This window comes from Bubalus bubalis, chromosome 6, assembly GCF_019923935.1.
Source record: "Bubalus bubalis isolate 160015118507 breed Murrah chromosome 6, NDDB_SH_1, whole genome shotgun sequence".
Lineage (NCBI taxonomy): Eukaryota > Metazoa > Chordata > Mammalia > Artiodactyla > Bovidae > Bubalus > Bubalus bubalis.
Genome location: NC_059162.1, coordinates 20,273,530 through 20,558,353, shown reverse-complemented (window position 1 = coordinate 20,558,353; position 284,824 = coordinate 20,273,530). Strand labels below are relative to the sequence as shown.

At 41.6% G+C, this 284,824-nt stretch overlaps 10 protein-coding genes, 1 long non-coding RNA gene and 2 pseudogenes across 58 annotated transcripts; 10 read left to right on the top strand and 3 right to left on the bottom strand.

The window, feature by feature from the left end:
• Positions 1-25,743: 25,743 nt before the first annotated feature.
• ANP32E (acidic nuclear phosphoprotein 32 family member E) lies at positions 25,744-70,351 on the bottom strand. Of its 3 annotated transcripts, none has more exons than XM_025287936.3 (7): positions 70,330-70,351; positions 36,563-36,712; positions 35,961-36,083; positions 35,072-35,237; positions 33,804-33,982; positions 29,332-29,389; positions 25,744-28,446 (listed from the first exon to the last, which is right to left on the bottom strand). In XM_025287936.3, exons 2-7 carry the CDS (start codon positions 36,620-36,622, stop codon positions 28,376-28,378), a joined length of 657 nt encoding a protein of 218 aa, XP_025143721.1. In that variant the 5' UTR covers positions 36,623-36,712; positions 70,330-70,351; the 3' UTR covers positions 25,744-28,375. The 3 variants fall into 3 exon arrangements, with proteins under 3 accessions (XP_025143721.1, XP_006049275.1, XP_006049282.1); XM_006049213.4 differs by lacking the exon at positions 70,330-70,351 and adding an exon at positions 39,679-40,056; XM_006049220.4 differs by lacking the exons at positions 25,744-28,446; positions 29,332-29,389; positions 35,072-35,237; positions 70,330-70,351 and adding an exon at positions 39,679-40,065 and having other exon boundaries at positions 33,821-33,982.
• On the top strand, positions 69,487-76,705 carry CA14 (carbonic anhydrase 14). 3 transcript variants are annotated; one of them, XM_006049221.4, is made up of 11 exons: positions 69,488-70,407; positions 72,517-72,537; positions 73,492-73,671; positions 74,368-74,510; positions 74,734-74,829; positions 75,026-75,092; positions 75,271-75,428; positions 75,533-75,653; positions 75,882-75,902; positions 76,020-76,104; positions 76,223-76,705. In XM_006049221.4, exons 1-11 carry the CDS (start codon positions 70,353-70,355, stop codon positions 76,284-76,286), a joined length of 1,011 nt encoding a protein of 336 aa, XP_006049283.1. In that variant the 5' UTR covers positions 69,488-70,352; the 3' UTR covers positions 76,287-76,705. The 3 variants fall into 3 exon arrangements, with proteins under 3 accessions (XP_044800356.1, XP_006049283.1, XP_044800355.1); XM_044944420.2 differs by having other exon boundaries at positions 70,391-70,407; positions 72,517-72,613; XM_044944421.2 differs by lacking the exon at positions 74,734-74,829 and having other exon boundaries at positions 69,487-70,407.
• APH1A (aph-1 homolog A, gamma-secretase subunit) lies at positions 74,887-80,828 on the bottom strand. 2 transcript variants are annotated; one of them, XM_044944422.2, is made up of 7 exons: positions 80,532-80,828; positions 79,575-79,745; positions 79,330-79,403; positions 78,971-79,093; positions 78,689-78,816; positions 78,158-78,281; positions 74,887-76,898 (listed from the first exon to the last, which is right to left on the bottom strand). In XM_044944422.2, the coding sequence occupies exons 1-7, from the start codon at positions 80,642-80,644 to the stop codon at positions 76,873-76,875; spliced, it is 759 nt and encodes a 252-aa protein (XP_044800357.1). In that variant the 5' UTR covers positions 80,645-80,828; the 3' UTR covers positions 74,887-76,872. The 2 variants fall into 2 exon arrangements, with proteins under 2 accessions (XP_044800357.1, XP_025143722.1); XM_025287937.3 differs by lacking the exon at positions 74,887-76,898 and adding an exon at positions 77,018-77,812 and having other exon boundaries at positions 80,532-80,826.
• A 281-nt stretch (positions 80,829-81,109) lies between these two features.
• On the bottom strand, positions 81,110-92,692 carry LOC123333985. Of its 4 annotated transcripts, XR_006551664.1 has the most exons (6): positions 92,568-92,692; positions 92,252-92,310; positions 89,523-89,686; positions 85,819-85,954; positions 81,246-81,369; positions 81,110-81,148 (listed from the first exon to the last, which is right to left on the bottom strand). It is a non-coding gene; the product is annotated as an uncharacterized LOC123333985 (long non-coding RNA). The 4 variants fall into 4 exon arrangements; XR_006551663.1 differs by lacking the exon at positions 92,568-92,692 and having other exon boundaries at positions 92,252-92,533; XR_006551662.1 differs by lacking the exon at positions 92,568-92,692 and having other exon boundaries at positions 92,256-92,533.
• On the top strand, positions 81,291-90,430 carry C6H1orf54 (chromosome 6 C1orf54 homolog). Of its 4 annotated transcripts, none has more exons than XM_044944423.2 (8): positions 81,291-81,426; positions 82,911-83,031; positions 83,177-83,242; positions 84,453-84,536; positions 85,189-85,247; positions 85,664-85,771; positions 89,594-89,695; positions 90,362-90,430. In XM_044944423.2, the coding sequence occupies exons 3-7, from the start codon at positions 83,197-83,199 to the stop codon at positions 89,690-89,692; spliced, it is 396 nt and encodes a 131-aa protein (XP_044800358.1). In that variant the 5' UTR covers positions 81,291-81,426; positions 82,911-83,031; positions 83,177-83,196; the 3' UTR covers positions 89,693-89,695; positions 90,362-90,430. The 4 variants fall into 4 exon arrangements, with proteins under 4 accessions (XP_044800358.1, XP_044800359.1, XP_044800360.1 ...); XM_044944425.2 differs by lacking the exon at positions 81,291-81,426 and adding an exon at positions 82,644-82,659 and having other exon boundaries at positions 89,597-89,695; XM_044944424.2 differs by lacking the exons at positions 81,291-81,426; positions 82,911-83,031 and adding an exon at positions 82,052-82,861.
• CIART (circadian associated repressor of transcription) lies at positions 92,554-96,272 on the top strand. 3 transcript variants are annotated; one of them, XM_044944419.1, is made up of 6 exons: positions 92,554-92,693; positions 93,416-93,841; positions 94,004-94,079; positions 94,310-94,388; positions 94,496-94,607; positions 95,620-96,272. In XM_044944419.1, exons 2-6 carry the CDS (start codon positions 93,476-93,478, stop codon positions 96,142-96,144), a joined length of 1,158 nt encoding a protein of 385 aa, XP_044800354.1. In that variant the 5' UTR covers positions 92,554-92,693; positions 93,416-93,475; the 3' UTR covers positions 96,145-96,272. The 3 variants fall into 3 exon arrangements, with proteins under 3 accessions (XP_044800354.1, XP_006049289.1, XP_044800353.1); XM_006049227.3 differs by lacking the exon at positions 92,554-92,693 and adding an exon at positions 92,702-92,847; XM_044944418.1 differs by lacking the exon at positions 92,554-92,693 and adding an exon at positions 92,981-93,003.
• Positions 96,273-96,605: 333 nt separating this feature from the next.
• On the top strand, positions 96,606-113,968 carry MRPS21 (mitochondrial ribosomal protein S21). Of its 4 annotated transcripts, none has more exons than XM_044944426.1 (3): positions 96,606-96,738; positions 102,980-103,094; positions 113,670-113,968. In XM_044944426.1, exons 2-3 carry the CDS (start codon positions 103,012-103,014, stop codon positions 113,848-113,850), a joined length of 264 nt encoding a protein of 87 aa, XP_044800361.1. In that variant the 5' UTR covers positions 96,606-96,738; positions 102,980-103,011; the 3' UTR covers positions 113,851-113,968. The 4 variants fall into 4 exon arrangements, with proteins under 4 accessions (XP_044800361.1, XP_006049292.1, XP_006049293.1 ...); XM_006049230.3 differs by lacking the exon at positions 96,606-96,738 and adding an exon at positions 102,383-102,526; XM_006049231.3 differs by lacking the exon at positions 96,606-96,738 and adding an exon at positions 102,386-102,516.
• A 9,061-nt stretch (positions 113,969-123,029) lies between these two features.
• Positions 123,030-141,790, top strand: PRPF3 (pre-mRNA processing factor 3). Of its 6 annotated transcripts, XM_006049232.3 has the most exons (18): positions 123,088-123,176; positions 123,996-124,052; positions 124,345-124,436; positions 125,437-125,627; positions 126,979-127,109; positions 129,063-129,209; positions 130,523-130,606; positions 130,848-131,068; positions 131,721-132,027; positions 132,702-132,868; positions 133,612-133,691; positions 135,512-135,655; positions 136,356-136,455; positions 136,628-136,741; positions 137,805-137,923; positions 138,177-138,260; positions 139,320-139,381; positions 141,425-141,790. In XM_006049232.3, the coding sequence occupies exons 2-18, from the start codon at positions 124,044-124,046 to the stop codon at positions 141,569-141,571; spliced, it is 2,199 nt and encodes a 732-aa protein (XP_006049294.1). In that variant the 5' UTR covers positions 123,088-123,176; positions 123,996-124,043; the 3' UTR covers positions 141,572-141,790. The 6 variants fall into 6 exon arrangements, with proteins under 6 accessions (XP_006049295.1, XP_006049294.1, XP_006049296.1 ...); XM_006049234.3 differs by lacking the exon at positions 123,996-124,052 and having other exon boundaries at positions 123,112-123,176; XM_006049235.3 differs by lacking the exon at positions 124,345-124,436 and having other exon boundaries at positions 123,117-123,176.
• An 8,985-nt stretch (positions 141,791-150,775) lies between these two features.
• On the top strand, positions 150,776-246,119 carry RPRD2 (regulation of nuclear pre-mRNA domain containing 2). Of its 8 annotated transcripts, XM_044944406.1 has the most exons (12): positions 150,779-151,986; positions 198,014-198,143; positions 215,392-215,492; positions 216,339-216,416; positions 217,685-217,737; positions 218,279-218,405; positions 219,876-220,051; positions 232,311-232,593; positions 234,018-234,278; positions 236,298-236,498; positions 239,921-241,102; positions 241,243-241,331. In XM_044944406.1, the coding sequence occupies exons 1-12, from the start codon at positions 151,782-151,784 to the stop codon at positions 241,329-241,331; spliced, it is 2,886 nt and encodes a 961-aa protein (XP_044800341.1). In that variant the 5' UTR covers positions 150,779-151,781. The 8 variants fall into 8 exon arrangements, with proteins under 8 accessions (XP_044800343.1, XP_044800342.1, XP_044800340.1 ...); XM_044944407.1 differs by lacking the exon at positions 236,298-236,498 and having other exon boundaries at positions 150,777-151,986; XM_025287901.2 differs by lacking the exon at positions 216,339-216,416 and having other exon boundaries at positions 150,778-151,986.
• Positions 195,251-198,071, top strand: LOC112585565 (annotated as a pseudogene).
• LOC112585566 lies at positions 211,146-213,902 on the top strand (annotated as a pseudogene).
• A 3,008-nt stretch (positions 246,120-249,127) lies between the features above and the next one.
• TARS2 (threonyl-tRNA synthetase 2, mitochondrial) lies at positions 249,128-263,102 on the top strand. Of its 11 annotated transcripts, none has more exons than XR_006551658.1 (18): positions 249,128-251,693; positions 252,007-252,203; positions 252,528-252,651; positions 253,323-253,447; positions 254,243-254,360; positions 254,478-254,542; positions 254,792-254,939; positions 256,033-256,179; positions 256,371-256,469; positions 256,950-257,200; positions 257,657-257,819; positions 258,033-258,170; positions 258,350-258,427; positions 260,574-260,674; positions 260,874-260,975; positions 261,154-261,226; positions 261,439-261,649; positions 261,741-261,854. XR_006551658.1 is itself a non-coding variant. In XM_025287914.2 (18 exons), the coding sequence occupies exons 1-18, from the start codon at positions 251,619-251,621 to the stop codon at positions 262,887-262,889; spliced, it is 2,268 nt and encodes a 755-aa protein (XP_025143699.1). In that variant the 5' UTR covers positions 251,377-251,618; the 3' UTR covers positions 262,890-263,102. The 11 variants fall into 11 exon arrangements, 9 of the variants coding, with proteins under 9 accessions (XP_044800348.1, XP_025143699.1, XP_044800350.1 ...); XM_025287914.2 differs by lacking the exon at positions 261,439-261,649 and adding an exon at positions 262,741-263,102 and having other exon boundaries at positions 251,377-251,693; positions 261,741-261,855; XM_044944410.1 differs by lacking the exon at positions 261,439-261,649 and adding an exon at positions 262,741-263,102 and having other exon boundaries at positions 251,410-251,693; positions 256,983-257,200; positions 261,741-261,855.
• A 95-nt stretch (positions 263,103-263,197) lies between these two features.
• Positions 263,198-269,114, top strand: ECM1 (extracellular matrix protein 1). Of its 10 annotated transcripts, XM_025287924.2 has the most exons (12): positions 263,237-263,885; positions 264,984-265,046; positions 265,127-265,228; positions 265,333-265,410; positions 265,500-265,577; positions 265,668-265,748; positions 266,295-266,309; positions 266,463-266,785; positions 267,053-267,427; positions 267,903-268,123; positions 268,291-268,378; positions 268,780-269,114. In XM_025287924.2, exons 1-12 carry the CDS (start codon positions 263,816-263,818, stop codon positions 269,008-269,010), a joined length of 1,725 nt encoding a protein of 574 aa, XP_025143709.1. In that variant the 5' UTR covers positions 263,237-263,815; the 3' UTR covers positions 269,011-269,114. The 10 variants fall into 10 exon arrangements, with proteins under 10 accessions (XP_025143715.1, XP_025143716.1, XP_025143708.1 ...); XM_025287921.2 differs by having other exon boundaries at positions 263,231-263,885; positions 266,295-266,785; XM_025287927.2 differs by lacking the exon at positions 265,500-265,577 and having other exon boundaries at positions 263,236-263,885.
• The last annotated feature ends 15,710 nt before the right edge of the window (positions 269,115-284,824 follow it).

Sequence of the window (284,824 nt, the reverse complement as noted above, 5' to 3'; positions counted from 1 at the left end):
AACAATGTCTCCAGATAGTTGCTAAATGTCCCTAGGGATCAAAATCATCCCTGGCTGAAAACTACTAAAAGCTATCCAAAACATTCATACTAGTCTCTTATAAGCAAAAAAAAAAAAAAAAAGTCTCTCTAGACTATTTGAGTGAAATAAAAGAAAATTTCATTTCTGCATGAAAAACAAAAAAGAATTAAGATTTTTCAGTTTCTTTCCCCACCCCCAAAATCTTGGCTGGTGGGAAAGTCTTTACACGTTTATGTTCCAGCTTCACTCCTTAGATCCATTCACGTCCTTTCAAAGTGCTTAGAAAATAAAACGTGCAGTTCTAACTGAATGTAGGAAATAGGATAAGGAAAGGGTGGGGGGAAATATGAATGTTTGTTCTGTGTTTTAGCATAAGGTAGAGGATCAGGCAATGGACACTTTGTATTGATTGTAAACATCATATGAAAATTCTTATAAAATATCAAAGTTTCAAATCCAGACTTTAGAAAGTTAGATTAGGAGGGTTTATTCAGGTCTGCTATGAATGATCTTTTTCCTCGTGTAAGCGCTTTGTTTGTAAGTCCTGATTCTATGAATTTTAAAACCTACAAATGTTAGACTGACACAGTGAAACTTGCTCCTCTCATCAAATTTCTCTCTAGCTTAATTGATTTTACTGAAGAAATAAACAAGAAATAAGAATCAATAAATTTTAATTCACTATAAAAGCATATTACTTTTTATTAATACATTCAGATCTAATATTTTATTTATTGCTTAATGAAATTGAAAGTATTAAAGCTCTCTACAACTGACAAGCCCTTATCAGCAGAATATTGGAATGGATATCTATTTTAGCCGCTCAGAGCAATTTGTGATCGCTTCTGACCTCTTCTTAGAGGCTTTTGCTTTGCTGACTTTTTATATTGGTTTCATTCTATCTTCCCTAATTAAATTCAATTAGAAAGCCTTCTAATCATATAATAAAGCCAGGGACAAAGAGGTTTTAGGCTTTGATCTTTTAAAGGATAACCAAATGATATAGAATGTATATTTAAAACAGTAACGGAGATTCCTTAAAAAACTGGAAATAGAACTGCCTTATAACCCAGCAATCCCACTGCTGGGCATACACACCGAGGAAACCAGAATTGAAAGAGACACGTGTACCCCAATGTTCATCGCAGCACTGCTTATAATAGCCAGGACATGGAAGCAACCTAGATGTCATCATCAGCAGGCGAATGCATAAGAAAGCTGTGGTACATATACACAATGGAGTATTACTCAGCCATTAAAAAGAATACATTTGAATCAGTTCTAATGAGGTGGATGAAACTGGAGCCTATTTTACAGAGTGAAGTAAGCCAGAAAGAAAAACACCAATATAGTATACTAACACATATATATGGAATTTAGAAAGATGGTAATGATAACCCTGTATGGGAGACAGCAAAAGAGACACCGATGTAAAGAACAGTCTTCTGGACTCTGTGAGAGAGGGAGAGGGTGGGATGATTTGGGGGAATGTCATGGAAACATGTATAATATCATATAAGAAACGAATCACCAGGTTCGATACAGGATGCTTGGGGCTGGTGCACTGGGATGACCCGGAGGGATGGTACGGGGAGGGAGATGGGAGGGGGGGTTCAGGATGGGGAACACGTGTACACCCGTGGCAGATTCATGTTGATGTGTGGCAGAACCAATACAATATTGTAAAGTAATTAGCCTCCAATTAAAATAAATAAATTTAAATTAAAAAATAAATAAAACAGTAACATAGAAAGTTACATGATTTAGAGCAAAGTAAAAAAAAAGGAAAACAATCTGGAAGGATCTTATTCTGATCAGAGAGAGAGGAGTGATACATACCACCCAGTACATTATTTAAGAGTTATTTTGTAGAACTTTTTTCAGTTGCATAGAAAGTCTTAGTTAAATTCTGTAATGTGCAATTATTTTAAAGCATTTAGAAGCTTTTTCTAAAAAGCAAATTACTCTGGAAATTCATTTACATATTCATTGTTAATTGCAAAGCATTTTCAACTCCTCAGTGAAGGAAAATATTTCCTTAGGTTTTGATTTAAAGGAACTGTCGTGGGCAGAATAATCGCCCCACCTCTTCTCAGAAGTCCATGCCCTAACCCTCAGAACCTGTGAACATGCTATCTTACCTGGAAAAAGGGATTTTTCTGGTGGTGATCACATGAACAATTTTGAAATGGGAAGCATATCCTAGATTATCTGTCTTGGCCAAATGCAGTTGCAAAGGTCCTTATAAGTGAAAGAGGGAGACAGCAAAGTCAGAAGAAATACATGATGGCAGGGGAGGTCTCAGTGAGGCAATAGCTGGCTTTGAAGATGAAGAACTACGTGCTGAGGAAAGCGGGCCATGTCTAGAAGCTGAAAAAGACAAGAAATGGACTCCCCACTAGGGCGTCCAGAAGTAACACAGCCCTGCCCACACCTTGGTTTTATTCCCATAAGACCACCTTCAGGCTTCTGACCTCTAGAACGATAAGAAGAGTGATTTGCGTTTTATTAAGTGACTAAGTTTGTGGTAATTTGTTGTAGCAGCACTAAGAAACTAACACAGGAATATTTCATTACTTTTTTAGTACTTTCAATATCTTGTTAATTCAGAATTTCAGCACTTGAGGAATTCCCTCTCATATTATTACCATGTTTATCATTTTTAAAGTTATAGGTGCTCTTTCTCTGGTTGCTAATAACTATCATATTTTACTAAACTATACCTGCTATTTACTTTTAATAGGCCTAATTCAGCCAAAATGTGTATTCCTTGGTTTGAAATGTACGAAATTACTTTAGCTTGTGCTAAGTCACTTCAGTCGTGTCCAACTGTTCAATGCTATAGGCTGTAGCCTGCCATGCTCCTCTGTCCTTGGGATTCTCCAAGCAAGAGTACTGGGAGTGGGTAACCCAGAAATCAAACGCACACTGGCAGGCAGGTTCTTTACCACTAGCACCACCTGCTGCTGCTGCTAAGTCGCGTCAGTCCTGTCCGACTCTGTGCAACCCCATAGACGGCAGCCCACCAGGCTCCCCCGTCCCTGGGAGTCTCCAGGCAAGAACACTGGAGTGGGTTGCCATTGCCTTCTCCAATGCATGAAAGTGAAAAGTGAAAGGGAAGTCGCTCAGTCGTGTCCGACTCCTAGCGACCCCATGGACTGCAGCCCACCAGGCTCCTCTGTCCATGGGATTTTCCAGGCAAGAGTACTGGAGTGGGGTGCCATTGCCTTCTCCAGCACCACCTGGGAAGCCCTATTTTAGCTTAGCACTTGTAGTTTAGGAAAGCAAGCTTCAGAAATTCTCTTGCTTCATCTCCTCCTGTCAGGTTTCAGTATCATCTGGCCTTTCAACTAGAGCATGAGTCAATTTCTTAGCTTCAACCAACAGTCATTTAATATATTGACTTTTTAAAATAATGTCTACAGAGTAAATTAATTATTGCAGAATATTTTCATTATTTTCAGCTGGCATCAATTTGGGCATCAAGGTGTCCTTTGTACTAAGCAGTTTAATCTGAATTGGCAATATATGGATGACATATGTATAGTAACTTATAGATTTCATTGTAGTTCTCCTGTGTGGAATGTTTGATACTATTTTTCTCCTTCTTTGATGTGGTAAAATGCTTCTAGAGAACTTTATGCTTTATGTCTGAATAACAAGTAAACTGTGAGTTTAAGGGAAAATATTTCAAGAAAAGTAAACTCTAGCCATTGTTACCTATACTTGAAATTTTTCCTTTCTTGTACTTCTGTAATGAGGAATTAATAACTAAGGGGATTCTAAAAATCTAAACAGGCATTATAAGCTGCTGTAAAAGGTGGAAGAGGCAAAGATAATTCGTGCCTTCCAGGAGTTTTCGCTTTGGTAGGGGCAGGAAGAATGATGATAAGAGACTATCAGCCATATCATGGGGAAGCTCTAGACAAGCAACCCAAGGATGTGGTCAGAGAAAGACTGTATCCCAGGGATCCATAAAAGAAACTTCCCTGATGATGGACAGGATCTTAGTGAGTAGAGATGAGGGATATTCCAGGCAAAGGGGAAAGTTTGACCAAAACTAGAGAGATGGTATATTGTTTTCCAAGGGGTGGTATAACAAAGTACCACAAATTAAGTGACTTAACATAACAAAAATCTATTCTCCCTTAGTTCTGAAAGCTAAATGTAAAAAGTCAAGGTGTTATCAGTGCCATGCTCTCTCTAAAGGCTTTAGAGGAGAATTTTCCTGGCCTCTTCCTAGTTTCTTGTGGTTGCCTGAAATCCTTGGCTTACTGGACATCAGTCCAGTCTCTTCCTCCATCATCACATTCTCCTGTGTGTGTCTCTCTTGAAGGTCTTCCCTGGGTGTCTGTGTCTCTTCTCCTATTCTTCTAAGATTTATCAGTCATATTGGATTAGGGCCCACCCTAATCGAGGATGACCTCATCTTAACTTGATTACATCTACAAAGACTCTATTTCTAAATAAGGTCACACTCACAGGTACTGCAAGTTTGAACTTGGACATGTTTTTCGGGGGACACAATTCAACCCACAATATGTGGTAATGAGAAGCTCAATGTGGCTAGAAAGTAGACTACACCTTGGGGAAGAATGAAAACAACCCAGGAAAGAGTTGTAGAAGACCTTGATGAGTAAGCAGTAGGGGTGCCACAGAATTTTTTTTCATAATTTATTTTTTGGCCATGCCATGTGGTTTCCAGGATCCTAGTTTGCTGCCCAGGAATCAAACTCAGGCCCCAGCAGTGACAGCCCAGTATCTTAACTACTGGACCATCAGAGAATTCCCCTGAAGAATATTTTTAAGTAAAAGAGTATTACTAAAAAAGTAAAAAAAGATTTTAAAAAAAGTATTAGTAATGAAATGATCCATTTGGGGAAATTAATTTGTCATGATTATGTAAAAGTCATGATAGAAAAAGAAAAAATAACAGGCAAAGTCAGAGAGCTACTTTAGGAAAAGAGTGTCTTTGTAATGCCTCAACTAAAATGGTCTCATATGGTTTATAAAGAATAGGACATACAAGAGAGATTGGTTATAGGAGATAAGAAATAAGGTAAGGCAATTTGGGAACTAGGAGACTAGTACAAATTATTGTACAATTATTATCATTATTATGTTAATGTATTATACTTTAACACCAATTCTTTAACAACAGCTGGGTGTCCTACATAACTCTTGACACTATACTAGAATTAATGCAGACCCCACATGTTGAGGGCAAAGTCCTTCCCAAGACTGCCCCGATTTTAGACACCAGCCACAAATGTCGGGGGTCCCCCAGCCACTTGGCATCTGCCCAGCTCACTACAAATTCTCAGGTTTCTTAGCCCCTTGGGTTTGATAGACAACTTGCTAGAATAACTCACCGAATTCTCTGAAACCACTGTACTTACAGTTTTATTATTAAAAATACAATTCAGGAATAGCTAAATGGCAAGAAACCTAGGGCAAGGTCTATGGTGGGGGAGCAGAGGAGGGGAACACAAGAGTTTCCATCCCTTTTCCTTATGTAATCCAGTACATCACCATACTGACACATTAATGTGTTTATGAATCAGGAAGCTCCACTGAGCCTCAGATCCAGAATATTTATTGGGGTTTCACTGAGTAAGTATGATTGACTAAATCACTGGCCACATGACTGAATCCAATTTCCAGTTCTCTCCCCTCCTAGGAGCTTGGGGCTGGGGGTTAGGGCAGTGGGGCTGAAAGATCTAATCCTTTAATCATGCACTAGGTCTTTCTGGTGTGGCCAGGCCCTCACTTGAAGTTATCTAAAGACCCAATAAGAGTCACTTCATTAGCATAAATTTAGGTATGGTAGAAATGGGCTTGTAATGAATAACATATTTCAGAAATTCCAAGTTTTTGAAGCTTGTGCCAGGAACTGGAGACAAAGAGTGGATATATTGCTTATTATACACATACTAACGTGCTGTGCTTTAGTCACTAAGTCATGTCCGACTCTTTGTGACCCCATAGATTGGACTATAGCCCGCCAGGTTCCTCTGTCCATGGGATTCTCCAGGCAAGAATACTGGAGTGGGTTGCATGCCCTCCTCCAGGGGACCTTCCCAACCCAGGGATCAAACCCACATCACCCAAATTACAGGTGGATTCTTTACCATCTGAGCCACCAGGGAAGCCCAAGCATATTAGAATGGGTAGCCTATCCCATCTACAGTGAATCTTCTTGACCCAGGAATCAAACCAGGGTCTCCTGCATTGCAGGCAGATTCCTTACCAGCTGAACTACCAGGGAAGCCCATGTGTATTAATAACTAATATTTAGTAAGGCCTTGATATGGGGCTTCCTTGGTGGCTCAGATGGTAAACAATCTGCCTGCAGTGCAGGAGACTGGGGTTCGATCCCTCGGTCGAGAAGATCCCCTGGAGAAGAGAACGGCAACCCACTCCAGTATTCTTACCTAGGAAATACCATGCACAGAGGAGCCTGGCAGATTACAGTCACAAAGAGTCGGACACAACTGAGCAATTAACACTTTCACTTGATAGGCAACAGGTACATTTTTCTCACAAAGTCTTATTTTATCATCTCCATTATACAGATGAGAGAATTAAGTCTCAGACTTGACTGGTGGCCCAGTAGATAAGAATCCACCTGCCAATGCAGGGGACACAGGTTTGATCCCTGGTCCAGGAAGATTCCACATAGAACACTAAGCCTGTGTGCTACAACGACTGAGCCTAGAACCTGTGCTCTGCAACAGGAGAAGCCACAGCGAGGAGAAGCACGAGCACTGTAACAGAAGAGCCCCTGCTCTCCAAGACTAGAGAAAGCCTGCACACAGCAGCGAAGACCCAGCACAACCAAAGTAAATATACAATTAAAAAAAGAAAAAGAAAATTAAGGCTCGAGGATCATAAGACCAGTAAACAGTAAAGATTTGAAGCCAGGTCAGCTTACTCTAGAGCCTGTTCTAGTAACCACAACGCATACTTCGTAAGTGTCCTTGGACAAATCACTCTACCTCTCCAGACTATCAGTAAGATGAAGAGGTGGTGATTACCAATGTTCCTTTCAATTCCAGTGTTTCCTTTTTTCATTTAAATTGTTTCCAAGTATCGTAATATTCTACTTATGAGTAAAGAATAATTTACTATTACTCTGCTACTGGACATTTAGGTTGCTTCCAGTTTTCCCTTAGTATAATTAACCCTGCAATGAGCATCCTCATGTACTCACTGTTCATTTTACAAATTATTTCCTTAGAATAACTTCTTAGAAATAATCCTATCTAAATATATTTCAATAATAAGGTTTTTTTTTAATTGTGTTAATCTAAGGAAAATTTAAATTATCATTTTAATATACCTGCTTTTTAAAAGCAGTATTTTGCTATAATAGGAATTTAATAAGAAAAATATAGCACCTTTTTAAACTTTATTTCATTAAAAATTTTATCACTAATTTTTAAATATCAGGTCTATATTTTATCTTCACAAAATTACATTTGTTAATAATAACAATTCAAAAGAAAAGAAAGTAACACATTTTACTTACACCTGATTACTTTTAAATTGTAATATATTATGCACTGATATATCCTTAGGGCTTGGAACATAGACATCAATACTTATTGAATGAATAAATTAGTCTTGCTCTTTTTGTTTATTCTTTTAGAATAACTTTATAAAATATTTTCAGTTCCCCCAAAAAAGCTCCATAGGGAATTTAAATGAGAATTACATTGAGCTTTAAGTGGATTTAAGATGGCCTGAAAATTTTCAAAATGTTTAGGGCTTCCATCAAAAACTTAGCATGCCTCTTCTTTCATTCAGTGGTAAAAAACTAAGGATATTTCTGTTAAAGGGAATACCCTTTAATAGAAACATCCATAAACATCCTTTCTATTAGGAACACCCAATATTTTTTCTCTCTGCTAATAATTTGATAGTTTGAATTATATAGGTCAAACACATTCTTCAATAAAATCATGCCTATGAATTTCGTTTGTTGATATAATGACTGAGATCTTTTTCATTACATTTCCTACCTGATTACTGCTAGAATAGTAGAATGATTTTTTTCCTGAGCTACTTTAGTAATTCAAATGTTCAGTTCACATAAAAATTCCATCATCTATTTCCCTTCAGGATTTAAACCACTTATTCATTTACTATCTTATTGCATTGGTCTAAAATTTCAAAACACTTTTCAGTTAGAGTGACTGAGAGACTAAATATGCAAGTGCATAATGGCCAGACCATATAATAAATAGAACCTTGACCCACAAGCTGCAGCCACTTGCCCAGGAAACCATCTCCTTATTTACAATAAACAACCCAGGAAGCCAGCCTGCTATGTCAGACTTGGAGTAAGCCAAGCTGCTATCTATAGTGACAATCCAAGAAGCTAAACAATAAATTCTGTAATAACTGGCTCAAAATGGCCAGGATTTGATTAATAACTGACAGTTTCCTTCATTTTGTTTCCCACTTCTGACGTGGGACCAACCATAGAAAGCCAAATATGCACTCCTAACCAATCACAAAGGATGCCCCATTTCCAGTTGGTCTGTCTACAAGTTTCTCCATGCCAATAGCCTCCAACTGGGGCACACCTGAAGCCTTCCCTTTATCCACTATGAAGCATTCCCAATTCTGCACCTGACTTTGAGTCATTGACAAAACTCAGGTAACCCAGGCTAACTCCTTTGCTATAGCAAATTCAGAAAAAAATAGCCTTTGCTTTTCTCAATTGGTTGGTCTTCATATATTTGCACAGGCAATATCAGGTTTCCTTAATTTTGCTCCTCATCTTAATGGAAACATCCTTAATTTTTTTGCCATTAAGAATAATACCATTGGTGGGACTTCTCTGGTGGTCCAGTGGTTAAGAATCTGCCTTCCAATGCAGGGGATGTGGGTTTGACCCCTGGTTGGGGAACTAAGATCCCATATGCCACATTGCACAGCCAAAAAAAAGAATAATACTGCTATTTTTAAAATTAATAAACAACTACAAATTAAGACAACTATGTAAATCAACTATACTTCAATTTAAAAAGAAAGAAAGAATACTACTGTTATTTTGAAAAATACTTTTATCGTGTTGAGGTAGCCTTCTAGTCCATTCCTAATAAGTACTTAAAATAGAATATTTACTTTTATCAAATATCTTCTCAACATCTGAAAAGATCTTGTATTTTTAAAAAACTTTTTCAAAGTTTTAAAATTAGATTTTTTATTGTTGAACCATCCTCAAGTTTCTGAGATAATAATTTCTCAGTTCAGTTCACTCACTCAGTCGTGTCCAACTCTTTGCAACCCCATGGACTGCAGCAAGCAGGCTTCCCTGTCCATCACCAACTCCTGGAGCTTACTCAAACTCAAGTCCATTGAAACAGTGATGTCATCCAACCATCTCATTCTCTGTCATCCGCTTCTTCTACCTTCAATATTTCCCAGCATCAGGGTCTTTTCCAATGAATTAGTCCTTCGGATCAGGTGGCCAAAATATTAGAGTTTTAGCTTCAGCATCAGTCCTTCCAATGAACATTCAGGACTGATTTCCTCCTTGCAGTCCAAGGGACTCTCAAGAGTCGTCTTCAACACCACAGTTCAAAAGCATCAATTCTTCAGTGCTCAGCTTTCTTTATGGTCCAACTCTCACACCCATACATGACTACTGGAAAAACCATAGCTTTGACTAAACAGATCTTTGTTGGCAAAGTAATGTCTCTGCTTTTTAATATGCTGTCTAGGTTGGTCATAACTTTTCCTCCAAAGAGCAAGCAATTTTAATTTCAGGGCTGCAGTTACCATCTGCAGTGATTTTGGAGACCAAAATAATAAAGTCTGTCATTGTTTGCATTACTTCCCCACCTTTTTGCCATGAAGTGATGGGACTGGATGCCATGATGTTAGATTTCTGAATATTGAGTTTTAAGCCAAGTTTTTCACCCTCCTCATTCACTTTCATCAAGAGGCTCTTCAGTTCCTCTTTGCTTTCTGCCATAAGGGTGGTGTCATCTGCATATCTGAGGTTATTGATATTTCTCCCTGCAATCTTGATTCCAGCTTGTGCTTCATCCAGCCCAGCATTTCTCATGATGTACTCTGCACATAAGTTAAATAAGCGGGGTGACAATATACAGCCTTGATGTACTCCTTTTACTATTTGGAACTAGTCTATTGTTCCATGTCTGGTTCTAACTGTTGCTTCTTGACCTGCATACAGATGTCTCAGGAGGCAGGTAAGATGGTCTTGTATTCCCATCTCTTTCAGAATTTTCCACAGTGTGTTGTGATCCACACAGTCAAAGGCTTTGGCGTAGTCAATAAAGCAGAAATTGATGTTTTTCTGGAACTCTCTTGCTTTTTCGATGAGCCAATGGATGTTGGCAATTTGATCTCTGGTTCCTCTGCCTTTTCTAAAACCAGCTTGAACATTTGGAAGTTCACAGTTCACGTACTGTTGAAGCCTGGCTTGGAGAATTTTGAGCATTACTTTACTAGAGTGTGAGATGAGTGCAATTGTGCGGTAGTTTGAGCATTCTTTGGCATTGCCTTTCTTTGGAATTGGAATGAAAACGGACCTTTTCCAGTCCTGTGGCCCCTGCTGAGTTTTCCAAATTTGCTGGCATATTGAGTGCAGCACTTTCACAGCATCATCTTTTAGGATTTGAAATAGTTCAACTGGAATTCCATCACATCCACTAGCTTTGTTCATAGTGATGCTTCCTAAGGCCCACTTGACTTCAAATTCCAGGATGTCTGGCTCTAGGTGACTGATCACACTATTGTGGTTATCTGGGTCATGAAGATCTTTTTGTATAGTTCTTCTGTGTATTCTTGCCACCTCTTCTTAATATATTCTGCTTCTGTTAGGTCCATACCATTTCTGCCCTTTATTGTGCCCATCTTTGCATGAAATGTTCCCTTGGTATCTCTAATTTTCTTAAAGAGATCTCTAGTCTTTCCCATTCTATTGCTTGCCTCTATTTCTTTGCACCGATCACTGAGGAAGGCTCTATTATCTCTCCTTGCTATTCTTTGGAACTCTGTATTCAAATGGGTGTATCTTTTCTTTTCTCCTTTGCCTTTCACGTCTTTTCTTTTCTGAGCTATTTGTAAGGCCTCCTCGGACAGTCATTTTGTCTTTTTGCATTTCTTTTTCTTGGGGATGGTCTTGATCATTGCCTCTTGTACAATGTCACAAACCTCTGTCCATAGTTCTCCAGGCACTCTGTCTATCAGATCTAATCCCTTGAATCTATTTGTCACTTGCACTGTATAATCGTAAGGGATTTGATTTAGGTCATATCTGAATGGTCCAATGGTTTTCCTTACTTTCTTCAATTTAAGTCTGAATTTGGCAATAAGGAGTTCATGATCTGAGCCACAGTCAGCTCCCCATCTCATTTTTGCTGACTGTATAGAGCTTCTCCATCTTTCGCTGCAAATATAATCAATATGATTTTGGTATTGACGATCTGGTGATGTCCATGTATAGAGTCTTCTCTTGTGTTATTGGAAGAGGGTGTTTGTTATGACCAGTGCATTCTCTTGGCAAAACTCTGTTAGCCTTTGACCTGCTTCGTTTTGTACTCCAAGGCCCAATTTGCCTATTACTCCAGGTATCTCTTGACTTCCTACTTTTGCATTGCAGTCCCCTATAATGAAAAGGACATCATTTTTGGGTGTTAAATCTAGAAGGTCTTGTAGGTCTTCATAGAACCGTTCAACTTCAGCTTCTTCAGAATTACTGGTCGGGGCATAGACTTGGATTACCATGATATTGAATGGTTTGCCTTGGAAACAAACAGAGATCATTCTGTCATTTTTGAGATTGCGTCCAAGTACTGCATTTCAGATTCTTTTTTTAATAATTATGGCTACTCCATTTCTTCGAAGTTATTCTTGCCCACAGCAGTAGATATAATGGTCATCTGAGTTAAATTCACCCACTGCTGTCCATTTTAGTTTGCTGATTCCTAAAATGTCATGTTCACTCTTGCCATCTCCTGTTTGACCACTTCCAATTTGCCTTGATTCATGGATCTAACATTCCAGGTTCCTATGCAATACTGCTCTTTGCAGCATCAGACTTTTTCCATCACCAGTCACATCCACAACTGGGTGTTGTTTTTGCTTTGGCTCCATCTCTTCATTCTTTCTGGAGGTATTTCTCCACTGATATCCAGTAGCATATTGGACACCTACCAACCTGGAGAGTTCATCTTTCAGTGTCCTATCTTTTTGCCTTTTCATACTGTTCATGGGGTTCTCAAGGCAAGAATACTGAAGTGGTTTGCCATTCCCTTCTCCAGTGGACCACGTTTTGTCAGAACTCTCCACAATTTCTCAATTGTAATTATTCTTTCAATTTATTGTAATATTTACTTGCTTGTCTTTTTATTTAAGATTTGAAGTCTGTATTTGTAGACAAGACTTATTTTTAGTATTCAGTATTAATCTTACTAGTTTTATTTTCCAATGGATAATTTTATTTTCAGACTGAGAGGGCATCTTTTAGGTATTTTAAAAAGATGAACCAGAATGTTGGCAGTCACTTACAATTATAAAGGAACAATAACCAAATGCCTCACCTTTAAGATTATAACAACATGGAACTTCCCTGCGGTCCAAGTGGTTCAGACTCCGTGCTGCCACTGCATGGGCTGGATCTCTGGACTGGGTACTACGATCCCACATGCTGAGTAACCAGAAAAGAAGAAAAAAAAGAGTATACAACAATTCAGCGTATCCAAAAGTAAGGTGAAAATAAACCTACTTGCAAATATCTGCTTTAATTAAATAGAAAACCATTATTTTAAGCATTGTCTTTATTTGAAAATTCTACACTATAGAGAACCATAGCACTCAAGCGAGAGAGAGAAAATTCTATTGATATTAGAGACAAAATTGAGGCTTTTGAGAAAAATGAACAGTAAATATACATCATGATGCTTTCTTTTAATGCTAATTTGTTCCTGTATTAAATGACAGTATATGTTTTACATATCAAATTCATATATGTTTAAAATCTGATTTCATGAATTTTAATATCCTCATGTGAATGATATTAATATTTTAAAATAATTAGATATAAGTAAAATATTACACTTAAGAATTTAATATATGCTAAAAAGGAGATATCAAAGATCATCAGCAAAGGGACAGATGTGTTCATAATAAATAGTGCTAGAAAAACTAACAATTTGCGAGCAGAGAGAGACAAAAAAGAGTGTCCAAAGAATGGGCCCAGGGGCTCTCCCAGGGTGATTGATAATGAGCTGACTGCTATCTGGAGGAGCCTCATCTCATCTTCCCCCAAAGTCTCCAAGTGCTGGACAGATAGTGTTTCCAGCAGCTCTCGGAAGAACTGGCACCCAAGGTCAAGTTATATGACACCCAAATTCAGCTCCACTCACAGGCCACTCCCATGTTTGACCACAGAACACCTGGTACACTCAAGCTAGTATACTACTCTCCTGGATGGTAAGTGCATGGCCCTTGCAGCCTGCTGACCCTTCTGTTTATGAATTCCTGCTTGAACCAAATCATGCTGGCTGATGACTGCCTGAGCCCTCTGCAGAAATGGGTTTAAACCCTGACCTCACATGATGCACTAAAACAAACTCCAGAAAGTAAATAAAATGAGATCAATAAAATAAAATTAACAAAAAATTAAAAGATCAATAAAAATAAATCAAGATAATGAAAAGCTAGAATCAAATAGAATTAAATGATCTTCAAATCTCTGAAGGGTGAGACAAATTTCTAGGTTTCATAAGAAGACAAATCAAAAATACTAGTCAATTTATTATTTACCTACATACGTTAACCATTTATGTTACAACAAAAAGGCAAAGAAGAGGAGAAATATTTTTGTCTAGTATGACAAAAGTTTAAAATCCTTATTACATAAAAATTTATACAATTGATTTTTTAAAATCATCACTGAAGCCTAACTGACAAAGGTTAGAAACCATCTACACAAGAACATGCAACTGGAACCGAAGAAATGCAAATGAAAGCAACAGCAAAGTACCATTTTACCTACTTTTCCCCCTACTTTTCTGGCAACTCCTTCTTAGCCTCTTTTGCTCTTCATCTCCTCAATCTCTGTGTGTTGAAGTGCTCTAGGAATTCAATAGTATTTAGACTCATTGCCTAATGATCTCAACCAGTGTCATGGCTTTAAATAGGATGCATTTATCAATTCAAAAAAATGGGTTTTTGAGGGGCTGAGCTGGGTCTCCACTGCTGTACAGGCTTTTCTCTAGTTGCCATGAGCGGGCATTACTCTCTAGTTGTGGTGCACAGGCTTCTCATTCAACAGCGTCTCTTGTGGAGCATGGGCTCTGGGACACAGGCTTCAGTCATTGCAGCTCCTGGGTTCTAGAACACCGGCTTAGTAGTTGCGGCACACAAGCTTGGTTGCAATGCAGTATGTGGGGTTTTCCCAGACCAGGGATCAAACCAGGGATTCTTTATCACTGATCCACCAGGGAAGCCCCCCAAAATTTGTATCTCCAACCCAAATTGGGATATCTAGCTGCCTACTTGCCATCTCCACTTGAATTTTTTAACAACAGACTCAAACTTAATGCAAATTCCTCTCTCCCCAAAACCAGCTCCTCCTGTAACCTTCTTCTCAGTTGATGACACCATTCTTTCTGTTGCTAAGGTCAAAAACCTTGGTACCATCCTGACTCCTCTCTCTCATATGCCACATTTCATCAGTCAACAATTTCTGTCAGCTCCACCTCCAAAATACACACAGAATTCACTTTACTTTCCCCACCACCATCAGGGGGCTTCCCTGGTGACTCAGATGGTAAAGAAGAATCCATCTGCAGTGCAGGAGACCCAGGTTCGATCCCTGGGTCAGGAAGATCCCCTACCCACTGGCTACCCACTCCCAGTATTCTTGCCTAGATAATTCCATGGGCAGAGGAGCCTGGCAGTCTACAGTCCATGGGGTTGCAAAGAGCCAGACATGACTGAGCAACACACACACCCATCACCACCACCACGATCTAAGCCACCATCATCTTTTACCTGGGTTACTACATTAACCTCCAGCTGATGTCCTGGCTTCTGTCCTCTATTCTCACAAGAGTAGCCAGAGTGAAACTGCTAAAACCTAAGGCACATGCTCTCACTCCTTTGCTCAGCTCTCCAACAGCTGCCCATTCCCATTCAAAGTAAAATCCAATTCCCATTCAAAATTTTAAAAATGTAGGCATGATCTACTCTCTTCTTACCCTACCTCACTCCCTATCTCCATGACTTCATCTAATATTGATACCCCTCTTGTTTACTTGGTTCTACTCACTCGAGCCATTGCATGCACTATTCCTTATCTGAAATACTCTTACGAAGACATCAAATAGCTAACTTTCTAATTTCCTTCTGGTCTTTACTAAAAATTTGCCTTGCTTTTCCTCCTCCCTTTCCTTCCTTTCCTGGCAATTCAGTCTTAAAGATATTCGGGGTCAGGGCAGAATAAGGTATGCTGGCCCATAGGGGTGTGCTGAAGCCAAGCAGGACCAAGAGGGCACCCATGCAGAGGGGTGGCCTGGAATGGGGTGTCAGACCTGAGCAGGGTGAAGAGGTGCTTACATGCAGTGGCAGAGCCCATATAGAGCCTATATTTGGTCAGAGGGCATCGAAGCAAGGGAAACAGTGACAGCAGAGGAAGAGATTATTTACACACAGAGGGTTTGATCAAATATGTAAATACATTGACGATAAAGACAGCTAATTTCTCACTAATAGAGTATAGAGGTACAAAGATGGAAAGGGATAAAACTAGAATGAAAACTGAAGTGTTAGACTGAAACTGAAGTAAACTCATGGTTTCCAATATACAGTATAAATATATTTATAGAAAAAATAAATATATGTGCATATTGCTTATATGTACATACACAAATATTCTCAGTCCGTTGAGAGTACCTGGGAGAAGGAAAATGCCACTAGCAATGAGCATACCTAGCATGCAGAGCATGGCTTCAAAATAGCATTCCCATGGGCTCCTTGGAGAAATGCCTGGTTCCAGAGTTGGGGCAGGAAAGTACAAGATAAACCTGGAACATCTTGGTATGCCAGAAAGCAAGGTGTTCAGAGAATGATGGTGGCATGATGAAAAACAGAAGCTTAACTTGAAATATTCCAATGGGAAAGTCTGAGAACAATTTGACCACCAAAATAATGATACTAACTCATTGACTAAAACAGGAAACTATGACCTCAATATCAGTTCAGTTAGTCACTCAGTCGTGTCCGACTCTTTGTGACCCCATGGACTGCAGTATGCCACGCTTCCCTGTCCATCACCAACTCCTGGAGCCTACTCAAACTCATGTCCATCGCCTTGGTGATGCCATCCAACCATCTCATCCTCTGCTGTCCCCTTCTCCTCCTGCCTTCAATCTTTTCCAGCATCAGGTTCTTTTCCAATGAGTCAGTTCTTCGTATCAGGTGGCCAAAGTATTGGAGTTTCAGCTTCAACGTCAATCCTTCTAATGAACATTCAGGACTGATTTCCTTTAGGATGGACTGGTTTGATCTCCTTGTAGTCCAAGGGACTCTCAAGAGTCTTCTCCAACACCATAGTTCAAAAGCATCATAGACATAGACAAACAAAGTTTGATGAGAAATGTGATCAAGTATCACCCCCACAAAATACTTAGTTACAAAAAAAAGAAGCAGAGAAGTTTGGAAGATCCCATCTAAATCAAGTGACAAAGTAAACATTATCAGTAATGGGCCAAATAGAAATTATGTGCCATCTGATAAGATACAACAAGAATACAGCATTGCTTCTGTGATATTCTTGCCAAAAACACATAACCTTAAGTCTAATCATAAGGAAACAGCAGACAAACTTAAATTAAGGGATATTCTACAAAATAAGTGGCCTGAAATTTTCAAAAGTGTCAAGGCCATAAAAGTTGAAAAAACACTTAGAAACTATTTCAAACTGAAGGAGTCTAAAGAGACAAGATACTAAATGCAACAACTCACAATGTAGAACTGAATCTTTTTGCTATGAAGGTCTTTATTGAGACAGTTGACATAATTTGATGGGGAGGGCAGTATGAGGATAAAACAGTATCAATGTATCAATGTTAATATTCTTATTTTGATGGTTATGTTTTGGTTATATAAAAGAATGTCTTTGTTTACAGGAAAGATACTCTGAAGTTTTGGGGGGAGGTGGAACATTATATGGGTAAGTTACTGATTTTCAAATGGTTTAGGACAAAAAGATTTTACTACTATGCTTGCAAGTTTTCTGTAGGTTTGTGATTTAAATTTAAAATATTTTTTAAAATTTTGTCACTTACTTAATGAGAACTTTACTAGCTACTCTAAAATGCTCACCCATATGAAACTTCATATTCTCCTTCTTGCTTTATTTCCTTTAGCACATTATCATTTATTTATCCAGCTGATTGTTTCACCCAGGAGGACCTATGACGCCAGGAATTTTTGTCTGTTTTATTCACTGTTGTGTCATGAGTGCTTAGAACATTGCTGGGACATAGCCAGTGCTTAAATGGATAAGCCTATTAAGTAAGCGTATGAAGAAAGATATAACCATTACAAGCACAGGTAAAGTAAAACTGTTATTCTCATGATCCTATGTAAAAATCCTTTCAGAACTGAAAGTCATAAAAATATTAATAATCCTTTAACCTATAAATTCCACTCTTGGGAATTCATTCTAAGTAACTATTCTAAAATATGGGAAGTAATCGCAGTGTCAAGCTTTTCACTAGAGTGCTAGTTATACAAAAAATAATAATAATAAAAGAGAGAGAAATAGATATTCAAAAATATTGGATAAATTATGCCATGCCTGCATGCATGCATGCTCAGTTGTGGCAGATTCTTTGCGACCTGATGCACTGCAGCCCACCAGACAACTCTGTCTGTGGAAGATTCCAAGCAAGAATACTGGAGTGGGTTGCCTACTCACAGATTAAAATTCGATTTCATTTGAAATTCTAGTAATGTGGGAAAATGCTTTTTTATGTATTATTGCATGAAGGGAAAATACAATGTAAATTTACAGCCTATGACTCAAACTAAATAAAAATATGTATTGTAATAAACAACTATTGCATTGTGGCAAATTTTTTTCTCTTTTCCAAATTGTCAGTAATATGGTTTTAATTTATATTCTTAAAATATACCTATAATAAATTTATTATTTATTTTAAAAAACACATCATGAATGAAATTAGCTGGATGTAGAGAGTATTAGGGCTTCCCAGGTGGTGCTACTGGTAAAGAACCTGCCTGCCAGTGCAGGAGATGCAGGACATGCAGGTTCGATCCCTAAGTGAGGAAGGGCATGGGAATTCACTCCAGCATTCCTGCCTGGAGAATCCCATGGGCAGAGGAACCTGGCAGGCCACAGTCCATAGGGTCACAAAGAGCTGTACATGACTGAAGCAACTTAGCATGTATGCACAGAACATATTAACCCCATGAAAGACAGTAACTGCTTGAGTGAAGAAATTAGGGACATACAAATCAAACATTCACTAGTCATATACACAGTCTACACACACAGTCTACACACACAGTCTACACACATATTCAAATATGACTAAATATAAAAGAGGTAAAAAAAATTTTAACTTTTTTGAATAAAATATGCTAATATTAATAGAAAAAAGTGATCAAAAGACGAATTTGGCAATATCAGTCTATTACTGCTAGTGCAAAACATGTTTAATACAACAAACTGTAAAACCACCAAAAAAGTATACTCTACTGGATCAGGGTAGGTTCATCATACTTGTCAGGTCAATAAAATATCCCCCAAGACCAACAAGCAGCCCCTGTTCTGATTCTGTGTTCATCAGAGAGTCTTCTGATTATTAACCTGGCCTCCCAGTTAACCTCTTCTAGGAAAGGCATATCCTAGACTTTCACATGCTGCTGCTGAGTCACTTCAGTTGTGTCCAACTCTGTGCGACCCCATAGACGGCAGCCCACCAGGCTCCCCCGTCCCTGGGATTCCCCAGGCAAGAACACTGGAGTGGGTTGCCATTTCCTTCTCCAATGCATGAAAGTGAAAAGTGAAAGTGAAGTCGCTCAGTAGTGTCCGACCCTCAGCGACTCCGTCCATGGGATTCTCCAGGCAAGAGTACTGGAGTGGGGTGCCATTGCTTTCTCCGTAGACTTTCACATAGCCACATGAAATGTGGCTAATCCAAATTGATATGTGCTGTTAAGTATAAAATCCATCTGAAAATTTGAAGACTCTGTATGAAAAAGAAAGTAAAATAATCTCAGTAATAATTTTATATTGACTACCTATTAAAATTAAATAGCATTTTGGATAAATTGGGTTAAATAAAATATGTTGTAAAAATTAATTTTCCTTGTTTATTTTTATTTTTTTAATATGGCTAAAAAGAACATTTTAAATTACTTCCTGGCTCACATTTGCAGATGTCATTATATTTCTATTGAACAGAATACTGCCGTCAGGGACTTCCTTAGTGGTCCAGCGGTTAAGAATTCACCTAACAAAAGGATAGGAATTCACCTATCCCCTGCCATAGCCCAGTCAGGGGATATGGGTTCGGTCCCTGGTTGGGGAAGATCCCATATGTTGCAGAGCAACTAAGCCCTCGGGCCATAACTAGAGAAAGCTTGCATACAGCAAGACCCAGTGCAGCCCAAAATAAAAATAAATAAATACGAAATACTGCCGTGGACTTTCTGATGTTACAGTGAATAAGAATCCACCTGCCAATGCAGGGGGGGTGGGTTTAATCCCTGGTGCAGGAAGAGTCCACATGCTGATGAGCAACTAAGCCTGTGTACAACTACTGGAGCCCACGCCTAGAGCCTGTAGTCCACAAGAGAAGTCACTGCAGTGAGAAACCCGTGCACCGCAATGAAGAGTAGACCCCACTCACCACAACTAGAGAAAGCCCGCATGCAGCAATGAAGACCCAGCACAACCAAAACTAAATACATAAATAAAAAGAATGCTGCAGTCAACATAATAATACAATCTCCATATAAAGCAATAAGCTGATACCTGATTTAGAGGGCTTCCCTTGTGGCTCATCTGGTAAAGAATCCACCTGCAATGCAGGAGACCTGGGTTTGATCCCTGGGTTGGGAAGATCCCCTGAAGATGGGAAAGGTTACCCACTCCAGTATCCTGGCCTGGAGAATTCCATGGACTGTATAGTCCATGGGGTCTCAAAGAATTGGACACAACTGAGTGACTTTTTCACTTTCACTCTGATTTAGAACATTAGCCTCTTGTGAGCTTTCACGACACAAGTCTGTCCCTCACTAGCTGGCTGACTTTGACAAAATGAAGCCCTGCTAAACAGAAGATGAGACCTTCACTGAAGTGAGCAAATCTAGGTTCTGGCATCCTCTGAGCTTCCTGGGCACAAGTCGTCAGCTCCATCATTTCTCTACCTTCCATCATTTCTCTCCTGTTTCATAATCTTGTGTTTAGACTGTGTTTTTCAAGGGGTAGAGTTGTGTATTATTTATCTTTGTTTTCCTAGCACTTAGGTGCCTTAAACAAAGATATTAAAAAGTTTGTTAAATGAACATTCTTCCACATCTTGTGCCTTTGATCATAGCTACAGGCCTCCTTGCCTTGAAAAGAATTTGTAGATAATCTCCTCACTTCTTCATCTGTTAATTGTAACTAATAAAGTTTGAATACATAGAAACCTGAAAGAAAGTGGTTACATTACAGCCATGAGAACTAATATAAAATATGGAGTGAAAGCTTTACAACAATCACAGCACACTATATTATCAAGGACAGAGCCTTAGAGACCGAGTAGTACAGAATTGATATTTCATCATTATGCAATGACCTACATTATATGACCTCTTATTTGTCCCTGAACTCCAGCAGGCTGATATAAAACAGTGGTGGAAGGGAAAACAGATGACACAAAAAGGAAAGGAGGTTTTTTATGGGATCAGTGTAAAGATTTGGCTTCATAACATAGACCAGATGGCAATAGCCCCTTTCTCAGCAGGTGGCTACTCAATGTCCTATGGGTTGTTTAAAAAAAACAAATTCACTATCAACCTCCTCTGATAATTGTTTCTAAGTACTGTAGCAGCATCAAAACAATGTTGAAAATACACAACATCCCTCAACATAAGGAGAAATAAACAATCTAAAAACTTCTCCTACATATTAATTCCTGACAAAAGGAAAATCCTTTTCTGAGAAATGCTGCTACCCATCAGAAAATCTTGGCTTCTAAAAACTCAAGTATATTCTCATCTTTTATTTCAAATGAAGATGGCCTTTGTTTTACCCAATTTTGTGGTTGTTTTGTAAAAGCCATTGCAAATGCCTGAGAAACTATTGACATTAGTTTTACTGAAGTTAATTATTTATAGTTGCTACTTTTATATAAGACAAGAACCCATCCTTTAACATTTTTATAAAAATTGTGTACCCAAGAATTCGTTTGCTGACACCTTCCATAGCTCCAAAAAAACCCTTCTGGTGTACAAGACAAACTGAAGGAAAAAGTCCCTGAAAGGTGACTTACTGATTCCAATAAAAATATTAAAAGTATAAATTTGATGACAATTCCTCTCCAAAAGTTTGAGACACTTCAAACAAACTACAGTTTCGTTACTTTAACTAAAAGCCTGCAAACTGACCTTCATAAAAGTTCCCCAATATTTCCCTTCTTCCCTTCTAGGAGAGAATAAAAAGATCGTATGTTAAGTTACAGCTCTTTATTTTACACGTGGGTTCCGCATCATTTTTCAGTGATTTCCCTCTGGCCAGTTGGTTGCTCTAATATTCTCCAGAATTGATTCGTCCTTAGATACCTACTTCAACTATTAAGGCTCAGATCAATCCAGCAATTCTTGCTTCAAGATAGAGAAAATGGGAATAGGAACCGCAGAGCAGGCTAGCTAGCTACTGAGGAGAAGCAAAGGTTACCACTGAACAAAGGTTATTCAAGTGCAAACTTGAAGCGGAAAGGCACGAACGAGACGGAGAAGCAAAGTGGCCTCGGCTCGAATCGCACCTAACACACCTCAGTTTATAGTCATTAAATTGGATGATATTCGCAAATGTGGGACTAAGAGCATTCAATATTTGAAAATTAGAAAGGAAACAGAAGCTCTGTTGGCCAGGTGGCGCTAGTGGTAAAAAAAAAAAAAAACCCGCCTGCCATTGCGGGAGACCTAAAACACGCGGGTTCAATCCCTGGGTTGGGAAGATTTCCTAAAGGAGGGCATGGCAACCTGATCCATAGGGTCGCACAGAATCGGACACGGCTGAAGCGACTGAGAACGCACAGAAGCTCTGTAAACTGTTAAACGAGAGCTGTAAGATACGAGTGACTAAAGAAAAGGAAGGTCCTAAGGGCCGATGGACGAGCTTCTCTCCTCATCAGAGGGCGGAGGCAGAGGGACCCATTCACAGGTGACCGCTGTCGCCACGCCTCACGCATGCGCAACTCGCTGACTTGAAGCTGAAGGCATGAAGTAGCCCCAGCTTTCCTAGAGGCGCGGGGAGGAGGGAGCAGGGAGGAGGGTGGGGCGAAGGCACGTGACCGGAATGCGGCATTTCTGGCCCAATCGGCGGCGCTTCGGAAAGCGCCCTTGTAGAGCAATGTGGGTAGCCCCGGTTGGGCCGGAGTCCTGCCCTCTTTCTAAATTCCTGACATTTCGACTTCGCTTTTGAATTTAAGAAACTAGTTTGTCATAACTTTTTACCATGGGTTTCTTGAATCAAGTCAGGGGCACACTCTAAAGTGATTAGCGCTTTTTATTTCGTTTCCCCTGTAACTAGAGTGTTACTTGTGTAGTTTGAAGTCCTGTTGCTCTCGCCATCACGCTCTACTCCTATTACGACCGCGCGAGATTCCAGAATCGCTGGAGGGCGTCTTGCTGTGAAAAGTCTTCTAGGAAGAGAAAGTCCATGGGCTGCAGTCTATGGGGTCGCAAACAGTCGGAGACGACTGGGCGACTGAACTGAACTCACTGAGGAAAGAAAAACTGCTTTATAGCGCAGTGGTAGAGATTAGGGAAATTAAGGTAAAAATTAAGGCAGAGACTATAACAGAAAACCTCAGATATATACCCTGAGGTTATTTTATTTCAGTATAAACATTGAAGTAAAATCTCCCGCTGTTTATTCCAGACTGCTATCAAGAATCCGAGAGTACTGATACTAGTATAAGATAATCTGCACGGTGTGGTTAGTTCGCCCCAGAGGAGTGTGGCAGGAGACAGGCTTTAGAGAAACTCAGCCTTAAAGCTGGAGTCCGCAAAGTAAGAATGACATGGGGTAAAAACAAGATGAATGGGGCTGAATTCTAGGGTTCTAATCCATCATGAATTGACTCCTACAGCCCAGGAACCTTCGCAGTGGGGAATCAAGCAGTACTGCAAGAGGATAAAATGCCAAATATGTCAAAACAATTTTAAATTTCCCTACACATATCCCAATATGGACAGCGTGGTAAGAATAAGACACACACCCACCCCACCCCCCTCAAATGTGGAATCCTATTCAGAAAGATTTCACTCATTTCCTACGAATAATAAATCCTCAACACTGCACAAATGAGATTGTTCTTAACTCAGAATATTTTCAGAAAACGGGGGCGGGATGCACCGCTAAAAACGACCTACACTGGTTTCTCAGCTGGAGTTGCGCTGTGATGGTACTTGCTTCCCTTGCAGATGCTAGCTTCCTCTGTTGCTGCTGTCATTAGTTTAAAAAAAAAATAAAAGTTGCTCCAACTCCAGTTCATTCCATAATATTTATAGATTCTTCTACCAACCCCAGTATTCCTCAGACAGAGCTAGTCTTTATAAATGGCCTTGGGCTCCATTGAGCACAGTTACTGACTTCTTTGTGCTTAGAAAAGAGGACTGTGGGAGAAAATGCCTCCTAGTGGAGAAACCCTGTAGCCTCTGTTAATTCTGGAGCTGTGGGAGTGAGTCTATCCAGAAGTTAACAACTAAAATGGAGGGCGCAGGTCATGGCCTTCATCTGCAAGATGGTGCAGTGTGAGCATTGAATAGGAGATTGAGAAATTAGGCAACTCTTTACGGGGTCAAAATCACTTCTTGAACAGCTAGAATGCGTTTTCACCAATGTTGTATGCCTAATTTGGTGGCCTGCAGATGTGTAATGTGGACATGTTCATTTTATAAATAACCAGGTACAAATGATGCTTTAACAAAAAAATAATTTGCAAATATTCATAAAATTGAAAGCCATTAACTTGGCTTGCTTCTGATTCTTTCTCAAGCAGAACTGCTGTCATGGGATAACCACATGGTCTTACCACACAGAAAGGTGGTGTGCGTATCCTACTCTGCAACCCCATGGACTGTAGCCTGCCGAGATCCTGTCCGTGGGGTTTTTCCAGGTAAGACTACTGGAGTGAGTTGCCATTTCCTCCTCCAGGGGATCTTTCTGACACAGGGATCCAATCTGTATCTCCTACTTTTGTGGTAAAACCCGTTCTCCATGTTAGGGCTCTTCATTAGACTAGTAACACAAGTAGCTGCCTAAAACCAAATTATCCAAGCCAGGTTCTCAAATCTTAGGCTGATTAGTACATGAAAAAGGAATGCAGTAGTAGAATGCTATTATTAAACAACAGCTGCAAAATAACATTGCATCCAGTACTAGGAAGAACAGAGGGAAAATCTTCAGCCATGGGAAGAATAAATGTCACATGTTCCAAAGCCTCTTTAAAATATAGAACAAGGAATGAAGTTGTGTTTGTTAGCTGCTCAGTCGTGCCTGACGCTTTGCAACCCCATGGACTGCACCCCACCAGGCTCCTCTGTCCATGGGATTTTCCAGGCAAAGATACTGGAGTGGGTTGCCATTTCCTTCTCCAGAGGATCTTACCTACCCAGGGATAGAGCCCAGGTCTCCTACACTGCAGGCAGATTCTTTACCGACTGAACTATGAGGGAAGGAATAAACAATACTTGAGTGTTTTTGAATCTCATTCTCTCAAAGAATGGCTTCATTATCTAACATCTCCACCAAAAACTAGTGTTACTACCATCATCTTTAACCTAGAAGGGATAAGTTTTGAATTGTTTTAAGCCATAAAACCAGAAAATACCATACTAATTTCAATAATCCCTGCAGTTGAAATGTACTTCAGTATTTTCCATCTCTCAGGAGGCAGAGTTCCATAATTAAAATACATGAAAACATTACTTAACATTATACTTGTTCCTTGACTTTATCAAATTCCAGAGTTGCCTACAAATGAAACTTAAAAAACCACGTATCACAAGAAAACCAAAATGAGAGCAGATAAAGTTTGTTTCGGGTTGGATTTACTCAAGATAAACATGCAAGAATTATTTGTATTTATATTATCTAAGGACTCTGAAGATAAACATACAGTACTAATGGAGACTTTAGACTCATTTTAGAAAACTATTTGCTGTACAAGAGGTTTATAATCACTTTGGGTATCTATAAACAATAGTTACTTCAACTGTAGATATAAAGTTATTACTTCAAATCAAAATACAAAAAGTACTGGCTCAGTTTGCAATCCCTTGGGAAAAGTTAATGAGTTAAACTATTACACTGTATTATCTCATATCACATTCGTGTTTGAATGTTAACTTTCAAGCTGATTCTGTTTTAGGAAAGACCTTCAAAGCCCCAGTGGTGATGTTCAAAAAATGAATGTCATACAGTGAAACTAATCAGTAACAACTCTTCAATTTATTTGAAGCAATTCACTTTCAAAAACTTTAAATTACAGCAGTCACAGAAAAAAACAGGGGTCAGAAACAATAAAATAATAATCAGTACTGCCTTTTTTTGTTTGTTTTTAACACTGTCATGGCTTTATTCAAAACACAGTTGCACAAAAGTATTAACTTCAAAGTTTTCAAGGAGGGTCTTGAGGAATTTAACACACTATATACATACTGCCATACAAAGAGCATTAAAATAGGACCAAAAACTTCTACAAAATATAAAACCCACCCTTACTTATTTGCATGAAAATATCACCCACAAAGCTAAATAACTCTTAGAAAGTTATTTGGAGGCTCTAAGTGTTGTTTTCAAACCAAAGAACTCTAATTTTGATCATTTTGATTGCACAGTAAGATGATTGATAAGAAAGTCAATATATAGATTTAACTTTTAAAGTATCTTATAATCTGGCATATTATGCAATAAGAATTCTTCGGAATTAAAACAGGGTATTATAATTGTTAAAAAGGAGTAAAATGTTAGCCTTTTGGAGATTCCAACCCCCCAACTAAACTTATCCCAACAGTTTTATTTCAGTTACACAGCTTTTTTAGTTTATCCAGAAATAACTTTGTAATTTTTTACTTTAAAACCCTGTCATACATTTTAAACTAAGAAAGAAGTAATACAGTTCTTAGTAATTTAAATGTGTCCCAGTATGAAAGTGTAACCAACTAATTTGCTGATACTTTTTAAAAACTTACACATATTCAAAACAAAGGGGAAAAAATTTTCAGCTAGCCAAAATTAAGAAAGCAATTGCCTTGAACATGGAGCCTCCACAACAACAAAAAAGATGTACTTGCCTACTCATAATATTATATTTAGTAGTTGTATAAGGAAACACACACTCGGTTATCCCAAATGTTTCTATTTTTAATAGACATCTACCTGAAAACAAATCTTTTTTTTTTTTAAAACAAATCTTAATATTGATTTAGTTTCAAATATTTTCCCAGCTGTCCAGTGTATTCCAATTAAATGCTATAACTGGTAATAATGCTTTAAAACTATACAAAGAATAAAGGTTCTGCTCAGAAAAATTAGAACTACTTTGCAGTGTGTGCGTTCTTAAGTCGGTTCAGTCATGTCTGACTCTGCAGTCCTATGGATTATAGCCACTCAGGCCCCTCTGTCCCTGGGATTCTCCAGGCAAGAATACTGGAGTGGGTTGCCATGCCCTCTTCCAGGGGATCTTCCCAACTCAGGGATCAAACCCGCATCTCTTATGTCTCCTGTACTGGCAAGTGAATTCTTTACCACTAGCGCTACCTGGGAAGCCCATGCTTTGCAAAGTGGTATCTAAATCATTTGGAAAGCTAATCTGATTTGAATGTCTCATTATCACCAGGCAATTGTTCTGACTTTCGGAGAAGGCAATGGCACCCCACTCCAGTACTCTTGCCTGGAAAATCCCATGGACGAAGGAGCCTGGTAGGCTCTAGTCCATGGGGTCGCAAAGAGTCAGACACGACTGAGTGACTTCACTTTCACTTTGAGGAACACAGTGCTGCTTCCAAGAGTCTCCTCTGTTCTTTTCTTTCTCCATCTTCCTAATACAGTCTGTATATCTTGTCAAGAAAGATTTACAGTAAGCAGAGTCTGTTGCATAAAACTGTATTGATAATAATATCCGTATTTCAGAAAATACTCAGTTTCTTTCACTTAGTTTGTTTAAGACTGACACAGGTCTGAAAAGGTGGTTGAGGTATAAAACAGAGTCATCCTGGGTGTCCCTGTTTCCCAACTGTTTTTTGAGAAGAGGGAAGGGAGTGAAACAAGAAAGGAAGGTGATCATAAGAGAATCACTGAAAGGAAAACAAGAGTGCACACTTAAAATAACAACCGTTGGCAGGCCATGATCTTCAGCTGGAGCAAGAAAGGGCTCACCTACATGTCTCTCAACTCAGTATAAGCAATTTTTCCTTGAAAACAAAAATCTTCTTAGTCACCTAGCTTAAAAGGTTTTAGAAGGTTCCACAAATGCCATGAACTATATTGTTGAATAGAACCTTTACTATTCTGCTCCTACTTTCCAAGCTATTCATGTGAAAAAAAAGCACTCAATTACCCTCAGCCCAAAAAAAGGCACTGCCTTCAAACTAAAGATCTCCGGGTTGCCTCTAAAAAAATAACCAACTTAGCATTCAAGAGACTATTTTCATTCCAGATTTCAGCCAACTGTGATTTCAGTGAATTTATAAATAACTTTAAAACCCTATGAATGAAATGCACCATACTATGCCTGTGTAAAAGCGATCATATTTTAATTATGCTAAAAATGACTAATACAATGAGCTTTAATTAGAAAATTTAAGATTCTAAATAAACTGCTAGGGAATTTCACAATGGGGGGGTCAATGAAAATTTTTCTCTACATACAATATGATCATTAACAGACTAGTTAATCTTATTTGGAATGATAAGGCAAAAATAGTAAAACCACACTTTTCCTATAAAAAGTTACACATTATATTCTGGAGGGATAGCTATCATACAAGAAGAAACAAAGAAGATGTGATCACTCTATTGCACACCCAGGAACATTAGGAAATCTGGTCTTAGAATGATCTAGTCATCTTCTTCCTCTCCATCATCTTCAGCATCTCGTTTCCTCTTTTCCCCTCGAAGACCTTCTTCTTCTGAAAAAATAAAAGGAAAACTGTTCATAATACTTAATTTTAAATGAGTATATGTTAGGCTACAAAATTTTGAATCTATCTTAGTTAAAGTTAATGGCACAAGAAAATTATAGGTTAGGTTTCCCCTCTGCATTACTTTTAAGTTCAGTATTGAAACAACCTTAATAGACTTAGAAATCCATAAATAATGACAGCTTGCTATGCACCCTTGTGGCCAAATCATGAAGTACAGATCAAGAAACATTAATGGAACTGTTACTAAATTTTTAAATTTCTTGAAAGACCTAGGTAAAGAGAGTGAAGTGAAGTGGAGTGGAGTCGCTCAGTCATGTCCGACTCTTTGCGACCCCGTTGACTGTAGCCTACCAGGCTCCTCCCTCCATGGGATTCTCCAGGCAAGAGTACTGGAGTGGGGTGCCAGTTCCTTCTCCAGGGGATCTTCCTGACCCAGGGATCAAAGCCGGGTCTCCCACATTCCAGGCAGACACTTTAACCTCTGAGCCACCAGGGAAGCCCAATGAGAGGGCAAATCTAAAACAGGCATTATCTGGAGTTCAACTGCTCTTCTCTCATAAATAAGGTTTCACCCTCTTCAAAATGAAAGGCTATAAAAAAATAATAAATTGAGCTTATGGTCCCATTATCTCTTCATTCCTGTTTTCAAACAAATGTTATAAGCTGGTTTTGTTGTTTTTTTTTTCTTTTAAATGGAATTAATGAATGTCCTGAGAAAATTCCTCTTTAAAAAGGTTTTATACCTTTCAAGGAATTGTGTGATATGTTACCAATATCAAAGAGATCAGTGATAATTTGAATTATAGACACATTCTTTAAAACCCATGAAAAAAGGCTTTTTAGGATTTTTGAATGGCTAATGTAACTCACCCTCTTCTTCTTCTTCTTCTTCCCCTTCTTCAACATAGTCATCATCATCATCTTCATCCTTGAGATTCAAAGATTCAGTTTGAATATGACACAAATAAACTTATTTAAAAACAGAAATAGACTCACAGACACAGAAAACAAACGTATGGTTACCAAAGGGGATGAAGGAGGGATAAATTGGGAGTTTGGGATTAGGAGCTATAAACTACTATATACATAAAATAGATAAACAACAAGGTCCTACTGTATAGCACAGGGATCTAATATCCTGCAATAAACCAAAATGGAAAAATTATGAAAAAGTGTATATGTGTGTGTGTGTGTGTGTATATATATATCTGAATCACTTTGTTATATACCAGAAACTAACACAACACTGGAAATCAACTATACTTCAGTTTCTTCATGAAAATAAGTTATGGTTGAGAACAACAATGTTCAAAAGAACTTTCTGCAAAAACAGAAAATGTTCTGTATCTGTGCTGTTCAATGCAGTAACCACTAGTCACACACAGCCAACTGAGCATCTGAAATGTGACCAGTGCAAATGAGGAACTGAATTTTATTTTACTTTAACTAAATAAGCAAATGTGCCCAGTGGCTAATAGACAGAGTAATTATTGACTATTTCAAAGACAGTCTTCTGTTTCATAGACTGAGGAAGGAATCACCTGAATCATAGCTCCAACACAGTTATACGTATGGAGTAAGTCACTTAATCTCTCTGGACCTCAGTTTTCCAATCAATGAAAGAAGTATTCATCTAGAAAGATCTCTAAGTTCTTTCTACATCTAAAAATCTACACAGCAAAATAGCAAATATCAATAAAAATCAATAAAATTTGATCTATAACTCTTGTGGGATGAGGTGTTTTGGATAACTAAGATTTAAACACAGCCTAAAAACATCATAACCTTTTTTTTTTAAGCAAATTGGGATAAAATCTCTAAAATGCATTGCACACTTCTACCATTTTATGCTAAACCTTTTCCTTGAATTATCATAGTCACCATTTTGACGATGAGCAGTATACTAATTAGTATATGCCAATTTCCTCAAAGACTATTAATATATGTAATGTGGTTTTCTCCTTTTTAAAGTGACTCTTGGCCTCTACTTTGAGTTGTATCTTTTCCTAATGCCTGCTCTTTTACAGTTACTTACAATGTCAATTTTAATCTGCTATGGATTCAGAAACTAAATCAACAAGCTTACCAAAGAACTGAATATAAAAGAGAAAAGAGGTTTAGAGTAACAGCTTGAATATTCTCCTACAAAGAAAATGTCTTTTGTTACTTAGACCTTTTACACTTTTACATTTTAAACATTACTGCCTTGTGCTTGGTTGTGTTCCAGATGGTTAAGTTCTAATATATATTTTTAAAAATGCAATCAATCTAGAGACCCCCTCCAATCTCAAAACAGTGTACACCTCCTTAAAATAGTTTAAAATGGCAAATGTTAAAAACTGCTTGGGAGTTAAGAAAAACTTGGATGACCACCTTTTTCAAAATAACCACAGCTCCATTTGTATCTAGAAATATTAATCAGAACCTATTTTTCCCCCATTTAGCTTGAAGCCCCTAAGAAACTAAACTGCATGACACGTATCAGAAACCGTTCTCAGTCAATTCAAACCTTAAAACACTCCATACCAGGACATCCAAGCTACAAAAAGCATAAGCAACTGATGGGGTAGCAAATAAACTAAGCAACTATAGTAAAAATCAGGAAAATGTGTGGGCTTATACTCACATAAAAAAGGAAGAGAAGGGGGTAGAGGAGAGAGGGGAGAGAAGAGTAGGGAAAGGGAGAGGAAAAGGAGAAAGTAAAGAACATTTTTTTAAACACTTCAATCTGCAAGGAATGACAAATGAGGGTATTTAAATATTTATAAATTAAAAAAAAAAATCAAACCACTTGAAATACTAATCACATGTATTCCATGGTAATTTAGAAAAGCTCAACTTTAAAAAGCAAATTATTTCTCTGGATTTTGTTTTATACAAAACATGATTAATCAATTCATGTTTTTATGCCTTTTTAAAAAATATATCATCTTTTTATGCCTTTAAAAAAATATATATCATCTAGAGACTTCCCTGGTGGTCCTTTGGCTATGACTCAGTGCTTACAAGGCAGGGAGCGTGGAGTTCAGAAAACTAAAACCTGTGTGCTACAATGAAGACCCAGCACAGCTAAATACACACACACACACACACACACACACACACACACACACACACATAATCTATTAGATTACCAGATATTTGCTCTGTAAAGATTATGGTCGCTTCCTAATTAGTGATTTATAAAATGTTTCCTCTTTTGTGTTAATACTGTGAATAGTGCAAAAACACGGTAATTCCCAGTTCTCCTAAATCCTCCATCTCCATTTTTAATGAAGTATACTACATATTACTCCTTCTTTATACATATTAATTCCTTACATCTGAAGAGCAGCTGAAATAGAAATAACCCAAACAAAAAAGTAGCTAATCAAATATCATTTCTATTTCCTTCTAATTTTTTTTTAATCTTACTTTCTGAAGGTTCTTTGGCTCTTAGCTTCTAAAAACAAGACTTCATTTTAAAAAACACCCAAATTATCTCATCATGATCGATAACTTCTGGACTCAGCTACCTGGGTACCACATTGACTTAATGTTATATATATTATCTTAAAGATGTTTGCTCTATACTTCACCACATCATTTTTAGTTAATATTTCCCAATACTCAACAGAAGGATGAATATAAACATTCAAAGTTAGCTGAAGGTCATTTTTAAATGACTTAATACTATTTAAAGAAGAATTATTGGCACAGAAAGTAAAAATCAACTGCAAGGACTGGTGGTTTAGTGGTTAGGACTCTACTTCCACTGTAGTAGGGTCATGGGTTTGATCTCTGATCAGGGAACTAAGGTCACACAAATGGAGCAGTGCAGCCAAAGGCAAAAAAAAAGTCAAATTACAAAATAACAAGTCTATTATTTTACTAAATAAATTAAAACTTATGGGGAAAATATTCAAGTTGTATGCTGATAAAAACTGAATAGGTTGCCTTTCTCCCTGAATACTTAAAAGTTCTATTCTTCATTATTGTAAAGATCCTAACTCACTAAGGCCCCAAGCAAATTTAAGTGCCATTTTTTTTCTATACTAGTTTCATATTTAAAATGGTATCAGAGAAAAATCATCATTAATCAGTGATACTGTTTAAGTAATGTACAAGTCATTAGGGAAACAAATAAAAATACAATTTCTAGTCTAAATAAGAGGTTATTTTTAATAATAAATATTAAATTATGAATGATGAAAACAAAACTCAATAATTTTACATTAAGAGAAAACTTAATAACTTATCTAAACTCCCAGCAATTACAGATCATTCGTTCTAGTCAACTGACATTTCCTGTGAACCTACTATGTCCCAATCAATGTATTAGATGCTGAGACACAAAGATGAATAGCTCCTCCCTAAACGAGCCATCTAGTAGAAAGTGGCCAAATAAGTTTTTACAAAATGTCTATAGGTTCAAAGGTAAAAGAGGAAGGAGTGTCTGTCCCTTTAAAATTACAGAAAGCTTCAATAATGAGGCAACTCCAGAGCTGAGTGTTTAAAGGATCATGAGGCACAATTTGAGTAGTGGTTACACAAGTGTGTACATATATAATATTTCATGGAGTTGTACATAAAATCGGTCCACTTTACATGCTTTAGTATATTGATGTTTACCTGAGAAAAAAGAAAAGTTCATTAGAAGGCATGGCTAGCAAGTCGTTTCGGATAAAGTAAACAATGTGTGTACAGACAGAAAGGCAGTAATAGCTTCGTGTGATGATTTAATTCGGTACTAAGGGAGATGAAGCTAGAGAAGGAAGCAGAGGCTAGATAATGGAGGGCCTTGTATATCGTGGTGGTAACAGGGAAACATTAAAGGGTTTCAAGCAGGCTAGTGATACAATCACATTTGCATGCAGACCACACAGGCAAGCACTGTGGAGGATACACCTAAGTAGTAACGCTGTTCTCAGAGAGACCATTTAGAAAACTACTGGAAAAGCATAAGCAAAAAATAATTAGGGGAAAGGAAAGTTTCCATGAGTGCCTACAACGTGCCAGCAACTAGATACTTCACAGATACTAGTCTGTTAAATCCTTAACGACTCTGAAGTTGGTATAAATCTCAGTTGTATAAATGCATAAACTGGGGCTCAGAAACACTTGTAAAATGTTTCCACTATACCATGCTACTGAGGGAAAGATGGATTTGAAAGTTATCTGGGAGGCAAAATCATAGGGTTTATGATTATCTGGATATAGTATGAACTGGGGGACAGTAGGGGAAAAAAGCAGGTGGATACACAGAGTTGTGGAAAAACTCAAATTTCTACACAACTTACTTTTTATATTACTTAATGCTATGCCTAAAGAGTTAATTTTCTCTACACATAAGGTCTATTCACCTGAATTTCTTCTTTCATCAAGTATGAGAGGCCCACCTCCTCTTCTCCCTCTCCCAGTTCTGAGCCTGCTTCATCTTCATCCTCATCCTCATCCTCCTCTTCTTCTTCCTCCTCTTCCTCATATCCTTCAGGTGGACCAGCTTCATCTTCCTCTTCCTCTTCATCATCTTCATCTCCATCTTTTAGAATATTTTAAAAGATGAGCAAACATCTGGGCAAATATTTTTGCTCTGGCCCCTCAGATTCTTAAGCCAATGGGTAGAAAGTATCTCAGGGTGATTTTTTTTTTAAGATTTCTCTTTTATAACATCCCTATTTACTATTTGAGAAATACAGTATCTAAACATTAAAATTTTCCCAATGTATAGATTCTTTTAAAAACATTACATGTACTGAAGTTGATTTTACTTCATAGTCTTTAAAACCTGTCAATCATTCCATCATTTTGTAAAACTGTTTATCCATCAAATTTCTTCTTTCAAGTGAATAACTTTTCAACCAATAGCAACAGTGTCCCATCACTAACAACAGCTGTTCTGTCATCTGATCTATTAGTCACCCATTTATCTGAAAATGTTCAACTCCTAGAACATTTCCATCACCCCCTACAAAAACAAAAAAACCTATATCCATTAATAGTCACTCACTATTCTCCTCTCCCAGATCCCTAACAATCATTACTCTACTTTCTGTCTCTATGAATTTGCCTACGAATTTGAGGCAAATGCCACATATATTGTATGACATTTCATATAAACAGTGTCATACAATATGTGGCTTTCTGAATATGGCTTCTTTCACTTAGCAGAATGTTTTCAAGGTTCACACACATTGTAGCATGCATCAGTACTTCAGTCATTTTTATGGCTGATTAAGATTCCATTGTATGGATATATCACATTTTGCTTATCTGTTATATACTTGTTTCTACTTTGTGACTTTTATGGATAATTATGTGATGAATGGTTTTTGGTTTGTTTTTAATACTATTTTAAAAGTTACCCCCCTCCAAAAAAAGTTACCATTTTACTGAGTAGTGGTGAGGTTTACATAAATATAAAATTTCATGGAGCTTAACATTATAATAACCATTAAATTCCCCAAAGCAATCAGAAATCTGAACAAACACAGGACTAGGGCTGTGGGTTTTAAGTTTTTCTTGTCTTACATCTTTTATTCCCCACACTTAAATACCCAAGTCCAATCTAATTTACTAGCTAGGGTAGAGGCTATAACTGTGACACATTTATAGTATTAAGAATGATTACCCTCATCATCCTCCTCTTCTGAGTCTGGTGCTTCATTATCCTCCTGGTCAAATCCATCTAAGTATGTGATTTGCTGCAGCAGTTCAAAAATACTTTCTCTGTAATCTTCCAGGTTTGTGATCTCACAGTTAAACAAGTCAAGACTCTTCAAATTTTTAAGATTTTGCTAGAAAGGTAAAAAGTAAAAAATTACATTCACGATTTAAAATCTCATGTTACTCCTTTTTAATTCATGAACCAGAAAATGTATAGAACTTGAAGTCAAGAGAATTCCAGATGTTTAGAATTTTCTAATGAAGGGTTATTGTATCGAGCACAGTTAATTCTAACAGGCCCTCGCAGGTCAACGCCACAAGAGCAGGGACTCGGTTTCGGTCACTGCTCTCTCTAGCACCTGGCTTAGTGCTTTGCCTGTAGTGGCACTCAATATACTTTGTTGACTGAATCTGTGCATAAAGAGGCAACAACAATAACATGGTTAGTTTAAATCCACAATTAACCTTATTTTCAACAATTTCAACCTCCCCCAAGCTTTTTTTTTTTGCTAAGTTTTCAGAGTTTCACTTCATCTCCTTTCCTTCCCTCATACCAGGAAACTAGGAGCAAATAATGAAATAACTCAAAAAATAATCAAGAAAGAAGGAACAGAATTTAAGAAAATACTGGAAATTTTACAACCAGATATTCAACTCCTGAAGTTGATGACAAAATAAATTTCCTACTGATTTAAACATTTATCTGAATGTTTTATAATATTCAGATAAATCACAACATATAATAAACTCAAGTTTCACAAGAGTGAATTACAAGTCAATAGGATAAAACTCAAGCAAATCTCAGAAAATTCAACCAAAAAAAAGCAAGTCCCGAGACAAACCTTTCCACTTACCAAAGCTTCTACTGTACTGAGATCTTTGATTTTGTTTCCACTCAAATTGAGGTAAGTAAGATTTGGGCATTTCTCTGCCAGGACTTCCAAGCCTCCAGAAATTATATTGTCACTAAGTTCCAACTATATATTCAACATGAGAAGAAAACAAAGAATGGCAAAGGCTTAGGGACACATTTAAGATTTCTAAAATATTATCAATTTAAAGAAGAAAACAATTGTCATTCTCTTTGCCTTCAAGAAAGACTTTCAGAAGTCTTTAATTTCCAAATTCCCATCTATGATCGCCAAATAAAATATTAGAATCTCTATAGACTTCTAACCAGGTTTGGTTCCAGTTGTATAATAGTTGTATATTACACTTCAGAGAAAAACATTTGGTAGGTGTTAAGTTCATGTCATAAAGTGATTTCATTATTAAATTTCCACAACCAAAGCAATATTACAGTGGATTTCAAAATGCTAAACAACCCATTTTCTTACCTCTAGAAACATAGAGGCTTCTGATTAAAAGGCAGAATCATCATTTCATGTGGGAAAAAATGTGCGTAATAGCCCTTGACATCAAAATCATGATACTCTCATGCCTAATGCCAACTTACCTTCCGAAGTTTATTTAAGCTGGGCAGCCGGGCCAGTGAACTTAGTTCCACATTAGCCATACTCAGAAACTCTAGTTTTTTAAAAGTATCATTCAGGCCCTCAATTTCCCCATTGACACAGAGGCAATTATCAAGGACCAATTCTGTTACCTAGGAGAGAGAATATGAATGATTCTTCAGTTTGTTTAGCAAAAAGACCTGGATCCTGACACTCTGGAAACATGAATATTAAAACCACCAATCCCCTTATATAGATCCTTTTCATTCTCCCCCAAAATCGAAACACAAAGTCTGATATCTTAAGTTAATTTTTTAAAATTTAAACTTGGGCTAAGACATTCAATGCCTGCTTCAAATCACTAATAAAATTTTTTTTTAATATATATTTGTTTATTTAGCTGTACTGGATCTTAGTTGCAGCATGTGGTATCTAGTTCTCTGACCAGGGATTCAACCTGGGTCTCTTGCATTGGGAGTACAGAGTCTTGCCCACTGGACCACCAGGGATGTCCCACTAATTAAAAAAAAATTTTTTTAATTGCATAAGAAATAAAGCTTTGAAAAAAGTCCCATGTGAAACTTGTTTCTGACACTTGTGAAAAGGATCCTCAACATCAGGGCATATATTTATGCAGTAAGGAGACACTGAGGTTACTGAGAAAGGATTTAAGTAAGCCCTAAAATGGCAGGGAGAAGAAAGGCAATTGTTTTATTCCCTCTTTCACTTTGAAACCCCCTTATCTTTGGTTGTCACCATAACTCAAAAATACGTTGTTACCTTTGATGAAGAAACATTAGAAAGCTCCTTCTCAGACAGCCCAGCTTTCAGATGTTCTTTGTTCTAATATCAGTATCACCCAGAACAACACATCCTTGACTAAATGTTATTTTCCCCTGCCACCCTGGTAGAATTTCTGTAACTTCTCCCCAGTCGTGGAAGGGCAGATGCTGGATCCTCTATCAGGTCAGAGTTGGAGCACAAAACTTTCTGGTGTGGGCCTAAAAGGACTTAAACCTAGAAAGGAGGCAGGAAACCTTGGCCCTCCATTCTCAATGCAAAAATACGTTTGAGATATTTTGAGAAATAAATGTTAGCAACTAGGAATGCCACCTTCTCTATTTGAACATGACATGGTATTTCAGGAAGCAAAGGAAGGCATCATAATCTGTTTAGAGCAGAAGAAGTCAAGGCCTAGAAGGTTAGCATGACTGCCTGGGGTCAGTCACAGGTGGGGCAGGGCTGTGCCTGCACTCAGTCTCAGACTCCTAGTCTAGCTGAGTGGAGGAAAGGGCCACTAGATTTGGTGTCAGAAAACCAGTTTTTCCACTTGAGTAAGGAACTTCACTGCCCTGAGACTCCGTTTGCTTAGTTGGATTCTAAAACAATACCATCCACCTTACAAGTTGGTCGGAAGTAGTAAAGTAAATAACAAACTCGAAGAGTGCTTTGTAAACTGTAAAGGGCTATTCAAATATAAGAGACCGTTATTACACCACAGGGGAAGGAGGAGAGGCTGCAAAAAAGTGACATCCGGGACTCCCCAAAACTGGCGAGAATATTACTAGGGATAGAACAGGTATAAAAATGGGGGAGGAGGGGCAAACCCATTTTTCCAACCAAGACATAAAAGCCCATTCGAAATGTGTGCTTCTGCGAGACAGCTTTTTAACTTTGATTTTGTTTTTTCCTTAAGTCCTTAAAGAGTAGGCCCTAGGAAACTTCAAGTTATCTGTGGGATGATAGTAGTGACTCTTTTTCCTCCTCCCTGCCCCCCACCAATTTCATGGAAAGGTATTTTCTAAAAAGTACGTAAAGATCTCGGATTCCCACTCCTCACGCCGCTACAACCTACCGAAAGGACCCTACGCTGGTACGCACAAGCACCACCTCTACGCCTCCCGAAAAAAATATACCCCTTATATTGCAATTTTAGGGTTTATTTCGAAGGCTGCAATTAGCAAGACGCTAGACGTTTTCCACTGAGAACAGAAACGCGAGGTTCCTCGCTGGCTATGGGCCCCGCTTTCGCGACCTGCCGCTCCGACCGACGGGAAACCCCAGAAGGGGCGGGGACTCCCCAACGAAAAAAGGGGTCGCCTCCCAGCCCGCGTTCCCCCCAGCGCCTCCGCCCCGGGCGGGGAGGACCGGGTGAAGTCGAGAAGGCTCCCTCCAAAAAGGAGGCGGAAACGCCTTCCGCCCGACCCCCGAAAAGTTGACCGCGACCCGCCTCACGTGGCCCCTCCCAAGCCTGTCTCTTTAACTAAGGCGACAGCAGCGAGAGCGCATCATTTAGTTTCGCCGAACCTATCTTTAAGACGCGAAACTTCTACGACCCATTTATTTAGTTTTGTGAAACCGTCTCCCGGGATGAAAACTGGAGTTGCAGCCTCCACGACACGACACGCCGAGCCGAATTTTGTTACACCGCGGGAGGACGAAGGGGATAAAGTCTCGTGTCCCCTCCCCACCTCCGGTCACTACGACGAGTCCCAAAACTTCCTCGCGGCCAGAGAACCAGCCGCTGACCCAGATTCCGCCTGGCGGCGGTCGGCGCGCGCCGCTTCCCGGGGGAGTGGGCGCCGCCGGCAGCCCGCCGTCCTTCCGACTACGCAAGCGACCCCAACCAGCGCCCGGCGCGATGTCGTCGAACGCCCAGGGGCCTCGAGGCCGGGGACGCCCCCTGGCCCAAAAAAAGAGTTGGCAGCACTGCAGAAAAGTTGGACTAACTTCTCAGGCGACGATGGCTGCGGCAGAGGCGAATGGGACTGAGGGGTCGCGCCCACGCCGCCGGCCCTAAGGAGCAGGAACATGGGCAGCGAAGCCGCTGAACCATCCCCAACACCCCGCTTTCAGCCCCCACGAGGCCACGACGCCTGACTCGAGGGGAGAAGGGGCTAAGCCCCCAAGCACACACAAAAACGCCCCCTAGAAACTTAAGCCCTTCGCCATTTTAAGATTTTAATGATTTAAAAGTTAAAATTGAATATCTCCCTCCAGCCCTACCCAGAAGGGGGTTAATTCATTACCCCTCCCCACACACCCACCAGGACCCCCAGAAACCCGATCCTCCGAAGACAGGGCTCGTGAGGAAGGGGAGGGGGCTGAGTCATCTCACCTCCTCCGGGGCTCTGTCCCTTAACTCCAGGTTAATCCTCTTCTTCATCTCCATGTCCTCCTCCTGCTCTTCTGCTACTACTCTCCTCCCTTACCTTTTCCTGCTTTTCCTACTACCCCCAACCCTAAATTTTTAAAAGATTTGGAAATGAATGAAAAGAAAGGCAAATATAAACGCCCACCACCACCAGATAGGTATGGGGAAGAAAGAAGAGAATCACAAATGGAGTCCAAGGAGTTGGGACTCTAACTCGGCTGCCCCCACCTCCTTGTCCACACACTCGCGCGCGCACTCACACGCACACACATACACACACCCTCAGTTCCTTCCCCTTCAATGGCTGCTCGGAGACTGAGCCTCCATGACACGGCACCGCCAACCCCCTGGCCTACACTCCACCCACCTCCCGAATGTATTGGTGGATTCTTCAGCATCTCACTACTCCATTGGGTTACATAAATGTCTATCAGTCTTTAGGGCGGACCTGAACCAGAAACAGTGTGTTTACTGGCTGCGACCAAGCGCGCAGTTAACTCCGATAGGTCCAGGAAGGTGTTCGTCCCGGAGAAATGATTTTGAATCCCAGCAGTCCCCCTCCTTTTCTTTGTGTGATTGGCGCGCTTTCCCTAGGCTATCGGACGGTTCTGAAGCTTGTTGGATTTCTTTTTGTTTTTGTTTTTGTCTTGTCTGTTTTTAATGTTAAAGGAAGGAAGAAAACATCCTTCTTACGGGCGGAAGTTGTGAGACAGATAATTCAGCACACTGCACCCACCCGCTCCTGGCGGTTTTAAAACGCAGCTCTTGCTTTGCAGCCAAGGTGAACAGCAACGTGCTCACCACGTAAAAAGCATGCCTTCGTGGCACTGTCCTGCAGGAGACAGGCTTCTGGTGCAGAACCAGAACAGGGATAAAGATGGTAGTTTTAACTTTAAGCATGAAGGACAAAACGATTTTGAAAGTAGTTGGGTGAAGTATGATGTTAGGCACCTTTAAACAAAACTACCCTAGAGGGCTTGTTCTTAAGGTAATTGTTGCTGTAATAAACACTAAGACCACGGAGGGAAAACAATGCTGGCCTAACGAAAATCAGACATCAATGCGCATAGAAATAGTACCGCAATGCCTCTCCTTTCTAAAATTCCTTTGGTCGGTTTCCAAGGAAATCTGTAGTTTAAATGTGCTTTTAAAAGTCTATCAATGTGGAATATAAAAGCGGTATAAGAATGATTTTTTAAACTTTTGTCTTGAGAGTTTAGCCTTTCTTAGTTCTTGCTTAAATTCTGTTCTTTTCATTCCCTTACACCTTTCTCAGGATAAATACCCAAAGAAATTCCCGCTACTTTGGGGAAGGAAGTAGGTGACTTAGTCCAACTTCCAGAACTGTTTCTTTACTATTTTTCCAGCTTTGCAGGTTAGAGACTTTAGGATTTCCTATCAGATTTCTAACGGCTCCACATTGCCCCACCTTCCATACTTCTCCCTAACAAGACACACAGCTCCTGAAACAGGCTTGCATTTAAAATGTAAATATTTGGAATTTGTCACGTTAAATAAAAGAAAACAAAATAGTGATTGCCTTTTCCTTGCCAAGTGTTTCCTTTGAATTCCCTGAAAAGGAGGTTTTATGAAGATAAAAACAGCTGGAAGAGGGAGAGATTTTGGTATAAAATGATATGACAGGGACAGGTATTTGGAGTTAGTATTTATTTGTTTGTTTGAACACAGGCCAAAGGAAGTCAAGATGATACAAGAATGAATCAAAATGAACTGAGGAGCAGTTCAAGAAGAGTTTTTTTTTTTAAGACAAGGAAAAAGGGGACTATAAAGAAACACATTTTAGTACCAGCTTAGGAAGTTCTGTGTTCTGATCCCACTAGCCATTGCAATCTGAAACTCTGAGTGGAATCCCAAAGACAGTTCAGGGAAAGAGTCAGATTAGGGAGTCATCCATATATGAATGATAGCTGAGGGCATGAGAACAAAATAAGATGTTCACAGAGAATGTATATAAGAAGACTTATCAGGCAAAGGAGAGCAAAGCATGGTTGAGGAGACAGACGTTACGTTGTCTACCAAAGCTGTCAGAGAAGCTAAGGAGCAAGAAGAAAAGAAGGAAGTGAATTTGTAGGGGGGAAATGTATGCAAGCCAAAGAGTTTCAGGGGATAGATGATTATTGGGGTTAAACAGTAGGGCTTTTTTTATCAGAACACAATAGATAGAATGGGAGAGTGGGCTAGAAATAATGAATGTGAGGAAAGGCCATGGTAAGCCTAGACAGGGATTCCGAAAGTGGACCTTACCCCCATACCCATTATCCCCTCCCTCATATCATCTTTTATCTTCATATCTCAATACCTTGAAACTTTCTAGTCTCGGTGAAGAAGCTAGGATAAACAAGATGCTGGAGAGGAAAGACTCCCCATAAGGCTGGCGCACAGAAAGAAAGGTGCCTAGGAAGGAGTTGAATGAAGCTAGCGGATAAGTGCATGGAGCTTAAGTGAAGGATAAAAGAATGAAATACAGTCAAACATGGAAACAACCTAAATGTCCATCAAAAGATGAATGGATAAAGAAGATGTATATTACGTATATATAATATAATGGAATATTACTCACCCATAAAAAAGAATGAAATAATGCCATTTGCAGCTACATGGATGGACCTAGAGATCATCATACTAAGTGAAGTAAGTCAGACAGAGAAAGACAAATATCATATGATATCACTTATATGTGGACTCTAAAATATTACACAAATGAAATTATATAAAAAACAAAAGCAGACTTAGATATAAAGAACAGATTTGTGGCTGCCAAGGGGTAGGCAGTGCAGAGGAGGAACGGATTAGGAGTTCGGGATTAGGGGGTGCAAACTATTATATACAGCATGAATAAACAACAAGGCCATACTGTATAGCACAGGAAACTGTATACTCAGTATCCTATAATAAATCACAATGGAAAAGAATATAAAAAAAGAATATATTTATATATGTACAGTATAAGTGAATCACTGCAGTATACTGGAAACTAACACAACATTGTAAATCAACCATACTTTATTTTTTTAATTGTAATTTTAAAAAAAAATGAAGGAAAGGACTTCTCTGGTGGTCCAGTGGTTAAAAATCCACCTGCCAATGCAGGGGACATAAGTTTAATCCCTGGTCCAGGAAGATCCCACATGTTGCAGGGCAACTAAGCTGGTGTGCCACAACTACTGAGCCACAACTCTGGACCCATGCTGTACAGCAAGAGAGGCCACCACAGTGAGAAGCCTGCACATCTCAACAAAAAGTAGCCCTCACTCACTGCAACTAGAGAAAGTTCATGCACAGCAACAAAGACCCAGGACAACCAAAAATATAATTAATTAATTTTTTAAAAAAGGAATATAGTTAAGGAAAAAGCCAAATTCATGAACTAAAATACATTTTAAGCTGAAATAATGAGGCAGACATCACCTAGAGCCAGACCTCCTGGAATTTGAAGTCAAGTGGGCCTTAGGAAGCGTCACTATGAAAAAAGCTAGTAGAGGTGATGGAATTCCAGTTGAGCTATTTCAAATCCTAAAAGATGATGCTGTGAAAGTGCTGCACTCAATATGCTAGCAAAATTGGAAAATTCAGCAGTGGCCACAGGACTGGAAAAGGTCAGTTTTCATGCCAATCCCAAAGAAAGGCAGTGCCAAAGAATGCTCAGACTCCTGCACAATTGCACTCATCTCACACACTAGCAAAGTAATGCTCAAAATTCTCCAAACCAGGCTTCAACAGTACATGAACCAAGAACTTCCAGATGTTCAAGCTGGATTTTAAAAACGCAAAGGAACCAGAGATCAAATTGCCAACATCCGTTGGATCATCAAAAAAGCAACAGAGTTCCAGAAAAACATCTACTTCTGCTTTATTGACTATGCCAAAACCTTTGACTGTGTGGATCACAACAAACTGTGGAAAATTCTGAAAGAGATGGGAATACCAGACCACCTGACCTGCCTCTTAAGAAATCTGTATGAAGGTCAAGAAGCAACAGTTAGAACTGGATATGGAAAAACAGACTGGTTCCAATTTGGGAAAGGAATACATCAAGGTTGTATATTGTCACGCTGTTTATTTACTTATATGCAGAGTACATCATGAGAAATGCTGGGCTGGGTGAAGCACAGGCTGGAATCAAGATTGCAGGGAGAAATATCAATAACCTCAGATATGCAGATGACATTGCCCTTATAGCAGAAAGCAAAGAAGAACTAAAGAGCCTCATGGTGAAAGTGAAAGAAGAGAGTGAAAAAGCTGGATTAAAACTCTACATTCATAAAACTAAGATCATGGCATCCAATCCCATCACTTCATGGCAAATAGATGGGGAAACAATGGAAACAGTGACAGATTTTATTTTCTTGTGCTCCAAAATTACTGCAGATGGTGAATGCAGCCCTGAAATTAAAAGATGCTTCCTCCTTGGAAGAAAAGTTATGACCAACCTAGACAGCATATTAAAAAGCAGAGCCATTACTTTGCTGACAAATGTCTGTCTAGTCAAAGCTATGGTTTTTCCAGTAGTCATGTAAGGATGTGAGAATTGCACTATAAAGAAAGCTGAGCGCCAAAGAATGGATGCCTTTAAACTGTGGTGTTGAAAAAGACTCTTGAGAGTCCCTCGAACTGCAAGGAGATCCAAATAGTCCATCCTAAAGGAAATCAGTCCTGAATGTTCATCGGAAAGATTGATGCTGAAGCTGAAACTCCAATACTTTGGCTACCTGATGTGAAGAACTGACTCACTGAAAAAGACTCTGGCGCTGGGAAAGAGTGAAGGCAGGAGAAGGGGATGACAGAGGATGAGATGGTTGGATGGCATCACTGACTTCATGGACATGAATTTGAGCAAGCTTCGGGAGTTGGTGATGGACAGGGAAGCCTGGTATGTTGCAGGCCATGGGGTCTCAAAGAGTCAGACACAACTGAGCTACAACTGAACCTAAAGAGGTGGGGTTTAAGTGGCCAATGAAGAGTGAGATTAAGTATTTAGGAGCAAAGGAGTGGAATGAATGAGAGGGTGGTTCAGACACTCCTTTAATCCACCAATAAGAACCATATGTCCGGATATTATTTAACTCAGTATGTCTTTAATGTTCAAAAACTAAAATTATCAGCTGCTGAATATTTTGTGTTGCCTCTCCAGATCCACTCTTCACTGTTCTCCACGCTGCTCTGTGCCCCAAAACCACATGAACTGCATCAAGTCCTATGACTTCCTGTATTTGGTCCATGGGGCAGGGGTGCTGGCAGGAAATCAAAAGTCTGGAGGAGAGTAAGGTTGAAGTATTTTTTGGAAGTTGGGGCCTCTGAGGAAGCCCAAACTAACCCATGAGAGAAATCACATGGAGAAGCCTCCAGCCAACATGAAGAGGTGTGAGGTACCCAGCCAGCCCTCAACTTCTCCACTGTCTCATTGCAATCACAAAAGAAATCCTGAGCCAGAACCACCCAGCTGAGCCCATCTCCAATTCCTGTCCCACAAAGCCATGAGAAATAATAAAATGATCATTACAGCTTTAACCCTCCTAATTTGGAGTTGTCATACAGCAATAGTGGCTTAAACAACCCCTTCTCTAGCTGTAGCTTAGTTGTGTCCAACTCTTTGCAGCCTTATGGACTGTAACCCACCAGGCTCCTCTGTTCATGGGTTTTCCCAGGCAAGAATACTGGAGTGGTTTGCCATTTCCTACTCCAGGGGATCTTCCCGACCCAGGGATTGAACCCTCATCTCCTGTGTCTCCTTGATCAGCAGCTGGGTTCTTCACCACAGCGCCACCTGGTAAGTCCTGAAAAATCCCATAGATCACATTTTTCTGATCAAGTCTCACTAGTATCCTTTTGTTCTGTACAGCTGATAGTCATTCTACTCTTTTTAGTTTTGCTTAGGCTGATCTTCTGGGCTTCCCTGGGTTCAGTTGGGAAAGAATCTGCCTGCAATGCAGGAGACCAGGTTTGATTCCTGGGTGGGGAAGATCCCCTGGAGAAGGAAATGGCAACCCACTCCAGTACTCTTGCCTGGAGAATCTCATGGACAGAGGAGCCTGGCGGGCGACAGTCCATGGGGTTGCAAGAGTCAGACACGACTTAGCGACTAAACCACCAGGCTTTTCTCCTACTTTAACCAAAAAGATTTTACCTCCCCTGAATCATTAGAACTTATTAAACTACTTATTCAACATTTATCTTATGCTGCCTTTTAAGTCATGTCTGACTCTTTGCAACCCAGTGGACTGTAGGCTGCCAGGTTCCTCTGTCCATGGAACTTTCCAGACAAGAATACTAAAGTGGGTTGCCATTTCCTATTCATGTGCTGTGCTTAGTCACTCAATCATGTCCAATTCTTTGCGACCCTGTGGACTGTAGCCTGCTGGCTCCTCTGTCCATGGGGATTCTCCAGGCAAGAATACTGGAGTGGGTTGCCATTTCTTACTCATAGGCGTTATTTAACTCTGGTTTGCCCAACCAAAGTGGAATTTCCTAGAGAGAAAACAAGTCAATAGCTCAGCTTCCTCTGCCATCACTCACAGGACTTAGCACAGGGCTGAGCACAAGGTGGGTCCTTAAGACATGTTTAGTAATTGACTATGTCTCAACCCGCAGATGGTAATTTAAATTCATACTTCCATTAGAAAATAAAGAGTTTGGTTAATGCCTGCTTGGGGCATAGGTGACAGAGTAGAAAGGAATTAAGGATGACTTCAAACTTCACTTTCTCTTAACTTTTTGCCTTTCCCTTTTCCAAACTGGTTTACTTGCAGCCTCAAGACAAAACTAAGCTGGTACAACCAATGCAAGTGCATTTTCTCCCGAGTGCAGACTGATTTGGAACCACCAGAAATTTTTCCTGTCCATACCTCTGAAAAATTTCAGAAAACCATCCAACAGGGTCACCACTTCCCCTCTTGACAACAGCATAGATGATGAATACTGAGAGAACATAATTCTACAATGCCCAGCATTTTGATATTCTATGGAAAGCTTCCAGGTCAACACGCTCCAAGGAAAAGTAAGCTGTTATATATAAAGAAGTTCAACCATGCTGAAGGAGAGAGAGGCCATATATAGAGAGAGGCCCTAGAGAAAGAGAGACTATAAAGAGAGAGAGCCCAGACATCCCCCAGCTCTCCCAGCCCAATGGAGGCCCCAGCCATGTGAGTGAAGCCATCTTGGATCCTTCAGTCCTTGTCAAGCCAACACCATATGGACCAGAGATGAGCCATTCTGCCATGCCCTGCCCTAATTTCAGAATCTTGAGTAAATAAAACATGGCTATTGTTTTATTTTTTTTCCAGCCACGGAATGTGGCTTGCAGGATCTTAGTTCCCCTACCAGGGATCAAACCCAGGCCCGGCATTGAAAGCAGGACATTCTAACCACTGGACCTCCAGGGAATTCCCAGCATGGTTGTTATTTTAAAATACTCAGTTTTATGGTGATTTATTAGCAATGGATAACTAAGCAATAAATAACTAAAACTAGGGATATACCCAAGGTCTTATGATTAGTGCTTCATGAAGATGAATCCCAAACCCAGTTCTTCTAGTCAAACTTCAAATCTATTTTCAAAGGCAATCATTATAATCATGTTTAATTCATGTACACAAAATATTCTGTTCCCTAAGATATCCTTACCTACCATTGATGCTCAAAATGCCACACATATATATTCAATTTTATGACCCCTGTTGAGATGCAAACACTATAGGATAATTAATAAGTATAGTTAATTATTCTATTAAAACTTAGTTGAAGATATTTATCAGACTTTTTTGAGAAGAGGTTTTGATTGGCACCATGAGTACTATATAATGTTTGAACTACCACACATTCTCTAGGTTTTTTAAATCACATTCTTTTTTAAATTTAGGGTTCTTTTCTCTGTAGGGATTATCAGTGAGTGGCAAACAGGGAAGCATACATATCAATAAATTCTTGACTACTGCTATGTGAATACCAAATTCTGTGAAATATCTGCAACAGATTAAAATTCTAGGTTGAGATTTCCCAGTTTGAGTCACCTCTTTAGATGCTAAGAAAGTTACAAACCAGTTTTAACATTAGTCAAAGTCAAACAAAGTTAGGAGAGTAAGTCTCCTAGAAATAAATCCATATTGTAAATAGATTTGCAAATAGAAATGATTTAGAGATTTTGCACTCTAAGAATTATTGCATCACTGCATTTCTCCAGTAGCAAAGATAATAAATATTTGCCTTAAAAGAAATATGTAACCTCAATAACAAGGTAACATTCAAAAAATAACTTTAAACTTGTAGTTAAACATGGAGAATTTAATACAGTACCTGCTTAACTCCATTCCTTCCCAAACCTATTAAAATGACTTTAAATGGATAAACCTAAACCCAAAAGAACAAAAAGACTGATCAAGGAGAAAAGAGTTGATGAGAGAGCACAACAAAATTTTGGAATCTGTAAAGCTGATGGACCATGTAGTTCAGAAATGCGTTTTCCTCACTTCTGAAGTTTTCCTTCTTGGGACAAAAAGAGCTCGGTTAGTGTAGCTGGGCCTCTCCCAGCCCTCTGTTCATCCACCCTCAGTGGACTGTTCCACTTCTTCCATCCTCTGTTCTCCTGGGAGAGGGAGCTTGTTCATCAGCACATGCACATTCTGCTGTGCTCCTCCACACTGAGGTCTGCCCCAGTCCAGGCTGCCTGGTTCTGGGGAACAGTTAACAGGCCCACAGACTCTCACACTAAACTGCACCCTCCAATCTGGCCTCTGACAGTAATAAGGCCTCTAAAAGTAATAATTGACCTCCATATTTACTTCTTGCTTCATTTCTCAACTTGTTCAGGAATGTTCAGGAATGCTATTATGGGGATCCCCCTTAGAAATCCCATTAGACTAGAGGTAATTGCCTTAGCAGAGAGGAGAAAGTTGAAACTTTACTGTCTGCAGAAAATTAAAAGACAATCTGATTTATATTGTAGAACCCCAAAAAGATGCTGAATTTGGAAACACTAAGAACCCTTGAAGATGAGGGTGAATGTAAGGCTAAAACAGAAGAAATGGCAAAAGGTCATGTTCAGATCAGATCAGTCGATCAGTCGTGTCCAACTCTTTGCGACCCCATGAATCGCAGCACGCCAGGCCTCCCTGTCCATCACCAACTCCCGGAGTTCACTCAGACTCACATCCATTGAGTCAGTGATGCCATCCAGCCATCTCATCCTCTGTCGGCCACTTCTCCTCCTGCCCCCAATCCCTCCCAGCATCAGAGTCTTTTTCAATGAGTCAACTCTTCGCATGAGGTGGCCAAAGTACTGGAGTTTCAGCTTTAGCATCATTCCTTCCAAAGAAATCCCAGGGCTGATCTCCTTCAGAATGGACTGGTTGCAGTCCAAGGGACTCTCAAGAGTCTTCTCCAACACCACAGTTCAAAAGCATCAATTCTTCGGCGCTCAGCCTTCTTCACAGTCCAACTCTCACATCCGTACATGACCACAGGAAAAACCATAGCCTTGACTAGACGGACCTTTCTTGGCAAAGTAATGTCTCTGCTTTTGAATATGCTATCTAGGTTGGTCATAACTTTCCTTCCAAGGAGTAAGCGTCTTTTAATTTCATGGCTTCAGTCACCATCTGTAGTGATTTTCGAGCCCAGAAAAATAAAGTCTGACGCTGTTTCCATTGTTTCCCCATTTATTTCCCATGAGGTGGTGGGACCGGATGCCATGATCTTCGTTTTCTGAATGTTGAGCTTTAAGCCACCTTTTTCACTCTCCACTTTCACTTTCATCAAGAAGCTTTTTAGTTCCTCTTCACTTTCTGCCATAAGGGTGGTGTCATCTGCATATCTGAGGTTATTGATATTTCTCCCTGCAATCTTGATTCCAGCTTGTGTTTCTTCCAGTCCAGCGTTTCTCATGATGTACTCTGCATATAAGTTAAATAAACAGGGTGACAATATACAGCCTTGATGAACTCCTTTTCCTATTTGGAACCAGTCTGTTGTTCCATGTCCAGTTCTAACTGTTGCTTCCTGACCTGCATACAAATTTCTCAAGAGGCAGATCAGGTGGTCTGGTATTCCCATCTCTTGAAGAATTTTCCACAGTTTGTTGTGATCCACTCAGTCAAAGGCTTTGGCATAGTCAATAAAGCAGAAATAGATGTTTTCCTGGAACTCTCTTGCTTTTTCCATGATCCAGTGGATGTTGGCAATGTGATCTCTGGTTCCTCTGCCTTTTCTAAAACCAGCTTGAACATCAGGAAGTTCACGGTTCACATATTGCTGAAGCCTGGCTTGGAGAATTTTGAGCATTACTTTACTAGCGTGTGAGATGAGGGCAATTGTGCGGTAGTTTGAGCATTCTTTGGCATTACCTTTTTTTGGGATTGGAATGAAAACTGGCCTTTTCCAGTCCTGTGGCCACTGCTGAGTTTTCCAAATTTGCTGGCATATTGAGTGCAGCACTTCCACAGCATCATCTTTCAGGATTTGAAATAGCTCAACTGGAATTCCATCACCTCCACTAGCTTTGTTCGTAGTGATGCTTTCTAAGGCCCACTTGACTTCACATTCCAGGATGTCTGGCTCTAGGTGAGTGATCACACCATCGTGATTATCTGGGTCGTGAAGATCTTTTTTGTACAGTTCTTCTGTGTATTCTTGCCACCTCTTCTTAATATCTTCTGCTTCTGTTAGGTCCATACCATTTCTGTCCTTTATCGAGCTCATCTTTGCATGAAATGTTCCTTTGGTATCTCTGATTTTCTTGAAGAGATCTCTAGTCTTTCCCATTCTGTTGTTTTCCTCTATTTCTTTGCATTGATCACTGAAGAAGGCTTTCTTATCTCTTCTTGCTATTCTTTGGAACTCTGCATTCAGATGCTTATATCTTGCCTTTTCTCCTTTGCTTTTCGCTTCTCTTCTTTTCACAGCTATTTGTAAGGCCTCCCCAGACAGCCATTTGCTTTTTTGCATTTCTTTTCTATGGGAATGGTCTTGATCCCTGTCTCCTGTACAATGTCACGAACCTCATTCCATAGTTCATCAGGCACTCTATCTATCTGATAGAGATAGATATATAGAGATAGAGATAGAGATAGAGATAGATATCTATAGAGATAGATATATATCTATCTAGGCCCTTAAATCTATTTCTCACTTCCACTGTATAATCATAAGGGATTTGATTTAGGTCATACCTGAATGGTCTCATGGTTTTCCCTACTTTCTTCAATTTAAGTCTGAATTTGGCAATAAGGAGTTCACAATCTGAGCCACAGTCAGCTCCTGGTCTTGTTTTTGCTGACTGTATAGAGCTTCTCCATCTTTGGCTGCAAAGAATATAATCAATCTGATTTCGGTGTTGACGATCTGGTGATGTCCATGTATAGAGTCTTCTCTTGTGTTGTTGGAAGAGGGTGTTTGTTATGACCAGTGCATTTTCTTGGCAAAACTCTATCAGTCTTTGCCCTGCTTCATTCCATATTCCAAGGCCAAATTTGCCTGTTACTCCAGGTGTTTCTTGACTTCTACTTTTGCATTCCAGTCCCCTATAATGAAAAGGACATATTTTTTGGGTGTTAGTTCTAAAAGGTCCTATAGGTCTTCATAGAACCGTTCAACTTCAGCTTCTTCAATGTTACTGGCTGGAGCATAGACTTAGATTACCGTGATATTGAACGGTTTGCCTTGGAAACGAACAGAGATCATTCTGTCGTTTTTGAGATTGCATCCAAGTACTGCATTTCAAACAACTAAATTCCCTTCCCAGCTCTGGCCCATAGAGGTCAAAATAAAATACTCTAAACTCAGAGACACCAGGTATAACTAAGGTAGGTTAGATGTAATGAAAACCGGCAAAAAAAAAAAAAAGTGAAAAATCTGTATTTCAATAAGAACTCTCCTCGAAAAATCAACCCCTTTCTTTTCTCCATCTTACAATTGGATGCAACTTCAGGTAAAAAAGTTAGAGATTTCCTCTCTGGAGAAACTGATTAGCCTAAGACACAAGAACAGACATCCTGACAAAATGGTAGGAAATGGCCAAATACCTGTTCCATCCCCTCACCGCCATGCAGTCTACCAACTTTCATACATGGTTACACATGCTTTTTAAGTGTTTTTAATGTGCCTCACTCTTAAATGTGAATGGATAGGTAAAGATCACAAATATTTTAGAAAGCCCCTTTACATGAATGAAAAGCCAAAAATAAACAGGAAAAAGAACTCAAGAAAGCAGGAAAGGATACAGAAGAAACCAATTTTCAAAAGAAAGCTTAAGATAATATCATAAAGGATAATGTATTCATGAAAATAAAAGAAAATACTGCTGTAAGAAAAACACTCTTGGGACTTAACCTGGTGGTCCAGTAGTTAAGACTTTGCCTTCCAATGCAGGGGGTATGGGTTTGATCTTTAGTCAAGGAGTTAAGAGCCCACATCACTCATGACCAAAAAATTGAAATGTAAAACAGAAGCAATATTGTAAAAAATTCAATGAAGACTTAAAAAAAAATAATCTACATCCAAAAAACAAATCTTTAAAAAAAAAATGACATTAGAAGAGCTTGTAAAAATTAAAAATATGAACACAGAATGTAATAATTCAAAAAAAAGGAAGAGATAAAGTTGAGGAAATCTCCCTGAAAGTAGAACAAAGAGCAAAGAAATGGAAAAATAGAAGAAAAAAGTTAAGGGTATTAGAGATCAGTCCAGAAGATTCAACATACCATTGACAGGCACCTCAGATAGAGAACGTATAATACAAAATTTTTAGAGAAATAATATGAGAAACTGTCCCAGAGCTTAGGTATATAAGCTTTTAAACAAATGAGCCTATTGATTATCCTTGCAAGAAATAAAAAAGACCAAGATATGTTAAGATGAAATTACAGAAAATCTAGGATAAAGGAAAGAAATTAAAAAGCTCCCAAGAAGAGAGAAGCCAATCTAATTCAGAATCAGAGAATGGAGGGTTCAAAGAGGAAAATTCTTTTTAAAACATTATGATAAATTACCTTATATGTTTGAACATAATGAGAAAGGCGTTACACTTTCAACAGTGAGTTTCGAGATGAATAAGCAACTAGGAAACTAAACTAAAAGGAAAAAAAAAATCATTATCAGTTCAAGGGAAGATTAAAAATTGTACAAGAAAGGAAATATAATACACTCCTTGACACAACTGTAACTATTGATGATAATTTAAACACTAAATGCTGATTTAACTACAATTGTGGTTTAATAATTGGATCAGGAGGACAGGGTAAAAAAATGTATAGGGGAGAGACTGTTGTGTAAAAGAGGTAAATCCTTATCTTTCATAATTGAAAGCGCATAGATAATAATATCTAAAACTGAAAAATCAAGAAATGGCTCTATAAACGTATTTTTGGAAATCTAGAGTTGTGGACTAAAAGAAATAGTTTAAAAGTTGCAGTGATTGTCTCTAGGAAGTAGGAATTGGACATGGGGAAACAATGTTTTATTGTGACTTTTACTGATCTATATGACTTTTAAAACTGTGTATCTTACTATTTTGATAAAAATAAAAAACTAAATTTGCAAATAATACAAGGTAGCTAAGAACTGACTTGTGAACTATCTAGAAACACAACAAAACATATTGAGCAGATCAGCTATCTTCAAACCAGTATCCGCTTTTCTTATTCTGTGGTAGAAGATAAGAATATAGGTGTATTTTGACAGTGATAAGAGAGCAGACTCTATGATTTCAATACTTTCAGACCATTAAATTTTTGTGCCTTGCTTTACATCCCTGGATATGTTCTAGTGTCTCCTCATTTATAGTGTATGGGAACTTGAATAGAATTTGTATCCTGCTGTTGTGTGAAAATTGTATAAATAGTTATTATGTTGAATAGGTTCATAGTGCTTTCCTGATCTACTATTAATATATTCTTCTACTTTTCTGTCTATTCTTTCTATTAATTTTTGAGAGTTTGATATTGAAACTCCAACTGAAAGTCTCATTTATCTACTTAAAAAATAATTGTAATATATAGTAGAATTATATGTAATTTGGGGGGCTTTCCCCACAGCCCAGGTGGTAAAAAATCCACCTGAAATGCAAGAGACCCAGGTTCAATCCCTGGGTTGGGAAGATCCCTTGGAGAAGGGAATGGCAATTCACTCCAGCATTTGTGCCTGGGAAATCCCATGGATAAAGGAGCCTAGCAGGCTACAGTCCATGGGGTGGCAGAGAGTCAGACACAACTGATCAACTAACACTTTCACTTCGATACATAACTTTGTTCTGTGTTTTCCAAGTGTTCTGTAAATGAGTTATCATATTTTCATAATTTAAAAAATAAAAAAGATAAAAAAGAATATAGGCATATTTTGCTATGCAGAAATTTAGATTGCTATATCTAAACTTACAGTTACAAGATAGAGAACTTTGGGCAGGATGCTGGTATACTCTTCTGCCATGTGTTTCAAAAACTATGTTCCTTTGTTTCTTTATTTTTTTAATACAGTTTAGATTTTTTCCAAGGCCATGCTTGTGTTTCTATTTAACTTCAGCTCAATCAAACCCATGGCTTTCACAAAATATCAAAATCTTAGTAATCAAAGAGTTGAATGCAATGCTACTGAAATATATTGAAATTTGATAGAAGCTGGGTGACTGGTAGAATGTGATTTATTTAATTAGCATCTTTTCCTGCTTGCTATTTTGACCAGAAGTGTTTGCATTAGTATAAATTTCTATAGTATTATGATTTCTTATAGCATGATGGGTATTTTCAATATGTGTATTTGAAAAGCATGCTATATCACTAATGTAGACTTTACTCATCTTTAAGCTAAAATTTTCTCCAAATGAGCACATCTCTCACTTTATACTCAAAGTCCATAAGAAGATAGGATTCGTTGCACAGAAATTTAACCATGATACAAGTGAAATTTATGTCTGTGTGATAGCTAAAAGGTCACAAGAGAGGGAAAAAATACTGAATTTTTGCCTAGTTGGGGAAGACCAATTGCAGGGTCCTTTGTTTATCTCTCCAAAAAAAAAAAAAAGAGAGTGACAATTTGTGTCTATATCTCTGGAGGAGTATAACTTTAATGAAGCCAATACGGCAATAAATATAGCAAGAATCCTTAAAAAGTACACACCCTAAATTAAAACCAAAGTGAAATATCACTACACACCTACCAGAATGGTTACTCTTTTTTTTTTTTTCAACTGATTTTATCAAGTGCAATGGAAACAGTGACAGACTTTATTTTCTTGGGCTCCAAAAATCATTGCAGATGGTGACTACAGCCATGAAATTAAGAGACGTTTCCTTCTTGGAAGAAAGCTAGGACAAACCGAGACAACGTATTAAAAAGCAGAGATATTACTTTGCCAAAAAAGGTCTGTATAGTCAAAGCTATGGTTTTTCCAGTAGGCATGTATGGATGTGAGAGTTGGACTATACAAAACTGAGCACCAAAGAATTGATGCTTTTGAACTGTGGTGTTGGAGAAGACTCTTGAGAGTCCCTTGGATTGGAAGGAAATCAAACAAGTCAATAGTAAAGGAAAATAATCTTGAATATTCATTGGAAGGACTGATGCTGAGGCTGAAGCTCCAATACTTTGGCCACCTGAGGTGAAGTACTGACTCACTGGAAATGACCCTGGTGGGGGAAAGACTGAAGGCAGGAGGAGAAGGGGATGACAGAGGACAAGATGGTTGGATGGCATCACCAACTCAATGGACATGAGTTTGGGCAAGCTCTGGGAGATGGTGAAGGACAGAGAAGCCTGGTGTGCTGCAGTCCATGAGGTCACAAAGAGCTGGAAACAACTGAGCGGCTGAACAACAGCAACATATCAAGTACTGGAGTAACTGGAGCTTTCACACATTGCTGGCAGGCAACAAAAACAGTACAACCACTAGGAAGCACAGTTTGGCAGTTTTTGCAAAGCTAAACATACTGTTACACACAACCACACACAACACAACCACACAACACACAACCCAGCACTACCTATTTCAGTTCAGTTCAGTTGCTCAGTCGTGTCTGATTCTTTGAGACCCCATGGACTGCAGCACACCAGGCCTCCCTGTCCATCACCAACTCCCGGAGTTTACTCACACTTATGTCCATTGAGTCAGTGATGCCACCTAACCATCTCATCCTCTGTTATCCCCTTCTCCTCTTGCCCTCAATCCCTCCCAGCATCAGGGACTTTTCAAATGAGTCAGTTCTTCACATCAGGTGGCCAAAGTATTGGAGTTTCAGCTTCAACATCAGTCCTTCCAATGAATATTCAGGACTGATTTGCTTAAGGATGGACTAGTTGTATCTCCTTGCAGTCCAAGGGACTCTCAAGAGTCTTCTCCAATGCCACAGTTCAAAAGCATCAATTCTTAGGAGCTCAGCTTTCTTTATAGTCCAGCTCTCACATCCATACATGACCACTGGAAAAACCATAGCCTTGACTAGATGGACCTTTGTTGGCAAAGTAATGTCTCTGCTTTTTAATATGCTGTCTAGGCTGGTCATAACTTTTCTTCCAAGAAGCAAGCGCCTTTTAATTTCATGGCTGCACTCACCATCTGCAGTGATTTTGGAGCCCAAGAAAATAGTCTCTCACTGTTACCACTGTTTCCCCATCTATTTCCCATGAAGTGATGGGACTGGATGCCATGATCTTAGTTTTCTGAATGTTGAGCTTTAAGCCAACTTTTTCACTCTCCTCTTTCATCAAGAGGCTCTTTAGTTCTTCTTCGCTTTCTGCCACAAAGGTGGTGTCATTTGCTTATCTGAGGTTATTGATATTTCTCCTGGCAATCTTGATTCCAGCTTGTGCTTCATCCAGCCCAGTGTTTCTCATGATGTGCTCTGCATATAAGTTAAATAAACAGCGTAACAATATACAGCCTTGATGTACTCCTTTCCCAATTTGGAATCAGTCTGTTGTTCCATGTCCAATTCTAACTGTTGCTTCCTGACCTGCATACAGATTTCTTAAGAGGTAGGTCAGGTGGTCTGGTATTCCCATCTCTTGAAGAATTTTCCACAGTTTGTTGTGATTCACTCAGTCAAAGGCTTTGGCATAGTCAATAAAGCAGAAATAGATGCTTTTCTGGAACTCTCTTGCTTTTTCAATGATCCAACAGATGCTGGCAATTTGATCTCTGTTTCCTCTGCCTTTTCTAAAACCAGCTTGAATATCAGGAAGTTCAGAGTTCATGCACTGTTGAAGCCTGGCTTGGAGAATTTTGAGCATTACTTTGCTAGCATGTGAGATGAGTGCAATTGTGCGGTGGTCTGAGCATTCTTTGGCATTGCTTTTCTTTAGGATTGGAATGAAAACTGACCTTTTCCAGTCCTGTGGCCCCTGCTGAGTTTTCCAAATTTGCTGGCATATTGAGTGCAGCACTTTCACAGCGTCATCTTTCAGGATTTGGAATAGCTCAACTGGAATTCCATCACCTCCACTAGCTTTGTTCGTAGTGATGCTTTCTAAGGCCCACTTGACTTCACACTCCAGGATGTCTGGCTCTAGGGGAGTGATCACACCATCGTGATTATCTGGGTCGTGAAGATCTTTTTTGTATAGTTCTTCTGTGTATTCTTGCCACCTCTTCTTAATATCTTCTGCTTCTGTTAGGTCCATACCATTTCTGTCCTTTATTGTGCCCATCTTTGCATCAAATGTTCCCTTGGTATCTCTAATTTTCTTAAAGACATCTCTAGTCTTTCCCATTCTATTGTTTTCCTCTATTTCTTTGCACTGTTCACTTAGGACAGCTTTCTTATCTCTCCTTGCTATTCTTTGGAACTCTGCATTCAAATGGGTATATCTTTCCTTTTTTCCTTTGCTTTTCGCTTCTCTTCTTTTCACAGCTATTTATAAGGCCGCGTCAGACAGCCATTTTGCTTTTCTGCATTTCTTTTTCTTGGGGATGGTCTTGATCATGGCCTCTTGTACAATGTCATGAATCTCTGTCCATAGTTATCCAGGCTATCCAGACAGTTATGTTGTCCATAGTTGTCTCTGTCTATCAGATCTAATCCCTTGAATCTATTTGTCACTTCCACTGTATAATCATAAGGGATTTGATTAGATCATATCTGAATGGTCCAGTGGTTTTCCTTACTTTCTTCAATTTAAGTCTGAATTTGGCAATAAGGAGTTCATGGTCTGAGCCACAGTCTGCTCTCAGTTTTGTTTTTGCTGACTGTATAGAGCCTCTCCATCTTTGCTGCAAAGAATAAAATCAATCTGATTTCGGTGTTGACCATCTGCTGACGTTCATGTGTAGAGTCTTCTCTTGTGTTGTTGGAAGAGGGTGTATACTATTACCAGTGCATTCTCTTGGCAAAACTCTATTAGCATTTATCCTGCTTCATTATGTACTCCAAGGCCAAGTTTGCCTATTACTCCAGGTATTTCTTGACTTCCTACTTTTCATTCCAGTCACCTATAAGGAAAAGGACATCTTTTTGGGGTGTTAGCTCTAGAAAGTCTTGTAGGTCTTCATAGAACCATTCAACTTCAGCTTCTTCAGCATTACTGGTCAGGGCATAGACTTGAATTACCATGTTATTGAATGGTTTGCCTTGGAAATGAACAGAGACCATTCTGTCATTTTTGAGATTGCATCCAAGTACTTCATTTCAGACTCTTGTTGACTATGATGGCTACTCCATTTCTTTGAAGGGATGCTTGCCCACAGTAGTAGATATAATGGTCATCTGAGTTAAATTCACCCATTCCAGTCTATTTTAGTTTGCTGATTTCCTAAAATGTCAATGTTCACTCTTGCCATCTCCTGTTTGATCACTTCCAATTTGCCTTGATTCATGGACCTAACATTCCAGGTTCCTATGCAATATTGCTCTTTACAGCATCGTACCTTGCTTCCATCACCAGTCATATCCACAACTGGGTGTTGTTTTTGCTTTGGCTCCATCTCTTCATTCTTTCTGAAGTTATTTCTCCACTGATCTCCAGTAGCATTTTGGGCATCTACCGACCTGGAGAGTTCATCTTTCAGTGTCCTATCTTTTTGTCTTTTCATACTGTTCATGGGGTTCTCAAGGCAAGAATACTGAAGTGGTTTGCCATTCCCTTCTCCAGTGGACCACATTTTGTCAGAACTCTCCACCATGACCCTCCATCTTGGGCGGCCCTACGTGGCATGGCTCATGGTTTCATTGAGTTAGACAAGGCTGTGGTCCATGTGATCAGATTGGTTAGTTTTCTGTGATTGTGGTTTTCAGTCTGTCTGCCCTCTGATGGAGAAGGATAAGCGGCTTATGGAAGCTTCTTTTTTTTTTTTTTTTTTGTTAATGTTATGGAAGCTTCTTGATGGGAGAGACTGACTGAGGGAAAAACTGGGTTTGGTTTGATGGGCGGGGCCATGCTCAGTAAATCTTTAATCCAGTTTTCTGTTGATGGGTGGAGCTTGTTCCCTCCCTGCTATTTACCAGGGGCCAAACTATGGTGTTGGACTTAACAGAAGCAGAAGATATTAAGAAGAGATGGCAAGAATACACAGAAGAACTGTACAAAAAAGATCTTCACGACCCAGATAATCACGATGGTGTGATCACTCACCTAGAGCCAGACATCCTGGAATGTGAAGTCAAGTGGGCCTTAGAAAGCATCACTACGAACAAAGCTAGTGGAGGTGATGGAATTCCAGTTGAGCTGTTCCAAATCCTGAAAGATGACGCTGTGAAAGTGCTGCACTCAATATGCCAGCAAATTTGGAAAACTCAGCAGGGGCCACAGGACTGGAAAAGGTCAGTTTTCATTCCAATCCCAAAAAAAGGCAATGCCAAAGAATGCTCAAACTACCGCACAATTGCCCTCATCTCACACGCTAGTAAAGTAATGCTCAAAATTCTCCAAGCCAGGCTTCAGCAATATGTGAACCGTGAACTTCCTGATGGTCAAGCTGGTTTTAGAAAAGGCAGAGGAACCAGAGATTAAATTGCCAACATCCGCTGGATCATGGAAAAAGCAAGAGAGTTCCAGAAAAGCATCTATTTCTGCTTTATTGACTATGCCAAAGCCTTTGACTGTGTGGATCACAACAAACTGTGGAAAATTCTTCAAGAGATGGGAATACCAGACCACCTGATCTGCCTCTTGAGAAATTTGTATGCAGGTCAGGAAGCAACAGTTAGAACTGGACATGGAACAACAGACTGGTTCCAAATAGGAAAAGGAGTTCATCAAGGCTGTATATTGTCACCCTGTTTATTTAACTTATATGCAGAGTACATCATGAGAAACGCTGGACTGGAAGAAACACAAGCTGGAATCAAGATTGCAGGGAGAAATATCAATAACCTCAGATATGCAGATGACACCACCCTTATGGCAGAAAGTGAAGAGGAACTAAAAAGCCTCTTGATGAAAGTGAAAGTGGAGAGTGAAAAAGGTGGCTTAAAGCTCAACATTCAGAAAACGAAGATCATGGCATCCGGTCCCATCACTTCATGGGAAATAGGGAAACAGTGGAAACAGTGTCAGACTTTATTTTTCTGGGCTCCAAAATCACTGCAGATGGTGACTGCAGCCATGAAATTAAAAGACGCTTACTCCTTGGAAGGAAAGTTATGACCAACCTAGATAGCATATTCAAAAGCAGAGACATTACTTTGCCAAGAAAGGTCCGTCTAGTCAAGGCTATGGTTTTTCCTGTGGTCATGTATGGATGTGAGAGTTGGACTGTGAAGAAGGCTGAGCGCCGAAGAATTGATGCTTTTGAACTGTGGTGTTGGAGAAGACTCTTGAGAGTCCCTTGGACTGCAAGGAGATCCAACCAGTCCATTCTGAAGGAGATCAGCCCTGGGATTTCTTTGGAAGGAATGATGCTAAAGCTGAAACTCCAGTACTTTGGCCACCTCATGCGAAGAGTTGACTCATTGAAAAAGACTCTGATGCTGGGAGGGATTGAGGGCAAGAGGAGAAGGGGCCGACAGAGGATGAGATGGCTGGATGGCATCACTGACTCGAAGGACGTGAGTCTGAGTGAACTCCGGGAGTTGGTGATGGACAGGGAGGCCTGGCGTGCTGCGATTCATGGGGTCGCAAAGAGTCGGACATGACTGAGCGACTGATCTGATCTGATCTGAAACTATGGTGGAGGTAATGAAGATAATGGTGACGTCCTTCAAAAGAACCAAGCATGTACTGCTACACTCAGTGTCCCCAGCCCTGCAGCAGGCCACCACCGACCCACGCCTCTGCCAGAGACTCCTGGACACTCACAGGCAAGTCTGGGTCAGTCTCTTGTGGGGTCACTGCTCCTTTCTCCTGGGTTCTGGTGCTCACAAGTTTCTGTTTGTCCCCTCCAAGAGTCTATTTCCCAGTCCTCTGTATGTTCTAAGGGATTCCCTGGTGGCTCAGACGGTAAAGTGTCTGCCCGCAATGTGGGAGACCTGGGTTCAATCCCTTGGTTGGGAAGATGCCCTGGAGAAGCAAATGGCAACCCACTCCAGTACTCTTGCCTAGAAAATTCCACGGATGGGGGAGCCTGGTGGGCTACAGTTCATGGGGTCACAAAGAGTCGGACACGACTGAATGACTTCACTTCACTTCACTTCTGTATGTTCTGGCAGCTCTGTGGTGGGGTTGATGGCGACCTCCTCCAAGAGGGTTTATGCCATACCCAAGTCTGCTGCACCCAGAGCCCCTGTCCCTGCGGCAGTCCACTGCTGACCCGTACCTCCACAGGAGACACTCAAACACAAGTTCTGTCTCAGTCTCTATGGGGTCCCTGGATTTAGTCAAGAGCAATAAATACACATGTCCACTCAAAAACCTGTACTTGAATGATTTTACCTGCAGTTGCTGAAAACTAAAAACAACCCACAGATTCTTCAACTAGTAAATGGATAAGCCAGCTGTGAACATCTATATAATGGAAAAACTCAGCAGTAAAATGAAGCAAACTTCTAATATGCAGCAACATGAATGAATGCTGAGTGAAAGAAGCCAGTGTCGAAAGGCTACATGCTGTATAATTTAACTCATAAGACAATCTGGGAAAGGCAAACGCATAAGGTCAGAAACAGATCAGGAATTACGTCAGGGACAGGGTGATGTCTTGATTATGATGGTGCTTACGCTTCTTTACGTATTTGTCAAAACTCATAGGACTCTACACTAAAAAGGGTGAATTTTACTGTACATAAGTTATACTTCCAGAAACCTGACTTTAACAAAAGGAATGAGTGTGAAATTATCATAATAATTTTTTAAAGTATACACGCTCTTTTGATTTTACTTCTAGAAAACAGTTGAACAAATGTGTAAATATATATGAACAAAAATATTCTAATTGAAGTATTGTTTGTCACAGGTAAAAATTGAAAAAACAAACAAACAAACAAAACACTACCAGTCCAAAGCTACAGGATTGTTTAATCAGGTTTCTATTATACAATACTTTGCAGTTTAAATTTTTGACAGAGATATACACTTACTGATACAGAAAAATGTTCAAATAGTGTCAAGGAAAAAGGTTACAATTATGTATATAGTTTGGTCCTATTTTTGTAAAAAAAAATGTATACACACAAAATATATACATTTAGTTATAGCTTCATAGAAAAAAATTGTAAGATAGCAGAATAGTAACAGACTTATCTCTAATTGGGAGAATTTTGAGTGATGTTATTTTTCTTTTTTGCTATTTTGAATCTTCTCTTTTCCTAAAAATAATCAGGTATTATTTTTAAAAATAATATTTAAGAGGAAAAGAGACAAGACATTGCTAAGATCTGATATTCTCTACCATTCTGGAGCCAACTCCAACATTTCCTTTTCATTTTTTAAAACAGGAGTAAACAGTCCATTTTTCCCCACGTGTATGGATTTGTAACCAACCTGTGACAGCACCATTTAAATAAAATACTTGAAACAATAAGCATGTTTGATAGTAGAAAATGAGGGAAAAGGGGAGAATTAATAACTGCATTTCACTTTTGCAGATATTGCCCAGAAATGACTTGAAGCTTAAAAAAAAAAATGTTTGTTGATTTTTATTTCCTCCTCAAAGCAACGCCTCCCCACCAGCTGCGAGGAATAGGCAGAAGCAGCCAGAGTCAAAAATGTCACCAGTTTTTTAAAATTTTGGTTTTGTTTTTAAAGTCTCAATGCATTTTGAGCAGTGAGTCTGTCAGAGCCTGATTCTTTGTCCTAGTAATATTTCTATACGACCCCAGCCAAGTCATTTTACCCTTCAAGACCCATGCTTTAAAAAAAAAAAGTATAGATATTTAGAAGCAAATAAAATGTCAGTGAAAGCACAGCCTGTTCTTTTGCTTTAAGGTTTCAAAGAAAACCAAATCATTTGTCACAATCTGATCTGAGAACAGACTAATTATCTGGGAGATGATTAAGCCAGGAGAAGGCAATGGCACCCCACTCCAGTACTCTTGCCTGGAAAATCCCATGGATGGAGGAGCCTGGTAGGCTGCAGTCCATGGGGTCGCTACGAGTTGGATGCAACTGAGCGACTTCATTTTCACTTTTCACTTTCATACAATAGAGAAGGCAATGGCAACCCACTCTAGTGTTCTTGCCTGGAGAATCCCAGGGAGGGCAGAGCCTGGTGGGCTGCCATCTCTGGGGTCGCACAGAGTCGGACACGACTGAATCGACTTAGCAGCAGCAGCAGCAGGGGTGTCCCAACGGCTCAGAGGTAAGGAGTTTGCCTGCAATGCAGGAGATGCAGGGGCCAAGGGTTCCATCCCTAGGTCTGGAAGACCCCCTGGAGGAGGGCATGGCAAGGTACTCCAGTATTCTTGCATGGAGAATCCCATAGAGGAAACTGGCAGGCTACACTCCAAAGGGTCACAAAGAGTCGGACACGACTAAAGCGATTGAGCACAGCACTAAGCCAGTAATAAGCAACCTGGGGTCACAAGATCTCATTTTGCTATATTATTCTCTGATTCCCATTCCTACAGCAATTTGCATATAACAATTCTTCAATAATCAAAGAAAAAAAAATCTTTAGAATCTTCTCACTATTGAAGGGAAGCAGCTTAAGTGTTAGTGTTTTTTGTATGGGTTGTCACACACAGCCTTCACTTGAATTAGATGAATGGTGGAGAATAAAAAGAAAAGGGAAAAGTCAGGCAGAATGAGGAGGCCACTAGAGCAGCTGGAACAAATTATTATAATTTCCAGGGTGGCGCTAGTGGTAAAGAACCCGCCTGCCGATGCAGAAGACATAAGATACCTGGGTTTAATCCCCAGAGGAGGGAATGGCAACCAACCCACTCCAGTATTCTTGCCTGGAGAATCCCATGGACAGAGGAGACTGGCGGGCTACAGTCCAGTTCAGTTCAGTCGCTCAGTTATGTCTGACTCTTTGTGACCCCATGGACTGCAGCACACCAGGCTTCCCTGTCCATCACCAATTCCCGAAGCTTGCTCAAACTCATGTCCATCAAGTCACTGATACCATCCAACTATCTCGTCTTCTGTCGTCCCCTTCTCTTGCCTTCAATCTTTCCCAGCATCAGGGTCTTTTCTAATGAATCAGTTTTTCACATCAGGTGGCCAAAGTATTGAAGTTTCAGCTTTAGCATCACTCTTTCCAATGACTATTCAGGACTGATTTCCTTTAGGATTGACTTGTTTGATCTTCTTGCAATCCAAGGGACTCTCAAGAGTCTTCTCCAACACTAATTATCCAACACTTCAATTTTTTGGCACTCAGCTTTCTTCACAATCCAAATCTCACATCCATATATGACTACTGGAAAAACCATCACTTTGGATGAATCTTTGTCAGCAAAGTAATATCTCTGTTTTTTAATATGCTGCCTAGATTGGTCACAGCTTTTCTTCCAAGGAGCAACCGTCTTTTTAATTTCAGGGCTGCAGTCACCATCTGTAGTGATTTTGGAGCCCAAGAAAATAAAGTCTCTCACTGTTTCCATTGTTTCCCCATCTATTTGCCATGAAGAGATGGAACCGGATGCCATGATCTTAGTTTTCTGAATGTTGAGCTTTAAGCCAACTTTTTCCACTCTCCTCTTTCACTTTCATGATGAGGCTCTTTAGTTCTTTGCTTTCTGCTATAAGGGTGGTGTCATCTGCATATCTGAGGTGATTGATATTTCTCCCTGCAATCTTGATTCCAGCTTGTGCTTCATCCAGCCCAGTGTTTCTCATGATGTACTCTGCATAGAAGTTAAATAAGCAGGGTGACAGTATACACCCTTGATGTACTCTTTTCCCAATTTAGAACCAGTCGTTGTTCCATGTCCAGTTCTAACTGCTGCTTCCTGACCTGCATACAGATTTCTTAAGAGGCAGGTCAGGTGGTCTGGTATTCCCATCTCTTTCAGAATTTTCCACAGTTTGTTGTGATCCACACAGTCAAAGGCTTTGGCATGGTCAATAAAGCAGAAGTAGATGTTCTTCTGGAACTCTCTTCCTTTTTCAATGATCCAACGGATGTTGGCAATTTGATCTTTAGTTCCTCCGCCTTTTCTAAATCCAGCTTGAACATCTGAAACTTCGCGGTTCATGTACTGTTGAAGCCTGGCTTGGAGAATTTTGAGCATTACTTTGCTAGAGTATGAGATGAGTGCAATTGTGCGGTGGTCTGAGCATTCTTTGGCATTGCTTTTCTTTGGGATTGGAATGAAAACACCTTTTCCAGTCCTGTGGCCACTGCTGAGTTTTCCAAATTTGCTGGCATATTGAGTGCAACACTTTAACAGCATCATCTTTTAGGATTTGAAGTAGCTCAACTGGAATTCCATCACCTCTGCTACAGTCCATGGGGTCGCAAAGAGTCGGACATGACTGAACGACTTAGCATGCATCATGATATGCTTCCTTGAAGGGAAGGCAGCTTCTTAAATATATTAAGGAGAACCCTGCTTTGACATAACACATTCTTGGGTGTCACTCTTAGAGACAAATGAAGCATGGGTCTGCCTGCTGTGGAGTGGCATTTTTTATGTTCTTATATATAACTATAGGCCCAGGCTATGCAACCATCACAAGACTGTTGACATCAGGTAAAGAAAATCTCACTACTAATTACCCATCCCTCTTGGTTCCCATAAAACTTTGTTTCACCACTATTTAGAACTTCTCATGGCTGTATTCTGATAATTGGGTAAGGTATCTGCATCCCCTAAAGAGACTGTGAAATCCTTGAGGGCCGGGATTGTGGTTTATTAATTTTTTATTTCTAGAGTCTGCCCTGTTGCCTAGCACTCAATGTATGTTTGTAAATTAGTGACGGTATTGTTGCTAAGCTCTGCAAAAGTGACTGCAAAGAACAATTCTAGTTGGCTAGAATCTCTGCAGAGAATGGCAAACTCCTGGGAATTCCCTGGTGGTCCGGTGGTTAGGACGCGGTGCTTTCACTGCCGTGGCCCAGGTTCAATCCCTGTCCAGAGAACTAAGACCTTGCAAGCCACGTGGTGCAGCCAAACCAAACAAAGAAAAAGGCAAACTCTATCACCTCTGCTCCTTCCGTAGATATACAGCATTGATTCTCAAGTGTGGACCCTCAGACCAGTACCATCTAACAGGTCCCCAGGTGACCTGTTAGAAATGTAAATCTCTGGGCCGCTCTCAGCTTCTGAGAAGGACCCACATTCTGCCTATGGAATGTGTCCCCTACTTTCACTTTACTATGGCTTGCTCTTGAATTCTTTCCTGTGCCAATCCAAGGACCCTCACTTGACAGCCTGTCCCCAGGAATTTGACTAAGACCTGGGACATGACCATCCTCTTGTGCCCCATTTTCCTGCAACATCTTTGCAAAGTATATTAATAAATCTACCTCTTGCGTGTGTGTGCATGCTCAGTTATCTCCAACTCTTTGCGACCCCATGACTGCAGCCCACCAGGCTCCTCTGTCCATGGAATTTTCCAGGCAAGAATACTGGAGTGGGTTGCCATTTTCTTCTCTGGGGATCGTTCTGATCCAGGGATCAAACCTGTAGCTCTTATGACTCCTACATTGGTAGGTGGATTATCTGCCACTAGGGCTGCCTGAGAAGCAATCGACCTCTTACCTATCAAAAAAATGCAAATCTCTGGACATACCCCAGACCTACAGAATCAGAAGCCTTAGGGGCAGAGGCCCAGAAATTGGTATTTTAACAAGCCTTCCAGGTGATTCTGATGCACAATGATGTTTGAGAACCCAAAGGAGAAAGTTCAACGGTGCCTATGTCCTTATCCTAGTTTAGCTTAGCAGCTATATAACTAGCCAAGGGAGAATCCATAAATCCCTCAAAACTCAGTCTTTAAAGGGTATAACAAGGGAGCTGAAATGATGATTGAGGACCCTTCTAGCCTAAAATTTTGGGAAAAGGCAGAAAGTAAATAAATGTTCCAATGACCAGATGCATTCATTCAATCAGCGAAAATCAGTGCATGACACAAATTTACTCCTTTTTAATTAAAATTTTAATTTTTAATTAAAATTGTTCAGACCACAAACTTGGAACTGTCTTCTGTCTATAAGATTCTTCTACTGCATCTGCCAGGCAATGTGAACTGGAAAACCGAGAAATGATCCAAAAGAGTTCTGGCCACCTTCTCCCCTAAATTACTTTGACTTTAATTCTTGAAAGCTTCTGTGTTTGCTTAAGAGCCTTCAGTACCAGTGTGTTAGAAGACAGGGAGTGATAATAAATGTGAGTATCAAAATAGACTATCTCTGGATCTGTGTTACTTACATCACAAAGTTGCTTGCTCTTTTAGGAAACTGAATCCATCTAATTCCGTCTCCTCATCCATTCTCTCTTCTAGGCAGTAAGTCACCACCTGGACTGTCTGAGTAAGTTCCCTGTGTCTACCATTCCTCTTTCCTTCTGATCTGCCTCCCTCCCTCACTGAACTCTCATTTTCCCCACCACACAAATTCAGAGCACTTAGTGAGTTACTGTAAGGTGTTTTAGACTATTTAGAATGTTTAGTCAGTTTAAATATCTTTTTCAAAAAGGACCTTTTAAGAAAAACCAACCCAGAAGTCACCACACTTGGATACCATCGATTCTCTGCCCAGTTCACACTTCACTGCATTTGGAAGGACAGGAGATGGCGCCAGAAAGCCATTTTGGTTTCCAGTCGGGTTTTTCACCAAGCTCAGAGTGAGCAAAGGGCTAGAGAGGGAGACCTAGGCATTGAAACAAAACCGCCAGTTTTAGTAGCACCTAAGGTGGGGGGAGGTGAGGCGGGAAGAGTTTTTTGTTTGTTTTTTTTATCATATAACGGTCCTCTTGACACTACTCCAAATCAGCCCGGTGACAAAAGAAATATCCATAGTAAAGCCAAAGATAAAAATAAAGACAACGCCAATAAAAATTTTAAAAATAAATAAATACAGGCAAGCCCCTGGAGTTTGCCGCCTTTCCCCTCTTTACTACATACCAGGGCCTTTGTCCATTGGGGAAACACAAGGGCCGGGAGGGGCTGCTCACTCTCAAGTAGGAAGCTGCTGATTTGAGGCTGAGACATCTCTGTGAAACAGTATCCACTTGTACAGGCAAAAGCCCAAAGCCCACCAGCAGTGAAACACTTCCGAGAAGGAATCACATGCAAGACATTTTGAACTGGAACTTTAAAAAAGTTTAAAAATTCATGGACAACCAGGAGGTGGCGCCTGACAAGACACATTATCTATCTCGGGAGGCTGCATCGCAGCCCCGGGCACTCCAGGGAACTCTGTCCCGGCAGAGGTCATTCTGTCCAGGCCTCTTCTTTCCTACCTTGCAAAAGAGGTCTCTGTTTGCTTGCTTTTTTCTGTTCCTCTGTGTTAAAGGTCCTGATTCTCAGGAAGTCTAATTTACACTTTAAGCCTTTTCTTCTTCTTAGATGGGATGAGAGGGGTTTAGGGGGAACCTCAAAACATAAAATTTTTCTGGAAGGGAAAAATAACTTGAATGGTGATGAAAGAATTAAAAAGGATATGGCATCTGCAAAATGGCTTTGCTTTGCAATCAATCACAGTGGATGGAAAAGCACCCAGGCTCCTGTTTCAGCAGGGGCTGATGATCTAGCATATGCATTATTTCTGTTCACTTGGCTTTTATCCTTCCCCCTTATTTAGCGCCTGCTCCCTTTGTTTTGACTATTTATTGCTACTGAGCAGGAACAAGGAGGGCAGAAGGACCTCACATGGGTGCCTCCTCCAGGCTGAGACTCTGGTGAGGGAAGGGAGAACTGGGGCCAGTGTTTGGCCTGAGGTTATCTTTGAGTCTCACAGTTCATAATGAGGGATTTAGGATGTACATTCCAATCAGGATTTCCAGTCCCATGGGGGAACAAGCACCAGCCTGCATTCCTGAGATTCAACGGCCTCTCTGCTCCACTTGCCCAGCTCTCCAGTGGCAGGTCTCACTCAGTCCCCAAAGTCCTGCCCCAGCCTTTGATTGGGCGGGTGGGAAGACCCTGGGCCCCTCTCCCACTCCAATGTGATCACATGGTCTCTCTCTGCTCCCTCCCCTCTCTTAGCCTGGAGTCCACCTTCTTTTTTTTTTTTTTTTTGATGGTGGTAGTGATTGTTTCTAAGGTCTTCCCGCCTTTCCTCCTGCCCTGGCCACCGTGCCCAGGGTCTGTGTCCTCTTCAGTGACAAAAGCCGCCCTAGATCTGGGCTCCCAGGGGAGGGAGGTGGCTGGGTCTGGCAGTTGCAGCCGCTGTCTCTTCATGGTGCTGCTGCAGCCCCTCCCCCCGCTGGGCACACAAATGGGCTTTATCCAGCAAACAAAACCACCCCCCACCCAGGCCACAAAGGCACGTGGACCCAGCCTCACCGTGGGAAGCGGGTGGTGACAGGCGCAGGAGAAAGAGCGCTCCAAACGAGCTCTCCTCGCCCGCCTCACTTCTCTTCCTCACTTTCCACAACCAAGATTGTAGTCCTTGACTTCCTACCCTCCAGCTGCACCCTGAGTCCCCCAACTCCCTTTAACTCCACACTCTTCCTATTCCAGGGCACCTCACATTCTGCAGGGATTTGGGCACGGGTCCTCCCACTATCTGTCCCACACCCAGGGAGTGGCCCCTCAGAGGAGAAGCCAAAGTCCCTCGGAGGGGGACTGGATGGGACCTCAAAGGATAGGACACCCAAAACCTCCGTTCCTGCTCCTGCCCGTTCCCAGGGACACCTTTCTCCACAGTGTCTGTGTGGATAGCAGAGGAAGGAAGAGCTCACCCCAGCTGGGTTCCTGAGCCGGGGCCAGGACTCCCGTTTTCACAGCCGTGCTCTACTCTGAGCAGGGCCATCCTGCATGCTTAATCGGCTATTTAAGGAGCTGTTCGCCAGCAACCCGGGCAGCCCCCCCCTCCACACGTACACCCGTCCAGAGCCACCTTAAAAGCAGGAGGCAATTGGAAGTAGCTGGCCAGCAAGGGAAGACTGCAAAGAGAGGTAAAAAGAGAGAGGGCAGAAAGAGAAGCAGCGAGAGATTTATCCTGGGACCAGAAACTCACGGTACCCCCACTGAAAACCAAATCCCCTGGAAGCCCGCAGAGACACAAAGACAGCAAGAGAGAAAGACAAATACACTCCACTCCAGGAAACTCCTGTCCCCCGCCCCAACCCTCTCTCTCTCCCTCCCCGCTCTCTCCCTGCCCTAGTCCTCTAGTCCCCAGACCCCCAGTACCTTGCACTCCTTCCGGGCACACCATGTTGTTCTTCACCCTCCTGCTAGAGGTGATTTGGATCCTGACTGCCAACGGGGGTAGGTACATCTGGTGTCTGTGTGTCTGTCTGTGCTGATGTACACATGTTGCCTTGCATGTTTAATAGAGGAGGAGTGTAAAAGGAAGCCTGGGGGCTAGAATAATAGGCTCAGGCTCAGGGATGGAGGGAAAGAGAGAGGACTCGGGAGGAGACCACTGTCCTTCTCTGCCCTTTGATTTTCCAGCTTTGTTGTGGGTGGGGATGGGGCAAACTGACCTGGGGCAGAATATGTACACATGCCTCCCGCAGAATCGATTTGCAGACTACAAAGTCTCTTCAGAGCTCTTTCCCCACTGCCCTAGTCCCTGGCTACCCTCCTGGCCTTCTTTATTTACAAACTCATCCAATTAGGGAGCCAAAGAGGCCTGGAGTGAAAGGATAGAGGACTCATGGAGGAGGTGGTCAGGGGAATATTCCTATACCTCCTGCCAAGCTCAGACCCCGATCCCTGACTATGAACCTCGTGGCCAAAGTCCCCTCTCCTTTCTAGGTGCATGTGTACTAAGTTACTTCACTCGTGTCTGACTCTTTGCGACCCTATGGACTGTAGCCCACCAGGCTCCTCTGTCCATGGAATTCTCCAGGCAAGAGTACTAGAGTGGTCTCCGTTCCATGGGGCGACCAATTTCCTGGTTTTTCCTGAAAGCAGTAGCAATAGTCCATATTGTTAGTCCCTTTACGATTTACAAAGGACTTTCAGGAGCTCCCAGGAGAGGAAGAGGGACTCTCAGGGGAATGGCTGAGGTGTTCCGGGAATGTCCCCAGGACCCCTGCCACTCATTTCTGTGACCCCTGTGTCTAGCTCAGTATCCAGCACAGAGCAGACGAGGAATTAAGATGTGTTGGAAGAACGGGGTTGGGAGGTGTCTAGAGGGCAGGTAGAAAATGCAAAGAAGATGACTGGGCAGAGGGACTGCCAAGGAGACCTGCAAATTCCACCCGAGGAGAAAGGAAAAAAATCAGGAAAGAGTAGGAAGAGATGTGAGACCCGTGTGTTGAGAATTTGATGGGAGGGAAAGGGCAAGGCTGTTAGCCTGCCCAGAACCAGGGGATTTGAGTTGTTGAGGTGTCCCACTGAGCTGGTGAGTGCAGGGCTGCCTCCAGCCTTCCTCTGGGTTGCTTTTCAGAATTGTGTGAACTGAGGGATGAGCCAGTCCAAGAGCCCAGTGATGAGATCAAGGATATCTTAACAGTCTAAGGGATTTATTTAAGTGAATAAGAGAGCAGAGGTTGCTGGAGGCAGGGGTCAGGGGGTGGAGATTTAGAATTTTACTCCAAAGTTTCTAGCAATTTGAAAAATACAGAGACAACCTGCAGGAAGGCCTCCTTTTCCTCTTGAAGCAGTTTGGCCCTGGGTGAGGGCTGGACCAGCAGACCCCAGACCTTCCATCCAGAAGACAGGACTGCATGAAAGCCTGGCATGTGACCCAGCTGGCAGCTCTCATTTCCACACACAATGCTTTACTTTCATCCTGTCCCTGCCAGCCTGGCTGCCTGTGCCCACCCACCACCCTCCACGTAGAGTAGACCCTGCCTGACTCCCACCTCTCCTAGTCATCTGGGAACCTCGGGAGCAGAGGTTCCTGGTGATGGGGAAAACTTCCTTTAGAGTTACTGGGACAAGAAGGAGAAACGTAAATGTTCATTTACAGCTCAGTGCCTGGGTTCATACAAAGCTTCAAAGCAAAGGAATATTCGCCCTCTCCTCTCAGCAAGATGGCCCCCGACTCTGAACTTCTTGCCCCTCCCCTTGTGCCAGTCCCCTTCCTCCAAACCCTCTGCCTACACCCTCACCTCAGCCCAAGTGTTAGACTGGCTTGGCACAGGCTAGAGAAAAGTGAGGGTTGGGCATTTTGCACATTTGGATCCAGGTTAATTTTAGTCTCCTGGCTTTATCTCTTTTCAATTCTCCTCCCCCTTTACTCAGGGAGCACAAGCACAGCCTGGCTGATTTTAAATAGACCCCCGACCTTTCCACTGCGGTGTCCAATTTCAGGGCTTCCTTTGGGAAGTGCTGGAAGGAAGGAGGAGAACGGGAGGGGGGGAGTGGAGGAGCTCCCTGCCTGGGGCTGTGCTGGCTGTAACTCAAAGTTCCTCTGCCTTGCAGGTCAACACTGGACGTACGAGGGTGAGAGCAGAACCCAGGCCTACCAACGCCCTTTCCTCACTGGGACCTCTTCACCTGGCGGGAAGACTTATGCCACGTGGGTGGGGAGGTTTCCGTTAGCTTTTCATCCTAGCTCCTCCCTTCCCCAACTCCCTGTGCCCCAGCTTTCGCTCAGATTGATTCTTAGACCCTGTTCTAACCATCAAATCCCAAACCCCCTGATTCAGCAGAAAAGCCAGTTATGTCCTCAATCAATCTCTGTGGGAGTGAGGGAGCCGGAGTGGAGAGGGGAAGTGGGTGGGGGAAGGTGCCATGAGCTTAGCTGCCCCTTCTCCTCCTTGCTCATTCTATCCTGATCAATCCTACCCCAACCTGAATCTGGAACCGGGACAGAACCTGAGGTCAGGGGTGAGGGAGAGGCCAGCAGGACAGTGTGTGACCCTGGCAGAGGTGCAACCAGATTCCTTTCAACTTAACGAAGTCCCTGAGTCAAGGCAAGGTCCAGTGTGAGAGCAAGGAGTCAATGATGGGAAGTCAGCAGGTCTGAATCTTAAGGCCTCTTGATAGGGGTTCCCCAGAGACCCTACCTCTCTAGAATAATTTTCCCAGCTTTCCTGCTCCTACTCAAATCCACCTCTCTGGCTCTGCGGACTTTCTACCCATCTCCTTTTCCTCTCATTAGCTCTTGTATCCTCCAACAAGGGAACCAGTAAGTAAAGGCAACTGCTCCCCATTCATCAGGAGAGCAGGGGAATCATCACTGCCCCTGGATAGGCGATGGGAAGGATGAGAAGGAACTGCCTCAGCGAGTCCAGCAGGGACTCCCCCCTCACCCAGCCCCGCATAACTAAGGGCTTCATATGGGGTAGAGGGAAGTGCATGTCCACCTCCATGTAGGTAAATAGCTTGGTGGAGGGTTGCTGAAGGGTGGTTGGGGCTAGAGGGCAAGACAAATGTCTGTGATAACCCCACCAGGTCCACATGGTCAAGACCACTGGCCCGCCTCTTACCCTGAATGTGGAAGCAATGCCCAGTCCCCCATCAATATCCAGACAGACAGTGTGACTTTTGACCCTGACTTGCTACCTCTGCAGCCCCATGGATATGAACAGCCTGGCACTGAGCCTTTGAACCTGCACAATAATGGCCACACAGGTAAAAAGACCTGGCCTCCAAGGAGATTAAGCTTCAGTTCCAATCTTAGGAGTCAGAGGTGAAGAAGCATTCTCCTAACTTCTAAATTCTCAGAAGGTTTTGTCTATAAATTTGGAGACAAGAGAATGGGGATGAGGCTCCTGTAGCCAAAGGTGGTTGAGGGGTGGGTGAGCATCATAGTACTGCCTTGGGTGGGTGAGCATCATAGTACTGCCTTGGGTGGGTGAGCATCATAGTACTGCCTTGATCTTCACTAGAGAAGCAGTGGCTGGGACTTTCAGCCAGTGGTCCAGTGGTTAAGACTCCATGCTCCCACTGCAGGGGGCACGGGTTCAATTCCTAATTGGGGGACTAAGATCCTGCATGCCAATGCCCCAGGGTGCCACCAAAAAACAGAAAAGCAGTGTCCTATGGGAAGAACAGAGGATGATATGGTTGAATGGCATCACTGACTAAATGGACATGCATTTGAGCAGGAGATAGTGAAGGACAGGGAAGCCTGGAGTGCTGCAGTCCATGGGGTCTCAAAGAGCTGGACAGGAGTTAGCCACCGAACAACGTGGGAAAAACTGGGTGCTGTGCAGAGAAACAGAAAAGGCTGGCCAAGTTTCCCAAGAAGTGGTGGCAACTGCGGGGAAGGGTAGGAATGCATCCAGATTACTCCAACCCTAACTACTTGCTCTCTTTCCCTCATAGTACAACTCTCTCTGCCCTCTACCCTATATCTGGAAGGACTTCCCCGAAAATATGTAGCTGCCCAGCTCCACCTGCACTGGGGTCAGAAAGGAACCCCCTGGGGATCAGAGCACCTGATCAACGGCAAAGCCACAGCTGCAGAGGTACCAGGAGCAAGGCCTGGACTAGGATGTAGTGATAGGCACTGTCGGTCCCAGGGATCTGGAAACTGAGAACATGCTTGGGGTGAAAGGGCAAGCTTTGTGGGGCAGATTTACTGCATGCAAGAGGTGGTGGTGGTGGTGGTGGCAGCGGCTAGGATCAAAGCCTTTGGGACTGGGTAGTGGAGAAACAGCAAATGATTCAATTCCCTGTCCTCTCCCTTAGCTCCACATTGTACATTATGATTCTGAGTCCTACGAAAGCCTGAGTGAGGCTGCTCAGAGGCCTCAGGGCCTGGCTGTCTTGGGCATCCTCATTGAGGTCAGTGGCCCCCGAACCCTCTGAGGCCCCCCTCCACTCCCTCTGCATCCCTCAGTCCTATTCTGTCCATGTCTGTTGCTGGTCATCCTCCCAAGACAAGTCAGCAACCCATTTAGACCATGTATCCTACACACAAATGTCTGACTTCTAACATGGACTCATCCTGAACACTCTCCCCCATTTCTTCCCAATCCAGGTGGGTGAGACTAAGAATCCAGCTTATGAACACATTCTGAGTCATTTGCATGAAATCAAGCATAAAGGTGAGCCCTAAAAATCTATCTGAAGACAAAGTCACGTTAGACTTCAGGGAAATTTCTCAAGGCCTGAGAGGCCTGGGATGAGGCAGTGAGTTAGGGACCAAGGTGTTGCTTCTAGGAGCCCCGTCTAGGTAAGCGAGGGTGCAGTGAGGGAGATGAGCCTGAATCTGTCCTTGACCAGATCAGAAGACCTCCGTGCCTCCCTTCAACGTGAGAGGGCTGCTCCCGCCGCTGCTGGCACAGTACTTCCGTTACAATGGCTCGCTCACCACTCCGCCCTGCTACCAGAGTGTGCTCTGGACTGTCTTCCATCGAAGGGCCCAGATTTCTATGGAACAGGTGAGCAGTGGAGAGGTGAGGCAGAGGAGTTGTAACCTCAAACCCTTCCCCACTCCCCAAAGCAAGGGCCACTCGTCCCTGAGTCCCACGCTTCTGCTCCTCAGCTGGAAAACCTTCGGGAAACACTGTTCTCCACGGAGGAGGAGCCCTCTGAGCCACTGGTACAGAACTACCGAGCCCCCCAGCCTCTCAATCAGCGGATGGTCTTTGCTTCTTTCATCCAAGGTGACTGTACAGGGCTTGGAAAAAGGGACAGGAAACTGGGGGATTCAATGGCAGGAACTAGGATGCCCCTAAGAAGGAAAAGAAGGCTACAGGGGGAAGGGATTCCCAGGCCTTGCTTGGACTGGGACCCACCATGCCCCAAGGTGCCTAGCCCTCAGGGCTGGCACAGGGCAGCTTCTAGCTGGGTGGGGATCTGGTCTCGCTGACCCAGGTTTTCTTCCCTTGCAGTGGGACCCTCGTATACCACAGGTAAGACAGTCTTTCCCAGGTATCAAGGTGTGGGGTACAGGGTATGGTGCTCCTCAGCAAGTTAGGGAAAGGCTCACTATGTCAGTCCTAGGCAGACACCCTCCATCTCTCTCCCAGGTGAAATGCTGAGTTTGGGAGTAGGAATCCTGGTTGGCTGTCTCTGCCTTCTGCTGGCTGTTTATTTCATCGCTAGAAAGATCCGGTGAGGTCCTACTCTCCAATCTTCCAGTCCTTTTGTCCCAAAAAGCATGCTCCTAGTCCACCTCTAATCTGTTTCACATCGGACACTAGGCATTTCCACGAACCATTCTCCCTTCCAGGAGGAAGAGACTAAGAAACCGGAAAAGTGTGGTCTTCACCTCAGCACGAGCCACCGAGGCATAGACTCCTTCCTGGACACTTTAGAGGCCTTCTACTTGCTTGGCTGTCAGGATGCTTGTCAAGTGAGGCGCCGGGACTGGCCAGGAAATACTGTAGGAGTAGGCCAACACCCCTCTTTCCTCCAGACAGTCCCTACACAGAGGTAGGGACAGGCTTTCATTCAAGGAAGAAAAACAGAACCTTCAGCCTCTCAGAACATGGAGATCAGGACAGTCCTACGGTGACAATGCAGAGGCTCAGCTGTGTGTAGCTGTAGGAGGATGTGGCCCACAGTCCCCCGTCCCCTCATCTTTATAACCCTGTCCCTAGATATAGCTGTAAGATCTCCCCTTAGGAAAAAGGGTTGCTGCTGTTTATTTTGGTGGTTTGTTTTTTTTTTTTTTTTTTCTCAATATATTTGGAAATTAAACCTGCTGACCCCACGTCTGGTTTTACTCCTGGAGCTCTTGAGAATGGGAGTGTTCCTTAATGCCTCAGATGGCAGAGGTGGGCAAACGGAAGCATGGGTGAGTAACTCCTTTTACTCCAATCCTGGAGGAAGGGAGATCCACTTCTGGAAGATGCTTAACCCAGAGTTTCTGACATGAGTTCAGATTCCCTGCCCTCGCATCGAAGCTATCCTTGGAGGGAACCAGAAATTGCCAGGTTAGAAAGGAGGTTGGAAAAGAGCCATGAGAGGGCAGAAACCTCATTAACACGTTATCCCCTCCTTTTAAAGCCAAGTTCCCCCACAATTATAAAGTCCTTTTTATTAGTCAAAATCACAAACACCTCGATTAAAAGGATGGGATACACCACCCTCAGCAGAAAATGATACAGTTTATAGAAAACCTCCCCGCCCCCCACACACCCCAATTAAAAACTAGAAAAAAATCTGCCCTCCTTCCCTGTGATGTCATGGTAGGCTGACTCCTCCAGGAGCACTGCAACTCTGGAGTGGGCCAGCTCCCCGCAGCACCCTCCACTTCACCTTGGGGAGAGGAGGGATGCTGGTGGTCAAGGAGGTTAAAACATTAGTTCCAGTAATACCAGTTCCCAAACATGCACTTCCTTCCTTTCCCCCAAAGTCTGGGACCAAGGGGAAAGCTGGACAGGTATAAGCCCAGTCATAAGGAGCAAGTTGAGGAGGGAAAATACAGTCCTAGGAGGTTAGGAGAAGAATTCCAACATACCTCCTCCCTCCCCCCACTCAAAAAAAAAAAAGGCAATTTGGGGTCTTTATCACACCAAAAATAGTTCCCCTCAGACCTGAGAAAAAGACCAAGATGTCCAGTCTGGGGAGGGGGTACTGGGAAACTCAGAGCTCGTCTACCCTTGAACCTCCATTGACTTCATCTCCACGGCAATGGCTAAACTAGGTCCCTTTTCTTGGCCACCTGCACTGTCCAGAACTGGAGATGGAGAAATACAGGGCGAGGAGATCAGGAGGGCACCCCAGGCCCAGGGGTCCCCCCCAAGGTTCCCTCAGTCCTCGGGTGGGATGCGCAGGGCAGAATACACCATCACCCGACTGTCCTCCTGCCGTCGGCCTGCAGAGGGGAAGGGGGGTGAGTCTTGGGCAGGGTGAGGGCAGAGCACTGACACATGGGGAGTCCTGGACAACACAGGGAAGGGGGAGTCCCCAGATGGTGGGGACAAGTGCAGATTCAAACCCGCCAGTCACTGACTGGCTGAACCCAGACTGCTCCTGGTAAAGCCTAGAGACTAAAGGTCACACACGAGTGGACAAAGCAAGACCCTGAAGGTGGTGGAACAGACCGACGAGGAGACAGAGAATGTTGGGCAATGGACCGGGCTGGGGCTGGGCTCAGTCATGGGCAGTGGGCAGGCAGGTGGGATCTGTCAGGCGATCAGTCCAGGTAGTCAGTCCTTACACGAGAGACTGCGCTGGATACTTCGGAAGGACCCTCCAGCTGTGATGAAGGCCCAGAGCCCCATGGAAATAGTGACTGCATAGATGGGCAGCAGGCTGGCCTCATACCAGGGGTTCAGGAATGTCTGGTGATGGGGGAAGAATAGAAAAGAAGTTAGATTCTCCCTCTAATCCCTATATTCCCATTGTGCCTTTGACCCAAACCTCCCCAGAGATCTCCCTCAAATCCCCCAGTCCTTCAGAGCACCAGTAAGTATCTTGTGATTTTCAGCTCCCCCAAAGATTTCTGCTATTCCTGCTCACCTCAGGCCATCTGCATTATGCTTTGATTAATTCATTCAAAGTCCTCCCCAGAGAATCCCCAGAGCAGGATATACAATTGATGCTGAGTTGAGAGATGTCTCAAGATTCACCTTTCTGCCTCCTCTCAAAACAGATTTTTAAATGTTAAGAAGTGAGGATGTATTTCCCCTCCATCCCACTCACCATTAAGTTCTTTTCTCTCTAACTCAGGCCCCTGTCCCCAACTCACCAGTCCTGATGTCAGTAGGTGACTCCCAACCACCAGGCCCAAAGCCCAGTACCGTCTCCTCTCACAGGCATCAAAGAACACAACTCCCCAAAAGGTATGGAGCAGGATAATGGCTGCTGTCAGAAAGGCTGCAGGGGGGAGATGGGGATGAGATACATCCCTCGTCTTCTCCCAGCCTCCTGAGATGCTGAGCCAAAGAAGTCTCCCAGGGAGGGCCAGTAAATCAGGTCAGGGCTAAGGGATGGATGGGGCAGGACGGCAAGAAAAGAAAGTGGACCTTACCTGAAGTCAAGAAGTAATAGGGTGAGTCTCCGTGGATCCCAACCACACCTGGCCCAAGTGCATCAGCCAAAATATTGATAACAGAGAAGACACCACTGATGATACCGAAGGAAAGACCAGAAACTGGGGGGAGGGAGGGTCTCATCAATGCCAGAGATCACTATAGCCTGACTGCCAGTGATCCCTCCCCATTCCCAGGCACAATTTCCCCCCCACCTTCTCTCCCTCCAGGCAACCTATCCTTGGAAGTCAGGTGTGAAGAAAAACAAGAAGCCACTTAGGACATGTGGATGTTTAGAGGCTTCCTTGGGAGAGACGAGTGTCCAACTCCCTCCTCCAGTCCTTCTCCCTTGGCTCACCATAGGCCATCTGGCGGATGGAGATGGGTGATCTTCCGTCCTCACTCAGCGATGCTAACCCTTCATCTGCCTTCCTGGGGTGTGGTGGGGTGGGTGGGACAGGGGAAACATGAGGGAGGGCAGGAATCTCCTTTCCCTCTAATGTCTTCCCTTAGTGCTTCCTCGTCCAAACCACCACCCAGGGCTGCCCCATTTATAGTTCAGTCCTCTGCCCTTCTCCCCTCCAGACCATCCCATCTTCTTACTTAAGCAGCTTGTAGTAGGCAAAGCGGAACACCTCCTGTAGAAGGACGGAGACTGCAGCACCAAATATCAGAAGGCCATACTGGAGCCGGGCATCTGACCGGTCGGTCACATGGACCAAGATGAACCAGACCACAGAGGCCAGGAGCAGGGAGACCAGCCAGAAAAATGCCCTAAGGAAAGACAAGGGCAATCAGACAAGCAAGGGTAGAGGGCATCCTGAGAAATCAAAGAGGGAAAACAATCAAGGCTGCAGCATAAAAAGTGGAACTTAGACTTCCGGATGGCCAGGGAGACAGGGAGGAGATAGGATAGGTGTCTCCACCAAGGGAGTTTGTAGGGATCTGAATGCAGGGGAAGGCTTAGAAATCTGATTAAAGGGTCTGCAGAGCTATGAAAGCCAGAGTGTAGGAGCACAAGAGGGCGAGGTATCCATTCCTGGATACTCCCGTAGGGACGGGTGAGGTCAGCACAGCCCCTTCACTAGTCTTGGCCCTGGGCCTCCTCTGACGTCGCCAGGAGGAGTATAGGAGGAATCTGTGCGATCCCTGCAAGGCGGAAACCAACTGCGGGAAAGGGCAAATCAATCAGATCCCTTCCCAATCTTCACCTCCAACTTGTCTCCCCCTACTAAGGCTTCCCTTGGAGCGTCCCAGGTGGCTCAGTGGTAAAGAATCCGCCTGCTAATGCAGCAGACTCAGGAGACGCGGTTTCCATCCCTGCGTAGGGAAGATTCCCTGAAGTAGTATCTTCAGTACGGCAACCCACTCCAGTATTCTCGCCTGGAAAATCTCATGAACAGAAGAGCCTGGCGGGCTACAGTCCATAAGGTCGCAAAAGAATCGGACACCACTGAGCAGGAGCAAGACTCAGGTTCCCGGGCTCGCCCCAGGTCTTCAAGCTCCTTTCGGATCTCACTCTTCGGCGTCCTTCCGCGTCTCCCCAACCCCCTAACTCACCCGGCGACCAAGATGATGACGCGAAGCGGGTCTCCAGCCACAGTGATCAAGAAAAGCGCAAAGGCCGGGCCGAAAGCGACGAAAGTGCATCCAAAAAACACTGCGGCCCCCATGGCTGGGCAGCTGGGGGCGGGGTGGAGACCCGGCCAAGAGAGGGGAAGGGGAGGAGCACGCCAGCTAGGGTGTCCGGGTGGGGTGGCGACGCGACCCCGTGAGGGGCGCGGTGCAATGTCACCCCCGGACCCCCCAGGAAGGCGGGGATACCGAAACCCCAGACACAAGTCCGCGCGACTTCCTCTACGGAAGCCGAGGAGGGCACAAACCCCTTTGCAGCCTCATGGCCACCTCCCATCTAATCCCCACCCCCTGGAGGCCAATGGAGGGAGAATCCGTAGGGGCGGAGCTGCGGAGGTGGGGCGTGGCTTCACGACCTGCTGGGAGTTGTAGTCCAGGTTTCCTTGCCCTGGACCTCGGACCTGGGAGTGGCTCCTGCCGGTTAAAGCAATGGGCTGGGCCCGGCCCAGGTTCCTTGGTTCGGTTCGGTTCGGCCTTGGTCGCTGTTTCCTTTCGTTATTTTATGGGGCAGAGTGGTAGCAATCCCACCATTTCTTGAAGACCTGCAGAGGGGGAAGATCCTGTTAGAAACTAAAGAACAAATACAAAGAAATCACAGGATAGAGGGTGCCGGGAGATAGGGACGGGTATTGTTCTTACTTGAATGAGAGGAAATGAGCTGGAGATACTGCCCAAGAAATGAAGGTTACTCTTAAAAGTAGGTGCGCTTTGAACAGGCTAGTGTAGGAAACATACAATACAGTGTCGCTAATGAAGCTTTCATCTGTAATGACAAGCGAATAAGAAAGAAGTTTAAAAGAAGCCTGGATAGCAATGTTAGGTAGGTTAGAGGGGATTTTGAGTTAGAATTGGGAGTTAAAGCTGTTTGTAAAAAGCAATTATAGCTGTGGAGTTGAAGGAAAACTATCCCCCTCCCCCCCACACCACCAAAGTTACTCAGTTCCTTTTATGTCATACTTCCTCTATTTATTTTCTGAAAATGAACATCAGTGGTGTCTTTTCCTCAGACTGGGGGAAGGGAAGGCACAAGGGATGCCTTTTAGAGAGAAAGAAAGTTAAAATGTAAGAGGGTACTGTAACTTCATAGCAGGGTTAGTCCTTGGGGAGGATGTTTTGGCAAAAGAGTGCCAGGATGAGAAGGTGAGGGAAACCGGAACATTGCTTTTGAGAAAGTTATCAAAGTACCCCCAAAATACTATAAAAATTGTTCAAAGAGAGCCAGCCTTCCTTTCTTTCTGGAAATGATTTATGGCAATGCATAGATGTATATCCACATAAGAGTTTTACATTTTTTCTAGAAAATTCTGGAAAGGAGCCGAAGGAGTAGATTATATAGAATTATATGAGAACAAACCATGCAAATCTGCCCCCAATAAGGTTGAGAGGGTGGGAGCATCCTGGTTGGTACTCTAGACTCTATATTGTCTTGCTTCTGAGCATAGCAATCCAGAAGCGATGTGGATAAGACATCATTTCTCCTCTGAGCTGTTATCACAGCATCTTCTGACTTAGCAACAGGCGCCAAACCTGTCTTGTTCATTAGTGTTTCCACGGAGACTTGCATAGTGCCTAGCTCATAGTAGATGTTGAATAGATGTTTATTAACTCCCTTAAAAAAAAATTCTTTATTTCCTTGCCTCTGAACCCTGAATTGCCTGTCAGACTAGGCCTAGCACACTGTGCCCAGCAATTTGTCACTAAATGTTTCAACACTGAATGGAATGAAAATGGGAACTATAAAAGCAGAGAGAAGGATAAGATGAACTCCACCCCTGTAGGCTAGGAGGAAGGGAACACACCAAATAACTGAAAGAGGAGAAGAGGTGTGGCATATACCTCAGGGAAAGAGTACCTGCTTCCTCCCTTCTCCCATCCTGTGTGCAGAAACTTGAGAAAGGGGTGAGTTGAGGTCAGTACTTAGCAGAGAGGAAGGAACTAGTCTTGACTGAAAGTTGTTGTTTTTTTTTAATCAGAATCGATGCAGCAGGTGCTTGTAGAGTCGGATGGTGATGTTGACACTGCTCCCATACTTCGAAGTCTGAGATAAGCAGGGGTAGGGAATTGTTCTCACTCTAGAAAAAATGCTTATCCCTTCCACAGAATATTTTGACTGTGAAGAAAGAGACTGGGATGAAGTCTCAGGAAGAAGGGCAGGTCTGGAAAGGATAGTCAGTTAGGGACAGTGAGAGGGAGAGTGAGCTTTTTGTGAGGACTGGGAATAAGGAAGGAAAGTAGGGGAGAGGGGAAACTTCAAGGTAAGCTGGGTTTTTTGTTGTTGGTTGGTTTGTGTGTTTTGTTTTTCAGAAAGTGGCAGCAGGTGGCCTGATTGGATCTGGTCTAGGGCCTGGGAGTCTCAGTGAACATGTTCCCATCAAAATTCACTCTGTCTCTCTAATCTGGGCCTCTGTGACTGAGGACTGCACCGGTAGTAGCTGATGGCCTAACCAGGCAGCAAGTGGGCGGGAATTCCCCCCGTGGGAGAAGAGTTGCTGCAGCTCCTTCGCTGCTTTGGGGGAGGGCAGAAGGCGGGGTAAGTTTGGTGGGAAACGCTGCAATTTCCTTTTTACAAGGCGCTAGAGCAGAATCCAGAATGGATGTCCTCTTTGTAGCCATTCTTGCTGTGCCACTCATCCTGGGTAAGTTCACATCTCTCCCTGGGCTTTTGAGCCAGGTCTTCTAACCATAAATGGGGAGAAACCATAAATGGTGGGAGAAAAGCAAATGCGAGGGCAGGAGGTGCAGTTCAGTAAGGAGGGACAACGCTCTCCCATCGGTGTTAGATGTCAGGGGCAGAGGGAGGACCTGGAAATTAGAGACAGGAAACGGGGAGGAGAGCAGAGTCCTGTCAAAGAAGAGGCAGCTGGTGCGGATGGAGCCCCAGATATGGGGAGGTTCTAACAAGAGTGAACTCAGCTCGCCATCATCACAGACTTGAGTGAGATGAGAAGGACTAAAGTGAGAGTGGACTGAGGCGGACTCCTTGAAGGTAGAGCAGTCTGAAACTATCGAGGGAAGCCAGGGTATCTTCCTTCCCAGAGAGCTGGAGAAAAAGCCTTGTATTAGTAAAGACCTAGGAGGGGTGACCTTTAGAATACTGAGTATGGGCTGCCTTCAGTGACAGGGCCCCAGAAGTAGCTTGGCTTCTTCCCTGCTTTGTTCCCAGTCTTCCAGGTGCTCTCATTGTTTCCTTTTCCTCCAGACTGTTGTGTCACTGCTTGGGGTTAAGAGAGCGAATTCAAGGAGTTTAGAAAAGATTAGCAGGAGGCCTAGAATTCCTGAGCCAATCCTGTCAAAGCCACATATTTTTAATCCTGGGAAGGAAGAAAAACTAACGCAGATGGATCATTTAGTCCGTCTGACTCAACCGAAGAAAGCGGGTGTTAACTGTGTTGTTCAGAGATATCCTGGTAGTTAGCATTGAAAGGAGAACCAACGCCCAAGTCCAAAAGCCTAAGGCCATGTGTATTAGTTAATTGTGAGGGACACTGGTAAGAGGAGATCTCTCACAAATACAGTAGGTCTGGAGCATAATACTGAGAAGTAGATTTGGAGGTCTTAATTTCTGGTGTCTCCCTGCTTCCTATGTTTTTAAGGCTTCGTTTGGGTTCCAGTATGTGAAGGGACCCATTTTCAGTTCTGGGGATTCCCGGGTTGAAAGGGCACAGAGTAACGGGCCTTGTCAGCATTAAGGAGCCCGGAAGACTGAGAAGGGTTTAGAGGTACAGAGGCAGGGAGATAAGAGAGGGGAGGCAGAGACAAAGAATACTGATAGAGCTGAGGTCAGCGTCTGGTGTCTGTGTTGCTAAGGCTTTCCAGATGCCCCTTGACCTCTAGTCCTTGTCCTAGGACAAGAATATGAGGATGGAGAAGAACTGGAAGAGGATGAATATTATCAGGTGATCTATTATTACACAATCACCCCCAGCTATGGTGAGTACATATAAGGTTCTGATCCTTCACAGGCTGGAGAGAGGTTTGGGAGCTACTCAGTTCAGAGACTCTGACTTTTCCTTTTGCAATGGCATAACTAGATCAGAGAGAAATTTGGCTCTGAGCAAAAGCCATCAAACTCATGATGTTATTCCTCAGACTAGTGATCCTTTAGAAACTGGTTGAAATAATTTGAAAATTTTCAAATCTGTGCATGACTTTAGATATCAGGTTGAAAATATAAACGCATACACATTCACAAACATTTTTAACATTAGAGTTTGTTGTGTGCGTCTGCTTAGTCGCTCAGTCCTGTCCGACTCTTTGCGACCCCATGGACTTTAGCCCATCAGGCTCCTCTGTCCATGGAATTTTCCAGGCAAGAATACTAGACCTGGTTGTCATATCCTACTCCAGGGTATCCTCCTGTCCCAGGGATCAACCCAAGTCTCTGCACCCCCTGCATTGGCAGGCGGATTCTTTACCACTCTGCCATCTGGGAAGCCCTTAAAGTTTGTGGAATTATATTATACCGGTTAGTTTTATAACTTGAGCAAACTGAAGTATTCTGAACAGTTTCTTCCTCTTCTCTTTTCTGGATCTAGTGCTACCTTTCTGATTTGTAACTACTTATTTTTTTTCTCCTTCCCAGATGAGTTTGGTGTGAACTTCACTGTTGATTACTCTATGTTTGAGTCAGAGAACACAGTGGTGAGTGACATCTACATGATCCTCTAGGAGGATCAGGATAGGTAGCAGTTAAAAAGAAACTAGACATTGTTGAAATGTGAATAATGAACAGGAATAAAAACTAGTTAGGTGAAGCAAAACTAGGTAGTGAATCTGAAACAAATTTGTTAACCACAGCTGGGAATGAAGCCAGAATGCAGTAGGTTTGCTAAGACACTGAAAGGGAGGAACAGTCCTCAAGTCAAGGGAGTTGGTGAATGGGGTGAGTACATAATCCATGCAAACATGAAGTAGGAAAAATCCCTGAGTGTAAGTCTTGGATGAGGCGTTGGAGGGAGGAAGAGGTGGTGAAGTAAAAAAGAAATCTAAATAGAGAATCTATGAGGATGTTGAACGGAGGCAATGATAACTCTGTTTCCTAATCCTACGGAGGGCAGAACAGGTTGGATGAGAAGGTGGAAGCATCAGAGACTACCATTAGTTATGAAACAGACCGCGCTGACCATCAGAAGCCTGTAATAGAGAAACCAGTGACAATGGAACCAGTGAGTGGATTGGGGATAAGGGGGGGAGGGAGACAGACATCCCTTACCCTGGATGGATCCCCAGCCTGGTGACGTGGAGCAGAGGGAAGCTTCGGTGGATGGGGGAACCAAATAACTAGTACTACAATGCACGTGTTCATCTCAGATTGGCCATCATTTCTTTCACGGAGATTTAATTCTAACCTTGTATACAGAACACAGGGAAGAGTTGGTGCACTTAAATTTCAGTTGAATAGTGTTTAATGTGTTTATATACAAATACAGAGTCTAGTGCTCTGTCATGTCCAACTCTTTGAGATTTTGTGGACTGTAGCCCACCAGGCTCCTCTGTCCATGGAATTTTCCAGGCAAGAAATACTGGAGTGGGTTGCCATCTCCTTCTCCAGGGATCTTCCCGACCCAGGGATTGAACCCCTGTCTCTTGTGTCTCCTGCATTGGCAGGCAGATTCTTTACCACTTGGCCACCATGTTTTTATAACCTATGTGTAAAGCTGCTAAGGATGTTGCTGCTAATGAAAAATAAATCTATGATGTTATTGTCCTCAAAGTATTCATAAAACTTTATGAAACATTTGGAACAAAATGAAAAGGTTTTTAACAGTGTTAAATTGCATACAAATTTGACAGCATACAACAAACAAGTGCTTTAGGCGGTGGAAGGAGAGAGATTAGTACAGGTTGAAGTTGTCTGGAAGACTCTCAGAAGATGACTGTGCTTGAGATACTTCTTTGAAGAATAGGTGAGCTTTTGATTGGCAGTAAGTTATAAAAGGTTGAAAGCAATTTGGAAGAAGATTAGTTCTTCCAAGAGTGAAAGAGCTGCACAGACAAGGAGGGTGGAACAAGAAGGGTATATTTAGTGGTTGAGGTACGATTGAAGGAGATGGTATATGAAAAGGAACAATAGGAAATTAACAAATAAAATGTTCAAGGCTACATGTATTTGCTTGGTAATTTCACATATGGGATAACACAGGGCCAAATTACATAGTCAGAAGTGTCAAGGTAAATTTCAGACTTATAAACAATAGGGGGCCTAGTATGTTCTCCCAAGTGCTAAATGCACCATGAAAGTGGTATTTTTGAAAAATGATTTATCTGGTCGTATGAAGGATGCAATGGACTGGAGAGAAATTAATGAGATTTGCATCCATTAAAGGTCTGGATGAGGGAAGTGGCATTTTGTTTGTTTGTTTGTTTATTCTTGGCTGTGCTGAGTCTTCAGGGCTTCTCCTTGCAGTGGCTTCCCTTGTTGCGGAGCACAGGCTCTAGGGCAAGCAGGCTTCAGTAGTTGCAGCTCCTGGGATCCTGAGCACAGGCTCAATTGTTGTGGCCCACAGGCTTAGTTGCTCCGAGGCATGTGGGATCTTCCCGGATCAGGTATCGAACCCATGTCTCCTGCATTGACAGGTGGATTCTTTGCAACTGAGCCATCAGGAAAGCCTCAGAAGTGGCATTTTTAATGGAGCAGAGAAAAATAAACACTTTGAAGAAAATGCCTTGCTTCAGTGATAATTTCATATGGGCAATAAATAAGGGAGAAGGAAATGGCAACCCACTCCAGTATTCTTGCCTGGAGAATCCCAGGGATGGGGGAGCCCGGTGGGCTGCTGTCTATGGGGTCGCACAGAGTCAGACACGACTGAAGCGACTTAGCAGCAGCAGCAGCAAAATAACTTGAGTTTTAAAAATAACTTTAAGTTTTAAATATGGGCATCTGGGAAAATGGTTGACTGAAATGGGAACTGTGATCAGAGATCACAGTGATCAGAGTGATTTAGGGGGGAAGTTATAAATTTGGTATTGGCCAAGTTGAATTTATGGTCACAGCCTATGCTGCTGCTGCTATGTCACTTCAGTCATGGCCAACTCTGTGCGACCCCATAGATGGCAGCCCATCAGGCTCCCCTGTCCCTGGGATTCTCCAGGCAAGAACACTGGAGTGGGTTGCCATTTCCTTCTCCAATGCATGAAAGTGAAAAGTCAAAGTGAAGTCGCTCAGTTGTGTCTGACTCTTAGCTGCTCCATGGACTGCAGCCCACCAGGCTCCTCTGTCCACGGGATTCTCCAGGCAAGAGTACTGGAGTGGGTGCCATCGCCTTCTCTGCACAGCCTGTGAGGGTGTTCTAAAGGTAGCTGAATTAAGTCCATGCTCCAGCTCTAAGTGCAAAGTTATAAATGCAGACAAACTCAGTAGATCCAGTATTTACAGAATACTGAAAGGCCAATGACTGTGCCTTTAGTTAGTAGGAGAGGAATCAACCAAGGAAAAAGAAACAAATTGATTGGAGAGGTAGGTAGATAGCCAAATTTGTATTATCGAGTCTAGAAGAGAAAGTTTAATATAATGAGTCAAAAGCTACCAATAAGCCAAGAAGGAGGTCATTGATAACCACAGAGAAAGCAGTTTTAATTGAGTGGTTGTACCAAAAGCTACTTTCTGTGGCATTAGAGAGGAAATATATTGTGAGGAAGTGGAGGGAGAGGATAGACCAGCTAGCTAAGAAATCTGGTAATGAAAAAAGAAACAGATGACTTCCTTGAAAGTCCAACAGTTAAGACTCTATGCTTCCAATGCAGGGGTATGGGTTCAATCCATGGCTGGGGAACTAAGATCCCCCATGCCACGAGGTGTGGCCAAAGAGAGAAAGAGAGGAGCAACAACTAGAAAGGGCCACAGAACCAATGCAGTCTGAATATAGTTGTACATAGATGGGAGGAATCGGTAGGAATGGAAAGCTGATGACTGACAAGGACAGATAAATATTTTAAAGTATATAGTAGGCTCCCTTTTGGAGAAGGAAACGGCAACCCACTCCAGTATTCTTGCCTGAAGAATCCTGTGGACAGAGGAACCTGGTGGGCTGCCATCTATGGGGTTGCACTGAGTCGGACACGACTGAAGCAACTCATGCATGCACGCATGCATTGGAGAAGGAAATGGCAACCCACTCCAGTATTCTTGCGGGGAGAATCCCAGGGACGGAGGAGCCTGGTGGGCTGCTGTCTATGGGGTTGCACAGAGTCGGACACAATTGAAGCGACTTGGCAGCAGCAGGCTCCCTTTAGATTGTAAACTCTGTGAGGGTAGGACCAATGTCTTAATCATATTATCCCCCAAGCGGGCTTCCCCAGTGGCTCAGCAGTAAAGAATCTGCCTGCAAAGCAAGAGCCACAGGAGACCCGGGCTCGATCCCTGGGACAGGAAGATCCCCTGCAGAAGGGCACAGCAACCCATTCCAATATTCTTGCCTGGAAAACCCCATGGACAGAAGAGCCTGGTGGGCTACAGTTCATATGGTCTTAGAGACCCAACTGAAGTGACTTAGCACACATGGCACCTGTGCCTGAACCTGGTGCCTCAGACAGTAAAGAATCTGCCTGCAATGCAGGAGACCCAGGTTCAATCCCTGGGTCAGGAAGATCCCATGGAGAAGGGAATGATTATCCACTCCAGTATTCTTGAAAATTCCATGAACAGAGGCGCTTGGCGGGCTGTAGTCGATGGGGTTGCATAGTTGGACACTACTGAGGGACTAGTATGGCACCTAGCATGGTGACTAGCACGGTCATGTACATAGGTTAAGAAACAAAAAACATGTCACTGAATTGAGTCAGGCCTCCCTAGTATGGTCAGAAATGGCTGAAAGGCACAGGGGAAAGGACTTCTTATAGTGATGGGGAGGACGGCTGGATCTTTCTCTAAGCTCAGAGGAAAGAAGACAGAGGTTGGCATCAAGAGATGGTTACCTTTCCAGAGTGGGAACTGGGTGGTGGGAAGGATGATACTAGCCTACTATGAGGGGATGTCTGTATTTTAGCAGAGTCCAGATTTGAATGACGCTGTATCCGGTCTGCAGAGTCCTGGTCCACTCCTTCTGTCCTGGGCCCTCATTCAGGGGGTGATGTATTTCCTGTAAAAGGTAAGAGTGCAGCCGCTGGCCTTGGGGGAGTTTTGAAGTTTTACCAGTATCTCCAGCTAGTGTTCCCAGCCTGGTCAATTCTCGGCTGCTTAAAGGAAGAGGGATCACATTTAGAAAAAGCTTATCTAACTTTAAGGAGGTTTAGGAGATGTTAAGGCAAAGGCCTTTGTAATAAGAGTCATTACTTTTTCTCAACTGGGATGATTTCAGGACCTCCTACAGCAGAAGCAGGTGGAAGGGACAAGAAACTTCTCCAGGTTTCCAGTCTGTCTTGAGGAATCAGAGCTGGTTTCAGCCTGGACTGGTTTAAGGTTCTGCAGGTGCCAGAGGGCAAAATGAGAGGGGCCCTGCAACCTGACAGAGTTGAGAGGCTGAAGTTCAGAAGCAGGGGCAGGAATGGTTCCCTAATGTAGAGGAGAGACAGTGGAGGAAAGGAAGGAATTTAAGTTGGTAACCACAATAAGAGGCATGAAGAAGTTTAGCAGAAGGAAGGAATGAAGGAGGGGAACACATCTAATAGATGTCATGAGGAAATCTAGCTCAAAATATAAAATCCGAGCAGTTTCCATAGAGGTGGGAGAACCTGGAAGGTTTCCTGAGTCCCCTGACCCCGATTATCCAAAAACCGCCTCCTCTCCCGTTTTTTTTTTTTTTTTCTTTTTTTAGGAGAAGGAAGACTCGTTGATGGGGATTTGGGAAGAGGAGAGTGGAAGATTAAATAAATAAATGAAGTAATCTGGTTACTCTCTACTCCTTTATGAGGGCCAGTTCTAAAGCCACAACACTGAAGAGAGCACCAGGATTTGTGGGAAGGATGGATTAGAGACGGAGTTCAGTTCAGTTCAGCCGCTCAGTCGTGTCCGACTCTTTGCGACCCCATGAATCACAGCACTCCAGGCCTCCCTGTCCATCACCAACTCCTGGAGTTCACCCAAACTCATGTGCATCCAGTCAGTGATGCCATCCAGCCACCTCATCCTCTGTCGTCCCCTTCTCCTCCTGCCCCCAATCCCTCCCAGCATCAGGGTCTTTTCCAATGAGTCAACTCTTCACATGAGGTGGCTAAAGTACTGGAATTTCAGCTTTAGCATCATTCCTTCCAGTGAACACCCAGGACTGGTCTCCTTTAGGATGGACTGGTTGGATCTCCTTGCAGTCCAAGGGACTCTCAAGAGTCTTCTCCAACACCACAGTTCAAAAGCATCAATTCTTCGGTGCTCAGCTTTCTTTACAGTCCAACTCTCACATCCATACATGACCACTGGAAAAACCATAGCCTTGACTAGATGGACCTTTGTTGGCAAAGTAATGTCTCTGCTTTTCAATATGCTGTCTAGGTTGGTCATAACTTTCCTTCCAAGGAGTAAGCATCTTTTAATTTCATGGCTGCAGTCACCATCTGCGGAGTTAGGTGACAGTAGACTTAGAGGGAATTATTAGGACCTTGGGGAGGGGGGTGGAACTTAAATTTTGGGAAGAACAGAGGAAAGCACCCACAAACAGGTTTATTCACAGCCTATAATTCCCTCTAATTCTACTGTTTTACCTTATCATATACAGTATTGAAACAACATGCTTGGAGAAAGTTGAAGTAGAACCTTTTTATCCTTTTTATAAAATAAGCACGTTGTTAAACAAACATAAACCATCAAAAGCTACTTAGAATAGATTTTAAAAATTCACACCCTCTTCTACTTACTTTCCCCACCCCTACCCCCCGCCCTCCGCCTCTAAATATGTACCTTTTTCAGTTAGTAATTAGGGCATGCAAGGACAAACTTTAAATTTTTCCCCCCTTTATCCTTGCGACCCTAATCAGAACTAGGCTGCCCTCTTGTGGTCTCTTCAATGTTATAGCTTTAATCAGCCCACAGTCCCTGAGTCCCGTCCCCTTCTCTCCACAGTGCTCTCAATACTGCAAGGGGCGTTCCCTGGTTGCTTAGTGGTTAGAACTCGCGAGCTTTCACTGCTGTTGCCCGGGTTCAGCCCTGGTTGGGGAACTGAGATCCTGCAAGCCTCCCGGTGGTGCAGCAAAGAAAAAAAAAAAAAAAACTGCAAGCGGCAGTGAATAGTAAACTCCAGACTTTGCCACCCTCCCTTCTTCAAATCTTCTCCAGCGGACCAATGAAGAAACTAAAGCTGAACAAAGGCATAATCTAGGAAATCAGAGACCTACCCGCCTCCCCATTCCTTGTGCTAAGTAAAATAGAATTAAGGGCACAGAGCCTGAGGAACCCGGGTAGAAGTCAGGAACAACCCGGCTGGGCTTTGACCTCTAGATTGATGGCGGGCTGGCATCTGAGCTGGTAACGTGCGTCGCGGGTTATGTAAGGAAAGGGCTGGAGGAGCCGCCCCAGTGGGAGCCGGGGAGAGGACGCGGTGTTCTCGGCAGAAGTCCCCACCCTCCTCACCCAACAGGGCAGGAGGCACCCAACTTGTAGGATAAGGAGGAGGAGGGGAGAGTGAAACAGAGACCGGGGAGTCACGAGGGCTGGGCCACGGAGAGCAGAGGGGGGGAGGAGGAGGATACACAGTGGCACACGTCCATGTTCTCACACACGTTGCAGACGCAAGTCGCTGACGGGTTCCACGTGCTGCACTTGTGAGCGGAGGCGCTGAAAGAGGGGGGACAGGGGTCGGTTACCAAGGAAGAACCAAGAGTCCCACACGGCAAGGCTCACACCTCAGATCACACTACTAGTCTGCACACTCCAGCCGCGCGGCTTCAGCACACCACCATCCTATTTAAGGCCACGGGCTCCGCCCTTTTTCTCCCCTCCCTTCTTTTCCACTCTTTTTCCATCCTCCTCCTTTTCTCATCACCGGGTCCTCCTTGCTAGCCGCATGTAGGGGCGGAGCACAGAATACTTACCATCCAACCAATCGTCCCCTGAGAGCCGCTTTATTGGCCGAACCCCTGTATGCTGTAGCAAATGGGATGTGAACGTCAATAACGAGAGTCACGTGTCACCGGCTACACAACCAATGAGGGCGCGAGGTCTGTGTAAGCAGGGGGAAGGCACGTGCGGAGCTGCACGTGTCCTGGAGGGGGAAGGGGCGGGACCCAGTGGGAGGGAGCCGGAGGTGGGTAGCAGAGACCCGAGAGTCTGAGTAGGAGCTGCAGACAGCCTGAACTGAACCGACTGACACAGGTGAGGAGACTGACGCCAGGGAGCGATCCACGCGGGAGGATCAGACCCGGTGGGAGTGGGCTTAGGGAGTCGTTGCAGATATTGGTATTGCAAGGATTCGCATCACGTGGCAGGTGCGACTGGAAGTGGTCCGGCGCAGGGATGGCGATCAGAAAGGTTGGGAAGAGGCGGGAGTTTCCTACAGGGTCCCTAGATGGGTTCAAGTGCAGCAGATTTCCGGCTTGCCGGTGGTGTGAGCTCAGGTAGAGAGGCTCGCTACGGGGTCAGGATGAGACCAGAAAAACGAACCGGAGAAAGGGGTCATATCATGTCATTTACTCTGAACTGAGGGAAGAAAGAACAGTCTGTGTCAGGCTAAGAGCTGCTCCGCAGAGGGCACAAAGGCAATCCAGGTTCTTAGTGGAGGGGGGGAGGTGGGGAAGATGACTTTTTCTATTGTGCGCGAGACAGGATTAATATTGGGAAGGGAGAGAAGAGATGTTATTATCGTATACAGTACACCCTACTCTCTCAGTCCATTTCCCAGTCCTCAGATTCTGGTTTCAGACTCCCTCGCTTTGCTCTTCAGTTGCAGGTCCCGATCTTTGGGTACTCCGGGAGCTGCTCTCCAGACCCTGCTTCTGAACCTATGGATTCTCCATCTAGCGTTTCTTCCTATTCTTCCTACTCTCTTTCGTCCTCTTTTTCCACCTCCCCAGTGAACAGTGACTTTGGCTCCCCCTCTGATAGTGAGGGGGAGGACAAGTGGGCTCCTGGCCCCAAGCCAGACACTGTTGGGCAGAAGGAAGGTTCTCGGCCCAGCCCTGGTCCTATCCGCTGCAGGCAACGACCCAAGGTTTCCAGTAACCAACATGTAGCATCTCACTCGGAACAGCGGGGCTTGGCTTCTTCTATGTCAGGATCTGGGATCAAAAGATCAAGAGATGGTGAACTGGAGACCTGTATAAACATCCAGGGTTGTACCACAGAAGGAGACCTGCTCTTTGCTCAGAAGGTAAGAGAAATCTGGGAAAAGGAGATGGGACCAGAGTGGCTTAGTATTCATTTGGTTGATAAGGACCCCACAAGGAGAGTATTGGCTCCCAGGGATGGAAAAATAAGTACTGGTGTGGGCAATTCTTGGTCTTCTCATACCATTTGTCCTGTTTTCCTACAGTGTAAAGAGCTCCAAGGATTCATACCCCCTCTCACAGACCTACTGAAGGGGCTGAAGATGGGTCGATTTGAGAGAGGTAATTATCTGATTAGTTGCATTCATTTGAGCTAGGCTCATATCTGTCTCTGTCTCCACATGTGTTTTAAATGTGTATTTCTCTTAAATCTTTGGGGCCTAGATGATTCCCGTTTGCTCCTGTGACAATTTCCTTAGGTGAATCGATTTTAACTCCCTTCTGTCTTTCCTTTCGCTCACTAAATTCTTGAATCTCAATCCTTGATCTCATCTTCTCTCTCCTAACCCCAGGACTGAGCACTTTCCAGCAGAGTGTGGCAATGGACAGGATCCAGCGTATCTTAGGAGTTTTGAAGAAGCCACAGATGGGGTAAGTCCCCTTGCTTCTTTTCTCTTCTTCGTAAAGTACTATTTCCAATCCTGTTCTGTGGCTTTTTTCACACCTAATGGCCTCTTTTTTTTAACTTTCCCTCACAGAGAGCGTTATCTAGGAACTCTGTTACAGGTGGAAGGAATGTTAAAGACCTGGTTTCCTCATATAGCTGCCCAGAAGTCATCATTGGGTAGTAGCAGGCACCAGCTGACCAAGGTGAGAACTTATTATCTAAGGAAAAGTTGGGGAAATAACCAAAGAAATGATGTGTACATACAGAAAGGGGCTCCCGCTCCCATTTTCTTCCGGGTCTTTTCATCTTTTCAATAAGTTTCTTTTCAAGGAAGAGAATGCCTAGATTCCTTCATAGTCTGATTTCTAGATGTTTTTTGGTTCCATTTTGTTTGGGTCATTTCTAAGAACTCTATGGAGTTTAACCCCATACCACATCTTATGGCTTATCTGCTTTCTGTATAGATACAGAAGACTTTTTACCTGGCCAAATGAATCATGCAGGAAGATTCCACAGCTTGTCTATGAAAATATTTTCTCCTCTGCTGCTTCTAAGCTGCTTTTCCTCTCCTTTTACTCCTACCCAAGGATCCTTGTATCCCTCTGGAATCATGGGTATTGAGGAATGGCCGCAGATCTTAAGGAACTCAACACAGAAAATTAGAACTTAAAATACAAAAATTGTAAAATGATGATTCCAATTAAAAACTTTAGAAAGACGTTCTAAAATGAATTTGTTTACAAAGAGTGAAAATTTGTGAGACTGTTAGTTTTATTTTGTATATGTCTGAATTGTTGTTTAGTTGCTAAGTCATGTCCGGACTGTAGCCAGCCAAGCTCCTCTGTCCATGGGTTTCCCAGCCAAGAATACTAGAGTCGGTTGCCATTTCCTTCTCCGGGGCATCTTCCCAACCCAGGGATCAAACCTGCATCTCCTGCATTGGCAGGCGGATTCTCTACCACTGAGCCACCAGGGAAGCCCTTATATGTCTGAATAGCCAGTGCTATATAGTGTGTGGTTTATATAGTAGGGCTTCCAAAATTTGGTTACTAAAACTTGTACTTAATCTTGGCCTGGCAGGAAATTATCTATTGCATAAAGCAAGGTATGTTAGCATTACAGAGTTCCCAAGGAAAACCAAGATTTAAGCAGCCAGGTGGAAGTAATCTGAAAGCTTTCTCACATAATTTTTTCTCTTTTCTTCCCCCTCCCTAGTATTTTCCCAGCCACCACAGTTACCCAGCTGCTTCCTCTCCTGCACCTTCCATGGAAAAGATGGACCAGACACAGCTAGGACAGCTAGTATTAAAACCAAAGCAGCCTTGGCACCTCACCGAATGGCCAGCTATGAACCTCACTTGGATCCACACTACTCCAATTTGCAATCCCCCTCTCAGTTCCCCAGGTACCATCTCCTTTAGCCATGGTCCTTTAGGCACTGGAACCAGCATTGGTGTCATCCTTTTCCTCCAGCATGGAGTACAGCCCTTGACTCACTCAGCCCCAATCACTCCAGTTCCATCTACGACAGCATCTCCTGTCATCCCTGGTAATCATCAGAAACTATCTGCAGAGGGGTCTTATTATCACAATTTGCCAGTAACTCTGCCATCAAACTGTAGCTGTGCCCTTTCCCCTCCTGGTCTGCCCGCCTCGACCAGAGAGGTGACCACAGGACACCTGGAACAGATGAGAGGCCATCCTCCAGTTGCTCCTGCTGTCCATCCTCTCGACCCCTAATCCAGGACCTGAGACTGTAGTTTCTAATTTGTGTCAATATATGTCTCTATTTTTTTTTTACTTTTAATGTGTGCATTTGTGTTGAAGAAAGAGAAATCCTTTATGATTAAATACATTTTATAGCTAAAGAGTTTACTCACTGGGGGAAATTGAAACCTTTTGCCTCAGCCTTTTTTCCTCTGACCTGCAGAAAAGAAAGGGGAGGGAAATGTTTGTGAACCCAAGCTCCATCAAATTAGAGGTCTGGATGGGACAATATTACGTCCTGCGGAAGAGGAAAAGGGACTCTCTGCTGCTAAATTCCTAGGAAACACCTTTGGGACAGTTAGGGGTTCAAAGCTGGGTCTGTTTTTTCATTCAGGCTCAGAGACTAGTACCTTTCCCTTTGTGTCTCTTATGCTTGTAACCTTCCAGCTGGTCCAGACTAGCAGGTTCTGCCACTCGGGTAGCTCTTTGCTTCACTGGGAGCTGTTGATTCTTGTGGATAAATGCATAATGTAATGTACTGCTGTCAGGAAAGGGACACCAAAGCCAGAACAGCCACCGTGGTTGCTAGTTTTGAAGAGGAAGGGATGCCTTAGAACTGTCAGAATGGTAAGTCCTCTCAGATGCTGGGCCTAATCATTATTCAAAAGCTTCAGCTGCTAAACGTACATTACCCAGTGTCATCAGACCACAAAAGTGAAGTCTGTGAATTTACTTAGCTCTGCTCTTCTCCATGTATTGTTCTTTCTGATCTATCCCAGTTTCCATCACAACCATGTCCTCTCCCAGCCTTAGCGATGTATCAGGCTACCTTGTCATTTTACTTATATTGCATATTGGCTGCATAGCATATTTCTCATAGCTAATTGTACATCTTTCACCTGTTTCTCAACTCTGTTCTCAGTAGATTATTGTCTCCTTTTATTTCAGACAACATGCTCTCTCTTCTAAGGCAAACTGCTCCAGTTGTGCTTTTGATTACCTTTCACCTCTGGAATTTCTGCTGAATCACTTGTCCCTTCTTTACTTTGCAACTTCCGATTGTTATTGATTTATTTATTCTTTCTTCCTCCTGCAAGTATGATCAGGTACCCTCTTCATGAAAATATCTCTTGACTCTAATTGCCCTCTTTCCCGTCTTTTTTCTGTAATTCTTTTTATTTATGTATGTGTTTATTTAGCTGCACCAGGGATGCATTTGTGGCACCTGGGATCTTCATTGCGCAGGCTTAGTTGCCCTGCAGCCTGTGGGATCTTTGTTCCCCAACCAGGGATCGAATCTGTGGCCTCCGCATTAAAAGGTGGATTCTTAGCCACTGGACCACCAGTGGCTAAGGGGAAGTCCCTTTTCTTTATTCTTTAATTCTTGACAGAGTAGTCTAATCATACTCTTTCTGACTCCTTCCCATCACATAATCCTTAAATCTTACAGCCTAGCCTCCGCTGCACCCTCTTAGTCACTAATGATCTTACAGAATTTGAGTATCATAAAGTAGCTTCCACCCAATCAATAGCTAGATCCAGGGGCTTTACAAAGGCTAGGTACTCAGTGCTCTCAGTATCATTTGACACTCTTGGTAGTGCCTACTGAAGCTCTTCTCCCTTGGATCCCATGTCAGCACACTATCATAATTCTCCTCTTACCTATCTGGCAACAATTTCTATATCTCGTAATAGCCTCACTTCTGCCCACTCCAGAGTATGGGTGTTCCCTTAGGCTCAATCCTTGGCTCTTTAACTATATTCTTTCATTTCAAGCTTTCATCTTCTTCATGGCTCTAATTATTACCTCAACTTAGAAGACTTCTGAAGCTTCCTCTCCAGTCTTAATCTTTCCCATGAGATGACATACTGAATGTATACATTTCTGCTGGACAGTTTCATTTACTCATTACTAATACTTAAAACTTATTAAACGTTTCAGCATTTTAGAGCCAAGAGGGTGACATGAGAGCGTGATTAGTCTCTTCAGTTGTGTCCTAATCTTTGTGACCCTATGGACTGTAGCCTGCCAGGCTCCTCTGCCCATGGGATTCTCCAAGAAAGAATACTGGAGTGAGTTCCCATTTCTTCCTCCAGAGGATCTTCCCAACCCAGGGACCAACCCGTGTCTGCTGCATTGGCAGGCAGATTCTTTACCTCTGAGCCATCAGAGAAGCCCCAAGAGGGTACCATTTGTAATTTTATAAATGAGGACACTTAGGTAGCTTGTGTAAGACAAAACAATGTGTCATACAGGACTCTTGTTTTCCAGTCTGATGCCTTTTCTAGTGTTGACCAATCAAATTAGTGTTCTTCCTGTTCTGCCTTTTTACAGCCTCTTTTTCTTCTGTTAATGCTGCCTATAGTACTATCATTTTTCTAGATAACTAGGTTTAAAATTTGGTGCTATTTAGTCACCAAATCCTTTTTATTCTATATTTGGAATGGCTCTTAAAATCTGTTTCTTCCTTTCCATTCCATCACCACCTCTTTGGTCTAAAACTTGGCTATAGCAATAGTTTCTCTTACCTCTAATCCCTTCTCACTTAAAAAAAGATTAATTTTCCTGAAACAATGCTTTGCGTGTCATTTCCTATTCAATGGCTCCCTGATATTTTGAGAAGAAAATCCAAAACAAAGTCAAGGCCTCTGTTTCTCTCTCTGCTCCCATGCATGATCCCTCTGTTCCATGCTGTTTTGTTGTTGCTTGCTCCCAGAAACTGTAAGCCTTTTTGCCTCTAAACTCTTGTTCATGCCACTCACCTTGCCCAGCCTTTCCGCCCTCTGTTAACTAAGCCCTCCGCTTCTTTCAGTGACTAACTCAAGTCCTCTCAATTGTTTGCCCCATTAAACACGCCCCATTAAACACGATCTATATGCTTAGGCTTTGGCCCTTTACTCCATCAAATGAAGGGAGGTATATAAACTGCCTAGTACACGGTTTGGTATCTAATACCCTGATATAAGATTCTCAAAAATGCTACTTTTCCTCTTCCTTTCTTTCAAAATATTTTTCCGTGTTATCCCTTTTGATTCCCATGACAAATTATGTGTGATTGAAGGCACATATTAGTTCAATTTTACAGATGAGGGAACAGACTGAGTTTAAGTAAGTGGTCAGCAAAGCAAGATACATGCTTTGTGGGCCATACTTCTTGCTGCAACTACCCAGCGCTGTCATTGTAGCCCAAACAGTCATACCTAATATAGAAACAAACAGCAGAACTGTGTTCCAATAAGTTTTTTTTTTAATTTTTGATTTATTTATTTTTGGCTGTCTGGGTCTTCATTGATGTGAGCAGGGTTTCTCTAGTTGAGGCAAGTGGGGGTTGCTCTTCATTGCAGTACGCAGCCTTCTCGTTGTGGTGGCTTCTCTTGTTGGGGAACACGGGCTCTAAGTGCTCAGGCTCAGTAGTTGAGGCGCATGGCCTTAGTTCCTCCAAGGCATGTGGAATCTTCCCAGACCAGGGATCGAACCCATGTTCCCTACATTGGCAGGCGGATTCTTAACCAGTTTGACCACCAGGGAAGTCCCAATAAAGTTTATTTACAAAAACAAGAATGGGGCTGGATTTGACCTGTAGGCAGTACTTTGCAGACTACTGATTTAAGTGACTTGTTCAAGGTCATATGCCTGATGAGTATCAGAATTTTGATAGAATCCAGATCACCTGACTTTCAATCCAGTGTTTCTCTACTACAGTATGTTGCTGGCTATATAATTTATTTTGCATTTATCATACGCTACCTTGTTGTACTATTTATCTTTTTGGACACTTACTATGTTTTGGTAGTTCAAGAGGCAGTGGAGGAACTTCCCAGGTGGTATAGTGGATAAGAATATGCCTGCCAATGCAAGGGACAAGGGTTTGATCCCTGGTCAGGGAAGATTCCATATGCTGCAGAGCAACTAAGCCTGCCTGCCACAAATACTGAAGCCTGAACACTCTAGGGCTGGAAAGCTACAACTAATGCTACAACTCATTAGTTGTAGCAACTAATATGCCGCAACTACTGAAGCTCATGCTCCTAGAGCCTGTGCTCTGCATCAGGGGAGGCCACTGCAATGAGAAGCCAAGCACCACAATGAAGAGTAACCCCTGCTCACTGCAACTAGAGAAAACCTACATGCAGGAACAAAAACATAGCGCAGTCGTGAATGTGATGTCAAAGTCGCTCAGTTCAGTTCAGTTCAGTTGCTCAGTCATGTCTGACTCTTTGCGACCCCATGAATCACAGCACACCAGGCCTCCCTGTCCATCACCAACTCTCGGAGTTCACTCAAACTCATGTCCATCGAGTCAGTGATGCCATCCAGCCATCTCATCCTCTGTCGTCCCCTTCTCCTCCTGCCCCCAATTCCTCCCAGCATCAGGGTCTTTTCCAATGAGTCGACTCTTTGCATGAGGTGGCCAGAGTATTGGAGTTTCAGCTTTAGCATCAGTCCTTCCAATGAGCACCCACGACTGATCTTCTTTAGGATGGACTGGTTGGATCTCCTTGCAGTCCAAGGGACTCTCCAGAGTCTTCTCCAACACCACAGTTCAAAAGCATCTTCCGCGCTCAGCCTTCTTCACAGTCCAACTCTCACATCCATACATGACCACTGGGAAAACCATAGCCTTGACTAGACGAACCTTTGTTGGCAAAGTAATATCTCTGCTTTTTAATATGCTATCTAGGTTGGTCATAACTTTCCTTCCAAGGAGTAAGCGTCTTTAATTTCATGGCTGCAGTCACCATCTGCAGTGATTTTGGAGCCCCCAAAAATAAAGTGTGACACTGTTTCCACTGTTTCCCCATCTATTTCCCATGAAGTGATGGGGCCAGATGCCATGATCTTAGTTTTCTGAATGTTGAGCTTAAAGTCGCTCAGTCGTGTCCAACTCAGGGAATTCTCTAGGCCAGAATACTGGAGTGGGTAACCTTTCCCTTCTACAGAGGATCTTCCCAACCCAGAAATGGAACTGAGGTCTCCTGGACTGCAGGTGGATTCTTTACCAACTGAGCTATCAGGGAAGCCAACCAAAAGTAATAATAAGTAAATAAGAGGTAGTGGGATGACACAAAGTAGGCACTCCATAAAAGTTTGTTGATAAGCATAATCATGTCCCAGACTAACTCTATTTTGGTTACTTTGAACCTGGCTTACTTTAAGGCAGGCTTCAGTTTTTGTGAGTCCTATTAGCATAACTGATGTGGATGCATCTGTCTCTGTGTATGTTCCTGTGTGTTTCAGGGGAGTTACCCAAAGAACGGTATTGCACAAGTACCTGGTTGACATGTTTTCTTCTTTTGAGCCTTTCCCTACTGTTTTCCAGTAGCCATTTCCAGTAAATCTGAACTTATATGAATACCCATAAAATAAGATATATGTAGACATAACATATGAATAAAAGGAAAGCTGGTTCCACAATGAGGAAAAATTAAAAAAAATTATTTCTACTAAATCTCACTAGGAGACAAATGGGATATAAGCTGTCATAAAAGAGTCTGATCCTAAATCCTTTAGATGAGTTTTCTGATTCTTTAGTGATTCCACTTTGTTTAGTGAAATGTCTAGGGAGATGGTGATATAGGAAACTGATAGTATGTTATTTCATTTCTTGCCCTTAGTTTTTTGGGTGTAAAACTGTTTTCCATCCGCAGTTGGCTACGTTGTGTCCTATTCTTTTGTGACCACCCACCACCCCACCCCCGCCCCCACCCCCGCCCCCACCCCCGCCCCCATGGACTGTAGGTAGTAATGCGCCAGGCTCCTCTGTGCATGGGATTTCCCAGTAAAGGATACATAGTGGAGTGGGTTGCCATTTCCTTCTCCAGAGGATCTTCCCCACCCAGGGATCGAATTCGGGTCTCCTGCATTGGCAGGTGGATTCTTTACCACTGAGCCACCATGGAAGCCCCTTCCACCCTGAGAGCAGCTCTCAAAGAATCTGTGTCCTTTGTGAAAACAGGAACCATGCCAGGAAGCTTCGCCTATTTCTCTCATTTTCCGTCCGGAAAAAGAAATAGATTAAATATCTATTTAAGGTTTAATAGGATTACGGCAGAGATTGGCACAACATTTTAAATCAACTCTACTTCAACTGGAAGGGGGAAAAAAAAAGATTTAATAGGATTAAAGGGTACAGAATCGGGCTGACCTCAGAGGCCAAAGGACCGTGACTCCGCGAGAAAGCGAAGAATCTGTTTTGGGACAACATAAGGCAACAAGTACTTTGCTTTGCCAGCTGTAGAGTGCTGGCCCGGGGGTTGGCAGTGGCTGACGGAACCGAAAAACCCCCTACCCCGGCCAGAAGGTTGCCATGGTTTCTACGTAGCGTCTCTTCCTTTTCGGCTTCGTTGTCCCCATGCGATGACGCAACTTCCGCTTCCTGTTGGGGCGCGCTTCCAGTTGGCTGGGTACTAAGGGGTGAGGGTCTCCTACTGGGAGGTGAAAATAAGGCGGGTGTGGCGGGAGGCGGAGATTCCGCGCAGTTGCCACCTTTCCGAAGCACAGAGAAACTGCCCAATTGCCGCCCCAAACCATCCTGGGAACTTTTGCGGTAATTAGGAGAGGGAGGGGGCGCCCGCGGCGCGTCCCGGTTCTTCCGTGCCTGGCCAAATAAATCTCCGTCGGTACACCCTGCTACTGTCTCGTTTCTTCCCTGTGGCAGGATTTGTATTGGCAAAGAGAGCGGGGGAATCTTGATAACGAGTCACATGTACCTTCCAGGATATGAGGTCTTGCACGTGTCCCAGTCTCCTGTTCTGAGTCCGTTGCATTTCCAGACCCTAAATAAGCCACGCGGTTCTGTATTCTATTGTGTTTCTCCTTCTTAGTGGGTCTCTATACTTAACTTCCCCATTCTCCATCGTACTTTAGGTCCTGCAGATTGAAGACTTAAATCCAAGGTCATGGCAAAACATCTGAAGTTCATTGCCAGGACTGTGATGGTACAAGAAGGGAACGTGGAAGGTGCATACAGGACTCTAAACAGGTAACTGGTTGGGGACCAGAATCACGACTAGGCCAACTCTCTTGAGAAGTGGGGTGGTTATTCTGTCCCTCCCTCTGTCATTTGCTGTTGATCAGTTGCTCAATCGTGCCTGACTTTTCGACCCCATGGACTGCAGCATGCCAGGCTTCCCTGTCCTTCACTCTCTCCTGCAGTTTGCTCAAACTCATGTCCATTGATTCGGTGACGCCATCCAACCATTTCATTCTCTGTCACCCTCTTCTCCTCCTACTCTCAGTCTTCCCAACATCAGTGGGAAGACTGATGAGTGAGTCTTCCCAGTGAGTCAGCTCTTTGCCTCAGGTGGCCAAAGTATTGGAGCTTCAGCTTCAGCATCAGTCCTTCCAATGCATATTCAGGGTTGATTTCCTTTAGGATTGACTGGTTCGATCTCCTTGCTGTCCAAGGGACACTCAGGAGCCTTCTCCAGTAGAATTCAAAAGCGTCAGTTCTTCAACGCTCAACCTTCTTTATGGCCCAACTCTCACATCCTTACATGACTACTGGAAAAACCATAGCTTTGACTATTTGGACCTTTGATGGCAAAGTGAGGTTGTTTCTAACCAGTGCCAGCCCAGGTGTTCACAGTCTTGAAACTTCTCAGTCCCTCAGTTTACTGTCTTAAAAATAAAGTTCTTCCCCAATGCTAACAGTGTGAGGCATGTTCATCCACAATCATTCCTTTGATGATGAACCTGAATTCTATCAAGACTTTAGGAAAGAGCCCAAAGGGAAAACCAAGTTATAAAATTGCTAGTGAGCAGGAATGTAGTACATGATACATGGAAAGCTGAGCGAGAGATTGGTGTGGGACAAGGCTAATGGAAAAGGTGAACTCAGATTTGGGATCTTAAAGGAGCAAGCAAGTGATGGAAAACTGAAACAGGTTCAGAGAATAAGTTATAACATAAGCAAAAACATGGAAATAAACTGGCTGAAGTGGAGGAGCTGTATTGAAAGGTTTTGAATGCTAGGCTGATCCCTAATAAAGTTATGTTTTCTAAAGAAAATAGTTCATTAATCTGCTCTTATCACTAGTTTTAAGGATTTTGACTTTCATTTATCATTTTCTCTCCCCAGTGAAGCAGAGTTTGGAGAAACAAATGCTTGTTGAATTGAATTATATGAAAGAGATAATACATGAGCTGATCTTCTGCCTTAAGGCCACTAAGGTGGTTGCTTTATTAAAGAAGTAAGAGAAGCCTGGGAAGATTAAGTTATATTCCTTGGGTTACAATTATTGAATGGTTGAAAGGAGTATAAAACACACACATTTTTCTAGTGCAGTGTTCTTTGCTCCATGTTATAGATTACTTACTAGCTTCTGTGGAAATGAGGAGACCTATGGCAGTCATTCTCCAGTTAAGAATCCTTATATGATTAGGTTTAAATGTAGGTGGGGTTCTTGGGGACTGAGAAGATAAATGAAAGAGAACTACTTCTTAGCAGAGCAGAGAGTTCTAAGTGTGGAGGGCAGAAGACCATAGTAGGTGAAGACAAAGATGCTGTCAGAAGCTGTGTGATTGAGAAGCAGTTGCAGGCTCAAGATGATTTGTATGTCTTTTAAAAAAGTCAGCCTCTTTACCTCTTATGGTGTCTGAACATGCCAGTCATATCCTTGCGTAGAAGCTATTCCCACTGTACTTTCACTTAAGTTGAAAGGATAACAGGGCAAGTAAGATAATCCTATTTCATGTTTCTCTATAACTGCTCATTCTAGACTCTTCTATTTCAGACCTTTAAGTGGCATGTCTGTGGGAAGGTTGAGATGTCTAATGATCTCTGCTCTTACACTGGAAGCACTAAGTGAATATCTTTACAGATTCTGTAGCTAATTAGCTAGTGAGATGAAATGATGAATTTGGGGAAGGAAAGTCTTTCAGATTACCTCACCCTTTTTCTGACCTCTCCCTATAAGTTTTTTTCTGTATGATTTATTTTGGTGAATTTAGATAGGTTTTGTTGTTGTTCAGTCAATAAACCATGTCTCTCTCTTTGCAACTCCATGGACTGTAACACACCAGGCTTCCATGTCCTTCACTGTATCCTGGAGTTTGCTCAAATTCTTATCCATTGAGTCAGTGATGCTATCTAACCATCTTATCCTCTGCTGCCCTCTTCTCCTTTTGCCTTCAAGTCTTTCCTAGTGTCAGGGTCTTTTCCAATGGGTCAGTTCTTCACATCAGGTAACCAAAGTATTGGAGCTTTAGCATCAATCCTTCCAATGAATAGTTAGGGTTGATTTCCTTTAGGATTGACTGGTTTGATCTACTTGTTTTCCAAAGGACTCTCAAGAGTCTTCTCCAGCACCACAGTTCAAAAACATCAATTCTTCAGCACTCTGTCTTCTTTATCCAATTCTCACATTTGTACATGACTGCTGGAAAAACCATAGCTTTGACTAGTCGGACTTTTGTTGGCAAAGTGATGTCTTTCCTTTTTAATACCTGTCTAGGTTTGTCATCGGAGAAGGCAGTGGCACCCCACTCCAGTACTCTTGCCTGGAAAATCCCATGGAGGGAGGAGCCTGGTAGGCTGCAGTCCATGGGGTCGCTAAGAGTCAGACACGACTGAGCGACTTCACTTTCCCTTTTCACTTTCATGCATTGGAGAAGGAAATGGCAACCCACTCCAGTGCTCTTGCCTGGAGAATCCCAGGGACGGGGGAGCTGCCATCTATGGGGTCACACAGAGTCGGACACGACTGACGTGACTTAGCAGCAGCAGCAGCAGCAGCAGCAGGTTTGTCATAGCTTTCCTTCCAAGGGGCAGGCATCTTAATTTCATGGCTGCAGTCACCATTCACAATGATTTTGGAGCCCAAGAAAAGAAAATCTGTCACTGCTTCCATATTTTTTCTCTTCTATTTGCCATGAAGTGATGGGACCAGATGCCACGATCTTAGATTTTTGAATGTTGAGTTTTAAGCCAACTTTTTCAGTCCCCTCTTTCACCTTCATCAAGAAGCTCTTTAGTTCTTCTTCACTTTCTCCCATTCGAGTGGTGTCATCTGCATATCTGAGGTTGTTGATATTTCTCCTGGCAATCTTGATTCCAGCTTATGTTTCATCTAGCCTGGCATGTTGTGGAATGTACTCTGCATATAAGTTAAATAAACAGGGTGACAGTATACAGCCTTGTTGTACTCCTTTCGCAATTTTGAACCAGCCAGTTGTTCCATGTAAGGCTCTAACTCTTGACCCCAAATACAGGTTTCTCACAAGACAGGTAAGGTGGTCTGGTATTCCCAACTCTTTAAGAATTTTCCACAGTTCATTATGATCCACACAGTCAAAGGCTTTAGCATATATAGTCAATGAAGCAGAAGTAGACGCTTTCTGGAATTTCTTTGGTTTCTCTATGATCCAGCAAATGTTGGCAATTTGATCTCTGGTTCCTTTGCCTCTTCAAAACCCAGCTTGTATATCTGGAAGTTCTTGGTTCATGTACTGCTGGAGCCTAGCTTGAAGGATTTTGAGTATTACCTTGCTTGCATGTTAAATTGTACAGTAGTTTAAACATTCTTTGGCATTGCCCTTCTTTGGGATTGGAATGAAAACTGACCTTTTCCAGTCCCGTGACCACTGCTGCCTTTTCTAAATTTGCTGACACTGAGTGCAGCACTTTAACAGCATCACCTTTTAGGATTTTAAATAGCTCAGCTGGAATTCCATCACCTCCACTAGCTTTGTTTGTAGTAATGCTTCCTAACGCCCTCCTGGAGGAGGAAATGGCAAAACCCACTCCAGTATTCTTGTCCTTTAGCTGCCTTTTCTGTATGTCTCTCTTAAATTCCGGCTTCTTATTTTTCTCATATTTTTGATAATAAGTTGCATATTCTGCAGTTTAATTACAGCAATAGATACGACAACACATGAGAAGAAAGGAAGGTGGTTAAAGCTTTAGCATGTTTAGAACACAAATGTAGTCTTACAAAGAAAATAGTTTGTGTCCGTCCAGTGAGATCACCACAGAACGCTTGTTATATAACCAAGGGCCCTCGTTGGTGCCCTGAGATGAAGAGATGGAGACTGGGGGTTGCTAGGAAGCCCTGCATGATTGGCTGGCCCCCAAGTAAGGAAAGTCAAGTACTCTGGAAGTGTGCCCGGTTGACCCCTTTTATTCCTGGTAGGAGAGCTTCTGGGCCCATTGAGTCGTCCTGTGTACACGCTTGTCCTGACATAGGCTGGCTACAGTGACGTGGGTCTGCCGCCCTCAAATTCCTCCAGCTCGGGCAGCTTAGCTCCTTTTACATAATCTGTTGAATTTCACTGAAACTGGAAGCTGACTGTCCTGCAGTGTTACGTTGCCAGGCACCCAAACTCCAGGCTGATCTGTTTACTGTGAGCCTCTTGGTCTGCTAGTCCTTGAACTACCTGTGGAAGCAGAAGCATCATTACTTCTATTTACTTCATAAGTTCTACAAAGCTCTTCTTGCATCCTTGTTTATTAGAAATAAGTAGATGCCTTTACTGTAGGGGTTCTGGAACATTTGAGGATAATCAGGGCTATTTTCAGGATAACTAGAAAGTGCAGCGGAGAAGGCAGTGGCACCCCACTCCAGTACTCTTGCCTGGAAAGTCTCATGGATGGAAGAGCCTGGTGGGCTGCAGTCCATGGGGTCGCTAAGAGTCAGACACGACTGAGCGACTTCACTTTCACTTTTCACTTTCATGCATTGGAGAAGGAAATGGCAACCTACTCCAGTGTTCTTGCCTGGAGAATCCCAGGGATGGGGGAACCTGGTGGGCTGCCATCTATGGGGTCGCACAGTCGGACACGACTGAAGCGACTTAGCAGCAGCAGCAGAAAGTGCAGGGTGAGGAAGGAAATCCTCACCTGGCACCTTGGAATTTATTTGATAGGTGTTTTGGAAATAGAACCATCCAAGGAATACCATTTAGCAACCCCATCATTATGTTAGGGGGCACCGATCTTTTCATTTTTTTTCCCCTTCCTCTATTCTTTTATGCCTTTGATACTTTTTTCTTGTTTTTCTTTTCTGCCTGACCACACAGGCATTTACTTGATAAGATGATCACTTTTGTCTGTTTCAGAACTCTTTCGAAACTCCAGTAGGATACCTGAGTCTGTTTCCCAACTCTTCCTTTTGCAGTTCTCTTTCATAGTACTTTTAAACTGTCCTTGTCATTCCAGTAGGCTCCTCTTCCTAGGTAAAGTCATATCTAGGGTCTCTGTTCTTTTCATGTGAAAGTGTAGTGTTACTCAGTCATGACTGACTCTTTGCAACCCCATGGACTGCAGCCCGCCAGGCTCCTCTGTCCATAAGATTTCCCAGGCAAGAATACTGGAGTGGGTTGCTATTTTCTTCTCCAGAGTATCTTCCCACACCAGGGATTGAACCTGCATCTCCTGCATTGATGAGTGGATTCTTTACCACTGAGCCACCAGGGAAGCCCAAACAAAGCCTAGACAGAAATTAATACTTAGTTGTTTGGATCAATGGCTTTCCCTTAGTGTGCCATGTCTTCTTCGCTTACATCTTTTTACTCTAATTAAAGAGTCTGGCTCAGCTTTTTCCTCTTTTATTTTCTCTTTGCCTGTGGGCACCGCAGTAATTTGTCTTTTGAACCTCCGTGGTTTTTATTGGAGAAGCAGAGTGCTGTTATAAAGCACTGCACTAAAGACCTGAATTCTACTTCTAGCTCCATTTCATGATCTTGGGCGGGTCAGCCTCACTGAACTTCAGTTTTCTAACCTGTAAAGAGATGCTGGGGACTTCCCTGGTGGTCCAGTGGTAAGATCTCGAACGCAGCACAGTGCAGCCAAGAAAAAAAAGATGACGTTTTAATCAGTTTCATAGAATTATGATTAGGATCATGGATGTGAAAATGCTATCTAAACTCTAACATGCCATTTTAGTAAAGGTAATGTTGTGGCCTTCTGAGCTAATACTCCCAAGAACTGTGTCTGTTATAAAGTAACTTAATCCCTTGAGCTGTGGACATTTGTCAGTCACTTAGAGCAGCACTGCCCAACCTGTTTGGCCCCAGGGGCCAGTTTCGTGGAAAACTCCCACAGACTGGGGTGGGGGGATGGGTCAGGCGGTAATTCAAGCAATGAGGAGTAGCAGTTGAAGCTTTGCCTGCTTATCTGCTGCTCATCTGCTTTGCTGCCTGGTTTCCTAACAGGCTTTGGACTGGACCAGGGGTTGAGGGCCCCTGACCTAGAGGATTCATTTTTGTCATACATTTACTGATATTTGCTCTTTGCCAAGTATTATATTAAATGCAAAAATGAAAGACTTAATCTGTAACCTTAGAAAGCACACAGCCCAGTAAGGGAGATTTTAAAATTAAACCAAACATGTCCAAATACACTGTCTGATCAGTGTTTTAACAGTGTGCTGTGGCATTGGTTCTCCCTGGACCATCAGCTGCAACATCACCTGAGAGCTTGTTAGAAATGCAAATTCTTAGGCTCCACCTTAGACCTGTATGAAGTCAAAAACTGGAGGTGACATAGCGATCTGCAGGGTTTTTAATTTTTAAACATTATTTATTTGGGGCTGCACTGGGTGTCTGTTGCTGCATGTGGGCTTTCTCTAGTTGCTGCAGGTGGGGGCCGCTCCCTAGGTGCGGTGCACAGCTTCTCATGTGGTGACTTACCTTGTTGCAGAGCATGGGCTCTAGGACTTGCAGGCTTCAGTAGTTGTGGCTCACAGGCTTAGTTTCCCCGCTTCCCGGACCAGGGATTGAACCCCATGTCCCCTGCATTGGCAGGCAGATTCTTAACCACTGGACCACCAGGAAAGTCCCAGCAATCTGTGTTTTAACAAGTTTTCTAGGTGGCTCTTGCATGAGTCTCAAACTTTAGTTTGAGAACCACTGTGCTTTGGGAACAGAGGGAAGGCATGATTAATTTCTCCTGTATCAATTTACAAAAGTTGTTACCCATTGGTTTGCGCCTTTGAAGAATAAATAGCATTTTATACAACAGAAAAAGAAAGGGATGGGGCTTCCCTGGTGGTCCAGTGGTTAGGTGTCTGTGTCGCAATGCAGGGTACACAGATTTGATCCCTGGTCTGGGAGGATCCCACATGCCTCGGGGCAACTGAGCCCGTGTACCACAACTGTTGAGCCCACATGCCGCACCTACTGAAGCCTTCGAGCCCTAGAGCCTGTACACAACAAGAAGCCACTGCAGTGAGAAACCCACGTGCTACGACTAGAGAGTGGCCCCTGCTTTCCACAACCAGAGAAGGCCTGAGCATAGCAACGAGGACCCAGCACAGCCATAAATAAATAAATAAATAATTTTTTTTAAGTTTTTTTAAAAAGTAATCATTGTAAGGAGGATTGTGAACAAATGTAAAAACTAGATATGTAATGTGTTTGAAGTAAACACATAGTTCAGTGTGACTAGACAGGCTTTTTAGGGCAAGTTATTAAAGATAAAGCTAGAGAGAAAGGGAGGATGAAGCTCAGTTGTTTAGGGCTTTGAGCTTAGACTAGTGGTTCCCAAATGTGCACTTTGCAGTTACTAGGGGAACTTAACAAACCCTGCTCATGTCCCTCCCTACTTGTAATTTAATTGGCCTGGAGTGTGGCCTAGGATTTGGAATTTTTAAAAGATCCCCAGGATTTGGATTTTTAAAAGATCTCTAATGTGCAAACAAGTGGGAACCACTGGGTTAGACTATTTTGTTTATTGGGAACAATTTTTCTTTTTTTAACATCAGAGTGACATGCTCTGATTTATGTTTTAGGACAATAATTGGTGTAGGGAAAGAGAATGGAAATAGGGCAACCTGTTTATCCTTCACAATTCAAATAAAGTATCCTTTAGGAAGCTTTCATAACCACCTTATGCTCAAGTCCTCTCCTGTGGGCTTCTATAACAATATTTCCCTTATCTTTGCATCTGTCACACTCTATTGTAATTCTTTTGTCTTTACTAGACCACAAGGGTAGGAAACCATATCGAAGTTTGTTTTCTATCTTCAGCGTTTAATGCAGTATCTGGTATAGAGTTGATATTTCATAAATACTTGTTGATTAAATGACCAGTTAGGTGATTATTTCAGTACAGGTGTAAGATAAGGATCATAATTAGAGCTGTAGCCATAGGAAGAGAGAGAAGGAAGAGGTCTAAGAACTATTTCAGGTTATAGAATTTATAAGATACTGTAAATGTGGGTGTAGCAAGAAAAGAAGTCCTAGTCCAGGAACATGAGATTTTAGCTTGAGTAACTGATGATGCCATTAACAGATAGAGTATAGAGGAGGAAGAATGAATTTTAGTTGGAGATAATAAGTTTGTTTTTTGTGAGGTTTAAGGCAATTGGAAGCATTGGCCTAGCTCTTAAGCCTGGAACTAGAGATAACGATTTAAGAGTCAGCAGTGTCTGGGTCAGTTCTCAAGTGTGGCTGTACATTAGAATTACCTGTGGGGTCTTTTAAAATATACCCAGTATATAACCCCACTGTAGACCAATTAAATCAGAATCTCTGAGGAATGGGACCCAGACGTGAATGCTTTTTAAAGGCTCTTAAGGAGATGATTCTGTTGTGCATCAGGGTTGAGGCCCATGTTATAGTTTAAGGGAATCATGTAGAACCAAAAAGGAGGAAATTTACAGTCAGAATCTGGAGTGATACCAACATTTAAGGGTAAGATGAGGAAGAAAGCCAGCATTGGAGACCCTCTGTGGGCAAAGGTATTGAGTCTTTGGTGCCCTGCTTTTCTACTGTACAACTCTAGTGTTGGATCCACTTCTGGGCATGACTGTGTTTTCAATAGAACCCGAATTATCTGCTCCTTCCACCGCTGGGAGTTTGAGACAGTTCCCTCACCTCCCATCTCCCTGCCATTAAAACCTAGACAAACTGATCTTATAAATCAGCAGGAGTGTAAAAGATCCCAAAGGACAGTGGTGCCCATGTCTATTCACATTAGTAATGTACCCAAAGCTCAAATCTTTTCAAGCTCATGTTCAATCTATTATTGTTACCTTGGGCTTCTGGTATAACACAGCAGCGATACATAGGGTTTCTCACTGAGCAGAAGGAACAGGTAGTTTCTCTTATTTCCTGCTTCTTCTGTCTCCCCTCTAATTATGTGCTTAGTTGTTCAGTCATGTATGACTCTGTGTGACCCCATGGACTATAGCCCACAGGCTCCTCTGTCCATGGGAATTCTCCAGGCAAGAATACTGGAGTGGGTTGCCATGCCCTCCTCTAGGGGATATTCCCAACCCAGGGATCGAACCAAGGTTTCCTGCATTGCAGGCGGATTCTTTACCGACCTAGCCATCTCCAGTTGTGTTTCTGACTGACTTTTTACGTGTAATGAAAGGAAAGAGTAGGCAGGAATGGGGTCATGTAAACAATGCAAGATTGGAGGGCAGGTGCCTCCAGACTTCTCAGGACCAGCTGATGATGGGTTGAGAGGGAGGGACAAATTGCAGATTGGAGCCAGAGCTCTCAGGAGCCTCGGGATAAGGTAAGTTATAGAATAACCCCTGTGTCTTCTTGGCTCAGTGAGAACAAAAAGGTGATTTTGAGGTATGCATGTTATGAAGCCAGCAAGAGGAACTGTTGAAGTAGTTAGGTGGGCAGGAAAAAAACCTGAGCTAAATTAAGATGAATAAAACACACTTTATGCCCTCAGGGGTTTTCAGTCTAAGGAGAGAGACATCTGTATAAATAACTAACAGAATGGCAAAATGAAATAATCTGTACATAGGTGTTCAACAAAACAAATTATCTTCTGTCTAAGATGAGAAAGGTTTGTGGAGAGATGGTATCTGGATTTGGCATCAGAAAGATGTGGAAAATCTCCCAAGGGGAAAAAAAAACATGGAAAACCTCGAAGGTTGGCAGTTTGGAGCCGCGGATGGCATTCTAGGCTGAGGAAGCAGCCCTGAGTAAAGACCTGGTATTAAAAAAAAAAAAAGCTCCTATGAACACTTAAAAAGATTCGCTATTAACGTGTGTTCAGGGAGTAGTCAGATGTGTGGTTGGAGCATGTGGTACATGGGAAAAACATGGTTGAGGCTCTTATTTTGATGCTTCTATCTGTATCACTGGTGTGATAAGGGCCTCTTCTTTCCCTGTATGAAGTAGGCCCAGAGATTTCATAATTGTTCATAATTGAGCTGCATCATCTCTTAAACACAGTAGGGGTTGGAACTACATTCTCCTCTTAAGGACCAGGTAGGAATCACCTCTAGTTATTTTCTTCCTACTGCAAATGACATCCCATTTGAAGATTCTGAAATGGTTGAGACCCCCTGCCACTGCCATCTCTCTCAGGTGTGTTGTGGTAGGAAATAAAAATGGTTGAGAACATGATAATGACGATAAACTCCCCCAGAACAAGGACTGTGTAATTAATTGCCTGTTTTTGTTTCCCGCGTATTACTGCTTGGGGCCTGGCCTGTGTATGTAGGCAGTGAATGCTGTATTGTCACCATTGCACACTATCATTTTTATAGATACCAATTGTTTGGTCAGTTGACTTCTGATCATTGTGAAACTGGAAAAGAATAACAATGAGCCTAAGCCTCTAACTTTATTGCCTGTCCTTATACAGAATCCTTACCATGGATGGGCTCATTGAGGACATAAAGCGACGTCGGTATTATGAGAAGCCTTGCCGTCGACGACAGAGGGAAAGCTATGAAACCTGCCGGCGGATCTACAACATGGAAATGGCTCGCAAGATCAACTTCTTGATGCGAAAGAATCGGGCGGATCCATGGCAGGGCTGCTGAGGCCCGTGGATAGGAGGCCCAGTATGAAAACCCTTAGCAGTTGTCTGCACCTCTTTTCTTCCTCCAATCCCATTTACCTTTCTTAAAATAAACTCAATCGCATATATGCAAGAAGCAATTCCACTAGTCAGCAGTGGATACTCTCTTTTATTAAGTCAAAAGACAAACTGAGTCAAAAAGTAGTCTAGGGATAGAATGTTGGTTGCCAAGGGCTGGTTTGACGGGAGGGGGATGGGAAATTATTGTTTAATGAGTATGAGTTTCAGTTTGGGGAGATGAAAAGGTTTGGAGAAGGATGATGGTAGAACTTGCACAACAATGTGAATGTACTTAATGCCATGGAATTGTATGCTTAAATGATCAATTATGGTACATTTTATGTTTTGTATATTTTACTGTAATTTTTTAAAAAGCAGTCTGAGGTGGGAAATTTTTCTCAAATGTAGTAGAGTATATCTCCCATGTTCTAACTAATTTTTACGAAACTCAAAGCAAGATCTTATGATTGGAAAAGGATCTATTCCTCTTTACTGAACTGCCTTCCAAATGTTGGCAGGCAGTTCAGTAAAGGGAGAGGAAGCATGTATGTATTTGGAGTAAGTTCCACTTCTGAAACACCCATCAACCAGAGTAGTAGAGAGCTGAAACCCTTCCCCAAAAGAATCTTTAAGACAGTCTAACATTTACCCCTGTTTTGTCTTTTCTTTAGTTTTCCTAAAGGAAGCTAATGGAGGGTTGGTATACATGAAAGCAGTAGATGGATGGTAGGAAAGAGGGAATGGGGGAGTGTTAAGAGAAAGCCAGAAAAACCTACAGTGGTGGTTCTCAAAATGCCATCTTCAGATCAGCAGCATCACCTGAAAAACAGCTTGAAATGTAAGTTTTAGACCTACTTTAGACCTTCTGAATTGGAAATTGAGGTTGGAGCCCAGCAGTCTAAAGCCCTGCGGGTGATTCTGATGCCTGATAACATTTGAGAATCATTGCCCTATAGTACTCAAAAGAGACTCCAGGTGGAGGTTCTGACTGCCACCCCTCCCTGTCCTCCGCAGGCACTTCCAGGTGAGAGCTGGGGCAGCTGACTAGCTGCTCTGCTTCCTCTCCTGTTGTGTTTTTTCTGACATTGGTCCCCTGACAGTCATGCCTGCTAGTACAAAGAGAGTTAGCGCCAACCCCTGTAGAATGCAAAGGGTAGTCACCTCTCCTGACCCTGACTGGAGCCCTCTCAGATTTAACAAGAGCAGACTGCCTCACCTCCTACCTCTCCACATCAGTAGTGTTCAAACATTGCCCCCTTGTGGTACAGCAGCATGACTTCAGATTTCTTCTGGTTTTAATTCTGTCTTCAATGTTTTTTCTCATTTTCATGATAACCATATTTACTGATTAAATATGTGATGGAACAATTTTATACAATCTCATTTTCATAAGAAATATTTATACTTCTGAATCTGATTGAACCTTTCAATCTCTGAATTTTGTCTTCAGTACATCACTTTTGAATTGATTTTGAGCCATGGCATGGTATCATCTGCCAATTGCTATTGCTAAAGAATAAAGACCTGGCTTCTGCCAAAATGGTAGATAGGAGAACTGGGTCTGTTACTTGTCAGCATTTCCCTGAGGCTAAAGTTGTTTCTGTCTTCCCTGCAAAATACTAAGGGGTGGCTAAGGTCTGGAATTTGTCTCTGAAATTATCCCCTGCTTGTGCTAATCTCCAGTCCTGACCATCTTCCATGTTCCCTGGAGAAGTGAACAATGATGGGTTGTAGCAGGTAGCCAACTGAAAAGGCCTCGTGTGTGAAAAGGGAGTAGCTGGCTGGCTGAAGTCCTAGTCAGCTTGTGCTGTCGTGGAAGGAAGAAAGACCTTCCACTCCCTGCTCTGGAACCTAGAAGATACTTCATGGTCACTTAATGAATGGGGATTACCCTAATCTTTTTATTTCTGCATTAGCTTTAGAAGAGGGGTGGTTTAGTACCTTTTGCATTTCCAGGTAGTGTTAGTGGTAAAGAACCTGCCTGTCAATGCAGGAGACGTAAGATGCAGGTTTGATCCCTGGGTTGGGAAGATCCCCTGGAGGAGGGCACTGCAACCCATTCCAGTATTCTTGCCTGGAGAATCCCATGGACAGAGGAGCCAGGTGGGCCACAGTCCATGGGGTCGAAAAGAGTCGGATGTGACTGAGCATACATGCAGCACGGCTTAGTATTTACACAGTTACAGGATAATAGATAAAATACCTCCTACCTTGATCTTAGGCATCTTTGCCCTTTCTTAGATATCCACCTGATTGCCTCTGGCAGGCCTGTTCTGATCATAATTTAAGGATCTTATCTTTACTGCTCCAGAAACAGCTACCTCTTTAAAATCGGACTCTGTTGAGTAACTTTGACATTGCACTTTAAAGTTTTCAGAAGTGCTCTAAGTACAAAATAAGTATGCCTATGGGTTAACTGAAAATACTTAGGAATAAAAACTCACTAAACAAGTAAAGTAATAGTGGATTACTGTATTAAAAGGTAGTTGAAGGAAAGGGAAAAGATTGGCACTTCTAGTGTGTGCCAGCTACCTAATATACATAGTTTTTTACATAGTCAAAAAGATCTATATTCAGTCATGACCTTGGTAAATTATTTACATAAATTCTAAGAATTTAAATCTATCTGATTCCAAATAATGGAAATAAAATCAGTTCTTAAAAACCCATTTCCCTATGGGGAATTGAATCCAGGTGACTGAAAGCACTGAACCTAAATTTACAACTACAGAGTTGGAACTCATTAACCCATTTAACAGACTTTTTGGAGTGACTATTTGGAGCTGCAAGAGTCAGACACGACCTAGCGACTAAACTACCACCACCATTTATGTGAGACATTAGTTTTAAATATTGCAGATAAAATGAGCAAACAGGCATGAGTAGTAGTAAGTTGAGCAAGAGGCACCCTCAGCTTCTTACTCAAAGCCAAAATTTATTCATTGTTTCATGCTGCACCATCAGTGAAGGTTGATTTTAGTACGTCTCAAATTTATTAAAAGCCAGACTTTAAATATAAAAATCTTGTGTTCCCTGGGAAATTCTAATAATCTCCTTAAAGAATAACTGCAATTTTCCAGTGAACCTATTATCTTAAAACATTAGAATTTCTTAAACATTATGGAGTTTTGGTTTTTGTAGTTTGTAATCTGAAAATAACAATTTTTTAAAAGATGGAAAAGCCCTACACAGTCAGCAAAAACAAGACCAGGAGCTGACTGCGGCTCAGATCATGAACTCCTTATTGCAAAATTCAGACTAAAACTGAAGAAAGTAGGGAAAACTACTAGACCATTCAGGTATGATCTAAATCGAATCCCTTATGATTATACAGTGGAAGTGACAAATAGATTCAAGGGATTAGATCTGATAGAGTGCCTGGAGAACTATGGATGAAGGTTCGTGACATTATACATGAGGCAGTGATCAAGACCATCCCCAAGAAAAAGAAATGCAAAAAGGCAAAATGGTTGTCTGAGGAGACCTTACAAACAGCTGAGAAAAGGAAAGATATACCCATTTGAATGCAGAGTTCCCAAGAATAGCAAGGAAAGATAAAGCTTTCCTCAGCGATCAATGCAAAGAAATAGAGGAAAACAATAGAATGGGAAAGACTAGAGATCTCTTCAAGAAATTTAGAGATACCAAGGGAACATTTCATGCAAAGATGAGCATAATAAAGGACAAAAATGGTATGTACCTAACAGAAGCAGAAGATACTAAGAAGAGGTGGCGAGAATACACAGAACTATACAAAAAGATCTTCATGACCCAAATAACCATGATGGTGTGATCACGCACCTAAAGCCAGACATCCTGGAGTGTGAAGTCAAGTGGGCCTTATGAAGCATCACTATGAACAAAGCTAGTGGAGCTGATGGAATTCCAGCTGAGCTATTTCAAATCCTAAAAGATGATTCTGTAAAAGTGCTGCACTCAATATGCCAGCAAATTTAGAAAACTCAGCAGTGGGCACAGGACTGGTAAAGATCAGTTTTCATTCCAATTCCAAAGAAAGGCAATGCCAAAGAATGTTCAAACTACTGCACAATTGCATTCATCTCACATGCTAGCAAAGTAATGCTCAAAAAATTCTCCAAGCCAGGCTTCAACAGTACATGAACCAAGAACTTCCAGATGTTCAAGCTGGATTTAGAAAAGGCAAAGGAACCAGATATCCAATTGCCAACATCCACTGGATCATAGAAAAAGCAAAAGAGTTCCAGAAAAAACATCTGCTTTATTGATTATGCCAAAGCTTTTGTATGGATCACAACAAACTGGAAAATTCTTAAAGAGATGGGAATAGCAGACCACCTTACCTGCCTCCTGAGAAATCTGTATGCAGGTCAAGAAGCAACAGTTAGATCTGGAAATGGAACAATCTGGGAAAGCAGTATGTCAAGGCTGTATGTCAAACTGGCACCCTGGTTATTTAACTTATATGCAGAGTACATCATGAGAAACGCTGGGCTGGATGAAGTACAAGCTGGAATCAAGATTGCAGGGAGAAATATCAATAACCTCAGATATGCAGATGACATCACTCTTATGGCAGAAAGCAAAGAGGAACTGAAGAGCCTCTTGATGAAAGTGAAAGAGAGTGAAAAAGTTGGCTTAAAACTCAAAACACTAAGATCATAGTATCCAGTCAAATAGATGGGGAAACAATGGAAACAGAGACTTTATTTTCTTGGGCTCCAAAACCACTGCAGATGGCGATTGCAGCCATGAAATTAAAAGACACTTGCTCCTTGAAAGAAAAGCGATGACAGACCTAGACAGCATATTAAAAAGCAGAGACATTACTTTCCCGACAAAGGTCTGTCTAGTCAAAGCTATGGTTTTTCCAGTAGTCATGTATGGATGTGGGAGTTGGACTATAAAAAAAAATAGAGCACAGAAGAATTAATGCTTTGACCTGTGGTGTTGGAGAAGACTCTTGAGAGTCCCTTGGACTGGGCAAGGAGATCAAACCCTAAAGGAAATCAGTCCTGAATATTCACTGGAAGGACTGATGCTGAGGCTAAGGTTCCAATATTTTGGCCACCAATGTGAAGAACTGACTCATTGGAAAAGACCCTGACGCTGGGAAAGATTGAAGGTAGGAGACAGGAACGACAGAGCATGAGATGATTGGATGGTGTCACCGACTCAATGGACACAAGTTTGAGTAAGCCATGGGAGTTGGTAATGGAAAGGGAAGCCTGGCGTGCTGCAGTCCATGGGGTCACAGAGTCGGACATGACTGAGTGACTGAACTGAACTGGACTACAAAATGTGGAAGGCTTATGAAGGTAAAACCCACAGCATTATAGGTACGTGAGTTATTTGTCAATAATTATATTTTGGAGCTGGCAAGAAGTAAGGTTGTTTGTTTTTTGTGTGTGTTGTGGCTGCACCAGTCAACTCGTTGGATCTTAGTTCTGATCCTGGACTTCAGCAGTGAAAGCACCAAGTACTGACCACTGGACCGCCAGGAAATTCCCAGTGGTAGTTGTTAAGTAAGGGTCAGCTGGGGTTCGAATTTGTTACATGGTTACAAGGGAAGACCCTGAGACCATAAGTTGCAGCTGGCATGTATTGTTCTGAATATGACTAGTGTCATATTCAGACACTAGTGGTGTTTTGGGGTCTGGTATAGTCAAGGCTATGGTTTTTCCTGTGGTCATGTATGGATGTGAGAGTTGGACTGTGAAGAAGGCTGAGCGCCGAAGAATTGATGCTTTTGAACTGTGGTGTTGGAGAAGACTCTTGAGAGTCCCTTGGACTGCAAGGAGATCCAACCAGTCCATTCTGAAGGAGATCAGCCCTGGAATTTCTTCGGAAGGAATGATGCTAAAGCTGAAACTCCAGTACTTTGGCCACCTCATGCGAAGAGCTGACTCATTGGAAAAGACTCTGATGCTGGGAGGGATTGGGGGCAGGAGGAGAAGGGGACGACAGAGGATGAGATGGCTGGATGGCATCACTGACTCGATGGACGTGAGTCTGAGTGAACTCTGGGAGTTGGTGATGGACAGGGAGGCCTGGCGTGCTGCAGTTCATGGGGTCGCAAAGAGTCGGACATGACTGAGTGACTGAATTGAACTGAACTGATAGTTCAAAGAAAGTTCAAGTTCCCAGTCAGGCAGAGATGTGTCTTAAACCAGATCCTTAATGGCCTCCCAGCTGCATTTTTGTATATCTGAACTATGATTCAATTCAGTTCAGTCACTCAGTCGTGTCTGACTCTTTGCAACCCCATGAACTGCAGCACACCAGGCCTCCTTGTCCATCACCAACTCCCAGAGTTTACTCAAATTCATGTCCATTGACTCGGTGATGCCAGCCAACCATCTCATCCTCTGTTGTCCCCGTCTCCTCCCGACCTCAATCTTTCCCAGCATCAGGGTCTTTTCCTATGAGTCCTCTCTTCACATCAGGTGGCCAAAGTATTGGAGTTTCATCTTCAGCATCAGTCCTTCCAATGAACACCCAGGACTGATCTCCTTTAGGATGGACTGGTCGGATCTCCTTGCAGTCCAAGGGACTCTCAAGAGTCTTTTCAAACACCACAGTTCAAAAGCATCAATTCTTCTGTGCTCAGTTTTCTTTATAGTCCAACTCTCACATCCATACATGACCACTGGAAAAACCATAGCCTTGACTAGATGGACCTTTGTTGACAAAGTAATGTCTCTGCTTTTCAATATGCTGTCTAGGTTGGTCATAACTTTCCTTCCAAGGAGGAAGCATCTTATAATGTCATGGCTACAATCACCATCGACAGTGATTTTGGAGCCCCCAAAAAGAAAGTCAGTCACTGTTTCCCCATCTATTTGTCATGAAGTGATGGGACTGGATGCCATGATCTTAGTTTTCTGAATGTTGAGCTTTAAGAAAACTTTTTCACTCTCCTCTTTCACTTTCATCAAGCTCTTTAGTTCCTCTTCACTTTCTGCTATAAGGGTGGTGTCATCTGCATATCTGAGGTTATTGATATTTCTCCCAGCAATCTTGACTCCAGCTTGTGCTTCCTCCAGCCCAGCATTTCTCATGATGTACTCTGCATATAAGTTAGATAAGCAGGGTGACAATATACAGCCTTGATGTACTCCTTTTCCTATTTGGAACTACTCTGTTGTTCCATGTCCAGTTCTAACTGTTGCTTCCTGACCTGCATTCAGGTTTCTCAAGAGGCAGGTCAGGTGGTCTGGTATTCCCATCTCTTTCAGAATTTTCCACAGTTTATTGTGATCCACACAGTCAAATGCTTTGGCATGGTCAATAAGGCAGAAATAGATGTTTTTCTGGAACTCTCTTGCTTTTTCAGTGATCCAGCGGATGTTGGCAATTGATTTCTGCTTCCTCTGCCTTTTCTAAAACCAGCTTGAACATCTGGAAGTTCACGGTTCACGTATTGCTGAAGCCTGGCTTGGAGAATTTTGAGCATTACTTTACTAGCGTGTGAGATGAGTGCAATTGTGCAGTAGTTTGAACATTCTTTGGCATTTCCTTTCTTTGGGATTGGAATGAAAACTGACCTTTTCCAGTCTTGTGGCCACTGCTGAGTTTTCCAAATTTGCTGGCATATTGAGTGCAGCACTTTCACAGCATCATCTTTCAGGATTTGAAATAGCTCCACTGGAATTCTATCATCTCCACTAGCTTTGTTTATAGTGATGCTTCCTAAAGCCCACTTGACTTCACATTCCAGGATGTCTGGCTCTAGGTGAGTGATCACAGCATTGTGATTATCTGGGTTTTGAAGATTTTTTATCTATGATTGCTGCTGCTAAGTCACTTCAGTCGTGTCTGACTCTGTGCGACCCCATAGACGGCAGCCCACCAGGCTCCCCTGTCCCTGGGATTCTCCAGGCAATAACACTGGAGTGGGTTGCCATTTCCTTCTCCAGTGCATGAAAGTGAAAAGTGAAAGGGAAGTCGCTCAGTTGTGTCCGACTCTTAGCGACCCCATTGACTGCATCCCACCAGGCTCCTCTGTCCATGGGATTCTGTCCAGGCAAGAGTACTGGAGTGGGGTGTCATTGCCTTATCTATGATTACTCCATTATAATTTCAATTTTTCATCACCTGTAAAAATATGGTGGCCATTAAGTGAGATGAGGGAGACTGTGTTGGGAGCTGGTTTGGGGAGGACGGTGGTGGTTAGAATCAGGAGTTTAGACTTTGTCATGTAAGTTTAGGACCTCTACATGTATGTAACCAACTGCATATATTGTTATATACCAAGCAGCTTTACTGAACTCTCTGAGAAGCACTGTCACTCTTGTGGTCTTCACAGCAACCCTATGAGATGAATTTTTTTTTTCTTTTTTACACGTGAGGAAACAGCTTAAGGAACTTGCCTAATGTCACAGCTAATGAGTGGGAGAGCTGGAATATAAATACAGACGGCTTTAAAACTCGTGCTCTTGCTTAAATCATTAAGTAATACTGAATCTCAGTGTATGCATGACATATAGTAATAGATAGTCATTAATTATTTGTTCCGAGAAAGAATGGAAGGAAAAAAAATTTCTAAAAGCGGGGAGGGGCTACCATCTTCAGAATCCTATACTCACTTTTCCTGAGTGATCTCTGGCACCACTGTTAAGTTAGGGACAGAAGCTAATGAGGGGATGCTACGGATCCTTAATGCTAGGGATCACGACTCTCGGAGGGTTTACTTTGTACTAGAAAGTCCAGGTTTAGCCCAAACGCAGAAGCCCTGCTTTTAGTTGTGGCATAAGTGTGGCACTTATTCGCCACACTAGGAATACTACCAGTGAAAGTGAAGTTGCTCAGTCGTGTCCGACTCTTTGCGACCCCATGAACTGTAGCCTACCAGGCTCTTCCATCCATGGAATTTTCCGGGCAAGAGTACTGGAGTGGGTTGCCCTTCTCCAGGGGATCTTCCCCACCCAGGGATCGAACCCAAGTCTCCTGCATTGCAGGCGACGCTTTACCGTCTGAGCTACCAGGGAAACCTGGAAGGAATACTACAGGCAGCCCGATTTATGCTTCAGGTAACACTAACGTTGCACACCTTTACCTGGGAAACCGACGAGGCGAGGAACTAGCAAACGTAAAACTTCATGACTCCGCTACGCATGCGCTCCCTCTCTCGGGGAAAGTGGCCACTACGACTGCGCGAACCGGCGGCCCCACCCTCTCTCGTCACGCGTTGTGGGACCGCGGCGTGGCGGCGGCCGTGGCGGTAGGACGGCAGGCCATAGGGCGGCTAGAGCGTTTCCGGTTCCGGTGTAACGTTCGGGCTCCGTCTCAGGGGCTGAAGTTTGTGAGGTGAGTGGTGGCCCGGGGCCCGGAGAGGGTATCCTGTTGTCCTAGTGTTTGGGGTAGGGTACAGTTCGAGAGAAGGACAGAGGCGGGAAGGTTCAGCGGAAAGGAAGCTGAGAAAAGAACAAGGTTCTGTGGGAGAACGGGTTGGAATGAGGTTGTTGAGAGGGAAAGGGCGGGGGCGGGAAAGGGACGAGCTGATGGGACTAGCACTGAGATGAGTTGGGGTAGAACAGGTGAGTAGCGGGCTGCTCAGAGAGGCGGAAAGAGCAAAAAAGAAACGAATGGGAGTTTCAGGGATGAAATTCGACTTGTAGCAAAGAACAGAGAAAGGAAATCCTTCAGAAGATTAAATTCTGTTCCCTGCTCATTCAGAGATCATTCTGCCTTCCTCTCCTTCCACACCAGAACCACACCCCACCCCTACCCCACGCAGTTACTGTTGAACAATTGATTAGTGACAAAGCTCGTTACTGTTTGGAACTTTTATTTTGCCTATTGGCTGTTTAGTTTGCACGTTATCTTACGGAGAAATGGGTTGAAGTTGTGTACATTTGTTAGTATAGTGCTTGGGCACACCTTTCATCTAATAGAGTGATGCCCCATTTGTAACTCTGGATTTTGGAATTGTTTACCCTTTCTAGCCTATGATTCAGTTCCAGTGGAATATAAGTTCTGTTAAGGCAAGAATTCCTGTCTGTCTGGTTCACCGTTATGTGTATCCTCAGCACTCAGTAGGCTGCCTGAAACTTACTAGGTTTGCAGTAAATATTTATTGAATGAATTAAGTGCCTTGTAAGAATGACAGTTGTCCTCATTTTGTAGGATGAGTGAACTGAGGCTCAGAGGAATTACTTGTCAGAAGGCTGGTAAATGGTAGAGGTGCGTGTGAGCTCTTCACTCTGTGGTGTCTGAATATGCATCTTTTGAACAATGCACAGTTAACATGTTGAGATTGATAGGCTATCCTGCTATCTCCTGATGGGTAAATAAAGCCACTGCAGATTTATTCATATTACATGTCACCGAGGCACAAAATACTACACCCCTAGTTTCTGACTTTAAGCTACTGGTTTCATATGGTTATACCAAAATTACATACACTATTTAGCAATAGGTCTTCTGGAGGATAAACCTGCCAACAATTAGAAGTTAATCAAGCTGTACCTTTTAGGGAAAAGATGTCTTAAAACATCTTGAAAAATTGACACCCAAATCGAACCCTGATGTGTGGCACTTCTGGGAGGAGGTTAACTTGGAATTGAGGTCAGTCTAATTTATTGTCTTTTAGACAATATGGAGAAAATTATAGAAATAAAATTTTCTTTCTGCTCATGTAGAGTTTTGAGGTTTCAGTAGGAGATAAGACTATAAACATGAATAAAGTTCAAGAATTGTACCAATTTGTATTAAATAACAGATTGTTGTAGAGTCTTGTATGATGGTTTCTGTATTAAGCTAAAAAATAGAAGGATAAAGGTGAAAAGAGTACATCCAAAATGAGGGTAATCTTTTTTTTAATTAATTTTTATTGGAGTATAGTTGCTTTACAATGTTGTGTTAGTTTCTACTGTACAGCAGAATGAATCAGTCATACATATACATATATCCCCTCCCTTTTGGACTTCCTTCCCATTCAGGTCACCACAGTGCATGAGGGTAACCTTTTCTGAACTGAGGGATTACTTATGACAGAGACCCTGTAGAACAAAAGAGAAAAGGATCTGGGTACAGAATTCTCACTGGGATGACAATGAATACAGAGAAATGTGACAGAACAGGCTTGAGGATTAGGAGCTTTAATGTAAGATGTAACCTGGATAAGCCATCTCTTCTTTGTCTCCCTTAAAAGAAGCCCTGGGTTAAGGAATGCCTGCCTGGAAGTAGGAAGAATAGAAAAGTTGGCCTGTGAGTGGGCTTTTTCAGTCTTGTTTTCATGTTATATGTTTTACAGTCCTTGTTGAATATGATAATCAGAAAAGAAGCTAGAACTCATTTCTCAGACTAGGTTCTTCACAAGGGTTGTTTGTTTATTCCACAGATTTCATTGATTAGCTGATGATATTACTGAGTTAGGGTTAAAAATCAAACAATGTAGTTCTTTCTGTTTTGAAGTATAAGTTGAGAGTATTTGGCTTGAAATGAGGTTAGAGGAACTTGCCCAGGATTGAAAATAGCAGTGGGGAAAGTATTCCTGATATACTAATCATTGCCTGGGGTCCTTTTAGTCTTTTCTTGTTCTCTAACTTTACTGATTTCTTTTTAGGTGCAGTATTGAATCCTGTTTTGAGCTATCCTCCTTTTCCCAAAGAATGGCACTATCTAAGAGGGAGCTGGATGAACTGAAACCATGGATAGAAAAGACAGTGAAGAGGGTGCTGGGTTTCTCAGAGCCCACAGTGGTCACAGCAGCACTGAACTGTGTGGGGAAGGGCATGGACAAGAAGAAAGCAGCTGGTATGTGTGATCTTTCTGAATCTTTTGGCTTAACATGTTGGATGACTGCAAATGCTACTTTGAAGTTCCCCAAAATTCTCTATGTTAGGAGCATCTGAAAAAAGGTCAGGCCACATTTTATTTTCTCTTGCATTATAATTGTTGTTGTTCAGTCACCAAGTTGTGTCCGACTCTTCATAACCCCATGGATTATAGCACACCAGGCTTCCCTATCCCTCACCATCTCCTGGAGTTTACCCAAGTTCATGTCCATTGCATTGGTAATGGCATCCAACCATCTCATCCTTTGTTGGCATCTTCTCCTTCTGCCTTCAATCTTTCCTAGCATCAGGGTCTTTTCCAGTGAGTCAGCTGTTCGCATCAGCTGGCCAGGGTATTGGAGCTTTGGCTTTAGCATGAATCCTAAATAAAATGCTCAGGATTGATTTCCTTTAAGATTGACTAGTTTGGTCTCCTTGCTGGCCAAGGGATTTTCAAGAATCTTCTCCAGCACCACAGTTTGAAAGCATCAATTCTTCAATTCTCTGCCTTCTTTATGGTCCAGCTCTCAACAACCGTACATGACTACTGAAAAGACCATAGCCTTGACTATATGGACCTTTGTCAGCAAAGTGATGTCTTTGCTTTTTAACACACTGTCTAGATTTACCATAGCTTTCCTGCCAAGAAGCAAATGTCTTTTAATTTCATGGCTGCAGTCACCATCTGCAGTGATTTTAGAGCCCAGAAAGAGGAAATCTGTCACTGCTTCCACCTTTTCCCCTTCTATTTGCTGTGAAATGATCCGGTTGCCATTCTCTTAGTTTTTTTTAATATTTAGTTTTAAAGTGGCTTTTTCACTCTCCATTATAATGGAAATAGCCTAAATAATTAATTTTCCTTTTTTTTAATACTATTTGTGACATATTTTGAATCTCAGACTGATTTCCTTTGACCGCTGCACTGAGTTACCTAAATTATATTTACTTAGGAAATATGCTAAAGTCAGATGGATATATTCAGGTCAACATCTAAGCATATAGAAGTCTCTATAAAATACATTTAAAAAGTTGAGGAGGTAGATTTTGTTAATGGTAGTCTCCTCCAGCTTGCAGTTTAGGAAAAGTTACAGTGGTTATTCACCCTAAACTTTGATGCTCAACCTAAACAGGTTGCTCTGGCTCTGCTACTTCCTACTCCAAAAAAACTGTATTTTTATCTCATGGGGCAAAATCATTCAGTGTAAGAGAATTTATGAGAATCCTACAAAAAACTTAAGAAAGCATTTCCCTCCCTCCTAGGCATAAAATTCCAGTGTTGGTATCTGGACGAAATACCTTTTCAACCTTGCCACCTCTTTTTTTCTGGTCAGACCATCTGAAACCTTTTCTTGATGATTCTACTCTCCGATTTGTGGACAAACTGTTTGAAGCTGTGGAGGAAGGCCGAAGCTCTAGGCATTCCAAGTCCAGCAGTGACCGGAGCAGGAAACGAGAGCTAAAGGTAGGTTACAGTTAACTATCTGATGAGTGATTTGAATGGTAACAAAGTTGCTGAGCTTACCTGGCTCACACTTTAATATCCATTATTAGAATACCTGATATTTAAGAGAGTTACTTAGATATAGAAGTAGAAGGGGTGAACTTGTATTATCACCATCGTATGGTGATGAACTGCCTAAGTTCATGGGTTAAAATGTTCCAAGAAAACAGTTGCTTTGTCCTTTTTCATATACAGTTAGGAGTTTGGGTTCTTATGTTTCCCTAAATCTCCTTTTTTAAAAAATAAATATATTACTGTAAGATTTTATGCTTTGATTTACTTGAGGCCTAATAGATTGCTCAGAATGTGACTTCACTGCTCCCTGAGCTATAGACCTCATTGTTCCTGCTTTTCACATATTTCTCTGCAATGACTTGTAGATGGGATACCTAAGAACTCACTTTTTACCATATGTCCTGAGAGCCTACTCTTTGCTGTATAGCATATTGCAGGTCACCTGGCCCCATGAGTGGAATACTTAAAGGGACCATCATTACTCCCTTACTTTCTTCACTTTTTATCCAGTAGCTGCTGATTGGTCATGGTCTCTTTCAGTATTAACAGTGTCAAGTAGCTGATCTATCTCTTTTCTTTTCTGTCTCTTAAAATCTTTTCTGCAACTTCCATCAAACCTTCTAAAGTGCTTTTGATTCCTTGGCTATCCTTTTGCTTTTCCTGAGTCACAAGAGTGAATAAGCTGTGTCTGTTTGGTCCCTGACCAGGCTGTGGAACCAAGAGAAATAGAGATTTGTGTGCTGTTTGCGTTGAGGGTTTTGCAGGGTGATCAGAGGAATGATAGTCCTTGCCTTAAAGGAATTTTCAGTTCAGGGGTTTGGGGATGGGAGGGCTGAACAAAATACAGTCACAAAAATGATAAAATCCAAGTAGCAGTTTTCATGGAAATTTTAAGGTTGACTATAAAGTTTCAGACTTAGTTGAATTTTGTTACACTTAAGGAGAAATTCACAGATCTGTAGAGTGAAGATTATGGTTTTGGTAGGACATGGTACTGTATAAGTGCTGAGGGCCTGCTACAAATAAAGTGACTACATTGGGTGGGATTAATAAAAATGGTTTCTTGAAGGAAATCTAGATAGCCTTGGGAGTTGGGTCCCATTTTGGTCCATTCAGTCCCCATCCCACACAATATATTATGGGAGAGTCCTTTTTCTTGAACTGTAGGAGTTCCAGGAAGCGCTCGCCCCTGGCCGAGGATATGTCCTTGCAAAACACGAGCCCTCCTAGTGAAGAGGGGATGTCACCCAAAGCCTACCACCGGTGTGTACATTTGCTTTTTCCCATTGTCCCTTCCAGTTGGCCACTCTTGGTCCTGTTAAGTTCATCCTGCAAATTAGTCAACATATTTGAGTTCCCATTGTTAGATGAGAACAAAGTGTTATTGGGGAATATTGAAGAAGAGAGAAAACCCCTATCCTGGAAGAGCTTAGACGCTAGCTGGGAGAAAGTACATAGTGACATTGAAAGACTTAACACTTGGCAAGCAAATATCAACAATGTAATTTTACCTAGTATGAACCAAGTTCTTAAGTACTAAAAGGATGTGAAACAACAGTTTGATCAGAGTGGGATGAGATTATTAATGAGGAAAACTTCCTGGAGGAGGTGAGTTTTAGGCAGGGTTTGGATTGGGGGAAAAGTTGAGGGAGATAATTACAAATGTGGGCCGTAAGATTTGCAAAGACCTTGGGATGGGAACATTTATAAGAATATGGGGATGGAATTTGTTTGACTGGAGTAGGAAAATAATGAAGTTGAGATGGGTGAGATGGTCCATTTGGTGGAGGGTATAGAAGACTCTGGGAAAAGCCACAGAATACTGATAAGGACTAGAATTGTTCTTCCCTTCTCCCATGGGCAGGGATACAACTCTTCTTTCACCTTGGGTTCCCTTAGGAAGTGTTTGGTGATGACTCTGAGATCTCCAAGGAATCATCAGGAGTAAAGAAGCGACGGATACCCCGTTTTGAGGAGGTAGAAGAGGAGCCAGAAGTGATCCCTGGGCCTCCCTCAGAGAGTCCTGGCATGCTGACTAAGCTCCAGGTTAGTAGTTAAGAACTGGAAGCGGTGGTTTTGAGAGTTGAAGAAGAAAGAGATGGATTTATTGTATCCTTAATTTGAACTAAATGTTAGCATTGGGGAAATTTTCTTTTCTGCTTTCTGTTTCATCATTTCTTGGTTTAACCAGGAGAGATTCCAGTTGAATGGAGAAGGAAATGGCAACCCACTCCAGTATTCATGCCAGAATAATCTCATGGACAGAGGATCCTGGCGGACTACAGTCCATGGGGTCGCAAAGTCAGACATGACTTAGTGACTGAATGACAACAACAGCAGCCCAGTTGAAGGCTATTGAAATAGCATTTTGAGCACCTATTATGTGGCAAGGAAGGTGTGTTACATACATCATTTGCTCAGATATCTACCTCACTGTGTCATTAAGAAAATTATTGAAATAATTAGAACTCAGCATGATGACAGAGAAGAATTTCCAAATAATATAATGCAGAAAGCTTAATCCACTTAAATAATTTCAGATTGACTTGGTTTTTTTTTTTAATAGAAATTATCTATGTATTTAAAATGGGCATTGTTTAAAAATTCTGATACCATATAAATAGTAAATATTTTCAGAGTATACTTTTTGTACTTCTTGAATTTTAAACTATGTAAATATGTCACTATTTAAGAAATTGTTAAAAATAAATTAAAAAAAATAACCTTGAAGCACCTTGACAGCAGACTCTTTTCGGAAATTCAAGAAGAGTTACTGGATCATGTTCTCAAAGCTTATTTTTCTGAATTTCCTTAGGACAGAGGAAGGGATTGATGGAGACTAGGAAGCAAGTCTACATTGTGGACTCTGGTTACCCAAACTAGGAACTCAAGGACCAGTAGTGGTTTTTTTTTAAATATAATAATATTATGGATTCTATTTTGCATGCATTATTTAAATGTTCACAGTTACCGTGTAAGGTAGGTACTGTTTTTACTCCTTTTAGACACTTGGAGATTTAAGAATTAAATACAATGTTCAAGGTCACACAGGCATTAAATGGCAGAGTTAAGATTCAAACTCAGGTTTCCCTGACTCCAGAGTCTTACTCATCAAGCTGTGTTACTACTTAACATGCCAGTCCTGCCTTGGGAAGATAGGTTGAAAAATTCCAGTGATCAACTGTGTAAGCTTATCTTTACTAAATTTGCTAGCCTATGGTACAGGCAGAATATGATGGGATCATTCAAAAAATACTAGTTTCTCTAGACCTAAAAGCCCTTTGAGTTTAGGAACCTGTATGGGAGAAATAAAAAAGAGGTGTTAACTGTTTTTCAACTTTTTACCCCACTGAGAGCAGATCAAACAGATGATGGAGGCAGCAACACGGCAAATTGAGGAAAGGAAAAAGCAACTGAGCTTCATTAGCCCTCCTACACCTCAGGTATTGTAACCTCTTTTCAGGTTTCTCTGAAAAGAAGACTGTTAAACACAGAATTTCTTGCCACCTACTCAAATGAGAGTCCAGAAAATGACTGCATGCTCCACCCTCAATTTACCACAGTCCACCGCTCCATGTGTGTGTGTGTGTGTGTGTGTGTGTGTGTGTGTGTGTGTAAAAGAGAGAGATCTGTTTGCCTATGTTAATTTTTTCTGATTCTGATTTCTTTTTCTCTATCTCACAGCCAAAGACTCCTTCATCCTCCCAACCAGAGCGACTTCCAATTGGCAACACTATTCAGCCCTCCCAGGCCGCCACTTTCATGAATGATGCCATTGAGAAGGCAAGGAAAGCAGCTGAACTACAAGCCCGCATCCAAGCCCAGCTGGCACTGAAGCCAGGGCTCATCGGCAATGCCAACATGGTGGGCCTGGCCAATCTCCATGCTATGGGCATTGCTCCCCCGTGAGTATCTATTTCATGGAATTCGTTTTTTCTGAAGCTTGAGAAGCAATAAATACCTTTGAGTGTTACTTATCCTTTCCTTCCAAGGAACTTAAATCATTTCTTGGTTTCATATTTCTTATATATGTTCAGTAAATACCAATTGAATTTATTCTCTTGGTTTTTTTGTTGCAGAGTTTATCTTCTTTTTATGAATGGTAGAACTAAAATTAAGATTATTCCTCCAGTATTAGAGCTAAGAACAGGATCAGGTCTCCTGGTTCCTAACTCAAGAGCTATTTCCATTAAACCGTATTGAGTGAGACCAGATCTGAGAGTTCTCTGCAACTGGGTAAAGGTGATAGGCTTTATTTTTAGTACCTCAATTGGTTTGCCATTCCCTGACTCAAGAATTCAGGAGTAAAGAATGATAGGATTCCAACTTCTTGCCATTGTAATTTGTAAGTTCATTTCATCTAATTATACTCCATACTCAACTGTCCAGCTTCATATATTCAGTCAAGATGTTATTACTCATTGATGGGTTTATATTCCTTAGAATTTTGTAACCTAATTGTCTCTGGTGGGTTTTGATTTGTTTATATTTTTTGTGTTTGTTTTCCTGCCTTATTGTTTTATATGGGATTTATTCCTCTTTCGGGCTATTTTTCAGGAAGGTGGAGTTAAAAGATCAAACTAAACCTACACCATTGATTCTTGATGAACAAGGTCGAACTGTGGATGCAACAGGCAAGGAAATTGAGCTGACACACAGAATGCCTACTCTGAAGGCCAATATTCGGGCTGTGAAGAGGGAACAATTCAAGCAACAGCTAAAAGAAAAGCCATCAGAAGACATGGAATCTAATACCTTTTTTGATCCACGAGTCTCAATTGCCCCTTCCCAGCGCCAGAGACGCACTTTTAAATTCCATGACAAGGGCAAATTTGAAAAGATTGCCCAACGATTACGGACAAAGGTATCTGGCTTAGAATAAAATTAGAAATTTGAAGAAGTTAGGAAGGTGACAAAGGAAACTGAATGTAATCCTGAAATACTGTCAACTTAATTCTCTATGTTTTTGGCAATTAAATAAATAAGTAGTAAAGCAATGAGTAATTTTTAAAATACTGTATTTATTCCTAGAATACTTGATTTTTAGTGATTTGTTTTCTCAGTTACTTAAGTTCTACTTAGGTAGAAAGGAAATTGAATTTGAAAATTCTCTACATACAACAATCAGTGGAGGGAAACTGTTCAGAAACCTCAGGACATCTGAGGAAAGCTAGCCTGCTGTTAAAATTTGCTGCAGACAATCCACATTCCTGGATAGTTTAATTGACCATATATTCAGTGACTTTTACCTTCTTGTTTTCATCCTCTCAGAAGTTTTCCATAAAATTCCATTTCTGCATATTTGCTGCAGGCACACACTGGGATAGAGGGGTGATGATGAGAGCCATATATATGGAAATCAACCAAGTAATGAATAAAGTAAAGCAGAACAGCTCTTTTTTCTTAGCTTTCAGAAAATCTGAATTTGTTGTGTTCGATGTAAAGAGTTCAACAAGGGAGTGTTTTAAGATTTGGGATTCTACTACTTCCCTGTTTTCTTTGATTCCAGTTTATCTTCTTGTCTTAACTTGTCTTTAGGCTCAACTAGAGAAGCTGCAGGCAGAGATCTCACAGGCTGCTCGAAAAACAGGAATTCATACTTCAACTAGACTGGCCCTCATTGCTCCTAAGAAGGAATTGAAAGAAGGTGACATCCCTGAAATTGAGTGGTGGGACTCTTACATCATCCCCAATGGCTTTGACCTGTGAGTTTGTTGGTAAATACCTTTTAATAAGGCTAGAGTTTTAATGGGAAAGATGGTACTCATGCATTAAGTAAAAATTTTAAATCTAAGGCAAATAGATAACCATATACAAGCGCCATAAAGAATATGTTCTATGGGTTGTTTTTAGTTTTTTGGGTCAATAAATGTAGGAGGATTGGACGCAAATATTTTCTGCTTGCTTTGTTATACATTGTTAGTGTTTTAGCATATTTGTTTTCTTAATTACCTTCTTTTGCTACTTAGATGTTTACATTTCTTAAAGATCCAGTCCTAGAATAGAGAAAGGATTCTTAGTTGATGAGGGAGAGAATGATAAATAAAGTATATAAGAAACATTCAGAGACCTTTAATCATATCTCCTCCATTATTCTGATACATGACTTAAGGAGATTGTGTCTCAGCCTTTCCTTATCCTTTGTCAACCACTGTCCCAGAAAATTATTGTTACTAATGACAGAATATGGTATCTGTTAAGTGTGTTAGGGTAGGAAAAAAAGGTTGAGAATGACTGGTGTAGAGAGTGCATCCAACCTTAGTGGGACCATTTTCTTATCTTGAAAATTACATGTAATCTAATTGCATATATAGATATGCAAATACTTTTAATAAGTACTAGAATGCACTATGGCAAGTGGATTTTTTTATTGTGTTTCTGAGATTGCCTCTCTCTTGGAATCGTCTCTACCCACATATCCTGTTTTCCCTTCTTCCTCCAATTTTAGTACAGAGGAAAATCCCAAGAGAGAAGATTATTTTGGAATCACAAATCTTGTTGAACATCCAGCCCAGCTCAACCCTCCAGGTAATATAGAGATTACTCAGTCAAAGCTCTAGACAAGTGTTAGCCCATAAGAATTTATGTGATAATGGATATAATTTCTGTCTGGGCTGTCTGTACTATAGCTGCTATTCACACATGACTACTGAGAACTTGAAAACTGAGTTGCACTAATATAGCTGAGGGACTGATTTTTAACAATTTTTTTCAATTTTAATTTAAATTTAAATAGTACATGTGGCTAGTGGCTACAGTATTGGAGAGTGCAGCTATTATAGAGCATTGAGGTCTAAACTAGAGATGGCCTCACTGATGGATATCTGTATTTCATATTGGGCTTTTGCAATAGTGTTGACTCCCAACTCTAATCTAGCACACCACCACTAAACCCCTGCCATCTTCAGTCTGCCTGGTCTTCAGCCTTTCTGTTTATCTGTTTTGTAGCGAAAGTCTGTTGGCTTAGTCAGAAGAGATTGGTTTTAGTTGTACCTGTAACCCCTGGATAAATCACTTACAATACAGAATTTTCTCATATGTACAGATGACACTAACTGACATTCCTTTTTCAAGTAATCACAGACGATGCTAACACTTTGATCAGATTTGAGATGAACAGAGAAGGTTAGTTTTTACTCAGTAACTTTGTTTATCAGGATCTCTAATAAATTCAGAAAAATAGATTCAGACTTTGAGATAATAAAAATAATAATAACCACTGAATTGTACTTAATCAGAATCTATTTAGTTGTCTTCAGTGTGAATCATTAGAAGAATGTAGGGGGTTTTGTTTGTTTTAATATATTGACTTGGGAGCCCAGAGGATTTTTCCCAATCCCTGTAACTCTTAAATTAGAAATTTCATCATCTTGGCCAGTGGTTTTCAAGTTAGATTCCGTAGACACCTTGAGGTTTAGTAGGTATGATCCAGATGGGATTCTGGATACCCTCTGCATACCCCAAATCCTCACGCAGAGCAGTCAGAGCAGCTCTAATCTTTTTTTCGATATCTGCCATGTTTCAGTTTATCAAATTCAGTTGCGTAAAGAAAAACAAGTTAGAACATGACTCGTGAAAAATAAGAATACTTTTTACTCCTTTTTTTTTTTTTTTTTAGTATTTATTTATTTGTTCGGCTGCACCAGGTCTTAGTTGCGGCATTCAGACTCTTAGTTGAACCATGTGAGATCTAGTTTCCTGACCAGGGATTGAACCCAGACCCCCTGAATTGGGAGCACAGAGTCCTAGCCACTGTACTACCAGGGAAGTTCCAAGAATACTTAATAAAAACATAACTGTAATACTACTATGATGACCTAAAAATAACTAAAAACAAGCTAAAAGTCCTTTTTTAAAAAAAATTTTTATTGGGACATAGTTGATTTACAATGTTATATTAGTTTCAGGTGTACAGCACAGTATATCATTTATACATAAACCCATTCTTTTTTAGATTCTTTTCTCATATAGGCCATTACAGAGTATTGAGTAGAGTTCCCTGTGCTATGTAGTAGATCCTTATTAGTTACTGTATATATAGTAATGGGTATCTGTCAATCCCAGTCCTCTAATTTATCCCTCTCCCTGTAGCCCCTGGTAGCCTTAAGTTTGTTTTCAGCGGCTGTAACTATTTCTGTTTTATTAAAAGATAAGTTCATTTGTACTTTTTTTAGGTTCCACATATAAGCATTATATATTTGTCTTTATCTGTCTGACTTACATCACTCAGTCTGACAATCTTTAGGTCCATCTGTGTTGCTGTAAAGTTCTTTTTAATGTGATTGATATTCACCCATATCCCTGTAATATGCTAATTGCTTTGGTATATTCATTTCTCTGCCTGACAGTTGACAATGACACACCAGTTACTCTGGGAGTATATCTGACCAAGAAGGAACAGAAGAAACTTCGAAGGCAAACGAGGAGGGAAGCACAGAAGGAGCTACAGGAGAAAGTCAGGCTGGGCCTGATGCCTCCTCCAGAACCCAAAGGTACAGATCTTAAAGGCAGGGAAGAAAAGGTGGAAAGTTTTTCTTCCTGTCATTCTAGAGGATCTTTAGTATTTCTGTATATTTGAATGCTTTTTGTTTCTCAGAATCATTCATTGGTTTTTCCTTTCCCAAATTTTCTACTGTCTTTCTTTATTAAATCAGATCAACATAGTCATTGTAGAGGTCATTTAAGCCTGTTTCTTAAGTAATATTGACCGTATAACATTCTTACCTTCCTGGAAAAATAATCGTCTTAAAGTTTATGGAGATAGTAGTTGGAGTATTTGCACAGAGTTGTGGTATACATAATTCTTAAATGTTTAAAAAATGAAAATGCAGTTTAAAAAACCTCACTCCTATAGTTTCCAGTATCAGTTAGTAGTATTTTGAGTGAGCACTGTTATGTATAGGATCTTTCACTAAATGCTGCAGTGAAAGTGAAAAATACCAACAAAATTAAGTTCGTTTTCTTTCACGAATTTTCAAGCAGTGTGAATAAATGTATACCAATTACTGAGATTAATTGACCTCCCACAAATGCTGAATTAATTGGGCTTTCAAGGTAGAAGTATTTGGAGGAAGTGAGTTTTGAGCAGATTTGAAATAGGGCAACAATATGAATTGGTAGGAAGAGATTGCCAGATTACCCTAGCTGGAGTGGTGACTTAGGAGATTGATCTCTGTCATCTCTTCACTGCAGTGAGAATTTCAAATCTGATGCGAGTATTAGGAACGGAAGCTGTTCAAGACCCCACGAAGGTAGAAGCCCATGTCAGAGCTCAGATGGCAAAAAGACAGAAGTAAGTGCCATGGGATTGGGTGGAAACCCAGGGCAAGTACCTTTCCCGAACTCTTCTGGGGGATCCATATTTGGAGGGAGGGGAGAGTTCTCCGTTGCTCTCTCTTTCCCTCAGCCCTGCTTCTGATCTGCAATGCCTTTCTCACTTGTGGATGTCCTTCCTGTCACGACAGAGCGCATGAAGAGGCCAATGCTGCCCGAAAACTTACAGCAGAACAGAGAAAGGTCAAGAAAATTAAAAAGCTTAAAGAAGACATTTCACAGGGGGTACACATATCTGTATATAGGTAGGTGTCCAGACTGGGCCAGTGTTTCCCTTAGAAATACCAAAACATTTTCCAAGTGCTCAAGGCAGAATCACTGGTATAAAGCATACCTAACATCAGCTCTACTCTCTTTAATGATCCTGGTATACATCAAGAGCTAGTAGATCTTTTACAGCGATGAGGGTTAAAAACCTACTCTTCTATCTCTGAGGTCTTAGTGAACTAATGTTAGTTCTGAAGAATGAATGTGAATATGCTTGTTCAGGTCAAGATGTGAACTAAGGCTCATTCATTCTTTATGAAGCATAAAATACTGTTTTTGTAGGAAACATTAAAAGTTTTTTCCCTCAGTTAACTGTATCCTTATCCTAGTGTATTGCAGTAATCCTTTTATTTCCACTCCAGAATGGACTTTATGTGTTGTAATTATTTTCTACCGTTTGTGTTGATTTAATGTTTTCATTTTACTCTTTCATGTCAAGTATATATATGTCTTTTATTTAGATATGCTCATGTTTAGTAACTAGTTCTTTATTATAGAAACGGTACATTATTATAAAAGTAGTGAGTGCTCTAAGATAAAAAACATTCTAGCAATACAGAAGGACACTTACTGAAAAAGTCCCCTTCCTATTCTCTGATCCTCAGGACCACTCACTATTGGTAATTGTCTCTAACAGTTTTTCATGTGTTCTTATAGAAATTTTCATGCATAGTATTGTGACTACTTTACATTATAAGCATCTAGAGGGCAAAGAATTTGTTGATCTTTTTATTGTCAAGAATAACCAAGCATATAAATATTTGTGGATGATGGTTAGTAGCTCTCCTTTGTTCTTAGAGTAAATTTTGATTACCTGCTACTTGTTGTAAAGTGTACTGTGCTAGACTTTGAAGAAGTTTAAGGCAGTAGAAGCACTTCTAGATTCATCAATTCTACCTTTCAAGCATTAGTATATTTGCCTACTCCAAATGCCTTTGTTTTTAGAAAGAAAACTATTTTGGACCCATCTTTATTTGCCATTCCATTCAGTCAGCTACTGATGCTAAAATGAAGCCCATAACTAAACTTTCCCTTCTCCAGAGTTCGAAATTTGAGCAACCCAGCCAAGAAGTTCAAGATTGAGGCCAATGCTGGGCAGCTGTACCTGACAGGGGTGGTGGTACTGCACAAGGATGTCAACGTGGTAGTAGTGGAAGGGGGTGAGTCTGAAACACGCGAGGCGCCTAGGCCTTGAGTGACTAGCCTGGTGGGAGAATTGAGCAAAAGAGTCATGCCTGTGTTCAATATCTTGGGCCTCTGTTTCTTTATTTATTGAAGTAGAAGAACCTAGGATGTGGTTCCTGGGATTGCTTCAACTACCATATTAATGTCTGAGCGTTGAGTGAGCTCAGAGGTTCCTTCTACCCCATGGTCTTCCACAACTCTGGCAAAATTCTTCTTCTCTGTTTCTAGGCCCCAAGGCCCAGAAGAAATTTAAGCGTCTCATGCTGCATCGGATAAAGTGGGATGAACAGACATCTAACACAAAGGGAGATGGTGAATGGGGGTTAGAGGGGATTAAGTGGGAGGTGGGTGGGATGGTACTCGGTCCATTCATCTATTCCCTCTCTCTCACACTCTTGCAAATACTAGATAATGTTTTAGAATCTTAGAAAAACCCTTTTGGACTTTAAATATGCTAGACATTCATAAAGTATTTACTGTATGAATATTAGTTATTCTCCTGCCTGTCCTGTAAGGCCTTTCTACTTGCTGGTTTCTCTGTTAGCCCAGAATCTGGATACCGGCTACATGAGTACATTTAGTTTGTGAATTTTCAGCAAGCTGCACGCTCATATGTGCATTGTCTATATTGTATAGTTTTTTTTTTTTTATTGTATAGTTTTTTGATAAAAAGCTTTTTAAAGAATTGAAGGCAAAAAAATTTTTTTAGACCAAAAAAAGTTCTGCTTCATTCAGAAAAATATGCTTTTCTTTTGCCCAAGTTTATCTTGTATATATTTATTTGACATCCTCCTGGCCATCATTCTTCCATCAATATTTATTCTTCCCTTCTTTGAAGACCTAGGTTAGCATTTACCATGTGCAGAGAACCTTATTTTTCATAATTTTGGCCTTCTTATACTTTTTGTTCTTCCTCATTGTATTTTTGTACTTAAAGTACACTTTTTATGATAATTGACTTGTATTTTGTTTTGCAAGTGTTCTAAGATATTTTCATTCCATATATCTGCCCTTCTTCATTAGACTAAAAACTCCTTGAGAATGGACTCTATTGTTTTGGCATCTGAAGTGCTTAGGACAAGTTTTTATTGTTCTTTTATCTCCTTACTCCCAGTACCTGGCACAGCTCTTGACACAGAGTTGGTACTCAGTCCATGTTTGCTGAATTAATTAATGTCCCTGCCGGATAGGAGGTATCAGTCTAATTGGGGGGAAATAAAGAGTAACAGAAGATATTTGATCCCAATACATGAGGAAAAAGTGGTAATATTTAAAAGAATTTGGGTAGGCTTGAATACTGTTTGTTTGGAACCTGAATCTTGGTGTCTCGTCTAAGTCTAGAGCAAGATTTAGCTATATTGTCTTTTCCAGATGATGAGGAATCTGATGAGGAAGCTGTGAAGAAAACCAACAAATGTGTACTAGTCTGGGAGGTAGGTGATCCTCTGTTAAACAGTGAGGCAAAACTTTAGCTAATTCCTGACTGTTTATAAATAATAACTAATCCCTTAAGTACTTTGTGTTTCTTTTTGGAATTCATTGTTAAGTATTCGGCAGCAAATCCTTTCTGGTTATATTTTACTTAAACTGATGGGTGTATAGTTTATGCCATCTGGGGAAAACTATGGAAAACTGGTGGCAAGAATAAAAATTCTCTGTTTATTTATTTCAGTCGTGGATATGACACTTAGAAAGAGGGGAATGAATTGTAGGATTTTTCTTTGGATATAGTGAGAGAAGTACTAGACTTAGGAATATAAAGTTGCGGACTTCCCTGGTGGTCCAGTGTTAAGATGCTACACTCCCAATGCAGGAGGCATGGGTTTGATCCCTGGCTGGGTAACTAAGATCATGCATGGCATCTCCAAAAAGAAAAAAATATAAAGTTGACTAAGTTGGCAGTATCACTTACTAGCTGTGCAACTGGGCAATGAAGTAACACTTAATATAAAATACTGTTGCTTTGTCTATAAAATGTGGATATTATTTTCCCTCGCTATTTTTTTTTTTTGGTGGAAAACTTAATTATTATGTAATGATGCTTCATAAAATGTGACTAAATCACTGTTTAAATGGAACATTTTTATGGTTGTACCATTCTTTCATCCCTAAAATTTTCTTAGTGAACCACTATTAGTTCTTAAGCATGAATAAATGAGTGCATATGCTTGTTCAGGCCAAGTTGTGAACTAAGGGCTCATTCACCCTTTGTGGAGTGTAAAATATTATCCTGTTTCTCCAGAAAGCATTAAAAGTTTATTTCCTCAGTAACTGTATTCTTAACTTGATATACTGCAGTAATCCTTTATATTACCACTTCAAAATACATTTTATACATTGTAAGTATTTTCTACCTTTGTGTTAATTTTTTCATTTTATTCTTTTAGGTTGAATACATGAGTATCTTCTAGTTTTAAAATGTGCTCATGTTTAGGAACCAGTTCTTTATTATAAAAGTAGTACTTTGGGAATTCCTGGTGGTCCAGTGATTAAGACTCCACACTTCTGCAGGGGTCATGGGTTCAGTCCCTGGTTAGGGAACTAAGATCCTGCATACCCCAAAGTGTGGCCAAAAAGAGTAGTATTTTAATTCAAAAGTAGTGAATACTCATTAGAATACATTCTAACCACACAGAGCCTGACTGAAATAGTCCCTTCCAGCTCCCTGATTCCTTAAGACCACTCTATAGGTAATTGCTACTGATTGCTTTTCATGTGTCCTTCTGTCTTATCCCAGATTCCTCCAATTTATGCATACTAATTAGGTAATAATAACCATTATAACTGTTTCTGTGTCTCATAAGTCCCCACTTACATATTTAATATTCCAGCCCCATCATCTCTTTAAAATTCTCTTTACCTCTGAGAGTCCTCAGGAATTGTCTCTCAGATTCAGAAACAAGCCAAGTTCTGCTCTTGCCTCCTTTTTGGAATCTGGTCCCTGAAAAGCCTCTTGAGGTTGCATTTGTGACTGACATTGCAGCCTTTGGTGAGAACACGATTCTACCAAGTACTGTATCTTTCTGTTGTAGTTGTCTGCACGTAGCCCCCCCTCACGCCCATTCCTCTCTCCCCCTCACCCTTGTATTGTTCTTTGTCATTGGGCCCCAAACCCTCCTGCTGGTATGAAAATCTCACTAAGTCTTGTGAAAAGAGTCCTTTTAGCCTCTAACTCCTTTCTCCTTAAAGGTCCTAGAGGCCTGGTGGGAAACAAGTTCATCCCATCTCCCATAGTCCGTCCTGACATACTCTTCCATCCAGGCACCAGAGCGAAGAAATCCTGTATTCAATTAAAAAAACAAACCCACAGAAAGTCATGAGAACTCAGCAGATACCCAGGGGGGTAGAGGTTAGAATTGTTTTTATCATAAAATCACTTTCAGCTAGGCACATTGCTACACAGTGTTACCAGGTTTTATAAAGGACTATTATAAGAAATTGCAGTGTTTCTATTACATGTTTTGTCTCTTTCCCAGGGTACAGCCAAAGACCGGAGCTTTGGGGAGATGAAGTTCAAACAGTGCCCTACAGAGAACATGGCTCGGGAGCATTTCAAAAAGCATGGGGCTGAGCACTACTGGGACCTTGCGCTGAGTGAATCTGTGCTGGAGTCCACCGACTGAGACTACTGCAAGCTCTTCCTCTCCCCTCTTACCTTTGTCTCTTCAGTCCTCTCCCTTATTCTACTTCCACACCCAGCCCCACTTGTGTGTGTAATCTCAGAACGGTGCCAGGCTGACATCTGGACAGAGGGAGAACTCCTTGCTCCCTTCCCTAGTCAGCCTGGTGCTGCCCTTTATTCCTCTTATGTGAATATGATTAAAGAGTTATTTTTAAAGTCAGTATGATATTTTTCACATACTCATAGTATCAGAGTTTGGGTCTTCAGGTGATCTTTCCTCCAGACTTCTAGCAATTGCTATGGAAAAAGAAAATTTTGTCATTGATATTTATGTATGTATAAATGAATGAATGAATGGATGGATGATTGGATAATGGAAACTTCTGACCTCATCATGGAGCAAAAGTGATCAATACCATTTTCCTGGAACAGAGTGAAGAAGGAAGAGGTGGATAGAGGAGAGGGAATGTCTCTCTCTTAACCTTCAGTGGTTAGTCACAAGGTTGACAGATTACTTCTGGTCTTGGCCAAATAACATTAACAGGAAATCCCTTCCTCATATGGGTGAATATATGAGAATATGTGTTGTGAGTGAAATGGACACAGAGGGAGAGTCCAAGGATGATGTTATAGGTCAGTTTGTAAAATCAAATAGGATTTGAGAATTTAGCCTATTTCTTCTCTTTACTAATTAAAAAAAAAAAATCCTTTTCTAAAAGACAGTGTGTAGTTTCTTTTTTTACCCCCCTAAGAATCTGCCAAGATGCAGTTCTGTCAAGCACTTAATGTTTTTGGTTTGTTTTTAGGAGTATTTGGGTCAGAATAAGTGTCCAAAGAAGTCCAAATTTTTACCGTAAATATCCTATTTCATGTTGCCTGTTGAGGACATACTGAGAATGGATTGTACACAGGAGCCATTAGAGCTCCTTCCTGCTAACTGAAGTTTACTAGGCAATAGTATCACAGAGTGAATGCTTGACCAGAAGTTAAAACAGTCTGTGATATCAAATTAACCCATTTAAAAAAGGTTATGTGGGGACTGCTCTGGCAGTCCAGTAGTTAAGACTCTGTGCTCCCAATGTAAAGGACAACGTGGGTTTGATCCTTGGTCAGGGAACTAAGATCCCACATGCCCTGCATCACAGCAAAAAATAAAAAGTTTAAAAAAGTTACATGTTTTAGGTCCTAGTTTGGAGTTTAAGGCGGTATTCAGTTCAGTTCAGTCGCTCAGTCGTGTCCGACTCTGCGACCCCATGAATCGCAGCACGCCAGGCCTCCCTGTCCATCACCAGCTCCCGGAGTTCACTCAGACTCAACGTCCATCGAGTCAGTGATGCCATCCAGCCATCTCATCCTCTGTCATCCCCTTCTCCTCCTGCCCCCAATCCCTCCCAGCATCAGAGTCTTTTCCAATGAGTCAACTCTTCGCATGAGGTGGCCAAAGTACTGGAGTTTCAGCTTTAGCATCATTCCTTCCAAAGAAATCCCAGGGCTGATCTTCAGAATGGACTGGTTGGATCTCCTTGCAGTCCAAGGGGCTCTCAAGAGTCTTCTCCAACACCACAGTTCAAAAGCATCAATTCTTCGGTGCTCAGCCTTCCTCACAGTCCAACTCTCACATCCATACATGACCACTGGAAAAACCATAGCCTTGACTAGACGGACCTTTGTTGGCAAGGTAATGTCTGCTTTTGAATATGCTATCTAGGTTGGTCATAACTTTCCTTCCAAGGAGTAAGCATCTTTTAATTTCATGGCTGCAGTCACCATCTGCAGTGATTTTGGAGCCCCAAAAAATAAAGTGACACTGTTTCCACTGTTTCCCCATTTATTTCCCATGAAATGATGGGACCGGATGCCATGATCTTTGTTTTCTGAACGTTGAGCTTTAAGCCAACTTTTTCACTCTCCTCTTTCACTTTCATCAAGAGGCTTTTTAGCTCCTCTTCACTTTCTGCCATAAGGGTGGTGTCATCTGCATATCTGAGGTTATTGATAATTCTCCCAGCAATCTTGATTCCAGCTTGTGCTTCTTCCAGTCCAGCATTTCTCATGATGTACTCTGCATATAAGTTATATAAGCAGGGTGACAATAATACAGCCTTGACGTACTCCTTTTCCTATTTGGAACCAGTCTGTTGTTCCATGTCCAGTTCTAACTGTTGCTTCCTGACCTGCATACAAATTTCTCAAGAGGCAGATCAGGCGGTCTGGTATTCCCATCTCTTGAAGAATTTTCCACAGTTTATTGTGATCCACACAGTCAAAGGTTTTGGCATAGTCAATAAAGCAGAAATTGATGTTTTTCTGGAACTCTCTTGCTTTTTCCATGATCCAGCGGATGTTGGCAATTTGATCTCTGGTTCCTCTGCCTTTTCTAAAACCAGCTTGAACATCAGGAAGTTCACGGTTCACGTATTGCTGAAGCCTGGCTTGAAGAATTTGGAGCATTACTTTACTAGCGTGTGAGATGAGTGCAATTGTGCGGTAGTTTGAGCATTCTTTGGCATTGCCTTTCTTTGGGATTGGAATGAAAACTGACCTTTTCCAGTCTTGTGGCCACTGCTGAGTTTTCCAAATTTGCTGGCATATTGAGTGCAGCACTTCCACAGCATCATCTTTCAGGATTTGAAATAGCTCAACCGGAATTCCATCACCTCCACTAGCTTTGTTTGTAGTGATGCTTTCTAAGGCCCACTTGACTTCACATTCCAGGATGTCTGGCTCTAGGTGAGTGATCGCACCATTGTGATTATCTTGGTCGTGAAGATCTTTTTTGTACAGTTCTTCTGTGTATTCTTGCCACCTCTTCTTAATATCTTCTGCTTCTGTTAGGTCCGTACCATTTCTGTCCTTTATCGAGCCCATCTTTGCATGAAATGTTCTCTTGGTATCTCTAATTTTCTTGAAGAGATCTCTAGTCTTTCCCATTCTATTGAGGCAGTAGCAGTATTAGTACTAGGATAAAAAAGGTGGAAAGAGACAAAGGACTGCAAAAGACCTGAAGGAAAAGAAGCAACCTCCCTTTTAGAGATGAACCATAACGCAGACAGATGAAATTAGTAATTCCTAGAGCAGGAAGAAATCTTAAAAAAGAAGCCTATGTCCGTGAGATTTAGGAGCTAGAGAAGTGAACTCATTTTTTACATTTCTTGATTCAAGCAAATACAGGAGAAAATGTCAGAAATACGTGCTTTTGATTTTATTACAATAATTTATTACAATAATGTGTGTAAATAATTAATACACAGCTTCAAAAATGTTTGCCGAAGAACTAAAAGGAGTTTTATGTTCTTTATAAACTACCCTTAATGAGACTTAATCCTTGTCTTGAGTAAGTGTGTTTAACTCCCTGTGTCTCAGGATGTTACTTGTTTGTTTTTTTGGTTTTCCTGATCCTATACTATATTGAGCACTGCTCAGTAAGCATTATCTCTTTTATCAGAACAGACTTATGAGGAAAGTAGGTCTTACAGGTGAGAAATCTGAGGCTTAGAGTAAGTAATTTGCTCCAAGGTTATGGCTAGTAAGTGATAGAGTTTAATTTGAACCCGGGTTTCACTAGAAACCAAACTTAGTCCCTACATACGCTATGTCATTTGTGAAATAGGTGTTAAGAACAGATGTGTTCTTTTCCAATGAATGCTGATCTCAGAATAGTTCCTACCTTGGGATGCTGTCACCACTTAAAATACCTTGTGGACTTTAATAATTTCTTTCATAATCTGTTTGAATATATATCTTTAAATGGTAGTTTTTTGTCCTCTGTAGACTTCTGGTAAGAATTTTAAAAGTCATTGGGAATTTGTTAAGGAGAATTAAGTGATATGGTCAAGATAGATAATAACTTACTTTGTTTAGAAATGTGAATATAAAGTAATCGATTTTTCCTTCCTGTACGTGGCTTACCTTGATGAATTTCCAGAAATATCTTAAACAATGGCAGTATCATTGTCATATACCAATAATTATTTTGGGGTAAGAATTTTGTCGTAACTAACATGGACTCGTTGGAAAAGACCCTGATGATGGGAAAGATTGAAGACAGAATGAGAAAAGGGTGACAGAGGATGAGATGGTTGGATTGCATCATCTATTCAATGGATATGAACTTGGGCAAACTCCAGGAAATGGTGAGGGACAGGGAAGCTTGATGTGCATCAGTCCATGGGGGTCATGTCATGAGGAGTCAGACATGACTTGGTGACTGAACACCACCACCACTATTTAGCAATTAGGGTGCTTTTGCATGTTACTCAATGCAATATTACTGTAGGTAAGTAAATATAAATAATTTTATTCAGGGCAGAAAATGCTACTGTTCAAAAGAGAAATTCAGTTGGAATGATCAGGGAAGTTTACATAAAAGAGGCAATTCAAGATAGTTCTTGAAAGATAGGTGGAATTTGGGTAATAGAGGCCATTTTAGGCAGAATTTATAAACAGAAAATTACAGATACATTTAAGAAACAGTTTGGAACCCAAAGAACCACTGAGGAAAGGTATTTGAGATAATACTGGGGAGATGGATTGGAACCATTGTGGATGGTCTTCAAAGCTAGAGCATTTACTTGGTAGATTGTTATCTGCAATCTAGAAACAAGTTTTTTGGTTGTGATTGAGTAGAGGAAAACTAGGACATTATATACTGGTAATGTATATAAGCTAAAGAGAGACTAGGAAGCTGATCATGATGCTGTTGACATAGTTGATTAGAATGGTGATGATAACCTTTAGGTAGAAGGCAAGGGGATGGAAAGAAGGGAATTTATGCAAGAAATTTTTAGGTAGAAGTCTATAGGATTTGATAACTAGGTGAAAGTGAAAGTCGCTCAGTCTTGTCTGACACTTTGCAACCCCATGGACTATATAGTCCATGGAATTCTCCAGGCCAGAATACTGCAGTGGGTAGCCTTTCCCTTCTCCAGGGGATTGTCCCAACCCAGGTCTCCCGCATTGCAGGCAGATTCTTTACCAGCTGACCCACAAGGGAAGCCCAAGAACACTGGGGTGGGTAGCCTATCCCTTCTCCAGGGGATCTTCCCAACCCAGGAATCAAACTGGGGTCTCCTGCATTGCAGGCAGATTCTTTACCAACTGAGCTATGAGGGAAGCCCTTGGAACAGGTAAAATCAAAGGTAACTAGGATAACAAAGGCAACCAGGATAACTTTGTAAGTGAATGCAGGTGATAAATTTAACCTTTGAGAGAGAATGAGCAGAAAGATGAGAGAAGGGCTAAAAATGGAACTTTGGCAAACTCAAGTTATAAAAACTAGCAATGGGCAGAGAAAGGAGCCATTTGGTGGGATCTGATTAAAAACTGTATAATAGAAGTAAATGGAAAGAATTTTAAGAAAGATTTAAATATAATAATAGCTGACATCAACATCATCATCAAGCCTTACTAAGCTAGACAGCACTGCTTTGAGCACTACATGCATTAACTCGTTTAATAATTATAGCATCACAGATAGGTAAAGAAATTTACCTTTGGCCACTGGCAAGTAAATTGCCACTGACAGTGGCAGAGTCTGAATTTGAGCTGTCTGGTTCTATGTTCTTACTCTAACCCATTACAGTACTTAACAGAAAAGTTAAGGGTTGAGACTAAATGGTGCACTGGAATTGGCAATTAACAGATCTTCACTCTTTTTTAAAAGTGTGCTTCCTCAGCACATATTTCACTGAGAAAAGAAAGCAATTGAAGAGAATTTCTGCACATTCTCAACAACCATCAACCTACTGGAATTTCTGCCTAGACTCTCTACTTTCCTGTTGCAAGAAAGGAATTGTCTATGGACTTAACATTTTATCTATCCTCTCCCACTTACTCAAGGAAATCAATTCAGCAATTGTCCCATCTCTATCATGTATCAGCCGTAGCATTTGAAAATAGGTACATTATTTCCATCTTAGAAAAAAAGAAATGACCTGTGAGCCCACATTTCCCTTCAGCTTCAGCTCCATTACTCTGCTCCCACTTTATTTCTTGAAAGAGTTGTCTATATATGATAATGCCACTTCTCCCATTCTTTCCAGAGCCCTCTCCAGTCAGTTCCTGGAAACAGCCTTTGTCAAGCCCACCAATTACTAGTGTGTTTCCCAGATTCAATGATTATCTCAGTTCTCATGCGACCTATGTAGCAACATCTGACACAATTACTCCCTCCTTAACAGATTTTCATGACATGGCTTTCAGAATACTACTTTCTGGGTTCTCCTTCACTGGTCATTGCTTTTCTATCTCCTTTGAAACTTGCTTCTGATTGCCCAGTCCTTGGACTTTTATTAATACCTATGCTCACTCACTTTCTGGGCAGCCTCATCCATGTCACAGCTTTAAGATCATCTCTGTACTGGCAATTCTTAAATTGATGTTTCCTACCAAGACTTCTTTTATGAACTTGAGGGAATGAAAGTTTTAGATATTGCAGTGCTTTGTGACTTTCCAAAGCTGAACTCTACCCAACAAAATCTTACCCTTTATTTAATTTCTCTCATTTTCTTGGCTATGACATAAGAAACAATGACATTGAGTTCATGGAAGATACAAAAAATGTATGCAAAATCAGTGCTACAAAACTATGAGGAACAGATGGCTGTGATTGGACAACTTCATCTCTCTCAAATGACCTATTTTGAAGTCAGTGGCCTACTGACTGTGAAGTAGCGGGCTTCCTAAGAAATAGTGAAGGAAATGCCTACACACAATTACTGCTGTCAGGAATGTTATGTTTGATTCTCTGTGCTTCTGTGTATGATTTGGACTCTGAGAAGCAAATAAAAATTGTTTATATTGTATTATTCAATTCTACAAAAATTATTTAACTCATCACTAACTATGTCAATTCTGAGAAGAAAAAATGTCAATATTTGAATCTCTAGCAGCTAGCAATTTTCTCATGTCAAATCAAAGTTCACTAAAATTTTTTAAGAAATTAATTTTTCAATTATTTTACTGGAAAATAAGTTTTGAATGATTTTTTAAAAACTGATTACATTGCTATTATGTATTTATATATATTGGTAATTTACATATGTAGTGTAATGAATTACAACTTATAGAAATAATGTTTACTCAGTAAATAGTTATAAAATCATTATATATTACTAGGATTAAATTTTTTTTAATTTAAAAAATTAATTTTTTTTGGCTGCTCTGGGTCTTTGTTGCTGTGCTCAGGCTTTCTCTAGTTGTGTGTGTCTGTGGGGCTACTTTCTAGTTGTGGTCCAAGGGCTTCTCATTGTAGTGGCTGCTCTTGTTGCAGAGCACTGGCTGTAGAGCTCCAGCTTAGTAGTGGTACACGGGTTTTGTTGCCCCTTGGCATGTGGAATTCTCCCTGATTAGGGATTGAACCCATGTCACTGCATTGGCAGACAGGTTATTAACCACTGGACCACCAGAGAAGTCCAAAAAATTTTAATTTTTAACTTAAAGATTTTAGTCATCCTTAATTCTGCATTGAATACAAAGTTCATTCTTATTCTTGTATAAAGAACAGATACATAGTACATAAACAGATATACAGTATATCTGTGGCATTAACATTTCATGGGGGATAGGGGGAATAGGAACAAATATCTAAGCAGAATCTTTAGGGTCACAGTTATGGAAAAAAAGCTGAGAAACACCATTTTAGTTGCTCAGGTCTAAAACCTTGGTGCCATATTTGCCTCTTTTTTTTTTTTTTCATATTCCCCTTAAATTCATGAGCAATCCTCTGGACTCTACCTTCAAACTATATCTAGGATCTGACACCACTTCGCTGTCTCTCTTTTTTTATTGCCACCCTAGTAGAAGCCACCATCATTTCCTTGTCTGGATTACTACAATAGTCTCCTTAACTGGTTACTCTGAAGTCTATTTTCAATATAGCAACCAATGTAATCTTTTAAAAATAATGCTATGTAACTTTCTTGTTTAAAGCTGCTCTGCTTAAAAGTGTTTCAAATCCCAAAGTTAAAAGCCAAAGTTCTTAGAGTGGACTTTCAGGCAGGCCACATGAATTATCTGTCTTCACCTCTCAGATCTCATGTTTTACTATTTGTCCCCTCTTCTTTAGTCAAACTGGCCTCCTTGTTCTTCCTCTAATATTTCAAGACATCTTCCTCTAATATTTCAAGACATTTGCGTTTTAGGTCTTTTGCACTAGCTGTTCCTTGTGCCAGCATGCTTTTTTCTCTTCCTCCCACATATTTGCTTGGTTACCTTGTGCTCAACAGTCAGATCCAATTATCACTTCCTTCCAAAAGCCGTCCTTGATCACCAAACCACCATTCCACACACACACACACACACACACACACTACCCTCTCTCTCTCTCTCTCTCACACACACACACACACACACACACACACACACAGTACCCTCTCTCTTACCCTGCGTGGATAGAACTTATTGGTGGTGGTTTAGTCGCTAAATCATGTCCGACTCTTGCGACCCCATGGACTGTAGTCCACCAGGATCTTCTGTCCATGGGATTCTCCAGTCAAGAATAGTGGAGTGCGTTGCCATTTCCTTCTCCATGGGTCTTCCTGACCCGGGAATCGACCCAGGAATCGAACCCCGGTCTCCTGCATTGCAGAACTTATTATTCCTTGATATTTTTATGGTCTCCTGCCAATAAACCCCAGAAGAAAGGGATTTTTGTCTGTTTTGCCGTGTTACCGCCCCACGTCTAGAACTGTACTTGACACAAGACACTCAACAACTTTTTGTTGGATTAACATATATGAAATGTGAGCTTGACAAAACAGGTAAATGTGAGTCTACTGTGGAGACGTGGGAGAATTAAAATACAGTAATTGAATGTGCTTAGTGGAACACAGAAGCCTCCAAATCCATCCAGAAGTTTTACATAGGCAGATGCTATGGCCTGGTTAATTTAGGCTGTGCTAATCAATATAATAGATTTCTAAGGGTTTTGTAAACTATAATGTATTATGCAATTGCGAGACTGTATGATAATTGGCGAAGGTGAATCACATCTTGCCTTTTATTGTTTCCTTGTCTCGAAAATTCTACAGGGAAAATTTTCGTTTCACGTCATTTACTTCCTCTTCCTATAATCCAAAAAGTCAAGGGGCTGTGAATGGTATCTTCCAAGGGGAGTGTAAAAAATTGTTTGGTCTGGGAGTCTGCGTAGTGAATGGCTTGCCGGAGCTGGCGCATGCGCACCTTCGGAGGCACCGCAAGATGGCTGCCATCTACTTTGTCGCGCGTCAGCGTCCCGAGGAGTTAGCAGCGGCGCCGGTAGCGGCAGCTGCAAGTGCCAGAAAATAAGTGGCCGCTGAACGGTGGGAGTTTCTCGGTCTTGTGATGTGAGCTGGACAGCTCCAAGAGAGACACCTCGCTAGGAAGCAAAACGCGGGGTTGGAGCGGTGAAGCCCCTCCCCCCAACCTCTCTTTAGTCCGACCAACTCCCTCGCCTTTCCCTCCCCGTTTTTCCTCCCAACCCGCTACACGCTGGCCCGTCGCGCAGGCGCACAAATCATCGAAGCGCCTCCTTAGCCCTTGGGGCTCGTGGGCTTCTGCGCGCGCTTCTTCGTCTTCTCCCTTGATTGGCCAGATTGCCCCGCCATGACGCCTCCCTCTGCTTTCTAGGTTGAGAAGGAAGCAGGGGGGCGGGTCCAAGCAGCGCGTGCGCGATACTGTTGCTGTCCCTTTGCTGCTATTGCGTTGCAAAAAAATTCCTGACTAGGTAGCCTTGGGCTTTTCTGTGCTAGAGGACCTAAAGGAGAGAGAAAGATTTCTGCAACTGAAGGGGCAGTCGGGTAGTATTTACTTTAAGATATTAACGCCCACTCTTAGAGGAGTGTTGGGGAAGGGCCTTAAGCGTTGAGAGCCGAAGAGTATAAAACCATTTAATTTCCGGGCCAGACGTTTAGAAAGGCTTTGCAGGAGCTGTTCTCTGCGTAATTCTTCGTGATTGCTGACTGGTTTAAACACAATCCCTTGAACAATTCTGATAAACCTTCGAAACCCGCAGCCCCTCCTTGCAGCGTGTAGGAGCCGCCAGCGTGCCCAGCACCTGGTCCTCCCGTCCTCCCTCCAGAAGAGCCTAGCGCGTGCACCATCCCCACCCCCTGGCCTCCCTCCCCACCTGCGGCTCTTACGCACTCGCAGTGATTGTTTTGCCCGCTCCCGCCGCCGTCGCCGTCGCCGCCGCGGCCGCCAGAGGAGCAGCAGCGCTTGTGCAAACCGGGAAGATGGCGGCCGGCGGCGGCGGAGGCGGCAGTAAGGCCTCCTCCTCGTCGGCCTCTTCAGCAGGGGCTCTGGAGTCCTCGTTGGATCGAAAATTCCAGTCGGTAACTAACACCATGGAATCTATTCAAGGCTTGTCGTCTTGGTGTATAGAGAACAAGAAACACCACACTACTATCGTCTACCATTGGATGAAGTGGCTACGGAGATGTGAGTGTTGGGGGTGGCCAGGGAAGGGAAGACTGGGGAATGGAAGGAAATACTGCTCGAAACGTTTAGGGTTTCCCTGTGGAGCCGCTGCATTCGGTTGGGGTTGTTCAAATTAGAGCTTCAACCCAAGTGTTGCCAAACCCAGACTTATTTCTCGCCAGGATTGTCTGAACTGTAGGAGGTTCATCATTTCTTGGATTTTATAGCCACTGACTTGGTGTGACCTTGGGCCGTTGGGCCCAATTCTGTAGAGATTTATATGTTATTTCAGAGCCTTGTGAGGTGATGTTGTATTTATTGAACGTTCTCAGAAATTGTCGCGTCCGTTTATTTCTAATAGGCCTTGATGTGTTAATGATTTCTCGTACTGCTATGGTTTAAGCAGTAGTAAATGCACCTACTTCGCGGGAATGTGTTGGACAATTCTATTTTCCACTGACCTAAAACTTGTGATGTGTAGTAAGAAGAACCTTACCTAGATGAAGAGGTAACGTGACCGCCACATAGAGCTCAGGCGACCGACCACCTGAGAGGTTTTCCTCGACCTGTGTTCGCTGCAGTAAAATACAGGCTTCTTAACACTGACCAGAAACAACCGTAGTCCGTATTGCCACTAATACCTTAAAATGGAAAACATATCCGTCTACTTTTCAGTCAGTTCAGATACGTTTTTAAAGAATAGGAATTGGTTTCTTAGGTAACCAAAACAAGGAATCAGAAGTGTGCTTTTTGAATATATACTACTCCCCCTCTCACCCCGAGTTAATTGCTTTTTTGCCTACTTCGCTGAATTTATTTCACTTTGCTGCTTTACTGCGGAAAAGAAGTCTATTAAATTGTCAGGAAGCATGGATTGTTTGCAGATTTCAAATCTTAAGGACGAAGGAAGTGTGGAGAAGTCATTGTTGCTTCCTACACAGAAGAGATGGTTGACCCTAAATCTCTGTATCTGAATTTTATGTTTGTTGTTGCTTCTTGTCTATGGCTGTCACCAGTGAAACCCATCATTCAGTTATTATTATTATTCCACTTTTGCTACTCACTCTGTAGTGTTTTGATCTGTGTTTATTTTTTTAGGGAACCGATGGATAAAACTTGCAAAATCATAGACCCCAAAACTTCAAACTATTTGTGTATCGTTATTGTTGGGAGAGACGTTTTGCGAGATTACCTGTATTTACCAATAGCAGATCAAAGTTACCTTCTTTCCAAGAGGTAAAATTAGAAAATACAATATCAAGTACGGTACTCCTCACTATCAAAGACTCACATGATAAGTATCTACTATGTGCCCAGGCCATTTGTCATTTACAGTATGTCTAGTATCTCATTCTACCTTAAACTAACCCTAAGTAGATTTTTTAATCATTGATTTACCCATGGGGAAACTAAGGCTCAGAAATATTAAGGAAGCTACTAAGCTTATGGGGGAGTTGGGATTTGACTCCACCATATCAGATGACAGTGGTCACATTTAATTTTGTAGAATAATGTTTTCATGCTTTTTCTTTAATGTATTTGGTCTACCAGTGGTAGCAAGCAGTGCTCAAGCTTGAGGACATATTGTTCTTAAACATATTTTTCTTCCTGTTTTAAAACGTTTTCCTACCTTTGGGCTCTGGTGCTTTAACTGTATGGGTAAGTTGGTCTCTCTCCCTGCCTGTGGGATTGCATATGACAATTACAGTATACTTTTTCTAGTCAGCGATGATGAGCTACACTGGAGCCAGGATTTTTCTGCCTCTACTTTTTACATTGTGCCTGAGCTTATTTCCCTTGCTGGTATTTTAAGAGTGAAAAAGAATGGTTGCTCTAGGAAGACAATACTTCATTTGAAGTGCATTATATGCAGTTTGTGCCGCTAAATGCTTTTGGCTTTCTATAAACCTGATTTTTTTTCCCCTGGTGAAATGGGCTTAACTTTCTAAAATGGTTAAGGGTAATTTGTAGTTGTTTTGTGTTTACATTAGTGAATGTCATCTGTCTTATTGTAAATAAAACCTTTTGAGAGAAATATTCGGGAGAGTAGTGTTAGAATTATTTTGGCGTTTGGCTTCTAAATCAGCTTTAGGCAAATTTGTGCAATAGATAGATGTCTTTGGCATTCACAGCCTTTCTGTCCATTTTCCTGATGCCACTTTTGCTTCTCTTTCTTTTGGTATCTGTTCTTTAGTAATTTATATTTAGACTTCAGCGTGAATTTACGTAACTCTATAACTCTTCCTGAGATATTTTCATTTTATCTTTTATTTCGTAATGTATATTAAGAGACTTCAGTTCACTTTAAAGGAAATAATTTTGGGAGTTCTTGGTGGCCTCGTGGTTGGGATTCTGGGCTTACTCTGCCATGACCCAGGTTCAGTCCTCAATTGGGGAACTGAGATCCTGAAAGCCACGCGGTATGGCAAAAAAATAAATAAATAGAAATAAAGAAAATAATTTATTAGAGAAGGCAAGTAGTCTTCCTGAAGACACACTCCATGGTGGGTTTTACCAATTTTATTCAGGCTTGTTTTAATTTGTTTGACCCTTCCACTGCTATCATTTTCCAAAAGTGATCTTTCTGTAGCATGAACCCATGTCATTTCTGTGCTTTAAAACCCTCCAGTGACATTCCATTGCAACAGGCTTAAGAGTTAAACTTCTTTTACTACAGGTAAAAAGGTCTACACATTCTTACACTATCAGCCCTGCCTACTACTTGTCAGGCTTCTTCCATTGCTGTCTTCTCATCATTTTAGATCCAAGCTCAGATACTACTTCCTCAGAAAGGTCTTCTCTAATGATCTTATTTTAAGTGGTTTCAGTTGAATTCTGTCGTATCACTTTATTTTTCATTTTATGAAATTACATTATTTATTTATTGTGTATCTGCTATGTTATTTCACCAGGGCTATGTCTTCTTTGCTGCTGTATCCCAAGCAACTAGAACAGTGTTTGGCACACAATAAGTAATCAGTAGATATTTGCCAATATAATTTTGTGAAATAGTTAATCAAGAACTTGAATGGTTTTAATTTCTGTTTATCAGACGGCCACATTTATAATTTAGTAAAAGAAATAATAGATATGGTTGTTTACAGTTTCAAAATGTGGCTCTTGCCATAGGCTTGATGTGCAATATGACTATTGTCATTTCTGTATTTCATTCATCCCTCCCATTTTTTTTTTTCCATCCCTCCCATTTTTAATTGTAAATGGAAATCAAGATGGAAAAGTAGAAAAATACAGACTCTAGACATAAGTTCACATCGTAATGCCATCAGTTAATAACCTGGGTGATTCTATGCATAGTGCTTAAGTTGTGAGCCCCAATTTCTGATTTGTGAGTAGAGAGAATTATCTCTCATAGGCTTGTTGTCTAGATTTAAAAAGATAATGCATGTATTTTGGTATAGGTCCTAGCATATAGAAATATGTTCAGATTATTTATGATAACGATAGCAATGATGTAGTTAATCTTAAGGTCCTGACTATTTGAACTAATAACTGTTTTGGGAATGGTGCGGAAAACTATATACCTAGTCAGGGGCAGATGATTTGAGCCAGCCTTTCTGTAGTGAATTAGCAAGTTCTCTGAAGAAGTAGTAGGAAAAAATAAAATATGTTGTGTTCATGATATCTCCACGATGTTTTGCTTCCAACCATTGAATGAGTTGGTCTATTTTAGAAGGTGTATGAGAATTTAAGTGAGTTTTTGAAGAAAAGTGAGATATAGGAAAGTAGAATCATTTGTAGAACAGAAAAATCAGTTAAGATTTCCTTTTAGCTGTTTCTGATACGAACTTTAAATATGAACAAAATTAGAAAAGTAATGACATCTCCCCCCCACTGATCACCCCACTTCAGTAGTTATCCTTTTAAGGGCCGATCTTTTTTCTCCTATCCCCTTTACTTCCTTCCCCTCCCATTTGAAACAAATCTCTACAATCCGGTATTTTGTCCACAAGAGAAATTGTCATATAAACATGGACTGGGAAAAACTTTTTTCTTCATGCAGGATTAATTTGTTGCAGAGAATTTGCAAAGTCCCATTACTACTTTTGGTGTATGGCAGTGGTTTCTCAAATCCTTGGGTGAACCATGAAGATGGCAGTTTTCTAGCTCACTTTTATCAAGTGCTTATTATGTGCCAGGTACTGTTCCAAGCATTTTACGTACATTAATTCATTCGGTTGTCACAATTCTTTGAAGTATGTATTATGATTATTCCCATTTTACAGACGGGAAAACAGAGGCCCTGAGAGGTTGAGTAGCTTGCCCAAGGTTAGAGAGCTAATAAGTGATGGATCCAGGATTCAAGCCAGGCATTCTTGATTTACAGCATACACTCACACTCAGAGCCACTGTACTAGTCTTTCTTACATTTTCTGCAATGCAAAAAACCTTTGATAACCTGCCTATTTATTCATTGTTAGGCCAGATTAACTAAAATGTCTAGATTTTGAAGCTTTGCAGGGTTTGTTTGTTTTTACTTTTGCTTTCTGTGGGAAAACTGATTATCTTGTATAGATTTGAAGTTCTGATAGTCATTTATAATTTTTAAAAAAGGGGGAAACAAAGCTGAACATGTTAGGTATTAAAGTTGTCTACTTGATAGAAATCTCTAAATGTTAGGTGGTTTTAGATTAAATAATAGAAGTTTTTGGTAAGTTTAGGGTACCACACTGGTAGTTCCACTGGTCAGTGGAGAGTGAAGTCTGTAGTCTTTTACTTGCTGTTCCATAAATCTGAGGATCTGGAACTATTTTCTGTGGCTCTGTATCTGAAATGTAGCTGTTCCTTTAACTGTTTACTTTCTTTGTAATTCATTCTTTGTAACAGGTATGTGGGTCAGGCATATACAGTATAACAATACTGCCTTAGGCATATGATTTTTTAATCATGTATCACATGTGTACAAATGTAAGTGGACTTGGTACAGATTTAAAGTTTCAAGATGAATTTTGCTTATAAATCCCTACATTCAGTGCTTTTAACAATGCCTTATTGGATACCTGCTGTGCCAGGCGCTGGGGATATATCAGGTGAATAAAATGGAGGAAAATGTTTACCCTCTTGGAGCTTATACTCTCGTAAGGAGAGACAAGCAGCAGACAAACAATGTTAAGTACATTGGAAGGTAAAAAATACTAGGAGTGCTGTAGAGAAATATAAAGCAGGGAAAGGGAATACAGAGTGTTCAGTTTAGTCACTCAGTTGTGTCCGATTCTTTGCAACCTCATGGACTGAAGAGTCTTCTCCAACACCACAGTTCAAAAGCATCAATTCTTCTGTGCACAGCTTTCTTTGTAGTCCAACTCTTATATCCATACATGACTACTGGAAAAAATATAGCTTTGACTAGATGGACCTTGATGGGCGACTTCACTTTCACTTTTCACTTTCATGCATTGGAGAAGGAAATGGCAACCCACTCCAGTGTTCTTACCTGGAGAATCCCAGGGATGGGGCATCCTGGTGGGCTGCTGTCTATGGGGTCGCACAGAGTCAGACACGACTGAAGTAACTCAGCAGCAGCAGATGGACCTTTGTTGGCAAAGTAATGTCTCTGCTTTTTAATATGCTGTCTAGATTGATCATAGTTTTTCTTCCAAGACGCAAGCGTCTTTTAATTTCATGGCTGCAGTCAACATCTGCAGTGATTTTGGAGCACCCACCCCCCCAAAAAAAAGGTCTGTCACTGTTTCTGTTGTTTCCCCATCTATTTGCCATGAAGTGGTGGGACTGGATGCCATAGTCTCAGTTTTCTGAATGTTGAATTTTAAGCCAGCTTTGTCACTGTCCTCTTTCACTTTCATCAAGAGGCTCTTTAGTTCTTCTTCGCTTTCTGCCATAAGGGTGATGTCATCTGCATATCTGAGGTTATTGATATTTCTCCTGACAATCTTGATTCCAGCTTGTGCTTCATTCAGTCCAGTATTCTGCATAATGTACTCTACATATAAGTTAAATAATCAGGGTGACAGTATGCAGCCTTGATGTACTCCTTTCTTGATTTGGAACCAGTCTGTTGTTCCATGTCCAGTTCTAACTGTTGCTTCTTGACCTGTATGCAGATTTCTCAGAAGGCAGGTAAGGTGGTCTGGTATTCCAATCTCTTTCAGAATTTTCCACAGTTTGTTGTGATCCACACAGTCAAAGGCTTTGGCATAGTCAGTAAAGCAGAAGTAAGTGGTTTTCTGGAACTCTCTTGCTTTTTTGATGATCCAACGGATGTTGGCAATTTGATCTCTGGTTCCTCTGCCTTTTCTAAATCCAGCTTGAGCATTTGTAAGTTCACGACTCACATACTGTTGAAGCCTGGCTTGGAGAATTTTGAGCATTACTTTACTTGTGTGTGAGATGAGTGCAGTTGTGCGGTAGTTTGAACATTCTATAGGAATTTAAATTAGGTGTAAGGGAAGGCCTCACTGAGAATGTGACATTTGAGAAGGAAGATGAGGCACTATGAACAATATCGATACGAGTGTGAGGGGAGAACAAAAACACAAAAGTCTTGAGGTTAGTGTGTGCCTGGTGAGTTTAAGGAACAGCAGGAAAACTTTTGTGACTGGAAAGGAGTAGAGAAAGAGAGGATTAGCAGATGAACTCAGATTTTGGTGGGTAATATGGCAGGAGGGACAGATCACAATTTTATAGGCGTCTTTAGGCTTTTATTTTTAATGAGAGGGGAAACTTAGAGCCAAGGAGTGATGTGAACTGATTTCTGTTTTTAAAAGATCATTCTAATTGCTGCAGAAACAGAAATGCCAGTAGGTGGCTGTGGTAGTAGTCCTGGGATAAAATATTGGTGGGTTTTGGACCAGGTTGTGAAAGAAATAAAAAGTAGTTTAATTCTAGATTTGTTTTTGAGAATAGATCCAATCGAGGTTCTAAATGAATTAAATGTGTGGTAACAGGAGGAGCCTGGTAGGCTGCAGTCCATGGGGTCACTAAGAGTCAGACACGACTGAGCGATTTCCCTTTCACTTTTCACTTTCATGCATTGGAGAAGGAAATGGCAACCCACTCCAGTGTTCTTGCCTGGAGAATCCCGGGGATGAAGGAGCCTGGTGGGCTGCCGTTTATGGGGTCCCACAGAGTCGGACACGACTGATGTGACTTTTATCCTCAGCAGCAACAGAGGATAATAATCAAGAATGAGTGTTGTTTTTTTCCTTGAGTGACTAGAAAGAGTTAACATTTATTGACAAACTTCACTCATTTAAAGTGTACGATTCATTCACTTATTTCAGTGTATTCACACAGTTGTGTGACAGTCACCACAGGGTGTCTGTTGAGTCTGTAAATTGTCTTTAGAGACAGCCTGGAAAAGATGTACTAGAAGTTAAGTGTAGATAGAGAAGTCACTGTATTAAGTTAGGGTGGTAAGTATAGATAGAGAAGAAGTCCAGAGAAAGGGCTCTAGGGCATTCCAGTGTTTTAGATATCTTTCTACTTAGTTGGTGTTCTGTGTTAATGGCTTTGGTTCTTTTTGAAGTTCAGGGTAAACTAACTTTCAGCTCCCCAAAGAAGTGATAAATCTATTTTGATCTCTTTCATGTTTCTACTCTTGGCTTGGGTTTAACGGCACTTGTGGATCAGTTAGGCGTTAGGTCTTTTGTAATTCCCAATTGTAAAGTTATTGCATAATCAGTCTTCTCCCTGCCCTTTGGATACCTTGGTCACCTTTTCTTCCTTCTCCTGCCCTCCTTTCATAGAGATGTAGATCATTTCCATGTTTTCAGACAGTGTTTCAAAACATGAACTACCTTAGTTATACACCTGATTATTATAATGGTGTGTACTAAATGAGCCTTTTTGTGTGTATTGAGAGACTTTACAAGTAGTTGTTGCAGTCTTCATTTACCTGCTTTGTCTCTCAAATGCTGAAGGGTAGTATTATATACATGACCCTAGGTAGATGTAAAACAGTATGTAAAACATAATTTTGTTATGCATCCTGTAGTAAGCTAAAATGTTAAATTATGTAGCAAATAAACATTTCCATAACTCAGAGTGTGAAACACTATTGAAATACTTCAAATGATTTTTTGGTGTGGAAATACCTTGAAATTCCATTGGAAATTTTCATTTCCGGTGGAAAATTACTAATACTAACATTTCCTTAAACAGGCCACCCCCCGAATTACAGTTTTGTTGGTAGAGAACGGGTTGACTGTATGTATGTGTGTAATGTTGTAGAGAGTGAAGACTTAGTGATTTTATTTTAGTGATTTGGCTTCCTGCCTTTCATAAACTAATAAATAATAGTTGCATCCAAACTTCTTTTTCTCCTAAGCTTTTGTCATGCAGTTACCATCTTTCCTCTCTTTTCCGCCCCACTTTCCCCATGTTTAGTGTTTTCTAGCAGTACTTTAAGAAATCCTTAGGGTATATTTTGAGTTCGTTGGTTTAAATTTTCAGTTATCTGAGAACTGAGAATACATAAGAGTTGTAGGGTTTTTTGTTTGTTTAACATGAGGTTTTTTTTAATGTGTAGAAGGATTTCAAGAGACTCTAGTAAAAAAAAAATTACCCCAAAACTTAACACTGTTGCACAAACCACCTTGACTAAGCTTCTCCTCTGTTTGTCAAGGAAACAGAAAGGAGTTTGTACTTCCTAGTGCTTTTGATTCCCCTGCACCCACAGATTTTAATTATAGAACAGTGGAGAAAGGCACATCTTGTGGAGAAAGTAGTAGAACCCAGTTACTGTTTGGAAAAAGGCAACAGTTCCATTTGTGCTTTAGAACATTAAAGTATCTTTCAGACTAAGATAAAGATAGTTTTAAAAAAATACCTCTTTGTTTTTCTTGTTCTATAAAAACACTGGATTAGAGGCTGTTTGTTGAAAGAAAATGTTTAGAATGCTGGTTTTACATTTTGGTTGCAGCCTTTATCTTTCCCTCATCTCTCTTCCTTCACTCACTAGTGATTAGTTTCACTGACTTTCACTCTATTGTTCTTTGGTACTCACTGAGGGGCAGAGGGAGAGAGAGAGAGAGAGCAGATTGAGTATTTCTGTTAGTGAAAATTTCACTGTTAGAAGGGAAAATTTTTTTTAATGTTAGGTTTTATAACTTCATTTTTAATTTAAAAAAAAGACCCAAATGGGTCCTGTTCTGTTTTTGTGTTCCCTTTATCATCGTGATAGTTTTAAAGTGGCAGGATCATTATTTTAGAATTATGATCTCTGTCCAAGAAGCAGTCAGTATTACTTGAGTTATTAAAACCTCTTTTATTGTGTGTATTCCTATATCGAAAGATACAGAATTCAAAAAGTGAATTTAGAAATACTATATGTTTACTCTATATAAAACTTTATTAGGTTGCAGAAAGAGATGGAATTACAAGGAACTTAATGTTTTGTAACTAAGATAAGAATTGAACAAAAATAGCTGGTTCTGGGAAGTATGGTAATATGAGTTTGTATATGCTGTTCAGTTTAGAAGAGGTATCATATTTTGGTTGGAGTGAAGGTATCATTCACTGAGCACCCTTTCTGGATGTCATATGTATATATGTTACCTGTAATCCTAACATCAGCTCTGTGAAATAGGAGTTATCCCCACTTAAAATTTTTGTAAAATGAGGCTTAGAGATGTCAGTTGATTATTTTGAGGCAATTGTCAGAACATTTTTCTAGCATAGGAAAGGGAAGCTGCTTGTTTTCAGGGTGGCTAAGCATAAGCTAGTTTGTTTTCTGAAGGCAGAAGGTAACAGCAAGTGGGAGAAAGAAAAGATGTACAGTGGATTCAAAGCCTGAGTTACTTACAAGTACTTTGTTATTATTTAACAGTGTTCTTGATTAAATTTCTAATCATTAGTACAGTTACCTTCACAAACATTGTCACTCATAGATTTAGTAATAAATAGCCAACATTAACTGAGTTCTTAGCATGTGATCTCATAACAATTCATGAAGTAAGTATTATGTAATTTATTGCTTAGTAAGTCTACTAGTGATATATATGTAAAATTAGCTATGCTGGTGAGGGGCAAAATAATAAAATATTATAGATGATATAATTGAAGCACTTGAAGACTCAGTGAGGTAAAATGAACTGTTTAAGGTTCACAGCTAGTGAACAGTATAGCCAGAATTCAGATCTAAATAGTTTTGACTCCAGAGCCTACACTCTACCTTTGTGTTAGACTGCTTCCCACTTCTTTCAAAGTTTACTGGTATTTTGTAGTATTGTATAGTGTAGTATATAGAATATAAGACAGTAGCCCTTGTGCCTGTCTTTTTCCCAGCTTTTTGATATATTATTGACATATAACATTGGATAAGTTGTGATTTGATATGTGTATGTATATTGCAAAATGATTACCACAGTTAGGTTGTTGGACACCTTCATCACCTCACATCATTACCCTCCTTTTTTTAGGAGAACATTTAGGATGTTGTCTCTTAGCAACTTGTGAGTATATAAGGCCACATTGTTAACTGCAGTCACCCCGCTTTACAATAGATGCCAGAACTTAAATAATTGTAAGTTTGTACCTTTTAGCCATCATCTACCCATTGCCCTACTCTCTGGCTCCTGGCAACCACCATTCTATTCTCTGTTTCTGTGATTTCTGTGCCTGTTGATTTTTTTTTTTTGCAGGCATAAAATTTATTATTACAGACATAGCGTAACAAGAAGTGGGAGAGCACATAGAGAAATGGTCTGCTAAGATAGAAGCAAGGCAGAGAAAGGGCATGGGCGTCACCCCCAGGGAGGAGGACCTGTGCCTGTCTACTGTGATGATTTTGCTAAACTGCAGAGGTGAAAAAAATCCATTAACTTGTATACAGGAATAAATTGAATATAGAAGCAGATGTGAGAGCCTACCTGCCTTCTATTAAGCCAAACATTAGATTTTCAAGAATATAAAACAGTGCTGTGGTCCTCACTAAACTTTTTGTCTTGGAAATATAGTTGCTTTTAATAAAGTATATATAATTTATTAACTGAATGGTTTATTATTGTTTTTAATGAGTTGATATTTTAAATTTCTTAGTTTTAATTTATTATACAGTAAATAGATACATCTAACCCACATAAGCTTCCCAGGTGGTGCTAGGGGTCAAGAATCCACTTGCCAATGCAGGAGACACAAGAGACGTGGGTTTGATCTCTGGTCTGGGAAGATCCCCTGGAGTAGGAAATGGCAGCCCATTCCAGGATTCTTGCCTGGAAAATTCCACGGGCAGAGAAGCCTACCAATTACAATCCATGGGGCTGCAAAGACTCTTAACACGACTGAGCACACACAACCCACAGAAACAAAAGATGATCAGTAGTTTTTAGGGATATAAAGGGATCCTGAAACCAAAAGGTTTGAGAGTTCACTGATTTATATTGTAAAATTACCTTTATCAGTTTCTACAAGGTCAGCATCCATTGTCTCTCATCTTAATGCCTTGTGTTGCCCAGAGGTTTCCAGATGTTATTTTATAAGCATTATTATTTTTTAATTTGTGAGATCTTAAGTTTGCTGACTTTTATCTTGCCAAATAAAGTTGTAAAATACACTACCATTTATATTATCGCTACCATTTTATAAGTTACAACTTTATATGAAAAATTTGCCTTGAAGTCCGTGTCTTTCAAGTCTTAACTCAAATGTCATCTCCTTCGAGGTTGTTCCCTATCGTCCTAGCCAAAGAGCTAGTGCCTACTATCCCTTTTGCGCCTGCCTGTCATTCTCTTTAATGCATCACTGTGTTTTATTTTCTTTGTATACCTTTTCTAATTGTAAGATTCTGCCTTATTTATTTCCTGAGATGTCTTCTCTTGGAAGCCCCACGTGGCTCAGTGGTAAAGAATCTGCCTGCCACTGCAGGAGACAAAAGAGACTGGTTCAGTTTCTAGGTTGGGAGGATCCCCTGGAGGAGGGCTTGGCAACCCACTCAAGTATTCTTGCAGGATCTTAGTTCTCTGACCAGGGATTGAATTCATGCTCCCTTTTTTGAGAGGGCAGAGTCTTAATCACTAGACCCCCAGGGAAGTGCCCACTATTGTTTTAAATGCAATTATGTTATGTATTTTTTTTTTAAACCTTTATTTTATATTGGAGTATAGCTGATTAACAGTTTTGTGATAGTTTCAGGTGGACAGCAAAGGGACTTAGTTGTACATATACATGTACCCATTCTCCCCCAAATTCCCCTCTCATCCAGGCTGCCACATAACATTGAGCAAAGTTCCGTGTGCTATGTAGTAGCTTTGTTGGTTATCCATTTTTTCCCACTTTTTAAATTTTTGGTTTTATATATATTTTCTTTATTTTTAATTGAAGGATAATTGCTTTACTGTGTTCTGTTGGCTTGTGCCATACAACAATGTGAGTCAGCTATAAGTATACATATATTCCCCCTCTTGAGTCTCCTTCCTCCACCCCTCTAGGTCATCACAGCACTAGGCTGAGGTCCTGGTGGTATACAGCAACTTCCCACTAGCTGTCTGTTTTACATATGGTAATATATATATTTCAGTGCCACTCTATTCTAGATTTCATATCTATGTGTTAATATACGATATTTGTTTTTCTCTTTCTGACTTACTTCACTGTATAATAGGCTCTAGGTTCATCTGGGTTGTTCATTTTAAATATAGCAGTGTGTACATGTTGATCCCAAATTCCCCATCCGTTTCCCCCATTCTTCCCTCCTAGCAACCATAAGTTCATTCTCTGAGACTGAGTCTGTTTATGGTATTTATTTTTATTACACCATATTTCATGCAGGCCTGTCTGCTTAAGCTGTAAATTCTTCCAGTTAATCCTGCATACCCTATGTGAAATTTTAAGGTTAGTAGTCCAAAGAAATGAACATGGAATTTTTGGTCCTTCTTTTGTTAATATTAGAGAATACCTGGAAAATGCACTAATTTGGAAACTGTTTACCTATTTTGAGTATTTGAAGTGCCTATTCATATAACAACGTCTTGCAATTCTAGAAGTTCATAGAATTTAAGAATCTTTCATATGTTTTTATAGCTATTGTGCTAATATGAAAATGCACCTCTAGAGGGAATTTCATAGAGACAGCAGTATCTTTAGTGTTGCTGGATTTTTTAAAATGACCTGTTAAAAACAGGGTTTCTAAACATTGAAATTGGAATAATAAAGACCAAATGTTAATCATTTTCATGTGCATTTTTAAATTAAAGATTTTGTAAAAGAAAATTTCATTTTTTGGAATGTCAGTGTCACTTTGTTTTTAAAGTCTTTAAAAACTTGATAATACAAAAGTGAAGAGCTTTTGAAATCTGCTTTCAGAGCATCCTTACACATATATACTATGTTTAGTGTAAACTAGGATGAGAATTCATTTCTATCCTCTTACTTATCCTCAGATTGCCATGTACAATTGTATAAGATTGCTATGTACGTATGTGTAAACTGAGAAGTGTGGATAAGATACCGAGAAAATAAAATGTAGCAATGAACATCAAATACTGTATGAATTTGACTTTGTGCAGCAGCATTTCCCCAGAAAATGGTGATGTTTAGGGTGTCACTGTCAAAGCTTCAGTTCAGTTCAGTCGCTCAGTCGTGTCCGACTGTTTGCAACCCCATGAATCGCAGCACGCCAGGCCTCCCTGTCCATCACCAACTCCTAGAGTTCACCCAGACTCACGTCCATCGAGTCAGTGATGCCATCCAGCCATCTCATCCTCTGTCGTCCCCTTCTCCTCCTGCCCAGAGTCAGAGTCTTTTCCCTCCCAGCATCAGAGTCTTTTCCAATGAGTCAACTCTTCGCATGAGGTGGCCAAAGTACTGGAGTTTCAGCTTTAGCATCATTCCTTCCAAAGAAATCTCAGGGCTGATCTCCTTCAGAATGGACTGGTTGGATCTCCTTGCAGTCCAAGGGACTCTCAAGAGTCTTCTCCAACACCACAGTTCAAAAGCATCAATTCTTCGGCGCTCAGCCTTCTTCACAGTCCAACTCTCACATCCATACGTGACCACAGGAAAAACCATAGCCTTGACTAGACAAACCTTTGTTGGCAAAGTAATGTCTCTGCTTTTGAATATGCTATCTAGGTTGGTCGTAACTTTCCTTCCAAGGAGTAAGTGTCTTTTAATTTCATGGCTGCAGTCACCATCTGCAGTGATTTTGGAGCCCAGAAAAATAAAGTCTGACACTGTTTCCCCATCTATTTCCCATGAAATGATGGGACCGGATGCCATGATCTTCGTTTTCTGAATGTTGAGCTTTAAGCCAGCTTTTTCACTCTCCACTTTCACTTTCATCAAGAGGCTTTTGAGTTCCTCTTCACTTTCTGCCATAAGGGTGGTGTCATCTGCATATCTGAGGTTATTGATACTTCTCCCGGCAGTCTTGATTCCAGCTTGTGCTTCTTCCAGTCCAGCATTTCTCATGATGTACTCTGCATATAAGTTAAATAAGCAGGGTGACAGTATACAGCCTTAACGTACTCCTTTTCCTATTTGGAACCAGTCTGTTGTTCTATGTCCAGTTCTAACTGTTGTTTCCTGACCTGCATACAAATTTCTCAAGAGGCAGATCAGGCGGTCTGGTATTCCCATCTCTTGAAGAATTTTCCACAGTTTATTGTGATCCACACAGTCAAAGGTTTTGGCATAGTCAATAAAGCAGAAATAGATGTTTTTCTGGAACTCTCTTGCTTTTTCCATGATCCAGCAGATGTTGGCAATTTGATCTCTGGTTCCTCTGCCTTTTCTAAATCCAGCTTGAACATCAGCAAGTTCACGGTTCACGTATTGCTGAAGCCTGGCTTGGAGAATTTTGAGCATTACTTTACTAGCATGTGAGATGAGTGCAACTGTGCGGTAGTTTGAGCATTCTTTGGCATTGCCTTTCTTTGGGATTGGAATGAAAACTGACCTTTTCCAGTCCTGTGGCCACTGCTGAGTTTTCCAAATTTGCTGGCATATTGAGTGCAGCATTTTCACAGCATCATCTTTCAGGATTTGGAATAGCTCAACTGGAATTCCATCACCTCCACTAGCTTTGTTTGTAGTGATGCTTTCTAAGGCCCACTTGACTTCACATTCCAGGATGTCTGGCTCTAGGTCAGTGATTACACCATTGTGATTATCTTGGTCGTGAAGATCTTTTTTGTACAGTTCTTCTGTGTATTCTTGCCACTTCTTCTTAATATCTTCTGCTTCTGTTAGGTCCATACCATTTCTGTCCTTTATCGAGCCCATCTTTGCATGAAATGTTCCCTTGGTATCTCTAATTTTCTTGAAGAGATCCCTAGTCTTTCCCGTTCTGTTGTTTTCCTCTATTTCTTTGCATTGATCGCTGAAGAAGGCTTTCTTATCTCTTCTTGCTATTCTTTGGAACTCTGCATTCAGATGCTTATATCTTGCCTTTTCTCCTTTGCTTTTCGCTTCTCTTCTTTTCACAGCTATTTGTAAGGCCTCTGCAGACAGCCATTTTGCTTTTTTGCATTTATTTTCCATGGGGATGGTCTTGATCCCTGTCTCCTGTACAATGTCACGAACCTCATTCCATAGTTCATCAGGCACTCTATCTATCAGATCTAGGCCCTTAAATCTATTTATCACTTCCACTGTATAATCATAAGGGATTTGATTTAGGTCATACCTCAATGATCTGGTGGTTTTTCTCTACTTTCTTCAATTTCAGTCTGAATTTGGCAATAAGGAGTTCATGATCTGAGCCACAGTCAGCTCCTGGTCTTGTTTTTGCTGACTGTATAGAACTTCTCCATTTTGGGCTGCAAAGAATATAATCAATCTGATTTCGGTGTTGACCATCTGGTGATGTCCATGTATAGAGTCTTCTCTTGTGTTGTTGGAAGAGGGTGTTTGTTATGACCAGTGCATTTTCTTGGCAAAACTCTATTAGTCTTTGCCCTGTCAAAGCTTGGGTACTATGAAATTAAAGATAAACCTGTTTCATGCTGCTGGACTTGAATAAAATGCTTCATAAGTTCCCAGGAGAGGCGGGGGATAGGCTGTTCAGTATTTTCTAAACTTACTTGACCATGGCATTCCTTTCTTTTCTTGCCATCTCATGTGATTAGTGTTCCATGGAACACACTTTGGGAAGCTTTGTTATGAAAGTTTTTCTAGGAAACCCCCAGTTAAAGAGTAGAGAGAAATTTATATTTGTGTGTGGTAAGAAAGACTTCATGAAGGAAATACTTGTACAAAAATAATGAAGCAGGTGAGAGAAGACATTCCAAATACAAACAAAAGTATACGAGAATCAGAAGCAGGGAGTGAACAACCAGAGGTACACATAGACAAGTGAGGGTGGGAAAAACAAAGAGAAGCAACAAAAGCAGTGATTCTTAAGACGTTGTGGGGGGAGGAGGGGGAACGTATGTTGAAAACAAAGTAACTGTGTCAAGGCACAGAAGCTGCATTAGATAGTGATTGTAATACTGGGCAAATTATTTTTTTGTAATACTGGTATTATTAATAGTATATTTTTAGGATTTATTCAGAACTTTTAAAATTTAAAAATTGAAGTCAATGAGCTCAGATTTTTAATGTATTTTGTATTTTAAAAATTATATTTTAAAACCCATTGTAATATAAATCATCGGCTGGTCCTGGACTTTGCTGCTTTCTTTGACTTTGATCTTTTTGTCTGAGGCACTCTTGTAATTGCTATGTGGTAATGTAGCTGATGGGATTGAACTTTAGTATGTTCTTGCCATATTTAACTCCCCTGACCAGTGCTTTCGGAACCACCTGTCTGTGTTCAGTAATATAAAATTGCCGAAGTTTTGACTTTTTCTTGGCCAACTTGGAAAACATTTCCTAAATGGAGTTTAAATCCTTTCTTTTCCCTAGGAGAGATTCTTCATTATGGAAGGTTCTTTCCCTCAGGTTCAGACTCACCCTATAAGTGGCCCATGACATGGGTAGAGGTGGGTGAGTCTGGGGAGTTTCCTGAGCTATGTGGTAATTAGGGTAAGGAGTTTGGGTGAAAGGGAAAGAATGGGAATAGGTGAGTAGGTAGGAAAGAGAGAAAGACAACCAAGAGTGATGAATGAACTGCTTTCGTATTATGCCCCCAAAAATATGTATTTTGGTTTTTAAAATAGCAATACCTGAAGCTTATATTACAGTTTCTAAAAATGAATAGCCCCATGTTTGGGGGAAATGTCAGAAGCCACTAGAATAATCAAATTACAAAGATCTGAAAGAATATAGTGGTAGCGCCGATCAGAATGACTGCTCTCAAAAAGTCTACAGATAATAAATGCTGGAGAGGGTGTGGAGAAAAGGGAACCCTCTTACACTGTTGGTGGGAATGCAAACTAGTACAGCCACTATGAAGAACAGTGTGGAGAGTCCTTAAAAAACTGGAAATAGAAATGCCTTATGACCCAGGATTCCCACTGCTGGGCATACACACCGAGGAAACCAGAATTGAAAGAGACACGTGTACCCCAATGTTCATCGCAGCACTGTTTACAATAGCCAGGACATGGAAGCAACCTAGACGCCCATCGGCAGACAAATGGATAAGAAAGCTGTGGTACTTATACACAATGGAATATTACTCAGCTTTTAAAAAGAATGGGTTTGAATCAGTTCTAATGAGGTGGATGAAACTGGAGCTTATTATAAGTAAGTCAGAAAGAAAAACACCAATACAGTATACTAACGCATATATATGGAATTTAGAAAGATGGAAAGAACGACCCTATATGTGAGACAGCAAGAGAGACACAGATGTAAAGAACAGACTTCTGGACTCTGTGGGAGAAGACGAGGGTGGGATGATTTGAGAGGACAGCATTGAATCATGTATATTACCGTATGTGAAACAGATGACCAGTCCATGTTCGAAGCATGAAACGGCACTCAAAGCCGGTGCGCTGGGACAAGCCAGAGGGATGGGATGGGAGGGAGGTGGGAGTGGGGGTTCAGAATGAGGGACACATGTACACCCGTGGCTGATTCATCTCAGTGAATGGCAGAAACCATCACAATATTATAATTAGCCTCCAATTAAAATAATAAAAAAATAGAATATAGTGGTAGTGGAGAGGACAGATAAGATCTAAGAGGTATTTAGAAAGTAGAATTTGATGGAAGGTGCTGACCACTTGGATGTTGGGGATGAAGTTAGAAGAATGCTTAGAAAATGGATTCTGTGGATTCTGTCTTGGGTGACAGGAAATTTGGGGGGATAGGTGATGAAAATGGACTTGAACACAAGGATTTGGAGTGTTTGGAGGGCATCTGAGACAACTTGTTTAATAGATAATTAACCGTTTTCCTAGTGCTTATAATCCTAATATTGGCTAATATTTATTTTCAGTTATATACTTGATCCAGTTCTAGGAATTTCATGTATATTACATAAGTTTGACAAAAAATCTTTGAAAAGATAGATACTATTATTATCTCATTGCATAGATGAGAAGAGCAGTCTTGAGTCATGCAGTTGGAAATAGGGGCTGGCTTTTAAAACTAGTTCTGACTTAAGAAATATATTCATAACTACTCTGTTGTATTTATTGTATTTGAGAGGGAGCTTTGGAACAGAGATGTAGACTGGGAAATTGCAAGCTTATCTGTAGCAGTTAATGAATGAGCACTTAGGGGCACGATATCTTAAGTGAGAAGAGAATAGGGCCAATGAAAGAACGTTGGAAACACGAGTGTTTCAGAAGAAAAGATATCCTAGGTAGAGAAGAGGATCAGCAAAGTAATTTCTCAGAAATTAAGGGAAGAGAAAGTGTCCCAGTGGAGTTTCCCAGAACATGGTTCTGGGAAAGAGCAAGATTGTTCTGGGGAGAAGAGTGAACAGGACAATTTCAGTCTCAGATGATAAGACAGACTAGATATTTTGCAGGGAGACTATATTTTTTGCACTAAAAACATAGCTAAATCCTGCAGAAATTGTAATATAATTTTAAAAAAATACTTTATTCTAGAATAGCTTTAGGTTTACAGGAAAATTGCAGAGTTAGAATAGAGGGTTCTGGTATACCCGACACCCAGTTTCCCATGTTGTTAACACTTACATTGGTATATGGTACATTTGTTACAACTAATGAACCAATTATTGATATGTAATTGCTGACTAGAGTCCATATTTTGTGGTTTCCTGAGTTTTTGCCTAATGTCTTTTTCTGTCCAGGATCCCATCCAAAATTTCATCTTATATTTAGTCATCATGTCACTTTAGGCTCCTTTGGACTTTTAACAGTTTTGAGGATTATTAATCAGGTATTTATAGAATGTCCCTTAGTATGGATTTGTCTTCTGGTCCAGTGGTTAGGAATCCACAATTCCACTGCAGGGGATTTGGGTTCCGTCCCTGATCAGGGAACTAAGATCCCACAAGACACTTAGCATGGCAAAAACAAGCAAATAAATATATGAATTTGTCTGATATATGTGTGTGTGTGTGTGTGTGTATATATATATATATGGGTTTTTTTTTATGATTAGCTAGAGTTATAGGTTTTTGGAAAGAACACAGGAAAAGTGCCATTTGCGTCACATCACATCAGGAGCATCCTGTCAGCATGACTTACCACCAGTGGTGCTACCCTTGATCACCTGGCTGAGGCAGTATTAGTTAGGTTTCTTCACTATAAAATCAGTCTCTGCGCCGCCCCCCTCCCCCCCAATCAAACAGTACTCTTTGGAAGGAAGTCACTGTGCACAGTACACACTTAAGGAGTGCAGAGTTCATGTCTCATCTCTTTGAAGGGGCAGTATCTTTGCAAATTATTTGGAATTCTTTATGGAAGGTTATAAGCATAATTTCTAATATATTACTGAGTATGCTAAAAAAGTAAGGCACTCTCTAAGGGCCTATTTTCACAAAAGGGAAGAGGCAGATGAAGCAGGATCAATGAGCTGTGGACAAACAAAAAAGGCAAGGCTGCTCTCTCTCTAAAGGCAAATGGCCACACTAGCAGTAATGGGAAACTAAACCTTTGGCCCACAGCAAAGTGCAATAACCCTCGGAGAAAGATGTGAAACTGGACCAAGGTCAGCTCGACCCGCTTTCTGCCAGAGCAATTGTAAAGACTTTGAGAGGAAGCTTTTTTCTGGTTAGGCTCTTTGAATTCCCACAAATAAAATTCAGCAAAGAATTACTAAATGCACGGATAAGTCACTTTGAGTGAGATTTAATAGGACTAAGCCCCTAAAAAGTTAAACTATTGGAATGATATAAAATAGTCATATATAAAATGTTTAATAAAAGATGGAGTTGCAAATGTAGCAAGAAATGAAAGACCCTCAAATATGATTATGTAGATATATAGAAGAACCAAAGTGAAATGTTAGAGATGAAAAACATAACTGTTGAAATTAAAATTTCGGTGGATTAATGAACTGAGGGATAGACCTAAATTACTTATCCAAAATGTAGTGCAAGAGACAAATTGATTGGAATGATACAATAATGAATCTAACATGTGTGATTGAAGTCTCAGGAGAGAAATGAGAGCAAGCCATAAAGGAATAATGGCTGAGAAATTTTAAGAATTAATGAAAAACATGAATGTACAGAAAGTAGAATGTATATGAAGAATATTAAATAAAAAGAAATTTATACCTACACACTCTGTAGTTAAACTGAAGAATACATTCAAAGATAAAGAGAAAACCCTTAAAAAGAGCCACAGAGAACAGACAGGTAGCTTTTAAAGGAAGGACAATCAGCCTGGTAGCCACAATGGAAGGCTGAAGACATTGAGATCAAGTATTCAAAGTGCAGAGAAAAAACAGCTTTCAATCTATAATTGAACACCTAGCAAAGTAATTTCTTAAGAACAAGGGTAAAATGAACTCATCTCCAAAAAGATGGAGGCTGGAAACCAACAGATCTTTGCTTTATGACCTTCTAATGGTCTTCCCTGGTGTCTCAGACAGTAGAGAATCTGCCTGCAACACAAGAGACCCTGGTTTGATCCCTAGCTTGGAAAGATCCCCTGGAGAAGGGAATGGGGGCCCACTCCAGTATTCTTGCTTGGAGAACTCCATGGACAAAGGAGTCTGGTGGACTAGAGTCCATGGGGTTGCAGAGAGTCAGACACAACTAAGTACTAACACGGCTATACCACTGCCAGTGGTTGTGTACTGAAGGACGAAGGAAGATAACCCCAGGAGGAGGGACTGAGAGAGAAAGTGAGTGTTGAGCAGATAGATTGGTGAGCATGAGAGTACATCTAAACATTATCTGTATAAAATAATGTTTAATTTGCGAAGCTTAAAAAAAGTCAACTAACACTAGACAACATATTGTGGATCAAGAAGAAGTTGATTTGAAATGAAAGTTTTCTAAAATCCTTGTATTTTTTCAGGACACGAGATGTTTAAATATTGTTTAACTTGAGACCTTGTTTATACACACACACGCGCGTGCACACATATATATATCCCCTAAGAGTAGATGCTAAATGACTGGAATAGAATATGTGATTTCCAGCCCTAGAAGGGGAGGAGATGGAATTTAAATAAACTCCCCAGAGGCATGAATAGAGAAACATGACATAAAGGAAAAGCAGGGTAGATAAAAAGTCCAAATATATCACTCACAGTTAAATGTAAATATAATAATTCTGTCAGTTAAACAAGAGATGATCAGTTTGGATTTTTTTTTTTTAGTAGTCTATCTATACAGACACATTTCTTTTTCTTAGGGATGGTCTTGATCCCTGTCTCCTGTACAATGTCACGAACCTCTGTCCATTGTTCATCAGGCACTCTGTCTATCAGATCTAGTCCCTTAAATCTATTTATTTCTCACTTCCACTGTATAGTCATAAGGGATTTGATTTAGGTCATACCTGAATGGTCTAGTGATTTCCTCCACTTTCTTCAGTTTCAGTCTGAATTTGGCAATAAGGAGTTCACAATCTGAGCCACAGTCAGCTCCTGGTCATGTTTTTGCTGACTGCATAGAGCTTCTCTATCTTTGGCTGCAAAGAATATAATCAGTCTGATTGCGGTGTTGACCATCTGGTAATGTCCATGTATAGAGTCTTCTCTTGTGTTGTTGGAAGAGGGTGTTTGCTATGACCAGTGCATTCTCTTGGCAGAACTGTATTAGCCTCTGCCCTGCTTCATTCCATATTCCAAGGCCAAATTTGGCTGTTGCTCCAGGTGTTTCTTAACTTCCTACTTTTGCATTCCAGTCCCCTATAATGAAAAGGGCATCTCTTTTGGGTGTTAATTCTAGAAGGTCTTGTAGGTCTTCATAGAACTGTTCAATTTCAGCTTCTTCAGCGTTACTGGTCGGGGCATAGACTTGGATAACTGTGATATTGAATGGTTTGCCTTGGAAACGAACAGAGATCATTCTGTCGTTTTTGAGATTGCATCCAAGTACTGCATTTCGGACTCTTTTGTTGACCGTGATGGCTACTCCATTTCTTCTAAGGGATTCCTGCCCGCAGTAGTAGATATAATGGTCATCTGAGTTAAATTCACCCATTCCAGTCCATTTCAGTTCGCTGATTCCTAGAATGTCGATGTTCACTCGTGTCATCTCCTGTTTGACCACTTCCAATTTGCCTTGAATCATGGACCTGACATTCCAGGTTCCTGTGCAATATTGCTCTTTACAGCATCGGACCTTGCTTTTATCACCAGTCCCATCCACAACTGGGTATTGTTTTTGCTTTGGCTCCATCCCTTCATTCTTTCTGGAGTTATTTCTCCACTGATCTCTAGTAGCCTTTTGGGCACCTACTGACCTGGAGAGTTCCTCTTTCAGTATCGTATCATTTTGCCTTTTCATACTGTTCACGGGGTTCTCAAGGCAAGAATACTGAAGTGGTTTGCCATTCCCTTCTCCAGTGGACCACATTCTGTCAGACCTCTCCACCATGACCCACCCGTCTTGGGTGGCTCCACAGGGCATGGCTTAGTTTCATTGAGTTAGACAAGCTGTGGTCGTGTGATGAGATTGGCCTGTGGTCTGTGATTGTGGTTTTGGTCTGTCTGCCCTCTGATGCCCTCTCTCAGTGCCTACTGTCTTACTTGGGTTTTCTCTTACCTGGGACGTGGGGTAGCTCCTCTCGGCTGCCGCCCCCGCCTCCCAAAAAAAAGAAATGCAAAAAAGCAAAATGGCTGTCTGCAGAGGCCTTACAAATATCTGTGAAAAGAAGAGAAGTGAAAAGCAAAGGAGAAAAGTAAAGATATACCCATTTGAATGCAGACTTCCAAAGAATAGCAAGGAGAGATAATAAAGCCTTCCTCAGCGATCAGTGCAAAGAACTAAAGGAAAACATTAAAATCGGAAAGACTAAAGATCTCTTCAAGAAAATTAGAGATACCAAGGGAACATTTAATGCAAAGATGGACTCAGTAAAGAACAGAAATGGTAGGGACCTAACAGAAGCAGAAGATATTAAGAAGAGGTGGCAAGAATACACAGAAGAACTGTACAAAAAAGATCTTCATGACCAAGATAATCACGATGGTGTGATGACTCACCTAGAGCCAGACATCCTGGAATGTGAAGTCAAGTGGGCCTTAGGAAGCATCACTACAAACAAAACTAGTGGAGGTGATGGAATTCCAGTTGAGCTGTTTCAAATCCCAAAAGATGATGCTGTGAAAGTGCTGCACTCAATATGCCAGCAAATTTGGAAAACTCAGCAGTGGCCACAGGACTGGAAAAGGTCAGTTTTCATTCCAATCCCAAAGAAAGGCAATGCCAAAGAATGTTCAAACTACCACACAATTGCACTCATCTCACATGCTAGTAAAATGATGTTTAAAATTCTCCAAGCCAGGCTTCAGCAATACGTGAACCGTGAACTTGCTGATGTTCAAGCTGGTTTTAGAAAAGGCAGAGGAACCAGAGATCAAATTGCCAACATCTGCTGGATCATAGAAAAAGCAAGAGAGTTCTAGAAAAACATCTGTTTCAGCTTTGACTATGCCAAAGCCTTTGACTGTGTGGATCACAATAAACTGTGGGAAATTCTTCAAGAAATGGAAATACCAGGCCACCTGATCTGTCTCTTGAGAAACCTGTATGCAGGTCAGGAAGCAACAGTTAGAACTGGATATGAAACAACAGACTGGTTCCAAATAGGAAAAGGAGTACATCAAGGCTGTATATTGTCACCCTGCTTATTTAACTTATATGCAGAGTACATCACGAAAAAGGCTGGGCTGAATGAAGCACAAGCTGGAATCAAGATTGCCAGGAGAAATACCAGTAACCTCAGATATGCAGATGACACCACCCTTATGGCAGAAAGTGAAGAGGAACTAAAGAACCTCTTGATGAAAGTGAAAGAGGAAAGTGAAAAAGTTGGCTTAAAGCTCAACATTCAGAAAACTAAGATCATGGCATCTGGTCCCATCACTTCTTGGCAAGTAGTTGGGGAAACAGTGGCTGACTTTATTTTTTGAGGCTCCAAAATCACTGCAGATGATGATTGCAGCCATGAAATTAAAAGACGCTTACTCCTTGGAAGGAAAGTTATGACCAACCTAGACAGCATATTAAAAAGCAGCAATATTGCTTTGTCAACAAAGGTCCGTTTAGTCAAGGCTATGGTTTTTCCTGTGGTCATGTATGGATGTGAGAGTTGGACTATAAAGAAAGCTGAGCCCTGAAGAATTGATGCTTTTGAACTGTGGTGTTGGAGAAGACTCTTGAGAGTCCCTTGGACTGCAAGGAGGTCCAACCAGTCCATCCTAAAGGAGATTGGTCCTGGGTGTTCATTGGAAGGACTGAAGTTGAAGCTGAAACTCCAGTACTTTGGCCAACTGATGCGAAGAGCTGACTCATTGGAAAAGACCCTGATGCTGGGAAAGATTGAGGGCAGGAGGAGAAGGGGACGAAAGAGGATGAGATGGTTGGATGGCATCACTGACTCAATGGACATGGGTTTGGGTGGACTCCGGGAGCTGGTGATGGACAGGGAGGCCTGGCGTGCTGCGGTTCATGGGGTTGCAAAGAGTCGGACATGACTGAGCAACTGAACTGAACTGATACATACACAAAGAGACATGTAAAATGGAAAATTAAAGGTTAAATGTAATTATAAACAAAAGCATACCACTATGGTAGCTGACTGAATAACAAATAGATGAGACTTTAAGGCAAAAAAATTCATTAAAAACAGAGCCCCTAAAATGACAAAAAAATTTAGTTTACCTGGAAGAGTCAACAGTTTTAAATTTATATGCATCCAATAAAGGGATGTCAGTATATACAACAAACATTGATGTATAGGCATACCTTGTTTTATTGCAGTCTGCAGATAATTGTTTTTTCTTACAAACTGAAGGTTTGTGGCAATCCTGCACCAAGTGTATTGATGCCATTTTTTTCAACAGCTTTTTAAAATTATGGTGTGTACATTTTTTTTTAGTCATAATGTTATTGCACACTTAATCGAGAAGGCAATGGCACCCCACTCCAGTACTCCTGCCTGGAAAATCCCATGGACGGAGGAGCCTGGTAGGCTGCAGTCCACGGGGTCGTGAAGAGTTGGACACAACTGGGTGACTTCCCTTTCACTTTTCACTTTCATGCATTGGAGAGGAAATGGCAACCCACTCCAGTGTTCTTGCCTGGAGAATCCCAGGGACGGGGGAGCCTGGTGGGCTGCCATCTATGGGGTCGCACAGAGTCGGACACGACTGAATCGACTTAGCATCAGCAGCAGCAGCACAGTTAATAGACTACAGTATAGTGCAAACATGAGTTTTACATGTACTGGGAAACCAACAAATTGATGTGACTCACTTTATTTCTATATTTGGAACTTTACTTACAATAAACTGGAACTGAACTCACAGTATCTCCAAAATATGCCTATACGGAAAGGGAAATTTACCAGCTTTGTTATCTGAGTGAGAGGGTTAAAATGTAGCTCTAAATTTTCGGTAGTTTAAACAGATACAAATTTGTAAAAATACAGAGAATTTAATACCGTACCAAATCTGATTTAGTTGACTCACATGTAGAGAACCCTGTGCTTTAAAATTACAAAGTATGCTTTTTTTTTTTTTTTTTTTTTAACAAATCAGGACTATTTAAGCCAATTAGTGATGCGTTCTGGCCCCTCAGAAAAGATTTATTTCATTTCAGATGCTCTATATCGTATGGATTCATGTACTTTAGTCATGTAGTAGTATTAATTTAGATGTTAATAACCAAAAGAAAAATTTCCCCTTTGCTTGGAAATTAAAATGTATATTTCTGAATAACTCATGAATCAAAATTCATGAAATTTAAAAATATACAGTGCTGAATAGTAATAAGAATACTGTGTATGTGCTCAGTCGCCTCACTTGTGGCGCTTCTTTGCAACCCCATGGACTGTAGCCTACCAAGCTCCTTTGTGCATGGGATTTTCCAGGCAAGAATATTGAAGTGGGTTGCCATTTCCTTCTCCAGGGGATCTTCCTTTCACAGGGATCAAACCCATGACTCCTGTATCTCTGCATTGCAGGCAGAGTCTTTATCCACTGAACCACTACATCAAAACCAATGACTCATTTTTTTGAGTGCTTACTATGTGTTTATTTGGGATCCATCAGTGACTGCATTACAATTTCTTGTGGAGCAATAAATATGAAAAAGTAAATTATCTAGTATGGTAGAAAATGATGAAGTCTTATGGGAAAAAAGTAGAGAGCAGGGTAAAGGGCATTGGAATGAACGGTTGAGATTGTGGGAAAGGTTGTGGTATTAAAGGAAGCACTTAAATTAGGCTTCATTGAGAGAGTGAGAGCTGAGCAGAGACCTGAAGACACTGAGTTAGCCCGGTGGATATCTGGAGAAGAGGATTCTAGTTAAAGGGAATAGTTAGAATTAAGACCTGAAAGTTTGAGGGAATCGAGTGTGTTCAAGGAATAGTGTTCCAGAACACTTTGGCTGAATTGCATGAAAGTAGACAAGGTCAGAGAGAGAAGGGAGATGGCAGATCACAGAGGGCAGTCTTTGGCTTTTACTCAGAGTGGAAGTAGAAATCATTGAAAGGTTTTGAGCAGAGAAACAACATGCTTTGACTTTATCTTTTAAAAGAATTATCCACTGCCATGGTAAGAATAGACTACAAGGAGGAATAGAAAAAAGCAGAGAGACCTATTTCAAGAGTAATGTAACAGTCCGGGTGAGAGATAATGGTGGCTTAGATTGCAGTGACAGAGATGAAAGTGGTAAGAAATAAATGATTTCTGGATGCATTTTGAAGATAGAACAAATTGTTGACAGTATGAGAAAAAGAGCAATTAAAGATAATTCCAGGGTTTGTGTCCTGAGTGATAGAAGGATGGAGTTGTCGTTAATTAAGTGATGAAGGCTTTGAGTGAACAAGATTTGGTGGTAATCAATAATTTAGTTTTTAATATGTTGAGTTTGAGGTATCTTTTAGATACATCATTGGAGATGTCATGTTAGGTGGGTATATGGATCTTGAGCTAAGGGAAGAAGTCTGGGCTGGGATGCAGTAAAAACTGTAATTAAGGGAAATATATAACCTAAAATGCAAGAGGCTGGAAATTAATAAGCTAAGCATCTTTTGTTTAAAAAACAGGCAAAGAACAACAGAGTAGGCCCAAGGAAAGTAGAAGAAAGGAAATTAAAAAGAAAAACAATAAATGCAGCAGAAAGAAAAGGTCAGCAAAGACAAAATTTGCTTCTTCAAAAAGCACAGTGAAAGATAAACCTTTGTCTGATTGACCAAGGAAGAAAAAAAGAGAAAGCCTAAATAAAAAATATTAGGATTAGAAAAGGGGGCATGACTACAAGTAAAGTAGAAGTTTAAAAATCATATTAGCAACATTAGCCAGTAAATGAAAACTCAGATGAAATGGACAAATTCCTTTAAAAATAAATAATGATCCAGAAGAGTTAGGAAATTTGACCAGTTCTGTAAGTACCAACCGGATTGAATCAGTAGTTTGTAAAATCTTCTTATGTAGAAGACATCAGGCTCATGGAATGAACATCTTTGGCCAGAGGGCAAGAATATCTCAGAGGACCTCAAAGATGAATGAGATCTTTATCAAAAGGGTATAAGAGCTGGCTTAAAAAGGATTTTGCTGACTAACTGTGGGACAGTTTGCACATCAAAAACAATGACAGTAACGAAATATGAAAAAGTCCCTGTGTCTATAGTCATATTCATGAAAAGAGAAAGAGAACAAGGTGGGGCAAAAAAGAAAAACTTTATAGAAGAATGTCACCTAATAAATTGTGTATTTTTGTATATTTAATATTAAATGACATATATATATTTTTTTTAAGTAAATAGTGAGTCCTAGGTGAGGACATGGAGAGACATCTGGCCATTGTAGTAGATATATGAATGAGGAAGGCAAGTAAGAAGTGAGAAGGTAGCTATGATAGATTATGTAGTTAAGGGAGGGTTATTTTCAAATGAGTCACTTCAGTATACATTGTTAGGGAGCTATTCACTAGTCTGATTTTTAAACTATATTATAAAAGTACATGGTAAATAAAATTCAAACTCTGTATGTGTTAAAAAGTGAAAAGCAAGTTACCCTTCACCTTCCTCTGTATGCCCAGTTCCGTTATTAACAGTTTCTTATTTACTACTTACGTACATTAACATTGTTGAACAACCATCATCACTGTCACTCTTGAAATTTTTGTTTTTTTTAAACTGAAACTCGGTACTCATTAAACAGTAACTCCCCATTCCTACCAGCCCCTAGTAACCAATTTCTGTTTCTGTGAATTTGACCCCCTCAGAAGAAATGGAGTGGCCATCATGGTCAACAAGAGAGTCCAAAATGCAGTACTTGGATGCAATCTCAAAAACGACAGAATGATCTCTGTTCGTTTCCAAGGCAAACCATTCAGTATCACAGTAATCCAAGTCTATGCCCCAACCAGTAACGCTGAAGAAGCTGAACGGTTCTATGAAGACCTACAAGACCTTTTAGAACTAACACCCCCAAAAGATGTCCTTTTCATTATAGGGGACTGGAATGCAAAAGTAGGAAGTCAAGAAACACCTGGAGTAACAGGCAGATTTGGCCTTGGAATACGGAATGAAGATGAGCAAAGACTAATAGAGTTTTGCCAAGAAAATGCACTGGTCATAACAAATACCCTCTTCCAACAACACAAGAGAAGACTCTATACATGGACATCACCATATGGTCAACACTGCAATCAGATTGATTATATTCTTTGCAGCCAAAGATGGAGAAGCTCTATACAGTCAGCAAAAACAAGACCGGGAGCTGACTATGGCTCAGACCATGAACTCCTTATTGCCAAATTCAGACTGAAATCGAAGAAAGTGGAGGAAATCAATAGACCATTCAGGTATGACCTAAATCAAATCCCTTATGATTATACAGTGGAAGTGAGAAATAGATTTAAGGGCCTAGATCTGATAGATAGAGTGCCTGATGAACTATGGAATGAGGTTCGTGACATTGTACAGGAGACAGGGATCAAGACCATCCCCATGGAAAATGAATGCAAAAAAGCAAAATGGCTGTCTGCCGAGGCCTTACAAATAGCTGTGAAAAGAAGAGAAGCGAAAAGCAAAGGAGAAAAGGCAAGATATAAGCATCTGAATGCAGAGTTCCAAAGAATAGCAAGAAGAGATAAGAAAGCCTTCTTCAGCGATCAATGCAAAGAAATAGAGGAAAACAACAGAACGGGAAAGACTAGAGATCTCTTCAAGAAAATTAGAGATACCAAGGGAACATTTCATGCAATGATGGGCTCAATAAAGGACAGAAGTGGTATGGACCTAACAGAAGCAGAAGATATTAAGAAGAGATGGCAAGAATACACAGAAGAACTGTACAAAAAAGATCTTCACGACCCAGATAATCACAATGGTGTAATCACTGACCTAGAGCCAGACATCCTGGAATGTGAAGTCAAGTGGGCCTTAGAAAGCATCACTACGAACAAAGCTAGTGGAGGTGATGGAATTCCAGTTGAGCTATTCCAAATCCTGAAAGATGATGCTGTGAAAGTGCTGCACTCAATATACCAGCAAATTTGGAAAACTCAGCAGTGGCCACAGGACTGGAAAAGGTCAGTTTTCATTCCAATCCCAAAGAAAGGCAATGCCAAAGAATGCTCAAACTACCGCACAGTTGCACTCATCTCACATGCTAGTAAAGTAATGCTCAAAATTCTCCAAGCCAGGCTTCAGCAATACGTGAACCGTGAACTTGCTGATGTTCAAGCTGGTTTTAGAAAAGGCAGAGGAACCAGAGATCAAATTGCCAACATCTGCTGGATCATGGAAAAAGCAAGAGAATTCCAGAAGAACATCTATTTCTGCTTTATTGACTATGCCAAAGCCTTTGACTGTGTGGATCACAATAAACTGTGGAAAATTCTTCAAGAGATGGGAATACCAGACCGCCTGATCTGCCTCTTGAGAAATTTGTATGCAGGTCAGGAAGCAACAGTTAGAACTGGACATGGAACAACAGACTGGTTCCAAATAGGAAAAGGAGTACATCAAGGCTGTATATTGTCACCCTGCTTATTTAACTTATATGCAGAGTACATCATGAGAAACGCTGGGCTGGAAGAAGCACAAGCTGGAATCAAGATTGCAGGGAGAAATATCAGTAACCTCAGATATGCAGATGACACCATTCTTATGGCAGAAAGTGAAGAGGAACTTAAAGGCCTCTTGATGAAAATGAAAGTGGAGAGTGAGAAAGTTGGCTTAAAGCTCAACATTCAGAAAATGAAGATCATGGCATCTGGTCCCACCCCTTCATGGGAAATAGATGGGGAAACAGTTGAAACAGTGTCAGACTTTATTTTTGGGGGCTCCAAAATCACTGCAGATGGTGACTGCAGCCATGAAATTAAAAGACACTTACTCCTTGGAAGGAAAGTTATGACCAACCTAGACAGCATATTCCAAAGCAGACACATTACTTTGCCAGCGAAGGTTCATCTAGTCAAGGCTATGGTTTTTCCTGTGGTCATGTATGGATGTGAGAGTTGGACTGTGAAGAAGGCTGAGCGCCGAAGAATTGATGCTTTTGAACTGTGGTGTTGGAGAAGACTCTTGAGAGTCCCTTGGACTGCAAGGAGATCCAACCAGTCCATTCTGAAGGAGATCAGCCCTGGGATTTCTTTGGAAGGAATGATGCTAAAGCTGAAACTCCAGTACTTTGGCCACCTCATGCGAAGAGTTGACTCATTGGAAAAGGCTCTGATGCTGGGAGGGATTGGGGGCAAGAGGAGAAGGAGACGACAGAGGATGAGATGGCTGGATGGCATCACTGACTCGATGGATGTGAGTCTGAGTGAACTCCGGGAGTTGGTGATGGACAGGGAGGCCTGGCGTGCTTCGATTCATGGGGTCGCAAAGAGTCGGACACGACTGAACGACTGAACTGAACTGAGGTACCTCGTTAAGTGGAATCAGACAGTATTTGTCCTTTTGTGACTGACTTATTTTACTTGGCATAAGGTCTTGGCAAGATTCCTCCATATTATGACGTGTTGAAGTTTCTGTCCTTTTAAAGGCTGAATAATATTCCATATGTGTATGAGATTTATATATATGTATATCATTTTATTTTTTACCCAGAGTGTTCTTAAAAGAGGACTAATGTAGATGCAGAGATTTTTTAAAAATTGTAAACAATACATGTTCAACTTTACATTAATAAGCTTTAAGGCCTAAAGGAAATGAGAAAATGTCCATAAACATATTAACCCTTATTGGCTCAAGAAGTAGAAAACCTAAAAAAGGCCTCAGTCTCAGCTGGTTTAGCTGCCACATATATGACCATATATGTGTGTTTGCTTTTATTAACATGTGTTTTGTGGCTGAGTATTAGTTTGAAATAATTTTTTATCTTCAAAATTTTAAATGAGGTGGTGTTTCCTATCCAAGTAGATGTCTTTGCCAGGCTGCATCAGATCTCATCAAATTAAAAAATAATCTATTAGTTAGATTCAAAAAATCATAACTACTCAGGATTCAATCTATATTATAGTTACTTTTCTGTGATAAGTAGTGCTGTTATGGATACTTTTGGTTCTGTACCTGGGCACATGTGCCAGAGAATTGCCAGATTGAAGGGATTTGACTTTGCAAATATATATTGTCAGTTTGTTTCCCATTTAAAATGCCATTAAAACTACTTTGAGATGATTGATGAAATTAATAAATCTTTAGCCAGATTAAGGGAAAAAGAAAAGATGCAAATTACTATACCTGAAATGGAAAAGGAGCAACAGTACAGATCCTGCAGATGCTGAATTTACAGGAGTTTTATAGTTAGGTTTTACATTTCAGTCTGTAATGCATTTTGAGCTAATTTTTGCAAATGGTATGAGGTCTTCTTTTTTTTTTTAATGGATGTCAAACTATGTCCTTTCTTCATTAAATTGCCTGTGTACCTTTGTCAAAAATCAATTAACCAGACGAGTCTATTTCTGAACTCTGTTTTGTCCCATTGATCTGTGTGTCTGTCCTTTTTCTAAAGCTTACTGCCTTGATTATTATATCTTATTTTGAAATCAGGTAATGTGAATCCTCCAGCAAAATTTTCAAAGTTATTTTAGCTATTCTAGGTCTTTTGTCTTTCCATTTAAATTTTAGAATCAGTTTGTTTTTTTCCAAAAATGATGCTGAGATTTTGATTATGATTATGCTGAATCTATACATTAAATGGGAGGAGAATTGGCATCTTAACAATATTGAGTTTTCTGACCCATAAATACGATGTCTCTCTCAACTTATTTAGGTCTTATTTGATTTCTTTCATCCATGTATTGTATTTTTTTTTTTCTGCATAAAGATTTTATTTTGCTAGATTCTGTCTTTCATGTTCTTGTAAATGGTACTACTACTAAAAAAAAATTTTTCCCTGCCTATTGCATATCCTACAACTCTACCAAAACTCACTCACTAGTTCTAGTACCTATTTTGTGAACAAATCTTGTTGTTTGCAACAAGAGACAGTTTAATTTCTTCCTTTCCAGTTTCTATGCCTTTTATTCCTTTCTCTTGTCTTACTGGTCTGGCTGGAACATCTAGTTGTAGAGGAAGGGTGAAAGTAAACACCCTGCAGTTTTCAGGCTTTTCACCTTTATGTCTGAGAAAGTCTTGGTGACCTTGGGGTAGGCAGAGATTTCTTAGATAGGACACAAACAACACAGGCCATTAAAAAAATTTTTGTAAGCTAGACTTCATCAAAATTATTAAATTTTGCTATTTTAAAGATATTATTAAGAGATATTTGTAGTGACTTTATTCATAATTACTGAAAGTGAAAAAGTTGGCTTAAAACTCAACATTCAGAAAACTAAGATCATGGTATCTGGTCCCATCACTTCATGGCAAATAGACGGGGAAACAAGGGAAAACAATGGCAGACTTTATTTTCTTTGGCTCCAAAATCACTGCAGATGGTGACTACAGCCGTGAAATTAAAAGACATTTGCTCCTTGGAAGAAAAGTTATGACCAACCTAGATAGCATATTAAAAAGCAGAGACATTACTTTGCTAACAAAAGTCCATCTACTCAAAGTTATGGTTTTTCCAGAAGTCATGTATGGATGTGAGAGTTGGACTATAAAGAAAACTGAGCACAGAAGAATTGATGCTTTTGAACTGTGGTGTTGGAGAAGACTCTTGAGAGTCCCTTGGACAGCAAGGGGATCCAGCCAGTCCATCCTAAAGGAAATCAGTCCTGAATATTCATTGGAAGGACTCATGTTGAAGCTGAAACTCTAATACTTTGGCCACCTGATGCGAAGAACTGACTCATTGGAAAAGACCCTGATGCTGGGAAAGATTGAAGGCGGGAGGAGAAGGGAACAGCAGAGGAAGAGACGGTTGGATGGCATCACTGCCTCAATGGACATGAGTTTGAATAAACTCTGTGAGTTGGTGATGGGCAGGGAGGCCTACCTAGTGTGCTGCAGTCCATGGGGTCTCAAAGAGTCGGACACAACTGAGTGACTGAACTGAAGCCCCTATTAATTTTAGAATATTTCCAGTCTTTTGTTGAAAATAGTGCTGTAAAGAATATCTTTGTACCTAGGGACAAGCATGCTGGTGGAATTAATTCCCAGGAGTTTGGAGAATGCACTGAAACTAGAGATACAGATGAGTAATTAAGAGGTTTGTTGTTGTAATGATGAGAAACTGAAGTAGGGTAGAGGCAAATGGGTATTTTGCCAAAAGTTTTACTTTTCGTTTCAGGTTCTAAGAATTCGTTAACAAATAGTTTCAACTTTTAATAGAAGATCGCTGCTGCTGCTGCTGCTAAGTCACTTCAGTTGTGTCCGACTCTGTGACCCCATAGACGGCAGCCCACCAGGCTCCCCCGTCCCTGGGGTTCTCTAGGCAAGAACACTGGAGTGGGTTACCGTTTTCTTCTCCAGTGCATGAAAGTGAAAAGTGAAGGTGAAGTCGCTCACTCATGCCCGACCCTCAGTGACCCCATGGACTGCAGCCTTCCAGGCTCCTCTGTCCATGGGATTTTCCAGGCAAGAGTACTGGAGTTGGGTGCCATTGCCTTCTCCAATAGAAGATTATGTAATTTCAATAGTCATTAGAAAAAAAATAGAAGTAGCAGCATGTGTGTGTTACTTGAGCAGTTGTGTCTGACTCTTTGCAACCCTTTGGACAGTAGCCCACCAGGCTCCTCAGTCCACAGGGTTCTCCAGGCAAGAATACTGGAGTAGGTTGCCATGCATTCCTTCAGGTGATCTTCCCATTCCAGGGATTGAACCTGTGTCTCTTATGTCTCCTGCATTGGCAGGCAGGTTCTTTACCAGAAGTGCCACCTGGATAAACATTACCATATTGAGCCGACCTACATCCGGATTTGAACAGTCCTGAGAAGTCCCACATTAACAGTGCTGAGAAGACTCCAGCAGTTTGGAGTCTCCATTGGGAAAGGATTTGGGGGCTCCTGTTTATAATCCCAGGCCACAAACCGATATCATCATCAGGGCTGGCCAGGCCCTCAGGGGCTTAAGAGGTTCGAAGAGACACTCCTTTTCTTACCTAAAATGCCACTCGACTAGCTGGTAACAGTTGGTGTGCCAGCAGGCAGGCTTGTAGTCCATGCAGGGTTCAGGCAAAGTCAGAAGTTGGTCAGAGGCCTGTTCCCCTACTTCTGAAGCCTGAACAAGATACCTCCATTTTAATTTCCCTCACAGTGAAGAGGGGAAAAATGAATTAGAAGTTATGTACTTCATCAATTCTAAGATGTACATTGTCTTTTCACATTTTAACATGTTTGAAATCAGTGTTTATTTTACAGTTGATGGCTTCGTTCAGCTAACTGGAAGTACTTTTCAAATTTATTTAGTAGCAGTATGTAAAATGTGCATGTTATAAACAATCTTATCTTAAATTCAGGAATATGCAAGAAAGGATTAACAGGAAGGATTTAAATGTAGAAAATAAGGGGAAGCAGCAGGCAAGGTTGATATACCTTTTTTGTTTACTTTCAGTATGTAAACCATTTTTCTATTTTCTGTATGGTTTTCATATTTGATTTAATGATTGTCAGCTCTACTATTAGTGGATATTTAGATTCTAATTTTCTTTTGCTCTTTACAGATCATTAATGACACTGAATGGTTTTCTGTTTAGAGTTAGGGAATGTTTGAAATTAGTCAATTGTTGTATATAATGATATTTAACAAATGTTCTGAGTGGCAAATTATTCAAAGAATTTCTGAGTTGATACTTCACAACTGTTAAGAGACGAGTTTGAGTTTTTTAGCTTAGATGTGGTTCTTTCAGTGTACATTGAAGTCATTTACTTGGGACTTGGGTTCTAAAATCAATACCTAAGAAAAACGATTATTCTTAAAATTGTGCACTAATTACAATACCTAATGGTATCTAGTTCTTGTCTACCCTGTGTAGTTACTCAGAGGCCAGCTACTTTATGGGGTTATTAACCAAACTGAAAAGACTATAGTACTCAATTTTTTATTCCTTTTCTTTGTATTTTCCTTTCTTTTTTTCTTATTTACTTTTCCAAGAAATAGTGATTGAAAACCTACTCTGTTAGGCATAGTCCTAGGGGCTGAGAATTCAACACTAAACAAAACCGACAAAAGCCCTTACCCTCGCAGTGCAAGACAGGCAAAAAATAAATTAAGTAAATTATATTGCTGCGGGGGAGGGTAACACAGAAGGACAATAGTATTGGTGGTTTGATGTTGCCGTTTTCCTGGTCAGGGAAATACAGAAAGCCACTGAGAAAGTGACATTTGGGTGAAGATTTAAAAAACGGCGAGAGCATAAACTATGAGATTATCTGGGGAAAGAATGTTCCAAGCAGAGGGAGCAGGGAGCTCAAAGGACCCTGAAGTGGGAATATGCCAAATAGGAGTATGCCAGGCGTGTTGTACGTCTTGCAGCTGCAAGGTGGCCAGAATAGCTGGAAGGGAACGAATGGTTACCAGGACTAGGGATTGGAGAGATAATGCAAGCTCAGAATGTAAGGACTTTGATCTTTACCCTGAGTAAGGATGGGAGCCATTATGGGAGCAATTTAAAGCAGCAGAGTAACATGATCAGATTTATATTCTGAAAGGATCTAGACTGAAGTGAGGCAAAGGCAGAAGCAGGGAGACCAGTTAAGAGGCTCATATAGTAATTCACGCAAAAGACTATTATAACTTATACCAGAAGGCAACGGTAAGTAGTAGTTGAAGTCTATTTTTTTTTAATTGTTATTTTTGATAAGTAGTAGTTGAAGTCTTATTTTTTTTAATTGTTATTTTTGGTAAGTAGTAGTTGAAGTCTATTTTTTTAATTGTTATTTTTAAATAATTTCAAATTAAAGTTGCAGTATACTACGAAGATCTCTTGTGTGCCTCTCTCCAGATTCCCCAGTAATTAATGTTTTACCATATTTACTTTAATCTCTTAACTGCTCTTTTATACACACATGTACACTTACACACACTTCAGAACTATTTGGAAGTATGTTGCAGACATGATACCCTATTTAATACTTCAGTGTCCATGCTGCTGCTGCTGCTAAGTTGCTTCAGTCGTGTCTGACTCTTTGCTACCCCGTGGACTATAGCCTGCCAGGTTCCCTTGTCCATGGGATTCAGGTAAGAATCTGGAGTGGATTGCCTTTTCCTCCTCCAAGGGATCTTGCTGACCCAGGGATTGAACCCAAGTCTTAAGTCTCCTGCACTGGCAGGCAGGTTCTTTACCACTAGTGCCACTTGGGAAGCAATGTCCATAAAAACAGCTATTCTCCATATATAGTTGTATTAATAAGCTTGGGATGCTATAACAAAATACCACAAACTGTGTGGCTTAAACAGCAGAAATTTTTCTCAGAGTTCTGGAGGATGGGAAGGCTAGATCAAGGTCTGACAGGGTTCAGTTTCTGGGAAAAGTTCTCTTCCTGGCTTGTAGACAGACTACCTTCTTACTGTGTCCTCATGTGGTGGAGGAAGGTTTGGGAGGAAGGAGAGTTCTCTGATGTCTATTATAAGAACACTCATGTCTTTTTATCAAGGCCCCTTTTGTCCTCATTTAACCTTAGTTACCTCCGTATAGACCTTATCTCCAGACACAGTCACATTGGGGGTTCAGTTCAGTCATAGCTGACTCTTTGCGATGCCATGGACTGCAGCACACCAGGCCTCCCTGTCCATCACCAGCTCCCAGAGTTTACTCAAACTCATGTCCATTGAGTCAGTGATGCCATCCAACCATCTCATCCTCTGTTGTCCCCTTCTCTTCCTGCCTTCGATCTTCCCCAGCATCAGGATCTTTTCAAATGAGTCAATTCTTCGCATCAGGTAGCCAAAAGTACTGGAGTTTCACCTTCAACATCAGTCCTTCCAGTGAATATTCAGGACTGATTTCCTTTAGGATGGACTGGTTGGATCTCCTTGCAGTCCAAGGGACTCTCAAGAGTCTTCTCCAACACCACAGTTCAAAAGCATCAATTCTTCAGCACTCAGCTTTCTTTATAGTCGAACTCTCATATCCATACATGACCACTGGAAAAACCATAGCCTTGACTAGATGGACCTTTGTTGACAGAGTAATGTCTCTGCTTTTTAATATGCTGTCTAGGTTGGTCATAACTTTTCTTCCAAGGAGTAAACATCTTTTAATTTCACGGCTGCAGTCACCATCTGCAGTGATTTTGGAGCCCAAAAAATTAAAGTCTGTCACTGTTTTCCACTGTTTTCCCCGTCTATTTGCCATGAAGTGATGGGCCCAGGTGCCATGATCTTAGTTTTCTGAACGTTGAGCTTTAAGCCAACCTTTTCACTCTCTCCTTTCACTTGCATCAAGAGGCTCTTTAGTCCTTTTTTGCTTTCTGCCATAAGGGTGGTGTCATCTGCATATATGAGGTTATTGATATTTCTCCCAGCAATCTTGATTCCAGCTTGTGCTTCTTCCAGCCCAGTGTTTCTCATGATGTACTCTGCATAGAAGTTAAATAAGCAGGATGACAATATACAGCCTTGACGTACTCCTTTCCCTGTTTGGAACCAGTCTGTTGTTCCATGTCCAGTTCTAACTGTTGCTTCCTGACCTGCATACAGATTTCTCAAGAAGTAGATCAGGTGGTCTGGTATTCCCATCTCTTTCAGAATTTTCCACAGTTTGTTGTGATCCACATAGTCAAAGGCTTTGGCATAGTCAGTAAAGCAGAAATAGATGATTTTCTGGAACCCTCTTGCTTTTTCGATAATCCGGCAGATGTTGGCAATTTGATCTCTGGTTCCTCTGCCTTTTCTAAATCCAGCTTCAACATCTGGAAGTTCATGGTTCACGTACTGTTGAACATTGGGGGTTAGGGACTTCAACATGTGAATTTGGGAAGACACATGAATTTCGGGAAGACACAGTTCACTACATTACAACAATTGTGTAACATCTGAACAGCCACCCAAATCAGGAAATGAACATTGACACAGTACTATCGTCGAATCCACAGACCCTAGCTGAATTTTGCCAGTTATCTCAGAAATAGTCTTTAAAGATCCAGGGCCATTTGTTAGAATTAATTGTCATGTCTCTTTAGTTCTTTTTAGTTTTCTTCAGTCTGAAACAGTTCTTTGATCTTTCCTTATCTTTCATGTCCCTTTAATTTTTTAAGACTATAGATCAGTAACTTGTAAAATAACCACAAATTTGTATTTGTCTGATTATTTTAAAAATTAGATTCAAGTTATTCAGTTTGGGGTAGAAATATCACAGAAGTGATGCTGTGTTCTTAAAGCATTATGCCTATTTGGAGGAACATAATGTTAATCTGTCAGTTTTGTGGGCAGGAAGTTTGAGACTTTACAAATAATCCTATTCTGCATTAAACTGTCTCTCACCAGGTTTAGCATCCATTCATGATTGTTGCTTGAGTCAGTTTTTGGTGTGATGTTTGCCAGATGTTGGTTTTTAATTCCTTCATTCCTTACACATACATAGATTGGCATTTGATTATAAGGCAGGGCTTTCCCCCTTCCAGTGTATTTCTTTCATTACTTTCATCAGTATGTATTCATGGATTGCTACTTTATTCAGTTGGTTATAGTCTTTTACTAGTATTTATTTTGACACAGTTTATCCATGCAATAGATTTGGCCAGTGGGAACCTCTTGAAGGTAGTGCCTGTATTCTTTGGACATCACTCTTTGTGCACTTGACTAGTATAAGATATTCTGAGCTCTTGTATCGATACTTTCTTTCCTGGCCTGGAATCAGCCATTTCTCCTGGTTCCTCTAAGAAACAAAGATCTCGGTATTAGGTGCCTGGGATGTTATTACTTCTAGGCCTTTTCAATGGAGAGATTTAAGAAATAATTGTATGTAGACAAATACATTTATTCACTGTATGTTTTCTGTAAATAACTATGAATTCATGCCAAGACTTCCAATTACAATCCAGCACCACAGGGTTTATTTCTAACCTTCTTCCTTCCCACATTTGTAACTTCCTAAATCTGTATATATTTCAAAAAGTAGCATTAATGAAATGTGTATTTTGAATTTGGATATGTAATGTGAAAGAGAGGAGTCAAAGATGACTTGATTTTTGGCTGAGAAAAGCCACCGCAGAAGAAATGCCATTTACAGAGATGGAGAAGACTGTAGGAGAGAAGAGAATTAAGAAATCACAACATCACATGTTGAATCTGAGCTGTGTATTAAACATCCAAGAGAGACATTGGGTAGGCATTTGGGTATCTGAGTCTGAAGTTCAAAGAACAAGTCCAGGCTGAGATACAAATTAGTTCAAGACAATCAGTTAAACTTTTTGGACAGAAATTATTATATTTCCTTAATCAGTTATGAAAGGATCAAAAATGTATCATATTAATAGAAAATTTGAATACAGGCAGGTAAAAGGGAAAAAACTAGAGATCTGTACTCTTAAAACTTAATTCCATGTTCTTTCTGATCTCTTTTATTGATTTTTTTTCTAACACGAGATCATTCTGTAATTACTGTTTTTTTCCCCCCAGTTGATGATTTCTTTATTTCCATTTCTGTAAATTTTCATTTTCTCTAGTCCCAGACCACATTCAGATTTCTTCAGTTGATCCAGAAATGTGATTTACAGCTGACGTCCAAACCTGTATCCATTTCAGGAACACAGATTAGTTACATTAGATTGCTGTATACCTTGAGTCTCTTAATCTCTCCAGTAATAGTTGAGGGTGGGAATTCCCTGGTTAGAACTTTGTATTTTCATTGCAAAGGTCCTCAGTTCAGTCCCTGGTCAGGGGAAACTTAAGATCCCACAAGCCATGGGGCATGGTCAAAAAGAAAAAAAGAAAACAAAACTTTGGGATGATTCGTTCTGGGGAAAAGTAGAGATGAGGTGGAGAGGGGTCAGAATCTAACATGAATTGAATTTAAAATTTGGGGCTCTTTTCTATGGGTGAATAGAAAACACTGACGATTATGTAGGATAGGGTATCATAGAAAAGGAAAGTTCTTTGTGAGGTGTTTCTGGGTTCTGTGAGTAATTCATTAAAGGTAGAACTTTGAAGGGGAAGAGATGAGACTGGAAGAGAAGGTAAAAATCCAGAAAATGAGTGAAAACTAAGGTGTTTGACCTAGAGAGCATATTAAAAAGCAGAGACATTACTTTGCCAACAAAGGTTCGTCTAGTCAGAGCTATGGTTTTTCCAATAGTCATGTAATGATGTGAAAGTTGGAATATAAAGAAAGCTGAGCACCAAAGAATTGATGCTTTTGAACTGTGGTGTTGGAGAAGACTCTTGAGAGTCCCTTGGACTGCAGGGAGATTCAACCTAAAGGTTCCGTTAGTCCATCCTAAAGGAAATCCGTCCTGAATATTCACTGGAAGGACTAATGCTGAAGCTGAAACCCCAATACTTTGGCCACCTGATGTGAAGAACTGACTCATTTGAAAAGACCCTGATACTGGGAAAGATTGAAGGCAGGAGAAGGGGACAACAGAGGATGAGATGTTTGGATGGTATCACCGCCTTGATGGACATGAGTTTGAGTAAGCTCTAGGGTTGTTGATGGACAGGGAAGCCTGGCGTGCTGCAGTCCATGGGGTTACAAAGAGTTGGACACAACTGAGCAACTGAACTGAACTGAAGGTGTTTGGACATTTTCTAATAAGCAGTTGGAAATCATTGACAGATTTCATATGAGAAATAATTGGATAATGTTTACATATTAGAAGATGAATTTGGCCAACAATGTATAGAATAAATTTGAGAAGATCAGGTCCAAGGCAAGATAAACAGTTAAGAGGTTATTGCAGTAGTTGTCCAGGTCAAAAGAGATAACCCAGCAAAGAGCAGTGGTAGGAAGAAAAGGAAAAGAAATAAATTTGGCATATATTGGAGACAAAATTGGTTGGACTTGCAGATTTATCAAAATGGGGTAAGGATTAAGTAGGGAGAAAGAAGAGCCAAAAAAGACTGCTGAAATTCTAGCTAAATATAAGAACAGTAAGAGATGGACAAGGAGGAAGATTATTAATAAAATATTGAGAAATCATATTGAGAAAGTTCAGGGTGCCTCTGAGATGATTGAAGTAGATGTCTGAGTTGACTGGTAAGGGAAATCCAGACACGAAATCTATGGGTGTTGGAGTCATTGATACACAGATGGTAGTAGTTAAATGTGGGTAGTTCTGCTGATAGTATTCCATTTTCTGTTGACTGAGCGCTATTCTAAATGGTTTACATACATTGTTTTATTATTTAATTGTTTTAACAACCCATGAAGTTGTCATTTCTCAAAGGAAAAAAGGTAACATACAGAAGAGTTAGGTAATGTATAAGCCCCTAAAGCTAGTAAGTGACAAAGCCAGGAATGGAACAGACTGGTTTCGAACCTGAAATCTTAAAACACTGCACCTTGGGAAGCACCAGCATTTAAAGGAGGAGGATCACAGGCAGAGCTGCCTGTAACTATACATGCCCGCCTGTGTATATATATGGAGGAGCAGCTAGAGATGTCAGAGGAGAAGTAAGAGTGATTAAGACAGAGACCAAAAGAGGGTTTATTAGATTATTCTGTGTACCAAAAGCCTGGTGGAAATGATACTTCTCTGTAGAAATAGCAATTTTGAAAAAACTCCCCTTGACCCTCTGCCTCGGCCCTGAAGGGGCTGGATGGGTGAGTTGGGTGCGATGGCTTGAGCCTGGGCAGCTGCAGCATTAGCTGGAGGCAGCGGCACGTCCTCCTCGCCCCGGTGGTGATTGGAGCGAGTGGCCGCGGCCCCTACGCTGGCCCCGGCCCGGGCGAAGCTGCTCGTGAGCTGACTGTGCCTAAGCGTGGCGTCCGTGTAGCTGGTGCGGGGGGTGTAGACGCTGTGGAACCCACTCACCCGCTCCCTGTAAATGAACATGATGAGTGGCCGGGGTGCCCGGCTGTGGCCACAGGCGGCAGGAAGGAGAACCACCGTGGTATGTGTGCAACAGAGAAATTAAGCTCCAGGCTGTGTCTGTTCAGAGTTACCTTGATCAAGGAACACAGATCTTCTTAAACAACAGCAGTGAGAAATCGGGCTGGCTGTTTATCCAGTTATATCACTCATTCACTTGTTTTTAGCCTGTTTATGTCTAGAACATCTATCAGTGGGTTGCTAGATCAGATCAGATCAGTCGCTCAGTCATGTCCGACTCTGCAACCCCATGAATCGCAGCATGCCAGGCCTCCCTGTCCATCCCCAACTCCCGGAGTTCACTGAGACTCAACGTCCATCGAGTCGGTGATGCCATCCAGCCATCTCATCCTCTGTCGGCCCCTTCTCCTCCTGCCCCCAATCCCTCCCTGCATCAGAGTCTTTTCCAATGAGTGAACTCGTCGCATGAGGTGGCCAAAGTACTGGAGTTTCAGCTTCAGCATCATTCCTTCCAAAGAAACCCAGGGCTGATCTCCAGAATGGACTGGTTGGATCTCCTTGCAGTCCAAGGAACTCTCAAGAGTCTTCTCCAACACCACCTGGAAAGAGGCTCAATGTTTGTGTTTTCACCAGATCAGTTTCAGAGACTGCTTAAAATTAACCCAGACTGGAAAACCCATAGACTTCTTGATTTAGGTGCTGGAGATGGAGAGGTCACAAAAATCAGGAGCCCTCATTTTGAAGAAATTTATGCCACTGAGCTGTCTGAAACTATGACATGGCAGCTACAGAAGAAGAAATACAGAGTGCTTGGTATAAATGAATGGCAGAAGATAGGGTTTTAGTATGATGTCATCAGCTGCTTGAATTTGCTGGACCATTGTGATCACTCTCTGACTTTGTTAAAAAGATATCAGAAGTGTCTTGGAGCCAACCAGAGGCAGGGTCATCCTTTCTTTGGTCTTTATGTGGAGAACGTAGGTGGCAAATGGGATAAACCATTGGAAATTTTGGAAATCAAGGAACAGAATTGGGAAAAAATAGTCTGCCTGATGTTTTCAGAAAAGCTGGTTTTGTTTTTGAAGCTTTCACCAGACTGCCATAGCTGTGTGAAGGCGACATGTATAATGACTACTACGTTCTGGATGATGCTGTCTTTGTTCTCAAACCCATGTAAACATGTGAAGGTTGAGGTCTTTCGAGTCCATCCCAAGAATGTACACTCTGGAAGAGGGTCTGTGTGTTCAGTTAAATGAAAGGAGGACCTTTGGGGACTGCCATTCTAAATATCATGTAGGATTTTTAAAAGCCAAAATACTAATTATTACCTTGTAGTGTGTAAAAGGAATGTTTTTTAAAAAACAAAAAACCCACCTCTTCGAGGATTTTTAACTCTTACGCAATTATGTAGGTCACAGTCTGATTATGGAAGATATTTTTTATACTTAATTGCAGTAGGGACTCATTCCCAAAGCAATAGTCATGACTTCACAGGGAAATAGTAAATGTGGGTTGTTTGTAATAAAATGAAGACTGGGCAATAAATCTGTCTTTCCAGTTGCAAATACTGGTTATAAAGTATAGCCACTGATCCTCTTTCATGTTTAGAAATTCTGTCATTATTCAACAAAATTTTTTAATCATGCTAATCTTTTTTTGGAGGTGGGGAAAAAAAAAACTCGCCTTTGGGTTTAGTAAGTTGGAGTTTATTGGTAACCATAGTAACTGCCGTGTGAGTAAGTACAAAAAAAAGGTAGCTCCTATAATTATGGAGTTACTAGAAATCAAAGTGGAGACAGTGACTATATAATACTCTTTCAGATCCCTAAATCTGAAAGATCTTAACCGTCTCAGCTAAGTTGATTTGGATTGGTTTAAATACGGGTACATTTTTTTTTTTGTCGGAGCCCTATGGCATATGGACTTTTAGTTCCCTGACCAGGGATCAAACCTGTGCCCCCTACATTGAAAATGTAGACTCCCAACCACTGGACCACCAGGGAAATCCCTATGGATACATTTTTTGAGAGAACATAAGTTCCATCTAATGATTTCTGCTTCTCTGAAATAGCATATTAAGGTTATTTCCTAAGAGTGAGAAAGAATGTGGTATACATAAGGGTGCATCATAAGAGTGGTAAAAGTTTGAAATAGGTCTAACAGCAAATTAGAGAAGATGCTAATTAAAGACACGTGGAAGGAGGGTCCAGTGAGGAGGAGACTGAATTGTTTCAATACTCTTGGTGTGATTTTTCTTTGGCAGAACCCAGGGACAGAAATAGAGGTGCAGTAAAGGCATTCAGTTGGATTGATCCAGAAATAGGATTTTGTTGAATACATGTGATAGGCTATAAACTGTAGGGAGAATGAAAAGTATATGAAGGTTTTAATATGAGTGGTTTAGATAATCAAAAAGACTCTGGAATTGGTAGAGAAAGAATTGAGTACTAGAAGAGACTATACATGAGTTAGAGAAAATAAAGAGACCTTGATGAAATTGAAGGACAGATACAACAGAGTGGGTGGTTGTGGTCAGAAAGGGTGATTTGAAAGTGTAGAAAGAAGTGGTTCTTGGAGGTCACTGAATTTGAGGTTGAAACTAGAAAATGTGATGAATCATCCATATGGATATTAAGATTGTTCAGAATAATGATGAAACTTGGGTTTGCTTGGCTCAAGGTTCCAGATAGTAAATAGATTGGGCCTTGCCTTGGAGCTTTAAAAAAGATTGACCGAGGTATGTTTTGGGGCTCAAATTACTTATTTCCCAGGACATTCACCTGGTGATGAAAGTGGCAGCAAGCCTCTCTTCCAGTAGATGGGAAGGTGAAAAGAGTCTGTCTACAATAATAATGGAAAGGAGGTTAAGCAGTTTGTCTAAGGTCACATTCTGATTGGATCCTAAAGCCCACAGTCCTTCCACTAATCCTGGTGTCTTTGCAACAAATTGAACTACTTCAGCTCAAGTTTTTAATCTTCCCAGATGTTTGGGAGAACAGTTTGTCTTATTTTAGCTTCTCCAAAGTTAATGTATTTTTTGGTGCCAAACATATACAAAGTAAAGTGGAAATCTGCTCAAAGGAACACTTTGAACAGAAACTTAACCTGAAACAGTCAAGGTTTTTAGGCATTAGGTTCAGTAAATTGATCCATTAGTTCGTTTGTCTGTTTGTATTTGGAGTAAGTTACACTAAGTATAACTTGACTAATTTGGTTTTCTTTATTGTCTTTTCTCATCTACAGCTGCCTATCCCCACCGTTTGAATCTCTTTTACCTTGCCAATGATGTCATACAGAACTGTAAAAGGAAAAACGCGATCATATTCCGCGAATCATTTGCTGATGTACTTCCTGAAGCAGCTGCTTTAGTGAAGTAAGTAAATTCTCACTCTTCTTTGGGATCTAAGCTTAGAAAATTTAGAATTTCAATTTCCCATCCTACCCATTAGTAAGAATTATAAAAGTTGCACATGCTTGAAGATTCAAGGGTATTTTGTCTCTGTTGTTCATTATAATTTTTTTGGTAATATACATATTTTTCTTTTAAAGAGTTTTTCTTCCCTTTTTGAAAACTTGTCTGTTATCTATGCTCTGCCTGTTTTCTCCTTATTTGACCAGGAGAATGTATCTCCTGTTCATACTCTCTGATTGTACTTCTTTCTGTTTCTTCTGTTTTGTGATTTTTATATTTTTCCATTTTTCTTGCAGTCTTTCTGAAATCTTGCCCTCTTCATGAAATCTGTGTAATTAGGAAAAATGAAAATATTTACTCCTAACTCCATATTAATTTACTCCATTCTTAGCAAAATTGTATCCAGCATTTTCCAAAGTGCTGGAACACTCGTATTTGATCCTATTTGCCCTGTATTAATAGTGTTTTCCTTGTGTTTCATGCATATTTGTAAGTTGTTTGCTTGGTGCAAGAAGCACACACATATATACACAATTGAAGGACAAACAGTTATGTGGAAAAATAAAAGTAGCCAAATATTTCCTCAAATTATATACTTGTTGTGATTGTGTGAATATATGAATATTCTATTTTATTGACCCATTTCTTAGTATTAACCCAGTCACAATGGAATGATCCTTGTCCTTTCCATTGGATTGTAAACTTGAGATGGTCTACTTTGGTATCACAAAAGATTAAGATGTGGTCTTACTTTCAGATACTAAGTAATAAAGATTTATACACATGTCAGAAGAACATAAAGTAATAACAGTAATAGCACCTACCTTTATTGAACATTCATAATTGACCAGATACTTATACAAAGTGCTCTGTGTACTTCAGGTTGTTTAATCCTGAGAATAACATTTAAAGTGGCTACTACTATTGTCCCTGTTTTAAGGAGAAGAAAACTGACTTAGATTGCGTAGCTTGCCTAAGCTCTCACAGCTGTAGGGGGGCCGGGTCGGGGGTAGTGGTATTTGGCAGAATTCCTACCCAAGCCTATCTAGACCTTAGAGCTTATGTTCTGTGCTGCCTCTTTACATATTTAAATTCAGTATAATTTTGAGTAAACAAAGCAGTGTACTAAATGATCTCCACTTATGGTTTCTGCTGTAAATATCATTATAGTCTGGAAAACTTAACCTAGTGTTTCTTAGACTTAGGTTTCATGACCTAGTTCATGGATTAATATAGGGTTGCCAGCTTTTGTTTTACCATGTAAAGATATTTTTATGAACAACTGCTTTGTGTACAGTCCTTTAAAATAAAATTTTAAGCTCCAAAAATGTTTTCAACTCAATGGAGGTTATCTTCAGAAACCTGTAATAAAATCACTTAATGGTGAAATAGTAAAAGCATTTCAGGACAGCGATGCCCTTTATCATCATTACTATTCACCATTAGGTTGAGATTCCCTTTATTTCTAAATAAGTAAGAAGAAGAATGCCTTTAGAAGAGATAGAATTATCATTATTGGCAGATAATATGATTACCTATATCAGGGGTGGGCAACCTTTTCCTATAAAAGACCAGATAGTATTTTAGTCTTTGCAGGCCATAGGATCTCTATTGCCACTATTCAACTCTACTATTCTATCATGAAACCTGCCATAGACAATACATAAGCAAATGGTTATGGCTGTGTTCCAATAAAACTTTATTTACAAAACAGGCAGCAGACCAGATTTGGCCTGAGGTTTGTAGTTTGCAACCCCTTGGCCTACATAGAATCCAGAGATTATTCAAGAGAGTTCAGTTAAATAGCCAGATTCAAGTTCAACATAGAAAAGCAGTAGATTTCCTGTGTATGTTAATAGTAACCAATTAACAGTGTGATTAGGGGATTTATGGAAGGCTTGCTTCTGCCATGAAGCATAAAGGCCACCTTCTCCCTGTAAGTTTGGTGGTGGGCCCAGTGCATCTTTGTGGGCCTCTGCCAGTGTTGAGTAGTCATGGACTAGCAACCAGTTGTTCGTTTGTTTGTTTGAACTACTTTTGTATTGTAAAAACTAAACATTCCAAGGACAAGACACTTAACATCCTGATAGAGAAACGAGCAAAGAATGGGGACAGGCAGAAGACATATAAATTAAAGAAAAGAATTTTCAACTCAACTATACAAAGAAATAGAAGTTTAAATGCAACTTTTCACACTAATCAAAAGAGTGGAGTTCTTTTTACTAATGGAAGCCAGGCGTCTCTGTACTGCTGGTGAGAGTATAAATTAGAACTTTTCTTGAAAGCCATTTGGCAGAATTTGTTCAAAGGCTTTAAATGATCTGTCCTCCAGAAATTCTCGAGTAATTGAGAGCCTATAAACTCTCCATCCTCTTTGACCCAGGAATGTGACTCATAGAAATCTATCTTGAAGAAAAAAATCAGAAATACAAAGATTGTCTTCAAAGGATGTACATTGCAGAATTTATTGAAGTTGGAAACAAATGGTTAAATTGTGATTATTTTCTTTTAAATGTAATTAGGGAAAAAAGATTCTTTTTGCAACACAAAATAATGCCTCCTGCTGCTGCTGCTGCTAAGTCACTTTAGTCGTGTCCGACTCTGTGTGACCCCATAGATGTCAGCCCGCCAGGCTCTCCTGCCCCTGGGATTCTCCAGGCAAGAACACTGGAGTGGGTTGCCATTTCCTTCTCCAAAATAATGCCTCCTATCCCCCAAGTAAAGGAAACCTTACCCAAAAATAACATAAAAAGTATGTAAAGCTTTTACAGAGAAGAATTTCTGAACTTTACTAAAGGATATTAAAGAAAATATGTGTAAATGAAGTGATAGATATATAATTTTGAAGGGAAAGATCTGGTATTGTTATTCTTTCCCAAAATGTAGACTATAAATTCATTGTAATCACAGTCAGAATCTCAATAATATTTAATGTAGAAGGATAAAATATCCAAGATGATTATTTATAAGAACATTGAAGTCAGAGCTCCCCTGTCATTTATTTGTATATATTTTAAAACAGTAATAGAATCAAGAGTAGAAGACTGTTATGAGTGAAACAGAATATATCCTCACTTATAAAGAAATTGATTGTAATATAGTGTTAGTTGCACAGTCGTGTCCGACTCTTTGCACCCCTATGGACTGTGGCCTGCCAGGCTCCTCTGTCCATGGAATTCTTCAGACACGAATATTGGAGTTGGTAGCCATTCCCTTCTCCAGGGGATGTACCAGATCCAGGGGTCAAACCCCAAGTCTCCTGCATTGCAGGCAGATTCTTTACCATCTGAGGTAAAGTATATGATAAATGAGAGGATATTAGGATATGAGCTTTAGTATTCCATAAATAGCCACATCCTAACCACCACTACCCCCTTTTAAATTTCTGTTCACAGTTACACTTTGCAAATTCATTTCTCTTAATTTAAGGCTATCATTTTAATCGCTTTAATTTAGGAGGGGCAAATGTTTAGAAATTCCAGGCAGGTAACCTAGGTGAGTGAAGTGGGTTGATTGTAAGGAAAAATCCATCTAAAAGGGACAGCAGCTATTCAGCTCTAGCCTATGGCCGTAAAGAAACATAACTTCAGTGTTAACATATGTTGTCAGACCTTCCAAAAAACTTTGTCATTTTTAAGCTAGGTCAAAATCTAGATTCGTATATGAAGTTTCCCAAATTTTAAATGTGTGAAACTAAGTCATATTCTAAAAAATTTATTGCTAGCCAAACAAAATATATCTGAGAAGTAAATTTTAGGGTTACAAATAAATTTTAGCACGTGGGTGAATTTGCAAATACAAAATCTGCAATTAACGAGAATCAGCTATATTTAGAAATCTTAACAAAAGATGTATAAGATCATGTTGAAAAAATTATAAAACATAATTGAGAAACAGTATGGAAAACTGAAACAAATAATTCGTGGATAGGGAAGACTCAATATTTAATGATATCATTTCTTTCCAAACTGATTTATAAGTCCAGTGCAATCTTAATTAAGATCTTAATAGTTTCCCCCCATTTTACAAATTTATTTATTTGCTTTTGTACAATGTATTAATTCCTGGAACATATGTTGTGTATTTACTAAGTGCTTCGCACTGTTAATGATCTGAGATTTAGACAACGAATAACACACGGTGTAGCCTGGACACAGCATGAGTAGGGGGACCAGTAATGTGATGACTGCTGCAGTGGAGTTATCTCAGCTTGCAGTGGGGGCAGCTAAAGTACAAACTGATTTTGAATTTTGTATGGAAGTGCAGAGAGCTCCCTCTTCTTCCCCCACGAAGAAAAAGCCGAGAAACTCTTGAAGAGTAACAAGGTGGGAAGACAGGCTCTACCAGGTTTCAAGACTGGTTATAAAGCTGTGATAAAGAAAGCAGAATTATATTTGCCCAGAGATAACCAAAGAAAGCTGTAGAACATAATACAAAGTCAAAAACAGACCAGTGTATATGTATACTTGGTTGCTGTGTGAAAAAGAACTTTTTCATAATATTGCTGGGGCAGATTTGCTATATAGGAAAGATTAGATCCTGTGCACATCATACACAAAAATCAATTGCATATATTAAATACAAATATGAAAGAGCTACAGATCTTTTGGAGACAACATAGGAGATTGATAAATTCAGCTACATTAAAATGAAAACCTACCATTTAATTAAAAGACACTATAAAGAAGGAAAAGACAAGCCACAGAGTGAGAAAAAATATTCTGCAGTCAACAAAAGATTTATATACAGAATATATAAAAAATTACAAATAATAAGAGAAAGATAATATATTAAAGATTTTAGTTATAACTGGCTTATATGAGAAATCAAGCCAGAAATCGTTTAAATACTTATTAATGACTTTTTAAAACAATAAGTGTTAATAATCAAAACTTACAGTTTTAATAGTGTTTTTTGTTCTTGCAGATCTCTTTAATATCTGGCTTAATAGCAGACAGCTGTATTTTCTTACCTCCTTTTGCATTCAGTTTGTTTTGATAGCACATGTCATGTAGCCCTAGAATTGCTGAAATATATCATTACATATCATATACATTAAGTCCTGATCAGGAGAGAGAAATCACATACCAGTAATTTAAACAGGGAAAATTTAATATAATGGATCGTTGAGGGGCTTTTCTGCCAGTCCAGTGGTTAAGACTCCACGCTTCCAATGCACGGGGTACAGGTTCAATCTGTGGTTAGGAAACTAAGATTCCACATGCCACAGGTGTAGCAAAATAAATTTTAAGAAGCTTAACTTTGGAGGGAAAAAAGGACCGTTAAGTAGGTAAAAGGTAGCTAACTACTAGAAAGAATAAAATAACTCTTAAGGTGATATGGAATAGTATGTGCTGAAAGCAGCTACTACTTCTGAACCTGAGGGAAAAGTAAATAACTACCCCCACCCTAACCCACTCCAAGCTGAGATTCAGACCTCAGGAAAGAGTAGATGGCTGTAAGAACATGCTGCCTGTCACTAGTGGTTTAGAAACAGGTCAGAGAGCACTCACCACTGAACTACAAGAGCTGTGCTGAAATGCTGCCAGGGTACCTCTGTGCTGATCCACTTGAAAATATAACCCTGAAAGAGGAATCCCTACTGCTTCTTCCAGCTTCTCAGTGTCACTCCAGGGCTCTCTGTTGGCAGAATCCAACTCTGAACCAATGGGAAATAGAGTTTTCAGTGTCTGGCCCCAGTACAAAGAAGGACGTGTTGGAGCTTAGAGGCAATAAAGCAATAACTTGCACACGTACAAATCTTTAAGTCCACCAGTACAAACATTAGCAAAATTGTGGCACAGTGGAAGCTCTCTTATACTGTTAGTTTTGAGGGTTGATTGGTATAAAACAACCTCATCTTTTTTTTTTTAAGTTTGTTACATATACCCTGTGATCTTGTAGTTCCAACCCTAAGCTTTTAAAAACCCTGAGAAACTTCCATATTTGCAGCAAGATCATTGGAAGGGAATTTTTAATACCAACTTTGTCTATGGTAATAAAAATTTGGGGGAATTCCGTGGCAGTTCAATGGTTAGGACTCCATGCTTCCACTGCAAGGGGGCCAGGTTCAGTCCCTGGTTGGAGAACTAAGACTGCAAACCACACAGTCCAGCAGAAGAAGAATAAAGTGAAAACCTTAATTTAAAAAAAAATTGGAAACACTTTTTACAGTAAGGTGAATGAATTGTGGCATACTGGAATATCAAACAGCAAAGAAAATTAATGGATTTCAGTTATATGCAATGATATAGATAAATCTCACAAAATACTGGTTGGAAGTACAAAGGAATATTTCTGTATACATAGTATGAATCCATTTATATAAAGTTCAAGTTTGGCAGAAAAATAAACTTGTTTATACTTCAGCCAGTCAGTTCAGTCGCTCAGTCATGTCTGACTCTTTGTGACCCCATGGAGCTCAGCACGTCAGGCTTCCCTGTCTGTCACCAACTCCTGGAGCTTACTCAAACTCTTGTCTGTTGAGTCGGTGATGCCATCCAACCATCTCATTTCTCTGTCATCCCCTTCTCCTCCTGCCTTTGATCTTTCCCAGCATCATGGTCTTTTCCAATGAGTCAGTTCTTTGTATCAGGTGGCCAGAGTATTGGAGTTTCAACTTCAGCATCAGTCCTTCCAGTGAATATTCAGGACTGATTTCCTCTAGGATGGACTAAAGGAACCTTTAGGTTGGATCTCCTTACAGTCCAAGGGACTCTCAAGAGTCTTCTCCAACACCATAGTTCAAAAGCATCAATTCTTCAGTGCTCTGCTTTCTTTATAGTCCCAACTCTCACATCCATACATGACTTCTGGGAAAACCATAGCTTTGAGTAGATGGACTTTTGTTGGCAAAGTAATGTCTCTGCTTTTTAATATGCTGTCTAGGTTAGTCATAACTTTTCTTCCCAGGAGCAAACATCTTTTAATTTCACGGCTGCAGTCACCATCTGCAGTGATTTTGGAGCCAAAGAAAATAAAGTCTGTCACTGTTTTCCCTTGTTTCCCCATCTATTTGCCATGAAGTGATGGGACCAGATGCATGATCTTAGTTTTCTGAATGTTGAGTTTTAAGCCAACTTTACACTCTCTTCTTTCACTTTCATCAAGAGTTTCTTTAGTCCTTCTTTGCTTTCTGCCATAAGGGTGGTGTCATTTGCATATCTGAGGTTATTGATACTTCTCCCGGCAGTCTTGATTCCAGCTTGTGCTTCATCCAGTCCAGCATTTCGCATGATGTACTCTGTATAAGTTAAATAAGCAGGGTGACAGTATACAGCCTTGTTTATACTTAACCTATTTTTAAAACAAAATTAAGGAAATAGGTATAAAAGTCTAGGTAAATGGTAAATTTACACAATCCCTTCCATCCCAGGTAAATGGAAGGGATTGTGATCTTGAAGGGACCCACTCAGGTCCTCTAGGTAGCCAGTAGTGTATTATTTCTTGACCTGGGTTGTGATTACATGGGTATTCACTTTTTAAGTATCTGTTAATATATATCATATGTAATTATATATTATATGCAGCTTTTCTGTAAGATTTATTTGGACTAAACAGTTTTCAAATTACAATTTTAAGTAAATGACTTTAAGAAGTTGGTTCCCTTTGAAAATTGAATTGGCAGCCTGGTAGAACAAATTATGTAGTTAGTCATAGAGCAGTACAGTATTCCCAGTTAGGTATCAGTTCTGTAAGATTTTATTTATTCTATCCCTTCACCTTTCTTATAGATCTAGTATCCTCAAGAAGTTTTCCTTTCCTAACTTGTTTTTCAAATTTTACTTAATCTTTTTTTAAATTTAAATGTATTTATTTTTGATTGGAGGATAATTGTTCCATAATACTGTGTTGGCCCTGCCATATATCAACATGAATCAGCCACAGGTACATGTATGTCCCTTCCCTGTTGAGCCTTGCTCCCATCCCCTACCCCACCCTTCCTGACTTTTCTTCCCCAGTCTGGATTAAGCAGGTCTTCTTTGCTATCATTATACCTACCGCTTCTTTTGTCATAGCCCCTAACACACCACTTTATAATTGATATACTTGCTTTTTGTCACCAGTTTCTATCTCCCAGACTTAGAGCTTCTGCTCCCAGCACAATGCTTGTCACTTCATAGGTGGTTGGTTAGCTTGATGCATGGATGGAAATACCATGGAGTGCTATAAAGCTGTGTTTCTTAGGTATAGGCCTAGTTATTCATTGGTGGGTCCATGGATATAGTTTAAAGCGTCATTGGATTGTCTAAGCATATTGAATATCATCTGTATGATTACCTTATTAGCAGTTCTGTGAGTCATTTTCAGTGGCTCTATTGTGTGTTTGTATTTTGGTATAAGACAGTATTACTTTATCAGAGGCTAATGAGGAAAGGTTAAAGGTAACTTTAAATAATTGTATCAGTTGAAGGCACTAATAATTTTAGCATACACTAAAGAAATAAATTTGTAGTAGTTCAAATGGATAAAAATGGTGAAATAACGGAATGATAATGGTATTAGTGGTCTTAAAAAAGTTTCAAACAATGTATATAGTATCATATTTGCATTGCAATTTGGTTTCAACAAAATATCAGTTATAACTTTAAATCAGTGTTTATATGAATGGTATTTACTATATTTTTGTTTAATTTGAAAATTTTGACTTGTAGTTGTTGAAGAACTATAAAATGTTTTCCAGAGAATCATATAGGGTAAAAAGATATAGAGACTTTGTGATCATCTTCATAAGCAATCCAAGAGAATTTACAGACTTATGAGGGTTCAGTGAGGTTGCTGAATACAAATCAACATACAGGAATCAGTAGCATTTCAGTTGGAGAAGGCAATGGCAGCCCACTCCGGTACTCTTGCCTGGAGAATCCCAGGGACAGGGGAGCCTGGTGGGCTGCCGTCCATGGGGTTGCACAGAGTCAGACACGACTGAAGTAACTTAACAGCAGCAGCAGCATTTCAGTATGTCAGAAATAACCAGTTATAATAAAATGATATTATTAACATTAACAAAAAAGCTCTAGATACCTAGAATAAAAGTGTGTTTAGACCTTTATGGAGAAAACTGTAAACTTTCAAAAAGATAAACATTCAGCATATAAATACAGTACACTTTAATCAAGTTCCTAATAGGATATTTTAAGAAATTTGTTATACTGATTGTAAAATTCATATAGAGGAGTCAGTGTCTTAGGAGTAGCCAAAACTGTTGATAAAAAGCAAGTAGGGGACTTCCCTGGTGGTACAGTGGATAAGAATCCACCTGCCGGTGCAGGGAACACAGGTCCAAGCCCTGGTCCAGGAAGATTGCACATCCCTCAGAGCATCTAAATGCTTTGTGCCGTAACTCCTGAGCCAGTGCTCTAAGCCCTTGAATCACAATTGCTGAGGCCTGTGTGCCTGGAGCCTGTACTACACAGCTAGAGAAGTGAGCATACTGAGAAGCCTGAGCACCTCAACAAAGAGTAGCCCCTGCTCACTGCAACTGGACAAAGCCCACAAGCAGCAGTGAAGACCCAGTGCAACCAAAAATAAATAAATTTAACAAAACAACCAAGTAGGTCTTAACCTATGAAATATCAAGAGTTATTATTTGGTTTAGTTTCTAATACATGTTTTTAGTGATATTGTGTGTGAAGGGATGATGGGATGGCTGAAATAGCTCTGCCTATAATGATTTCATGACCTGTATATTTGACAAAATGAATAAAAAAGTGAAATTATTCTCAATAAAAATCTGATATAGGGAAAAAATAATTATTATTTGGTACAGTAATTAAAAGAGGATGATATTAATGCAAGGATAGACAAATAGATTTAAGGAACAAAACAGAGAGCCCACAGATGCACCCATACCTATATGGGACCAATGTAAATGGTAGAAGTCGCATTGCAGTTCATTGGGGGAAAGATGCAGTCTTCAATAAGTGATTCTGGGACATGGGCTTTCTGTGTGGAAGAAATAAAATTAAATGTTTCTCAATACCGCACACAAAAGCATATTCCAAATGAATTACTCTGATATATAAAATAAAACTTTAAAATGTTAGAAGAAAATGAATATTTTCCTGACTGTAAGGGTTAGTTTAGAAAGCTCTTAAGACCTAAAGAACAGATAATAAAGAAAAGTATAAATTTAATTACATCAAAATTAAACTGCATTATAGAAGACACTCTAAAATTAAAGACAAGTGACACACGAGGGAAAACATGTTATAGGCAAATAAAAAAGATACATTTTTATAAATGGGGGTTATTTTAGGCTATACAGAGCAGTGCGTTTTTATTTATTTTTCTTTGGCTGCACTGGGTGTTTGTCACAGAGTGTGTAGGCTTCTCATTGCAGAGCAAGGGCTCAGTAGTTGTGGCTCGTGGGCTTCTCTTGTTGCCGTGTGTGGGCTTAGTTGCCCGGCAGCATGTGGGATCTTAGTTCCCTGACCAGGCATAGCACCCGAATTCCCTAGATTGGAAGGTGGATTCTGATTAAGTATTGACTACTTGCTCCTTGAGTTGACCCCATTATTTGGTCTTCCGTTTGGTCAGTTGGCAAATATTTAAGAAGCTTCAAGATACAGCACATTACTGTAATGGTGTACCAGAAATAAGATATTGATAAAGAAAAGATATTCCCCTGAGTGAGGCACAAGATTATGCTGTTTGGTTCTGGTTGGTTGGTTGGTTTTGTGTTGTTCATGTTTGTTGTTGTTGGATTTTGGCCACATGGCTTGTGCCCGGTTCCCCAACCAGGGCTTGAACCCCGGGCCCTTGGAGTCTTAACCACTGGACTGACAGGAAATTTCCTTATTCTGTTTAACTCTGATAGCTGGGCACCTCTTCTTACATTCTTCATCAGCTTTGTGCTTTACTTTTTTGTTTTGAAAGTGGTCCGAGGCAAGGGTTGCTAGTATACAAAGCATCTATTCAGCATCCTAGCAATTGTGCAAATCAATAAATTTTTTTGTTACTTACAAGTCAAACAGCAAAGTTTATATTTAATTATTTTATGATGTGTATGTGGTAGTAGTTGTATGTTCTGTAGAAATTGAGGTTGTGATCAGTAATGGCTGAAATAGAGGTCTAGAATTACAAGGTAAGTAAAACAGCTATTCTGGATTTTTTTTTTTTTTTTTTTTAGTTGAATTTGTAAATTCAAGAGATGGTTATATTGTGGGAGTTTGAGAGTTCTGTGTTCGTATAAATGAAAAACAAATCTAGCCAAAATTTAAACCTAACAAATTATCTAGTAAAAATAATTTTACAAATGAAGAAACCTAGTTCCCCAAAGACTTCTTACTAAAACCAGAACTAAAATGTCTAGTTTCATCATCTCATGCTTTGTTGACTATATTTTACTCTAGTCTTATTTATATGATTTTCTATCAATTGCTATTTCTCCAGCGTATTTTACTTGAGGATTTTGGTGAATAGCTATTGGGACTTCATAATGAATAGTTGGGTTTGAAAATGACAAAGTCTAGTTGTCATTCATTTACTATGTAGTGAACACCTTGTAGATGCTGAAGAGCTCAGTTCAGTTCAGTTCAGTCGCTCAGTCGTGTCCGACTCTTTGCGACCCCATGAATCGCAGCACGCCAGGCCTCCCTGTCCATCACCAACTCCCGGAGTTCACTCAGACTCACGTCCATCGAGTCAGTGATGCCATCCAGCCATCTCATCCTCTGTCGTCCCCTCCTCCTCCTGCCCCCAATCCCTCCCAGCATCAGAGTCTTTTCCAATGAGTCAACTCTTCGCATGAGGTGGCCAGAGTACTGGAGTTTCGGCTTTAACATCATTCCTTCCAAAGAAATCCCAGGGCTGATCTCCTTCAGAATGGACTGGTTGGATCTCCTTGCAGTCCAAGGGACTCTCAAGAGTCTTCTCCAACACCACAGTTCAAAAGCATCAATTCTTCAGCACTCAGCTTTCTTCACAGTCCAGCTCTCACATCCATACGTGACCACAGGAAAAACCATAGCCTTGACTAGACGGACCTTTGTTGGCAAAGTAATGTCTCTGCTTTTGAGTATGCTGTCTAGGTTGGTCATAACTTTCCTTCCAGGGAGTAAGCGTCTTTTAATTTCATGGCTGCAGTCACCATCTGCAGTGATTTTGGAGCCCCCCAAAAGAAAGTCAGCCACTGTTTCCGCATCTATTTGTCACTGAGTTATACATTTAAAAAATGATTAATGGGCTTTCCTGGTGGTCCAGTGGTTAAGAATCCATCTGCTGATGCAGGTGACACAGGTTTGATCTCTGGTCCAAAAACATCGCACATACCACGGGACAACTAAGCTGGTGTACCACAACTATTAACCCTGCGCAGCGCCCCCTCCAAAAAAAGACATTAAAATGGCTTAAAGAGGAAGACTTGACACCATAAAACTTTAAGAAAACATAGACAAAACATTCTCTGACATAAATGTTTTCTTTAGTCAATATCCCAAGGCAAAAGAAAATAAAAGCAAAACTGGTGTAATTAAACTCAGAAGCTTTTGCACAGCAAAGGAAACCATTAACGAAAAGAAAAGACAATTTATGGACTGGGAGAAAGTATTTGCAAGTAATGTGACTGACAAGGGTTTATTTTCCAAAATATAGCTCATTCAGCTCAATTTAAAAAAAACTGTCAAAAAATGGACAGAACGCTTAAAATTGTGTTTTCTCCAAGGACAACATCCAGATGGCTAACAGGCACCTGAAAAGATACTCGACATCACTGTATTAGAGAAATGCAAGTCAAAACAATAGTGAAGAATCACCTCACACAGAGCTGGTCATCATCAAAAAGTCTACAAATAATAAATGCTGGAGAAGGTGTGGCAAAAAAGGAACCCTCCTATAGTGTTAGTGGAACTGTAAATTGGTGCAGCTACTATGGAGAACAAAAAGTTCCTTAAAAATTAAAAGATAAATATTCCCCAGTGTTCATAGCAGCACTGTTTACCACAGCCAAGACATGGAAACCACCTAAGTATCCATCAGCAGATGAATGGATAAAGAAGATACAAGTTATAAATGATACAATGAATTTATTTACAAAATAAAAACAGATTCACAGGTATAGAAAACAAATTTATGGTTACCAAAGGCAGAAATGGATAAATAAGGTTCAGATTAATAGACAGACTCTGCTATATATAAAATGGATAAACAGCAAGGTCCTACTGTATAGCACAGGGAACTATATTTGATACCTTGTAATAACCTATAATGGAAAAGAATAGGAAAACAAATATATATGTGTGTGTATATAACCAAATTACACTGCTTTACACCAGAAATTAAAGCAACATTATAAATCAATTCTACTTCAATTTTTCTTAAAGAAAGAAAAATATATTAGGAAGCCAAATCAAAAGGATCATACACCATGGTCCAGTGTGAGATACATTCCAAGGATGCAAGGGTGGTTCATCTGTAAATCAACATAATAATCACATTAACAAAAAGAATTAAAAAACATGATCATCTTAATAGAGGCAGAAAAAGCATTTGACAAAATTCAACACCCAGTTATAAAAACTCTCAATAAAGTGGGTACAGAAAGAACATCTTTCAGCATAACATTATAGGCAGTATATGACAAATCCACAACTAAAATAATACTCAGTGGTGATGAACTGAAAGCTGTCCTTCTAAGAATAGGAACAAAGCAATGATGTATATACTCTTGCCATTCTTATTCAACATAGTATTGGAAATTCTAACCAGACCAATTAGGCAGGAAAAAGAAATAAAAGGTATTGGAACAGAAGTATAACTGTCACTATTTGTGGATGACATGATTTTATATAGTTGTTTACTCACTTAATCATGTCCAATTCTTTAGTGATCTCGTGGACTGTAGCCCACTAGGTTCCTCTGTCCTTGGAATTTCCCAGGGATTGAATCTGTGTCTCCTGCATTGCAGGCAGATTCTTTACGCTGAGCCACCATGGAAGCCATAATTTTGTATAGAGAAAATTTTTAAAACTCCACCAAAAGCTTATTCGAAACAATAAGCAAATACAATTAACTTTCAGTATACAAAAGTCAATTTCATTTCTGTGTTAACAATGAGATAGCAGAAAGGCAAATTAAGACAAAAAGCAATCCCATTTAGAATCACAACAAAAAAGAATGAAATACCTAGGATAAATTTAATCAAGGAGGTAAAAGACTTGTGCACTGAAAACTGTAAGACATTGTTGAAAATAACTGAAGACACAAATAAATGGAAAGATATTTCAAGCTCATGGATTGAAAGAATTAACATTGTCAGGTGTTCATACTACCTAAAGCAATCTATAGGTTCAGTGCAATCCCCATCAAAATCCCTATCAAACATCAAAGGATGTTTTCCACCAAAATAGAAAAGAAATTCTAAAATTTATATGAAACCACAAAAGAACCTGAATAGCCAAAGCAATACTGAGAAAAAAGAACACAAAACTATAGGCAGGCATCACATACCCTGATATCAAATGATACTACAAAGCCACAATAACAAAAAACAGCATGGTATTCATAGAAAAACAGTTTCTGTACAACAAGGAAAACCATCAATAAAACAGAAACATAGCCTACTGAATGAGAGAAGAGATCTGCAAATCAAATATCTGACAAGGGGTTAATACCCCAAATATAAACAACCCATACAACTCAACAACAGAAAAACCAATAACTCCCTTTAAAAAAGGAGCAGAGGAGCTGAATGGAGATTTTTTCCAGAGAAGATATACAAATGGCCAGTAGGCAGATGATGTTGAACATTACTAATTGTTAGGGAAATGAAAAAAACCACAGTGAGATATCACCTCATACCCATCAGAATGACTGTTTTCAAAAAGGCATGAAATAACAAGTGTTTGAGAGGATTTGAAAAAAATGGGATCCTCAGACACTGCTGGTGGGAGTGTAAATCCATGCAGCCACTGTGGAAAACAGTATGGAGATTCCTCAAAAAATTAAGAATAAAACTACTGTATGGTCTGAGTATTTATACCAAGAATACAAAAGTACTGATTGGAAAAGATTTATGCACCCCTGTGTCCATCACAGCATTATTTACAATAGCTAAGAAATGAAAACATTGTAAATGTCCATTGATGGTTGAATGGATAAAGAAAAATGTGATATATATATATGTGTGTATACACACACACACAAAAATGGAGTACCACTCAACCATTTAAAAAAAAGATTATCTCTTTCCCTTCGGCTCGCCACTGAAGATCCTGGTGTCGCCATGGGCTGCCGCCCCACCCGGTGTTACCAGTATTGTAAGAACAAGCCTTACCTAAAGTCCCGCTTCTGCCGAGGTGTCCCTGATGCTAAGATCCACATCTTCAGCTTGGGGCATAAGAAGGCCAAAGTGGATTAGTTCCTACTCTGTGGCCACATGGTGTCAGATGAGTATGATCAGCTCTTCTCTGAAGCCCTGGAGGCTGCCCATATTTGTGCCAACAAGCACATGGTGAAAAGCTGTGGCAGAGATGGTTTTCACATCCAAGTGCGGCTCCACCCCTTTCACGTCATCCACATCCACAAGATGTTGTCTTGCGCTGGGGCTGATAGACTCCAGACAGGTATGCGAGGTGCCTTTGGAAAGCCCCAGGGCACAGTGGCCAGGGTCCACATTGGCCAGGTCTTTAATGTCCATCCGCACCAAGCTGCAGAACAAGGAGCATGTGATTGAAGCCCTCCGTCGGGCCAAGTTCAAGTTCTCTGGCCGCCAGAAGATCCACATCTCCAAGAAGTGGGGATTTACCAAGTTCAACGCGTATGACTTTGAGAACATGGCGGCAGAAAAGCGACTCATCCCAGACGGCTGAGGGGCCAATCCATCCCTAATCGTGGTCCCCTGGACAGACGGCGGGCACTGCACACACGCATCAGCGCTGTCCCCTCTTTGATCAAGCTCACCAATAAACGCCAGACGGCTGAGGGGCCAATCCATCTCTAATCGTGGTCCCCTGGACAGACGGCGGGCACTGCACACACGCATCAGCGCTGTCCCCTCTTTGATCAAGCTCACCAATAAACGCCAGACGGCTGAGGGGCCAATCCATCTCTAATCGTGGTCCCCTGGACAGATGGCGGGCCCTGCACACGAGCATCCTCGCTGTCTGCTCCTTAATCACGCTTACCGATAAATGCTGTTTCCTGTCAAAAAAAAAAAAAAAAAATGAAATCTTGCCATTTGTGATAACACAAATGGACCTTGAGGATATTATGCTAAGTGAAATAAGTCAGGTAAAGAAAGAGGTCCCTTATGTTTTCACTCATATATAGAATGTGTTTTAAAAATAAAAATAAATAACCAAACACACACACACATAGACACAGAGGACCAAGTAGTGGTTACCAGCGTGGGAGGATGGTAAAGTGTGAAGTGGATAAAGGGAGTCAGCTGTATGGTGATGGATGGAAAATTAAACTTTGATTATGAGTATGCTCATGAATGTATATAGAAATATAAGGTACTCATGAAACATATAAACCAGTAGTAAAGTTCAATATGTCATCCATAACCTCATTTACCAATAAAAAGTGTCGAACAAGACTTTTTAAGATTTTAGCCCTAGACATCAGAAAAAAATGTTTTAAAATAAATATGAAAAGACATTTGGAAAATAATTTTTTAATTAATTTTTATTTATTTATTTTTGGCTGTGCTGGGTGTTGGTTGTGGCGCACAGGTCTTCACTGCTGTGCACTGTGTTTCTCTAGTTGCAGTGGGTGAGAGCTGCTCTAGAAGTGGTATGTGGCCTGCTCCTTGCAGTGACTTCCTTGTTGCGGAGCAGGGCTCTAGGGCATGTGGGCTTAGATGCCCCACAGCATGTGGGATCTTAGTTCCCAGACCAGGGATGGAATCCTGATTCCCTGCATTGGGCTTCCCTGGTGGCTCAGCTGGTAAAGAATCTGCCTGCAGTGTGGGATACCTGGGTTCGATCCCTGGGTTGGGAAGATCCCCTGGAGAAGGGAAAGGCTACCCACTCTAGTATTCTGGCCTGGAGAATTCAATGAACTGTATAGTCCACGGGGTCAGAAAGAGTCGATACAACTGAGCGACTTTCAGTTTCCCTTTCCCCTGCATTGGTAGGTGGATTCTTAACCACTGGACCATGAGGTAAGTCCCTGGAAAATAATTTTGTTGACAACTTAATTTTCATATTTCTAGTTTGAGACGCAAGTTTAACACTTTTATGTCTCACTTTTTCTTTCTTCTCAGGGATCCATCTGTCTCTAAATCTGTAGAACGAATCTTTAAAATCTGGGAAGATAGAAATGTATACCCAGAAGAAATGATTATGGCATTAAGAGAAGCTTTGAGTAAGTATCCTTTCTCTCTGAAAAGAAAGTTTGAATCATTATTCAGTCTTTAAAATTATATGTATTTTACAGGTCCAGTCCTTTTGCTTATTAATGAAAGACAAAGCTTGGGATATGGCCTTATTTAAAATTAAATAACTGTACAAATCTGTTTGCATTAATTTAAGTAGAATGGTTTGAAGAGGGTTGAATTTTGGTTTTTTTGACTAAGAAAAGGCAAGCATATTAAGTGATGATCATTAATTAATTTTCTCCATTTGTTTTACTTTGGGTGCTTTAAACTATTCATCTTTTGCGTTTAATAATTACTGCCCTGTCCTCTTACTTTTGGGAGAATTTTTAGACAAGGTTTCAGTTTTCACTAAATTATTTGATACATTAATCATATATTGGTATTCTTCAGTCTCTTTTACTTTAGATTTACAGTAAGTTTTGTACAGGTGTTTTTAAAAGTATTTAGTTTCTATGTATTAGATTCGTGTAATAAAGTCAGTGAGTAGAAGTTGGTGATATTTGATACCATGACTGTAATTTGACTAGAAATTTGCTTTAAAAATAGCATCTTCTAAGAAGCTGTTAAATTCTTCATTTGAGTGAGTTACCTAGTGTTTTTAAACTTCCTACCCTATTCTTCTCCAAATTAATTATTTCTTTGATACAGAAATCATGTTTATTTGACAGCTTCTTAGATCTGGTGGGTGTTTTTATCTTTTTGTAAAAATAAAAGAAAAGGAAAGAAAGAAACAACACACAGTCTCGGATTGCCTTTTTTCAACTTTGACACTGAAGTGGACAGACAGAACAGCTTCCCATAACGCCAGATTGCAAAACTGAAATGTTTTCCAGGTACAACTTTCAAAACTCAGAAGCAGCTGAAAGAAAATCTGAACAAACAACCGAATAAGCAGTGGAAGAAATCACAAAGTAAGGAACAAAATCTCAACTAATATAAATTACCTCCTCTTTTTGGAGCAGAAGAAAATGTAGACCATTTGACATCGTACCTGGCATAAACCATGGGCAAGCCTGTGTTTTCCAGGCCTGGGAGGCTCCCAGTGACTTACACTAACCAAGCCATCATGGAGTTACTTCTTTAAAAAAAATAAAAATACTTTTAAACAAAGGAAATGCAGAAAAAGGGTTTAAATGTGTGAAGATTCAAGAGTAGTTGGGGGATTGGAAGAAGAAAAAAATACATGATAGTGCCCGGGGTACCTTTAAGGTTCAAAGCTATGTGAAGTTAGAGGCAGCTGGCATTACAACAGAGCTGAAGAGGAGACTAGGCGTTAAGAAGCATTTCTGTGGGAGCCATGAAATCCTTCAGATTTGGGGAGATACTCTACCAGATTAGACATGGGCCTCAAATCCTGGCCAGAAGCCATTCTCTTAACAGGAGCTCCTGCTGTGTTTATCATGTTTACCCAGCATGAGATCATGGGAGTGGAATACTGCATGTGATAGGCTGCTGTGGGCCAAATTGAGGAATGTTGAGAAAGATTTGAAGGTGTGGAGGGAACAAGGTAAAAGACAGACTTGGGAGGTGAAACAAGACACTTGGGATGGTTTTGCTCCAGCAAGCATGTGATATTCATCATGATTAAGGGAGTCCTTTCACATCCTTTTGGTCATAAGTTGCATGCTTAGGAACAGCAAGAGTCGTCATTTCAGCCAAAGTTCAACCACAGTAGTATTGTACCTAGAACTTTTCCTGCCTGTTTTTGCTTTGAATTGAGTCAGCAGAAAAAAGAAATCCAAAACTAAATACATAGGAATAGAGTTGATGCTTGGAAGTAAATTTTCTTCAGCCAGTGATCAGAATTAATTGGATGTCCTGCTCCTGGACACCTTTAATTTGAGGTGTTAAGGTCCTGTTACACTCAGTCAGAATAGGCAGAAAGATACTTCATGTATCTCCAAGTCAGTAATTCTAGGACTTCAGACTTACAGGGTATATTGGAGGTAAGTAGGTTAAACCTATCTAAATAGTACATATTTTTATACTGACCATGCTTGGGAGTTTTCAGTTTACATATCCACTGTATGTTCTAAGAGTTATACTATGATTTAAATTTGCATGTTTGACATATATTCAAAGAGTATATACCCTCAACTATAAAGCTGAAAATTTCCCTAAATAATTAGTCAACATTTTTTGTCTATATTCTTAAATAACCTTTTGTTTAATTCAACAGCATCCACGAATCCAAAAGCTGCTCTCAAGTCTAAGATAGTTGCTGAATTTCGAGTAAGTTACAGAATATGTCCCATGTGCCAAAGTATTATCCAACCCTTTTGTGTTATAGTTTTCTGTATAGTTCATCTTGTAAGATTTCTTTTTATTGAATTATGCATCCATTATATTTTAAACATATTGAAACTCTCTAAAACTCAAGAGTTTTATCTGTATGCCAGCTGAAGTCTGTATTAAACCCGAAGAAGAGGTTCATCTTCCTATGAAACTATTAAATTAAAATTTACTTAAAGTTAACATACTAAAACTATCTAATTCAAATTGAAAGAAGAGATAAATGGATCTTTGCCTGTTTCAATCTTAACTTTATATCCATAAATTATCTTTGAATAACATGAAAAAGATCTTTTAAAGTATATAACTGAAAATATGGTTTTGATACAAGAATTGATGTTGATATCCCTGATTCTGAGGAAATATGAAGGTTTTTGCTTCTCATGGTTTTGTTAGGTGTTAGTCATGTTTTACTTTGGTGTAGAAAGATAGAGTAAGAGGATGATTTCATAAATGAAGTATGACCCTGGTCCGTGTTCAGTCTCAGGCCCTCATTGAAGAGCTGTTGCTGTACAAGCGCTCAGAAGATCAGATAGAATTGAAAGAAAAACAGCTGTCAACCATGAGGGTGGATGTGTGCAGCACAGAAACTCTCAAGTGCTTAAAAGGTAATCTTACATCCTTCTAAATAGAATAAGTCAGGTTCTCTTTCCAGATGTGTCATTTCAAGTAATCAGACTGACTGCTTCCATAAAGAGAACCTCAGGTTGTAGAGAACTGCTGTGGCACCTGTTTCCCAGGTTGTGATTTCATGCCTGTCAGTTTCATAAATAAATTCCTAGCCTTCAAATTTTACACCTTAAACAATGTTACATGCCACTTATATCTCCATTAAGTTAGAGAAAAATAAATTTAAAAAATTTTTAATAAGTATATTCTATCCTTTTCCCCACTTCTAGTCGTTTCTTGATATATCAGGCTATGATGGACAGGTGTATTTCATGTGTATGATTATGTGGTTTGTATTCACTCTTCAGTAAGGTCACTGTAGGGAACTCCCTGGATATTTTAGTGGTTAAAACGTGGCACTTTCACTGCCGTGGCCTGGGTTCGACCACTGTTCAGGGAACCAAGATCCTGCAAGCCAAACAGCACAGCCTAAATAAATAAGGTCACTATAATACCTCATAAAGTCTAATCACTTTCTTTCCCTTACGTTGTAGATTATAAATAATAATCATATTAATTTATTAGAATGTGAATCTCATGAAAATAGAAATTATCCTTATTTGTTCTTCCAGTATCCTAGTGCCTAGAGCAATACCTGGTATGTAATAAATACTTGATAAATATTTTTGAAATAATAAGTAAATAGCTACCGAACTATTCGTTGTGGCACCTATTTTGTTCTTGTACCATGCTTTAAATTGAACATGTATTATCTACTTTAATCCTCAAAACAACCCAGAAGCATGTTAAAAACCTCCACTTTGTACATAAGAAATCTGAGACTTCATAAGGCGATAAGAAACTTGCCCAAGTTCCACAGCTAATAAAATGCAGAGCCTAAATTTATATCTATACCTAAGGCCCTATTCCAACATCACTGGGCAAAAAGTACTTAGGAGAATAAGTAAAAGATGGTAATGTCACTGTTGTTGAAAAACAATTCATGCTACTTTTCTAATTTCAAATTACCAAGGATCTTTTCCAGATAGGAAAGAATTTCTAAGCATGATACACATAGAGGTCACTTTATCTTGACTTTTCTGAGCCTCTGTTTTTTCCTCAAAGGGATACATCTTATTATAATCTATAGTGTAAAAGTTAATGGTAATAAAAAAAAAAGTTAATGGTGTGTAAGTGTACAGAATTGAGCCTCATTCCATTATTCCTAAGTAGCAGTGTGACATCAGATTTGTGAATTAAAGCAATCAGCAAACTTTCATTTATTTGAACTTTCTTTATCTTAATTACAAGCGCCTTCATGATGCACTCTTGCTTCAACCTAGCAGGATCACATGAAACATTTAAATAATCTGTTTTGTGATTTTTTTGTGTGTGTGATTTAGGGAAGCTTCTTTAAGGTGTAACTATGAAACTAAGAAAATATAGAATACTTCCTCTTGTTATTTTAGATAAGACAGGTGGGAAGAAATTCTCCAAAGAATTTGAAGAGGCAAGTGCCAAGCTGGAGGAATTCGTGAATGGATTGGATAAGCAGGTGAAAAATGGACCGTCGTTAACAGAAGCACTGGAAAATGCTGGAATTTTCTATGAAGCACAGTACAAAGAAGTAAAAGTGGTGGCCAATGTAAGTAATGATTAATACTGTCTTACATCAGTTGCTGTCTGTATATCTGTGACTGTTTGTAGGTGTTATTTAACTCTATAGGGATAAGCATTATTCTCTCTAGTTCACAGATGAAGAAGTTACTTTTGAAGGCTAGTAACCTTGTACAGGAGAAGGCAATGGCACCCCACTCCAGTACTCTTGCCTGGAAAATCCCATGGACGGAAGGGCCTGGTGGGCTGCAGTCCATGGGGTCGCTAGGAGTCGGACATGACTGAGCAACTTCACTTTGACTTTTCACTTTCATGCATTGGAGAAGGAAATGGCAACCCACTCCAGTGTTCTTGCCTGGAGAATCCCAGGGACGGGGGAGCCTGGTGGGCTGCCTTCTATGGGGTCGCACAGAGTCGGACACGACTGAAGTGACTTAGCAGCAGTAGCAGCAGCAACCTTGTACAAGGTCGTAATATAGCTAGCAAGTGAAGCCACCTGAATTAAGACCTAGGTCTTTCTGAGGATTTCCTTGGTGGTGCAGTGGTTGAGACTCTATGCTCCCCATGCAGCAGGTTTGGGTTCGATCCCTGGTCAGGGAACTGGATACCACATGCTACAAATAAGAGTTCCATATCGCAACTGAAGATTTGCACATGCTGCAACTAAGACCTGACGCAGCCAAATAAATAAATCTTAAAAAAAAAAAAGACCTAGGTCTTTCTGATGCTAAAGACCATTAAGCTTTGCTAGAGCCTTATGTCTCAGTTTTTCAGTGGCTATGTGCCACGTTACTATTACAAAATATAAAATTGGGCAGAAGTATGTATACTTTTTTTTAAACCCAGAAAGCTACATGGAAATATTGTTACTGAATTTCATCAGCTCAGTTAAGGACCCTGTTTTTCCCCACCTCAACTGGAAGAGGGATTGATATTTGGACATTTGTCTGTAACGGCTCTTGAAAGAAACTGCTTTGTACTTTTTTTTTTTTTAGTTTTAATCACTATATACGGTTATAGAGGGGCTTTCCAGGTGGCACTAGTGGTAAAGAATCTGCTGCCAATGCAGGAGACATGGGTTCAATCCCTGGGTCAGGAAGATCCCCCGGAGGAGGAAATGGCAACCAACTCTAGTGTTCTTACCTGGAAAATAGACAGTGGAGCGTGTGGGCTACATACAGTCCATGGGGTCAGACACAACTGAGCATGCATGCACACATGGTTATTAGAGTATGTAGTTCTTTAATTATTATTATTTTTTTGGCCACACTGTGGAGCTTTTGGGATCTTAGTTCCCCATCCAGGTATTGAACCCACACCTTTGGGAGTGAAGACTCTGAGTCCCAACCACTGGACCCCCAGGGAATTCCCAGTATATAATTCTTTATATCCAACGAATCCCACTTCTTAGACACAGTTTCTTTTAACTCATTTAGCTGTTTTTTCTGGTATTTACCTCTATATTTCTGAATTATGTACTCATATTATTCTTTCTTGATTTATACTGTATAAGAAATATTCATTGGGACTTTAGCAATCCAGTGGTTAAGATGCCATTATTCCACTGCAGGGGACATGGGTTTGATCCCTGGTTTGGGGAACTAAGATCCCCACTTGCTGTGGGGCATGACCAAAAATTAAAAAAAAAGGAAATATCTGTTAACTTCTTCATGTGACAAATGACGATTTAGCTTATAGTCACCTCCCTAGCCTCTTCTCCCAGTATCATTATAACTTTAAAATCTGTTGATTATCCTGTAATTTGAAATACTAAATTTACTATTTTTTTGAGCACTTACTCTAGGTTCCCCACTTTATAAAATTAAAATAATAACATTCCTATTCTTTCCCATTATTTTCTTCTGTCCCTTCAGTTTCTCAGCATCACTAAACTATACTTTTACATTTTCTGGGTTGATAATACTTATATTCCACCATATAATTATAATTAAGTCTTCTTTGCTTTAAAGGCTGAAAATTAATAAGCAAAAAACACTCACCATAACTGTGTGAACATTGTTCACTACAAGGTTTTATAGTAACTTGGTTATAGTAGAGAGTTTTTGTTTTTTCCTAGAATTTCTGTTTTTCTTGTTTGCCTTTAGCTTTTTTTTTTTTTTTTTTTTTGTCTCTCTAGATTCTGTATCCCATCAGATATTCCAAATCCGTGTTTTCCCCCAGAGACCTTCCTATCAGAGCTTGTATTCTGCTCTATTTTAGATCTCTAGATCTCATCCTAGGACTATTCTTCACTGCTTTTCTGAGCTGAGGCCTCTATTTGCCAATTTCCGTGTCTTCTTTTCTTGGTTTTCTCTCCTGTTTTGCTAGAGTATATCCTCTATTAATTTCCCAAAAGAAGAGTTTGTGAAGGATGACTTTTCTGGGTCTCTCTATTTTAAAATGTCTTTATTCTGTTTTTACATTTGCTCTGATAGGTTGGCTGGTTGAAGATCATTTTCCCTTACAGCTTAAAAAGCATTAGTCCATTGTCATTAATGTTGTTGATATGAAATCTTTGTAAGGTCTTTGTAGGTGAAAGTTTTTTCTCTGGAAGCATTTAGGGGTATTTTTTGTGATGTTCTGACATTTTGCAATGATATATTTACAGGTGAGGTTTTGTTTTGCATTCATTATGGGTTAGTTGGAGGGCTTTTTCAGCCTGAATTCTAAGATAATTTCTTTATCTCCTTTTTCTTGGAAATTGATTAATCAAATGTTAGACTTCCTAGGTTGATCCTCTAGGTGTCCTGTGTTTTTCATGTTTCATCAACCTTGATCTTTTTGTTCTGCTTTCTGGAAGATCTAGAGTCTTTTTCCTTCCTCTAGTTAACTTGATTTTTCTCTTTTATGATTCTGATTTTCTTAAAAATCAGATACTATCTCTTTTGTCTTTTCATATTTAAGAATGAGGTATGAAAAAATTGATTGTGAAAGCTCTCTGTACATAGATAGGAATTATCTGAGTTTATTGCAAGTATAGTAAAGTCTGTGTAGATAAGGAGCTGGCTGTTAGGGTGGGAGGAGTCCTAAATCTCAGAAGGCTGGAATCTTTTTGCCAGGATACTGTAACTCTTTAGAGAAGAATTCATATTTTTTTGCCTGGGGCATAGTGCCTTACCTGCCACATCAGGATTGCAGAGGAGTTGGTATTGAGTGTTGGGTATTCACACTTTTAATTTCTAATTTCAACCCCTCTATTCATTCCACTGTTTTATACTCATTGTTTCTTGGATCAAAACTTCTCAGGGATTCTGCAAGACAGAATCTTTCCCAGGTGTAACTTCCTTTCTGCATATTCCTAACCTCATTTTTCCCCACCCTCACTTCTTACCCCTCATCACTTCTTACTCTTACAGCTCGTTCTGTTTTCTAAAAATTTGTAGAAACCTTTTTCTCGGGTATGCTGCTGGTTTATACTTTTGTGTTGCATTACTAGTCATTTATAGGTGTTCCAGGAGGGAGAGACACTAAATGGGAGTGGTCAGTTTACCATTTTTACTCAAAAGACCATTTTATGATTTTTGAGTAGTGAACCATCATCACTTATTTATGAAATTATATAAAATGATGTAGTGTGCTTTGGAGGATCCACAGCAAATGGCTGGGAGAAGTTTATTCAGCTAACAGTCATTCCAACTCTTTGCTAAATCATGTCCAACTCTTTGCAACGCCATGGACTGCACCCTGCCTGGCTCTTCTGTCCATGGTATTTCCCAGGCAAGAATACCGGAGTGGATTGCCATTTCCTGCTTCAGGGGATCTTCCCTACCCAGTGTCTCCTGCATTGCAGACAGATGCTTTACCACTGAGCCACCAAAGAAGCCCTTCATTGAGCACATGCAATTGCAATTCTGTATAATAAAAACTGTAGTAAAGGTAACTATAGGGTGATAGGAGAACAGATTGAATAGGTACTTGAGCTAATGTGGGAGTGGGGATCGGGAATATGGAGAAAATTTTTCCCAAAAGGAGCTAAACTCTGAAGTTGCAGTAATTAGCTGAATGAAAGCTCTTATTCTCATTCTCAAGCATGGGAATAAACGTGAGCATGGCAAAATTGGTGAGCCTGAAAGTTGTTTCTTATAGGTGAGCATTTATGAGGAAGTGATAAATAAAACTGGAGAGGGAGTCAAGAACATGGTCCTGAAAGGTGTATGTTTATTCTAAGGTCTTTGAATTTTACCCTGAAAGCAGTGGGAAACAGTTGTAGCATTTTAATTTTGCTAGTGATGTGATCAGGTTTGCATTTTAGAATCAAGATAGCAGAATGGAGAATAGGAGACTATCAGAGCCAGGGAGGGAGAAGGCAATGGCACCCCACTCCAGTACTCTTGCCTGGAAAATCCCATGGACGGAGGAGCCTGGTAGGCTGCAGTCCATGGGGTTGCTAAGAGTCGAACACGACTGAGCGACTTCACTGTTCACTTTTATGCATCGGAGAAGGAAATGGTAACCCACTCCAGTATTCTGGCCTGGAGAATCCCAGGGACAGGGGAGCCTGGTGGGCTGCCGTCTGTGGGATCTCACAGAGTCAGACACGACTGAAGCGACTTAGCAGCAGCAGCAGCAGCAGCAGAGCCAGGGAGACAAGTGAGTAGGTTATTTAAATAATCTGGGTTGACTTATATGGAAACACTTAAGCCTTTAAACGATATTTTCAAAAAGATTTTGACCACAGAAAGAAAGATTTTACTTGGAAACTGAGACCTACAACATGTATATGCGCACATACAGTTAAAATTTCACAAAATAAAACTTGCTCTTGTTATATGCAATACACTGGGAGATTTTCTTTGATATTATTTTATTTCCTATACTTTTTCTTATTTTTAAGATGAATATTTATTTATTTAGACTTTTTTCTTTTTTTTGTTTTACTGTGCTTGGTCTTTGTTGCTGCACGTGGGCTTTCTCTAGTTGCAACTAGAGACAGGGCTACTCTTTGTTGCCATGTGCAGGCTTCGCAATGCAGTGGCTTCCCTTGTTGCAGAGCATGGGCTCTAGAGCCGCAGTCTCAGTAGTTGTGATACACAGGCTTAGTTGCCCCATGGCAGGTGGAATCTTCCCGCATTGGGGATCGAACCCATGTCCCCTGCAGGACTAGCAGGAAACAATAATAAGATTCCCTTCCCTAAGATCTTTATGCCATTGTTAACTTTTTACTTATGTATATTTTATACAATTTTTATTATTTTTCTTAAACAGTCAGTAGACTTTTAAAGAAATTAAGGGGAAAATAGTCCTCTGTATTTACCAGTTCTGGTATTTTTCATTCCTTTTTGCAAATCCATATTTCCATCTAAGATCATTTTCCTTCAGCCTAAAGTCTAACATTTCTTGTAGCGCAGAACTGTTGGTGATGAACTTCTCAGTTTTTAATCTTAAAAATGTCTTTATTTTACATTCTTGAGAAATATTTTCACTGGATAAATAATTCTAAATTGGCATTTTTTTTTTTCTTTCATTACCAAAAAACGTTCCTTTACCTGTCTTCCATTGTTGTAATGGAAGTCAGCTGTGCCTAGATTTCTTCTTTGTAGTTATCCTGCTGCAGAGGGATAAAGAGGGTTCACTGAGCGTTTTGCATCTGTGGTTTGATACTGTTAATCAATTTTAGAACCTATTCAACTATTATCTTTTAAAATATTTCTTCTTTTTCATTCCTCTTCCTTCTGGGACTCCAGTTATACATCCCATGTGTTCTTAGATTTCTGCTCTTTCATTCCTTTTTCTCACTGGACTAATTTTTGGGTACTTAATATTTGTTGTTTAGTTGCCAAGTTGTGTCCAACTCTTTGAGATCCCATGGACTGTGGCCCGCTAGGCTCCTCTGTCCATGGGATTTTCCCAGCAAGATTACTAGAGTTGGTTACCATTTCCTTCTCCAGGGGATCTTCCCAACCCAGGAGTTGAACCCACGTCTGCTGCATTGGCAAGTGGATTCTTCACCCCTGAGCCACCAGGGAAGCACTTGTCTTCAAATATTCTTTATTCCACTGAGTGAAGTCTGCTGTATTTTTCAGTTCTAGAATTTTCATTTGGTTCTTTCTTAGAGTTGCTTTTCTTTGTTGAGATTTCCAGTCTAGTCATCTGTTCTTCATCTTTTCCTAAAAATTTTTCAACGGATTTGTAATTACTGTCTTAAAAACCTTATGTATGTATTCTAGTATCTGGGTCATCTCTAGGTATACTATTGACTGTTTTATGATTTGTGTGTGCGTGTATACTTTAGTCATAATCATATCTATATGTTGTCTCTTTCCATGTCTAAGAATTTATTTTATAGGAGACATTTTGAGTGATACTTGTGGAAACTCTGAATTGTGTCATTTTCCTTTAACAAATGTTTTTGGGTTTTTTTTTTTTTTCCTGGCAATTAGTTAAATTATCTGTGGATTACTATGATGTAAAGGCTTTGGTTTTAGGCTTTCTTAGGATGAGTTTGTTTGGACATAGTCCTTAGTCTTAGAATATGGTCCTTACTCCTAATCTATGGCCTTTGTGGCATTTTAATAAGAAGTAAAGGTGTTTACTAAGCCTCTCTAACTTATTGCATGAACTCTTAACTCTGCCTGGCACTGGGCACTGCTGAAATCTCTGCTCAGATCTTTAACTTCATAGTTTCCTTGGAGATATCATCAAAGGAGCTATATCCACCATCCAGATTTATGTTTTTGTTGTTATATATTTTAATTATACACACACAGATTTTACAGTTGTTTCATGTCATCAACATTTATTTAGTGTTTATTAAACTTTTCTATTGTACTGCATTTAGTTGCTGTTAATATTTTCTTTTTATCTTTGGTCTTCGGTAGTTAAAACAGTGATCTGCCTAGGTGTGGTCTTCATTCATCTGATTTAGGGTTTGCAGAACCTTGAATCAGTGGTGTATTAATTTACTAGGACTGCTGTAACAAAGTATCTGAGAGTGGATAGCTCAAACCTACATTAATTTATTGTCTTATACTTCTGGAGACTGTGAGCCCAAAATCAAGGTGTTATTAGCAGTGTTAATTCTTTCTGAGGGGCTGTGAGGGAAGGTTCTGTTCCTGGCTTCTCTGTTTAACTTGTAGACGGTTGTTGCCTCCTTATGTCTCTTCACATGGCCTTCTCTGTTTCTAAATTTTCACTTTTAATTAAGACTACCTGTCATACTGCTCTAAGGCCCATCCTGATGACTTCCTTTTAACTTGATTACCTTTAAAAACTCTTATCTCCAAATAAGATCATAGTCTGAAGTATAGGGTTAAGACTTCAGTATACAATTATGAGGGGATATAATTCAACCCTTAACAAGTGCCTTAATGTTTTTCATAAATTTGGGGATGTTTTCTTGTCAAATACAGTTTCTATTACATTATATCGCCTCTCTTCTTGGAACTCGGTTAATTTGTGTATTAGATCTCATCAGTGTTCCAAATGTCTTTTTATGTTCCTTTCTGTATTTTCCATTCTTTCCCTTCAGTGCTTCTCTTCTAGATATTTTCTACTAACCAGGCTTCTAATGCATTAATTCTTTCTTCTGCTGAATTTTACCTATTATTTAACCCATTGATTAATTTAGTTAGCTTATTTTTCAGTTTTAGAATTGCCTTTTTTTTTTTTTTCTCCAGAAAGGATTCTGCTTTTATGGTGAAATTCTGTTAACCTATTTTAATTTTTTCCTCTCATTTTTTTTCAGTCTTTATTTTGTAAAACTCTCAAACTTAAATATCTTAAGTACATTATGAAGACCTTTTTGGGGGGAATCATTTGAAAATAAGTTGCAGGCACCCCGTTACCCCCAAATATTTTCATGTGTGTTTTCCTCCAAGGTAATTTTTTCTTTCATAACCATAAGAAATTTAATACATTGATGTACTATTATGAAGATTACAAATCAAATAGTTTGTCCAGTGTCTCCTAATTTGGATTTATATGATATTTCTTTGTGATCAAATAGAGGTTATCTGTCTTTAGTAAGAATATCATAGAAGTGATTGTGTTCTCATTTCATCCTTTCAGTTAGCATACAAGTTTGATTTGTTTTACTACCTGTAACATTCCCTTTGATATCTTAATAAGATATTAATAAATGGCATCTTCTCAGCTTGTCCACTGAAAAGTTTTCACTTGGTAATTGCTGTGGATTGAATTGTGTACCCCCCACAAAGATAATGATGAAGCCCTAACCCTTTGGTACACATGAAAATGACCTCGCTTGGAAATAGGGACTTTATGGATGTGATCAAGTTAAGGGGAGGTCATTAGAATAAGCCTCAATCCAGTGTCACTGGAGTCCTTATAAGAAAAGGGAAATTTGGATGCACAGGAAGAATGTCGTGTGACAACCAAGACAGGTATTGTAGTGATGCATCTGACAAACCAAGAAATGCTAAGAGTTGATGGCCACCACCAGAAGCTAGGAAGAGGCAAGGAAGAATTCTGCCCAGTCTCAGAGGGATCATAGCCCTACTTGTACCTTGACTTCGGACTTCTAGCCTCCAGAATGTAAAAGTGAAAGTGTTAGTCACTCATTCATGTCCAACTCTTTTCAATCCCTTGGATTGTAGCCTGCCAGGCTCCTCTGTCTATGGAATTCTCCAGGCAAGAATACAGAAGTGAATTGCCATTCCCTTCTCTGGGGGATCTTTCTGACCAAGGGATCAAGTCCAGGTTTTCTGCATTGCTGGCAGATTCTTTACGATCTGAGCCACCAGGGAAGCTACTCACTACATTCATTGCTAACTACTAATTCATTACAAAATAATTATTTTGATGCTCAAATTATTCCACGTGGCCAGCGGGAGCTCCTTTCAAGTTGCTTTCTGTGTTCTTTTGACATGTCCCCATTGTTTTTTGTGTTTCCTTACTTTTGGAGCAAGGTATTCCAAGTTCATATTGCACTTTTCTGTCCAGCCTTGGAATCAGTCATTTCTCCAAGGAGTCTTGGTTCCTTTTAGTAAAAAACCGTATTCGGAAACTGAGATCTGAATACTAGGTGTATTTATTCCTATTGGGATATCACTGCTGCCGGACCATATCAGTGTACAGAGCTGGGAAATATATGCATACATACTTAACCTATATACTCACATTCAGATCTGTATATATTTCTGTATCTGTCGATACATGTTAGAAACCATGTGTTCACACTGTTGTCCCCAGTCCCAGTCCAACACTACAAGGTTCATTCTAGTTTTCTTCCTTTCCAAATTTGTAATTGCTTTTTTCTAAAAAATGCAAAATCTTGCTCCCCGTATCTTCAACATAATTGCTTATTTGATCATTGCCCATGTGTATAACCAATTTTCCAGCACTTCCATTCCTCCCATCACCTCTGTAGGCTTTCTTTTTAAAAAAAAATAATAAGTTTATTTTAGGCTGTGTTGGGCATTTGTTGCTGTGTGGGTTTTTCTCCAGTTGCAACAAGCAGGGCTTCTCTTCAGTTGTTGTGCACAACTCCTCATGGTTGTGGCTTCTTCACCAGAGCATGGGCGGGGGGCCATGTGGGCTTCAGTAGTTGCAATGCGTGGGCTGAAGAGTTGCAGCTCGTGTGCTCAGGGCTTAGTTGCTCTGCGATGTATATCCTGAACCTGTGTATCCTGCGTTAGCAGGTAGACTGAAGCACCGGGGAAGCCCTATAGGCTTTCTTTTATCTTGCTTAGGCTTCAAGTTCCCATGCAGTGCCTTCCTCCCATGCAGTCATTTTCCTTACTCCATTTTGGCTCTGTTACCTAACCTAGGCACCCTTAAGCTCTTGCTCTGATGAATTTTGGACTGAATTGTTCAAGGTGATATTTTTCTGTATCTTCTTGAACGTGTAAATGACAGCTATTTGGATTTTGTCAGATGATTCCAATATTGAATATACTTGTTTTGAGTATGTTCATTGTGTATGTTTTTTCTTTTAGGTCATTTGGTCCTATCTCTTGGCATGCTTACTGATTTTTTCTTGAATACCGAGCATTGTATATAAATATATTTCTATAGAGTGTTGGTGATTTGTTTTCCGTCAGAAAGGATTCACCCTTTCTTTTGCTAGGCGATATTGTGAGAGGTAATCATATTAATCAAGTATGATTAATTACTTGGCTGAATAATCACGCTTCAGGCTGAATTGCAGTTTGGGGAAGCCTTTGATTTTCTCTTGTTCATCCAGCTTCTGGATCACAGATTTTTCCCACCAAGAGCCTGGGCTGATTACTAGGCCCCTTCCTTCATTGTGTGATTTGAACTCTAATCCTTGTCTCTTCTGTACCACGAGACTATGTTTAACTGCACTTTATTTTTCAGAAATTTTATGCTTAATTCAGCAAATACTGTGGTGTTTTTTTAAATTCAAGTATAGTTGATGTTTTGTTAGTTTCAGGTGTATAGCATAGTGATTCAGTTACATATATACATGTATTTGTTCTCTATCAGATTCTTTTCCCTGTATAGGTTATTACAGAATATTGAGTAGAGTTCCCGTGTACTATACAATAGGTTCTTGCTGGTTATCTATCAGCAAATATCTTGAAGGAAAAACAGTAGCATATTGTTAAGCCAGTTCTGTCCTTTCTCTTTCATCAGAATTTTGGCCTTTCTAATTTTTTTTAATGTTTCTGTAGGCCAGCAAGACTTAAAAGTTCTGCATTTTTCTTTATATTATTTAGTAGTAACCCTGTGCCTTTTCCTTTTGCCTAAATTCTCAGATTTTTGCTTAGCTCCCCCATATCACCAGAACTCTTAAGAGAAAGACAGCTGCAGAATGTCAGCTTGACTTTACTCATGGTTTCCCCCTGCTGGAGAATTGCCACCTGGGTTTTGGTTGCCTTGGCTCTCTACAGTACATTCAAATGCGTGTGTGTATGTGTGTGCTTGTGAAAGTGTATAGATAGGTATATGTATGTATCTGGCTTTTCTATTTGTTCTTGATAAGAGTGTTGCTTTGCTACAAACTACTCAGTTATATCCAGAAGCAAAAGCTAAATTATAGTATTTTATTTTCTACCCCCCCCCCCACCCGTTGTTTGTTTTGCCCCACCATATGGCATGTGTAATCTTACTTCCCCAACCAGGGATTGAACTTGTGCCCCCTGCATTGGAAGCATGAATTCTTAACCACTGTACTGCCAGGGAAGTCCCCCATCCCATTTTAAAAATAATGCTCCTTGCTCAACCAGCTGAAATGATTCCATGATTTAATAGTCCAAGACCCTTAACCAAAAGGAAAAAGACACAGAGCTTCAAGACATTGGCAGTTAAGATAATCAGATGACTAGTAGGATTTAAGCCAGGTGATCAAGGTTAACAACAACAGTGGTACATCATATTGATTGTACGTACCTTTGAAGTGATGTGATGGCAATTACACTTTACCTCTGTGGTCTTCCTCCCCACAACCCATAACCCCAGTCGAATCATGAGAAGGACATTAGACAAAGCTCAGTTAAGAGACCATCTACAAAATACCTGACCAGTATTCTTCAAAACTGTCAGGTTCATCAAAAACATGGAAAGGAACATCTAGCAAACTATCACAAACAAGAGAAACCTAGGAAATATGACTACTAAATTACAGGATCCTGGAATAGAAAAAGAACATTAGATAAAAACTGGGGAAATATTCATAAAGTATGGACTTTAGTTAATAATAATAATGATCAAAATTGGTTTATTAATTGTAACAAATGTATCATACTCAAGTGTCAATAATAGGGAAAATTGGGAACTTCCCTGGTGGTCCAGTAGTTTGGAATGTGCTTCCACTCAGAGGGCATTGGTTCAATCCTTGGTCAGAGAACTAGGATCCCACATGCTGTGTGTATGGCCAAAAAAAGGGGGGAAATTGGGTGTAAGATATATGGGAACTCTATTTTATCTTCACGGTAATTTTGTACACCTAAAACTTTTAAAAAATAGTTTATTTTTTTTTTAAGTCAATAGTGTTTGACCTCTCAAACTGCTTTATTTATGGATATAATTTTTGTCTTCTTGGTGATTGTTGTATCTCCAGTACCTAGAAGGTTGGCCAGCACATTTAGGCTCTTGATAAATATTGGTTGCCTGGAGGGATCGAAGAGAGCAAGGAAGGGTGAATTACAGATAACTTGTAAGTTTCTGCCTTGGGTAACTGTGGATGGTAGTAATGACTTAGGAAATAGAAGAAGCAGAGATTGGAAACTGTTCCATGCTTGACAGGTGATATGTTCTTGTTTTATACCAGTGATACAGTTAATAATAATGAAGAAATCTGATCAAGTCAGAATGGTAGCTTCTTGGTTACTTCTCAGAGGAGTAAACTCTTTTTTCTCTTTTAGGCATATAAAACCTTTGCTAATCGAGTGAACAATTTAAAGAAAAAGCTGGATCAATTGAAGTCAACCCTTCCTGATCCTGAGGAATCACCAGTCCCTTCCCCAAGTGTGGATGCTCCCTCCCCAACTGGCTCTGAGTCCCCTTTCCAAGGAATGGGAGGTGAGGAATCCCAGTCACCAAATGCAGAGAGTGAGAAATCTGCCACACCTGAGCCTGCGACAGATAATCGTGACGTGGAAGATATGGACCTCTCAGATGTGGAAGACGATGGGTCAAAAATCATTGGTACGTCCTGTGTGATTAGTAGACCACTTGCTCCTTATCTGTTTTGCTTTCCCCACCAATAAATCTGTCACCGGCAGATATTAGAAAGGTAGTTCAATCCTTATAAAATTAGAGCACCAAGGTGGTAGTATTGTCTCTAGAGCAGTGGTTCAGGATTTGGTATGCCATGTAGATTAAGAATCTGTGCTGTTCAGAGAATTCTTTGGTGGTGCAATGGTTAGGAATCTGCGCTTCTGCTCCCGGGGGCCCAAGGTCCAAAAAGGCACATAGTGTGGCAGAAACAAAATACACACTGGATTCTAGAAACTGAGGGCCATAAAAAAGAGTGAAAATATCTAATTAATAATTGTTTATAACTTATTAAACTGAAAATATTTGGGGTGTATTGAGGTAAATAAAATATATTATTAAAATTAACTTTGTGGGGTTTTTTTTTTGTTTTTTTTTTTTTGCTATGGTTACTAGCAAATTTATACTTATATATGTGTCTTGAATTGTATTTCTGTTGAACAAGCACTGCTCTAGAGGGAAGGCCGCTTATGCTGAAATTCCTTGTTCTCTGTCACTCTTGACCTTGAAGATTCCAAGATTCTCATTTTGTTAACCACACTTTGACAATTAACACAGTTAACCTGGATGGGTGAATTGTTTCTCTGGTATCCCCAGCTTTTATAATTATTTTTATTAGGTAGTTTGACTTAGGTTGAATTTGATGCACTATCCATATATACGTTGCCTTTAAAGTATTAAGACAATCTTATTGCAGGAGGTATAACATTGTATTAGTGTCTGATTTTACCCCCAGTAGACCAATTTCGGAAAGCCAAAGGAAAGTAAGTACACTAACGTATGTACAGAGTTTCTGTCTCTTAGGAAGCTCCCAGGTTAACGGCAAAGAAAAGACAGGACAGTTTATGACATAAACATTACTGAAAAAACACAAATGTGTACCAAATAATAACATGCTTCCAGAAAAGTACAAATTCAGTACACAGATACTAATATGGAAGAAATCATTAAAAAGTAAAATAAAAGATGCTTTAGAGGGACTCCATGGTGGTCCAGTAGTTAAGAATTTGCCTTGCCATTCAGGGGATGTATGTTTGATTCCTGGTCAGGGAAGCAAGATCCCACATGTCTCAGGACATAAGCCCACATGTCACAACTAAGACCCAACACAGCCAAATAAAAAAAAAAACAAACAAAAAAAACCATGCATTTGGGAAATTCAGTTTAAGCAGATACTAAAGGTGGGAAGGTTCATGAGTTATTAAGAGTATGACTTTAAAAAGAAAATCACGAATTATTTTTCTCTAATAAATCATAGTACATTTTAGGAAATATTAGGACATGTGATTCTGCATTGGAAGCAGAGTCTGGAAAGCAGTAGGATGCAATATCATCTCTTCTTTTTTTTTAAACAGTAGAGGACAGGAAGGAAAAACCTGTGGAGAAGTCAACTGTATCCACTGCTGTACCTACAAAGCCAACAGAAAGTATCTCAAAAGCCTCTTCGTGTACTCCAGCACCTGTGACCATGACAACAACGCCACCTCTTCCAAAGCCTGTGAACACATCCCTTCTCTCCCCTACTCCAGCATTGGCTTTGCCAAACCTAGCTAATGTGGATCTGGCAAAGATCAGTTCCATCCTTAGCAGCCTGACATCAGTCATGAAAAATACTGGTAAGTAGGCCTAGTAAAGAAAATAAAAAGCTTATTTCTATCTTTCTAATTGACCCATCAATCTGAGTTTTGTTTTTGTTTTCTAATTAAAAGTAGTTTTTTAATTATAAGGTAAAAATACAATACATGGTCACTATAGAAAAATTAGAAAATAAAAGAATAAATATTCATAGTCTGCCACCCCAAAGGAACTCATTTCTGTTTATTAACCTTTCAAGTATGTGTGTGTGCGTGCATATATATATGTGTTTGGGGAAGTAAAATATTTGCATTAATTTTTCTGTCAATAATTGAAGCATTGGGAGGGGAAATAGTTGAAGTGTATTGCATGTACAGTTGGTTCTCCATAGTCTCCATGCAGTTCTGCAGCTGCAGGTTCCACATCCATGGATTCAGCCAACCATGGATTGAAAATATTTGGGGGGAAATTTTTTTCAGAAAGTTGAAAAAACAAAACATGAACTTGCCTTGCCCTGGCAATTACTTACATAGCATTTACATTGTAATGTGTATTTTAACTAAATCTAGAGATGATTTAAAGTATATGGAAGACTGAGGAGTTCTCTGGCAGTCCTGCTTAGGACTAGGCACTTTCACTTTCATGGCCCAGGTTCAGTCCCTAATCAGGGAACTAAGATCCAGTAAGCAGTGTGGCGTGGTAAGTAAGTATATGCACACATAGGTACTGTATATAGAAGGATGCGCATAGGTTATATGCAAATACTATGCCATTTTATAAGGGACTTGAGCATCCACAGATTCTGGTATATTCAGGGGTCCTGAAACCAGCCGCCCATTGATACTGAGGGACAACTGTACTGTTTTGAAATCAGCTACTAAAAATTTAACTCCGTATCATGAACATTTTTGTAAGTCATTAAATATTCATCTACATCATCTGATAGCTATACAGCATTCAGTAGTTTATATAAGCCTTTATTATTAGACCATCTAGTGAGTTTGCAGTTTTTCACTATTGTAAAGAATACTTAATGAACAACCTTGATGCTAAAAATGTATGCACAACCCTTCTTAAAAGGAATTTTAAATAGGACTTTTTTTTTTAATGGAAATCTTAATAAAAATTTACAAAGTAGAGCCCTTGTATATACTTATCACTCATTTTCAACAGTATAAACACATGGCCAATCTTGTTTCTACTGTGTCCTCTCCAATCCTGATTATTTTGAAGAAAAGCCCAATTATTTCATTTCTTCATAAATAATTAAATATTTATTTCTAGAAGATAAAGACTCAAAAAAATTAGCATGTAAGTTTTTAAGTTTTTTATAACTAAAACCATCTCCAAAAGATGTACTATTTTGTGTACCAACTATATGAAAGTTCCCATTGTTTCTCAGTCTTTCCAACACAATTTAGTTTTGGTTTATACTTTGTCAAATTCAGTCTTAGAAAAAATTGTTTGTTGGAATCGGCATTCCTTTCATTAAATATGTAAAATTTTCTTTCATTTATCAGTAATTTTTTCTTTACTAAAACCTGTTTATATTAAAAAATAAAAATGACTTTCTCTTTATATACCTTTTTTCCTGTTAAAAATTAACCCAGTGTTTCAAAATGTAAAAATGTAAAGATTGCTTGAATGAAAAGTCCATGTAAAAGGAAATAACTTACTTATCTCAGAATTATTCAGTGACCAAGTCTGATCATAATTAACCAGCAATATTTATTGAGCACTTACAGAAGTCTGATGTGTAGGTTTCATTTGGTAGAGAAAAAAGAAATTGGTTCTCCAATCTCTTTCTACTGGGGCTCTGAAAGCTAGTAAATACATATGAAAAAAAACTTGATATTTGTCTAATTTAATGGTGTTCCAAGTAGACAGGAGCAAGTCTTAGTTTTCAGATTTTTTCTTTGTATATGCAATGGACAACTAGTGGATCATGCACAGAAGAATTCCTATGAGACATATCAGACTCAATTCAGTGACTGGAAAGTGTCATGCATTTAAAGGTCATTTTGAATTGCGTATTCTTGAGTTGATCTTTCTGCCACCAGGGGTCAGTCCTGCATCAAGACCTTCTCCAGGAACTCCTACAAGCCCGAGCAGCCTCACCAGTGGCCTGAAAACACCTGCACCTGCCACAACAACATCTCACAACCCTCTGGCAAATATCCTCTCGAAGGTGGAGATCACCCCAGAGAGCATTTTGTCTGCTCTTTCCAAAACCCAGACACAGTCAGCCCCTGCACTGCAAGGTAAACTGACATGTGCCAGAGGGATTTGAACTGTGAATGTTTGTCTCTGGCTTAATCCTGGATACCATTTCTGAGAAATCTAAAGCCATGAAATATATAATACAGTTAATTCATTATTCTCTTTATCATATATGACCTCTCATTTATAGAATTTTGAAATGTCAAGAAAGAGACTTTAAATATGCTCTAGTCTAATCCCCTCCTTGGGTGAGGAAATTTAGGCTCAGTGAGGTGATGTGACCAGGTTAAGATCACACATCGGTCTTTTTAGTGAGCTGAGACTAAAAGCCAGATTTCTTGACTGGAGTCCAGTATTCTTTCACTTATTTATCCCATACTCTTAGTATACATGAGTAAGTGTTGAATTGTACATATTTTAATGTTAATTGAAACTAAAAACAATAAAAAAGATCAGTCTGCTATCAGAAATCTTAGAAGACATGATTATCTCCTTTTTTATGTCCAAATGGCCTCTATCGATATACCTTTTTCTGTTTTCTGACTACCTATTGAAAGTGAAAGTGTTAGTTGCTCAGTCATGTCCAACTCTTTGCAACCCCATGGACTGTAACTCACTAGGCTCTTCCTTCCATGGGATTTCCCAGGCAAGAATACTGGAATGGGTTGTCATTCCCTTCTCCCAGTGATCTTTCCAAACCAGGGATCAAACTCAAGTCTCCTGCATTGCAGGCAGATTCCCACCAGGGAAACCTACCTATTATCTTTTACCTTGTTTGAATCTCTCTATTCAGCTTTGCTAATTATGTTTTGTGCCTAAAACTGCTGCTTTTTTTTTTTTTTTGCTTCTAACATTTTTTCGTAAAGCTTACCTTGCTCTTTGTTCTCAGATCCTTCAAATACCAACCTGAGTATAATTATGCAGTGAATTACAGCTTCAATATAGTAATTTACTCTGCATCAGTAGTTCTTAACCAGAAGTCTCCAGGGGACATTTGGCTGTGTCTGAAGACATTTTTGTTTGTCACAGCTGGGGTTGAGGTGGGGAGCTACTCCATTTGATGGGTAGAAGCCAGGGATGCTGCTTAATCCTACAGTACATAGGAGAACCCCAACAACAAAGTATACAACCCAGAATGTCAGTGGTGCTGAGATCCCGCTTTAAATGAATAGAGAGCAGCAGTACAGGTATCTATTCATTTTCTTACTTCCTATACTTCTATAAGTGGATCCGCCAAGCACTGTATTATAGTGAGCTTTGTCTTACAATATAAGAGAATTTTGTTACACATGACTAAATACTACTAAATAATAATACACACCTCTACATATTGGCACCAGCAAAAGAATTAATGCTACAGTGCAACTCACACTACTAATTTCAGGGATAAGTAGTTTGAGAGATGGGCATGTTGATGATTTCTCCTTTCTAGTTTCTCTTCTATTACCATTCTGTAATTACATTAAAAACCATGAACTCACTTGTATTTTAATTTCTTCTGTAGATATAATACATAATCTTAAGAAGCTTTTTCTTTGAGCAGATTGTTAAAACAATATCATGTAGACCTTCTAATCAGGCAAAATTTGAACAGAACTAGGTGTGTTGTGACAGAATAAAAAGTGGGACTCTCAGAAAAAAAACTTTGTGGAGTAACAGGGCAGTTCACCACCTTTGAGTTCCTCATGGAAAGTGGAATTTTCCTTACCTTTTAAAAGGACTATGTCTGACAACTTAAATAGATACCTTTCTTCAACAACCATAAAGGAAATCTCTTAGAACTTTGCTCTCAATGTCTCACCTACAGCCCTTAATGATATTTTCAGCACAAAAGAATGACTTCAGTGGGCAGACACCATAGTGTATGGTTTAAGATTGAAGTAAAGTAATATTTAGTGGTAAGAGTAATATTTCCCCTATTATCAGAAATCTGAGTAGTATCTATGTTAAGAAGATGATCTCTTGAAGAATTCATTTCACAACATCTGAAAGATATGCTGAAATATCATTTTAAAATCATAAGATATTATCACTTTCCAGGGCTTCAAGGCTTCTGATTTTGGTAAAAGCAGTTGCTGTTAAGAATTAAAAAAAAAAAAAAAAAGAAAAAAGAATTAAATCAAACTATTAAGAAGAGGAAAATTGTACAGCCAGGGAGATTATTTAAAATTAAATACAGATATTTTTTCAGGAGGATGGCAATGAAAATAAACTTTTAATTATTTGGATTTTTCAAATATTGGATAATAATAAAAGCCATGCATCATTGTTTAGAAGTCAGTGGCATTTGAAAATGCTGCAAAGATGAAACAACCTTAAAAATTTTAAGACCTTAAATCTCTTAGCAAATAAGGATAAAAATTGAAATTTTAAAGAAATAATAATTGAAATATCAAATGAAATATTATTTTCTTTCATATATCATTATGAAGGAACAGTTTTAGTATATGACTGAAAGCTATTAATTCAGGTGAAGGGTATGTAAAATTTTCGTTTGTGATCAGAAATTGAGTAAATTTTCCAAAATATGATTGGATTTTAAATAAAGAACCTTCTGTTATTTCTTTATCAAATATTTTTTCAAGAAATTTTCTACAGGAGCAGTTTGCTTTGGTGGACTTCAGCCTGCCTTTGCCCCCAAAGAATTCTTTCTTGGTGCTCTGAGAATGTTTTATCTGTCAGCGAGCAGAGTTGGATCTCATCAGTGTCAACATGTATAGACCAATAGTCCTTGAATTTTCCAAGCTATAAGAAGGGGATTGGTGTGTCGTCTTGTCAAAGGATCAGTGTCCCCAAAGGTCTAATTCTATAAGCTTTTTGGTGTATATTTGTATATTTATTATTGCTACATTCTACAACTAAAAATTTTACAACCGAAGCCTTGTTTCCCCAAATATAACACCAATCCAGCAAGATATGCTTCTTAAAAAAAGCATCACAGGTCACATAAGTCCCTGCAATTTGCATGTCGTTCTCTCTGTCCTAAGAATAACTGTACATTAACTTATTAGAGACAGTTGCGGAAGTTGGAAAGGAAGGATAGGGCAGAATATCTATTTGCGTTTAGAGAAACAATTCCGCAGACCAAACATTAAGAAATACTGGCTTAAAGTGTTATTTTACAGATAATTATGCCCCCTTTCTTTTCCTGCTTTGTCTTGTTTAAACTCTGAGTGATTCTGACACTAAAATCTCCCTCTTCCTGTTGCCTTTTATTTTTGCCATGTTGGCCTTGTTTCATGGCTACTAGAAATATTTCAGTAATTTGCTCTCCTTATATTGATAAATCAGACCAGTGTTTTCTGTGACATTTAGCCATTACTTGTTTGTTCTGAGTCCCTTTGATCTCATATTTTAATGTCTGTCTAGTTCCCACTGGAATGAATATCTGATTAGCCTACATTGTTTTCATTGGAAAGTAGGGAGTTGTTGTTCTTAACTTCTCTAATCTTTGTTTCTACAGGCCTGTCATCTTTACTTCAGAGTGTTACTGGGAACCCAGTTCCATCCAGCGAAGCTACACCCCAGAGCACTTCAGCTTCCCCTGCTAACACCACAGTCTCTAGCATAAAAGGAAGAAACCTGTCCTCCAATACCCAGTCCTTTATTCCCAAAAGCTTCAGCTATTCTCCTAATTCCTCAACTTCTGAAGTCTCGTCAACTTCAGCCAGCAAGGCCTCCATTGGGCAAAGCCCAGGGCTCCCAAGCACTACTTTCAAGCTGCCCTCCAGCACTCTGGGGTTCACAGGTAACCACAGTGCTAGCCCTGCTGCGCCGCCTACTGAAGTCGCCATGTGCCAATCCTCAGAGGCCTCCAAGCCAAAGCTGGAGTCAGAGTCCACCTCCCCAAGCCTGGAAATGAAGATCCACAACTTCTTAAAAGGTAATCCTGGTTTCAGTGGCTTAAACTTAAACATCCCAATCCTGAGCAGTTTGGGATCCAGTGCTCCAGCAGAAAGCCATCCATCAGACTTCCAGCGTGGCCCTACTAGCACGTCAGTCGACAACATTGATGGAACCCCGGTACGGGATGAACGGAGTGGGACACCCACTCAGGATGAAATGATGGACAAGCCCACGTCCAGCAGTGTGGATACCATGTCCCTGCTTTCTAAGATCATTAGCCCTGGGTCCTCAACACCCAGCAGTACAAGATCACCACCCCCTGGAAGAGAGGAAAGCTTCCCCAGAGAGCTCTCCAGTTCTGTGTCTACGTTTCGGCCCTTTGGCTTGGGCAGTGACTCCCCCTATAAGCAGCCTTCCGATGGAATGGAGAGACCGTCTTCTCTGATGGACTCTTCACAGGAGAAGTTCTATCCAGATACTTCTTTCCAGGAAGATGAAGATTACCGAGATTTCGAGTATTCAGGGCCTCCACCATCTGCCATGATGAACCTAGAGAAGAAACCAGCCAAGTCTATCCTGAAATCAAGCAAGCTTTCTGATACCACTGAGTACCAGCCAATCCTGTCCAGTTACAGCCACAGGGGTCAAGAATTTGGGGTAAAGTCTGCCTTCCCTGCATCTGTGCGGGCCCTCCTGGACTCTAGTGAGAACTGTGGCCGGCTTTCGTCTCCCCCTGGACTGTTCAGTGCCTTCGGCGTCAGAGGGAATGAAGCGGGGTCTGACCGGTCACCATCGCCGAGTAAGAATGATTCATTTTTCACCCCTGACTCCAACCACAATAGCTTGTCTCAGTCTGCCACGGGGCATCTCACTTTGCCGCAGAAGCAGTACCCAGACTCTCCTCACCCAGTCCCACATCGGTCCCTTTTCTCTCCGCAGAACACCCTTGCCGCTCCCACGGGCCACCCACCCACGTCAGGCGTGGAGAAAGTCCTGGCCTCTACCATTTCCACCACGTCGACGATTGAGTTTAAGAATATGCTTAAGAATGCCTCACGAAAGCCTTCAGATGATAAACATTTTGGCCAGGCCCCCAACAAGGGCACTTCAAGTGATGGTGTCAGCCTGTCAAACCTCGCCCAGCTCAGCTTGACGGCCGCCGATCAGCAGCAACAAGAAGAGCACTATCGCATAGAGACTCGAGTCTCCTCCTCCTGCTTAGACTTGCCTGACAGTACCGAAGAGAAGGGGGCCCCTATAGAAACCTTGGGTTATCATAATGCATCCAATAGGAGGATGTCAGGGGAGCCGATACAGACTGTAGAGTCCATCCGAGTCCCTGGGAAGGGAAATAGAGGACATGGGCGTGAGGCTTCAAGGGTGGGTTGGTTTGATCTGAGCACCTCAGGAGGCTCCTTTGACAATGGCCCCTCAAGTGCCTCTGAGTTGGCATCCCTTGGGGGTGGGGGCAGCGGAGGCCTCACTGGCTTTAAAACAGCACCATACAAAGAACGAGCACCCCAATTTCAGGAAAGTGTCGGCAGCTTCCGTTCCAACAGTTTCAACTCAACATTTGAGCATCATCTCCCCCCATCCCCCTTGGATCATGGGACACCCTTCCAGAGAGAGCCAGTGGGGCCATCATCTGCCCCACCCGCCCCTCCTAAGGATCATGGTGGTATCTTCTCTCGAGATGCACCTACTCATCTACCCTCTGTGGATCTTTCGAACCCCTTCGCAAAGGAGGCAGCCCTGGCCCACGCTGCCCCACCTCCTGGGGAGCACGGCGGAGTTCCTTTCCCCACCCCACCCCCTCCTCCGCCCCCCGGGGAACATAGCAGCAGTGGTGGGAGTGGCGTCCCTTTTTCTGCTCCTCCTCCTCCTCCACCTCCTGGTGACCACTCTGGGGTTGTACCCTTCCCAACCCCACCACTGGCAGAGCACGGAGTGGCGGGGGCCGTGGCAGTATTTCCCAAGGACCATAGTTCCCTCCTTCAGGGGACCCTGGCTGATCATTTCGGGGTGCTCCCAGGACCCAGGGACCATGGGGTCCCCACCCAGCGGGACCTCAACGGCCCCGGCCTTAGCCGTGTGCGCGAGAGCCTGAGCCTGCCCTCCCATTCTTTGGAGCACTTGGGCCCAGCCCATGGAGGAGGAGGTGGGGGAGGCAGCAACAGCAGCAGTGGCCCCCCCTTGGGTCCCTCACACAGAGACGCCATCAACCGGAGTGGTATGATCTTGCGGAGTCCCCGGCCAGACTTCCGGCCTAGGGAGCCTTTTCTCAGCAGAGACCCTTTCCACAGTTTAAAGAGACCCAGGCCACCTTTCGCTAGGGGCCCTCCGTTCTTTGCACCAAAACGCCCATTCTTCCCTCCCAGGTACTGATGGAAACTAAGGGAAAGGCATTTGAACAGTAGAGAGCATTGGAAGTAGGAGTTTGGTTTATTATCATTGTTTTTATTTGTTCTCCCTCCTTTGATCTATTTTTTTTCTTCCTTTTTTTATTATGACAAAGGACCTCCCTTCCAAATTAAAAAGTTATATATGCTTACATTTCACTATTCCATCCAGTCCTCCCTCCCACTGCACTTATACCTACCTTTTCCAAGATGTTTGTATTTTAAGGGGGTGGGGGGCAAAGAAACACAACTAAAGCCACTTCATTTGGCTGGGGGTTTGAAGGGTGGGGAGGAAGACAAATCTTATTTTACCCCATCTATTGAAGAGTATTACTACATTTGAAATAAAACTTCCATCAGTACAGATAATACCATGTGCAATGTTGGGATGTTATTTGGGGCTTGGCTTATCAAGTAGTCAATGGAGGGATTCTTGTCCCCTTCTCTGTCCAGCTCAGTCACCTGCTGTAACCAGTGTGGCTGTCTTCCCTGTGTGCTCTGTGGCCTGCTGACAGCCAAGAGATGTTGCAGGGGAGGAAATGTGGGGGACCTCGGACCTGTCAAGTTATTTGGGGGCTTTCTTTTGTTTTGTTTTAAAAGGCATATTGAAGTTGAGTTCTTGACCTTTCTCCCAAAGTCTAAGCCCTTGTTTTTTAATTCAGCCTCTTCTATTAGGCAGCAACTTTGAGGAAATACAGACCTCATTTTATCCTAGTAAAGAATTTTCCTCCTTTGAGGAGAATAAAGGGGGCCAGGTATATTAAAATTAAAGAATAAGTAACTGCAATACAGAGAGTGAGAGAAAGGAGCCATTGATGGTATGATCTGACTTGGCCGTCTGTCATAAACATATTTCTGAGGTGGTTTTCACATATCTGGAATCAAGCTCTTGCTTCCTGGCTTTTTTTTTTCCTTGACTTTTTCTCCCTCAGTTTTCTCGTCTACATTTCTAGTCTAGCCGGAAAGTCACTGTAGTTGACAGCAGATACAGAGGTGCAACTGAAACATTCTCAGATATTATCCCAGTTGTGTTTTTTTAAGTAGACATTTTTACCATGGTGCCTCCCTAATGTTGTGACATTTGTTGGTAGTTGTCACCAAAAGTTAACTGGGGAAAGAGAAATATTTGTCTTTATCTTTCTTTTACCCTTGACCTAGTCCTGTATTCACCCCTCTTCTTGGTATTCTGAAGGAGGAAGTTCAGTAGCATCTTTCTTTATACCTCTTCAGCTCTGTCTTAGTGACACATGGATGTTATACATATCCTTGCAGACAAACAGGAGGACCTGATTAGTTTAAATTTACCCCACTCTATGGATAGCAACCTGTCACATTTCAAGGCTCAAACCTTATCCTCACCTCCCACTCTCAATAGAAAATGTTTATGCCCTTAGTAATTTTACATGAAAAAAAAAAAAAAAAGTGTTTTTTTCCTCCCTGAACTGAAAAGCTCCTTACTTGTATTTCTACAGCTAGTACTGGGAAAAGACAATCACTGCACTTTGAGTGTTTAGGGACACTGAAAAGCGAATGTTGCTTTACTACATTTTTTTATTTAGTGTCTTACCCTAAAGTACACACTGGTAGTCTCCAGCCAGATGAGTTAAAGACTATAAAAGGAAATCCTAGCAAGTTTCATATTTTCTTCCAAGTTAGTGTAGAAGTAACTAGAAGTGTGAGGATTGCTTTGGATTCCCCCAGTGAAGTTTTACAGATGGGAGAGCATGGGCTATGTAGTGACAGAAGATGATTCTTTGCCTCAGAATAAGCTTGCTTTATAGGTAAAAGAGCAGCTCAAACCAGGTGTGCATCATAGTTTGGGTGTTTTTTGTGTAATTTATTCCATGTTACTTGTTTGGGCTCTCCATGTTTTCTGTGGTTAGGATCTTGCAAGTCCTCCATCTTCCTAATGCATTTCTGGTCTTAAGCCAGCTGTTCTTTCTTTGACCTTCTCAAGCCTCTCTGCCCTGTAGCTCTCCCTGCATAAAAATGCATGATACCACAACATTGTAAGTGGGATGAGGTATATAGTGTAGCAAAGCAAAGAAACAATACAGTTATACTGAGTCCTAAGACATTTGTTTAGAGACAAGTATAAAAGAGTGTGAGGGTGGGGTGGGGGGGGGAGGTAAAGGGAGAAAGTTTTAACTCAAAACTGAAATAGGTTTTTTTTCTTTTGCAGAAAATTAAGTGGGATGTTTTTCATTCTAGAATAAAAGAATGTGAATTCTTTCTGCTGCTCTCGATTAATCTAAAAGTAGCGTTTACTTGAAAAGGCTCTCTGACCATTTGATTTTATCAGAAAATGGGGGGTTGGTCAGCAAAGTGGTTTCCTGAATGTTGGGGCAGGTTAATTGTCCTCAGAAGCATGATAGCTAGTACATGAAAGGGAAGACCTTGTACAGTTATAAATGATGGACTTTAAGGGTTGGGTTTCTGTGGAGTGTGTTTTGTTTTTTTAAGCCACAAAATCCATTTGTTTCAGGATGGAAATGAGGATTTGTATGTAACTGTCAGCTGTTTGTTAACTTGAAGGTCATCTGCCTACAGCAGTCAGTGAAGACAACGATGTGTGTATATATATGTGATATAGTGAAATAAGACAATTCTGGTATTCATAACATGAAACAAAGGGGTTTTATTCTTTCTGTGTCTGTGATTTAAAACTCCATGCCCATGCTCTGACTTTTGTACTTCAACCTCAGAACAAGATTTTTAAAAAAGCATAGCATAGTGTGTCTTGGCAAGGACATGATTCAGTATGCAAACAGATAATGCGAAGTTGTTACTAAGGTTCTTGGTGCTCACTGTAAAATCACAGACAGAGAATCAGTGGGTACAGCATGAGTACACTGGTACCACTTAAAATTCAGTTGATACAATATCAGAAATTGAGTCCTTAAATATTCTGTAAAAGTTTACTCTTCAGTCAGCTTAGATTCAACCTCTGTCCCTGCTCCCATTTGCCCTCCCAAATTCTGTTGAGAATAAATAGAATTTGGTTTATTTCCAGGGAGGGTAAAATGATAAGAGAATAGGCCTTTCATCCTTTCCAGTCCCAGGAACACAATGTTTGTGATGTATATGGTACAGCAAACCTATCTAGATAATGTGAATATGCTAAAATTCCTAATTGCAGAATATTCACTATCAGTGGTTCATGCAGAAGTAAGCTTCAGCTGTTACTGTTTTGAAGCTGCTGTAAATTACTGCTTTTTCTCCTTTTTGCCTCCCCTCCTTCCCCTCCTTTTTTTGAATGGGCTGGGGTGCCTGTTAAGATTTAAATTAGATATGTTGGATTGATATTCTCACGTGTTCAGTGTGGAAAACAAAACAAGTACATGCTTTAGAGGCAACAACAATGAAATCCTTTTGAAATGTGTATTAATATCATTTAATAAAATAACTAGTTCTAAAGGTTTGATATTTTTCTTTGAGATTTGGGGCTTTGACCAAGGGCCCCTGGCTTCTCTGGTGAATGCAAATAGGAGGGAACTTCTCCAGAAGCTGAAACTGCTGCTTTGAGGAACAGGCCTGTTGTTGGAAAGACCTAAGTTTTCTCCAGCAAAGACCCTACATGACTGTCCAGGGCTGAAGGTGAAACCAGCTACAGGAATGCAGGAAGAAAAGCCTGAATATCTCTCTGAAGATACAGTTGTATTTGCTTTTGGTCTAAACGTGCAAGGAGAGTAGAGGGGCTGGTGTGTGTGCACCTGCACAGGTCTGAGGCAAACACACGCCAAAGACCCCCCATCTCAAGCCTGCCTTGCGACTGCTTGCGCTTTCCTCTCTTCCAGCCATTCCTTTTTTTTTTTAATCTCTTTGCCCCCAATATTATGTTTTTGTTTTCCTGTTTAATAAAGTATGGTTTCCTTTGTTGTGTGGTTGACTTTTCCCCTCTCTGATCTTGTCCAGCTGTCCGCTTTGACTTCTGCAGTCAATGTCACTGAAGGCATTCTGAGCTTCTTAAGATCTTTATGGCCTTGTGGGTTTTGTTTGGTCCTTTATGGCAGTTCAATTTTGGAAAGGGACAACGGGTGGGGCAAGACCAAGATGTTCAGGAAGTGGTTGGTAATGAAGTGGGTGTACCGTATGGATGATAATTTTGTATGTCTTCCCCAAAAATTGTATGGTTGTGAGCAAAAAAGTATTTTTAAAGCAAGCATAAAATTGGGGCAGTGGTAGTCGGGATCCTTCTGGCCAATTCTTTGCCCACATCTACCCTTCTCACGTATTGCCAGTAAGAGAACCCACACTCAACTCCTTTCTCACCCCATCCCTTTTCATGACCCAGTGAGGCTTAATAAATGTTGGCTAAAGGGGTAAAGAGAGTCATTGCATCTAGACCAGGCCTGGATCCCTGGCAGGGTAGAAGGCCCTAAATAGCAGCCTTGAATATGTGAAACTTCACACATGTCACCAGACACTTAAGAAATAGCACAGTTGAGGAACACACCCAGCAAGTAGGGGTGTACACGGCACTGGCCGCTTCTGGAATCCGGCTCACCCTAACTTCCTGGTCCCCACTTGGGGCCTTGACTTGCCATCTGATTCCTGTCCCCATCTCAAGGAAGCAACAGCTTTTAGAACTCATTGGCCTTTCTGGGCATGTTGAAAATACACAACTTCTACAAAATTGTTTTATTTGGGCCAATATGGTATAGAAGGAATGAGTTGCCCCCTCATGTATGTAGACAGAGTATGTTTTAGGGTATGGAGGCGTTTCTCATACTTGATTATGAGTAAACCGTATAGGCAAGTCCGGTCAGCTGCTGTTCACAGTTGCTGAGTAATAACTCGTTGAGGCTGCAAGAGGGACACCCATGAGATGGCTCTTAAGTAAACATCCTGTTCTCCCCCCATGTAGAAGTAGAAAGAAGCACATGTGCTTTAAAGGAAAGGAGCAAGTGCCATGTAAAATAAATTATTTCTGACAAACTAGGGGGTGGGAGAGGACAGAAGAAACAATACTTAGTTACAAGTTTCAGGGGAACCGGATAAGAAGGCTGAGATCTATTTAGAAACTGATAATTGCAGTTACCTTATGGTTCCATTTTTTACCCCTGTCCTTTTCCTTTATCACTGTGGCAGGAGTCAAAAGTTGAGAACACAGATGTGGGTGGAAGGGCTAGTGAGCAGTGCCAACAGAGGAAACAAATACAGGCTGCAGTTTCTTTGTGTTTGACTCAAAAGGGTGTTGACTAACCCAGCACACCCTGGATCTGCTGGGGTTCTTAGCAAATTAGATGTTCCAACATGCCTTCCTTTCCCTTCCCCATTGGATCCCTTTCTTGAGAATTAAGTCCTTTGTCACTTAATTTGTGGGAAGGAGGAGATAAGACTTGAAACTTCCTACATTTTTCTTGGGGTGTTTCAGTTGGAATGGGTAGAAAGGAGATGGGCAACATCTAGTTTGGTTTCCTCCTCCCCTGGCTAGATATCCTTTGCACCTACATAAGGCAATACTCAAGGTCTCATGTTTTCTAGGTGGCCAGTCGTTGCCAAGGGCAGTAGCGATTAGTAAAGTTTTAAGTTGGAATCTTGGATTTTGGGTAGTGGCCATAGTTGTATACTTGTACAGATAATATCTAAGACCTTCCTTCAGGGTACTTAGGTCTTTGTTTTTGTTACTTTATTTCAGCATCGAACTTAAGTTGACACTGGCTCCTGTGTTTGGGAGACTTCATATTTTCTTGAACTGACCAACCAGGGTCATTTAAAAGGCATGGTGATGGCTGTATTTCTCTTGTACAGACTCAAGAAATGTCTTAGGAAAGGACAATCTTAGTAGAGACTGTTCAGGGGAGCCCAGGGTTTTGTTTTCAGTTTATCCCCATCCTCTGGCTAGGATGTTTCCCCCTCAATTTACTCAGCAAAGTTGGCTGGACTCTCTCTTTGTAGTATATTTAAAGCAAAGTTAAAGTTTGGCCCCATCCTAGATCTTTATTACTAAGGGGGGGAAGAAATTTTTTTAACCTAACCCCCCACAGCACCTACTGTAGCTTTAGCCACGCTGCTAGTTCTTCGGGCCTCAAAACCACTCGGTGGCAATGATATAAACCTTTCTTGTCTTTTACCTTCTTACATTTTTCCTTTTTCCCTCAATATCTCTTCTACTGCTTTGGTGTAGGGAAATTTTGCTTCTAAGAATGAAGATTTGGAGGTATGTGTTGCTCCTGATAACAAGGGGGAAGTGTACTGTACTTTCCATGGAGAGAATTCTTATAAACAGTTAAAGATGATAAAAACAATACCTCCTCAACCAAAGCTGTAACTAACAAGATGTCTATTCTAAGAGTGGAGTAAAGCTGAGAGTTTCTCAAAGTTGATTCAGGGTCTAGTGTACCCTTTTCTGAGGAGTTCTTTTCCCTAGACTTCTATGAAAACATCTGGTATTATTTCCTAAACTCTTCTTTTTCCTTAACCTTAGACTGGTAGAGATTATTTGGTAAGATGCCTCTTTGCCTATTTTCTTGGCTTTTTATTACTTTCTCTCTACCCTATTAAAGGCCTCTTAGGGCCCAAAGGCTCCTAGTACTGTGCCCTGGAGAGAAAAAAAAGAGATGAGCTACCAAACATGATGCATGGTGATGATCCTGGTCCCTATGAGACAGCATAACATGTTATAACACTGCTCCTGCATTCAGATGGAGTGGGGTTTGAGTTTTTTGAGAGTCATTTTCAACATTTTAAAGGGTAGTAGAAGAAGAAGTAGTAGTAGTTCTTCATTGTAAGAAGAACTACTACTTGTTGGGTTCTTGGAATTCAGTGAGATAGTGAAGCATGGCACTTGGCACATAGGGGTTGTTGAGTAATACTCCCGTGGAAGGGAGGAGCAGTTCTAGCAACAGATATTTTCCCAGCAGGCTAACTGTCTAAAATTCTGAGGCTGAGACGTGCTAGTCACAGATCAGACATTGTGAAGACCCAGTGATTAATGTGTTGGCCTTTGCTAGCTTACTCTTGCCTGCTTGCTCGCTGGCTGGCTTATGACACAGGGAGGAATGGGATAACGTGACATTCCTTCCTTCCTCCACTGCAAACCAGATCACATAAGTGATGATGTAGCAGTTGGTTGATTGGCATCCTGTAGCACCCAGCTCTGCATCGCACATAGGCAGTAGTCAGTACATGTTTGAGGGATGAGTGCAGGCAGCTACTGTAACTGTAATTAATCTCCTTATCCCACCATCCCTCTACTATCCTCCCAAAGCAGAATGGTTAAAGAAGGTGTGTGTCAGTATACAAGTCCTATGGGGTTTCAAGTCAGTACAGTGATTGGTATATTCTTAATTACTTACAGAGCAGCTACCATTTTGTTGCATGCAGTGTAACACTTCCCTGTCCCTTTTGGTGCAGAGCCATGGGAAGAGTTCTGCCTGCTGTCACACTTCCTGATTGCCACTTAAAAATTCTCCCAAACTCACACACATACCAGTAATCTTCCTCTTCCACACTCTTGTCTATCTCTTTTTGTATTTCAGGGTGTCTAACATACCAGAAGATGGAGCCAAGATCCAGAGTGGTGCCTGTGACTCAGATCAGCTGCTGCCTCCCCAGACAGAACCTCTGGAAACTTAGATTAAACACCTTTCTATGACAGCTCTTCCTCCACAATGCTTGATAACATCACCATTGGAAACTTGAGAACCAACACCAACCATCCCCACCCCCAGGTGAGGGGACTAATGGGAATTACTAAGAACCTCACATCTGTCCCTAAATCCATTTCCCCTCATACTTTACAAATCTGGTTGTGTTTCAATTTTTACTATAGAAAACAAATCAAATACACCTAGTCCTGTATTCTGGATATAGCAGGGAGAGGGCTAAAGGAGAGCTAGGATGGGAATTAGAGGCAGTCTTGGTTGGCAGCAGAGAGCTAAGGTTCTAGGGTCAGGCACTTCTTTCTGAGCTGTTGGCGGAATTGTATTGGGAGTAAACTCTTATTACCAGAGAAAGTCTGTTGTGGTAGAAGAATATGAAACTTGGGTTCAGAATCTAGCATCAGTTGGCATTAAACCACTTACCTTCTCTGACCTTAAATTCCTCATCTGTAAGTTAAGGGATCTCTAAAGGGCCCTCTTTAAGCACCATGAGTATGAAGGGATGCCAAAGAATGCCCTTTGCAGTTTCTTTGCTCTAGCCCCAAAGTGGTTATATTCATTTATTCTCAGCTTGTCACCAGTGTTGCCCATTACATGTACTATGCAATATATTAGACAATATAAAATTAACCTTAACAATTCAGAATGAGAACTATTATTATTCCCATTTTATAGATAAGAAAATTGAAGTTCAGAAGTTTATTTTGTTTGGGGGTGTCTGTTTTTGTTGCATTGCCTGGCTTGTGGGCTCTTAGTTCCCTGACCAGTTCCCTGTGGCTTCTGCCATGGAAGAGCAAAGTCTTAACCACTGGACCGCTAGGGAATTCTAGAAGTTAATTACCCCAAAGACACAATTCCCAGGATTTACACTAGATCTGTCTTATTTCAAAGTATATGCGTTTATCTGTTTCCTACCTGCCAGTGAAGACTATGTAAAAGAAAAAGTATGGTTTAAAAGGAAATGACTACCCTTTCCGATCTGTTTCTCTTCCGCTTGAATTTTGGGAAATTTTCCTGCCCCTGTCCTCAAAGCCGCAGGATATCTTACTGCTCTTTTGATCTGAAACTGCAGGTCTCTGGAATTGCCCACGTGTGTAACAGTTTAGGTCTTCCGGTCAGGCGGAACCACCCACACCGCTGCTAGTGCTGTGTGGGGTGTTCCTCCTCGGTTTTCCTGGAGGTGGTCCCAGATTGGAGTGGCAGCTGTAGTAACCAATAGGCATGGATATTGTTGGGCCAGACGTCAATGAGGAATCGGGCGAAGGAGAAGCGACGATCATTTGAGCATGTAGGACCGGACTGAGGGAAAATGGGGCTGTATCAGAGGTGTCGGCGGCTTCGGTTCCCAGGGTTACACGCCTGCGGGCTGCACACGGTGCGTGAGGTACCCAAAAGTTCCGAGCCACATTGGACCCAGCCCAGTGGAACCCCAAAGTGTAGGCTCTTAATCCTGCTTGACACCGTCTGCTCCCGCCCAGCGGCCCTGAACCCGACTACCCTGGCCCTTAGATGCGCCATTTTTTCCCTCCTGTTAGCAGCCTGGGGTGCCTAGAGCTAGCCTAGGGCCCTGTATCACCCAGTGTTTTTAAAAGACCAGGATTCGGACCACGGCCACTTAAATGTTCTAATTTCGCGCGGTCCCAATCCGAGGAAGGAATGATGGAACCTGTGTTACTTCTTAACATCTTTCCCTCCAGGCAGCTGTGCCGACCCCTCCACACTGGTTGGTAGAGCGGCTTGGCTATTTTGAGGAGCTATGGACTGCTCAGGTAAAGAGGTTAGCAAGCATGGCACAGGAGGAACAGCGGACTATTAAGATATCACTTCCTGGAGGTCAGAAAGTCGATGCTGTAGCATGGAAGACAACCCCTTACCAACTAGCCCAGCAGATCAGGTACTAGGCTCATTCTGTACCTACCAGGATAACGCTTCTATCTTTGCTTTCTCTTTCTTAATTTGAGTAGGGAAAAGACTTTGTATGTTTATCCCATCCTCCTCAAGATAGCATTTCCTGCCAATTCCTTTTCAATCTGCATTAGTTTCATAGTCTCTGACCTTCCTCCATTAGGCATGGAGGGTGGAGGGGACTGATAAATTCTATTGCTCCCGTAACCCGTTTCCTCTTTGCAGGTTTGGAGTTGCTAAGAGATTAGTTCCTGTCTTCGCCTTTGGATTGTAACCTTGTCTTTTTCTTTACCTGTATTCCTCACTGCTGAAGTTCAAACCTGGCGGATACTGCAGTGGCTGCTCAAGTCAATGGAGAACCTTATGATCTGGAGCGGCCCTTGGAGACAGATTCTGACCTCCGGTTTCTGACATTCGATTCTGCACAGGGGAAAGCGGTAAGCTTCTTCCTTATCGGGGATACAGTGGCTACTAAACGAAGAGCTGTTTAAGTGGGCATTTCTAACGTTTATTTCTCTTGCCACAGTTTCTCCAAGTGCAGTTGGGAGGCTTACGGCATATTGCTTGTCTTGACTAGTCCTGGCTAAGCTGGAAACTTAGGATGAAAGTTTTTCCTTAGCCTGGGTCTATTAAGCAGTGACCAGTTGTGCTAGTGAAAGGGAGAGAATTAAGTTGAAAATAGAAAGATAATATGCCCCATTAGCCCCCCAGCTCTTGAGACCTATATTATAAGTCATCAGTAGCACATTTTTAATTTTAGTGTGGCTTGCACAATTGGGCACATGACCTGGCTTTCCTTCCACTTTTTCATGTCAGCTTGGATGGTATGAAAACTGACTAACCTCCTACTATGCTCTGGAACTGGAAAGCCGTGAGGAGTGGGGCTTACTCTTTTCTGTGCATTGCTTCTAGGGGCCTTCTTTCTTTTATATTCAGTTTTGTTGTTGTTTATTTGTCTTTTACTATTCAGCAGTCACCCCCAAGCTCAGAGGCACATTTTGTGATAGTTATTCATAACTGGTTCACATCAGCTTTTCTGGGGAGGTCAGAGAGGTAGGAACTAAAGGAGAAGGCTATGAACTCATGAACTCCTTTCTTGTGAACCCAGGTATTCTGGCACTCCAGTACCCATGTCCTGGGGGCAGCAGCTGAACAGCTTTTAGGTGCTGTCCTCTGCCAAGGCCCAAGCACAGAATGTGGCTTTTACCATGATTTCTTCTTAGGAAAGGAACGGTGAGTAAGGGAAGGAAGGAGGAGAATAATTCTGGGGTGCTTTCCCCCCCCCCCCCAGAGATATCACCATATTTTCTTTTTCTTTTTTAGAGGTCTAATTGACAAATACAGTTGTAATTGATTTAAAGTATAGTTATGGTGATTTGATATATGTCTACATTGTAGAAGGATTCTCATAATCAAATTATCACATGCTTTTGTGTATGTATAAGAATGCTTAAGAACTACTTTTAGAGAATTTCAATTATACAATACAGAATTTATCAACTATAGTTACAGTGCTATATGTTAGTTCTGCAGGCCTTATTCATCTTTTAACTGAAAGTTTGTACCTCTTTACTGGGATGGTTTCTGAGGCCTTTTCTGGAGCCTCACGCATGTTCAATTTGGAGGAGAAAGAAAGCTGGGGCCAGGGTCCCTCCGTGCCTCAGCTGTGACATTGGTATCACCGTCTCTATTAGTCCATGTCATTCCTTATCTAAATCAGCTTGAAACTTACCTTCTCTAGCCTTTATGTATTCAACTTTTACTTCATCTCTCATTACTGTTTCTCTAGTTTTGTTTATCCAGATTGCCTGCATGCAACATTTAATTTCATACCTAGAGCTGTTTTCCTCCAGCTGTAAACTTTGTACCTGATTTCCTGTTTGTTTTCCTCTAGTCTCTTTGTCTTTGCCAGTAACTTTTGATATTTTTGGAGGGCAGGATTTCACCCCCTAGCCAGTACCCAGGTGTGTCACCCAGGTGTTGCTCCCTAGCAGACAGAGGCCAGTCAACCATTCTTCATCTCTCCAGGACAGTCAAGGGCTCAGAGCTGCCTGTTTTGGAACGGTTTTGCCAGGAACTTACAGCTGCTGCTCAGCCCTTCCGGAGACTGGAGGCTTCTCGGGCTCAGCTTTGCCAGCTCTTCAAGGTGGGGTGGAGACACACAGGTTTAGGAGAATGATCGAGAGGTGTGAGGGGAGGAGTGGCTCTCTCCAGGATGTCTTTGTGAGAATGAAGGCTTGTCCTCACTCTTCCCTTCTTCCAGGATAACCCCTTTAAGCTTCGCTTGATTGAGGAGAAGGTGACAGGTCCAATGGCAACAGTGTATGGGTGAGAGCTGCTGACGCTGTGGGGACAGGGAAGGCTGGGGATGGGCTAAGGAAGGCCAGGGCTGGCATGAGGGAAAGAAGAGAGGTCATCTGGTGCTCCCAAAAGAAATGGGCATTGGTTTTTATCTCTCACTGTTCTCTCTGTGGAGTAGTTCTTTGCATCTCTTTCTGTCAGCTAAATACCCTGAGAGGGAGAAACTTAGAAGCTCAAGAATTTGGAAACCACTCACCGGCCCCTGCTTTCTCCCAGGTGTGGCATGCTGGTTGATCTGTGCAGGGGCCCCCACCTTCGGCATACTGGACAGATTGGAGGCCTGAAGCTGCTGTCGGTCAGTCATGAGGACTGGGTTAGGTTGAGATTCCTGTGTTTTCACTGGAGTGAGTTGAAGAAGGGGAAGGTGATTCTCAGCCCCTTCTCTGCTCTGATAGCTAAGGGAGGAATCTGGAAGGAGAAAGAAACTTTGTCTCTGCCTTCTAGAAACTTCCCATCTAGTGACAGATACTCAACACCCTGCCAGGGCCCAGAAGCCAATTCAAATTCCGTAGTTGGACATTACCACCAAGGGAGATGGCAAAGGAGGGCATAAACAGACTGGACAGGGTCATTAGGGAAGACTCATGAGGAGAGAGCAGGTGTGGAACACCATTTGACAGGCACAGAATATTTTAAGTCAGAGGCCTGCCCTTTATAAAAAGACTGCTCCTGGGCAAGGTGAACTGTCAGTTGGAGTAGGAGCAGGAAGCAGGGAGTGAGGGGAGAGGCAGATAGGTAGAGCAAAAGCCCTGGACTGAAAACCTAGGCATCTGCTCTGAGTTCTGTCTCTGCCACTGATAAGTATATGGCCTTGGGTAAATCTCCTTGCCCATGATGCCCAACTGTAAAGTGAGGCTGTTAATTCCTGTCCTGCCAGTAGGGCCATATCATAGACACAAAACCAACTAACACAAGAGAAAGTGTTTGAGGACAAGTTAAAAGTACTATAAAATGCAAGCCATTTCTTATTAGTACTGTTGTTCAAGGAACGAGAAGCAGAGGCATTTGAATTTCATGAATCCAGGAACAGCGTGGGAGATGGGGTTTTCTCATGACTGTATGGGAGCTTGATAAAAGGATGGATGGACTTAATATTTGACTAGTGCGTAGGGTTACTTCCCTGTGCCATTGTTGATTAGAAGGGGAAGGAAGGAAGTACAGGATTACTGGTAAGATAGTGCTGGTGAGAATGCAGAGGTGACAAGATACAGTTAGAGTTGAACAGTACATGTGTAGAAACCAAGGTACCTCCAGGGTGCTAAACGTGGCAGGGGTTGTCTGGAGGATGGGGTGGGCATCCTGCTGCTGGGGATGGTGAGAAAAGTGGTGAGAGAGATGAGAGTTGTCAAGTGAGTACCTCTGATGCTTGTGCCCAGAGTATCATCTGAGGATTGAAGGAGGTTGGGTGGGTGCCTTCAGTCCTCATCTTCCCTTTGACTCCCTCTCTCCTCCCACAGAACTCATCATCAGTGTGGAGATTTCCAGGCGCCCCAGAGACACTGCAGAGAGTGTCCGGCATTTCCTTCCCCACTGCAGAGGAGCTGAGGGCCTGGGAAGAATGGAGGGAGGAAGCAGAGTTACGGGACCACCGGCGCATTGGGAAGGTATAGAGACTGGGGGAATGGGGGCAGAGGAGGTGATAATGATAAGGGTTGCAGAGCGAGGAGGGAACCTGATCTGTGAAGTTGGGAGCAAATTCAGAATCCCACAAACTGAGCAACTCTGTCAAGTAATCTCTTCTGGGTTTTCAAACCCTGCTTTCACCTTGAAGTAACATTGCTGATTCCAACTCCAGGAACAGGAGCTCTTCTTCTTCCATGAACTGAGCCCCGGGAGCTGTTTCTTCCTGCCTCGAGGGACAAGGGTGTATAATGCACTGGTGGCTTTTATCAGGGTAAGGAGGACCCATGTTCAGGGGGAGGATGACTGGAGAGGGACTGAGGGCCTAGAAGAATCCACCTGGTAAAAGAGAGGGATTCGAAGTTTGAACATTAATACCGTAGAGTGCACGTGTGCTAAGTCACTTCAGTTGTGTCTGACTCTGCAGCCCCAGGTACTGTAGCGCACCAGGCTCCTTTGTCCGTGGAATTTCCCAGACAAGAATACTGGAGTGGGTTGCTATTTCCTTCTCCAGGGGATCTTCCCAACCCAGGGACTGAACCCACATCTCTTTTGTCTCCTGCATCAGCAGCGGGTTCTTTACCACTAGCGCCACCTCGAATGATAGAGCGCAAGTGACCTTAATCAAGAACAGCGCGTCTACTGTGGGGAGTGTAGAGAGGGGGTGTGGTAATTACCAGCTATAGCTGTGATCAGCATGACTTGAGGGCCCGGAGAGCCACATAGCTGCCACCCTGCCTCCTTTCCTCCCCAGTCACTCTGGTCTCCCATGTCGGCATCTCTGCAGGCTGAATACACCCGCCGCGGTTTCTCAGAAGTGAAAACCCCCACGTTGTTTTCTGCGAAGCTCTGGGAGCTGTCAGGGCACTGGGAGCATTATCGGGAAGACATGTTTGCCCTGCAGCCACCAGGCCTGGACAGGCCTTCCAGCTCTCAGAGCGACCACTCTGCCAGCTCCCCCACAGACACACTCGCCCTCAAGCCCATGAACTGCCCTGCACATTGGTGAGCTAGAAGCCAGGAGACCTGGTTTCTTCTGGGGCTAGGGCTAGGCAGCCGGTTTGCTAAATATTAATAGAAGGCACCTTGGAATAGTGTTGGAACCCTGGATTTGAGTCTTGAATCTGCCCTCTATCTCCCCATGTGAATTTGGGGAAATCATTGTACCTCCCTAAGCCTCAGTCTCATCATGAGGAATAGCAAGGGTTTGGAGCTACTGTCTCAGGTTCCTCTTTCAGTTCAATGCCTGTCACAGAACAGGGGTACAGGAAGTGGTGTCTTATTGTTACTGAGAAATTCACTTGAGAACCAGGCAAAATTAACAGGACTCAGCAGGAGACAGGGTGAGGCCCGAGAGGGCATAAGCTGATAGTGCAAAGAAGGGAAGTAGACCGGGCGGGGGAGCAGGCCTCAGGGGTTAGTTTTCCCTGTGGCCCTGACTCTTCTCCACCCCAACCTCAGCCTAATGTTCGCCCACCGGCCCAGATCCTGGCGAGAGCTGCCCCTGCGACTGGCTGACTTCGGGGCCCTACACCGGGCTGAGGCCTCTGGCAGCCTGGGGGGCCTGACCCGGCTTCGGTGCTTCCAGCAGGATGACGCCCACATCTTCTGTGCACCGGATCAGGTGGCCCTTCCCCAACTCCACTGAAGCAGTCTAAACCACCTTTCATTCTCCTTGTGAAGTGCCAACATTCCTGACCCTCAGCTGCCCTCTTTATATAAGTCAGCTGCATTCTATCTCCAACTTTCCTCTATGTTTTTGCTTTTTTTCCCCCAACTACCATCCTGACCCCAGAGCTCTAGCTGGCACGCAGCTCACCTACCCTTATTCCTCCAGCTGGAAGCAGAGATCCGAGGCTGTCTTGATTTCCTCCACTCTGTCTACACCATCCTTGGCTTTTCCTTCCACATGGCACTGTCTACCCGGCCATCTGGCTTCCTGGGAGAGCCTTGCCTTTGGGACCAGGCCGAGCAGGTGAGCGAGTGGTAGGGAAGTAGAGCCGATAAAGCAGTCTAATAGAAGGGGAGGGGAGGTGGGAATCAGGGTCCCTGGTAGAGGCAGGTGCCGAGAGGGTCATTGCGGGGGCTAGTGGGATATGTTGCTTGTAAAGTCTAAGGCGACATATTTCTTCTCTTGTTTCCTTCTCTCTAAAGGTCCTGCAGCAGGCCCTAGAAGAATTTGGAGCACCATGGGATCTCAACCCTGGAGATGGTGCATTCTATGGGCCTAAGGTAAGCTGGGGACCCAGATAAGAGTCTTACTTATTCATCTTCTGGTTTTGTTTTATTAAATGTTTAATAGATACGAAGAAATGTGTTTAAACTTGTGTAGGATGTAAAGAAGAGCAATACATTTCCTGCCCTCATGGAACTTAGGTCTGGTGAAGCTTCTGGGAGGTAAAGAAGGCGTTTTCAGCACCATGGGATCAGTACTGTGTAGGTACTAAGGGAGCATGTTACTCTGGAGGGTCAGAAAAGGTTTTCTGTAGGAATCTCTTTCTAATCTGAAAAGTAATTGTTGGTTAAGTAAAAAGATGTCTCAGGAGGGAACATTGTAGGCAGAGGCTGGGTCGAGGAGTGACATGGCAGGTTGAAAGAGGTGAAAGAAATCAGTGGAAAAAAAGGCCTGAGAAGGGCCTGCTGGATATAGTGGAAAAAGCTATTAGGTTTGTTTGTTTGCTTGTTTAATTAATTTTGGCTGCACTGAGTCTTGGTTACTTCATGAGCATTTTCTCTAGTTGTGGCAATCAGAGGCTCTTCTTCATTGCAGTGTGCAGGCTTCTCACTGCAGTGGCTTCTCTTATTGCAGAGCACAAGCTCTAGGCACATGGGCTTTAGTAGTTGAGGTTTGCAGGCTCAGTAACTCTGGTGCACAGGTTTAGTTGCTCCAAGGCCTGTGGGATCTTCCAGAATCAGGAATCGAACCTGTGTCCCCACTCTGGCAGGTGGAATCTCAACCCACTGGACCACCAGGGGATCCCCAAGGCTGTTAGGTTTTGAGGGGCCATTTTCCAGTAAAATGGGGACGGGAGTTGGAATCAGAAGTGAATAAATAAATATAACTTTCAAAAACATTGGCTCTAGGGAATTTCCTGATGGTCCAGTGGTTAGGACTCAGCGCTTTCACAGCTGAGGGCCCAAGTTCAATCCCTGGTTGGGGAACTAAGATCCCATAAGCCACACGTGGTGTGGCCAAAGCAAACAAATCTTAAAGATCATTGGCTTTTATAAAGGCAAAGGAGAGTAGCTGTCAGATCCAAAGAGGTGTTGCTTGAGGATGTTTAAATGCTGTGATGAGAGGGAGCCTGTTTGGGTCGGGAGAAGTTGAAGTTGTAGAAGGGGTTTCAGTAGAGGGACATTTGTGCGACGTTGTAAGGGATGGGATCCAGAGCCCTCCATAGACAGGACCCCTGTGCCTTTGTTTAGGAGATAGGCGGAAAGGTTGGGTAGGTGCGAGGAAATGTATAGATGTGGTGACATAAGCTGAGACATTTTTCCTTTCTCATGCTGTCAGTTACTGGAATTCTCCACAAGGTAGGAGGCAGGAACATTTGCTGAGATGGGAGTGGGGAAGAGGAGAGTTGTTACGAGGGAGCTAAAGAAGGGAAATGAGGAGAAAGCTTGAGCATCCCTGAGGAGAACAGGGCACAGAGCTGGTTAGGCTAGCCCGTGGATTGCTGGCAACAGCACGGCTTCTGTTGAGGTTCACAGCAGCCCCTGGCATCAGTGTTTCTGCATCTGTAGTGTGTGGTATGCTGGGCAACACAGGGCAGCTCTGTTGCAGGGCCAGGCAGGTGGGCAGCGAGGATGCTGCCAAGGTGGAGTTTGTCATGTGGATGTGACAGAAGAACAATGATACCAGGGAACCAGAAGAGTGGTTATAGCTTCATGGAGAGAGAAACGGGGGCGGGAAGAGCCAAGGGGCCTATGAGTGTGAAGAAAAGTGAGTTAAGGAGCTGAGAAATTGAAGAATCATTAATAGGAATAATTGTCAGAGCTGGAAGGACAGGATACAGGAATCAGAGCAGGTGTCTGATGGATTATTTCAGAGGCGTAGCCATCCTGGGAGATGATGGGATGAAGGTCATGGCCACAGTGTGGGCTCGGGTGAAGGTCTCTGAGATGAGAGAAACTCATGGAATTGAGAGGTCAGGGCGAGGCTGGGCCATTCGTGTGAATGTTGACGTCCCCTAATGTTACATCACTATTAAATGGAAAGAGCCACTGCCAGAGTCTCCAGGGAGTGACATGGAGCAGGATGCCGTGGGTGATATGTCTTCTCCATACAGCCCGGGATGTAGGTAGATAGAGGGGGCAGACGTGCAGTGGAGCACACTGGCTCTGGTTTCTCGCGTGTCCTCCCTTCTGCCTTCTCCAGATTGATGTGCACGTCCGCGATGCCCTGGGTCGACCCCATCAGTGTGGGACAATCCAGCTTGATTTCCAGCTGCCCCTGAGATTTGACCTCCAGTACAAGGGGTATGGCACCTTGTCCTCTCACCTTTCCCCTCGACTCATGGACTAGGTGGAGGCCCACTTCTCTTTCTACCCTTAAAACTTAGCCACATCCTCCACACCCTCCCTTGGCGGGGTTGAAGATTTCTTGGAAACTGGAAGGTAACTTGGGTGCTCATTTTGTGATGCTTCTCCATTCCGTCCACCCCCATCTCCCTCCAAGGCAGTCGGGGGCCCTAGAGTGTCCAGTCCTCATTCATCGCGCCGTGCTCGGTTCCGTGGAAAGGATGTTGGGAGTGCTGGCGGAGAGCTGTGGGGGAAAATGGTGAGACCTTTGACCCCGATTCCTGTCCTTTGTGGCCCTCAAACCAGGCAGTGCATGCTCCAGATCCTGGTCCCCTTCAGACTCCAGCTTCTGTTTCCTTCTAGAATCTGCCCTCTGCAGCCACACTTGGGGTCCAAGCCAGGATAAATAATTTGCCTTCTTCTCTTCTCTCAATCAGGCCACTGTGGCTGTCCCCGTTCCAGGTGGTGGTCATCCCTGTGGGGACGGAGCAGGAGGAATATGCCAGAGAGGTGAGGATGGGGGCCGACCCAGGCCTAATAGAGAGGCCCGGGACGAGCAGTGGGAATTGCTGCATGCTGGGAATTCCACATCTGAAAACTGAGCTAATCCCACCTTGCCTGGAGATTTGTGAAAATTAAATAAGTCAGTAAATGTTAGACAATAAAGGTGCATGGCACAAAAGGGGCCTTGGATGAATGTTGTTCTTATTTTTCGTTTCTAGAGAGAAGTAAGGATAATGGACAGTACTAGAGCCGAGCAGCTGGTTGGTGGTGCAGAGTGGTGTCTAGAAACAGGCAGAGTCCAGGGAGGCTTGGCTGCAGGATGAGGCAGACAAGGAAGCTGTGGGGGCTGCAGAGGGGCCTCATTGTAGAGAGTGAAGAGGGTTCGTCCCTGAGACCCGGAGAGCCTGGAGGCAGAGGAAGGAGGAGCAGGTGGGGGAGCTTGAGGAAAACTGGCGTTGGGGTATTCCACCTCCTCAGCCTTCCATTAAATCAGGTTCCTATCAATGACCCTTTGCCCCAGGCACAGCAGAGCCTGCGAGCTGCGGGACTGGTCGGTGACCTGGACGCTGACTCGGGACTGACCCTCAGCCGGAGAATCCGCCGGGCTCAGCTCGCACACTACAATTTTCAGTTTGGTAAGACCCGGTCAGCACAGTCCCACGGCCCTATACTGTTCCACCCGGCCTGTATGTTCTTTCCTGTATGTCAGGCCTGGTCATTTGCACATTTGGGTAATTTGCGGCTCATGACCCGAGCTGGGCAGGAGCCAGGATTCAGCTCAACTGAGCCATTGGGGCCTAGGCTCTTGCACCTCCTGGCCTGCGCCTCTGACCCTCAGGACGGTTTTCTGCTGGCCCGCACCCTAACTCTTGATGTCTGTCAGGTTAATTAGTCAAGGGAGCATCAGGCAGAAAGGGACAGGAAGGACTAATAAGACGTTAATTAGTTAGTTTTGTTTATTCTAGACCTAGGTGGAGTCAGCCCTGAGGGATGAGAAAAAGGGCCATAAGGGGAAAAGTCTAAGCCAACCTTGCGCCTTTTTTCATTTTTCCAAGATTCAGAGCTCTGTCTTGAAGGCAAGAAGTAGAGATTTCTCAGCTAGATTACCTGATTTTCTAGTTTTGTACACCCACTCATCCTGCCAGTCTTGGCACAAGCTACGCCATGACCCCATGGACTTACCTACGTGTCTCCCACCCTCCCCTTTCTCTAATGTACATGCATACACACAGACACTTTTCTCTCTGGATCTGCTTCTTGATCTATTTGTCTTTCTTTGGCTGACCGTACTGCCTCTCACCCCTGAGCTCCTGAGTGGAAGTGATAAGGCATGTAAGAAAATGTCTGGAATCTTTCAGGAAGACCAGGGAACTGGAGAGCGAGAGATAGCTAAATATATCCTTTCCCGGAACCGTGTCTGAGCTCTGCTTTTCCTAAAGATTTCTGCACAGCAAAAGGAGGATATCCTCTCCTTTTGGATACCCTTTCCCTAAGATTCCCAGACCTCCCTCTTCCTGCAGTGGTTGGCCAGAGAGAGCAGAGTAAGAGAACAGTGAACATTCGGACTCGAGATAATCGTCGACTTGGAGAACGGGACTTGGCCGAGGCTGTACAGCGGCTACTGGAGCTACAGGACACCAGGGTCCCAAATGCTGAAGAAATTTTCTGAGCATTTGTATATAGATGTGGCAAAGACCTGCAGGAGCCACCAGCCTGCCTTACCATGGGGGAGCCCAACCTAACTGACAGGTCTGGAGTCCCTCAGACTCAGAACTCCTGTGAAGGTGTGAATCTACTTCATGAAGAGATTTGGTCTGGGAGAAGCTGTAGCTGTTTGGATGTGAGGAGAGTGAAACTAAAAATAATAAACTTGGGGAACTTCCCTGGTGGTCCAGTGGTTAAGACTTTGTGCTTCCAATATAGGGGCTTGGGTTCAATCCCTGGTCAGGGAACTAAGATCTCACATGCTGTATGGTACAGCCAAAAAATTAAAAAAATAAAAATAAAAACAGTAAACTTGAAGCTAGTGGTGTATGTCTTCATCTCTGATTCCTGACAGGGACATGAAAGGGAATTTGACTCTGTCTCCCTCTCTTTTGTCCTAGGGGCTTGGGGGTTTGAGAACGGGCATTCCAGAGCTCTCCCTGTTTTGGGAGCTCCAGTTTGGAGGGTGTTCCCGTCTCAACTCCTCAGTGCCCTGTTGCACACCTCAGTTCAGCAGGTTGTCAGATGCATTCTCCACAGAAGGCAGCACGCAAACGGAGAAGTTGGGGCACAGAATAAGGCCTCGGACCTCTCTTTCTCCAGGATTCTCAAAATCAGTTTCTTCTGGAGTTGGGTGCACCTCTGTTCTCAGTCCTCTCAGGAGACTTCAGGGTGAGTGCAAGAGGAGGAGTGGCTGGGACTGAGTCATGGCAGGAAGCTGAGGAGGGCGGGAGCTGTCTCTCGTAGCCTATAAAGAGGAGAAGGAACCGGCCCTGAAGTTCACAATAGCAGTAACAGCAACTGGACAGGCAGGCTCCCATCTGCCTGGCCCTTCAATCAGATCTGCCTGAGAGGACGCACTGGTGGCCGCCCACCTGTACCTGCCCCAGGATGGGGACCATGTCCGGAGCAGCCTTGGTCTTGGCCTGTTTAACTGTTGCTTCTGTGGCCTCTGATAGAGGTGAGTTGGGCTTGGAGCCAGCACTTGGACAGGGGGCCTGGGTCCAGCCATCCTGGATAGCTCATCACCAGCAGAAAGGTACCCTGCTTGGCTGGCCGTTCTGAGCAGGCCTGTGGTGGGCCTGGGCGCTGGAGCCTTTAACAGGAAGGGGAGCAGGCGTACAGAAGGGGAGGGGTTTGTCAAGATTGCTGCCAAGAAACAACTGGAGTCAAACGGACAGCAGAGAGGGCGGGTAAATTCACAGAGTGAGGGACCTGCTGTTTCTGTGGGACCTGTTACCCAGAAGAGAGGACCAAGAGCCCCCTGGCTGCTCAAAACCAGTGCACTGACCCAGGGAACCTTGAGTGACTCCTTACCTGATGAGGAGGGGAGGGGAGGGGGTGTTACCTGTCCACAGGGGACCAGGCACAGCCCCTCTAGCTCACACACACATTATCTGCTTGGATGCCCAACAGAACATTACTGTGGAAAACTTGAGAGAGCGTCATAGATCTAATCTATGGGAGGCTCAATCTTGTCCCTCCCAGTCCTGGCCTTTCGTAACTACAAATAGCTACAAGTGAGTCCTTTCTCCGTGGCTGTGGGGGTGATTTGCTTCAAGAGTCCTGAACCATGCAGTTAGTTCCCCAGGTCCTAAAGAGACCTAGTGAGGAGCTGAGGCTAGCGCAGGGGGGCACCTCAGCTCCTGTGCGGGCTCCTCACCGTAGGCCCGAAGGAGTCTCAAGGGCCCGGGGTAGGCCGGGGGCGGAGCAGACGGGTAGGCAAGGTTCCGGCCTGCTTAAGGCCTGAACTGTGGGAAGAGCCCAGAAGCTCTGAAGGGAAAGAAGGCAGGATTAAGGCCTCCTCCCCAGCCCTGTATGTCACAGTTCCTTTAGGCCAGGACTTGGGAGACCCAAGACTTTGAGCCTGATGAAAGTGAGGCTGTCAGATTATCACACCGAATCGGTCTTGACCAGGTGGATTTGGGGCAGGAGCAATAGATTTCTGGTGTCTTGGTCATCTTTTCTAAGCTCCTGACCTCCAGTGTCTCTCCTTCCCGTACTCAGGGCCAGGAAAGAGCCCCTCAAAGCCACCCCTGATTCACCCTTCCTCTTCCAGGTTTCAAGGCTCCGGGGCAGAGAGAGCTGGGGCCACAGCCCCTGACCCACCCCCTTCAAGAAGGTAAGCGTTTGGGGACGTGGCATGATACTGGGGCTCCAGGAGGAAATGCAGGCTCTGACCATCTGCCTTCTTGGCTCCAGTGGGCTATGCTGCACCCCCTTCCCCACCTCTGAGCAGAGCCCTCCCCCAGGGTCACCCTCGCACCTCCCAGCATAGCCTGCACTTTGAGGGACAGAGTGAAGGTAAGTCTCAGTTGCACCTCTAGATTTCTAGTCTGGCCTACACCCTGATCTTCAGAAGGGGAGGGGAGGAAGGGGTGGCTACTCACACACACCCCTTTCTGCAGTGCAGGCCTCTCCCTCACAGGACGCCATCCCCCTCCAAGAGGAGCTGCCCGCTCCCCAGCTCCCTGTGGAAAAGAAAGGTGAGTGCTTCCCCATTCCCCCCCTCCCCCCCCACATCTTGCTGACATCAGCCTGATCCTTGCTCCTTTGTGTCCTCGGTGACTTTCAGGGGGTCCCCCTCTCCCTCAAGAAGCCATCCCCCTCCAAGAGAAGCTGCCCGCTCCCCAGCTCCCTGTGGAAAAGAAAGGTGAGTGCTTCTCCGTTCCCCCCCCCCCCCCACCACATCTTGCTGACATCAGCCTGATCCTTGCTCCTTTGTGTCCTCGGTGACTTTCAGGGGGTCCCCCTCTCCCTCAAGAAGCCATCCCCCTCCAAGAGGAGCTGCCCCCTCCCCAGGTTCCCATTGAACAGAAGGAAGGTAAGCGAGTCCCTCCCTTCTGCCCTCCTGCCTCCCGTGACTGACAGCATGGGCTCTGGGGTCTCTGCAGAGACTAGCTGTGTAATAACCTTGGGTGAGTTACCTCTCCAAGCCTTAGTTATTACTTCATTTGTGAAGTTGAGGAAACAATACCTATTTTATAAAATTATAAGGTTAAATGACACAAAAGTAGTATTTATTTTCGCTTGCTTCTCCACTGAGTTCCTTTTTATGAATGAGAACTGGCCAGGCCTCTGTCTTCTAGAGGTGCCCATCCGAACATGATTTCTGATTACCTGTCTCCTTCTACCCTAGTAGACCCACCTTTCCAATATCAAGGGGAGTTGACCTTCCAATCTAAGCAGAGAGAGAGTGACTGACAGCTTTTGTCTGTCCCTCCCCCTCTTTAGGGCTCAGACCCTGGTGGGGGTGGAGTGAGGAGCAGGGATTCTGAGCCCAGGGAAGCAACACAGTGGGCAGGCGTGATTTGGGGTTGGGAGCTGTAAGGGTGACACCTTGCATGACTCAAGTTTCTTTTCCTTTTAGTCAGTCATTCTGAAGGTAAGAGCCACAAATTCATTTCTTCTCTTTTTCTTCTGTATCCTCCCAACCCTTTCTCCTCAACTGCAAGTTCTCTCAATCCTCCCAATTTAATCCAGCCTTTCACTGTCCCTCTACATATTCCCCCTTCCCACTCTGTTTTCCCCATTCTAGAAAAGCCAGCTCCCTCCATGGACCACAGCCCCCCAGAACCCGAGTCCTGGAATCCAGCCCAGCACTGCCAACAGGGCCGACCCCGACGTGGCTGGGGCCACCGACTGGATGGCTTCCCCCCTGGGCGGCCTTCCCTGGACAATCTGGACCAGATCTGCCTTCCTAGTCGTCAGCATGTGGTATACGGCCCTTGGAACCTGCCACAGACTGGCTTTTCCCACCTCAGCCGTCAGGGTGAGACCCTCAATTTGCTGGAGACTGGATATTCCCGCTGCTGCCGCTGTCGCAACCGCGCAAACCGCTTGGACTGTGCAGAACTCGTGGTAAGGGTTGGGCTCTTGATCCTGGGGGTGTCCTTTAACCCCCGGACTGAATGTGTGTGTTTCAAGGACTAGAGGCCTAGGCCTGGGTGTGCAGGAACCTCAGGTCCCTCTCATTGGCCCTCCCTTGGGCCTCCTCGTGTGCAGAAACGTGGAGGACAGCCTCCACTTCTTTCTTATCTGCCTGCCCAGGGGCCTTTTCTGGAGCCTGGGAGGAAGACAGGAATGTGGACAGTGGGCTGCTGGACTGACCCACTCCTCTTACTCTAGTGGGAAGACGCAGTGACCCGGTTCTGTGAGGCCGAGTTTTCGGTCAAGACCCAACCCCATGGGTGCTGCAAAAAGCAGGGGGAGGCTCGATTATCCTGCTTCCAGGAGGAAGCTCCCCGGCCACACTACCAGCTCCGGGCCTGCCCCAGCCACCAGCCTGGTATTTCCTTGGGCCCCGAGCTGCCCTTTCCCCCTGGGCTACCCACAGTGGACAATATCAAGAACATCTGCCACCTAAAACGCTTCCGCTCGGTGCCACGCAACCTCCCAGCCACGGACTCCATCCAAAGGCAGCTGCAGGCCCTGACCCGGCTGGAGGCGGAGTTCCAGCGCTGCTGCCGGCAGGGGAACAACCACACCTGTACCTGGAAGGCCGTAAGTGGGCGTCTCGGCATCCCAAGAGCCTGTCTGCCTGCCCACCCGTCTCACACCCCCGAGCCTGCCGGCCTATTCATCCACGTACCTAGCTACCCGCTGTGAGCACGTCTGCCCATCTGCCTGCTTGTGAATGTCCGTCCATCCACTGTGTTCCTCGTCCAAGTCCTCCATCGTGCGCCTCCATCCTGGCCCAGTGCCCCCCATGTGCACCTGTCTGCCGTCCACCCGTCTGGCTTCACCCGATCCTCTCCGTCTGCTGCTCAAGCACATCTCCCGTGGCCACCTCCGAACCTCGGCTGTGCTTCTACCCCTTCCACCTTCCCAGCCCCACACATCCACAGCTGCCTCTTTGCCCTTCCCTTTCAGCACCGGGGGCAGGGAGTGCGCGTCTCATTGGGTGAGGCAGTGAGAGAAGTAGAGGGACAGGAGGGCCAGTATCCAGTCGTCTGACTTGCCTTTCTCTGGTCCACAGTGGGAGGATACCCTCGATGGGTACTGTGACTGGGAGCAGGCTATAAAGACCCACCACCACTCGTGTTGCAACTACCCCCCTAGCCCCCTCCGCGATGAGTGCTTCGCCCGTCGGGCTCCTTATCCCAACTATGACCGGGATATCTTGACCCTTGACCTCAGCCGAATCACCCCCAACCTCATGAATCACCTCTGTGGAAACCGAAGAGTTCTCAGCAAGCAGTGAGTCTTACCTAGTTCTTCCCCAGTGCTCTTCCCTTCTCCCAAAACTCCCTCTGGGGCACTCTCTGGGACACTATTGGGAAGAGCAAAATCATGGTCTGCAAACACCATTTTGGTGCCTGGGGTCACTCAGAGACCCTGACCCCTGCCCGTTTCCACCAACATAGCAAGCAGATTCCTGGGCTGATTCAGAAAGTGACTGCCCGTTGCTGTGACCTGCCATTCCCAGAGCAGGCCTGCTGTGCTGAGGAGGAGGTGAGTGTGAGGGCAGGGCTCTCCCAGGGATGCAGAGGAGGGAGAGGCCTGGCACAGCAGGCCATCGCTTCTCTGAGTACCTCAAACCAGCCCTCAGAAACGATGAGGACCAGTGGGGAAGTCTTCTTTCTTGGTTCCAGAAGTCTTCATCCCTGACCTGACCTGCTCCCCAGCTCTAAGCACCTATGATGCCTCCTCTGGGCCTCTGGCATTTCCAGATGGTCACATCTGTCTGTCTGGCTGTGGAAGGCAGCTATGTACTCCCTCTAGGCCCCAGGGGTGGGAGGATCCAGGGAGAAAGCAGTAGAAGTGGAGGGAAGGGGAACTTGGACATCCAAGTAACCAGTCCTGACCTCTGACAGCCCTCCTCCCCTATCACCTCTTCTTTATTCTGTCATCAGAAATCAGCCTTTATTGATGAGCTGTGTGGTTCCCGACGTAACTTCTGGCGAGACTCTGCCCTCTGCTGTAAACTGAGTCCTGGGGATGAACAGATCAACTGCTTCAACACAAAGTATCTGAGGAATGTGGCTCTAGTGACTGGGGACACTAGGGATGCCAAGGGCCCCAGGGAGCAGGGCCCAACTCAGGGAACAAATAGCAGCCCCACCTCTGAGCCCAAGGAAGAGTGAGTCACCCCAGAGCCTTGGAGGATCAGATTGGGGGAACCCCACCCCACCCCACCCCACCCATATGGAATACGCATTACAGTAAACACCTCTTGTATTTGGCCTCATTATGTCTGTTGTCTCACACAAACACACCCTTGCAAGCCTGCCCAGATTTTCCTCGGTGACTGGCCCCTGAGGCCCACTGCCCCACCCCCACTAGCTCAGCAGAAATCTTTCCACTGGCTAAGTTGGGACCACAGCTAAATGGCGTAACATCAGTATTTATCATCTTGAATCTATTATTATTTTTCTTTATTTTGGCTGTGCTGGGTCTTTGCTGTGTGAGTTTTTCTCTAGTTGTGGTGCGTGCACTTCTCACTGCGGTGATTTCTTTTGTTGCGAAGCACTGGTTCTCAGGTGTGCACGTGGCTCACTAGCTGCAGTCCGCGGGCACTCTAGCGCAGGCGCAGTGGTTGCGGTGCGCAGATTTAGCCGCTCCGAGGCATGTGGGGTCTTCCTGGACCAGAGACCAAACCCATGTCACCTGCATTGGCAAGCAGACTCCTCACCACTGAGCCACCAGGGAAACCTTCTTGAATTTATTTACACATTTAAAAGGAATATCACTTGTTAGTTGACTATCAGGATTCAGAAGTGAAAAAGTTATGATTCATGTCTTTGGTAGCCCCCAGAATGCCACAGCCCTGCCTGACATTTTTTAATCTTGACTTTTAATCCATGGAGTCCATGTGTTTATTCCTTCAGTATACATTTATTGAATTCTTATGGATGTGTACTGTGCTAGGCTGTGGGATACCCATTTTTACACAATTCCCTTTCTTCAGGATGCTCACATTCCGGGAAGGGACCTAGCAGGTGTGATTACTGTTGTAATACAGGGCTGCAAAGTCCAGTGTGCTCGGAGCACTTGATAACCAGGCCAGAGCTAGGAGTAGGGCTGGGGGCAGTAGGAGTGCACCAGGGAAGGCCTCTGCACTGGTGAGGCAGAGCTTCTCCAGGAGCATGGAGGGTGCAGGGGGCGGGTACAGCCCAGGAGAAGAGGTAGCTTATACAGAAGGCTGAAATGGCCCAACTCTGGTGGTGGTTCCTCCCACATGTGACTGGAAAGATCAGCAGGAGCTCATCACAAATTAAGATAGGAGGTAGATGCCCATCACAATCGGAGTTCATTCCCTGTGGACAGAAATTCCAAAATATCAATAGCAGGGAAGTCGAGAGAGGAGGCTGGGCCCTGCCAAGATAAGAGATTAGAGACCACATATTTCTCATTCTCGACCATCCCAACTAGAAAACTCTTTGGAGGTTAAAAGGGAAATGATGCTAAGCTACCCATAGACCTCTTTGCTGAAATCCATCTTGGTTGAGATACCTGCACACACAGGAGGATCCTGAGATATACCAAAAATGGAATCAGAACCAGGCAAATTAAAATGATCGGCCAAAGGAAAACCCAGAAGAAATGCCCCATATAAGTGATTCAAATTACCAAGACAATGCGACTTTCTGAGTCCACCCATATGACTATTAAGTGTACTGTACTCTTTTTCCTCCTAATAAACTCTTGTTTCACTGTTTTCCGTCTCCATGGGAACTCTCTTCTACAAAGCTGAAGGGCCAGAACCTTGTCACTGACCAGTGGTCTAACAGCTAGGATTCTGCGCTCTCTCAGCCAAGACCCAACCTCAATCTCTAAGCCGGAACCGAAACCCTGCTTCGAGCTGCTGCAGGCCGAGGCCACCCGAGTTAAGGATGACTCATCCACAAGCCTTAAAGTGGATCTTGGCCCTTCTGCCCACAAGGATACTGGCGGCTGCAAGCAGAATACGCGTTCAGATTTGCCTCTTACAGACAGGCAGGGAGGAACCTGGGCGGCCAGTTCAGACAGTGTCGCGCCAGTGCCTGAAGGGAGGTTGCCTTAGGCCCTAGACCGAAACTGAAAGAACTACAATGAAGGCTCGGTCCCATGCGGACGAGGCAACTGTGATTCTGTTGCCTGTTAAACTTTCCAGAAAGAAGGACCTCCTCTGTCCAGGTTACTGAGAAAGAGGGCGGAACAAAGACCGCTGTCTTTCCCCAGTGGGGACTGAGCCCCAGCCGCTCTAAAACTGACACCAGCCTTTTATTTATTTACATTTTGCGCGCATAGTTGTTTCTAATTCACCAGCGTCTTAACGGCTCCTTGGCCTGTCCGTCACCTCGGAGACCAATGAGCGAGCGAGGAATGAGCTGTGACCCGTCCCTGCGCCCGCAACCCTGCCAGTCCGAGCTTGCACAACCCCGGCAGGGTGCTCGTGCGAAGATCTAACAGGGCGTGATCCCTGCGCGGAATTCTGGCACTTTTCCGATCGGGGTTCTTTTCCCATACACCGTCTGCTCTTCCGCCCTCGAAGTACCGTTCCAGACCAGCTCGCGGGGTGGACCCCGGCCGGTGGAGGGACGGGCGGGCAGCTGCGCCAGCAGAGGCACCTCTCTCGGGCTCTGTCCCTTTGGGAGCTTCCCGGAGATGCTTTAGAACTGCATTTGCAAAGGGCAGCGCCAAGTCTGGAGAGGGAGTCAGAGAAGAGAAGGACCACGGTCCCAGCCCCCAGGAGTTTACAGTCTATCGGGGAGGAGAAGAAGAAAACCAGGAAAGCAGTAGTGAGCAGCTATGATGAAAGAGTGTCGGGTGCTAAGTAAATGTAAGCATCATGAGCTGAGAGTTAAAAGAAGTAATTATCTCGAGGAATGGGGTACTGTCAAATGGAAGAGATGGCTTTCCATAGAGCCCCGCCAAGCGTGGATAGGATTACTGTTAGTTACCAAAAGGTGAAAGTGTTAACATTTATGGCAACTCGTTGTATGGATAAACTTAAAATATAATATTAAATTCAATACAGTGCTGTGTGTCAATTATATCTCAATAAAACTGGAAGAAAATAATAAGTAAAATTAAATGTGCTAACTTCAGATAAAGGAGTCAGAGACCCTAACTACTTGACGGGGCTGGGGAAAGTTTCCTGGAGGAATGCAAGCTTAAGTAGGATTTTGCTGGAAGGGAAACGGAGGATGAACAAACCACTGGGTGTATGCAGAGTTCAGCTAAAGTAAACAGTATTTTGTGTTAAACAGAGTGCTAAATCTTCTAGCTATAAAGAATATTTTAAAAATTGTCCTCAAGGATTTTTAGCTCTGGAAACTTAAATGTGTATGATAGATATTCTCAGGACGGAGGTCTTCTGCAGGAGGCAGTAAAGCAGGAAGTTTGGTTGATGTACTTGAAGAGCCATTAGGTAGTGAAAAATAGTGTGGGGGAGTAGCTAGCCATGAGGTTGGAAATTTAGGCTTAGTCACACTTTCTGGAAGATCTTGAAGCACTATAGAAGTCACGCCAGGGACTTCCCAGTGGTCCAGTGGCTAAGACTCCGCATTCCCAATGGAGGGGCCCTGAGTTCCATCCCTGGTCAGAGAACTAGATCCTGCATGCCACAACTAAATATCCCAAACGCTGCAACTAAGGCCTGGTGCAGTCAACTAATAAATAAAACATTTTTAAGAAAAGGAGTTATGCAGCCAGATAAATAAATAAAACATTAAAAAAAAAAGAGTTATGCCAACTTGGGGGTAAGCACTTGTAAAGGGCTGTAAAAGAAAACTGATGGGAATGAGTTTATTTAAAAAAAAAAGATAAATTAGATGGACAGACAAGTAGTTAGGAGTAGATGAGGTGGAGAGAGGGTAAAGACTGGAACCATCTTCAGTTCAGTTCAGTTCAGTCACTCAGTTGTGTCCGACTCTTTTCGACCCCATGAATCGAAGCACGCCAGGCCTCCCTGTCCATCACCAACTCCCGGAGTTCACTCAGACTCACATCCATCGAGTCAGTGATGCCATCCAGCCATCTCATCCTCTGTCGTCCCCTTCTCCTTTTGCCCCCAATCCCTCCCAGCATCAGAGTCTTTTCCAATGAGTCAACTCTTCGCATGAGGTGGCCAAAGTACTGGAGTTTCAGCTTCAGCATCATTCCTTCCAAAGAAATCCCAGGGCTGATCTCCTTCAGAATGGACTGGTTGGATCTCCTTGCAGTCCAAGGGACTCTCAAGAGTCTTCTCCAACACCACAGTTCAAAAGCATCAATTCTTCGGCGCTCAGCTTTCTTCACAGTCCAACTCTCACATCCATACATGACCACTGGAAAAACCATAGCCTTGACTAGACGGACCTTTGTTGGCAAGGTAATGTCTCTGCTTTTGAATATGCTATCTAGGTTAGTCATAATTTTTCTTCCAAGGAGTAAGCGTCTTTTAATTTCATGGTTGCAATCAATATCTGCAGTGATTTTGGAGCCCAAAAAAATAAAGTCTGACACTGTTTCCACTGTTTCCCCATCTATTTCCCATGAAGTGATGGGATCAGACACCATGATCTTCGTTTTCTGAATGTTGAGTTTTAAGCCAACTTTTTCACTCTCCTCTTTCACCTTCATCAAGAGGCTTTTGAGTTCCTCTTCACTTTCTGCCATAAGGGTGGTGTCATCTGCATATCTGAGGTTATTGATATTTCTCCCGGCAATCTTGACTCCAGCTTGCGCTTCTTTCAGCCCAACATTTCTCATGATGTACTCTGCATATAAGTTATATAAGCAGGGTAACAATATACAGCCTTGACATGCTCCTTTCCCTATTTGGAACCAGTCTGTTGTTCCATGTCCAGTTCTAACTGTTGCTTCCTGACCTGCATATAGGTTTCTCAAGAGGCAGGTCAGGTAGTCTGGTATTCCCATCTCTTGAAGAATTTTCCACAGTTTATTGTGATCCACAGAATGTGATCCACACTATGCCATATGACTATGGCATAGTCAATAAAGCAGAAATTGATGTTTTTCTGGAACTCTCTTGCTTTTTCCATGATCCAGCGGATGTTGGCAATATGGTCTCTGGTTCCTCTGCCTTTTCTAAAACCAGCTTGAACATCTGGAAGTTCACGGTTCACGTATTGCTGAAGCCTGGCTTGGAGAATTTTGAGCATCACTTTACTAGCGTGTGAGATGCGTACAATTGTGTGGTAGTTTGAGCATTCTTTGGCATTGCCTTTCTTTGGGATTGGAATGAAAACTGACCTTTTCCAGTCCTGTGGCCACGGCTGAGTTTTCCAGATTTGCTGGCATATTGAGTACAGCACTTTCACAGCATCATCTTTCAGGATTTGAAATAGCTCAACTGGAATTCCATCACCTCCACTAGCTTTGTTCGTAGTGATGCTTTCTAAGGCCCACTTGACTTCACATTCCAGGATATCTGGCTCTAGGTCAGTGATCACACCATCGTGATTATCTGGGTCGTGAAGATCTTTTTTGTACAGTTCTGTGTATTCTTGCCACCTCTTCTTAATATCTTCTGCTTCTGTTAGGTCCATACCATTTCTGTCCTTTATCGAGCCCATCTTTGCATGAAATGAACCATCTTCAATATCAATAAAACTTAGAAATTCTAAGATCCAGAATTTTGTCAATGGTATAGAGGAAGAAAAGGGAGGGGACATCTTTTAAAGACATTTATGAGATAAGATTGACAGAAACTGCTGCAGGAGCTGTCTAGGATGAATTCCAAGTTTAAGGTTTGGGTAACTGTAAGGCTATGGTTTTTCCAGTGGTCATGTATGGATGTGAGAGCTGGACTGTGAAGAAGGCTGAGCGCCGAAGAATTCATGCTTTTGAACTGTGGTATTGGAGAAGACTCTTGAGAGTCCCTTGGACTGCAAGGAGATCCAACTAGTCCATTCTGAAGGAGATCAGCCCTGGGATTTCTTTGGAAGGAATGATGCTAAAGCTGAAACTCCAGTACTTTGGCCACCTCATGCGAAGAGTTGACTCATTGGAAAAGACTCTGATGCTGGGAGGGATTGGGGGCAAAAGGAGAAGGGGATTACAGAGGATGAGATGGCTGGATGGCATCACTGACTCGATGGATGTGAGTCTGAGTGAACTCCGGGAGTTGGTGATGGACAGGGAGGCCTGGCGTGCTTCGATTCATGGGGTCAAAAAGAGTCGGACACAACTGAGCGACTGATCTGATCTGATCTGATTTGAAGGTAGTTTCTGCAGGAAGGGGAGCAGGTTTTACTGGAGGATTATAATGAGTTCAGTTTTGAAATCCTCAGTAGTCCAGTGTCCCTAGTGAAAATCACCTTCATGTAGAGGATATCCAAAACCAGATTCTAAGGAATTGAGTATGAATGGAGGTGGAAAAGAGGAGGCAATATGTGTAACTTGCTCTTTCACTGTCCTTCTAGCTACTTGCAAGTCCCTTAGCCCAAATTCAGCTTGTTCATAAGTGAACTCCTCTGGGTATATCGGAGATGTGAAAAAGAAAATGTAGCGATAATCTGAGGGAGTGGGCATTTGGGTGTTCACCCTTGTGACTCAGCTGGTAAAGAATCTGCCTGCAATGAGGGAGACCTGGATTGGATCCCTGGGTTGGGAAGATCCCCTAGAGAAGGAAAAGGCTACCCACTCCAGTACTCTGGCCTAGAGAATTCTATGGACCCTATGGTCCATGGTGTCGCAAAGAGTCAGACATGACTGAGAAACTTTCACTTTCTTTCTTATGCAATTTGTCAACCTTTTTCTGCATTTTTCACCTGAGGTCATCATCTCTACCCTCCAACCAGCTACTCCTGTGGGCCCCAATTCAGTAAACAAAACCACCATCTACTCAGTTGTTTAGGCAACAGACCTGGGGACTGTCATTCTTTAATTAGTCCCTCTCCTTCTCCCTTGTATTCCAGTCAGTCACCAATCTCCTAAATATCTCTTAAATCCATCAACAGTGGAGTTGCACCTTGTACCAAGGTTAGGTTCTAAAGTCCGTGCATAAGGCAAAAATTACATGGTCAGCATAACCTTTGGATGGAGAAGGCAATGGCACCCCACTCTAGTACTCTTGCCTGGAAAATCCCATGGACGGAGGAGCCTGGTGGGCTACAGTCCATGGGGTTGCGAAGAGTCGGACATGACTGAGCTACTTTCCTTTCACTTTTCACCTTCATGCACTGGAGAAGGAAATGGCAACCCACTCCAGTGTTCTTGCCTGGAGAATCCCAGGGACGGGGGAGCCTGGTGGGCTGCCACCTATGAGGTCGCACAGAGTCGGACATGACTGAAGCGACTTAGCAGCAGCATAACCTTTGGAAATTCCTTAAATCACTCATTAAATGGAACACCCATGGGACTTGCCCAGTGGTCCAGGGGTTAAGACTCCGAGCTTTCACTGCAAAAAGCACAGGTTCAATCCCTGGTCCAGGAACTAAGATTCCGCAGTGTGGCCAAAAGTTTAAAAAATTTAAAAAAAATTTTTAAATACAGCAGCCATGGTTTTGTGTGCACAACTCTGTACACAAAATATGTGCAAGCATGTATGTATAAGCATGTGTATAGTAAGGTATAGTATATAATAGGGTATGCAGTATAACAAAATATTTTAAACTACATACAAAAATGAGATCGTGCTGTCTCCAGCTACAGGACACCTGGATGCTCAGAGGGTGAGGCCCGACACCGCCAGGACCTTGGAGAAGGGCAGGGTGGATAGCAGGGAGAAAGGCTCTGCTCTCATCTTTCTATAAAGCTGTTAATCTAAAAATATGAGATTGTTGTTCAGTAGCTCAGTCGTGTCCAACTCTTTGCAAACCCATGGACTGCAGCTCTGCAGCCAGGCTTCCCTGTCCTTCACTGTCTCCCGGAGTTTGCTCAGACTCGTGTCCATTGAGTTGATGATGCCATCCAACCATCTCATCCTCTGCTGCCTGCTTCTCCTCATGCGATGAGAAGCCTGAGCATGGCAACTAGAGAGTAGCCCCTGCCCAACACAGCTAGAGAAAAGCCTGCACAGCTATGAAGTACCCAGCACAGGCAAAAATAAATACATAAAATTTTAAAAAATAGTGTCTTTGATGAAAAGTTTTTAAATCTAATGTAATTGTTACTGTGTTTAGTGCTTTTTCCATCTGCTTTAAAAAAATCTCCTACCCTCAGGTCACAAAGATCCTTGCCTATTCTATCTTCTGAAAAGATACTATTGTTTTGCCTATCTCATTTAAGACTAGTACTCACCAGGAGATGATGTTTGTTTATATTGGGATTATGATTCTTATTTTGTCCCATTTGGGGATCCAGTTATCCCAGCACCATTTGTGAAAAGATTGCTGTTTCCCACTGCTCTGCAGAGACACCCTTGTCATAATCCAAGTGTCCATATTTGCAGGATTCATTTTGGGGCCCTCCATTCTATTGTTTGTTCATCTTTGTGCAATACTACACAGGCTGTAGCTTTATAACAAACTTGGATATCTATAGGGCAAGTCCCTCCCACTGTGTTCTTTTTCAAGAGTGTCTTGACTATTTGCTTCATGATCAGACACAAGTTTGTACAGATTCTTTTAAGTATTGAAAATACAAGAGCCATGTTGTTGCAGTCATTTTCTGAACGCTTATTACAGTGACTTTCCCGTTTTGTAGTTGGCCATGCTGTCCAGGTCACTCATGAGCATCAAGCACTTGTGTGTGGCTGGCTGGAAGTGCAATGTGCTGTAAGTGTGAAAAAACACCAGATCTCAAAGACTTAGCATGAAAAAAAGAATACAAGATCTCTCACTAATGATTTTTGTTCTGATTACATGTTGACATGATCTTTCAGGTGTACTGGGTTAATGAATATATTACCAAAATTAATTTCACCTATCTCATTTTACTTCTTAAAGTGACTACTAAAAACTGTGAAATTGTATACGTGGCTTGTCTTTGCAGCTCACACTGTATTTCTATTGGACAACATGGGGGGAACTGACCAGTGACCCCCAAAGATATCCAGGTCCTTCTCTGGAACCTGTGACTGTCAACCTCACATGGCAAAAGGGACTTTGCAGATGTGACTAAGGATATGGACAATTATCTTGGATTATATGCAATTACAAAGGTCTTCAAAGGAGGCAGAGGGAGATATGACAACAAAAGAGAAGGAATTCAGCTATGGAAACAGAGATCAGAGTTATTCATGTGGGCAGCTCCCAGAATTGGAAGAAACAAAGATTCTTTCCTGGGCTCTCCAGAAGCCTTGCTCATACCTTGATTTTAGCTCTGTAAGACTCTAGCTTCCAGACTTCTGGCCTCTGGAACTGTAAGAGAATAGAGTTTCTGTTATTTCAAGTTGCTAAATATGTGGTAATTTGTAACAGCAGCCATAAGAAACTAATACAGACAGCATGCTTCTAAAATTATTTTTAATTTTAATATTATACTCATCATATATTCAATAAAAAATTTTAAGTTTTCATAGCACACATCAGTTATTAGGAAAAACTAGTATTGATGCCTGCAGAATCCCATGGACAGAGGAGCCTGGCAGGCTACAGTCCATAGCATCGCAAAGAGTCAGACACGACTGAAGGGACTTAGCATGCACGCAAACTACAGTACCGAAGATGTCAAGGATAGAACATCATTCTGAGAGGGAGCTCCAAGACCAGTGTATAGTTATGTGTAAGAGACAATTCTACTGAAGAACAGTATATCCAGAAGAAAATATTCAGAACTCTTACACCTCAACAGTAAGAAAACAAACAATCAGAAAATGAACAAGAGATCTGAACAGACATTTCAGGTAGGAAGATACAAAAATTGTTAATAAACATATGAAAAGATGCTCAACATCACTAGTGATTGCTGCTGCTGCTGCTGTTAAGTCTCTTCAGTCATGGCCGACTCTGTGCGACCCCATAGACGGCAGCCTACCAGGCTCCCCTGTCCCTGGGATTCTCCAGGCAAGAACACTGGAGTGGGTTGCCATTTTCTTCTCCAATGCATAAAGGGAAAAGTCAAAGTGAAGTCGCTCAGTCATGTCCGACTCTTCGAGACCCCATGGACTGCAGCCCACCAGGCTCCTCCGTCCACGGGATTTTCCAGGCAAGAGTACTGGAGTGGGGTGCCATTGCCTTCTCCGGTCACTAGTGATTAGGGACATGCAAATCAAAACCACAAAAAGGTACGATTTTACAGCCACTTAAATGGCTGAAATCAAAAAGACAGAGGGACTTCAACAGGGGTAAAGTGGTAATGACTCTGAGCTTCCACTGCAGGGGGGTGGAAGATGGGGAACTGGTCAGGGAACTAAGATTCCACATGCTATGTGATGTGGCCAAAAAAAAAAATTCTAAAGATGTATCCTTGCCTATATCTTTTGATTGGTCTCAACCTTTTTAGGGCAATCTTGCCCATTTGCCATTGATTCTAACTCCCCTTCAGTGGAACTGGCTTGTGAACTGCAGGATTCTGTCTTAGATACTGGAGGGAAAGAAGGTGCCCGTAAGCCATAGAGTTTTGGGGATTTTCTGTGCACACGGGCTTCCTGGTGGCTCAGCGGTAAAGAATCCACCTGAAACATTGGAGTCACAGAAGACACAGTTTCGATCCCTGGGTGGGGAAGATCCCCTGGAGGTGGGCATGACAATGTACTCTAGTATTCTTGCCTGGAGAATTCCGTGGACAGAGGAGCCTGGCAGGCTACAGTCCATAGTCACAAAGAGTCGGACAAGATTGAAGTGACTTAGCATGCAGGCACATGCACACAATCACATCCATGATGAGTATCAGTAGTATTATTTCTTCGTTCTAATCCTTTTGCCTTTTGTTTCTTTTTTACTTCCCTGGATAGACATTAAAGAACATTGATGGTAAGTGGAGGTAGGGGGCATCCTAACCTCGTGTAGTTCCCCATTGTGGCCATAGCCTCCAAGCCGGCCCCAGCCACCCTTGCCTGCTGGTGTTCACACCCTTGTTTAGTCCTTCTCTCAAAAAGAGTATTTTTAATGATCACAGTGTCTAGTTAACATTTGTCAGCATACATGGTTACATTTTTTCCCCTGTTACATCCCCATGTCTTATTTTGTAACTGGAGCCTTATTTTGCATCCTTTTCTTTTCCTTTTAGTTTCCACAGCTCTCAGTTGTGGCATGTCTGATCTTTAGTTGCAGCATGTGAACTCCTAGTTGGGACACGTGGGATCTCGTTCCCTCACCAGGGACCCCACCCAGGCCCTCGGCATTGGGAGCACAGAGTCCCAGCCCTGGATCACCAGGTAAGCCTTCTCATATTGTTAAGTGGTGGTATGTCACTTCTGGGGCTAGGACATGAAAGGTAACAGTAGCATCTACCTCTCTATTACAGTTCCCTGGTGGTCTAGGGGGGTAGGATTCAGCGCTTTCACCGCCATAGCCTGCGTTCAATTCCCGGTCATGGAAGTCACTTTTAGGGCTCACCTGATGGTTTAGCAGGTAAAGAATCCTCCTACAATGAAGGAGACACAGAAGACCTGGGTTTGATTTCTGGGTCGGGAAGATCCCCTGGAGGAGGGCACAGCGACCCCCTCCAGTATTCTTGCCTGGAGATTCCCATGGACAGAGGAGCCTGGCGGGCTACAGTCCAAAGGTCACAAAAAGTTAGACACGACTGAGTGTCTAAGCACGCACCTCTCTATTACCTAGGGTACCTATTGTTCTTATTTATGCTGTTTTATATCCTTGGGTTATATCTGTGTGCTGGACATTGTTTTTGAGAAATTATTTATAGAAAGTTCTTGAGGCTCAAGATAATGTTATCTCTACTAAAGAGAACTTATTTTGCTGGCTCCTGAGGGCACTAGCAAATTTGGAACCAAGTAGCTCTGAAATCTTTGCCCAGCCCCCAAGGCTGCCAGTACTGCCGCTCCGCCCTTTCTAAACTGAAAACCCCAAAGCATAAACAGCCTTTAGGAAAGGTTTCACTTCACTTACCATCCTCTCATCATCTCAATTCAGTAATTCTTCAAATCTTGTTATTTCTCTGATGTTTTTAAGATGAATTTTTAAAAACCTTTTATTTTACATTGGAGTATATTTGAGTGACAGTGTTGTACTAGTTGACTTTTAAAGTTTTGAGCCAGGAGGATTAGTTTGAATTATCTAGGCTTCTATATCCAGAATTGGTGGTCCCTTTGATCCTCATTTGAGGGATCCGATAAGGAGCAGTATCTTCAGAGAAGGTAGGGTCCTCACTGCTAGAAGATGAGTCATAACTGGGCTTGGGCAATTATGGTAACCCCCTTCCTCTAGGCCTGAGGTGGCATTATGACTCACTTTTGAGGAAAAAAAATAAAGATATAAGAGGAAAACGCCTAAGAACTTGTGGATGAATTTTTGTGCCCTTTTGAAAGTGCACTGATTGGGAACCAGAGCCCTTTCTCTTCTTTGTGCTTTGGGATGATTCCATGGAAGGAAGTCACAATTGAGTCTGTGGCACTCCTCTTATGACCGAGGGAAAAGCCAAGAAAATTGCAGAAGTATCAACTCATGGTTTTTTGTATTGTTGAGCCACTTAAAAAATCCTGGAACCCTTTGCTTTCAACCTTTTTAAATATTCCTATGGTTTCACTGTTAGTCAGGTTTTCTGTTATGTGCAGTTCAATGTGTTCCTAACTGATATATTATCCTTTAAGATTCAGCTTTAGGGCCTTCCTTGGTGGTCCAGTGGGAGGATCCCCTAGAGAGGAAATAGCAACCCACTCCAGTATTTTTGACTGGAAAATCCCATGGACAGAAGAGGGACTGAGCACACACCGGTGGTCCAGTGGTTAAGAATCTGCCTTGCAATGCAGGGGACACAAGTTTGATTCCTGGTCACAGAACTAAAATCCCATATGCTGCTGAGCACGAGTGCTCTAAGTACTGAGCCCACCCCACAACTAGAGAGTCTGTTTGCCGTGATGAAAGATCTCATGTCCCTCAACTACGACCTGACACAGCCAAATAAATAAATATTAAAAAAAAAAAACAACCCTCAGCTTTAAATGTCACTTCCTCAGGAGGCCTTTCTGAAACCTCCAACACATTCAGTAATACTCTCTCCTTTCCCCTCAGTGCCCCTCATCATATTTCGAATTCTCTGTTGAATGACAGTCCCTCTCTGGGCTGAAAGCACTTGGGAACAGAGACCTTAATAGGTATCCTAGAATCCAGCCCAGTGCCAAGCATGGTGCCTCTTATAAATAATTAACTATCGAATAGACAAATACAGGCGTCAAGAGCATAAGTGGAAGAAGAAACTGGATAAAAACCCTGGAGGACGTGAATTTAAATTTGTGCATCTACCAACAGATGAAAACTCTTAAAGCTCAGAGAATCATTACAGAAGGGTTGGATGATCATCGTGAGAACTGGGTGTGAGTGTCTATGTGGTACAAGTGAGAGTTGCCAAGTAGTGGTAAAGACCCAGCTGGGATTAGGGACCGTAAACGTGCATTGACATAAGTCGGCAGGATTTTGAGATTTTCTGCAGCAGTGTTCAGCTGTCTGGGTGTGGGAAAGAAATTGGATAACTGGACTGATCCAAAGATGGGGCTCTCAGGACAGGCTGCTTTCTGCTCTGTTCTTTGGTAAAGTAAATAAGGGTAGATGTGAGTTTTTATTTCCACTCTCTCAGTAGAGAGAACTTGTAGAACTCAAAGGCTTGCCTTTTCACTCTGGGCTTGGAGACATCTCTTGACTGAAGCACGCACAGCAGAGGTCTGCCCCCCATCACCCACTCGCCATGGAAGGCTTGTGAAGGGGATCTGTGAATTTCCTAAAGCGTGTGTGTGGGTGTGTGTGTGCATGCTGTGGGCATGTGTGGGTGCTTGTGCACTTTTCTGGAGTGAGTGTCTATCACTTCCACCAGATTCTCAAAAGTGTCTGTGATCCAGAAAAGCAAGAACCACTGACTTGGGGTTATAGCTCCTAACCAAGGACCACCGTGTGGATCCACTCTGTCACTCAGGGCTTGACTGATGGCTAATCACACCCCCACTTATTGACAAGAGGCGGCCTAGGACGACGGTGGACTCGAAGGACAGAAGCCTGGGCTATGGTGCTCTGTGTGTCAGTTTCCTATCAAATGGGAATGACAATCACAGTTCCTTATCTCAGAAGGCTGTTGCAAAGATTAAACAAGTTAGTATATGTAAGTGCTTAGGACCATGCCTGGCACTTAGTAAGAGCTCATTTTTATTCTACCTAGAAGGGCTTCTCCAGTGGCACAATGGTAAAGAATCTGTCTGCCAATACAGGAGACACAAGAGATGTGGGTTCGATCCCTGGGTTGGGAAGATCCCCTGGAGTAGAAAATGGCAACCTACTCCAGGATTCTTGCTTGGAAAATTCCAAGAGGAGCCTGGTGGGCTACAGACCATGGGGTCACCAAGAGTTGGACACAACACACAGCATAGTGGTTAGCCTAAGCCACACTCAAGACAGAGAAGTTCAGTCGGGAGGCGTCATTTGTAGGAGCATATTTGCTACCAATCTTGTGCTAATCTAAGCATTCTCTTCTCTCTGATACGTCCTGTGTAATCCGGGGCAAGTTCCTTCAGCACTCTCTGCCTCAATTGTCTTATCTGTAGTATGGTGATAATAGTAACTACCTCATAAGATTGTTGTAGGTTCTATGTGAGCTCAAAGTGTGATTCCAACTCACAAAATGCTGATATGATTATTATTACTGCCTAAGTACATTCTGGGGAAGCAAATGGTAAACCCACTCCTGTATTCTTGCCTGGAAAATGCCATGGACAGAGGAGTTTGGAGGGCTACTGTCCATGGGGTCACAAAAGAGTCAGACACAACTTAGTGACTAAGCAAGTACAGCACAAAGGTATATTCATGCTCCTCATTTTGCTGAGAGAGGCTCTTTGCAACCGGCTCCCACAGCCTTCCCTCCCACTGAAATCTTCACAACACACAAAGCGCCTCACACATACCTCGTCGGACTCACAGTGGCTCATCAAGGTGACCACTTGAGACCCAAAGAGAAAGGACTAACTCTAAGGCCTCTCTACCTGCTCCTTTCCTCACGGCATTCCTTCCCTTCCTGGTTTCCATCCACAACAATCCCACTTGCGAAATCCCACACAAAGCCTTTCCAGTTCCCCTAATCAGAATCCCTGGTTGGAACCAATTGTGTGACGCGTGCACAATTCTGCAAGGGCTGCACGGCTCACTCCCCACCAGGCCGCAGACTCCCAGGGAACGGGCTGGCCCACCTCCCCCTTCTACTGTATCCGTCACCATTCTTGGGACAGAGAGTGCCTGCTCTAGAGAGCTGCTGAGTGAAGGAAATGGAATACTTGATGATTCTATTATTCCTAGGTGATCACATGTTTAAGGGAAGGAAGGAAGAGACACTGAGAGGTTGCTCTGCCCTGCAGACTAAGAGACTGTGCACATAAACAGACAGTGGCCAGATCATATGGAGAAACAGAACTCACCCACAACCTTCTGCAACCTGCCCAGGAAACCACCCCCTTATCTACAGTAAACCACCCAGGAAATCTATAAATCAGATTTGCAGGAAGTCAGACTATCTCTAATATCCAGGAAGCAAAACAATAACTTCTATAACAATTGGCTCAAAAAACCCAGGACTTAATTAATCACTGTCAACTTCTCTTATTTTGGTCCCCAGTTCCAACGTGGGATCAATCATGGAAAGTCAAATATGTACCCCTAACCAGTCATATGTGTGCGTGCTAAGTAGCTTTAGCTGTGTCTGGACTCTGTGTGACCCTATGGACTGTAGCCTGCCAGGCTTCTCTGTCCATGGGATTCTCCAGGCAAGAATACTGGAGTGGGTTGCCATGCCCTCCTCCAGGGCATCTTCCTGACCCAGGGATCGAACCTACGTCTTTTACACCTCTTGCATTGGCAGGTAGGTTCTTACCACTAGTACCACCTGGGAAGCCCAACCAGTCATATGGAATGCCCAGTATCTAGTGAGCCT

Excerpts from the sequence above, each read along its gene's own strand:
- CIART (XM_044944418.1), top strand. Across the intron at positions 93,842-94,003 it reads ACCTGCTCTTTGCTCAGAAG|TGTAAAGAGCTCCAAGGATT; the intron begins GTAAGAGAAATC and ends GTTTTCCTACAG. Across the intron at positions 94,389-94,495 it reads TTGAAGAAGCCACAGATGGG|AGAGCGTTATCTAGGAACTC; the intron begins GTAAGTCCCCTT and ends TTTCCCTCACAG.
- MRPS21 (XM_044944426.1), top strand. The coding sequence starts at position 103,012 with ATGGCAAAACATCTGAAGTTCATTGCCAGGACTGTGATGGTACAAGAA. Across the intron at positions 103,095-113,669 it reads GCATACAGGACTCTAAACAG|AATCCTTACCATGGATGGGC; the intron begins GTAACTGGTTGG and ends GTCCTTATACAG.
- APH1A (XM_025287937.3), bottom strand. The coding sequence starts at position 80,644 with ATGGGGGCCGCAGTGTTTTTTGGATGCACTTTCGTCGCTTTCGGCCCG. Across the intron at positions 79,404-79,574 it reads GCCTACTACAAGCTGCTTAA|GAAGGCAGATGAAGGGTTAG; the intron begins GTAAGAAGATGG and ends ACCACACCCCAG. Across the intron at positions 77,813-78,157 it reads TATCCAGCGCAGTCTCTCGT|GCCGACGGCAGGAGGACAGT; the intron begins GTAAGGACTGAC and ends TCCCCTCTGCAG.
- CA14 (XM_006049221.4), top strand. The coding sequence starts at position 70,353 with ATGTTGTTCTTCACCCTCCTGCTAGAGGTGATTTGGATCCTGACTGCC. Across the intron at positions 75,093-75,270 it reads GCATGAAATCAAGCATAAAG|ATCAGAAGACCTCCGTGCCT; the intron begins GTGAGCCCTAAA and ends GTCCTTGACCAG. Across the intron at positions 75,903-76,019 it reads GGGACCCTCGTATACCACAG|GTGAAATGCTGAGTTTGGGA; the intron begins GTAAGACAGTCT and ends TCTCTCTCCCAG.
- ECM1 (XM_025287921.2), top strand. The coding sequence starts at position 263,816 with ATGGGGACCATGTCCGGAGCAGCCTTGGTCTTGGCCTGTTTAACTGTT. Across the intron at positions 265,411-265,499 it reads GCTCCCTGTGGAAAAGAAAG|GGGGTCCCCCTCTCCCTCAA; the intron begins GTGAGTGCTTCC and ends GGTGACTTTCAG. Across the intron at positions 265,578-265,667 it reads GCTCCCTGTGGAAAAGAAAG|GGGGTCCCCCTCTCCCTCAA; the intron begins GTGAGTGCTTCT and ends GGTGACTTTCAG.
- ANP32E (XM_006049213.4), bottom strand. The coding sequence starts at position 39,732 with ATGGAGATGAAGAAGAGGATTAACCTGGAGTTAAGGGACAGAGCCCCG. Across the intron at positions 29,390-33,803 it reads TGATGAAAGAAGAAATTCAG|GATGAAGATGATGATGATGA; the intron begins GTGAATAGACCT and ends TTGAATCTCAAG. Across the intron at positions 28,447-29,331 it reads AGAAGAAGAAGAAGAAGAGG|AAGAAGAAGGTCTTCGAGGG; the intron begins GTGAGTTACATT and ends TTATTTTTTCAG.
- TARS2 (XM_025287914.2), top strand. The coding sequence starts at position 251,619 with ATGGGGCTGTATCAGAGGTGTCGGCGGCTTCGGTTCCCAGGGTTACAC. Across the intron at positions 253,448-254,242 it reads TTCTTCTTAGGAAAGGAACG|GACAGTCAAGGGCTCAGAGC; the intron begins GTGAGTAAGGGA and ends TCATCTCTCCAG. Across the intron at positions 258,428-260,573 it reads GTGCATTCTATGGGCCTAAG|ATTGATGTGCACGTCCGCGA; the intron begins GTAAGCTGGGGA and ends TGCCTTCTCCAG.
- PRPF3 (XM_006049232.3), top strand. Across the intron at positions 124,437-125,436 it reads GAGGTTAACTTGGAATTGAG|GTGCAGTATTGAATCCTGTT; the intron begins GTCAGTCTAATT and ends ATTTCTTTTTAG. Across the intron at positions 137,924-138,176 it reads CGTGGTAGTAGTGGAAGGGG|GCCCCAAGGCCCAGAAGAAA; the intron begins GTGAGTCTGAAA and ends CTCTGTTTCTAG.
- RPRD2 (XM_025287898.3), top strand. The coding sequence starts at position 151,782 with ATGGCGGCCGGCGGCGGCGGAGGCGGCAGTAAGGCCTCCTCCTCGTCG. Across the intron at positions 198,144-215,391 it reads GAAGCAGCTGCTTTAGTGAA|GGATCCATCTGTCTCTAAAT; the intron begins GTAAGTAAATTC and ends CTTTCTTCTCAG. Across the intron at positions 220,052-232,310 it reads AAGTAAAAGTGGTGGCCAAT|GCATATAAAACCTTTGCTAA; the intron begins GTAAGTAATGAT and ends TTTCTCTTTTAG.
- C6H1orf54 (XM_044944423.2), top strand. The coding sequence starts at position 83,197 with ATGGATGTCCTCTTTGTAGCCATTCTTGCTGTGCCACTCATCCTGG. Across the intron at positions 83,243-84,452 it reads TGCTGTGCCACTCATCCTGG|GACAAGAATATGAGGATGGA; the intron begins GTAAGTTCACAT and ends TCCTTGTCCTAG. Across the intron at positions 84,537-85,188 it reads CACAATCACCCCCAGCTATG|ATGAGTTTGGTGTGAACTTC; the intron begins GTGAGTACATAT and ends TCTCCTTCCCAG.